At 36.0% G+C, this 251836-nt stretch overlaps 1 protein-coding gene across 2 annotated transcripts; it reads right to left on the reverse strand.

The window, feature by feature from the left end:
- Nucleotides 1-36484: 36484 nt before the first annotated feature.
- Nucleotides 36485-239310, reverse strand: LOC563710 (leucine-rich repeat transmembrane neuronal protein 4). Of its 2 annotated transcripts, none has more exons than XM_073914618.1 (3): nt 239091-239310; nt 209198-210762; nt 36485-38360 (listed from the first exon to the last, which is right to left on the reverse strand). In XM_073914618.1, exons 2-3 carry the CDS (start codon nt 210752-210754, stop codon nt 38022-38024), a joined length of 1896 nt encoding a protein of 631 aa, XP_073770719.1. In that variant the 5' UTR covers nt 210755-210762; nt 239091-239310; the 3' UTR covers nt 36485-38021. The 2 variants fall into 2 exon arrangements, with proteins under 2 accessions (XP_073770719.1, XP_692159.4); XM_687067.10 differs by lacking the exon at nt 239091-239310 and adding an exon at nt 214291-214888.
- Between the last annotated feature and the right edge of the window lie 12526 nt (nt 239311-251836).

Here is a 251836-nt window from a genome sequence, read left to right on the forward strand (position 1 = left end):
GCTCATTTATTGGGTCGGCTGACTCGCCTGCTTTATTCCACAAACACAGAAAAATGTAAATCAGCTCATAACTAGTGTGAGCATTTACAATGACACAAACCAAAATCAAAACTTTCAAAGAGTGGCAGAAGTGAGACTTTTTTTTTGAGATTTATATTCTTTTTCTATTTAATTACTGATGACTGTTTGCAGCTTTCAGCCTTGAATTGAATGATTTATTATAATCTTTTGTTTGTTTTGTAGTAGAAATATTATTCATTAAATTAACTCGCATATAAAAAAACATATTTTTGTTTGATGTAAACTATACTTTTATTCTTCATGAAGTAACAGTAGGACTTTATATAGCAGATAACCCACATTCAAGGCAGCATGATAATGACAAATGTAATTCTTTGTTAGTATTATTGTCATCATTGATTCAGCACGATTGTCTAACCGTGCTGAGAACGGTTTGTAATTGTGCCGCACTGATCCAGGCTCAGTGGAGAAACAACCATAACCGTACTGAACTGTTCTTAGAAGAGCGGCTATTGATATTAATGACATGCATAACATTGATTAAAAACTATGAACAAAGGCCCATTGTGACATCTAGATTAATCCCTCTGCTTTACTTAAATGTATATGTTATCTGCAATATGTTATTGCATTTAGAAAGATTTAATTTACGCCACTACAGTTGCAGCTCTAAGTCGTGCTGGTATTACATTTTTTTTGAAGGTATTAAAAAAGGTAGTAAAAGGTATTAAATTCAACTTAAGAAGTTCTGTATATACCCTGAAATAAATATGTTTGTTTTATTTGTGTTTAATTCGATGGAATGATAAACATGGACATGGGTGTTATTCAAAACGTGACCTATTTATTTTTAAATATATTATATTTATATATTTAATATATTTAATTGTTTAAACCATATTACATAAATTTACAACTACTATTTTACCATTTGTTTTGGCTTTAGTTATTAAACAGATTATTAATAAATAATCAAAGAACATTTTACTGAGCTCAGTCAATAGTTTTGTCTGTAGGTCTAGTCAAAAATCTAATACATTTAGAGCCATGGCTGCAACGAGTCGGCAACACTGTGTCTAAAATGAAACTCTCTTATCAGAAAACAATTAACACAATTATTCCAAGCACAACATTGTGTTAGATTTTAGCAAATACAAATGTAACCTTGTTGATTATCACTTATGTGACTATGATCAGACCTGCCACACTCAACTATACAAAACATGGACAAATAAAACTCTTATCACAGAGAAATAGTCATCCGCGGGGGTCCTTCTCTCATCTAAACAGGACATTAATGCATCTTTGTTTCTTATGTGTGTATCATTGTAGGTGTCCCCAAAGGTGTGTGTGTGTATCACCAGAGTCTTCAAAGTGTAGCTAAAGCAGTGTGTGTGTATCACCAGTGTCCCCAAAGGTGCGTGTGTGTGTATCACTGGTGTCCCCAAAGGTGTGTGTGTGTATTACCAGAGTCCTCAAAGTGTAGCTAAAGCAGTGTGTGTGTATCACCAGTGTCCCCAAAGGTGTGTGTGTATGTCACCAGAGTCCTCAAAGTGTAGCTAAAGCAGTGTGTGTGTATCACCAGTGTCCCCAAAGGTGTGTGTGTATGTCACCAGAGTCCTCAAAGTGTAGCTAAAGCAGTGTGTGTGTGTGTATCACCAGTGTCCCCAAAGGTGTGTTTGTGTATTACCCGAGTCCTCAAAGTGTAGCTAAAGCAGTGTGTGTATCACCAGTGTCCCCAAATGTATGTGTGTATCACCAGAGTCCTCAAAGTGTAGCTAAAGCAGTGTGTGTGTATCACCAGTGTCCCCAAAGGTGTGTGTGTATCAACTGAGTCCCCAAAGTGTAGCTAAAGCAGTGTGTGTGTATCACCAGTGTCCCCAAAGGTGTGTGTGTATCAACTGAGTCCCCAAAGTGTAGCTAAAGCAGTGTGTGTGTATCAACTGAGTCCCCAAAGGTATGTGTGTATCACCAGAGTCCTCAAAGTGTAGCTAAAGCAGTGTGTGTGTATCACCAGTGTCCCCAAAGGTGTGTGTGTATCAACTGAGTCCCCAAAGTGTAGCTAAAGCAGTGTGTGTGTATCAACTGAGTCCCCAAAGGTATGTGTGTATCACCAGAGTCCTCAAAGTGTAGCTAAAGCAGTGTGTGTGTATCACCAGTGTCCCCAAAGGTGTGTGTGTATGTCACCAGAGTCCTCAAAGTGTAGCTAAAGCAGTGTGTGTGTGTGTGTGTGTATCACCAGTGTCCCCAAAGGTGTGTTTGTGTATTACCCGAGTCCTCAAAGTGTAGCTAAAGCAGTGTGTGTATCACCAGAGTCCCCAAAGGTATGTGTGTATCACCAGAGTCCTCAAAGTGTAGCTAAAGCAGTGTGTGTGTATCACCAGTGTCCCCAAAGGTGTGTGTGTATGTCACCAGAGTCCTCAAAGTGTAGCTAAAGCAGTGTGTGTGTGTATCAACAGAGTCCTCAAATGTGTGTATTTCCACTGTAGTCTAAACTAAATTAATTATAGACACTCCTCTTTCAACTGATCATTTGTATAAAGACTTTCACAGTAATTGTTTTCACTGAGAAACGTGTCTTATGGCGCATGTAAGTAGTTAGTGTATATGGATTTGAACTTCACAACCCTTGTTTTATACAGTATGGGTTTTAGTGTGAATGGATTTGAGGTGTACTATATTAACCATCATATGACTTATCAGTAGAGTTTCATCACTTCTCATATCATTGGATATTAATGTGTCCATTGAGCTTCATAAACTCACTGTAAGGTCATCCATTTACTTCTCCCTTACTGTTTTTTTAAAATTAGTTTGTATGTATTATTCTGCTAACATGCTGTCTGTCACATACTATTTATGAGAGAAATATGTAATTTCATGAACAATACTTGACACCAAATGACCTTCTGACACCAGATTGAGTTATTTGTGAAGGAAAAAATGTAATTGTCTATTTTCAGTGATCTTATTTACTTTATCATATGTCTCTCTGCACTAACATTATTATAATTATTAATAATATTATATTAGAAATATTCAGATAACTAAGTCCTTAAAGTATACTTTAACCTGAGTTTGTGTATAACTGCGGTCCTCAAAGTGTGACTATACCGGAGTTTGTGTACATGTCCCCAAAGGTGAGTTATAAAATACTGTCCTCATTTTGAAGGTAATTTGTCAGGTCTTTATAGAAGTATTTTTTTGCAAATATCAACTGATATTCATAATAAGCACATTTTTAGTAGTGCAGTCATGTCTTTCTTTTGTCTCTAGACCCTTCAGAAAGGGTAGTCCCCAAAGGTAGGGTGTTGAGTCATGTGTCCTCATTGGTTTGTTAGGTAAGTATGCGTGTGTGTGTGTGTGTGTGTGTGTGTGTGTGTGTATGTATATTATTATTCTTAATATTATTATCATTATTATTATTATTATTATTATTACTATTATATATTTCCAACATTTTAAATGTGGATTTGCTTTGCTGGATAAAATTGTTGTGACTGAGTACACTGAAATTTTTTTTCATTAATACACATTTTTTTTAAAAAGGTATATGGTTGCAAACAATTCATTTGGGCTGAATTTAAACAAACAAAGTTGAACATTACTCAATTTTATTTCTTTGTTTAATTCAACCCATATGAATTGTTTGCAACCAGTTAACTTAAAAAAAAAAAAACTTAGTAGGAATGAATAATTTCTTTCAGTGTTCTCGGTCACAACAATTTTGCAAAAAATCATTTTTTGAGTGTACATTAAAAGTTCTTCTTTTTTCCTTCAAATAAAAAGGGGAGTAATAAACATTTGGAAAAAGTACAGTAATTAGACCATTATAGAATTTCATTTGTGGGTGAACTTGTTCTTTAAGAATCATGTTTTACAAAAGTCTTATACAATATATGAACCACAGGAATTATGAAGGACGTGGTCAAGATGCAGAGAAGTGGTAGCAAATTCTTAAAGGAAATTGCTCTCTGAAACAGTGTTTTTCCAATAATTCTTCTAAAGAACAGAGATCTCTTCAGTCGGTGCTTCAGACTCCTCTTCAGACAGCCGACAACATCTATGACCAATGGTGCAGGGGAGTGTAGCCTCCCTATGGCCGTCCGCATGCTGCGTTGGTGATTATTTTTTTCCCTGAGTCATTAGACCCCTACCAGTGAAGTCCATGCCCTGCTGGGACCAATGTGTCTTGATAAATTTGCCCTATTATGCTGATAAATTAGTCCATCTCCAGAGCGTTCGGGGGCTCTCTGCAGCTGTGACTGGGGGCGATGCTTCTGTCATTACACTCTGTTAAATGTCATTCTATTATCTTCCTTGAGCAAAGAAAAAAAGAGAACTGGGATGTCAGTAGGTTTTATTCTTAGTTGTTTTTACATTCAATTTAAACAGAAATCTCCATATACAGCACATTTAAAAACTCATCTGATTTGTAAGGATGAATCTGTTAATTCTGATTCTTTTAAATGAATAGCTTTTAGTTCAAACCCTTCCATCACATTTTTTTTCAGTTGGTGCATTTTCTTGTGTATCTGTTCATGGAGTTTTGATTGAATGTGGAGAATTGTATGTGTTTAGAAAGATGGTTCACTGGATTCACCATTCTTTGATTATTTGTTTAACTATAACAGAGTTGATCAATATGATTCATTTGTTTGATTGATTCAAATTGTTCATTTCAGTAATTCAAAAAGGATTTTTTTTTTTAGATTCATTGAAACCTGCTGCTGTTAGGCATCATTGTGCTGTACTATATACATTTACATGAGTCTTAATCATAGACTGGAGTTTGTATGTTCTCCTTGTGTTCGTGTGGGTTCCTCTGAGTGCTCTGGTTTCCCCCACAGTCCAAAGACATGTGCTATAGGTGAACTGAATAAACTAACTTTGCCATAGTGTATGAGTGTGAATGTGAGAATGTATTGGTCTTTCCCAGCATATTATAGTTGATAATTTGGAAAAGTGACAAAAGGTTGATTTTTCTGATGAATCATCAGTTGAACTCAATCATCTCAAATACTGCAGAACACCTATTGGAACCCACATGGATGCAAAATTCTCACATAAATCAGTCAAGTTTGATAAAGGAAAAATCATGGTTTGGGGTTACATTCAGTATGGGGGCGTGCAAGAAATCTGCAGAGTGGATAACAACATCAAAAGCCTTAGGTATCAAAATATTTGTATTGCCTATTAATTACAAATCTCAGGAAAGGGCAAATTCTTCAGCAGGATAGCGCTCCTTCTTATACTTCAGCCTCCACATCAGAGTTCCTGAAAGACAAGAAGATCAATCTGCTACAGGATTGGCCTGCCCATTTACCATATATGAACATAATTGAGCATATCTGGTGTAAGGTGAAGAAGGCATTGAAGATGAATCCAAATAAATCTTGACGAACTTTGGGAGTCCCGCAGCGACACTTTCTTTGCCATTCCAGATGACTTTATTAAGCTATTTGAGTCATTGCAGAGATGTATGGATACAGAAGTCCAAGCTCATGGGAGTCAAACATGATATTAATTATTTTTCCACTGCACCATGACTTTATATTCTCTACTGTAAATAATTTCTGTTAAGTGACAAGATTTTTGTTTGACCTTACAGTCCTAATTTAATAAATAAAAATCAAGGCATGATCATATTTTATTTTGATAAAATAAGCATAATCTAGAGGCCTTTGCCTTTCATATAAGCCACTTTTAGTACCAAATGATCAACTAGAAGTCAAGGTATTATTTGTTGTTTTCTAAAACTTGGATAGGCGACAAGACTTTTGTCAGGTAGTGTATGCCTAAAAAATGATTTGTAACTTGTTTTATTTGTATAGGAATAAATATGAACAAACATATTGCATTATATTAATTAGCTTGATTTAATAGTTATTTTGCAATAATAATCTACATTACATTGCAGACTTTTTAATATTTTTAGTTTTTTTATCATTTTCATACTTCATCTGGCTCATAAAAAGTATGGCACAGTGTTGAATTATTGTGTAAATGTACTCTCTCTATATAAAACCCCTGAAACAAGTGTTGATGCAGCATAACTGCCTGATTTTTCACCTAATGTATGTGAAGCGCAGCATTTCAGCTATGGAGCAAATGTTTGCCTTTTTACAGCTCGACAAAAGCAGCAAATCATTGATATTCCGATGTCCTCCTTTATATATATCAAAAGTGAGAATGGCTCCACCTGTATTGTTATTGCATCTGTTTGAAGTCATAATCCATTATGTACAATGTTAAGAGCTCATGCTGGTAAGAATAAAGAACGACTGCATTATTTACCACAACAGATTCTCCAGGGATGCTACCGTAGGCCTGTTTGCTTTGGGTAAACATTGTTGAGCATTGCGAGAACAGAAAGAGACAAAAAAAAAAGAAGCTCTAACAACAAGAAGCAGAAAACTTTTCCAGAATGCTTTCATGTGTGTGCAACTCCTACTCCTCTCCACTATTAAAGTTCACAAAAAGGTCATTTTGGCTTTCAAACGGCCTCTTCTGCTGGTGCTCGCGGCTGTTAAATGAAGCGCCTCCATCCTGCTTTATCTCGCAACCATTATTAAGTTTAACAACTATGTATGTTTGTAACAGAAAATCGGTAGCGGGGCATCAGGAATCGCTGGCCTCTGGATTCCTCCTTGACAGCGTCTGTTTTCAGTCGTTCACTATCAGATGGCCTCTATTACACAAAACCTTTAGAAGAACCTGGCAACCGTGCAGCTTTAAAGGGCACGAGCGAAAACACACTCTGAATAATTATGAAGCCGCTGACCTCTCGCTCGCACAGCATTCGCCATTGGCAAACATCTGTAGAAGAGAAGAGTTTAGTATTTCAGCAGCGATTCGCTTATTGGATCTTACAGCTTTACTTAAGAGGAACCTGATTTCGGGCCATAGTCGTTTATCAATACCTCTTAATGCATTCTAATCTCAAAGTCTTTTCTTGGAAATGTAAGCAAACTTAGCTGTAACAAAAAGTAGCAGTGGTGTTTATTGGAGCATATATTTTGTAAAATAGCATGGCACTTTTAAAAAATTAGCTTTTTTTGTTCATTGAGTTGGAATGTTTTTGTCAATATTGGTCAATTAACCAATCAATTAACCAATCAATTAACCAATCAATCAATCAATCAATCATTTTTTAAAGATCACTATATTTTGTACACTGTTAAATTTGGATTTGTGTGTCATTGTCATAGAGTTGGGAAATCTGATTTATTTGACTTCATTCCTTTTTTTTTAGATTCATTTAACTTAAAATTGCCATGTTCACTAACTCCATTCTATATGATTAGTTTTTTTGGATCATATGGCTTCATTTACTTGAAACCTGATTTCAGGCCATGGTCGTTTATCAGTACATCTTAATACATTCTAAATTAGGATCTTAAAGTCTTTTCTTGGAAGTGTAAGCAAACAAAGCTGTGACAAAAAGTAGTAGTGGTGTTTATTGGAGCATCTTGTTTGCAAAACAGACTGGGGATTTTGTTAGTTGTAATGTTGTTATTGATGTTGGTTAATCAATCAATGATCCAATCAATATTTATTTATTTTTTTTACTGATCACTATGCTTTCTATACTGCTTCTACACATTTGTATGTGTGCGTCACTGTCATAGAGTCGGGAAGTCTGATTCATTTGTGTTCATTTATTTATTTACAGTAATGTAACGTAGATAAATTACCAGGTTCATTGTTTAATTCAATATGATTTGCTTATTGGGTCTTATGACTTCATTTACTTGAAACCTGATTTCAAGCCATAGTCGTTTATCAATACATCTTAATGCATTCTAATGCAGGATCTTAAAGTTTGTAACAAAAGTAGCAGTGGTGTTTATTGGAGCATGTTGTTTGCAAAACAGACTGGTGCTTTTTAATAATGAGCTTTTTTGGTCATCGAGTTGTAATATTGTTGTCGATGTATGTTAATCAATCAATTAATCAATCAATCAATCAGTCAGTCAGTCAGTCAGTCAGTCAGTCAGTCAGTCAGTCAGTCAGTCAGTCAGTCAGTCAGTCAGTCAGTCAACCAACCAACCAAACAACCAACCATACAACCAACCAACCAACTTAAACTTCCAATGATCACTACACTGTTTCTACACATTTTTATGTGTGTCATTGTCATAGAGTTGGGAAATGTGATTCATTTGAGTTCATTCATTTTTTGAGTAATTTAACATAAATAAATCTGGTTCATTATCAGGTTCATTAATTTCATTCCATGTGATTCACTTATTGGATCTTATGCCTTGATTTACTTGAAACCTGATTTATAGGGCATAGTCGTTCATCAGTATTTTTAATACACTCTAATGCACAATCTTAAAGCCTTTTCTTGGAAATGTAAGCAAACGAAGCTCTAACAAAAAGTAGCAGTGGTGTTTATTGGAGCATCTTGTTTGTGAAACAACTTGATACTTTTAAGAATGAACTTTTTTGTTCGTTGAGTTGTCATGTTTTTGTTGTTGTAAATCAATCAATCAATCAATCAATCAATCAATCAATCAATCAATCAATCAATCAATCAATCAATCAATCAATAATTTTTTTGAAGATCGACTGTTTTCCACACTGTTCAATTAGTATGGGTTTTTGTTGTCAAGTTGGGAAATCTGATTCAATTTATTTCAGAGTTTATTCATTCATTTAAATTAATTAGAGGAATTACAAGGTTTACTAATTTCATTTTATATGATTTGTTTTTTGGATTTTACGACTTAATTTACTTAAAAACCTGATTTCAGGCCATTCTCGTTTATCAATACCTCTTTAATGCATTCTAATGCAGGATACTGAAGAAATAGCATTGCAGTTTATTGGAGCATGGTTGTTTGCAAAACAGAGTGGTGCTTTTTAACAATGAGCTTTTTTTGGTCATCGAGTTGCAATAATGTTGTTGATGTCAGTTGATCAATCAATCAACCAATCAATCAACCAATCAACATTTTTTTTTTACTGATCTCTGTTTTCTATACGGTTTCTACACATTTGCAAGTCTGTGTCATTGTTATAGAGCTTGAAAATCTGATTAGTTTGAGTTCATTTTTAGATTAATTTAATTTAGATGTGTCACGGTTGCAGGTTTGTGCGCTTTTCCGGAGTGTCTGTTTGATCACGTTGGTTTGTTTTTGTTCTCCTCGTGTATTTGTTTTGATCACGTGTGATGACGGCACTCAGCTGGCCTGATGAGCTCGCCAGCTGAGGCTCATATTCAGGTCTATATATGAGCCACGTTTTCTGTGTGTCTTTGTCAGTTCGTTATGTGTGCTTATGGTGTGCTATTCTGTCTGTGTGCGTAGGATCCGAGGACTATTTTCTGGACCCTGTTTTCCCGTCTGATTCCTGCCCGATCCCTCCTAGCACTAGCACCATTCCTTACTTGATTTTTGTTTGACTTTGTCAATAAATATTATTTTTGTTAACTCGCACTTGGATCCCTCTGAACTTTCATTATACGTGACAGAACGAACTGACCTTCACCATGGATCCAGCGAGTGCATCACAGATTTCAGAATTCCTCACAAACAGCAATGCCCGGATCGATCGCCAAGATGAAGCGTTGGCCACCACCGCACAGGCTATCCAGGCTCTGGTTGAGCAGGTTTCACTGCTCACGACGCAGGTTCAACAGCTGGGTTCTGGAGCAGCTCAAGCGGCTCCTGCACCAGCCCCGGAGGTGGTACCTGCGCCAGTTATTGCTAACGCTAGCCGCGCTGCTGAGCCTCGCCTTCCTCCTCCGACCTGTTATGCTGGAGAGCCGCACTTGTGTCGGTCCTTCCTGGCCAAATGCTCCCTGTACATCACCCTGCAGCCATCCTTGTTTTCATCTGAGCAGTCCAAGGTGGCGTTCGTAATCACCCTCTTGTCTGGAAGAGCAGCCCAATGGGGTACCACAGCTTGGGAGAAAAAGCTTCCGTGTTGTTCATCCTTCGATCTTTTCTCCAAAGAACTCAAGAAGGTCTTTGATAGGGCCGCCTCAGGGAGAGAGGCCGCCCGAGTCCTTGCTGAGCTCCGCCAGGGGAATCGGAGCGTGGCGGACTATTCAATCGAGTTCCGCACGTTGGCTGCTGAAAGCGGTTGGAACGCGGAGGCTCAATGGGACATGTTTCTACATGGGCTTTCGGATCGGCTCCAGGATGAGATCTACTCTTTAGATCTGCCTAAGACGCTGGACGAATTAGTGGATCTGGCTATCCGGGTGGATTCCAGACTGCTCCGCCGTGAAAGTCGCTTGAGGCATGACAGATTTCCGGATCCTGTTCCTGAGCTTCCGGTCTCGGCGGTGGCGCCGGAGATGAGTAGCGCTGACCCGGAGCCCATGCAGCTGGGCAGATCCCGCTTATCCTTGCAGGAGAAGCGTCGTCGGAGAACTGAGGGACTCTGCCTTTACTGCGGGGGGGCGGGGCATCGGGTGGCTTCCTGTCCCGTAAAAGACAACACCCATCAGTAGGTAAGAGGTTACTGATGGGTGAAATCAGTTTGGACAAATCCTCTGCGGCGGCCACATTACTACCTGTCACCATAACATGGGGTTCCGGAAGTCAGAACACCCACGCCCTTGTCGATTCCGGGGCGGAGGGAAATTTCATAGACTCCAGTTTTGCTTTCAGTTTTAAACTTCCGGTTATAGCTCTGGCACAACCCATTGCAGTACGCGCACTCAGCGGACTTTCCCTTCCCACTATCACTCACTCCACTAAACCCATAAAACTGATCACGTCTGGAAATCATGTTGAAAACATTTCATTTTTTTTAACAGACTGTTCCAACACACCGGTGGTTTTAGGTCATCCTTGGTTAATTCTTCATAAGCCTCATATTAACTGGGGTCTTAATACTATATTTTCGTGGAGTGAGAACTGTCATCAGTCTTGTCTTTCGTCTGCTCGTTCTGCTGTTTCTTGTTCTGTGTTTCAGGAGGAGCGCATGGACCTGTCAAACGTGCCCAGTGAGTACCTCGACCTGAAGAGAGTGTTCAGTAAGTCTCGAGCTGCTTCTCTGCCTCCTCACCGTCCCTATGACTGTGCTATAGATTTATTGCCAGGTACGTCTCCGCCCAAAGGCAAGTTATACTCTCTTTCTATTCCTGAGAGGGAGGCCATGGAGAAATATATTTCTGATTCTCTAGCGGCCAAGATCATACGGCCCTCTTCTTCACCGGCGGGGGCGGGGTTCTTTTTCGTGAAAAAGAAGGATGGGTCTCTTAGACCCTGCATTGACTATCGAGGGCTGAACAGCATCACGGTGAAGAATACGTATCCTTTGCCGCTGATGTCTTCAGCGTTCGAGCGTCTGCAGGGGGCTTCGTTTTTCACGAAATTAGATCTCCGTAACGCATATCATTTGGTTCGCATGAAGCAGGGTCATGAGTGGAAAACTGCGTTTTTGACCCCCAGGGGGCATTTTGAATATTGTGTTCTTCCGTTCGGGCTTTCTAATGCTCCTGCAGTTTTCCAAGCACTCGTAAATGACGTGTTGCGAGACATGATAGATCAGTTTATTTATGTCTACCTGGATGACATTCTGATTTTTTCTCGTTCTCTCCAGGAACATGTGCAGCACGTCAGGCGAGTGCTTCAGCGGCTGCTAGAGAATGGGCTTTTTGTCAAGGCGGAGAAATGCGTGTTCCATGCACAGTCTGTTCCCTTTCTAGGACACATTGTGTCAGTCGAGGGGGTGCGCATGGATCCAGAGAAGGTTCAGGCTGTGGTAAATTGGCCAATTCCGGAGTCTCGTAAGGCCCTGCAGAGATTTCTGGGCTTCGCCAATTTTTACCGGCGTTTTATTCGCAATTTCAGCCAGCTCGCCGCCCCTCTGACGTCCTTGACCTCCTCCAAAACTCCCTTCAGGTGGTCGAGCGCAGCACAGGCTGCATTCTCCAATCTAAAGAGCCGCTTTGTTTCAGCTCCCATTTTAGTGACACCTGATCCCTCCCGGCAGTTTGTGGTGGAGGTTGACGCGTCAGAGGTGGGGGTGGGCGCTATCCTGTCCCAGCGCGCCGCCTCGGATGACAGAATTCATCCGTGCGCGTTTTTCTCTCACCGATTATCTCCCGCAGAACGAAACTACGACATTGGTAATAGGGAGTTGTTGGCTGTCAAACTCGCTTTGGAGGAGTGGCGTCATTGGTTGGAGGGTTCGGGGGTTCCCTTTATCGTTTGGACCGATCATAAGAACCTCGAATACATCAGGTCCGCCAAACGACTCAGCTCCAGGCAGGCTCGGTGGGCATTATTTTTCGGACGTTTCGACTTTACCATCTCTTATCGACCGGGTTCCAAAAACATCAAGCCCGACGCGTTATCCCGTCTTTTTGATTCTTCCGAGCGCAATACGTCTCTTGAGCCCATCGTTCCCCAGAGGATTTGTATTTCTGCAGTGACATGGGAGATCGAGAGCAGGGTCCGCACAGCCCTGGACGGGGTAACGCCCCCGGTCGGATGCCCACCTAGTCGATTGTTTGTGCCGGAGGGGATTCGGTCTGACGTCATTCGATGGGGACATTCCTCCAAAGTGGCTTGTCATCCAGGGGTGAGTCGTACATTATTCTTAGTTAAACACCGATTCTGGTGGCCAGCTATGGCACGGGACATACGCGAGTTTGTTTTGGCCTGTTCTGTTTGTGCTGTTTCTAAGACTTCTAATCGCCCTCCCGCTGGACTCCTTCAGCCGCTGTCAGTGCCTTCGAGACCCTGGTCGCACATTTCGCTAGATTTCGTCACCGGTCTCCCGCCATCTGGTGGCAATACGGCTGTTTTGACCGTTGTGGACCGGTTCTCGAAGGCTACTCATTTTATTCCTCTGCCCAAATTACCCTCAGCCAGAGAGACAGCGGATGCTGTCATTAATCACGTCTTTCGCATTCATGGCCTCCCGACGGATGTGGTTTCTGACAGGGGACCCCAGTTTGTCTCTAAATTTTGGAGAGAATTCTGTCATTTATTGGGAGCGACTGTAAGTCTTTCTTCTGGTTTTCATCCTCAGAGTAACGGACAAACCGAAAGGGCCAACCAAGATCTCGAGCGCATGTTACGTTGTTTGGTTTCCCAGAATCCCTCCTCTTGGAGTCAGCAGCTCCCATGGGTGGAGTACGCACACAATTCATTACCAGTGTCGGCTACGGGCCTTTCTCCGTTTCAGTGTAGCTTAGGTTACCAGCCACCAGCTTTTCCCAGTCTGGAATCCGAAGTCGCGGTTCCTTCCGCCCACGCCTTTGTCCAGAGGTGTCGACACACTTGGAATAGGGCCAGACAGACCCTCCTCCAAGTGGGTGCGCGCACCAAGGCTAAAGCCGATCGCCACCGGTCGAAGCCTCCCGTTTACGTCGTCGGTCAAAAAGTGTGGCTTTCAACTAAGAATATTCCCTTGCGTTCCGTATGTAATAAACTTGCACCTAAATTTATTGGCCCATTCACTGTCATCAAGATCATTAGTCCGGTGGCAGTCCGCCTTAAACTTCCTCCAGCGTACAGGAGAATACATCCCGTGTTTCACGTTTCTAAATTAAAGCCCGTTTTTCATACGGCGATTAACCCGCCCACTCCGGTTCCCCCCCCGCCGCGTCTCGTAGATGGGGAGACCGTTTATTCGGTTAAGCGCATTCTGGACTCGAGACGGAGGGGGCGAGGATTTCAGTACTTGGTGGACTGGGAAGGTTACGGTGCGGAGGAGAGAACTTGGGTGCCTGCAAAGGACATATTGGATCACTCTCTTATCGATGATTACAATCGCCAGGTAAGCGCTTCTGGGAGCACCAGGAGGTGCTCTTGAGAGAGGGGTAATGTCACGGTTGCAGGTTTGTGCGCTTTTCCGGAGTGTCTGTTTGATCACGTTGGTTTGTTTTTGTTCTCCTCGTGTATTTGTTTTGATCACGTGTGATGACGGCACTCAGCTGGCCTGATGAGCTCGCCAGCTGAGGCTCATATTCAGGTCTATATATGAGCCACGTTTTCTGTGTGTCTTTGTCAGTTCGTTATGTGTGCTTATGGTGTGCTATTCTGTCTGTGTGCGTAGGATCCGAGGACTATTTTCTGGACCCTGTTTTCCCGTCTGATTCCTGCCCGATCCCTCCTAGCACTAGCACCATTCCTTACTTGATTTTTGTTTGACTTTGTCAATAAATATTATTTTTGTTAACTCGCACTTGGATCCCTCTGAACTTTCATTATACGTGACAAGATGAATTACCAGGTTTACTATAATTTCATTCTATATAATTTGTTTGTTGGATTTTGTGGCTTGATTTACTTAACCTGATTTCAGGTCATACTCATTTATCAATACATCTCAATGCATTTTAACCTAAAGTATTTTCTTTCTGGAAATGTAAACAAACTTAGCTGTAACAAAAGTAGCAGTGGTGTTTATTGGAGCATGTTGTTTGTAAAACAGACTGGTGCTTTTTCGAGTAGTAATATTGTTTTTGATGTTGGTTAATCAATCAATCAATGAACCAATTAATTAATTGTTTTTTCCGATCTCTATCTGTTTCTACACATTTGTATGTGTGTGTGATTGTCATAGAGGTGGGAAATCTGATTAATTTGAGTTCATTCATTTATTTAGATTAATTTAACATAGAGAAATGACCAGGTTCATTAATTCAATTATGATTTGCTTATTGGGTCTTACGGCTTTACTTAAAGGGAACCTGATTTCAGGCCACAGTCGTTCGTCAATACCTCTTAATGCATTCTAATGGAGGATCTTAAAGTCTTTTCTTGGAAATGTAAGCAAAGGTAGCTGTAACAAAAAGTAGCAGTGGTGTTCATTGGAGCATGGTTGTTTGCAAAACAGCATGGCGCTTTAATAATGAGCTTTTGTCTATTGAGTTGCAATATGTTTTTCGGTCATGCTTTAATGGTTTAGTGCTGTATGAAATGAGTCCGTGAATGAGCTCACCTATAGAGCAGGTCATCTGGAAAAGAACTTAATGATGAACTTGATATGAACTTTGATGTGGGAACACGGGCTTCACTTGCAGTCAATTAGCAGTTGTAAATAGGGAAATTTGATTCATATGGGTGAATCTGTTCATTCAAGTGGTTCTTTTAAATGAATAGGTTTAAACATTAGTTTAAACCCTTCTATCATTTTATAGTGATCCCTTTGTTCACTTGGTTATGTACTGTAAATGTGCTTGTATCCCTTAGATGGAGGCTTAGGCAATTTGATTGAATATGTTAATTAATTTCTAGTTCATTACATTCATGATTTTTTGATTCATTTAAACCTTTACAGTTTCTTGTTTATATATATATATATATATATATATATATATATATATATATATATATATATATATATATATATATATATATATTTATTTGATTTATTATTTTAGTGGTTCGTATGGTTTAAAAGGGATTCTTAGATTTATACCTTTATACCTTTCTTCATTCATTTTCTTTTTTTGTTTAATCCCTTTAATATCCTGGGGTCGCCACAGCAGAATGAATCGCCAACTTATCCAGCATATGTTTTACGCATATGTTACCATCACTGGGAAACCTCCTCACACACATTTAGCATACCTAAATTACCTATACCACATGTTTTTGGACTTTTAGGAGAACATATAAACTCCACACAGAAATGCTGACCCAGCCGGGGCTTGAACCAGTGACCTTCTTGCTGTGAGGTGATTGTGCTACCCACTGCGCCACCTTGCTGCTCCCTTTCCATTTTATGTTTTACAATCAACATGCCCAATTCACACGGGGCTTCAGTGTTAACGCTTGACAGTTGGGTGTGTCAGAAGTTGGGGCTGATGTGAACGTCATAGCAGCGTCAGCCAATTAAATTAGCCAGCAATCGGCTACAGTCTGAGCTGGGGTATTTGCATTCAGCGATCTGATTGGCTAACGATTCTGTTGGTGCTTGAAAAGTTGAGAAAGTCCCAACTTCTGCAGCGAGCAATGCCACTGAATCGGCTCCAGACCCACAAAGCAGTTCGGCAACACCTGATGTCACCCATTCAAGAAACTTCTTAAGACTCACTGTTTTAGCATTGCTTTTAACTTAAGATGATCAATTTGTTAACTTTTTATTCTATCATATGGTTCATATTCTTATTATTTATTGCATCTTTTTATTGTTGTGCTGTTTCTGCTTGACTTGTTTTGTTAGTATTTTGCCTTGTAGTGCTTTGAGTCTAAGAAAAACACATATTAATAATATTATTATTAATAATAATAATAATAATAATAATAATTATTATTATTATTATTATACTTATAATAATAATAATTATTATATTATTATTATTATTATTATTATTATTATTATTATTCAAAGTGAATGGGAAGCGTTGATGCTGACTGCCCGTGTGAATGGGCCGTGAGGCTACTACCTGTACTTGTATACATGAGTGTCTTACTCAGGGACTTGGGAAATCTGATGCATTTTTACTGAATCACTTGGATTTTTTGCATCTTTTTTTTTTTCTTTTCTTTATAGGAATGTTTTTATGTTTTTTAGGAATACCATGTTTTTTTCGCTTATAAATTGCATCTGTACAGAATTGGGAAATCATATTCTCACTTGGATAAATCTGTTTATTTATAGTTAACTTTTAAAAGGATTAGTTCACCTAAAAATGAAAATGCTGGTATTAATTATTCACCCTCATGTCGTTCCAATCTTCTGAGACCTTCATTCATCTTCTGAACGCAAATTTAGATATTTCAAATCAAATTGTAGATGAGCTTCCTCGTTATTTATAGAAATAAAGAGTCAAGAGACGTTCAAAGCTCAAATCATAGTCAAATCGATGAATGTCACTTAATTGGTCCAACTAATCATACACAACTGCAGGAACACGTTTGTTGCGCTGAAAAACAATCTGTAAAAAATAACTTTGTTCACCATTGTTCAGACCACGATGCACATACCCTATGACCAATATGAGGATGAGAGATCTAAAATGTTGTTACTTGTGTTTTAAAGATGAATGAAGGTCTCAGGGGATTGACACAGCATGATGAGTAATTAATAACATAACTTTCATTTTTGGGTGTACTAATCCTTCAAAATAAAAATAAAAAATCCACATTTTGTTTATAATACAGTCTGTAGTGCCGCTACATTAAGCCATGATCTCAGAAGCAGTTTTAAAGAAGCTTCCTTCCACTGCAGCAGAACTCATGGCTCTCATGCTAACCTGAAATGGTAACAGTTATTGTGGTGCTGATTGAGCTAATCGAGCAAAGGAAAAGAAATGCTCACTACATAAGCAGCTTAAGGCTTCTCTGGGGTCCAGTTCATGTTTAACTGCCCCAGCAGGACGTCTAACCTTTCAGCTGAAGAGCTTTAACACTGGACTTCCTCTGCCCCGTTTCATCCCGGCATTTCAGTGCAGGGCAGATGAGGACATGCGGACTGACAGCTTTCTTCTTTGAAGGGAACAGAACATGAAGGAGCATTGAAAACACTGACCTCTGATACCAGATCACTGTTGAGACAGTTAAAAAAAAGGACCAGTTGAAAAGAAATGGTTCACCAATGGTTCATATATAAGGGACAAATTGGGATGCAAGAAAACTCTTGCTGCAAAATGGGTATTGAAAAATCTTGTGCCTCAAAAAAAGCCATTGTGATGTTTTTATTTGTACTGTCTCTGCTGTTGGGTATTATATAAGAAAAGTGATAGATACATCATTTGTGCTTTTATAAATTATATATCATATGTAATAATTATGATAATGAAATTATTTAAAGGGGTGGTCCAGAGTGTATTTTTAAGGCTTGGTTGTGTTTGTAAGATACAAAGTAATGTGTGCTCATGCATCATTTGTGGAAAATCATGTGTTTTTTTCCATATATCTTCTGTCCATATATCTGTTCATATACAGCTACTCAGCTAACATAAAAACAACTGTCATATTTCCTAGTTCCTCCGAAAGGCCTGCCCTCAAGAGACTCTGATTGGTTAGCTAACATAATGTGCTGTGATTCACTGATTGGCTCCACATCACCAGTAAAGCATCATGCCTCCACAAACACGCGCTTTGCCTCTGCTGTGTAAATACTGTCAGTCAGTGTAGCTCTTAGCAGTATCTGTTTGAGGCTTAATTAGAAAGAAAATGAAAACCTCATGCCTGTTCTCTAAAATAAAATCTGACAAGTAATAGTGATGAGTGAAGTGTGTGTGAACAGTCTGTAGACGCATGTAATACGAGAACCGTATGTGTGCGGGACCTCTGTTTATTTTTATTTTTCTCTGATGCTTGAATTAAGTTATTTCTCTGTAAAATACAGTGACGCTGTTGTCATGAGAGTAAAGCGTAAGATATGGAATGCGACCTGTGTGAGCTTTGAATCATTTTTCTGCTGCAACAAGAGTTAGGCGAGCTATCCTGTATTTTTTTTTTTTACCTAACTCAAGGTACATGTCAAGGTTACATGTCTTTCACATATATTCAAAATAAGTATGCGTAAAAAATATGAAACGTTCACATATCTTTTGCGAGTTCATTATTTGAGATGTAGAATGCAGGAAAAGTGGCTGCATAGAGAGACACTGCAGCGCTGCTGAGAACTGTGAGTGTTAACAGCGGTTTGATGGATAAATAAGAATTTGTAGCTAAATAGTTAGTGGTGCCAAACAGCATTTCCCATTGTTTACATCCTTATGTATAAAATCCAAATAAAAATACTTACAGGCTGGGGCTCACATTCGACAGCTTTTGCTTGTTCTAGCTGCCACTATTTTGAGGAGTTTTTAGCCGAATCCAACACTGAACTGGGAGAGATTCTGGAAGCTGTCCTTTGTCAAATGCTAGCTATATATATTTTTTAGAATTCTCTGGAACATAAATAAAGTAAAACTGTAAGCACTTCAGTCTTTGTGTCATGTCCTTTGAAAGCCCAAATACAGAAACAGAAGAAGCTCAGTGGAAATAACAGCATTTGTAGAGCATTTCTGCTTTCTCTGTTATAACATTACAGCTCCTCTGGCTACGCCCATTCGCTGCACGGGGTGTATGCATGTGGTGAATGCACGAAACCTGAAGCGTTAGTGGTCTCACTAGCCCGGATGTATTTTGTGTAGCCCCCAAACTTTGTTTGGTGAAGGTTTTGCTAAGCTAACTCTGTAAAAGCCAAGGTCTCCCTTTCCATTAAACTTTGAGCGTCTAACATTTAGAGATGTTGTTTATGTTCACACAGCTACATTACACGTCAACTACAGTCCAAAATATGATATCATAGTGGACCACCCCTTAATATTATTATATTTAATAGTATCTAACATAAACAAACAGCTCCTTTTATATTGATCTTTTACTTTCACAGTAGTAACAGCTGCTGTTTTGTGAAAAACAGTTTTTTATTGTATTTTTACGTTACATTTTTAAGTTTTAATTATTGTAAAAAATGTACTCTTTTTTTTTAGCACACACTTTAAAGTAGCATAAGTAATTAGGTTCATGATTTTAGTTTAAAGGGAGTATAAAGAAATTCTATTCTATTTTCCAATACACTACATTGGTTCAGTTCAGGAGTGTGTTTCCCAAACTACATAACTCTCGGCTGAACTATCAGTACAATGCATTGTTTGGGAAAAGAACGATGTAGCTACGAGCGTTTCCTAAAACCGTCATTTAGTTTTGGTAAAAAAACATGCACCTGGTTTCCATAATAATTGAAACAATTATAAATGGCACATATAGGGCCAATGAATCTTTTACAAATATTATTGATATATTATTGAGAAAATTCTATATTCTTTTCTAAAACATAAAACCACTTAGCTAACACACATTTTAATTTAAATAATAAATCATATAAATTGTCAATGGATGTAATTTATAGTATTTATTAAGAAATGAAAAAAATTATACTTCAAAATCCTACCTAATAATAATAATAAAAATAATAATAATAATAATAATATTATTATTATTATTATTATTATTATTATAAATTGTTATCATTATTAAGTAGAATATTGTTTATTTATTTATTTTTCTTTTATTTGTTGTAAAAGTCTACTAAGTCTACAATTTGACATATTCCATCCACTGCAGAAATGTTCCAACCAACAGGCCCATGTCATTTACAGTACAGATACATTTCATAATAAATTACCAACTATAAATTTAAACCATTGGTGTATGCTATACATTTTTGTTTTCACAAGCTTTGGAGACTAAGTAAATTACACTTTTAAATAATAGGTCACCTACACCTTTCGTCATGAACAGATGTGTTCAAAATGGCAGAAATGTTTTTAAAGTGCGCTGTGAAGGGTACAGAATTGTTAATATGAAGTTTGCTAAAACTGAACTGTAAAAAATACTTTGAAAGCAAATAACACCAATGAGCGATGACTTTTATGTTTTTTTTATTTTTTATTTTTATATCATTCTAAGTTTAAATGTTGGAGCGCTCGAAAGGAATAGGGCATAGGGGGATAACTGGGAAAAAAACTTCTAACTCTATGTTCTAACTACATCTCTAGAGGTGTGGTTGCAAGCGTACAAGTTTGCGATGCAGTTTGCAAATCTTCAGTGGAACAATGGATTTGGGAAACACCAAATCAATGAACTATGTTTGTAACAACGGAACTTGCGACCTTAAATGGCTAACGATAGTTTTCAGAAACGCACCCCAGATAGATTACAAAAAGCTCAGCATCAGGTATCAGATCAGGTTTTCAGCGTTTTTAGAAATACTGCAACACACAACAAATGCAACCAATTATAATATCAAAATGAAAAGCAAAATATAGCAAAATCCTTAAAAACACATTAGGTATGTAGTGCATCATGCATTCACACAGTACAAATTACATCCAAACAGACAAACTCCTGTACATTAGATCGTTAAATTACTTTATTTCTGATCTCATCATCAAAATTTTTACAAAACATTTTTTTTTCTGACAATAATATACTCAAAGAAGAGCCACATTTTTGCATTTGGAGCAGGTCTTCACAAAACTGTTTTCAATCTGCGCACAGAATGAAAACAAAAGAAAACAACAGCAAACTAACAGAAGGGTTATAACAATGCATATTTACATCCCACAGAAAAAAAAAAAACAAAAAAAAAAAACAATAACCCATAACCCGAGACCAGGCAAAGCCAGAGAAACATGATTTTCATGGACGTTAATGGGCCCACGGAGGATGAAGTGGAAGGTTAAAACACAGGGGGAGAATACAAATGAGAGACAATATTGCTTTTCATTGTGTTTTTGCCCTATGTAATCCATTAATAGATTGAGTGGGGGGAAATGAATCAGAACCAAAAAGCCTAAATTCCTTTAAATCGTTAGTTTGAGCTCTCCATAAATCATCACACCGCAGATCATTGATATCTACGCAATTAGCAGTGATTTCACGAATCTTTCTAAAACTCTCTTCTAAAACTCGATTTAAACTTTCCATTTAAAAGACTGAGTTTGAGGAATCTGTTCTTTCACATGAAGTGGCTCTGCTTTACAGACGCAGCAAAGCAAAAAGCAAATAATGTAAGGCTAGGAACCTTGAACATGCCGGATGCGCTTGAGAAACAGACGTCATTTTAACAAAAGCATTTATTTATTTATATATTCTTTTGCTGTTGATATATCAAGTGCTCAGAAAATAGTGAGAAAGGATATGAGAGCTGCTGCAACAAATAGGCCAACTGTATACTAGACAAAATACCAAATCAAAAATCTGCCTTTTTCCCAAATATGACACTCAAAAGTGGCAGACAGATAACTACAATGGGAATACACAGAAGAAGAAAAAAAAGACAGGAAATGTCACAAACATAAAAACAAAACAGCATGGGATAGAAGTACTGTCAGTTTAAACTGTGTCTGTTTTTCAGATTATGAAACATTTATATCTCCAGAATAGAAGAATTCAGAAAACATGGCTTTTTTGGGGAAATCGATGATCTGAGAACAGTGCGTTGAACAGACTATGCTTCTGTCATGTTTGCATTTTCTCTGCCTAAAAAACGTAATTTCCTGGTCATTGATTATAATACGTTTGGGTTGGGGTGGGTTTTGTATTGCATTATGGCCAATTTTATATTAGTAATGAAATCCTATTCAGAGGAAATTGGGTCTCTGTTCCAAAAGCTAGCGTGATGCCTATGTAGGCAGAATTTTAAGGCACTGCTAATATTGAAAGATGTTCCAAAAGGTAGAAAGCATCAAGATGTTTTCCAAAATCTGTGCTTTTGGCCAGTTTAAAGATATTACCAACACTACAATACCATAATTCAATGTGACAGACAGTGGGTGAAAAAGTACAAACCATGTTGACAGTGTTGATGAATTCTTACTATTCAATATATGTTATTCATTAGAGCAAATAAACTGGAAAATCTGATTCTAATGAAGGTTTCTTCAAATTCATCTGATTCATCCATTTATTTAAACCCTTTTATTTTAATATTTATAGGAATTGCTGCTTTTACTTTACTGTAGAGATCATCATGGTCTTTGGAGATCAAATTATTTTGAGTGAATCTCTTTATTAAGATGGCTTAAAGAAAAAAAAGAAAGTGTATATTTGAGTGAATCTGTTCATCCAACGATTCATTTAAATAAATGATTCAACAAAAAAAGTAGCTGTATTTAAATCCTTCTGTGCTAGCATATTTCGGCAGTTCTTGCTTGGTTATATTATTTTTCACAGAGGCTGGAATCCTGATTCATTTTTTGTTTGTTTCATTCCATTGTTCATTCAGATGATTCAATTAATTGATTCAATGAAGATTCATATTTCTGCTAGTTCTTTTATAGTTTACACTGTAAAAAAATGACCTTCAGTTCACAGTAAATTACTGGCTAATAATTGCATTACTTTCACAGTAAAAAAAAAAAAAAAAAAAGGCAAAAAAGTGCCAATACTAGCAAAACAGTTCTTTTTTATTAATGTCTATGTTGAATGAAATAAAGAAATGGGCTGCGTCCTGAAGCGCCTACTACTCAGTAGGTACTGCATTTGAATTTAAACGTACTACTCAGCCGTTAGAAAAGTACGTTCTATACAGTATGAATGTGAAAAGTTTTGAATGGAATTTGAATGTACTACATCTGCCATTTTGTCATGGGCACGTGATCTACCTGCATCAGTTGCGTCGCTTCACTCCAATTCATGAATTCTCTCGCGGGGCATCATGGGATAGCGCAGCATGCATGGGATGCGCACTTTAGAACCTCACCGGAAGTAATAAGTTTTCCGGGTACTTCTCGCATACTGATTTTATACTACTTGGCTTGCATACTAATTTTAGCATACTGTATAGTATGGAAGTATGTGGTTTCGCAGCCTTTAAACTCATATAACTAGCATGCAAAAGATATAGCCCTTTTTACAGTAAGTTGCTGTAATCATGCTACCTGCAATAATTTCACAATAACATTATGAATACAACACATTACTGTGAATTATACCGTTAATCTTGTAAAGTGATACTAATGTAATTTACTGTGAAAGATTACAGCATTGTTGTGAAAATCAGATTTTTTTTTTTTTTTTTACAGTGTAGTTAAAGTGAAAATGAATCTCAAAAAAGATGTCTGGCATTACTTTACCCCATTGTTAACTCTGGAATATTTGATTCTGAATGGTCAATCACAACATTCTCTCTTAACAACCAATTAAACTAACAACACAGGCTTATGCAGGTACTATAAATCACCTTAAATGTTAGTGAACATATTCATGTACATCTGTTAGTCCTCTGATCTTGACTGAAGCCATCTTGTTAATAAATAATGATACAATTAGGTTAGTGTAGGCTGCATACAGCCATTTGAGCCATGTTTCTTTTGCTGTGAAGCCTTGCATTTATTAAAAGAACTAGTAAATTATTGCAGCCAGTAAATTATTAACATTTCAGCAATTTTTTTTTTTAATTCACTTCATTCATAAAATTTAGAGTTAAAAATATTGTGTCCAGAATAATATTTAATCTCAATTAAAACAATTTCCAATTCCTAATTACAGCAAAAAGATAAATGGAATAAAGTACCAATGTGTGTAGTTTAAAATACATTTAGTTTCTACTGTCATGTAAGATGTCAACATCTGAACCACTTTAAAGTGTTTGAAAGTGATTTTAAAAACATAAATACTTTAAAAACATAAACATTTCTAAAACATAATGCATAATAATTGTCCTGGCCACAAAGCATTCATTTAAACCTGTCCAGCTAACTTGAATCATGTCTTTCATTCAGACTCAGTGTCCACAACCGAAGGTCAAGTTTAGCCAAAACAATTACTTGTAGAGCATTTCGATTGGTTACTCTAGATAATTCTTGATTTCCAGGATTCTTTCTGTTGTAGGTGAAATGGCAGCTCACTGGATTTTGGAACAGAAACTTCGGCTCTTTGATCCAATTTTTGCCATTCTGGTCATTTAGTCCAACATTGAGCTGTTAACTACAACATTTGATGCGTTGATAGTTTTGTGAGCTGGAGCTCTGGTTAAATGTGGCAGATTTAGTAGACAGAGAATAAGTATGGTGACAGAGCCAAGTCCACAATAGCAGCAGATGTGAGCCTCATGGGCCAACCTCCACACACTGACAACAGCGCTACCTCTCAGCCATGTGCAAGCCTGCAGATAAGCGAAGGGTTTCTCCTCCAATTTCTGCACAGATGAGCAGATGTATGTTTCTGTGTGTGTGTATGTGTGTGTGCGTGTACTGTATACAGCTCCTTTCACCAAGACTTTTGCCCCCATATTTAATGGCTGGCCATTAGAGGAAAAAGCTATGAAAGCTTGCGTCCACATGGAATAAACAATAAAAACAAAAATAATTATAGTTGCATCTTCACAATTCTAACCTCCTTTTTAAATCCCACATTTTGTATGCTATTTCTTATGAGTGTAATTCATATCAATAGATTTTTGGCAATTCAACGTCACATTATTGTGATTTAATAAACATTTAAATTATTACAGATCTAGAAATGGAATCTTAAGAAGCTTTTACATCTGTAGATGGATTGCTTTTTTCCGAAACAGGAATTAAAATAGTTAGAATGTTGCATTTTATTTTTGGTGCAGTTGGCTTTCATACTGCAATGTTTCTAAATGTAATCAACATGAGGTCATATTGACATTGTACCCCAATGTCATTAGGATGTTGGATTTTGTTTGGAAATGAAAAGTGAGTTGACGTCAGAACCAAACATCAGGCCAATGTCCAATGTCCAACCTAAAATTAACCAAAAATCAATGTCTCATCATGTTACACCTTGACTTTGTGTGGATGTTAGCATTATGACATCTATCGGACTTTGGATTTTGGTCACCTTCCAACAAAACCTAAAATCAACCAAATATCAACGTAATTTGATGTCATCATTGGACGTCAAAAAAACGTTTGATGCTGACTAGACATTAAATTTTGGTCACCTGACGTCATGACCTAAATCTAACCTAATATTAAAATGTCTTATGATGTTGTACGTCTGCTGGGATCATTCCCTCTTCATTTAGCCATATATGCCTATTATATCCATAATACACTGTGATATAGCCTGGTTCGTTGGTTTGCTGGATCATATTGCCTTTTAACTACAATCGATTCGCTCCAGAGTTCGTTTCAATCAAGCCCGAGACCACCTCATTCATGTGATCTCGGATGATCATTGGTTTCAAGGCGATTGCTGGTTTCACATACAGTATGCCAAATGAACCGCGCGGAAACACGATTCGGAAACAAAAGTCTAGGTGTGAAAGCACCCTTAGAATTGTAAACTGATATCTTATTTTAAGTTACAAACTAGTAATTGTGAGTCAACTTTGTGCGATTTTTGACTTGTTTTGTCAGAACTGCAAATTAATGGATGCTGTTACAAACTTGTTTTTCCAAGTTAGCATTTGTGAAATGTGAATTCATATTTTTCCCCCTGAAGTTCCAAACCGTAACGACAACATCCTCTTTCAATTTTAACTTTTATTTTTATTCTCAGAATTGATAAGTTCAATTAAACTTATTTTGACTTTTGTACAACTGTACGTTTTGAACATTTCTTCTCATAATTGCAAGCACATAATTGCAAATACACCTCACTGGTGCAGGTTATAATGCTACAATTGTAATTCAGCATCTCACAATTTAGATTTTTCCCTTCTCAGAATTGCAAATTGGTATCTCAAGTTATAAAGATCTTGGAATTCAACATTTTCTACCTCCACAGAAATGTAAATCAATTACTGTATTTCATTTGTTCATTTTCCTTTGGCTTAGTCCCTTTATTTATCAAGGGTCGCCACAGGAAATGTGAATTAATATCTCAGAAAAAAACCTGCAATTTAAAATCTGATTTCTGACCTTTTACTCAGAATTGTGAATAAACAATTTCCACTAAAAGCTCAGAATTCCAAGTCAATCTAGTTTTCTCAGAATTACAAACTGAGATAAAATGCTGCAATTACCGTTTTGATTCATTTATTCAGCAGCTGCCATAGAATATGGGCAGAGAGAAGAAATTTCTACCCTCTGACTTTCTTTATTTTCTTCTTTCTTTTCTCGCAGGCCTCTTCCAGTCCTTCTGGATATTTGCATTAGACACTCATTTGAGAGTCGGCGCAGAAGTATAAAAGTCTTCTGTTCCTTTAAATCCTACCCTTGAGGAAAAATGTGTTCCCAGAAGACACCAGGACCCAAAACACAAGGGGGAAAAAAGACAAACAAGCAGGAGGGGGAAACTCTGTGAAGCTCTGAATATTTTCTCCTGTAATTTTGCTTTCATGTGAATGAACCGCACTGGTCTATTGTTTGCCTGCAAAGTGCTCTCTTAATATTAGCGAATTACACTAGCTTCGTCTGTTTTCAGAGAACATCTTTTGCAGACTGAGATGGAGAATTTGCATTTACCTTATTTATTTATTTTTCATTTAATTTCTCCGCAGCTTAACAGCACCTGCTTGGATATTTTCTAGTAAAAGCCTCTGCAAATATTTTGCTTTGTAAACATCACGGAACACAGTTTTTGATTTAACCCTACTTTCATCGAAAGACACTGTGCCCAACTATGATCCTTGTGGCAAATTGAAATGTGATGGCATTGAAATCTATTATTAATTCATGAATCCCTGATTAGGGATTACTCTATTAAGCAAAACTGATTTCCCCTCATACTAAAGTGTGTTAAAACACACAAATATGAATAAAACTGTTTTTTTTTTTTTTTTAGATTTCATTTCAACAAATTAAAAACAACTAGGCTAAATACTCAAACAACAAGCAAAGAGAATTTGCATGGGCGTCCTCAGCCTTACGTAAATGACCGTAAAGCAGCAAATTGTCAGAATAATAGGAAGAGACTGTTACATAAGGCTTCATGATTTGGCGACTTTGTGGAGGAGGAGAATTGTTGCTTTGAATGATGGTTTAAGAGCTTAGATTATCTAGTCAAGGTAACTCATCCAAATAGCTGATAGGATCAGATGGTTCCTACGCATTTCTAGATTATTTTAAGGCAGAAAAATTATATGCAGTTCTGATACGCTCTCAGCTTTCGTCTTCCCATTCATCTGAATACCAGTTTCTCCACTGGAGTATCAGATCTATCTAATACTCTAATATAGACCACTGTTGGACTGAAATATTGCTGCAGAAAAAAATAACTTTGTGAAATAAATAATTTCAGAAATGTTTATCTTTACCATTCATTCAGGATTGATTATTTTAGATTGCACAGTACCAGTTCCCACTATTAACTACTGGATTTTAATCAGCTTAACATTAATATAGTGTTTGTTTATTAGTTCTTATATGTACAACATGATCTTATTCTACATCTTAATGTTTTGTTAATATCAAGAATTGAAGAGTTTAGATGCAAAAACCTTTACATGCCATCTGAAATTGTTCTCTAAAATGAGCATTTTTATCAGGTTGCTGTGTGCATGTTCTTTAATATCACTTTTATGGCAAAAAAAAAAGTCCTTTTCCGATGGAAATTTCAGACGGCACTTAAAGTGTTTTGCATCTAAACTCTTCAATTTTACCTTAAAATAAAGTTTGACCTATTGTTTTATTACAGAAGTAATGAACATTTATGATTTTTCATCCATTCATTTCTATGGTCTCTGCACAAATCTGACAAAGTCAATGGATGTCGGAGATGTAATGAGGCATATATGATCCAAGTCGGCTCCTCTAATCTTCCCAATTTACAGCATTTCTGTTTTTAATTTAGCTGTCGTTTCATGCTGTTGTATTAATAAACAGACATAATATCAAGGATTTGTAATCAGGCTCTATTTTTTACTTGCCATGCATGCATTATGGAGCATAACAGAAATGAGCACAATAATAAGCAATTAAAACTAATAAACTAAAAAACTAATAAAAAATGATGTTTATGATTTTTTGACACACAATGTTTAAAATATATCTATCAAAATAGTTATTCTAGGCATAAAGATGCAGGTTTTTCTATCGCATTAAAAAAACCTTTTTGAGTTAAAGCAAGCTGTTTTAGTTAAATGGTTAATTAATTAGTAGAGTAATAAAATAATAAAGAAATACCTTCTGCTCAAACTGCACCAAAAGTATGACACAAAATCACAGAAAATATCAAACCTTGAGAAGCTTGAACTATTACACGCCTAATATATGCTAATGTTTTATGAATATAATGAACAGAATTGTGCCTCTATCTTGCATTTGTCATCTATGCTTTTCGTTCTTAGAGTTTTGTCTTGTTTTTAGTTCAAATACCTACATAATAATAAGCATTTTTGCATCCAAATTAAGAGAGGTTTTCCTTTAAAAAAGAGATTATCTGCCAATTTGGTAAATAAAATACTTTAAGTAAGAAAAGTTTATTTAAAAGGATTGTCTAAAGGGATAGCCTTTTTTTACCCAAAACTGAAAATTAACTCATTATTGTTCCTCTCATCACTTAGTCCAAACCTATTAGAGTTTCTTTCTTCTGTTAAACACAAAGGAAGATATTTTGTAAACCTTTAACCACTGACATGCATAGTACTGTTTATTTTTCCTACATGGAAGTCAATGATTACAGGCTTTAACCTTTCTTCAAAATAGTGTGTTTTATGTTTAATGGAATAAAGAAAGACATTAAGGGTTTGTAACCACTTGAGAGGGTGAGTAAAGAGTGAATACACGTTCATTTTTGGGTTAAGTATCTCTGTAAATAACCTTTGCATACTGTTTCAGCTTTTATACCATAATGTACTTTACATTTATGCATGGAAAGATTAGAAAGACTGAGTGCAGGTCATGTCAGCTTGGTGAAAGGGCTGGTTCTGTTTTTCTCAGAAAGTGGACCTTTTTGCAGTTATACGTCTTATTTTCTATTTAATAATGAGATTTAAATATATTTTAAGCATTATTTTAGCTAGATTAGCTTGTTGCATGGTCATCATGAGCACACTTTTTGATGTCCCAAAAATTGTTCCAAGATTTAGAATAAAGAAATATGAAAAAAAAAACATTTTTAAAATAAAAATTTATTACACCATGTATCATTAGAAAAAAGAAAGAAAGAAAGAAAAAAAACTCTGTTTTAAATTAAAAACAAGCCTATTGTCATTCATTAGGCAGATTACAAATAACAAACTGCCAGAACATTCAACTTACCCCAGTCAGATTTTGGCCATTTAAATAATGATTATAATAATAAATAACAACAATAATGTAGAGCTTCACAATTTTTCTAGCCTCTCGTAAAAAAAGCACATTTGAAAATTCATGGATAGCAACAATTTTATTCAAATGAATTTTAATTTGATGGGATTTCAATGGGTTATTTTAAATATTTATAATGGCATAGCAGTCAAAAAAGGACAAATGAACTCATGTATGGGAAAATTCTGGACCTTTGTTTGGTGAGGGGTGGGTCTTTCGAACCACCTGACCCCCCACCCCCCTACCACGCTGTGGTATATCTGAACATTTGTGTTACCATACTACAAATTTTGATTATGGTGTTTAATTATATATATATATATATATATATATATATATATATATATATATATATATATATATATATATATATATATATATATATATATATATATAAAAGATTTTCTCAATTCCAGAAAAGCAGCAAGGTTTCTGTCCAACAGTGATTTTTTTTATGATAATGATTTAAATATAGTAAAAGTATTAAATAATAATCAACATTATATTATACAAATAAAAATGATTCAACTAAAATATTTCATTTCCATCTGAACAACAGCTTGACATTGCCTTTCAGATTCAGGACACAGAAAGTGGTATGGATTTTCTGCAACACTGCCATTGAGCTAATGTCTTGCTGTAAGGAGCGTTTTATGAGGTTGTAAAGTTCTTGCGACTTACTCAGAATTGAAATGCGGTGGGCAGGTAACCCTATTAGCATTTACCTAACAACATCAAGCCTATACTTGATACATCATGCATGAAGCCTCAGAGCAAAGTACAAGCCACTCTCACTGAACAAGAAGATATTATTTTAATTCGCCGGGGCGTCTCGAGAAATACAAACCGGAGGAAAATAAAACAAAAAAAAAAACACTGAACGCTGGATCACAATGGTTAGGGCACACAGAATCAAAGTATTTATATATATTTATATATATGAGCACAGATATCAATCACTCTGTTCCCCAAAACAGATGTCAGCAGAAGAGTGATAGAAAGAAAATGAAAATCTATGATGCTAATGAGATGAGGAACGGCAGATAGAAAAATATCAATCTTCCAAATGAGGGGTCATATCCAGTCTCTCTAGAAGCGTATTCTTTGATCAGGGTGCACGTTTCAACAGCTGAGGCTTCTGTCCTTTGCACAAAACTCTGTGTTAAAAGAAGCAAAACAATATGTTTCTTTATACTCTCTATTTACAAGATAAACATATGAAGATATAACTGGTGCCGGAGACCGCCAGGACACGTTTGGAAAAGTCTGTGATCGTCTTGACAGCGTCAGGTCTCTTGAAGAGATTGAGACGTGACAGTGTGAAATCCGTTTCTTACCTCGTCGGCTTGTTCCGGTGACGTCTTGTTGGAGTGTTGCAGTTTTTATCGATCCGTGTCTGTTAGAAACATGCCAGCGTAGAGTTCTGAAGGGGCCTGAGAAGGCTCCTGAGAGACGGCCGATTGAGTCAAAAACCAGCCACTGGTCCATTGGTGTTGAAATTTGCAATATCCACACTGACTGTTGGTGAGGTACCACAAGTCCACATTCATTGTGTGAAGTCCAAACGCACAGGCACACAGGGTGAAAAAAAAAAGAAATCTGTGTTTACAGGCAATAATTCCATATTCTCATGTTATTCCGAAGTCCTTTAAGGGTTGAAATGAAGAAAAATAAATAAATAAAAGTTAACTTTCTATGCAACTTGATTAAAATTCTAGATGGTGAGTGAAACGGCAAACTGAGCGATGCAGAATCAGTGTAACGTGACTAATGGATGACTATAGTCATCTGGTAGACTAGTAACAGTCCAGTGTTCAAAGAAAAAACGCACAGGAGCATCTGCTCTGCTTTAATCTGAACTCAAAGTAAAAATGAACAGGCCTTCGATGTTATGGGAGACCGGCAGCTATTGCAACACTTATTCAGCACATGCTTAGTAGAGATAACTGTCTGCCTGAGGTAATGTGTGATGGTTTTGGTGAGCAATAACATTGATTTTGTGTGTGCGTGTGTGTGTGTGTGTGTGGATGTTCTGTCATGTTCTTCCTATATTATACAAAAATTTAAACCAAAAACTTTCCCCATTTCATTCAATTATATTCTATATAACTGTGTCATAGTATAATTTTATACATAGAATTTGTTCATACTGTGTGATTACAAATGGGCAGGCCCGGATTGGCTAATCAGGAGGACCGGCAGAATTCCCGGTGGGCCGGTTCGTTTTTTGGCCGCGAGGGCCGGTGTCCCTAGCTCCAGAATCTGTTGCTCTCAGCAGTCACACTTTTTAAATACATTTTTTTTTTACTTGACCAAAGTCTTCTTATTGATTATTTTACCGCAGCTCGCAGCCTGGTTAATGATGATACAACTCAGACGAGCCATTTCTAATAGCATAGCTGCTGTGGTCCAGTGGTTAGCACGTTAGGTTACAACACTGCGGATCCGGGTTTGATCCTCGTCTGAGTAGTTTTTTATTTTTTTTTATTTTTATTGTTAAGACATAATACTGTTAGGGTTGTTGAACATTTGAAGTTCTAAAGCAGCTGTTTTCTCAAAAAAAGACGTGATAGTGTAATTAGAAACTAAATTGTAAATGTCCTTAACTGTACTTAAATGTCGTGAACTGAGGTGGGCCGGTCTGAGGCTTGAAACTCCAGGGCTGAAAAGGAGTCCCACTCCGGCCCTGCAAATGAGTCAAGTCAAATCTGAAATATTTCAATACTTCTAAGGCTGATTTATACTCTGCGTCAAGCACAAGCGTATGGTCCGGCGCAGTCTTCGGACGGTCACATAGCTGTCGCCAACGATGACGTGCACCTCTCAAAAATGTACTGTAACTACACATTGCAACGACGCATAGCGCAAGTTCAGTGATTGTTCGGTTTGGTAATGGTGACGAGTGTGGGCAGTGCTGAAAGCCGCAAGCGTGATGGAGTAAATGTTTACAAGTGTCGAGTGCCGTGAAAAAGCTCCAGATGGAAACTTTTGTTTTGTGTTTACCTTATGAGTAAAGTTGCATGTCTGCTGGTTCCTGCCTCTAAATGATTGAGTTTTGGCTTCTTGTGCGTTAAATAATGTTCGGAAAAAACAAAACACCAGCGAAGAAACTCGACATTAAAAACCCACTGCCAGCTAGCTGGTTGCCTTAATTTTTCAAGCTGAATCAAATTAACCCTATGACTCCATTGAACTTATATTATGTAAATCTGACTTAAACTGCTTGTGTAATCCTAAAATTAACCATGATTTACTTAGTTTAATAATTACAGTGACATAAAACATATGCTTTAAGAACTAATTAATGATATAAATTTTAAAGTATAAACAAATTATACATTTAGTATATATATATATATATATATATATATATATATATATATATATATATATATATATATATATATATATATATATATATGTGTGTATGTGTTTTTTTTTTTATACATATACTTTATACATATACTTTATATTTCATACTTTCAAATACTTCGAATTTCTATTATAGGAATTCCCCACAGGAAATTTTCTGAAAGTATTTGGTCCCTCTTTAAATAAGGGCACACAAGTTGGTAATCAGTAAAGCTGCTGTTCGTTAAATATATATTTATATTTAAGTGAGCCCCAAGTTATTGCAACAATCGAACCCATAACACAGATCTGTGTTGAATTCCATTCAATGATAACGGTACTTTTGGCACATATATATGGCAAGTAGATTTGTGGCAGTAGTCTGGGTTCTAAAAGAAAATTGCAATTACAATAGTTCCCGGTCTCCCATACATACCGCTGTTTCATCCAATTACAGCAATTTCATCCATGTAACTGCGATGTTGAGTGACATTTGAAGTCAGAAAATCTCTCTGTTAACACTCCCTGACCGGAGGTGACTGACCACCTCTTCCTGCACTCAGCTAAAGAAAAGGAGTAAAATCAGTTAGTTCAGCTCCTCAGTTCAATCGCAGGCTCTTATTACAGGTATTAATAGATTGTTTCCTTAAAATGGGGTTGAAAGATTGTTTTGGTCAGAAACATGTTTTGCACAAGTATGTGAATGAGAACGACTCTAGCTAAGCTCCATTTTATATGTTATTGTGAAATGTGATTCAAGTACTTCTCAGCATTCCCACCAACAGATTGTCCGTTTGGATCAATTATCATCATAGCAAGGGTTAGAAGAGAATATTGCTGGCAAGAAAGCACACACTCCTTACTGACAATTAGCTTACCAACTCAATTTCACATAAGGTGCAATGTCTCTCTCTGGAGGTTTGTTTCTATGATGTATAGACCCTTTTAGTGCCAATCTCACAATTGTGTTAAGGCATTAGCTGGAGGCAAAACAAAGTGAATCCTGGAGGTAGCCAACACAAAGCTACACAAAATGCCTTCTTGTTGATTTCAGACAAAACAAACAAAAATTCAATTGCAGAGCTGTGGTTAAATGAAATTAAACAAGGGGATTTGACAGATAGATGATAAAAAATGCTTACTTCGCGCACTTCATATCAGGCATGGTTAAATAAAGTACAGTGGTCCCTTGCCATAACGCGGTTCACCAGCCAGTTTCACAGATTTTTTTAGCGCAATTTGACATGCTTATTTATTTTATTTATTTATTTTTTACAGCGCATTGCGTTCTGCGTCCTGATTGGCTGTACATTATTTAATCAATGTCCTCCAAGTATCCTGTACAGTACAGAATGCATTCAGGTTGCCAAATTAACATAAATCTTAGATTGCTAGCAGTGTGAGTTCCAACAAGGATGCAAAAAGGGTTATAACTGTCTGCAGCAAGACCACCATAAAGGAGTTGACACACCAGATGGGCTGCGCTACACCGCGCCATGTATTTTAGATATGTAAACATAGGTTTTTATCAGGGTATGCACACCTACAGGGTGCCCAACTACGACTCAAGACACTGTTCATATTTCTGCAGCACCATCTGAATAATTTCATTTTAAATGTGCGCGTCTGGTGTGTGTTACTTCCAACTGTCATGTGCCTGGCGCATCCTCTGTGCGACCCCCTTCAAGATGGAGTCTGCTTTCTCTTTGTGGATCAGTGACAGAAAAATGAACATTACGCTGGATGCCAATATCTACACAATAGCTAAAAAGCTTTACAACGATACATTTTTGCTTCTAATAACAGGTTTTGACCTTTGGTTTGATTCTATAACAGTGGACTTATTTTTCTACAAACGTTTGAACTTTTAGAGTGTTTAAACAGGAGAGAAAAGTGTGAAAATGAACGCCTGTCTGAGAAAAGTGTTTAAATTGTGTAGTAAGGGGTTTTACAGCCTAAAAACATCTATAATAATTGTAAAAAACATATCTGGCTACTTTGCGTATTTCGTCTACAGTGAGTTATTTTCAGATCGTAACTCCCGTGATAAACAAAGGACCACTGTATTGTCTTTTGTTACTATGGACTATAGTTTGGTTTCATAATCTGAAGATTTCTAATGCTAGCTCACCTAACCAGAAGCTGAGAAAAAAGCATTGTAATGCTAACTCTTTTTAGCAGTTAAGCTAAAATTAGGCAAAGTCTAAATCGGATATGCAGCCAGCCAGAAGTGTGATATGTGCATTAATATAGCAGCATTTGTTTATGACACTGTATAACAATAGTTAATATTTTTACAGTACTGTGATGGTTGTTTTTTTTTTGTTTGGGGTGGGCGTAAATGTAAAAAATACAATTTATTGGGTCATTTCATAGATAGCATAAATAATACTTGGTAAAACTACTGCTTTTACATTACTGTGACGATTGGATTTAGGGTTGGGGTGGGGGTAGACGTTAATAAAATACGATAAATGGGAAATTTAATGAATAATATAAATATTTCTCATTAACTTCCGGCCACAACCATATCCGATCTAGCAACAACCCTAAAATTATTAGCCAGTCAACTAGCAGTTAGCTAACTGCTAACTAATAAACAGAGAGACAAACTAAAATGTTTGTTTTGTCTCTCTTTTAATAGTGATAACAAACACATAAAGTTTGCAAGCTAGTATAGAAAATGGGAATTTACATCATGGCATGTTTCTTTCTGCCATGCTTTATGACATGTTCATGAGCGCAGTGTAAACACATCGTAAACCTCCACAAAATAAGCCAATCATTTTATAGCAATACTTTTTTTAAGGAAAACGTCCTACAAACACACTATAAAATAGACTAATGAGTAATTATCAATATAAATATCTTTATAAATATAATTATATTTTTGTGTGTGTGTCTTTGTGTGTGTCAAGCTTACTGTAAGTGACTCAACGAGCTGCTGCAAGAAAACGTCTGCATATATGATTTTCTTTTTTTATTTGTGGTGTGAGGGCTTACTGTTTATTGCAAATCAGTGTGTATTTGTGATATAACAAACTTAAACAGATCAATGGTATATAGGATCCCATATGTCATTGCCAGAAAGCATTGCGCAGTAATGTCACATTCCCATTTTCTATTAGTGAAGTGGTCACTGGGTTCGTTCTGCCTCCACCTAAGCTCTGCCCACAAACCAATGTTGCAATGACTACATTTACATGGACATCAGTAATCAAATTATTTGCCTTAGTCTAAATAAGACTATAATATGATTAAGGTGTTTACATGAGTTACTTTTTTGAATGTTCCTTTCAAGATCCTCTTTTACATGTTATAGCAAATAATTGAATTAACGTCATTGTCTCACCACGCTATCCTCCAGAGTTTCATGTAATTTTGGTTGTTTAACTGCAGTTTTGCACTTTCACTTTCATTCAGAAACATTTAGTTTCATTCTACACAACGGTAATAGTTTGATTAAGGTGTTTACATGTCTGTACTGCACTTTAATAATACTTCTAAAATCAGCATTCGCCACATATCTTAATTTGATTTAAGTTTACTTCGATTATGAACTTAATTTAATTAAATTAATCAAAAATTAATGTTTACATGGTAGACTCTTAATCAGATTGTCTTAATTGTATTAAAATCAGATTATCGGTGGCTATGTAAACATACTCATTGTTTACTCGCTGAAAAAAGGTCTACACAACACAATATCGCACTTGCAGTGTTTCACATACTTGTGAAAAAGGTGTTTCTGCCATTACATAGTAACTCTAGCCTGCGTCCTGTCATCCCTTTTGAAGCTGAAGTGTGTAACTATACATTTAGTGTAGCATTCAGTAACAAATATCAACCAGCAGTTGTATCATGTAAAGTCAGTCATGTCAATATTTTAAACACTGGCTCAGCCAATAGTGTAAATTCAAGGGCGTGGCTTTCTGTCAGCCTGACCAATGGAAAGCTGGTCATTTTTTTTTGAAAATACAAATTACACACTTCAGCTTTTAAACTTAAAACCACACACATACACACTCTGAAGCAAACAAACACATACACTTTCCATTTAACACATAGCCTTCGAGCACAAAACTTGGCGTTTGTCACTCTGCGTTTCTGTAGTTTGCAGAATTAGGCAACACGTTAGACATAAACGCCGCTGGCCCACACAACAATACAGTATGGTTTGACACATACTGATACATTTTGAGAAAAAAAAAACAGGAGCTATATGTACATCTAAAGAAGCTTGATCTTTGGTACATGTAAACGCTGAAAGACCTCACAGTATGAGACTTCATTTCAATTTTAATGAATGCTTTTTTTTTCTTATACTCAAGAGATCTTCCATCTGAGATGCTCATGTCTGGACAGATCTGTCTTTTTAATCAAATAATGACAGCATTTATGAGCGCTCCCTGGCAACTAAATGAAAATAACAGCGAGAGGCCTTTGAGCTCTGGTGAACATTAATTTGTTTCTTTTCATTCTCTCGTTCTCACACTCTCCCTCTTTCACAAAAAAAGAAAAGAAAAAAAAACCTTGTTTATTGCACATTCCTATTCATTCTTCACTCAGCATGGGAGAATCGCCATTATCTACTCCTCAGAGAAGGCGTCCTGTAGCGTCGGTACAGAGCGAGGGCTGAATGAAACCAAAGCCACGTTTAACGTCTCATGCATGTTGCATTGGATTTCAATTTGCCATTGAGCGAAACGGGGACAACAAAACATGTACAGGCCTTTGATTCGGAACAAAGAAAAGATGGAAAAAGACAAATGGAATCCCATTTTCCAGAATACACTACACTCCACAATGAAAGTGCACCATATTGCCAGATCCTCATATCCTCCAGCGATGACGTGGGAATGTTTTTCACTTCTCTATTTACGCGCAAAACAGTTAGCGCACAGTTTTCAGATGCGCCGCTGCGTTAATGTCGGCAGAATGTGGATCACCACAGCCTCTTTTCAAATTACCCATCATGCCTTGCTCTGGAAGCAGGGGGGCGTTAACGTCTAAAAGTGAGGGTGCTGGTGGATCGTTCTGTCGTTGGATAGTTAATGGAGCGTTCTGTGGTGGGGTAGGGGATGCTGGGCCCCTCCATGGGTGCTCTCTGGCTGGGTGGAGAGCAGGGCCCTGTGGTGCCCGTGTTGATAGTAGGCACGGCCGGAAGGGCCACAGTCTGGATGGTGCTCCTCTCGCGGGGGGGAAGCTCCTCCAGGCCCTCCAGGCTCTGCGGGGGACCCTCATAGCTCATGTTGAGCCGCAGGGGTTGATGCGCCTGGCAGTAGTCCACAATGGGCTGCTCGTACCTGTAGAAGGTCAGAGTGCTCATCTGATGAGGAACCTGTGGAGGAGAAAGGAGAAAGAGGAAGAATGAGTAAAATTGAAGATGCCTTATGTGATTAATTAAGCCATCAACAGCCATTAAATCATCATTAAAACAAAAATGAAAAAAATTTTTTGTTGCTCCATTAGCTACATGTCGTTTTTGTTTGGAGATTGTACTAGATATTGCCGGCCCTGTACATTCAGGGGCACTAACCTAAAGGTTTGCCACATTTCTTCTACTATTTTATATATTTTGTGTCAAAAACAAAAACCCTGCAATGAAACGACAGTGAATAATAATTAATCAAAGTGGAAATTCAATAATTGGTAGGCCTAATAAAGTATAAATTCAGAACTCATAAAAAAAAACTATTACAATATACAATGCAAAGATTGATCCATAAGTAATAAAATCAACAGGCAAATAATACAATAAAAGTATTAATATAAAAAAATTGAAAAATGGAAGCAACAAATACTGGGTTAATGTTAATCCCCACACACAAACTTTTAGATTTCCTTCAGTCTCCTTCCCTGTTCCTTCCTTTAACTCATTTTCTAATTGATTTTTGAGATGCAAGGTCCAGAGCTTATATTAAACTAGGACTATTTCAATTAGAACATGACTCTTATAAACATAAAAAAAATATTTAAAATATTTAAGGTGCAGTAGGTGGTTGTCTTCAGAAACATTTTTTGTTGTGCTGGTTTAAAGTCTCTTCACACTCCAATAATATTGATTAAAGTAAATGATTTAAATGTATTTATATGTATTTTTATATCAGGGTAAGGCATAAAAAAAAAAAAGGTTAATCCAATTAAATATTTATCTCCCATAATTCAGATAAGTAGCTCAAACTGTCTTTCAGCAAATGAAGATTCAGACTTCTGCACATCTGTTCAAGCAGATTCGATTTCAGGAGTCGTGGCTTTGAATCACAGTCCCCCCCCCACCGTCCAAAGATAATATGTTGAGCGGTTAGCATTTTGGCAGATCACCAACTGCACCTTTAACAGTGTGCACAATATGCAACACAAGCTCATTCTGGAAACGTAGCCCTGTGGACGTTTCTGGAGACCACGTAATGTAACCCGGGAAGAAACGTATTTGTGTAGTTTTTGTTTTCGGGGATCCGCGAGAGGCCGTTGTGCGTGCTTTTTAACGTATTGAACGACTCTCGCGAGCGCACACCATTCGTGCCCGTGCTGTTCTCACGTAAAAAGCTGCTGGAGGCCGCTGTTGAGCAACCGTCTGTCCGACTGACTGACTGACTGACTGAATGATTGACTGGGCGGCCGGCCAATCAGCTGACCCAGCCACCCTCCTCCTCCTCATCCTTCCCTAAGCCCAAGCGACGATTTACAAAAGCAGTCCATAAAAAAGAAAAGCCCTTGTCCGATTTTGACCGCTTTTTCAGATTTCACCGCATTCTCGCCACGTTATGAACTCGTTCGCTTAATTTTTTTTTGGATTCTGTTTTTTTGTTTAACCTGATGTCTGGAACTGCTCTTCCACGGACTCAAAACCGGTCGATGCCGCGGTCGGCTCCTCCTCCCGGCCTCTGCTCCACCAACGTAACACGACAAGCTAACCAGACAAACTGGCTGCAGCGGGAAAGGCCTTCACACAGAGGAGGTGAGCCGTCAGCCGGCAAGTGCGAAGAGGACCGGCCCGTCACACCGCCCCATAGCGTTCGCTAAATGAAATGCTACTAGATTTTGTTTTTAACATTATTATTATTATAATTATTATTATTATTATTATTATTATTATTATTACCACTTAAAAGCGATACTAAAAAGGATCTTAATCTTTTCTCATCAAAATTTTCCCCTCTTTTTCTGTGCCTGTAGAATAGTTTCATTTTCGCAGTCCAACTTCCAAAATAAAATATTAGGTATGGGGCAGGCAATGAAACAAAGGCCATGGCTGTGTCTGCGCATGGATTTGCGTTCTTATTGCAACTGGTCGGTCTCACAGGTTACATTATAAGAACAAAGTCACACCACGAGAAAACAGAACACATATTAAAAATGAGATGCTGCTGATGAATGATTGATGTACAATGCAAATGTGAAGATGATTTATACAATGCAAATAAAAATGATTTTAGCAAGCAAACAGCTCGGACCACTAGCGGGTTGTGGGGCCCCCTAGTGGTTGCGGGGCCCTAAGCAACTGCTTAGTTTGCTTATAGGGAGGGCCGGCTCTGGTACTAGACAACCTTTTCCAAATGATAATGATAAATACCAATGTAGTTAGTGGTCTGTTTTACTTGTAGCATCTATCCCAAGCTTTTTGTGCCAATATAAGAAAAAATTGTTAACCAATGCAAGCAGAGTCAAAAAGTTCAAGTCAAAAATAAACCATTCAAGCTATTTATCCCAAAACCACTGACAATTAAGCATGCAATATAACCTCTAATGCTAATCTCAATGCAACTAGGGTCAAAGATCAAGTCAAGTCAAAAATAAACAATTCAAATTTTATATCCCCAAACCACTGATAATTAAGCATGATTGTTGTTTACAGTTCAACAAGTGTTCAGTGTTTCCCAAGATCGCAGATTTTAACCAACATCTGCAAACGTGTGTGGTTGAAGCTACAGCTCTCATCCTAAAATATGTGTGTGTCCTAATATGATCCTAAAATGATCATGAACTTAAGCCTGCATTACAATTAGTGGCAGCTCCAGGATGGTTAATGGAGCGTTTAATCCTTTAGAGGGGATGCTAAAAATAATTACATTTATAGCTTCAGTTCTCTAAATATAATGTGTGTTTTTAAAAAAGCTTCAAAAAGAGCCTATTTTACTAGTTTCAGCTGAATTAAATTTCTCATATGCCACTATAACCTCTAATGCCAACAACCAAAATGAATAGTAGATTTGACATTCACCTGTCAACTCTGAGCAGGACTCAAATTGGTGATTGCGGAACGATGAGAAGTCAAAATCTAGCCTAATACTGAATGCAATTGACCAATATTGGAATTGGTCTTAGCTGAAAGTTATTTATTTTTTGTTGTTGCTAAAATATATATGGGTTTTAACAAATCTCAAATCTGAACTTCAGACTGAGACTATGGGGTTACTGAGCAATTTTGCAGTGTCTAAAATGTGTGTTTTTGATGTTAAAAAGCGACATTGTGATAGCTTTTGATAATAATGAAGGCTATTTTTCTACTGTAAATGCACAGCTAGCTGGAACCCTCCCGCATAATGTCAACAGTTTATTATGCACCTTTGTTTTTTAATGTTTATTAATTGTTTTTTAATGTTTATTTTTCAATGAAGGAAAGTAGGAGGAAAATATAAAAATCATTAGGAAATCCTTGAGGGGGGCTGTGCTGGGGCTAAGCTATATTCTGATGCCAAGCCTCCTTGCTGGAGTTCCCACTTATTACATACTATATATTTTATGTAATGTAAAATGTCCAAATTTCATTCCATGTTTTTTCATGTCCTCTAGAACCCCAGAGTGATGCAAAAGAACTCGCATAATAAAAAAACGACAAACAGAATAGTCAAGCAGTTTACAGATACTATGCATTGGATTTTACAGCAATGATCTGACATGATTTTTTATCTTAAACCTTTTAATTAACAGAAGTTATGACTAGGGCCAGACAGAATCTGCGGACATTATTTGCCCCTTCTTCTAAGAATTTTGTAAAAAATCTGTGAATTTATGCGGAATTTTTATAATATTATTGTCATATCTAAAAACTTAATATATGTAATAATAAAAACATTTTTTAACTTTTATTCAATGTTTGCAATGCAAATCAAATTAGATCCACTTATTTGGTAAACAAAGAAAATCTCTGATTTAATAAATGTACTATAAGACAGAAAATGTTACATTACAAACTGTACTGTAAATAAATCATATGAATATTATTCAGTTTTTGAAAAGTTATTGTAGTTTTTTTTAAAAGTGAAGGATTGATGATATTTTATACTTGTTCAATCTCGCAGAAGTGCTCTGTTTGTTAACAGAGTTGTTGAATGTTAAAATCAAATGAATTAAATAAAAAATAAGGAACATCCTGGATTGGTTTCTTCGCTATTTTTGATAAATTTTTTATGTATTATAGAAGTATCGGATCGGGTTTCGGTAGCGGTAGATACTTAAAATCAAATTACTCAGATTCGTAGGTAAAAACCTGTTTGGGACATCCCTAGTTCTAACCCATGTTGTACAACAACATACCCATCACAAGAATCATATCAGTTGTAATTAGTAGTTAGTTGCTCCAATACAGCATTGAACATGGCTATTAGGACTTTCGCATGTCCACTGAAACATATTTAAGCAGCTGAAAATAGCAGCGCTCTTCCAAAAACACTTGCGTTCAGCATTCGGTGGTTAAAATGAAAAGAAAAAGATGCTTAGTGTCTACTCACACTATTTCTGTTTTTCCAATGTAAAACACAGCACTATCTTTGAAAACAATGGGGGAAAATGTGCTTGTCTTAGAAAAAATGCACTTTTAAGCTGCAGTGACAATGTCATATGAACTGCTTTTCGTTTTTTTTTTGGAGAGCTTCCCAGCCAATGTCCTCATTAAATTGCTTTCAAAAGTGTTAAAAAGAATCAGGATATTCACCTACTGTATTCCAAGGCCAAATCAAAGTCAAGTCCGGAGTGACCTGAAGGTGAGCAAATAATGACATTCTTAATATTTTTTTGGGGGTGAACTATCCCACTTTAATTACGATAATTAAGCCACCCGCTCACCACAAGAGTCATTAAATAGTCATAAAATATCTCCGATAATGATTGTACCACCAAGAGACATGCACACACACAGGGAGAGTTCATTCCAACATCCCTCGTTCCCTCATCATTCTCAGCCCACTCGCGACTTCCTCTTTAAGCTCTGCTTCCGTCTGCATTTAGAAGCTGCCTCGTGGCGCCTTGCTTTCAAAGAGGCACCGCGCTGGTAGGGGTAATAGCTTTTTACACCGAGTGCAAACCCAGCATCTGTCTTGCTTCCCAGTGTGTGTGCTGTGCTCGCTGGTGACTCACTCTGTGTATACACAAGAGGCAGAACACACACACATACACACACACAGATGCACACACACACACATGAACCCCCGCACGGGCTGCTGCAGCTATTCCTATGATAAGTGACACAAGCAAATATGCCTTTGCTTTTCATACCGTGACTCTGGGACCGTCACTGTGGATGAACATGCCACATGTGGAGGCCTTGCTTGTACTGCAGAAAATGTGTTAATTGTACTGGAAAACGTGACTAAAATGACTGCTTAATTTGAGGTATGCGTTAAAGGGATAGTTCACGTAAAAATGAAAATTCTGTCATCATCTGCTGACCCCATAGTTGATATAGACTTGTTTGACTATTTTTCTTCTTCGTTAAAAACCAATTAAGAAATTTTGAAAAAAAGCTGCAACGTTATCATTGACTTCCATAGTATTTGTTTTTCCTACTATAAATGTCAATGGATACAGGTTTACAGCATTTTTCAAAATATCTTCTTTTGTGTTCAACATTGTTTTCTATTTAAAGCTAAGTTTTTAGGGGATACTGAATTATTCATGTAACTTCAATTAATCAGTTCTTTTCATAGATTTATTTATTTATTTATTTATTTATTTATTTATTTATCTAATACGGAGTCAGATATCACATTTTTTTAACTTGCATTTTATGAATCACTAAGAATTATGTTTTCTATTTAAAATATTACTTAATATTGTACTGTAGAAAAAGGTCCAAAAATCATTAACAGCATTTCAGAGAACTGTTCATTTTTTAAATGATTAACACTGTAAAAAAGTGTTACAATTTCACAGCATGTTAGTGTTTCTTTTTTTTTTTTTTTTGCAGTAAATTAAATTAGTATTACTTTACAGGTTTTAACTGTGAATTTGTATTGAGAATTCTATTGTGAAATTAAGGCAGGCATCATGATTACAGCAAACACCGCGAAAAAAAAGAAAAGAAAAAAAAAAGGCTTAATCTTAGTTATAGGAATTCCAGCACTCTTTATTTTATTCAACATAGAAATTAATACACATGAGCTTTTATGCTAGTAGAGTCTACTAGTAGTTGTTATTTAGAAATATTTACAAAATTATTGTTTTTATGACCTACCTCACAGTAATTTACTGTGAATTTACATACAGTGCATTACAGTGGAATTAATGCAATTATTAGCCAGTAAATTATTGTATATATTTTTTTAATCATACATGTGTTTATTAATCTTTTTTATTTTTATTTATTTCAGATGGATCATTCAGAATTGTTTAATGAATCATGGTTAATGTTCTTGGTTACTTCAACTTATTGACATCTTAATTAAGTTTTGGTCCAGTTTTGACAGCCAATCAGAATGATGATGCATGGCAGCCAGAGGTAAACGGCGCCAGTGCGCTCACCACACACAAGCTATAGGTGGACCGGAGAGACAGCGATAGAGCCAATTCAGAGGATAGGGTTGATTGGCAGACTATGATGGGAAAGGGGCCCCTACTCTTTTTGAGAAGTGCCAAGGAATTTTTTATGACTACAAAGAGTCAGGACCTCGGTTTAACGTCTCATCTGAAAGACAGTAGTATTGTATGTAGTACTGAATACACTACTCTTGTCATATGTAGTACTGTATACACTACTCTTGGTGTAAAAAAGCCACTGATGGTAATATTCAACTGGCTTCACATTGCATGAAAAAAGAACTAGACATACATCTTAATTAACAAATACAAAACGACAGAATCCCAAAACAAAAAGCAACCCCCCAGCCAGCCCAAAAAACAAATCAAAACTAACAACAACTCCAAAGTAAACTAACTAAAAACTAAACCAAATAAACAAATTAACAGAAAAATAAATAAAAACAACACATACAGCATAGCCAAACCAAAAACAAAGAGCAAAACCAAATCAACTCACACAAAGCTAAACTATTTTTCATTTAAATCCTAAAATGAAAGCCTTAATACAAGATACATTCTGAGAAAACATCTCATACTACCTGACAGACAGTTTTGGTTCATAACTCTATTTCTTATTTCACACTATTTTTACAAAATGAGAGCAAAATTCTTATGAAATAAAGATGTTTAGCAGTGTCCCCATCTCTTACGCCGTAACACACAAACAAACAAACAATGACAATTCATGCTGAAACGAGTCACCATGCATTTCCAGCAAATACCCAGAGTTCATTGCTTTTAAAGGGGTGAATTAGTGAATGCTTAGAGATAGTGAAGCGACACCCAAGTGCGATTACCGTCAGCGAGCACTAAGTGAACATTAGTGACAGGAGAGCTCTGCCAGCGGGACAGAAGAAGAGGTTTTACAAAGAGACTCCTGACAGCAAGCAAAATAAATAAACAACGTCAAATGCAGGGCCGACTTTCAGGCGATAATGAGATGCAGTGTGTCAGCGGCTCGGTTTAAAGCTCTTTGTATGCCACAATTAATCCACTTCCCCATATTCCCCTGAGCAGAGCGAAAGCCTTTTGCTTGGGCACAAGCAAAATGCACAGCTACTTAAAAAAACTGCTTTACTTAAAGTGTCGTGGGATTTGGTATGATGAAATGGATAGTCATATAAGGTCAATAAAGCAGATAGTGAACTGAGAAGTGTGATTTTGGACAAATACATCCATGTTTGTGTTCCTATGTATGTATGTATGTATGTATGTATGTATGTATGTATGTATGTATGTATTTGTGTATGTATGAAGAGATGTTATTTTTCATGTGATCTTTTAATTAGTGTGTACACAAATACATAATCTTGCAGTGGATACAGAGCTTAATGAAGCCACTAGAGTCTGTTATGATGTTAAACAGCCAACAAAATTGGCAACAAATTGAAAAAATAAATTAAATGATAAAATGTTGGTGGTATAAAGTGATGCTTAAATAAATCTCTACAATAAAATATAAAAATAACAGAATCAGGCCTAAAGAAAACTACCACCACCACCACCACTAAAAAAAAAAAAAAATAAATAAATAAATAAACAAATAAAAATATATATTAAAAAATAGATATATAGACAGACAGACAGATATATATATATATATATATAAATGTAAGCAAAATAAGTAAATAAATAATCAAGCAAACAAAAAACAAACAAACAAACAAACAAACAAACAAACAAACAAACAAATAAATAAATAAATAAATAAATAAATAAATAAATAAATAAATAAATAAATAAATAAATAAATAAATAAATACCTTTGTTAAGAGATGCCGAATATAGGACTTTTGTACTTTGGCCCAAGGCAACTTTTGTTTTGGCCCACCTTCCCATCTGAAAATGGGTCATTTCAAATTTATTGAAAAATTTTATTTGTTTGTTTTATTGTTAAGCTACAAGAAAAGAAAAAAAAAAACATCTGAAATTAATTGTTTCAATTTAAATTATGTAAATTAATCAGATTTAGCTTAAGATATACATACGATGGATAGTGGACAAAGGAAACACTTTGGTGAGCGAATCAAGGCGAAGGCATATTCTGCTTGACTACTGTTTTCAGCATTGAACTCCACTGTGTTATAAATATGATTGTTTATGTTTCTATTCCATTAAAATGTTATACTGCATTAGTTTATATGATTCAAAGTAATGTTTACTGTTTTTTGTTGTTTTAATTACTGATGGCAAATTTAATGAAAAATTGTTTGGTAAATTTATCTTTGGCCCATGGCTATCAATGATATTTGATTTTTGGCCTTAAATACGAAAAGGTTCAAGCCCCCCTGTCTGTTATTTACATATTATATACTACTAAAGAAAAAAGTATAATTAAAATCACACTCTCTCTATCTCTCTCTCTCTCTTACACACACACACACACACACACACACACACACACACACACACACACACACACACACACACACACACACACACACACACACACACACACACACACACACACACACACACACACACACTCCATATACTAACTAAAATATTAAAGCAAACAAAACATACATAATAAATAAATAGAAATCAAAGTTTTTTAAAACAAAACCAACAACAAAACCAAACCACAAATAAATCAATCAAACCAAAACAAAAATAATATAGAGACAAAATTAAACAAACTAAAACAAAAACTAAAAAAAAAAGCCAATGTCTAAACCAAAGCAAACAAAACACCTCCCCTCCAAAAAATGTACAACAAAACCAAAAAGCCAACAAATATTCGTTCGTTCGTTCGTTCGTTCATTCATTCATTTATTCATTCACTCATTAATTCATTCACACATTCATTCATTCATCATACAGCAAAATGAACCGCCAACTATTTTGAGATGTTTTACACAGTGGATGCCCTTCCAGCTGCAACTCAGTATTGGGAAACACCCATACACAATAATTTATACTCACACTTACACACTACGACCTATACCGCATGTCTTTGGACACCCACGCCAACACGGGGAGAGCATGCAAACTCCACACAGAAATGCCAACTGGTCCAGCTGGGACTTGAACCAGCGACCTACTTGGTGTGAGGCAAGAGCAGGTGAGAGGTCGCTCCCAAAAGCAAAACATAACTATATTAATCATAATAATAAAAAAATAGTAATCAAAAATATTACTATAAAATCTAGCCCACGACAACAACTCTATCTGGCACAGTTCTGGAGGAAATGCAACTTAACCAACAGACCCACTGCTGTCTGTTGTCATAATATTATTCAACAACATGATTTGCAAGAAAAACAGATAAAATGCTCAAATATTGTTTGAATAAGACTCTACTTTCATATCTGAACACAGAATCAGGCCCAAAGAAAACACAATTAACTTGTGCATTTTAATTACAGGCATGCTGCTTATTTAAACAGCAGCGTTCAGTATTAATGCATTATATCTAATAATTGTGCAGTGAAGACCGTGCCAATAACTTAAGTTGTTTGTTTTAAAAATGATTACTTGAATACATGAAGCCATTTTGCTGCATAATCTTCAAGCGCTGTTGACTGCATTTGTTCTGTTGTTTATAATTGATTCTATTGACTGGTTCCTTAAATAATTACTTGAAAGACGTGATGTAACTCTCCAAATAGGAGTTTTCATAAACACACAATAGAAAAATCCATCTAGGTTCCCAAAGGAACATTTAATTGAATAGTTCTTAAAAAGAATCATGTTAATGCTGCTTATTTTAGCCATCATAATGCATTCAGGTCTGGTTAACTGAAAGGGATTCATAAACATTAAAAAGCATACGTTTTAGTTAGGGAACAAAACCTGGAAAAGAATTTAATAGCCTCAAAATATGCAATAATAATCATAATTATTATTATTATTATTATTATTTTATGTTTATATTCAGGTCATCTTAAATTGTTTGTGTGTAACCTCTTTAAAAATATTTTAAAAATGATTTGCAATATTTTGTCTGAATAAAAACAAATATTTACACACTGTAAAAAATTACGTTATTATTTTTTTTTCGACAAATCATTAAATTACAGAAATTTACTGTAAAATAACAGACATTAAATTATAGAAACTTCCTTTAATTTAAATTTCCCGTAAATTCCAGTAGCTACGGTAAACTTTCCGACACCGCAGATGCCGGTAAAAAATAGAAAAACAAAACAGATTTTTTTTTTTTACAGTGTACATACAGTATATTCTTGTTTTCTTAATGTCTCACACACTTTTGTGAATACATTTTGATCAATACTCATTTTTGGGTGTTATACTAAACAGTATGTATTAGCGGTATGATGAGACGCTTACTCCACGAGACAAGACGAGACGCGAGATTGGGTTCACAAGAACAAGATGACATTTTTCCTTATTCTTAGGAAATCCTCAATGATGAAAAACATAATTGGAAAATAGTCTTTTATTTAACTGAAAAAAATGTGTAAATGTTATTTTACTTATATTTAAACAAAGTCTATGCAGTAAAGGACATACACACACTCCATTCATATATCAGAAACATATTTTGCGATGTGGTCTTTATATAATTTTAAATATTAAATACAATTTAGATGCTTCTTGAAATCAACTGTATGTTATTTACTTATATTTTAATGAATTTTATGCAGTAAAGCACATCAAACACTGCTAAATAGTTTGCTATAATCTTTACTGTCTGGTTTCTCCCATGTATCATTTCACAGGAGAATTCTAACTCCTTGCCACAAATTGAAAAGAGAAATTTCAACTTCTCTTTCTGTATTAATGAAATCTCATTGCGATTTTATGATCTTCAATAAGCGATATGCGGTTTGAAGATCTTTTAAGATCTTCATGAGATTTTGTGACACAAGATATCGTCACACCCATAGTATGTATACAAAATAGTAATATAATGTTAAAAAATTATTTTAAATAGTTTTTTGTTGTGCTATTTGTCTTTTTCTTTAAAATAATTATGTAGATTTAATACATTTCAAAGGAAATACATTTTAAAACTTACAATTCTCAGATCATAGGTCCTTCTAAAAAGTACTGTGACTAAAATATCATAACATTAATACAGATGAGAAGCTTGCCATGTATGAGTGGATATAATGAATGCTTTTTAATTAAAAAAAGATTTATTGATAGGTCTAAACATGCTCGAAAACTCATGAAACTTTGCACACACACCAAATGTGGTGTAAATGATCGGTTGATATGGGTTTCGGAAGTGGGCGTGGCAAAATGACTCGACAGCACCACCTATAAAAAGGAGACGGACAGGCCCCCGAGCTACGAATCACGCACACATAAAGGGACAAAGCTGACAAGAAAATGAATGAATAAATGAATGAATAAACGCTGTTAATGAAACCCTCAAAACAAATACCAAATATTTTATTTAGCTCTTTAAGAGCTGAAAACATAACAGTTTGTTTATTCCGCTGTGGTTACCTCTAATAAAATAAAGGGTCTAAGCTGAAGGAAAATGAATGAATGAATGAATGAATGAATGAATGAATGAATGAATGAACAGAACGGTTTTGTTAATGAGGAAAGTTTTTATATTTGGTATTGTTATCAGACAATAATATAACATTAACAAAAGGGCAATGATGAGCAAATAAACTGGCAGGTCTGATATATCAGTGGGCATCAGAAATCAGAAAGCAATCATACAAAAGCACATTGAGCTGGGCTTTTCAGTAATGGCAGAAGATCTTCATGAATCTGATGAGTCACGGCTGTGCTTTGGACCTTTAGTCTCTGAGGGCCCTCAAGAACATCAAACGCTAAAGACAGAGGAACGTCTGCCAAAACCCAAACCACTGCCCCAGGTGGCATGAAGAGGAGAAGAGAAATGAATCATTGTTGTGGAAATGAAAGACCTTTGCTACTCATTTATCTTCTGCAATCTGAAACCGATTTTCTGCAAGCTATTCTTCATGGTTTTCAACATATATAATTATAAAACTCGGTATGCTTTGACCATGAAATTGTCATTTTATTCAATCAGCTATTGTTGTTGAGATGAATAATGCTTAATCCAACATATCTAATTAAAATAATCAGGGCATCTTTTATAATTGTTTTCTTAGTAAATGATAAGCATTGGTATTAAAACAAATGTCAATAGATACACTTGAAGAAATAAAGGTTCTTCAAACAAAATTAGTTCTCACTGATAGGTTCTTCAGGAAATCCAGAATGATTTATCTCCAATATATAGTAAATATAAATATAATAGTAAATACTAAAATGTATAGTGCAATAAAAAATAAATAAAGGAAAAACTTAAATAAAGGAAACACTTAAATAACACGTTACTCCAAGTGTTCCCTTTATTTTTTTGAGCAGTATATATACAGTATATAAAGAATAACAATTAAATTGTATAATAAAATAAAATATAATTTATTTATATTTATTTTATTTTATCTCCAATAAAAATGTCTTTTTTTTTTCATCCAAAAAAAGCATTAAAAGATTGGGGTAGATAAGATGTGATGATTCTGATAAAATTCTGGCCAAGGCTGAATGTATGTGAAAGTACAGTAAGAAAGAAAAAAAACAAACAACAACAACAAAAAGCTGTAACAGATATAACCCCTATATAGTGAAACATAAATGCGTAAATAAAATGTAATATTGTAATAAAATGCTACATTACAGTACTACTGTAAATTGCATTACGGTTAAATTACAGTCTGTCTGTCAAAGGACAGAGCGGTCAAGAAAGAAAAAAAAATCACTTCAACCATGAATGCACTGTATATGCTAATTAAGAGATATATAAATGATAAACAGGATTAATTGAGTACAATGAGGCAGACATAACGTTAAACCTTTCTAATGAGCTTGTGCTTCAGACTATCAGAAAAGCCCTCTGTCTGCAGAGCCTCTGAATCAAATGAAAAAAGAAGTAAATAATTAGTCGCAGGATCTTGTGGAACATTTTGCAAACTGACTGATTCGCAGCATGCTTTTCTTAGAATTTGCATTAATATTAGCTGCAGTTTTGTGTGTTTTACAGAGAAAATAGTCAACAACCTCTTTATTTATTTTTTTTGTGACCTCAAACCCATTAGTCTCTCTATTTTTATACACTAACAGACAGAATACGAGACGTTGGATTGTGCTGTTTTGCCCACCACAATTACAGAGCTTTAATTAAAAAAAACAAGTATTTAAATCTCATCTTATAACAAATTATTAAGAAATCCAGACTAATATAGTTTATTTATATTCATTTTACTAAACTATTCTCATATAATATTGTCACATATAGCTAATTATTGCACATTTGTGGACATATTTGAAAAAAAATTATGCAAAACTGATGTGTATATCAAAGTTAAAGCTTGATTTCTCAAAATCTTTGATTAAAAATAATAAAAAAGGAAAAAAAATCTAAATACTGGATGGACTGCATCATATTCATTTTTCTGCACAGACTGATTGTTTCGCTTCATAAGACCCCAATCTATCACTAGGAGCCACACATATTAATTTTGTTTTGGCTTTCTGTTTTGTTGACTCCAAAGTGCCAGCAGCCATTGACTTGCATTTTAAAATCAGTGTGAAATCATAATTTACAATGGTTATTTTGCAGGAGCATGTTGTTATTCTGTAGGTGAACAATTAATCTGTCCTATTCAGCAGTCATTTTCGGGTATGTTGTTATTCTGACCTGAGATGACAAAAGCAACCAGAGTCAGTTAACACGTTGCGTCTAAAGGCATGTGAAAATTCGGTTTCCTTCACCATTTTTAAGGAGCTCGCGTTCCTCTGGCATCTCTCACAACTAGGCAACCATCAACTGTATTCTCAGAGGATGACAAACGAACAAACCATTGCAGGAGTTCTGATGCTAGATTGTATTTATGAAGAAAATGAAAAAGCACTGCAGTGTTTGGGTGCTCTGTGTTTGTCTGAGTCAGCCATTATTACTGAAATGTGCATATTCAATACAATCTCATGGCAATTCGTCACTTTTTGATTTAGTGGCTAATTCGTATGAATTTGTGCAATCTAATTTGCACAATTTAGTATTATTTGCTCATCCCCCAATGATGGTTGGATTTACAGGTGGGGCTAGGTGCCACGCCTCCTTTTTAAAATCGTACAATTTCGTACGACTGAAATAACTCTAAGCTTAATGGTATTCCAAGGCGCAGGCTCAGCATACACATTTCAATCAAACTAGCGCTTCATACTGAAACTTCATAGCGAACTTTTTTTCTCGTTATCGGCAATGGTGATCAGTCAATGAATATCGATAATGATTTATGGGTTCAGCCCTACCATTTAGAGTGGTTGTGCTTCTGTTGACGTCAATTTGATGGCTTCAGCCACAATAATCTCAACCACACCCATCTTACCATTAGTTTGCTATGAAGGAATGATGTGTAAAAAAGAAAGCCACCCCCCCACTCTGTGTTTATTTCTGTCTCAGCAAATTCTGATTCATTCTGACTTTAAGAATAACAAAATAAAAACAAATACACCAAATATACACCCAAAATCACCTAATACAACAAATTTCATTTAAAATTTTTAACACCCAGCTAATGTTAAAAAATGTCACCTACTTGGATGACCTGAGGGTGAGTGAATTACAGTACCAGCACATACACTCCTTTCTCATATTCCCTCTCTCAGCCACTCCCAACTGATCTTCAGTGAAGTTGCATTGATTAATTATAGCATATTAACTACTAACTGTTCTAGTGAATTCTGAGCAGTGCAGGGCCATAAATCTGGCTTAATGTGTGTGTGTGAAGCAGAGAAAGGGTGTGTGGCAGGTCATAACTATACCTTTCAGCACAGCAAAGTGACAGACGTGGACCTTAGTGAAGGCAGACACTATATTTAATTTAACACCAATGAAAAACGACTGCGAGGGACAGACATATGACCGTTCAGTGTGTTTTGCGCTCTTAAAGGAACAGTACTGCTAGAGACGATGCTATGAAGATACATGTGGTGCTCATTTTTTAAAATCAATTTATAAAAAAAACAAAAAACAAAAGAAAATGCATTAAATATTCATAAATGTGGACATTCAAAAGCTTGAATGCACCTCTTCTATGATAAGAATGTTTTGATTACTGTCTAGAAATGCCATCTTTTGATTAGAAATAAAAAAGAAGCTGGAAATATTTGCAAATATATGATGATAATAAACAATGTCCTTGCTAGTTAGAGTGACGTTCAAAATGAAAAAAAAAATGTAAATAAATAAGCAATTTTTTTCACAACAACATATTCACATAGGTAGATAGATAGATAGATAGATAGATGGATGGATGGATGGATGGATGGATGGATGGATGGATGGATGGATGGATGGATGGATGGATGGATGGATGGATGGATGGATGGATGGATGGATGGATGGATGGATGGATGGATGGATGGATAGATAGATAGATAGATAGATAGATAGATAGATAGATAGATAGATAGATAGATAGATAGATAGATAGATAGATAGATAGATAGATAGATAGATAGATAGATAGATAGATAGATAGATAGATAGATAGATAGATTTTAATTACCATGAATTAACTTGATGTCATTTCATTTGATGTCAAAATTTTTTCTCATTATTCTTGAAAATAGCTGTATAACTTAATATTATGAAAACAAATAGCACAGTCATATTTTTATTATTTTTTTACGTGTGCTTTTTAAATGGAAAAATGGATAATTATCAAACTCAAACCAACAAAGAAATGAACATGAGCTAAAATACAGATAATACTGGCCCCAAACTGTGAGATAGTAGTGAATACATCCTAAATTTGTTATACATGTGATTTAAACAATTACATTTAAGCTTTTCTTAAACATTTTCAATATATATATTTTTTAAATCAACCCTTTACTTCACTCATATTGACACATTACTAACAGCACACTAGTCAAACTTTTTATTGTCCCCCCTGAATGAACTCAATCTCATAATGCCTGTCCTTTCAGATCAGATGAGCTTTAAATACCTTCTATTCAGCACCTGTCACGAATCTCCTATTCTGTTCTCTCTCTCTGCTGCTTTTATCTGGAGTGCTACACATTGTGATGTTTCTTAAATCGCCGTCTCTTTTCCCATTACCCAAATGACCACACCACATCTGGCCTATATACTGTAGCAACTACAGATGCACCAACTGACTGATAATGAATGAATAATGATTTTTTTTTTTTTTAATTTAAACAATATCTGATAATATGGTAACATAATTTCACAAAGCTAAAGTCAAATAATCACATTCGATTTTCTATTATAAAATGATAGTCTAAATTAATGTTCTTTTTTAAACCCTTTCACAAATAAGTTTGAAATAATCTCAATGAGTTTTTTTTAATGTGACTATTATTTTAAAAACATATCTTAATGTTTCCATGGCAACACGTTAAATTCATCACGACACCCCAGTCATCTATGACATGCTCTCTAAGACTATAGAATACACAAGACATGTCACTTGTATAGTTTTGAATCTGTGGCGAATGTTCAGCAAACACACTGGAATCTCAGGGAATACTTCAAATACATGACATTGGTGTCATGATCTTGTTCTTTTCAAATGCTCATGCGCATTAGCTTGAGCAACCTGAAAAAACTCAGATTTTGTTGGATTTAAACGTTTAGAAACAAAACTTGTGAGACAGTTAATGTAATTGTAAGCTTGGCAAACAGTTTTAGCGAATTGGATGTTTCCACATTAAAACAGAATGCCCGAGCATAATGCCCGAGAGGCGTTTCAAAGATGGCTGCCGAGTGAAAGGACTTGACTTAAAGGGACTTTGGCATTGACGACTCTGACAATACTCTGATACTCAGATTCTCAAAATTGTATAAGAGCATGGACTACGTCATTGGAACAGCTTAAAAATGGTCATGTAGTTTGATCTTTGACAGGTGACGGACGTGGCCACCATGTTAGTCTGCACTGCAGTGGAGAAGTTAGAGCTGCTGGATTTGTTAATTCATCAACTTCTTCCCAAATACATGATAGTAAGTGGCTGTTTTACTGGGAGAAGAATAGATATATCTGATATATCAGATAGTTATATCTGACATAAATAAAGCACATCACGGAGGGCAGATTTAGATTTGGCAACTAATAAATTGATGCACTGACAGTTCTAATCACATCAGTGGGATTGTATGCTCTAAAGACCAGCTCTGATTGATCACACCACAGTCATCCTATGCATCAAAGGGTTAAAAGTAAAATTGTGTGTAAAAAATTGCCAATCAGATTCAGCCATGTAAAAACAAGATTGTTGCATCACTAATAGTAAGAGCTCTGGCCTGTTTGTCCATTACAGCAGGCGCTCATCAGTATGTGCAGGACATGCTGTCTTTGCCATTCCTGTTTATTCAGAGCTTAACAGGGAATTCTTGTGCCCTGGCCACTAGTTATGCAAATCAACAGACTCGCATTGCATATTAAATCCATACAGTGAAGCTAACACTTGATTTGTTGCTCGCCGCTGGCCTCAGACAGAACCAACTAGCTGAAAGAGACGGCTAATAGATCGCCAGTCGCACACTGTAAGGAATCTGTAGGATTCATTTTTATTTTCATCTTCAGGCCTTTTTTTTATTGGGAGAAACATTACTGCAGTGCATTCATGCAGGAGGATTTAGTGCAACAATGTATTTAGCATGTCTAAAAGGCAGAACAAGGCCGAAGACATTCACCATCTGCATGCATGAGTCATCCAGTGATAGCTAAACGCGCGCAGTAGGAAATCTGCTAGATCTTTAGTTAATAAGGTGACAAGTGTGATGAGCAGTGTTAATTCACTAAGGTTTACAAGCACACTCTGTGTGTGACGGAGAAAATGCAAAACGACGTGTGAGAGGGTGTTTAGTGGTAAATAGACACATTGTGTAATTGCGATTGAAGTGGGTGAATTTGGTTCAATTTTAATACGGGTAGTTGAGCTCAAAGTTAATCCACTGTCATAATTAACTCTTTCGTGTTGTTTATATACAGCTTAGCCCTCCTTTGAAATTGTAATTCTTTCTAAGAATATTTTCCCAGTTATGTTTAACGAAGCAAGGAAACTGTTCTATTGTTAAGTATTTCTATTAAGTGTTTTCTTTTACATTTTCTTTCTGAGAAATAATGGTGTTATTTGACTGTAATAAAATATTATATGATATATATATATATATATATATATATATATATATATATTATATATATATATATATATATATATATATATATATATATATATATATATATATTATATATTATATATATATATAAATATATATATATATATATATATATATATATATATATATATATATATATATATATATATATATATATATATATATATATATATATATATATATCAGTTCTGTCTGGTTCTTGAATCTGATTGCCTGATAGCCGTGCCATAATTTTCCAGTAACATCACACAAAGGCCTCTTCATCTCTTTGTATTACTCCGCCCACATACAGCAAGCAACAACCAGGCTACAGTTTGACAAATATTACTGTTGTTAGACAGCAAAATGTACTTTTGAGGCATTTTTAGTCGAGAATGTAGTTGTTCAGATTGCAACTATGCAGTTTATTTGTAAGAATAGTGACTATTTTAAAATATTTACAATTTCTGAGAGCTCGTCGGTGGCGGTTGACATTGTCTATCCACAAGATGGCGCCAGAACCGCATAATAAGCCCTTGCTCAGTGTGTTCTCTTGAGCGCGAATTAAAAAGCTGAAAAATGAAAGCCTTGTGGTTTTAAGGTGGACCGGATAGAGTCAATAAGTAGCTGCGAATAAGAAGCTGGATTCAGCCTTGTCCCTTCTTATCGCAAACACAACAGCAGTCTGGTGAGAAATCTCTGTAGACGGATGGCATTTCATGTCACATTCAGACTTATTATCTTAAAATTTTTGCAAAATTTGCTGTTTTGTCATCACCAATGCACGCCTCCCACCAGTGCTGATATACAGCCATAGCACACTGCTACTCGAGTGATATTGCTCATATATAAACATTCATAAATAGTGGCGAAGGCCTCTAGATTACGCTTATTTTACCAATATAAAATATGATCATGCCTTGATTTTGAATTACTTAATTAGGACAGTAATGTCTGACTTTGCTTAGACAAAAGTCTTGTCACTTAACAGAAATAATGTACAATATACAATATAAAATCATGGTGCAGTGAAAAAAAAAAAAAAAATATTGTGTATGACTCCCGTAAGCTTGAAAGACTGCATCCATGCATCACTGCAATGACTCAAATAATTTATTAATAAAGTCATTTGGAATGGCAAAGAAAGCGCTTTTGCGTTCTTGCATCCTATTGGAGAATTTGCCCTCTCCTGTGGTTTGTAATGTAATGGGCAGCACAAATGTCATGATATCTCAGGCTGTTGATGTTGCCATCCATTCCGTAGATCTCTCGCACTCCTCCATACTGAATGTAACCCCAAACCATGATTTTTACTTCACCAAACTTGACTGATTTCTATAAGAATCTTGTGTCTATGAGGGTTCCACTAGGTCTTCTGTAGTATTTGTGATGATTGGGATGTAGTTCAACAGATGATTCATTGAAAAAAAATCTACTTTCTGCCAATTTTCCAAATGATCAACTAGCAGTCAAGTTATTATTTGTTGCTTTTACATGTGGGATTGAAGACAAGACTTTGTCAGGTAGTGTATATATATATATTTTTTTTTTTTTTCGATTGGCTAGAAAAATCCACTGATGCGCAATGATTTGCCTAATAAACAAAACTACCAAAGTTAACCTAATAATCTAAAATAAATTGTACTTTAAGACGAATATATCTTGCAAAATAATTAGGAAAACATTATGCGCTGTTATCAAGACAAAGACAAATTAAATGGTTGTTAGGAAGTAATTAAAACTGTTAAAAATGAGTTTAAAAAATTAGAACAGATTCTACAAATCTCACCAATACATTGCACAAAGGATTCCAATAAAACAGATGGACAAACATAATTCAAAAAAAAAAAAGAAAGAAAAGAATATTAACTACATAATATTGTTTCATAAATGTATTTTATAAATGAGAGAATTGTCATTTTGGCATGAAATTTCCCTATTAGTTTACTTACCAAATCAGTAAACAGCCACCAGGGCAGAACGTGCCACAAGTGGTGTTCACGCTGGCTTGGCAGAAGTATTTTTGTCATTGTCAAGAGGGTTTAAATGGCCTCTGATAGGGCCTGGAAGTGTTTGCATGCCTGTGCGTGTGAGAGTTGCATCAGGCTGTGTGCAAATTTAATGTGGCTGTGACACAGATGTTGCACAGGGAGCCCGGATGACACTAAAGACACCAGACACCCGCTCGGTGAAGTCAAACACATGTCTGAGGGCCGCAGCAAACTCCAACAAGAACATGTTTAGGAGAGAAAAGGGAATTTGAAGACGCTGACAAGTGTTTGCTTTCCATTTATATAACAGATGAACTCATGCATTATCTGTCAAAATGGTGAAAGGCTTATCTGCATTTATCCAATAAAGGTCACAACTGATGCTGGAGAAATGTTACAGTAGTTGGCGTACATGATTCTTGTTGGAAAAGAGTAGCCAAAAATGGAAAACATTTTTAAATCACCTCATTCATCAAGTTTGGTTGCTTACGGAGATAAATGTAATCCGTATTGTGTGTTTTTTTTATTCAGTCTAGAAAACAAGAATATGTCAGAATTTATGCTAGCATATATATATATATATATATATATATATATATATATATATATATATATATATATATATATATATATATATATATATATATATATATATATATATATATACTATATGCTATATGCTATATATATATATATATTTATTTAATGGAAAGATCCAATGGATGCTTAACTTTTTTTAAAAGATGAAAATTAGTAATTTCAATAAACATTTGGAGTATTTGGAGCAAACAAATCTTTTATTTTTTACCTGAAGATTAATTGAGATGATTAAAAAAGAATAAAATGAGTGCACAATGTATTTTTTTATGTTATAAAATGTAAATGTACAAATGGAATCAAACATACAATATGTCAAAGATGCCAAAAAGATCAAATATGTCTCATGCAAAGCTCATATGTCTCATGTATAAATGAAGAGATAGGTAAAAGAAAAAACAATTTAAGTAATAGACAAATGATGTGTGTGGTGATGTGGTGGGAAAATAATAGACGTTTGCTTTATCCTGCTAAATTTTTGACTATGTTGAAATGTTTTTTTTTTTGGTAAAGAATTCTTATGTTTGCTATTTATGTTCGAAAATCAATAAATCAAATCGAATCAAATCAAAAGATAAAAAAATAAAATAAATAAAATAAAATAAATTCCTTAAAGTATAGATTCATTAATGTTATTCTTTTCTTTTACTTCAAAGTTTTTAAAAGTTTAGAAAAAAAAAAACAATGCAACAATACATATGTTTTAATGGTTTAAAACCAATAACTTCCATGTAAAGTTTTTTTTTAGTAATACATTAGTAATTATTAATGTATGATAACTGTTATATATAACAATTTATATATATATATATATATATATATATATATATATATATATATATATATATATACATATACACATACATACACACACACACACACACACACACACATATATATATATATATATGTATGTATATATGTATATATATATATATATATATATATATATATATATATATATATATATATATATATATATATATATATATATATATATACATATATAAAACCTTTATTGGTTCACACCCTTTTAAATGCATGATCGTACCCAACCTTCATGTGTGAAAATATTCAGTTGGTGGTTTGAAACCAGCACATCTGCTGCACTGCTAGAAACAGGTAAAACACATTTTTGTGTCTACAAATAGCCTAAAAGAAAAGGAAAATTAGATGCATAGTTTGTATCTCAATAGACACCTGCTCACACATAGAAGTTAAATAGTACAATAAGAGCAATGTTTCATGGTCATTTATTTATCGGTGCAGGAATGCAAACTTGACGTTGTTTGTTTGATATAAAAAGGTAATCTTTGAGAATCACACATCTGCTGAAATAGCCAATCAGCGTTATTATAGATCAGAATACACCCACTATTAGGGTTGGGCCGATAGAAGATGCTATTGTCCATTGCCAATGGCCAATAGACAACATGATGCTCAGCTGGCATCGCGATCCATCGCCCCGCCCCCGTTACAAACTCGCTCGAGAAAAATACACCACCGACCCCCCCAATCAGACGATTCCTAAGTCACCATAAATACCCTAAGTTCCATACCACAGCCATCGTTGTATTGAAAAATACCCCCTTCCACCCCTTCTCCTCCTCCTTTCCTAGATGGGTGGCACAGTGGCCCAGAGGTTAGAATGGTTGCCTCACAGCAAGAGCATCACTATTTCTAGTCCTTACCAAGCCAGTTGACGTTTTTGTGTTTCTTTCTTCCAATAACATGCAACTTAAGTTAATTGACTAATCCAAATCAGCACGTTAGTGCGCTTTTAGTAAGTAGTTATCTTTTCAAAGCAATCCCTATCTGTTCATTAGCTACTCAGCAGGAGAGTTTCAAGATCTACCTGAGCTCAAACTCCCCTCTCGCCTTGCAATACGAGGGATCCCCGGGCTCCAGGATCTTATGAGCTCAGGGCTTTCTCCTGGGACAGCATGCCAAACAAGCTTCATAATTAATCATCAGCTAAGTGTGAACTTTAGAAACTAAATATATGTAGTATATGATGTATGCATGTACACAAACTAATATTGAAAAAATAATTATTTCACAATCTCTTCCTTTCATAGTCAATGAATAATTTGCACACTGGTTACGTTTCCTCATGAGATTGTGCTGACTTGGCACCAAATGTCAATGATTTATCCAATATGCATTGACAAACACAACAGCTCTGGCAAATGCAGAGCCATGTCCCATCACAAATTTCTCCATTCCTTCACTGGCGAAGCTAAATCTCCCATCATCCCTTAAAGAAGTAAAGCTTCTTCTGCATGCCTTCAAAAAACTGCAGTGTCCATCCCTCCCGATCTGCTTTCATTTTCATTCTGTCTAGCTGATGAACATTTCCAAAAAGCAAAAAGGCTTTTTGGCTGCGCAGCGGCCGCCCCTGTCAGCTTTTAATCAGGGATATTGAAAAGGAGTGTGTGAACGGGGCTGATCAGACATGCCTCCATGAACTGGAGCAAAGCCAGGCCTGTGTGAAGACCTCTAGCCTTTGTTTCTTTCTCTCTCTCTCGCGTCTGATTTCATTTCAGAGAGGCAGATTATCTGAAATGAGGCATTCTGTCTGGAAAAGAGCACTCAGGATAAGCCCTTACTGAAGACGCTGCTGTTTGAAAAGGATCGATGCGGATTGTCTGTGCATCTAAGCTCAGGCTCTTGAGGAAGATCTACAAAGAATTTACTGTTCTTCAGTAAATGGACAAATCCCTAATTCTAATAAATGGAGTGGTGGGCAACAGGTTGTGCTCTGATGGTGAAAACACATTGGTTTCATTTATATGTATGTTTAGTCTACTTCTGTCCACTTGAAGGATTCTAAATGCACACACAAATGCCACAAAAACAACAACTGCATTCTGATTGGTTGTTGCAATGCATTTTAGCTACACTGCAAAAAATTACCTGTTTCCTTAAATCTTTAAGTTGAGTCATTTTTAACTTAAAATACATTAAGCTGACTTAATAGAGCTAGTATTACTTAATTAATTAAGTTAAATATATGATTAACTTAGCTTAATAAGTTATAGTTAACAAAATACACTTACCGGCCACTTTAATAGGTACACTTGTCCAACTGCTCGTTAAGGCAAACTAAAAGCATTTAGGCATGTAGACATGGTCAAGACGATCTGCTGCAGTTCAAACCGAGCATCAAAATAGGGAAGAAAGAGGATTTAAATGACTTTGAACATGGCGTGGTTGTTAGTACCAGACCGGCTGGTTTGAGTATCTCAGAAACTGCTGATCTACTGGGATTTTCACACACAACCATCTCTAGGGTTTACAGAGAATGGTCCAAAAAAAGAAAATATCTAGTGAGCCGCAGTTTTATGGGCACAAATGCCTTGTTGATGCCAGAGGTCAGAGGAGAATGGCCAGACTGGTTTAAGTTGATAAATGGCAACAGTAACTCAAATAACCACTCGTTACAACCGAGGTATACAGAAGAGCATCTCTGAGTGCACAACACATCCAACCTTGAGGCGGATGGGCTACAGCAGCAGAAGACCACATCGGGTGTCACTTCTGTCAACTAAGAACAGGAAACTAAAGCTACAATTCAGACAGGCTCACCAAAATTGGACAATAGAAGATTGGAAAAAGGTTGCCTGGTCTAATGTGTCTTGATTTCTGCTGCAACATTGGGATAGTAGGGTCAGAATTTGGCGTCCACAACTGGAAGGCATGGATTCATCTTTCCTTGTATCAACAGTTCAGGCTGGTGGTGGTGTAATAGTGTGGGCATATGGTGTGGCGACCCAGCAACCTTCTTGCTGTGAGGCAACAGCACTACCTACTGTGCCACTGCTTCGCCCCCACCCAGCAGGATAATGCGTCATGTCATAAAGTGAGTCATCTCAGACTGGTTTCTTGAACATTCCAATGAGTTTACTGTACTCAAATGACCTCCACAGTCACCTGTGTGTAAGGTGTACCTAATAAAGTGACCAGTGAGTGTATACAGTATGTTGTCATGACTAGGGCCAGACAGAATCTGCAGAAATGTTTTGCTAATTCTGCTTAGAATTGTGTAAAAAATCTGCGGATTTATGCAAAATAATTTTGGAATTTTGGATCATAACTAAAAACTTAATATATGAAATAATAGAAATAGTACCTTTTTTACCTTTTATTTCATGTTTACAATGCAACAAGACAGAAAATATTACATTACAAACTGTATTATAAGTAAATCATATGAACATTTTAATAATAGTCAATAATTTTATGGAAATAAATGTAAAAACTGAATAAATAAATAGATTCAATGATGGGCCAAAAATCTGCGAAAATCTGTGGATTTCTGCGTGCACAGATTCCATGTGGGCCTAGTCTTGACTTGGCATGACATGACTTGATGTGTAGAACGTTTTTTTTTTTTTCCACAAAACTAAAGCTCACAGAAGTCATACATTAACATCTATTGTATCTATTAGAGATTCACCAATATATATATAGCCTATAATCGGTATCAGCCAATAGAAGCAATAATCAATAATTTCTGTTTCTGCTGCTTAAATACTGTCAATAAAAAGAGGCATTAAATACTGTATGTAAATAAATTATTTTCTTCATAAAAAAACATTATCTATTTTCTAAGCTTTGCAATGCTTAAAATGTAGAAAGAACATAATGTGAGAGGATGAACATGTTTTTTTCACCTTAGCTGAAATATATATTTGCACAGTAGATTCACAAATACGCACCTTCCAAATTCTAAACCAGCCCACTTTCATTTAGAGATTAGAAAGCAGCAGAAGCGTTGATCTGTAATTATATTGTGGTGTAATATCTGTGTGATTACATTTGCTCTTCCACTGAGTTTTTGTGTGTGTGTGTGTGTGTGTGTGTGTGTGTGTGTGTGTGTGTGTGTGTGTGTGTGTGTGTGTGTGTGTGTGTGTGTGTGCGTGTGTGTGTGTGTGTGTGTTTCTGCACCACACTTCTTCACGCCTGGTTCAGGCCACTAATCTAAATAAAAACAATCACAACTACTTATTTGGCAGTAATTAAGATATAGTGTTCAGTATGATATTAATGACAGGGCATATGTTTTCATCTGCAGAAATAATTAACACAAGGCAGGAATGGGGAGAAAAAAAAAACATTTTACAGTGCTGAGCATGAAACTAGTGAAATATCATATGTGTACACGCTTTTAGTGATGATCAATTTGAGCAATTTTAGAACACTGGGTTGAAGTTAAACATAAAATATCTTTTTTTTTTATCTCAACAAAATAATTATTAATGTTTGCTAGAGATTAACAATAAATATCTCGTCTCCACAACATAACCCTAAAACAAACAAACACACTAACTAACTAACTAACTAACTAACTAACTAACTAACTAACTAACTAACTAACTAACTAACTAACTAACTAACTAACTAACTAACTAACTAACACACAAATGCATGCATAAAACATAAATAAATAATTGTTATATGTAATTTACCCCCTTGTTGTTTATTTATTAAGTAGAAACACAAACAAATGTGTATAAACCCAAACACAGAAATAATAATAATAAAAACACACACAAAAAAATATTTGCTGCTTTCACAAATCACAATGTTGAGCAATTTATATGTGCTGTGTGTAAGTTTTTGACTCATCTAAAGCACAAAAAATACCATTTGTTTGCAGATATGAGAAGTGAACATTCTTGTTTATCTGAAAAACAATACTTAAGTCAGATATTCTGCTTTGAAAATGTCCGTTACGTGTTGGAACGACTTTGTTTTGGTCCCTTTAACCTGCTCAATGCCAGTTTAGCCTATATTTTCAGCCCCCTGGGCTGCCTTGGTGGAAAAAAGTGCATTTTATTTATCCAGTCATAAATGCATTTAAAGTGTGCATCAGCAACCAAAATGCAACCTTCGATGGAAAGTCACAGCTTCCGAAATAAGGCTCAGATTTAGAGTTCTACATGAGGTTATTAATTAGGAAATAATATAAATATTACAAATGTAATTGTTGGGGAGATGCAATAGCGCAGTAGGTAGTGGCATTTCTGTAGGGAGTTTGCACATTCTCCCGGTGCTCCGGTTTCTCCTACAAGTCTAAAGACATGTGGTACAGGTGAATGGGGTAGGCTAAACTGTCCATAGTGTATGTGTGAGAATGGATGTTTCTGGGTTGCAGCTGGAAGAGTATCTGCTGTGTAAAAACGTGCTGAATAAGTTGGCGGTTCATTCCGCTGTGATGACCCCAGATTAATAAAGTGATTAAGCTGAAAAGAAAATGAATAAATGAATGAATGAATGAATGAATGAATGAATGAATGAATGAATAAATGTAAACATTAGGTAAGCAGGTCACATTGTAACCCTGTGTTCTAACAACAGGCTACACAATGAAATAAGCAGTGATGAGCAATTGTTTGCAATACTGTTTGCAACGCAACACGACAGAAATTTAAATACCGCCATTTAGGAGCATAGAATAGAGCACTTACTGCACTCCAATGAAATGGTAAAGTTTTTAATTTAAAAAATACGTTTTAAACCCCTTTAACATTATTAAATGTAAGCTACATGCTGAATCATTGATATGTGTTGGTTTGCACATACTGTCTCAGAGTTCTAAAGTTTAATTTCAAATGGTTTAATTTATTATATCTGCTGCTGCTTTGAGTAGTATGACAATAAATGTCATGTAGAATAGCATTCAAACACATATTGTTAGCATTTAACACTGAATAAAGCACATGAGGTGTAGCAGAGGTGATCATTTTCAGTTTTCTGGTGTTCAGCAAGAACTAGAAGTCATTCCTGAAATGTAATTTTTAGGTGTTGGTTAGAACAAAAACTAATTTTAATATGAAAAATGTTCATTCTACCGCGTGTCACTGCTTTTAGTTAGAACTGGGTTTAAATCAGCTTTAACCAAAATTAATCCATGCTAAATATAAAACTGTTTTGCATCCTTTTTAAGTTTTAGTTACAGCAGTTTCAAAATCAAAAGTTTAGTGGAGCTAAAAAGGTTCATTTTTCTCATAATCAGCTATTGTAAGCTTGCTCTTAACTAACAACATCACAACGTATGCATACAGTCAAAGCTTCAAATACATGGAAGAGTGAGTAAGCACTTTCATCTCTAATTTACAGCAGATTATCCCCCCTCTGCCATCCTGACCTTGAGGTCATATGTGTGGATAAACCAAGGCACTGTAAATTAATTCAGGTACAGTTCCTGCTAAATGTTTGGATCAATAGTGTGCTAATACAGACAAATCAAACCAAACTGCCTTTTACACTGAGCTCCTTATCTAAGCTGAGGCTGTGAAACTTTGATCTGATGTTCTGTCATGAGATAAGACTGGACATCTAGCAACCAAATCCTGACCCCAGGCCAGCAGTGAACAGATTGCAAAAATTGAACATATTTTAGAAACATACGTATGCCTTTCGCTTATTAAGCTGTGGAATATAGCTTTTTTTGCCTCTACGCCATTAAATTAAAAAAATTAAATAGCAATTTATGACCACTGTTTAGTCATCACAAATTTAAGCAAATTCATTCATTCATTCATTCATTCATTCATTTATTTTTCTTTGGCTAAATCCCTTTAGTAATCTGGGGTCGCCAGAGCGGAATAAACCGTCAACTTATCCAACATATGTTTTATGCAGCGGATGCCCTTCCAGTTGCAACCCATCACTGGGAATAGCAATAGTGCATGTCATTGGACTTGTGGGGGTAATCGGAACACCAACACGGTGAGAACATGCAAACTCCACACAGAAATGCTAAATGGTGCAGCCGGGACTCCAACCAGCAACCTTCTTGCTGTAAAGTGATAGTGCTACTACTAACCAGAGATGTATAATAATGAAGCAGAACTTCTTCACTACTGTACTTAAGAACTAAAAGGCTGTATCTGTACTCTACTAGAGTATTGTTTTTTTTTTCTCCCACTTCCACTTTTACTTCAGTACATATTTTCCATGAGTTTAATACTTTTACTCTGAAAGATAAATCATAACCATGATGTTCAATATTATTATAGCACACCGTGAGGGCATTTTATAATACTAATAGTTGTTTGCTTTAAGTATCTGATAAAGCATTTGTACCTGAAAAACACATGCCGTCAGACCTAACAAGTTTACTGTAACCGCAGCTTTTAGTCATTGATAGCTGATGAACTTAAATAAAGTGAGCCTGGATTTCCAGTTACAATCTTCTAATCCACATTTTGTGACTTCGGGCTCATCAGCTCTTGAAATACAGCCAGTGCTGCTTTGAGCTGGAAGGCAGTTACCAGGCAAATGTCACATCCATTTTCTCAAGATTAGGTCGAGGAACTAGATTTTGAGTGGATTGACTTTTAACACTCAACTTAGCTTTTTTCCTCTCTCTTTTTTTATTGGGGGTGGGGGGCATGGTAATGGTAATGCTTTATTTTGCATGTTAATTTGACATATTTTAAAGACTATAAATAGTTTTTACAGTAACATGTCAACTAGGAGTCCTTTTTATTAGTAAATATTGATCATTCATATTTGAAAAGTCATTTAAAACATTAAAGCAGACAACTTATATTTAATATGAATTTTATGCCTAAACATATAAACAATTATTAACTTATTATTGTGAGTACGACTATTCATTCATTTTCATTTCGCTTAGTCCCTTATTCATCAGAGTTCACCACAGAGGAATGAACCATCAACTATTCCAGCGTATGTTTTTTACGCAGTGGACGTCCCAAAACACTCCCACATTCACAAACACACACACACACACACACACACACACACACACACACACACACACACACACACACACACACACACACACACACACACACACACACACACACACACACACACACACTTGTTCACTATGGTCAGTTGAGTTTTTCCATTCACCTACAGCGCATGTCTTTGGACTATGGGGGAAACTGGAGCACCCAGAGCAAACCCACACCAACATGAGGGGAACATGCATACACCATACAGAAATGCCAACTAGTCCAGCTGGGACTCGAACCAGCGACCTTTCTTTATGTGAGGTGACAGTGCTAACTACTGAGCCACCGTACCACCTCAAGTACTACTAATAAATTTAATTAAATGAAAATTGTGACATCACCTAAATGTGTACTAAGCATAAGTCTGTAGATATATGCGAGTATAGACAACCAAAACAAGGGTTGTAGACTACAGACTGCAACAACATTTTATCATGTTTATTAAAGCTTTTGATAAACCATACATCACTCACAAGCAAAATATTGTACCAGGTGAGCTGACAAGCAAGTTTTCTACATAAGTAAATCTATACGTTGACAACATATGTACTGTAAATCTAAAATATATTCATTAAGAGTCATGCAATATGCTAAAGCTGTTTTGTTGTCATGACATAATCTTGATAATGTGATTATCTTGGACCCTGTTATCATATATTAAGCTGAAAACAATGAACTGTATATATTTTTTTATGTCTGACTGCTGATATGATGATGAAAAGCAGTGAATATTTTTGTTTCTCTTGAATATTGCTCTTTTTAAAATGTTTATATAATATTTTTGTATGTAATTATACCCGTTATTATAAGTTAGTTTGCTAGATGGCACAAAATGTGGCTTCAGTTCTGACTAGTGTGGTTTCATCATTGAAATGATCACTCCTATGCTCTTTATTGTATCCATTTTCATTACAAAAGTCTAAATTTCTTCATCACTGTCAGAATCGTTTGTGCTTTGGCAGCAAAAAAAAAAAAAAAAAAAAAAAAAAACACACAAAAAACAAATAAATTATAGAGTAGCAACTTTTTGAGATAAATAGCTTTGGACAGACGTGTAACTGCATTATTAAAGCTCCAGTGGGAAAGATTTGACACTTGCAGAACTGCGGCAACAAACCCAGAGAGCTGCATTAAGAATGCATGTGTGAGTATAAAGTATGTAAAAGTGCTTTAAGAATGTATTATGTATGTTTACTTTTCAAATCGATAACATCATCTGAGTTTCACTGGGGCGACCGCAAGAGGGTGTGTTTATCTCACTTACATTTTACTATATTTACTCCAGTGACGCTTGTCCCTCGACAAAAAGGAGGGAAATAAAAGGTCATGTAAAAAAAGAATAGAGAGATGTTCATAAAAGCGCAGGCTTACGTGTGTCTATTTGCGACTGCGGTTCTGCAGATAGTCAACAAATAATATCTCTGAATCAGCAAAATGCTACAAAGTAGAAAATCTAGTCAAATCTAAATGTAAAACTTGTTTCTCACCTCAGGGACCCTCAGAATGTGTCTTTCTATTGTAGGATTGCTGCTTAGCATCCTGCTAACAATGGCAGATGAAATCTGCACACAATGGAAGATGCTGAGATAGAATTAAGTGAAATAAATAAAAATGGCAAGTAAATATTAGGGCTAAATTGAACTTTTTTGTTGTTTTTAACTGAATTTCATTAAATACATTGATTTTCTTCTCGGCTTAGTCCCTTTATTAATCAGGGGTCACCACAGCGGAATTGTCCACCAACTTATCCAGCATACGTTTTACGCAGCAGATGGCCTTCCAACTGCAACCCATTACTAGGAAACGATACACTCTCATTAACACACAAATACACTACTGACAATTTAGCTTACCTTATTCACCTATAGTGCTTGTCTTTGGACTTGTGGGCGAAACCGAAGAACATGGAGGAAACCCATGCAAACTCCACACAGAAATGCCAACTGACCCGACGGAAGCTTGAACCAGCAAACTTTTTGCTATAGGGCGACTGTACTACCTACTGCGCCACTACGCAGCCCTTCATCAAAAACAATGTAAACAGTTTTTGCCATGGTTGTTTTAGAAACTTTCTTCAGTTAAACAAAGAGAAAACATTGGATTTGGGAACAGAGATGTGGTGAATGCATCAAACAAAAAAAAAAAATAATAATAAGGTCAAGAAGTTTGGTATGATTCTGAAATCAGATCTGAGTTTCAGTAGTCATGTCAAAGCAGTTAGTAAATCAGCATACTATCATCTCAAAAATATTGCAAGAATTAGATGCTTTGTTTCCAGTGAGGACTTAGAGAGACTTGTTCATGCTTTTATCACCAGCAGGGTGGATTAATGCAATGGCCTTCTCACCGGCCTTCCCAAAAAGACAGTTAGACAGTTGCAGCTCACCCAGAACATGGCTGCCAAGAACCAGAACCAGAATCAGAGCACATGACACCTGTCCTCAGGTCTTTAAACTGTTACATTCAGCAGATTTTTTAAAGTATTATTACTTGTCTATAAATTACTAAATAGTCTAATAGGACATCAATACATTACATATATGCTGACTGATTACAAACCTAACAGATCCCTAAGTTAATTAGGATCAAAATAAGAAATTTCAAAGTTCAGTCAAAGCAGGGTGAATCGACCTTCAGCTATTCAGTATTCAGACACATTCAAATCAAGACTGAAAACACATCTGTTTAGCTGGGCCTTTACTGAATGAGCACTGTGATACATTTGACAGATCACACTATTATGTCTTCATTTCTTTTTCATTCATTTAAAACCTATTTATTACATTTTAATCTATTTATCTATTTTATTCACTTTTATTCTTTATCTTTTTTTCTTACACTTGTCTCTTTTATTCATTTTTATGTAAAGCACTTTGAATTGCCATTGTGTATGAAACGTGCTTGATAAACTTGCCTTGCCTTAGAAATACAACAAAAAATACATTCAAAACCAAAAAAGCTTTTTTTTACTAAATTAAAAAATTTAATAATTAATCAAAGTAAAAAAAACTAAATTATTATTATATATTAAAAAAACATACTTAAACGATTAATTAAAAAACATCTCAATTACTTTAAAATATCATCACAAAAATAATAATTTTATTAATGAATTAAAAATGTTTAGAAAGCTGTTAAAAATATAGGGCCTATCATACACCCGGCACAAGAGTTGTTTGCCATTTTGCGCCATGCTGTTTAAATAGCAAATGCATTAGCGCTCATATGTGCGCCCATAGGCGTTCTGGTCTAGAGGTCTGCATTCCCGCGGCTGTAAATTTCCGAATAAATCGTGGGAGCGGTCGGTAACGGGTTTAATTTGGGATGGGAGCGGGCTGTCTAGCAATATCGCGGATATTATTATTATTATTATTATATTATTGAGAGAGAGAGAGAGAGCTTTGCCTGTGTGTGTGCTTGGTGCTTGTGTGTGTGTGTGTGTGTGTATGTATGTTAGTGTGCACGCGCGCGAATGAGAGAGAGAGCTTACCCATATAGCAAAATACACTCGGGCCAGTTCCGGCTAGATTCTCGCCTGCCGGAGACTTACCACACAGCCCGGCTCCGGCTGCCGGACTCTGGATGCTTGTGGACTCACTGCCCGATTCCGGCCCGAATCAATCGGGTCAGATGCGGCGGCCGTAAGCGAGCCGACGCTGCTGCATCCGCGCCGGAATCGGCCCGAGAGTAATGTGCGCTGCGGCCCGGAGCTGGCACGACTCAGTATTTATATACTTTTATATAAAACCTTTTGGTATTACATTGGTACTTGATACATGGTATTACAAGCCTTTAAGTTGATATAACGTTAACAGCAAACGCCTGTGTGTCTGCTTGGTGCTTGTGTGTGTGTTAGAGCGCGCGCGCGTGAGAGAGAGAGAGAGAGAGAGAGAGAGAGAGATTTGTCTGTGTGTGTGTGCTTGGTGCTTTGTGTGTTTATACAGACAGCTTGGCTGTCTGGACTGTATAGCTGGGGGATTTTCGGTTTTGTTCTCCCCCGCTCTTTAGCGGGATCGGGCGCGGCGGGCAGAAAACGGGGCGGGTCGGGCAGCGGGACAACAAATTCTTAATATAAGCGGGAGCGGTCGGGTTCGGGCTAAAACCTGGCGGGTGCGGGCGGGAGCGGGATTCAAAATGTAGTCCCGCGCAGATCTCTATTCTGGTCTAAAAAAAGAGGCGTATTGAGGCACCTTGCTGGCGTGTAGCTATTTTGAGAAACTATAATAGATTGTTCAATAGACCAGAACAAAGCCGATCTAAAGTTTAGCGCAGAGCACATTCGTTGTGCGCCTCGCTTACACATTGCTTAGTGCAGACAGGATGTACATTCATTCATTCATTTATTTTCTTGTTGGCTTAGTCCTTTTATTAATCCAGGGTCGCCACAGCAGAATAAACCGCCAACTTTTCCAGCACGTTTTTACGCAGCGGATGCCCTTCCAGCTGTACCCCATCTCTGGGAAACATCCACACACATTCACACAAACTCATACACTACGGACAATTTAGCCTACCCAATTCACCTGTACCGCATGTCTTTGGATTGTGGGGGAAACTGGAGCACCCGGAGGAAACCCATGCGAACGCAGGGAGAACATGCAAACTACACACAGAAGCGTCAACTGAGCTGAGGCTCGCGCTAGCGACCTTCTTGCTGTGAGGCGTCAGCACTACCTACTGCGCCCCTGCTTCGCCACAGGATGTACAGCAATACGCAAATTTATTTACATATGAAAAAGAATTAAAATATTAAGGATATATATATATATATATATATATATATATATATATATATATATATATATATATATATATATATATATATAAGGATATAAATAGGATATAAATATAAAGGATTAAAATATTACAAATCATATTATTTTCTAGCCTACATAAATATAAAAACCATACTTTCATTTCTACTTCATCTCGGGGGCTTTTTTCAGTTTATTCATAACAAGTTGCTTTTGTATAATGTTATCATTTTATTTTTAGCAGTATTATTTATTATATGCATATATATATATATATATATATATATATATATATATATATATATATATATATATATATATATATATATATATATATATATATATATTTTTTATTTTTATTTTTTTTAAACAAGCATAGATTTGTCCACCTGTCAGGTTTTAGACCATATGGGGCATAGCATGTGTATTAGGATATCAGTTTTTTGACCACATTTTGTTATTATTGTTTATTTTTTAATTTAATGTTTAAAAATGTAGACTATAATATACAATATTACCAATAAACCAATAAACCAAAATAATATACACCTTAAGCATGCAATATGAAAATATGATCTGAAGAAGGCCAGGCCAGCCCGTGCCAGTGCCAGCCCGTGCCCGTGCCAGTCCTCCTGCACCCTGGCTCTCGGATGCTCTCCGTGAGCATCGCTCAAAACTTCGGGCTGCAGAGAGAATTTGGCGGAAAACTAAAAATCCTGCACATCTCTTAACATACCAAACTCTTCTGTCCTCTTTCTCAGCTGAGGTTACTTCTGCAAAGCAGACGTATTACCGTCTGAAAATCAACAATGCCACTAATCCTCGCCTACTTTTTAAAACATTTTCCTCCCTCCTCTATCCTCCTCCTCCACCCGCATCCTCCACACTTACTACTGATGACTTTGCTACATTCTTCTGCACCAAAACTGCAAAAATCAGTGCTCAATTTACTGCACCTACAACAAACACGCAAGATACAACACCAACACCACACACACTCACCTCTTTTTCTCAGCTCTCTGAGTCTGAGGTGTCCAAACTTGTGCTATCTAGCCATGCAACCACCTGTCCACTCGATCCCATTCCCTCTCATCTCTTGCAAGCCATCTCTCCTGCAGTCATACCAACACTGACTCACATAATTAACACATCTCTTGACTCTGGTTTATTCCCCACTACATTTAAGCAGGCTAGGGTAACCCCACTGCTAAAGAAACCCAACCTGGACCATACGCTACTTGAAAACTACAGACCAGTATCCCTGCTTCCATTCATGGCCAAGATTCTGGAGAAAGTAGTGTTCAATCAAGTCCTGGACTTTCTTACTCAAAACAATCTCATGGACAATAAGCAATCCGGCTTTAAGAAAGGCCACTCAACTGAGACTGCCCTGCTCTCGGTCGTGGAGGATCTCAGACTGGCTAAAGCAGACTCTAAATCATCAGTCCTCATTTTGCTGGACTTGTCAGCTGCTTTTGACACTGTCAACCACCAGATCCTGCTATCTACGCTTGAGTCACTGGGCGTTGCGGGCACTGTTATACAATGGTTCAGATCTTACCTCTCTGACAGGTCATTCAGGGTGTCTTGGAGGGGAGAGGTGTCCAACCTACAGCATCTAAACACTGGGGTACCTCAAGGCTCTGTTCTTGGGCCACTTCTCTTCTCCATCTACACATCATCTCTAGGACCAGTCATCCAGAGACATGGATTCTCCTACCACTGCTATGCTGATGACACCCAGCTATACCTCTCTTTTCATCCTGATGATCCCTCGGTTCCAGCTCGTATCTCAGCCTGCCTGTTGGATATTTCACACTGGATGAAAGATCATCATCTTCAGCTGAACCTCGCAAAAACGGAAATGCTTGTAGTTTCTGCCAACCCGACTCTACACCATAACTTTTCAATCCAGATGGATGGGGCAACCATTACTGCATCCAAAATGGTGAAAAGCCTTGGAGTAACGATTGATGACCAACTAAACTTCTCTGACCACATTTCTAGAACTGCTCGATCGTGCAGATTTGCACTCTATAACATCAGAAAGATCCGACCCTTCTTATCTGAACATGCAGCTCAACTCCTTGTTCAAGCTCTTGTTCTCTCCAAACTGGATTACTGCAACTCTCTACTAGCTGGGCTTCCAGCTAACTCTATCAAGCCTCTTCAACTGCTCCAGAATGCAGCAGCACGAGTTGTCTTCAATGAACCTAAACGAGCACATGTCACTCCGCTGCTAGTCCGTTTGCACTGGCTGCCAGTTGCTGCTCGCATCAAATTCAAAACTCTGATGTATGCCTACAAAGTGACTTCTGGCCTAGCACCTTCTTATCTGCACTCACTTCTGCAGATCTATGTGCCCTCCAGAAACTTGCGTTCTGTGAATGAACGTCGCCTCGTGGTTCCATCCCAAAGAGGTAAAAAATCACTTTCGCGAACGCTCACGCTCAATCTGCCCAGTTGGTGGAATGAACTCCCTAACTGCATCAGAACAGCAGAGTCACTCGCTATTTTCAAGAAACGACTAAAAACTCAACTATTTAGTCTCCACTTCACTTCCTAATCTGTAATTGCCTCTTTGAATATCACACTAATTGTACAAAAAAAAAAAAAAAAAAAAAAAAAAACTACTAACACTTCCCTTCTTAGACTTTACAGACCTGAAACTTGCCTTTAGTACTTATTCATTGTTGCTCTTAGTTGTGTAAATTGCTTCCTTGTCCTCATTTGTAAGTCACTTTGGATAAAAGCGTCTGCTAAATGACTAAATGTAAATGTAAATGTAAAGAAAAACAGCTCAATAATATCATTTGACAATTTATGCATTATTGACTTGCATGAAAAGAAAGGTCATACAGTATGAAAAGTTTCAGACTACACACTTCTCCTTTTCGCCCACAAAAGTGAAACTCTTTGTTAAGTGAGGAAAGTAATGCCAATACAATGGCTTCAACGTGGACCACGTCTTTGGAGAAAATGACTCTCTTTCAGCGTGTCCCGCTGCTGATCTGTCGTTTCTCCATGGTTTATCTGAAGACTGACGCTTAGGCACAGCAGGGGAGCAGCTCTATTGGGAAATGAATGGATGGTTGAGTAACCCCTAGAGCCGCAATTACCCTAAACACTAAATGCTCTTTTTCACTTTAACCTCATTGTGACCCTTCATAGGGAGCATTATGCATGTCTGCAAAACATCGAACATAAGACAGCTCTAATAATGACGCCATTTGACTCCTCCAAAGGCATCCAGCTGAGTTGTCCTATGATGATTTTCTTCAAGTAAACCTTCTGACACCAGAATTAGCCTTTATCCTGGTCTGAAGAAAAGTAATGAATAAAATAATAATAAATAATTTATGCTTTAAATAGTTGTTAGAAATAGTTCTTTGCTAGAAATCTTGGAGAATATGGTGCTGATTTTGTTCCCTATTCATTCAGATGTTTAATATCTTATTTCAGTCATCAAATGTCCGACTTCAATTTCTTTGAATACTCTTCCAGTGATTTCAAGTGGATTCACTTTTTTAGAGTTAGGCAACAGTGTCATGGTGGCGCAGTGGGTAGCGCTTTCATGTCACACCGAGAAAGCTGCTGGTTCGAGCCTTGGCTGGGATTTATGTGTAGAGTTTGCATGTTCTCCCTATGTTCGTGCGGGTTTCCTTCGTGTACTCCGGTTTCCCCCACAAGTCCAAAAACATGTGGCATAGGTGAATTGGATGGGCTAAATTGTCTAGTGTATGTGGGAGAATGAGTGTGTATGGGTGTTGTCCAGTGATGGGTTGCAGCTGGATAGGTATCCGCTGCGTGAAACAATTGCTTAAGTTGGCGGTTCATTCCAGATTAATAAAGGGACTAAGCCAAAAAAGAAAATGAATGAATAATTTAGCCTACATTTACATGTCAATGATGTAGCCAAAAACAAAAAAAGCTCCTCCCTTCCATTTTGAAAACGTTTCATATTAACACAGCAGTCATTCTTATTTATACATTTACACATTTATAAAAGCAGCCGTTATATTATATACTAGGGCTGCTCGATTATGGAAAAAATCATAATCACGATTATTCAGTTAAAGTCACAAATATTCGCCCTTCTGTGAATTTATTTTTATATATAAATATTTCCTAAATGATGTTTAACAGAAGACTTTTCTTTACAGTATTTCCTATAATATTGTTTTCTTCTGGAGAAAGGCTTATTTGTTTTATTTCAGCTAGAATAAAAGCAGGTTTAAATATTATGAAACCCATTTTAATAGCTAGCCCCCTCAACCAATATATATTTTTGATTGTCTGCAGAAGAAACTACTGTTATACAATGACTTGACTAATTACCCTAATTAAGCCTTTAAATGTCACTTTAAGCTGAATATACTAGTATCTTGAAAAAATATCTAGTAAAATATAATGTGCTGTCATAATAGCAAAGATAAAAGAAATCAGTTATTAGAAATAAGCTATTAAATCTGTTATGTTTAAACTGCTTTAAGCATCTTCACTGTATTTTTGATTTTATTATTGATTAATAATAAAAACAGTCGGCAGCAGCAGGAATATCGCACGCTGTCACTTTAAGAATAGTGCGGCTGTGATATGGTTTCTCTTTCACATGTCTTTTGATTCTCAACTTGTTTGTTTATAACACAAATGAGGGTTAATATGAATAATCACTAAACACCGCGCTCTGACACAAATGTGCATGTATTTGACCATTAAAGCTCTCACATTAGGATGGCGTTAGATGTGTGTGTGCTCTGCTGTCCGAGGCTAAGTGCGGCGCGCGCGCCAACACACACGCACGCTACCTGTCCGAGGCTGAGCGCGGCGCGCACACACACAACAGCACGTGCTCTTTCGAGCTTTTAAAAATATGAATGATGCGCTTCCCGTGCTGCAAAAGTTACATTACAGCACATGCTTTTAGTCATTTTTAGTCATCTTCGCAGAGCAACACGTGTACAACTAGAAAGGGGGCGGTATGTGATGGAATAATCGTTTATCTCGATTAATGGTTTTTCATAATCGTTAAAAGCCAAAATCGAAATCGGATTTCCGATTAATTGCACAGCCCTAAGGTATATATTGTATATTATATTTAATATATGCCAGGCCAGTATTTGGCACTGTTACCCCTTTTTAGCAAAACAAGTACTTGCAGGGAAGTGACGATGTGACGTTGGCAGCTTGCTGCTGGTGTGTATGTAGAATTTGCATTTTCATACTTATATTTTCAATCACAAAACCAGTTGTTGTACAAAGAAAACTGGCAAAACCCATAAAAAAAGTTTCCAGTTTTTGGATTAAAATAGTTACTCTCAAGTGTAAGGCCTACTGTAGATAGTAAGTGACATTTGCTTACTTACTCACTCCCAGGGCTGTTTATATCGAAGTTGATATTTAGCCACACCATGTTTGTGTTTCGTAACATCTAATTTTTATGAGGTGGGTCGTCAGCCCAATGCTCAACCCCCAACCTAAAGGACCAGGACATACACACATACACTACAGACAATTTATCTAACCTAATTCACCTATTGCGCATGTCTCTGGATATGGGGGACACACCCAGAGAACTCGGAGGAAACACACGCCAACACGGGAAAAACATGCAAGCTCCATACAGAAATGCCAACTGACCCAGTCTGGGCTCTATGATACTATGATCTGAAGAAAAACAGCTCAATAATATAATTTGACAATTTGTGCAATATTTATATGCATGAAAATAAAAATCATATGAAAAGTTTCAGACTACACACTCCTTCTTTTCGCCTACAAAAGCGAAACTCTTCGTTAAGCGAGGAAAGTAATGCCTACACAATGGCTTCAATGTGAACTACATCTTTGGAGAAAATGACTCTCTCACGGGGGGACCATGCATGCAAACTCCACAAAGAAATGCCAACTGACCCAGTCAGGGCTCGACCTGGCGACCTTCTTGCTGTAAGGCGACAGTGCTACCCACTGCGCCACCATGCCGCCTGGCAAGTAACACTGTATTTCATTATTTTATTGTTTTATTTTTTGTAAACACTGCTTTTCAGGTCATTTACAAGATTGAAATGATGCTCCTCTATTAAACTATGCAACACCAGTCAAATGTTTAATACAGGAGTCTCAACCTCAAATATCTGCGACTGACAATTCATAGGAGGGCCATTTTAACATTCTATCACCTGATGTAAATGATGCAACCACGTTCTTTTCCAGACTCCTTTATTTTGTTTCTTATATACATATTACATATTGAAAAGTACATATTGTACATATTAAAAGAGTGGTTTAAATTACTATGAAAATTCTACAATGCAATAACTGGGCAGCATAATAATAATAATAATAATAATAATAATAATAATAATAATAATAATAATGTCGCAATCAATAGTTGCTTAATCAAAAGTGTAACAGATAGCGTAAGACAGCAGAATGCAGTTTGAGTAACTTTACTGACTTTACTAGCAATAGTTCTTCTCAATATCTTTTTTTTTTTTGTAAAACTACAACAAATAAAGTTTATATGTTTACATACACATTTACTGTAACATGTTCAATTCTGTCAGCAGTCAAATTTTACTAATGCACTTTTTTTTCTTAATATGCATATTAGGAAAATCTATTAATGAGACCATTTGAAAAAAATATTAGCAAAACAATAATAAATAAATAAATATTTACACCACCAGCATAATGCGTGAGCCACCAAGAGGTGTTTGTACAACAAAATACAGGCAGAATAAAACTGATTATAATCAAATGAGTCCTGAATATTTACAAAAATATAGCTTTAGTAAAAATAGAGCACTTACAGATATATATTTCAACAATTAAATCAGCCCCAGAAATAATATGCATGTGCGTTACTTTCACCGCACTCTGAGAGAAACCGAAAGTAACCCGAACATATAGTCCAGTACTATAAATTTCAAGTAGGTGTGGGGGTCAAAACCACAAGTGTATAAGCGACTGCACAACAATGATAGTAATTCAAAAATCTATGTTTTGTTGGGCCGAATCTCGTTATATTTTTGAAGTCAGTTGCAGGCCGAAGGTGAAGGGGGAGGCAGTTTGAGACCCCTGGTTTAAAATAACCACAATACGGAATAGGATTTAACCCTAACCCTATATTTGTACACATAGAGGCCTAATATTGTTGCGGTCTTGTGTTAGTTGTCTTAATGTTTCATAAGTCGAAACATCTCAGGTTATATAACTGCAGCAACATGAAGAAACAAGCATAACATGAGTGCTACATAATTCTCTAAATGTCTAATTTCGGATTAAAATAGAAAAACGAAAAAAGCACAGCAGGGGTGCAGCTCTATTGAGAAATGAATGGAAGTTTGAATAACCCCAAGAGCCGCAATTACCCTAAACACTAAGTGCTTTTTTTCATTTTAACCATAGAAAGTGTTATGCATGCCTGCAAAAAAAAAAAAAAAAAAAAAAAAAACATTGAACATCAGACATCCAGCTGAGTTCTACTCTGATGACTTTCGTCAAGCAAACCTTCTGACCCCAGAATTAAGTGTTATCTTGGTCTAAAGAAAAGATTCCAGTAGAAAAATAGCAAGAATCATTCTTGTTTCAAAACAGCTCTTCATGTCTTTGAGAAATAGTTTTTTTTTTTTTTTTTTTGTTGCTTGCTTGAAATGTTGGAGAATACGGTGCTGTCTTTGATGGTGTGCTCCTCAGTTCCAGAGCAGAACGCCGAGTGCTTCTTTCTCAGCCTCACAGTTGCTCTTTGGCCCCGTGTGCCGAAAGTAAGAGTCTCTACAGAGGTGTTCTGGTTTCAGAACAGCGTGCCCTGGCTGGCCCTCCCGTCACATCAAATCTCATCCTGATCTTGGTGGATGTGCTTGGAGAGAGACGGGTAAATATTGGGCCTAGGCTCGGATTAAGCCGGCCAGATATACCATCACATTACAGATGGCAGGTTTTGGTTAGGAGATTTACCCAGAGCTCAACATTTGAATGTGTTGCAGTAGCAGTATGTGTTCAAGAAATGCTTTTGTATAAAATATATCTTCATAAAATTCTGTATAACCACTAGTTATTTTATTACATACAGGTCAGAATAAGTAAGTTCTTTCATATTTATATATGATCATATTTTATAATATTTTACCCAAGTTATTTGAATTTAATTCAGCTCAAATTTAATTATATAGCGCTTTACCAATAATTGTTGTTTCAAAACCGCTTAACAAAAGGTGCACATGATTGCATTACAATTAAAATCAGAAAAGTTAAGGTTAATAGTAACTAAAAACTTAAAATATCTAATTACTTATAACTTATAAACTAAAATATCAGTTAGCAGTCAGTATATACAGTATAGTATACAGGTGATGTCTATGTGTACATTTTCAACAAGATGTATTTGTGTATTAAGTAAAATCATTAAAGTTGACACTTAACATTACATTTGACCTTGGTTTTATGCCTAAAAAATGTAAAAATTTAAGGTGTGTTAATTTAATATATATATATATATATATATATATATATATATATATATATATATATATATATATATATATATATATATATATATATATATATATATATATATATATATATATATATATATATATATATATATATATATATATATATATATTTTTTTTTTTTATTATTTTTTTTTTTATAATTTCTATATGACTACTACTAGTAAAATGTGGATATCGGTTTCAAAGTTTTTTTTTTTATTGCTATATTTATTGTCTGTGTGATCTGTGTGGAAAAAAAAAAAAATAAATATATATATATATATATATATATATATATATATATATATATATATATATATATATACATATATATATATATATATATATATATATATATATATATATACATACATATTTATATATATATATATATATATATATATATATATATATATATATATATATATATATATATATATATATATATATATATATATATCACTGTATCTTATAAAATAATTATTTTTCCACATTGAACACAACACATGTTTTTTAAGAAACATTTAAAATATGTCAATAACATTTCAGCAAAATAATTAAATAAATCCCCAAAAAAAACAAACAAAAAGCAAGGGGAAACTCAAATATTTGGTCGGCGGCCTCTGGGTAAGGGATACATCAAAAAATGTGGAAAATTTAAAAAGCCTTTATTCACATGGCTAAATCTACACGTTTCGGCAGGGAAATGCCTTCATCAGGGCAACTAAATAAATCATAGTTGACTTCTGCTGTCTTCATTAGAATCAAAACAGTTTTCTTCTGGAGATAATTTTCCCCTTTTCATTCATTTTCTTGTCGGCTTAGTCCCTTTATTAATCCGGGGTCGCCACAGCAGAATGAGCCGCCAACTTATCCAGTAAGTTTGTCTTCGCAGCGGATGCCCTTCCAGCCACAACCCATCCCTGGAAAACATCCACACACACATTCACACACTACGGACAATTTATCTTACCCAATTCACCTATACCACAAGTCTAAGCTGTAGGGGAAACAGGAGCACCCAGAGGAAACTCACGCAAACGCAGGGAGAACATGCAAACTCCACACAGAAACGCCAACTGAGACGAGGATCGACCCAGCGACCTTCTTGCTGTGAGGTGACAGCACTACCTACTGCGCCACTGCTTCGTCCATAATTTTCCCCTAATAAACTTAATTGAATATTCTTAACATACAAACAAACAAACAAACAGACAGACAGACAGATTTCTGTTATACCAAAAAAAACATACATAGATATACAAAAAAACATACATAGATTGTAGAAATGGTATAACAGAAAATTTTTGCAGTTTTAAAACCTTGACTTTTGAAACCAGTTATTGTCCCATAATATATACAGTGCTCAGCATATATAAGTACACCCCTCACAAATCTATATTTTAAACTCATATTTTTAATAGGAAGCTTTGCAATATTATATCTGAGCATATAGATTAGACAGCACTGAAGCCAAATCTGAAGCTTATCTAACAAAATAACTTACGATAACGTTCCAAAAACTAGTACACTCAAATCTGTGTGTTGTAAAGAAAAATATTAAATACAAATTTTAAAAAGAGGAAAAATTGAGAGAAGCAATAAATAAATAAAAAAAATTTTTTAGGTTGTATTTTTTTTGCAATATTTTGCTTGAATTTTATTGTATTAAATTTTAATTTCTAAATATGTTTGGTGACTAAAATATTATTTTAATAAATATATGTTTAATAAATCTGTTTTGTTTAAATGTATCAAAATACATTGCCATATTCAAAAATGGATACAATTTTCAAAATGGGGTGTACTCAATTATGCTGGGCACTGTATATATGTGTGTGATATGATTGGCATATAAATGACATGTTCAGACAATATTGTCTAACTTAAGACAAACTGTTTCTGTGCATCCATTTTAGATGTAATGTCAATATTGTGCATTCAGTTGACCTGGATGATTATGGAGTCTGTGTTCATAAGCCCACACAGTGAATATTAAACTAATATATACAAAGCTATAATAACTCTACTTAGCTACTTGTTAAGAATGTTAATTTGAGTAAATGTGTTTACATTGAAACAACATGGTGAAATGGACAGAAAAAGATTTTGCTTGCATTTTAATAAAATAAAATATGGAATTGTTAGCTTATAAGAATGAAGAGTACAAGTAATTTTGTTCTTTGATTTTTGTATATAAAGTATATGGTAACACTTTACAATAAGGTTCATTAGTTAATGCATTTACTAACATGAACTAATCATGAACAACACATGTACAGCATTTAATAATCATAATTGAACATTTACTAATGCATTATTAACATCCAAGTCCATGCTTGTTAACATTATTTAATGCACCATGAGTTAACATGAAGTAACAATGAACTACTGTATTTTCATTAACTAACATTAACTAATATGAACATATACAGTAGTAAATGTACTGTTCATTGTTTGTTCATGTTAGTAAATGCATTAATTAACATCAACAAATGAACCTTATTGTAAAGTGTGACCAAGTACATCAAGGGCCTTAAAAAAAAAAAAAAATGTTTTAAAGTTTCGTCCGCTCACCAACACTACATTCATTTGATCAGAACTGCAGTAAAAACTGTATTTTAAACTGCCACACGTAACAGCCACCGTATATGTTTATGTGCTTTTTCACCATTTTTCTCCTCTCTTGCATCCATTTCTCATTCTTACTCAGTTTCCCCGTCCATCTCTCTCCTTCCTCCCCAATTTCTCTCTCCATTACGCCCACAAACAGCAGCTGAAAAGGTCTGGCACTTGTTCAGAATCCCAATGATCACCCTTCCCAAAAATGTCAATGGATGGAAATCAGGCGACGTCACTAGACTGAGGATTGAAGCATGGTATTATGGGTGAACGAAATGCTCCAGAGAGGGAGGGGGTGGTCCTTTTGCCACTCCTGCCCAGTCAGAGGCCTGGTGAAGGGTATAAATCAGCAGTTAAAAGTGAGGCGCCTCCGGCTGATTGGTGTATAATTGAGTGTCTTTTCCGGACATTTCTCAAGGCTCTGGCTCTGATCATTTTAATTTTGCAGTGTGACTCAGGGTTCTGGCCTAATCAGAAGAATCTGTGCCCTGTGAGATTTGCACACCAGAGCCAGGTCGGCTGAATGGTGTTTAATATAAAGAAAGTTGATTTCTAAAGTCAAAAAGGGAAATTAAATTATGCTGCAGAGAATTAAATTCATCGGAAGCTTGGCAACTAATATGGACCTACAACGTTATAGGCTTTTATCTGCATCTGGAAAGTTACACTTCTTCAGAAAGGGTCTGATTTAGTGTTGTAAGTTTTATACAAGTGGTATCTACAAAGTGTTTAACAGGAAGAAATATGATGTCAAAATGTAATAAAGAAGTTAAAATTGACATTGATATATGGTTTGTTCTGTCGAGATACAATTATATGAAAATCTGGAAACTTATTGTTAATAAAGTAAAAAAAAAAACACTGAAAGATTTCATTCATTTTCTTGTTGGCTTAGTCCCTTTATTAACCAGGGGTCACCACAACGGAATGAACCACCAACTTATTTAGCATATGTTTTACGCAGCAGATGCCTTTCAAGCTGCAACCCATTACTGGGAAACATCCATACACACTCATTGACACACATACACTACGGCCAATTAAGCTTACCCAGTTCACCTATACTGCATGTCTTTGGACAGTGGGGGAAACCGGAGCACCTGGAGGAAACCCACACAAACATGGGGAGAACATGCAAACTCCACACAGAAATGCCAACTGACCCAGCTGAGGCTCAAACCAGCGACCTTCTTGCTGTGAGGCAATTTTGCTACCCACTGCGCCACCGAGACGCCATACTGAGACATTTGCCCATATTGTTTTTTTTCCTATTTCCATATTGTTCTTTCACAGTACTATTTTACCAGTTCAAATGCAAACAAAATTAAAGATTAAAGTTTGTAGAAAAATGATTACCACTCTCATTAAGTTTAGTGTTACTTTCAAAATAGATCAATTATTAACCTTCTAGTGCCACTCAGTAGCCAAACAAGAAACAACATAGTGACATTTTTACAAACAAATCACCACATGCGTGTATTGTTTCTGGGTTGAAAAACATAGTTTTGGTGGTAGTTGGTTTCTTAAAAATATTTGATTTTGCTATGGGTACTCTGTGTCGTCCACCAGAAGGAAGCTTTTCAAATTCATAATAAAGAGGATGAGTGGTGTCCTGAACTATCTGGGAGGCTTTCAGTCTGGTCTGGGTTATATACAGTTCCACAAGCTGCATCTGGGGGTCCAATATGATCTTACTAGCTATGTTAACAATCTTTGCAATCTTTACAATCTAGCTCCATAATTTCACGACCAGCAAGTTATATTAGAGGAGATAATACTTTCAACCAGACTGACATAAATCTTACTCAGAATACCCTTACTAACATTAAAACTATTTAATTTCCTTAAAAGAAAGAGTCTCTGTGTTGCCTTCTTATAGTCTTAGTGTTCAGCAAAATTTAAACTACCATCTAAAATAATCCCTAAGTACTTAAAACGGATTACAATCTCAAAGTGTTGATCCTCAATAATGACATATAGGCTGCCCTTCCCTACCAATAATTAGTTCCTTAATTTTCAAAGCATTTTCAAAGCACTCTCCTCGCACCATGTCACCAGATGTTCTGTGTGCTCAACGTAAGCCCTATCTAGCTCCTCCTTTCCTTTGACCATGAGTCCAGCCATGGCCATGTCATCAGCATACTTGAGTAGGGTAATATAGTTCTCAGAAATCTGCAACTAAATACATTGACAATAATAATGCAGGTGATATCACACAGCTTTGGGGGTAATCCAGTGCTCAGATACTGAACCCTGTACAGACACTCTTTGAGGATGATCAGTTGAAAAATTCTTTATCCATTAACACTAGGTGCTCATTAATATTAAGCTTTAATAAATTACACCAATAAAATGAACCCTGAAGCAGATAAGCTACAGCAACAGAAGAATGCACACTCCTGTCAGTTATAAACAGCAACCTGAGACTACAAATAGATATATACATGCAGATTCACCAAACTTAGACAATAGAAGACAGAAAAAAGGTTGACTGCTCTGATGAGCCCCTTTGACATACAAATGCAAGAGTCTTGATCTGGCAGCTATAGTATATAGTATATGTGCGCAAGTTATTTTTAAAAATGATTGAGAAAATAATGTTAAACAACAAAATCAGACCTATAGAGGTATTTACGTGAAGGCTTTTCAGTCAGATAGAGCCATCAACCTGATTATAAACAGATTATTTGGGTGCATTTAATTACACTCAGGAGTAAATACTTTGCTATTTAAATTAGAAAGCCGTCATTAGATTGAAATAATTATTTCAGATTTATTTATAAATTTCAATTATGAAAATGTCAGGGCTTTAGCTGTAAGTCATTCTTGTTTTAAATTATACAAAATTTGCATTCATTTCTAATTTCAGCTAGAAATTTGTCAGTTACATTTGTAAAATGCATCAAGCTTTTTTCATCTAATGCAAACATTTAAACCAATTTTATTCACCAGATCTACTTCAATGAAAAAATAAAAATCTGAATATTTAAAAATGGCCTTTGGAATTGATTGACTCCTATGCTCTGACGCCTGTCTCCAGTAGACAGCAGAAGACCAGAACTAGTGTCATTTTCTTACACTGACGGCAACCCCACTGCTGATGAGTGATCGGCTCCTAGTCGATTCCTCTGAAATCTCTCTCTACATCTCTTTGTTTCAACATCATACCATCCATCATTCTAAGGTGCCACCTTTTCTGCCCCTTTCCATCACCTCCATCCTTCCTGCGCCACTGTTTCCATAGTGATGTGTGCTTGTGCCCATAATGACTAAGTATCTCTCAAAGAGGCTGCAGGGACTGGCAGGAACCCCTCTAATTTCTCTCGGCCTTTCTTTTTTTTTCTTTCTACCACTCTTGTCACATTGATGCAAGCTCACCTTTTAAGAGCAGCCCATTGAGAACAGACAGCGTCGGAAAAATGCAAAGCGCGCACAATGTCTGTAGAAGGCTGCATAATGTCAGCATGTCCCTTGTGGAGGTTAGTCACATCAAAACAAGCCATTAAAAACACACCTGTTTTAAAATAATAGATCTTTTAAAAAATGAATTATTACTCACTCTTACATCTTTTCAAACCTAGACCACCAAAGGAGTTCATGTTTTTTTTTTTTTTTCTTCTTCCATGAATGAATAAAAGTGAATGGCAACCACGAGTATCAAGGACAATGTTTAGTATTTTTTACAAGAAACAAATTGTTAACAATATTAATAAAAAGAAAATAAACACTGAGCTGTCCGTAGTAGTCTGGTCAATCTGTGTGCACTGGTAGACAATTTTTTTAAATAACAATAATAAAAAATATTATAAAATATTATATAGTATGAATTTTATCAATAATTCAGTAATTAGCTAAAAAATTAACTCTGCTAGTTCTTACCTATACCATAAATACATATGTCATTTACCTTTACTAATAATTTATTAGACAAAACTGTTAAACAGAGACAGAATCTACTGAAGATCAAACGCAAACAGAAGCTCAATATTTTAAAACAACACAGCCTTCAATCATTAATACTGTAGTATAATTTTAGGGGAACAATTCCCTTTAGGAAACACAACAACCCAGGCTCATTCTGAAAACATACAGCTATATACATTTTTGGAAAGAGCAAAATACGTTCTAGGAGTTTTTGTTTTTTACAGTTTTTACAGTTTTTGTTTTCGTGCTTTTTCAGAACTCAAATTTCTCTCACAATGGCCATTCGTGCCTGCTGTTCTATGTAAATCGACTAGAAGCCACTATTGACTGACTTACTGACTGACTGACCGACTGATCGACTGACCCACCCTCCTCCTTACCTATAGCCAACCAATAATGTTTTTAAAAGCATTGATTGACCCCCTCATCCATTTCCCTAAACCCAACCAACAGTTTTAAAAAGCATTCCAGAAAAAGAAAAGTCCTCGTCTGATTTTAAGAACATTTTCAGATTTCAACACATTCACACTATGTTATCTACTTGTTTATTTTATATTTTGGCTTCTGTTTTTGTCTGACCTGTATTTTGGAACTGTTCTTCCCCGGACTCAAATGCCATCATCATGGTCAACTCCTCTGTGTCTCAAGTCCACTAACCATACCTGCCAACACTTGTCTCTGAATAAGGTGTCTGAATAACACTGAAGAGTAGTGTTTCTCAACTGGTGGGTTTGTAACTTATTTTGCTTCTATCAGACTTTTATTTTGAAATGCTCATGCGACAACCGAACCGTTTGACATATGAAACATCATTTTATTATAGCAACAAATATGTTAAAGTGCAAGTACGACCCCAAATAAGTAAAGTATGGATTTTCATATTTTGACGACAAAAAAGATTTAAAACCTTAGTGTGTCATGTGTAGTGAGGTGCTCTCACAAGAGAGCATGAAACCTTCTAAATTAAAATGACATTTAAAAACCAAACATCCCAGTTGCAAGGACAAACCTGTGGACTATTTTCAAAGATGACCCCAATAGCTGAGGGCATCACAAAAGTGCCTAACATCTTCATGTTCAAAACAAGTACAGGCACTCCGCGCATCTTACTGTGCTCACAGTGTTGCAAAGGCCAAGAATTAAAGCCCACACAATAGCAGAAGAGCAAATAACTGGTGATTATTATACAAATGTTTATGATTATTTTTATCATTTTACTTTAATTTGCTGGTTTGTTCTGTTCAACAGGATCAGTGTCAACGTTTTATTAACAGTTCAGTTTAGTTTATGGTAACTGAACTTTTCCTTACTCTAACCACATCTTACAGCATTTGACATTTTTACTCTGTAATATTACTATAATTTGATACATTTTGGTAAATGACAGCAATAAAGTATTGTTTATTTGTAAGCCTTTGTAAGTGATTTTCTTATGATTTATCTGTCACTACTTGTGTATGTTAACAAATAAACACAAATGAATTATTCATTAATTCATTGATTTTCTTGTCGGCTTAGTCCTTTTGTTAATCCAGGGTCACCACAGCAGAATTAACCACCAACTAATCCAGCATGTTGTTACGCAGCAGATGCCCTTCCAGCCGCAACCCATTTCTGGAAAACATCCACACACACTAATTCACACTCATACACTACAGACAATTTAGCCTACCCAATTCATATGCCACATGTTTTTGGACTGTGGTGGAAGGGAGGCGGTATTACAGGAGTTTTCTGGGAGAAATAACAAAACAGGACGGTGGCGGGAGATTGGTCTGATATACGGGAGACCATTTTAAAATTTGCGATCTTCAGAAATGTATATAAGGCTATGTTTTAAGAATGAGCCTATGTTAAAATGCAAGGTCCATTTGATACTTTGTCCAAATGAATGTTATTTTTGAAATATTTACAAATGTCATTATCAGAGTCATTTTTTATGTACTGCACATGCATTTTGATTCGTTTTTGCAAATGTTTAACACTGAACCAGGCTATACTTTCAGAATAAAAAGCTGAATATGGAACAAGAACAACAATTGACTAATGATGGTAAACAATAGATGCCTGCATTGATGAAGGTTTGTGTGAGGGGATTAAAAGATGTCTTCTGCTCTAATTAAATGAGTGCATTGACATTTATATATTACTTCCTTTGCTTATCAATAATGATGCGAAAAAAAACACCTGAAAGCATGTGCCCCCTGTTGAATGCATCTAGCATCTTGCAATCAAATGGAGCTTATTTAAAAATGCTTTCGACTGTGCTTACATACTCATGTATGCATAACAAGCATTTATGATGTTAAAACGTAAAATAACAGCGTGAACATTCTTCAAAGTGTTTGTGTTACATAAAAGAGAAATTCTGTATCATCATGAGAGCAAGTCAATGACACAATGTTCATTTTAGGCTGAACTATTCCTTTAAGAATCACAGCATAACACAGATTTTTGGAAGAAACCTGACAGAATGAGACAGAAACAGTGTGGGTGCGCACATGGGAGAGAAAACAGGGACTGCTACGGCTGTGAAAGCAGAAGAATAGAGTTTTTTTTTTTCTTGGCCAAGGAAAACAGGGGGATACTAGCAGAGATGGAGAGCTATAGCAAGACGGATACTGAGGAAGAAGGTGGAGGGGGATGAATGCAGAAAAGCATTGAGCCGTGGCCTGTGGAGCAGCATGTAGGCACTCGTTACTGATGTGGCAGAAAATATGTGCCGACAGGAAACGAGGATGCCAGCTGTCCCTCGATTATGACATTACCGCGCAAGAATGGGCGACAGCAAAATCATATATGACTCACAGACGATGAATAATGGAGCCAAGAACCATGACCTCCTGGCCCCGCTTTAGATGCTACATACAAGCTCCGAGCCTTCCCATGCAAGGCCGCACTGCATACAAACAATGACAGTAAACCACTATGAGAGGCTTGAGGGATTGCATTGACACTCAATAATTAATAGAAATTAAAATGAGTGTCTGTGCATGCAAAATCACATCTGGAACCGCTGAAAGCAATGCCTCTGGCGAAAAAAGCTTGTTTTTTCCCTGCCAATAACCGTGCAAACATCCAAACAACAGCGTCGGTGTGTGGGCAGCAAGCATTATCATGCGGACATTCCATTAGTTTTTTCAGAATAAGTGACCTTGCCTTTAGAGTCTACTGGTGCAGAACTGCGGGGAAGTGAGAGAAGTCTAACACCAGCACCACGCATGTGTTGTACAGCCCATGTTCACTTATATGAATACTGCATTAACATAAATGCATACTAGGGATGTGCAATTTGGATGTTTTGACTCCTCGGGTACTTAACTGCAAAAATCAACAGAGTACTGCAAGATTCAGACAGACAACTTTGGCCATTAAATTGCAGCATGTTGCATTTCTAAGATGTTAAAAATAGTTTTCCAAGACCTGTGCATTCTGTTCCCTGGATAAGCTATGCCAGCGGCTCTCGTTCCTGGTTCTCGGCACATTTTCCATGTTTCTCTTGTTTAACAGCCCATTCACATGGTGCATCAGCACTAATGCTTCTAATTTACTTTGAATAGAGTGACGTCAGAATCGGCGAACTGAATTGTGGGTCTGTTTCCTCACGTTGGGTAGGTTGCATGTGGGAGAAGTTAAAAAACTTTAAACTTTATATGCTCCAACACGATGACGTCACGGTGGCGCAGTGGGTAGAATGATCGCCTCACATCAAGAAGGTCGCTGGTTCAAGCCTCGGCTGGTTCAGTTGGCATTTCTGTGTGGAGTTTGCATGTTCTCCCCATGTTCGTGTGGGTTTCCTCTAGGTGCTCCGGTTTCCCCCACAGTCCAAAAACATGCAGTATAGGTAAAATGAATAAGCTAAATTGGCCGTAGTGTATGTGTGTGAATGCAAGAGTGTTTGGGTGTTTCCCAGCGTTGGGTTGTGGCTGGAAGGGCATCCGCTGTGTAAAACATATGCTTGGCAGTTCATTCCGCTGTGGCGACCCCTGATTAATAAAGTGACTAAGCCAAAAAGAAAAGAATGCTCCAACACAGACACCAGCCAATGAGATCGTTTTATGCAAATGTACTAGTGGAGACATTAACTATGTTCATGCAAAACCAGATACCAGAATGACAGTGTACTGACAAATGGCATCTCCCTCTAGTATGATAATAACAGTGCAGAAGACAACCTGAAGAGGTTAGTTAAGTCAAAGGACAACTCGAGTCAAAATGACAACTACTTGAGGACCTGTAACATCAACAATGCTTGTGAGGGGCAAACCATGTCGATGGGGTTCTAGTTTGACGAAGAAAGGTTCCAGAAAGAAGGTAAGACAAAAACAAAAGCCAAAAAAATAAAATAAACAAGTAAATAACTTGGTAAAATCTGAAAATGTGGTAAAAATCAGGTGAGGACTTTTCTTTATCAGGATTGCTTTTTAAAACTCTCGGTTAGGTTTAGGTAAGTGGATGGTCTGGTCAGTCAGGACTTTTGAAAACACTACTGGTTGGGTTTAGGAAAGGAGGAGGGTGGGTCAGGCGATCTACCAGTAAGTCAGTTATTGAGTCAGTCAGTCAGTCGACAGCGACCTCTGGTGGGTTTATGTGAGAGCAGCAAGCACGAATGGCACTCGCAAGTGAAACCTGAGATCTCAAAGAGACAACACAGCGGCCTCTGCTGTATTCATGAAAATAAAAACCGCAAAAAAAAAAAAAAAGCTCCTGGGACATTTTTGCTGCTCTCCAGAAATGTATATAGGGGTGCGTTTTCAGAATGAGCATGGCTTGCACATTTTATATATTTATACGTTGATAGTTATGAATAATAATGTCTTTAATTATTTATTTAGTTACATTTTCTAGTGTTTTTTAAGGTGTTATCCTTATAAAATAATTTGCAATGTAATTTCTTTCTGCATTACATGTCCTTTGATGCTTTGAAAAAAAGGCAACTTAAACTTGAGATAATAGCGGTTCATCAAAATGGAGGGATATTTTATAATTGAGGTTGGTAATTACAGTACTCTGTGCTTTATGATCAATCTGGCAATGGCAAAGGGGGTTAGTGAATATGACGTGTACTGTATAGTGTTATGTGATTGTCTGTAGGTACTATGACAATCACATAATTGCAAAGCTTCATACTAGCCCTCCATTAAGCGTAATGCAGTGAATGGGGCTTAACACACTTGATTTAGATAACCAGCTTTTTGACACAGGAAACTGTCTGTGCTTAAAATGTGCACTACACTGTTTGCAGCATCTTCAAACAAAACTTATTACAAAAGTGTGAAGGAATATTTTACTGTAATCATCAACACACATCAATTTTACCTGAAACAATAACAGAACATCATGTGATGTCCATTTCTCAGGGTACTTTTGGTCGAGAAGTGTGCAAAGTGGAGGGTCACCATAGATATATAAACTAGATATTGCATATGGACCCTGAGCATGCGTCAATAGCGCCGCCACCTTTGTACAGTGCTCCCAAGACAAATGTCATTTAACCGCAATGCAGACTAAAGCCAATGTAAAGATGCTGGACTTTAGTGCTGTGTACGGGTGTAGTGACAAGCAAACAAAGAAAACAAAACACAATGGCAGAACATTTCATGGGTAAGATTTCGTTTTTTACGATTTTGCATGTTACAAACTTTTGTGCTAAACTAGTATTAATGATAATACAGTCTCTAACTGCCCTGACCATAAGGCAAAGTAGCACCAACTCGCACTCAATACTAGGCTTATGCTAGTTTTCTTGATTAAAATAAGCAAACAATGTAAATAAAATATGACAACAAGATGCTGCGGTGCCAGAAACTTGTATTATTGTCAGCAAAGTGAACGATTCATTCACAAACTAATCGCTCCCTCCATTAGAATGAGAAGTGATCGCAGGTGATGGGGTGTGTTTCAGGACATAGATTAGATCAAATTTAACAGGGAGGAAGAATAATAGAATTCCATGCACACAAACACTAGCTCTTTGTCAGGAATGTCAGTGCACTCATTTATTCATCGATGTAGAAAAGTGATGTAAAATTATAATTTTCGTAGTTTAAAACAATATTTGCATACTGACCACCGGGAAAACTCCCGATATATGTATACATGCGTATATATCTCTGACTTTGGATGGCCAGTCCTCCACTGCACCTTGGTCCCACCTTCATTTCAAAGGAGAGCTACCCTGTCCTAAAATGGCAGTTCTATTGATGCGTTCCTTCCAATAGACAACAATACCGTAGGCCACATCTAATGTAATATCACGAGGTCCAGGACTGAAAATCATAGGGTATGCTACCTCTTTTAACACAGGGACCCTTTATTGGTTTTAAATGCTATTACATGAAGCTGTTTTCAAAAAAAAAAAAAAAAAATGTACAGGTGGACTCCCCCTTGAAATGCATCCCATTGTGAGTAAGAGATTATCATACTGTACGTGTGCATAGTTATTCCCCCACCTCCATGGCGGGATCAGCCCGTGCGTTTATACAATAAGCTGTGGACTATTTTCAATGCATTGTAATCCGCTTCCTACAGTAAACATAGTTGCCAGATGGGAACTGCCATTAGATGTGAGAGAACAGGCTATGTTCTCGGTATTTGTCGGTTGCACAGTTTTCTGCAACTCATGTCTAAAAGTTGCGTCGGAAACACTAGCACAGGGGCAAGACCCGTGGCCCAGCAAGCGACCACTGCGATGAAATCCACATGCCAGAACGTGCATGCTGCTGGTTTTATCCCCTAGGGGACTTAATCTCTAGAGAATAATGTTCAGCATACGAGACAAGGGAGAGCCATCAAGACTTAGCCATGTGCCCCACGGCACTGGAGATCATGCATATTTCATAGAAATGGCAAAAACAGACAGTAAGGGCCGCTAGGTCTCTCCGTGGTGCTCCTGAATGACAGCGGTGTGCTTTGGGCCATGAATTGGTGGGTCATGTTTGGTAAGCAAAATTTGAAAATAGGATAATAGACTTTTTAAATAGCTTTCTGAAGGTATTTGGAGAAACCCATTAATATCTGAACTCTTACACGAGGGAGCAAAATAGTAAAAAAGAAATGCATTTCTGCCATGGCAGTGGTCCATAATGCAATTCAAGATAACACACACACAATAAACAGCCTACCCAAAACTGCTTTCAATGCAGTGTTAAATAGACTACTGTAATGATCACTTCATTTCATGAGTCAGTCTCTCACTCGCACACACACACACACACACACACACACACACACACCACGACATCAATAAATGCAAAAGACTGGAGAGATTCAGAATCCCCTTAAGATCTTCTCTTATGTTTTATCCATGCTGAAGTAATTGCCACAGCTGGTTTCAACCATCCTCTCACATCCTTCTAAAGAGTGCTAGTGACTTCAAACCATGTAAGTCAAATGAAACATTGATGGCTCACACGTGCATCGCATTCTAACTTATATCTTAATATATTGCACATCTGAGAACAATCAACCATTAAGATGATGTTCTTTTCACCTGCTGAGAAACTGCTAATTGGCAGATGATACATCCCAGCACAATGTCCCGATTGGAAGTAACCTGCTGTTTCTATAATATTTTGGTGCAGTGATGTGACTGGGGCCCTCCAGGGGGTCGTGTGCACTGCCCTAAATGAAACAAATGTACTACTATATCTCTATGAGGCTCTCTGGTGCTATGATATGGCCAGGATATTGACTAATGGCTGCTAAGGTGTTCTGACTAGGGACCAATAAACAATATCATATTGAATTGCAGTAAAATGCAAGCCAATAACAATGAAAAGCTCTAAACATTTGTACTCAAAATTGATTATTCTGAGAGCTAAACACAGCCAAAACATTCAACAACAGTCAATCAGCATGAATTTACAGACATTAATGCCAAACAATGCTGACAGACTAGTCGAGCACTACATGCAGCTAGAAATTTTGCTATATATATATATATATATATATATATATATATATATATATATATATATATATATATATATATATATATATACTTTACTTGGGTGGGCCTCCCAGGTATGCTAATGCCGCCCAAGTATATTTATTGACATTTATTTTTTATTATTATCATCATTTTACTCTATCTCTGCTAATCACAGACGATGTTGTTCTGTTGGCGTCATCAAACATGGACCTTCATCAGGCACTGGGGCGGTATGCTTCCAAATGTGACGCGACTGGAATAAGAATCAGGACCTCCAATTCCGAGTCCATGGTGCTCCACCAGAAAAAGGCGGTTTGCCATCTCCAGATTGGAGGAATTTATGAAACGGAAAAGATGAAACGTGAGATTGACAGGTGGATCGGTGCAGTGGCAGCAGTAATGTGGCTCATGTATGGTTTCGTTGTGGTAAAGAAGGAGCTGAGCCGAAAGGCAAGGCTCGTGATATTACGGTCAATCTACGTCCCTACTCTCACCTCTGGTTATGAGCTTTGGGTCATGACTGAAAGGAAAAAATCTCGGATACAAGCGGGCAAAATTAGTTTCCTTCACAGGGTGGCAGGGCACACCCTTATGGAAAGGGTGAGGAGCTAGGAGTTAAGCTGCTGCTCCTCCACATTGAGAGAAGTCAGCTTGAGGTGGCTCGGGTATCTTTTACGGTGGCCTCCTGGACGCTACCTAAGGATGTGTTCCAGACATGTCTCACCGGTGGGAGGCCTTAGGGAAGACCTAGGACACGCTGGAGGGATTATGTCTCTGGGCTGGGCTGGAAACACCTCAGGATCCCTCCAAAGGAGCTGGAAGAAGGGTCTGGGGAGAGGGAAATCTGGGGTTCTCTCCTAAGACTGCTGCTTCTGCAACCCAGCCCCAGAAAAGCAGTTGAAAATGAATGAATGAATGAATGAATCCTTTTACACTTTTTTGTTTATGTCCAATAGCCAAACGCTGCGATCAAATAACTAGTGGAAAATCTACATATTTCCTACTAATTATTATGAATTTCTTCACAGAGAGATGTCTTTTTGGGGCTTAAAAATCTCTACGTAAGGGGTTTCAAAATCTCCTCAAATTTCCGGGATGTAGCTTTTGGTTTTGCTTTTGTTTGCTGTCGTTTTTTTTTTTAAGCCTGATTTACTTCCACTTGACTTTGCAGCTGACAATGCATGCACAGCTGCAAAACCAAGAGAAACATTATACTAGGGCGATGACCAAAAATATTTGTTGTCGTACAATGTCTAATGTGAAACATTGCAATGGATGATGGCAGCATCATCGTAGGTGGTGGTAAATTAATTATTTATGAATAATTAATTAATTCATAATGAATTAATTATTTGTAGCCTACCGTTACAACTACCTGACCCACATGGTCTTTGTTTTATCCAGAACCAAATCATAAATAAATAAAGTTAAGTTACACACAAACTAGCACCTGTCAATCACTTTTTCCGCGGGACTCTGGCATGAAAAAGCAGAGTGATCTGTGTCATTATAATGGAGTCGACAAACTTGGTTGGTAAAAAAATGTGCACAACCTACAGCAACCAACCAATTGTATCTGAGGTTTTTGCAAAAATTACTAAGTACAGGCATGAAAGGGAAAGATTGATGCTGTGTACTGATGCTGATATGTTACCTGATAGATTCAAAAGACCAAAGAGTCATGAGATGGAGACAAGATTAGTTAAATATCACATTTACAACTATAGTAAGACCTGATCCAGTGGTATATCCTTGATAAACTGCCCGACGAGCACTGCTCTCTGGGGATATGTGCTCAAAGCACCCACTGACTGCTGGAGCTTAGACGAGCGCGTACGCAGTTAGTGTGTGTGTTTGTGTGTGGTCATGTGATGTGCATTTTCAGCGGTATAGTGTAAAAGTGGGCTTTTTAGAAATGCAATATGAAACGCCAGTTTGGATGTGGATCGTTTTCATTCTAAAATGCCATTTTAAAAATAAGACGTATAAGTGTAAATGTGTATTTTTCGCTGCTGCGACAGAAGCAGGGTGTAGGATCACAATGTCGGCTCAGCATTGTGATGTCTTGATGTCTTTAGGCCATAGGACCCAGGCCTACATTATAAAATTAATTATTTGATCAACTTTTTTATTTACTTAGAGAAGATTAAGAAATTAAACCTAAACTGGCAGCAAAATATTTGTACACCATTAGAAATGACTATTTAACTATTTTGCCTTATTTAAATAATCTACACTTTTTATTCTGGTAATTATTATATATTTCAGAAATTTATATTCCATTGATGTTTTTACTCCTGTATGTAAATTTTATTTTATTTTATTTTATTTTTTGACGATGTTTATATACTACAGATAAACACATCTAACATGCTTTTGCAATACTGTACAAAATGTCAGCTGCAGATTTTACCAGTCAGTGGGTGCACATGGCTTCTGAATAAAATAAAAGTAAAACAAATATTGAATTTCCTTTTTGTATTTCAACAGTCTTTAAAAATCAACCAATTGAAAAGAAACAGTCTATAATAAATAAAAATATTGCTAACAATCACTTTTATATATATATATATATATATATATATATATATATATATATATATATATATATATATATATATATATATATATATATATATATATATATATACATATTTTTTTTTTTTTTTTTTAGTTCAAAAAATATTGGGGATACATTTTGCCATATCACCTAGCTCAAGTTTTGGCTAGCTGCTAGATGGTTACTAGGGTGTTACTGAATGGCCGTCTGATTCAAAAGAGCCCACCCTTGACTTTATATGGCATTCTATTCCCGAGACGTAATCTTTCATTTCAGAGTAAGTCTACAGGATTTTTTCCCATCTGATTTTTTTATCCACCAGATGGAAAATGTAATGTGGGCTGCTTAGAAACCTAATAGCACAATAAGCTTCACAATTTGAGGCATCATATCTAGGAAAAGTTATGTGTCAAATGTCTTGTCTAGAAGAAAAACAATATGCCTTCCACAAACACACTTCCAACATCCAGCCAAATTTGTAGCACCAGAGAGGTCACTGGTTGAGTCATTTTTTCTTAGTCATATAGCTCAAACAAGTACACTACGGTAAAGCTGAAAGCCTAATAGTCCACTCTTTAGGGGAATCAGACTACGAATAGCTTATTTACATTTGTCTCAGCATATTAGGCTTAGATGCGGGGAAGTATTTTAAAGCATCAATACATCAGCTTGCCTATTATTCCTGCTATCATGCTATAGAGCTTTTTGGGGTTATGTGGACTTAGGCATCAACCCACTTTTAAGATTTATGATTACACAAATGTGTGTACCCAAAGCACACTCCGTTAAAACTGTAAACAAAGTCTAAGTTGAGATGAAAATGCTCTGCAGTTTGTTTAAGGCCATCTGCTGAGAGCTTTGCTTTCGCTGTGTTGGATTTAAAGCTTTTCAAACGGGCTCAGAAGATACTCCTGCCACAGCGGTTTTAATCTCAGTCGTGACACTGTCTCAGTGCCCTCTGCCTTGTGCTCTTGGTAAGTGTCGGCCTCTACAAGAGTGTCGAATATAAGAGAGGCGCATTGGCTGTTTACTCAGTGAGGTAAGAAATGGCACACTTTTTTATTTCTGGCATATTTGAGAGCTTTGACTATAGCGTCGGTAATGGGATCCTTCCGTATAGGTGAGACAGCAATCAGAAAAGGCAAGAAACTGGAAATGAGAGGGGGAAATAGAAGATGAGGCGGAGGCAAGGAAGATATAAAAGAGATGCGGAAATTCTCATTGACATTTGAATAGACTGCAATGGCGTTTTAGAGGCTTGGAGCGTGCACAAACTGAAGAGCCAGTGAATAAAAATATCATGTCAAGAAGCCAGAGAGGAAGATGTATAGAGACATGGATAGATAGACCGAATAGGGGGGCTAGAAAGAAAATCACCTCTAGACCCAGTGGTGATTTTCAATCCCCCTTGTCATCGTGAGTGGGTGTAAAGTTCAGCCTCCTCACAAATTGGACGGGGGAATTTGTTAACCCTTGACATTCTCCACGGAGGTGTCACACAGAGGAGCTGGCCGCCTGCTCTTTGGAGAGAGATGACAGGGGCATTGTCAGGCCAAAAAACACAGGCCCCTCTCCCCCTGCGCTATCTGCTGTACATCACAACACGAGGGTAGCTTTTCCGACGCCGTAGCTTGCCTCAAAACAGCGGGTGGAGAGGGAAGCAATGTAGGCACTCAAACTGACTCTCGTGAGAGGCTGTTTTGGGATCGGCAGATAAAGAGGTTGTAGATCACAATGTGTTTTGGGGAATAAGGTGAACGTTCATCTTAATTACCTCCCTGACATCTCGCAGCTGTCTGTGATATTTGCAAGATACCAGAAAATGCGGATGATGAATCCCTGAGAGGGTTCGGAATGTCTGAAGACAGAGGGATCCTGTCTCGCTCTGTACCAATCTCTTCATCAACCACATCATCATTTCTCACACTCAGCTTGCAATGTTGGCCACATGGGAGCTGGTAGGAAACTACCCTCCCCGCCCCATTCGACACAATTTCGCATGCTTCGCAAAATAAACTATGCTCTATCTGGGGAAATAGACATAGACACCTTCCAAATTAACTGCGACGAAAAGAGCTAGGCATGATCCCCTGACATTTTCAGCTTATCACGGAATGTCTGGTCATTAGAAGATTTGCCAGTTAACACAAATGTGCATGCTTCTCCCAAAGGGACACATCAAGGTATAACTTTTGCATACTGCTGCTTTTCTGAGACAAAACCAACTGAAACTGATTTGATTACTGCATGCTGCTGAAACCAACTAGGTCAATACTATCTAAGAGAAAGTGGTTTGTAAGATCTACATCGAGCTGAATGGTAGTTCATCAACTCCCCAAAGAAGTATGCAATTTGCAATCTTCTCTCGTAGGTAGGGTTGGGTACAGAAACCGTTGTAAGCAGTATGCACCGGACTGAATCAGCATATGAATTTCGGTGCCTAATTTTTGTGCCACTGGTGCTGCGACAAGAATGTAGGAAGCATCAAGAGGTACATCAAAGAATATATAGGTACATGTTGTGTCACACCATCTCTAAAAAAATTAACTGTAAACCACTTTTATGGATACGAACACAGTCTGCGATGTAAGGTGTTGAAGTAATATAGAAGGAAAAGCGTGCAGTACAGCACATCAAATGAACAACTCCCTTCGTCAACATGCATAATCGCATTCATCTAATTTGCTTAAACTAAGTGATCTAAAGTGTGGCTATATTTTACAAGCAAGGATTCTGACACGTCAACATGCAGTAGATGTTTTAGGGGGAAACACATCAAACGTATTGAAACATTTGAGGCTCATGAAATCAACATAAATGCAGAGGAATGCACTGTTGACATCATCTGGCAATGTCAGTGGATACCTTTACATGGAAACCAATACTGATGCAATGCTTTAATCAAACTATGTACGATAACATGCAAAACAGGATCATAAAAAGAACATTCAAAAAATGTAAACACCTTAATCATATTATTGTCTATTCAGATTAAGGCAAATCATTAGATCACTGATGTCCATGTAAACGTAGACACAAGCATCAACCCTAGAAAAAAGAAGTTCACTGATTTTGATGACAACCTTTCCACTGTTTAGTAGTAAGCTAATGTGATGTTAATTGCATAATGTAAATCTTGCATTCATGCTAACAAACAAGTGATCAAAAGAAATATATTATTGCAATTTAAATACGAATAGATTTATACTTTAAACTTATTATAAATATATAATTATATTGTTTAATTATAATGATTAAAAATTTTGGTCAAATAATTTTTTGGCTTAAAAGTACTGGTTCAGGCACTGTTTTGGCACCGTTTTAAAAGCATCGATTTAGCATCGGTATCAAAATAACCCCAAACAATACCCAACTCTACTTTTTAACAGCAATGCTGTGTAGTTTTGCACTTTTAATTTGCGGCTTACATTTGCACATTTGGCATATTAATTTATCTAAGCTAAATTCTCCAGGAAACTTCCTTCTACGATCATGATTGGATAATCATGATCATAGAAATAAGTTTACTGTAGAATTTAGCACATGCATGAAGTTTTTCAACCCAGGCTCATTCTGGAGAGCACTAAATACGTCCCAGCACCTACATTTTTTTTTTGTTTGTTTTTGTTTTGCACAAATTCATCAGAGGCCGATGTGTATGCTTTTTGGAATCTTGTACCATTCGTGCCTGCTGTTCTCTCGTATATCCACTAGAGGCCACTGTCAACTGATTGACCGACTGACTGACCAATCGACTGACCCACCCTCCTCCTTAGCTAAACCCAACCAATAGTGCTTTTAAAAGCCCCTTTTGACCAGGTGATAGCGGGAATGAACTGGCAACAGCAATAAGGCAGTCCATACAGAGGCAAGCGGACAGTTGGAAAGTGCAAAAAAGGAACAGCAGCGTTTGTTTTAAAGACGAAAGGCAGTCATACATACATATAGGGCTACGTTTTCAGAATGAGCCTATGTTGAATATTTTAGTGATCTAGTAAAATAAAATCCTTAAGAAGCTCAGATGTTGTTAATTATTCGCTATTATTATACTTCTGCTGAATACTGTATACCCCTATACTTTTAATTTTCAGGGTGCAGCTATTTGTAGTGGTATCTGAAACTATGCTGTATATTCTAAAGTACACTCAATTAATCACACAATGCACTGCAATAACAATTGCAATAATTAAAATGACTAGAGTATACCTATAATAGACAGTGAGCGTTCATATGACAAATACATTTGTGGCATCTAATTGTTTGTGTGTATCAACGAAATCAAAATACTTTGTTTTCATTACTAATATACAGCTTGCTGTGTGTTAAATATCACAGGGTCTGACCAAGAAGCTGTAATGTAATCTGTCTGGGAGATTTATCAATCAGCAAAGCACAAGTAAATTGGCATCCCTACATGTGCACAAGCGAACTCTCTCATTTTCATTCACTCCTTTAGGTGGACTAATGTAAATAGTAAATGAGGGAATAAGGGGCGATTTAGGATACAGCCCAGTACTGGATATTCCTGAGACTTGATCCACTTCTTGTCCATCAAACCCATGATCTTGGCATTGCACAACAGTTTGAGTAACAGGGAGGCTAACAGCAGGGATTAACCAGGCTATTCTAGCAAGCCAAAGCTCCCCCACTTGGATGCAACAGAGTGCAGGATCTGTAGCTGTCCTTGGTCCTGAAACCAATGCAGTTCAATTATTGAGTCGCACAGAAGCAAGTGCCGCAGGTAACTGTCCAGGGTCCTGAAAGAACTGCGCTACACATCTGTCCACTATCCTATCCAGCTGTCTGAACTCGGATGACACAATGCAAGGCTCATATGAGAATCAGTGTCAGTAGGTTGGCACAACAAAACAGAGAACAAAGAGAACACGGGCAGCAGACGCACCATGTCGAGACGTCATGCGACCGGATTATAGAGAGAGTGACACTGCAGAAGCCCTAATCCTTATCTGGGAGATTAGAAAAACATGACACTGTGCTCATCAAATCCTTTTAATCATCCAAATGTTCTGGTCTCCTTCAAATTCACAAAAATGTGACCAAATGGAGGGAAAACTGAATCTGTCTGGGATCGCTGCCCCAAATAGCCTCAGTGGCACCCTCAGAAAATATGCCTAAAAGTTAAATAGCATAAAGACGTTGAAAGCAGTTGTCTATATTATCAAAGCAGATCTTTTCTCGTGGTGTAATTAATGTGTTTGAGGCAAATTGCATGCAGTCAGCTCTTTAAATCGTATCAAACAATATTAATGTCTAGCTCTGAAGACTGATAAAAGAAGTATGCATTGTCTTCCCCAGGCAGCAAAAGTGGTACAAATAAGAACTAACTGTATGCTCACTAAGAAGTCCTGAGGGGTTTCTAGAGAGGGTTTTGGATGAGGTTTTAATGGAGCCATGGTAGAAAGTCATGTAAAATTAAGCGATGACACAAGACGAACGAGTCATCGCGACCTCGTAACCTAGTGTTCCAACTCTGATCTCAGTGTTCTGTCTATTTTTTCCCACTGGATGGTTCATCTTCAAGAACAATGGCTATGTTCATGAAGCATATAAGATGCGTGTCACCAGAGGCATGTTTACTATATTAGGGGTCTCAGAAAATCCCTATCCAGTGGGTCTGCCTTTTGTCAGATGCTGCTGGGTCCTACATATTTGTGTGATTTTCATGCTGATTAAACATGTTACTGTGTGCCACTCAAACATTTTAGATCCGGTCAGTGCTTTCCACATGAAGCTCCCCTGGATTTCTTGGTTTGGACATAACTCAAACACATGATTATGGCCTGACAAATTAGCATAAGTTGTGTGTAAAATACATTTTGATAGATGATCTTGCACATTGCCTACACTTGTTTGAAAGGTTTTCAAATTAGACTATGAGGACCCACAATGCACAAGAGGGTGCTAATAAATTCACGGTTCAATCCAGGGTGAAAGTAAATAACTTTAAATGTATCAAATTAGCAATTTATATAGTTTTATTGTGCTAGTTTATCTGTATGATTATACATGTAAAATATATATTTAAAGGCTAACAAAAACTTAAAAAATTTATATATCTCTTTTAAAAAAGCATAATTGGCTTCTTATACCGTGTCTGAACAACACATAACATGACAAAAATCGATAAGCAATTATAATGCAAAAAACAATGTTTTTTAACTCTTAAACATTATTAAAATCACCGGCTGTGTGACTGATGTTTTTAGATTGCACTAAATCCCAGTTTTAAAGTTCATGTTTAAACTGTATGCTTGCTATTTTATTTTGAATATCTAGGCAATTTTTTCCCCGTAACACTTTCGAAAATTAGTACATTAATTACTGTAAGTTCATGTGTTTACTTACATTAACTGAGTATGAATATTCTTGTAAAGCATTTATTAAATCATCGTAACATGACTAATGTATGCATAAGCAAGGATTTGAATTTTAATAATGCATTACTTAATGTTGACACTTTTTATCCTAAACAATGCTTACTAATGTTAACAAAAATGTAATAAATGTATTACTAATTGTTTAATCATGTTAGTTAAAACTAACATTATCTTACGGACCATTATTTTATCTTCTTCCATTTTCAGTATGGCAAAAACTGTCATGTAAAGTGTTTTACAAACTGATACATTTAAATATCTCGTTTTGTTTTATTATTTGATCGTTTAATCATTTGATTTATGTATTCGATCTATTTTGGATCTTTTTTTGTAGAGCGAACTAGGTAAATGTGAGATGAAAGTTCATATTTAAAAGTCTTCCTGCAGCTGTTTTTTTGCCAAACCAACAACAACAACAACAACATAAACAAGTAATTTCAAGTTTGCTTGTTGCATCCCGCATCTTGTCACATGTAATTAAGACAGAGTGTTAGTAAAAAAATGGAATGAAATAGCCATTATTATAAATCCATTTAAACTTGTTTTCCTTTAGGTTTATAGTTCTAAAATGAGCAATAAAGGTAAACTGGAAAAAAAATAGTCAAATAAAAAAGCTGATAGTTATGTTACTTTTAGAACCATGATTGGCTCTTTATACACAGAAAAAAATAAAATAAAATAAATAAATAAATAACTTGCTCCCAAACAAGCTAAAATCTGACCCCCTGGGTCAGTCTAGGAAACATACCAAGTCTGCAAACAACATAACACAACATTGAGGAATGAAGCAACAGTGGCTACAGAGCAGAGTCATATATCATACATGTGTTTGTGTGAACACGTTTCTTGCAACAATGCCCCAAGGCAGAAGACACACGCTGCACCTGTACCACTGTCATCTGAAATTGTGTGATGGGACTCAAATTAAGTCATTACTACAGGCGCTCTTCCTTTTCCCAGAAGTCACGTACAGCAACCTCAGAGAATTCTGCTCTCAGCCAATTCCACGTACACGAGCTCATTCGCATGCAAACATAAACACATGCACACTCCAGAGTCCTCACGGGACTTTCTCAGAGTCTTGAAATTCAGTTATCTTGCATTTGATCTGCTATGAAAACCCAACCAAGGTTTTATATAAACACATTCACCATATTGAGAAACAGTGAAAGATAAAAAAGCCCATTTAAAATTCACTAGATATGGCTCTCTGGAATGACTGGCAGATTAATCAGTCTTTACCTTGTATAAATAATTTGGTTTTGCCAACTGAACAAGTTTACTGATCTACATATAATGTGCAAAACAACTAGACTGAATGCAATACAATAGCAATGAATTTAAGAGACTGCACCCACTGACTGTCTGAAGCTCTGACGCACACATAACCTGCAGCGCATGCCAGAGAGTGTGTGGGGTCACATGATGTGCATTTTCAGCAGCGTAGTGTGGACAGAGATCTGTTCAGAAACTCGAGGTGAAACACCAGTCTGAACGTGGAATGTTTTCATTCTAAAATGGTGGTATGAAACTAAAACGCCTAAGTGCAAACGAGGCCTTAGTCCCTTTATTTATCAGGGGTCACCAAAGCAGAATGAACTGCCAACTTAACCAGTATGTTTTACACAGCGGATGCCCTTCCAGCCGCAACCCAGCACAGGGAAACACCCATACACTCTTGCATTCACACACATACACTAGTTTATTCAATTCACCTATATACTGTAGCATATCTTTGGACTGTGGGGGAAACTGGAGCACCTAGAGAAAACCCATGCAAACATCGGGAGAACATCAAACTCCACAATGAAATGTCAACTGACCCTGCCGGGGCTTGAACCAGCAACCTTTTGCTATGCTAACACAGTGCTAACCCCTGTGCCACCCAAAGTAAGTACTTTTTATTTTGTATTAGGTGTTATTTCTTTTGTTATAGCCATTTTGCTTGTGTAAATGGGGATTGAATGGGGAATATCCTTGTGTGTATTCGACAAAATCTTCTAATTTTAGCTAGTCACGTAAACACACCCTGAAGCAGCATTAGCTAAAAGAGGAAGCAAACAAGCAAACCATACTGCTCTACCCCAATAATGAAGCGCTCTGTTGAACTTTAATGACTTAACCATCATGAGTCATCCCTAGTAGATGAGCTAGATGGCAAATATCCACTCTTCCCAACAGGCAACTGTAACCCCATGAACTCTCTCACACATCTAACAAAGAATCATTCAGTGCCGCTCAGTTTGTCATCACCACAAAAACATTCTCACAAGGAAAGCTTTTTTTCGCCCCAGAATTTATTCAGAAATCAGGGAACTTGTCCGTACGCACGAGCTGTGATAAAGTGCCCAATTCCGCTATCGCCGGGTCTACAGCGGAAAGTCGTGCCTCCAGTGTGTTGTAATTGTGATTCCTGTTTCAGAGTGTGAGCCTTCGGGCCGCTCTTTTGGTTTATTCATGAGTCGGGTTTGAGGATGGGAGTTGGTGGAGAGGAATCTTTAATTTTACTATCAGCCCAGGCCTGGCAGATCTATGTGAAGAAGCCTCTAATTAAAGTCAAAAGGAACATCGACCATTTTCTAATGGAATAATTCAGATGAGCCATGTTTGTCCATGCCAGTCTCTCATCCTCCATTCTCATTCATTAGAATGCATTACACTGGTGTGATTTCTGGCAGCCTGTATTTGCTTCAAGATCACAAGCCAGTGTTGCCGTCAAAGAGAATTGCGCTCGCTCTCTCTCCCTCTCGAGTGTGTTTGCCAGTTGGTGCAGGAAGCGACCCGATGAGGGAAGCGACGGATTATGTGCTTTGGTTAACTCTGTAAGGCCTGACATATGAAACAGCAGGCAGAAAAAAAAGAATTCAGCATTGTAGAATAATTTCTGAAAGATCATGAGACATTGACTATGTTTACATAGACATCAGTAATCAAATTATATGCCTTAATCTGAATCAGACAATAATATGATTATGTTTACATGGGTTGCTTTTTGAATGTTCATTTCATGATCCCATTTTACATGTTAAAGTGCATAATTCGATTAACATTGTTGAGTCACCACGCTATCCATGTTTCCTTTAATTTTAAGTTTTATATAACTTTGGGTGTTTTATTTTAAATTTTTAGGCTTTAACTACAGTTCAGCAGTTTCACTTTCATTGAGGAACATTTCATTCCCATGTCCCTGTGACAAACTGAGGGATTGGATGCGAGTATGAATTATGGACTGCTGGAAGAGTGTTGTTTTAATGGAATTGGATACCGTACAACGAATGGGAGAAAAAAAACTCTGCATTTCCTGGTATGTGTCTGTGGTCCTTTACTAAATCCCGTTTGTGCAGGAATTAGTGTCAAACAGCCGTGACTGAGGTGTTCACATGTCCAGGGCTTAAAATTGTGACCATTTTGTACGCATATGCACCTGAAATTTTATCTATGCGACCTCAAAAGGGGAGCATTTGTGCGTGTGTAACGTTGTTGTGCGACCAGTTTTAACAGCAAAAATGTTCACCACATGCGCGGAATTATGAGGCATTCTCGCATTTTGCATCTTTGCACCTAAAAAACACCAAACGCAGCACTCAGGAATGGTTTAAAACAATTGACATGTCAACTTGCTGCAGTAAACAAAGCCTGCAATGCTTGTCTCACGTTCAAAATGCTTCTTATTGGCCCACTGCGCAAGAACAGAATGCAAATGGTTATTATCAGCTATCAATCACTCAGTTCCGATGACAGAAAGCGACAGCCGCGAAAACTTAAATGTCTGGATACAAGAGAATGAAAACAACACAACAGATTTAGTTTTAGAAACCACCTAAATTTACAAATAATGGCAGATCTGATTAGTGTAAAGAATGTCAACCCAGCATTTACACTTTTCAAATAGTGGATAAAAGACTTTCAGTGGTTAAAGTCCGCTATGTAAATGACTAAAGCATTCACTATAAATCCAGTGGGACGGAGTTTTCAGGTAACTGCTTTTGCCACTGAATCTACACATTTTAAGCACGAGATGTTCTAACGTTATTTAATCCTTCATTTAATCATCACGATGCTGTCAGTCTTGCGACTAGCACCACGTCCACCATCGCTAAAGAGCATGCATTTACCGAGATGAAACTAACATTACAGCTTGTGAAAAGACCGTTATTGCTATTAAGATGACGTATGCAAATTATAAGTTATTTGTCAATATCAGCTGTACAAGGTCAGACACCACCCGTGAGAACAGCACAGTTATTGCTAATTCAGTTCATCTCATTCACGTTGCACATGCAGATTTTTGCTTATTTGTTAGTTTTGATAAGAGTTGATTTCAAATGCAATAAATCTGTTAAGTAACGGCTTACATGTAGCGACTACATTTTTGTCTGGTGCGCTTAAATTTTTGAAGGTGCTACTAAGAAAAAAAGGTTAACTTTGAGCCGTTATGTCTGTACTGCACTTCAATTATGCGACTGAAATCAGAATACTCCACATGTCTTAATTAAATTCTGTTTAGATCGATTATGACTTTAATCTGATTAAATTAATAATAAAAAAACACTAATTACACAGTAGACTCTTAATCCTAAAATTGTCTTAATTGTATTAAAATCAGATTATTGGTGTCTATGTAAACAGACTAACTGATAACAAAAGTAATGGCTGTTATAAACTCAGCTTTCATCACAAGGGATAAATAAAATGTATTAGATATATTATATATTAGATAATATATTAAAAATGTTATTTCACACTATTCATGCTTTTTCTTGTATTTTTGCTTAAATATTTGCAGTCGTAGTAATCATAATTGATCTTCTCTTTAAAACATTATTAACTCTCAATGTTCCCATTTTTATTACATTTCCTCTCATTCAAAAAACTGTTGTAATATTACTTCTAAAACACACAAGAACAACATCATGAATGCACATGTTTTTACAATTGCATTCATGACTTTGTTTTCTTATGCTGAAAATGTTATGACATTACAAAAAAAACTTTACATGGACCCACTATAATCTGCAAGTGATTTCCATCCACAGGAATAAACCAATGTTTTTGCTACAGTTTTAAGTTTGAATAATGTTGTAATTATATATATTAAATAGAAACTAATATATTATATAAATTTTATATATATATATATATATATATATATATATATATATATATATATATATATATATATATATATATATATATATATATATAATATATTGAACTGTCCTGATTTTTTACTGGGGTTGGTTTGTTTGTCTACATATCGGCTTGCTTAGTAGGTGATAATGGTCAGGAATGTAGAGGCTTTAATGCTATTAGCATTGAATATGAGACAATAAGCTCGTCAGACGGTATTGTGTGAATTGTGGAATGTGTGAAGTCTTTAAAACATGTAAATATGACTGGCAGCCATTTGATTTGAGATTATTTAGCTGTTAAATAATCAGTGTTTAAAGCACCATCTACATCTACAATGTGCACAATGTCATAGACATACACATACACAGACTTATAATAATAAAAATAATCATATTTTTTCCAGTACTATCTTTTTCATAAAAACAATATGATTATGATTGTGTACTAACTACTTTATCTGTTATAAACCTACATAATAGGGCAAAACAATATGTTGTTTGAGCATCAGTATTGCAATGTGTAGAGTAACATTGAAGGATTAGATTATTTATTAAAGATATTATAAAATATTTTTAAAATGTATTTATATAATGATGAACATGTTATTTTATGTTGCATAGTTCAGTTTATGTACTTGACTACTCTTACACTCCCCAGAAAAACCGTAAAGCATTGTTTATTTAACTTTTAGGGTTCTCTTTTAATGATCTAGGCACAAAGTCTAAAGCGCATAGTACAAAAGCATTATGGCATGTCTGAATCCACTTTTGCTATTTTAAGGATGGAAAAATATGATTTGCGTAAATAGTTAAAACAGATATGCATCGCGAGGATAAAGAATGAGCCTCTTCCATTCGACATCTTTACGTTCGCATTCACTTTACATTTACTCCACTTTACTCCTTTACTTTCATGGATAAGGAAACGGTGTTATATGCACTACACTGAAGACATCCATTAGCATACATATTTAATTAAATTTAAATAGAAATGCACCAACAATGTGCCTTAACACACCTTCTTTTTAGACCGGAACACTTATGAGTCCACAAAACAAGAAGATTATGATTTTGCTTGTCTGAAAATAGCAACAAACCGCACCAAACACATATTGCGCCTTAATGCACAAAGTGTATGCTAGTGCCCTTAATTTTTGCTCTTTCATAATTATATATGCTTGCAATTCATTATATTTAAAAAATTACTTGATTATCCCAGATTTTTCAAATAGAGCTATTAAAATCATCTGCCTTATATATTGCAGCAAAACAAAACATTGAGATGTCAGATTTTTTCAATGTTGTGCAGATACATAGGTTGTACATCATGCAAATAAACCATTGTATGTCTTTTAAATTTGTTCAGGCAGTGAATAGGTTTTCATTACATGTCTTGCTGCACAACACACCAAGCAATAAAACAAAATTCCAGCCTGGTCTCATGAGGAAACAATTATTTTGTGTATTGTCAGAGAAGTGGCTAATTTGTGTGAATTCATATGATTTAATTTGTATGAAAACACATGTTTTTTTTTGAAGGCAAGTGTCCCTCCAAACCCCATCCCTAAACCCACACACCATTGAGATCATACAAATTGATACAAATTAGCCACTAAACCAAAAAGTTATGAATTTTAGATTGCGTTGAACTTTTTGAAAAAACAAAACAAAAAAAAAACAAAACAAAACCCTACATTGTAAATCTAAATTGTAAAAAAAAGTATAACAAACAAATAAATTAAAAAAATCTGCATTAGATGTCTCCTATAACAATTAAAATTGTAAAAAAATAAAGGAAATTATGTTGCTTTCTATATTTGGGTCTTTGAGCGTTAAGCAGTGGATTTTAGGTTTTGCAGCATTGAAAATGGAGAACTGAAGAAACCACAGGTAACACAGAAATGGAAACAGCACTACACAAGGCAGGAAGCCATACATTTGCATTGTAAATCAGCACAATAAAAGCCTGTGGAGTCTACAGACATTTTCTGTGTGGTTACCAGTTTATATCTCAAAATGATGCAATGTATGAGTGCAGTGGAGAAAGTGACTATTCTAATATCACTGCTAATCAGATTAGGACCACCTGAGGGCAAATCTTATTGCTATACTGTCTGCAATAAATCTCATTTTGAAAATAAATAAAATATATATATAATCAGGAAGTAATTAAGCTGTCAGTAAACGTTTCAATAAATAGTTATCCATTTTAAATATTTAACAGATCAGCCAACAAATGCACTTTTCCGACCCATTAGCGCAGATACACGATGAATGGCTTTAACTACCATTTCAAAGCTTGTGGGAAAAACCTAAATGTGAAGTCAGTCACAGCGAGACCTAAATTCGCAGCACTTTGAGGAGGATGTCACGCCACGTGCTTCCTTTGCGGCTTGTGAGGGAGATCCACTAAGCCTTGGAGATGCCTGACTGTACTGTATTTCCCACTCACTTCACCACTTCGCCTAGCGAACATGTTCAACCAATGGTCAACAAAAGATGACAGGGATTCGTGAAGCCTAATGGAAACATTGTGAAATATGCATTAAATCTATGGCAAGCCATTTTAGCATTTAATCTATAACATGCATGCATATATTTCCATGAAAGTGCTTATACAGATGCTGGTTTCGTTTCTATTAAGTACTACTGCATATTCTTTAAGGATTAGTACTTATTTAGTAATGTTAATACGAATTACTACTTTTTACTAATTGGTACTATAACTGATATACAATAATGTAAAATATTGATATTTATTATTAGACACACTGTACGAATACCCATGAATTCGCTTTTTAGTAATTCGGGTTATTTATTTTATTTAATTTTATTTTTGATGGGACCTTGATCTGTCCTCCAACAACATTTGAAGGTAAAATGTTTGAAAAAGTGACTTTTATTGACATGTTTAATATTTTGAAGAGAAATATAGTCTGGGTTGGTGTTTAGGTTGCTGGACTGTGTTAAATTAATGTAAAAAAAAACCTGGTAATAAGCTTCTGAAAATATTTTTTTACACAGGCGAAGCAGTGGCGCGGTAGGTAGTGCTGTCGCCTCACAGCAAGAAGGTCGCTGGGTCTCTGGTTCGAGCCTCGGCTCAGTTGGCGTTTCTGTATGGAGTTTGCACGTTCTCCCTGCCTTCGCGTTGGTTTCCTCCGGGTGCTCCGGTTTCCCCCACAGTCCAAAGATATGTGGTACAGGTGAATTGGGTAGGCTAAATTGTTCGTAGTGTATGAGTGTGTGTGTGAATGTGTGTGTGGATGTTTCCCAGAGATGGGTTGCGGCTGGAAGGGCATCCGCTGTGTAAAATCTTGCTGGATAAGTTGTCGGTTCATTCCACTGTGACGACCCCGGATTAATAAAGGGATCAAGCCGACAAGAAAATGAATGAATAAATGAATAAATCAACACAATTCTTGAGATTTCATTGGGACAACCTTTTTATGTTCAGTCCACAAAAAATAGTTAAAAGTGTTAATTTAACTTAATCGATTTGTGTTGGGATGAGTTGTGAATTGATAAATTGATTCTGATACAAAGAATTGTGTGGAACTAAGCATTTTTACAGTGCATTCCTTATATGACTTACACTTTTATACATATCTATACTAGTATTTAATCAATTACATACTACTACTTATTAATTTATTAAATTGCATTTTAGTGCTTACTAAATTTAAAATGATTATTGCAGGGTTTCTGCAGGTTTCACCAAGTTAAATTTAAGATTTTGTAAGAGATTTTTAAGACCATTTTAAATGAAATTTTAGACTTTATACTTTTGCGTCAAGTGCACGTATATGGCTCAGCGCAGCCTTTGCACGGTCACATAGCCCTCGCTGTAGCTGACGCAGACGTACACCTTTTAAAAAATGTAACAGCTCATCGCAACAACACATAGTGCAAACTGGTCGGCTTGGTAGCAGTGGCGAGTGTGGGCGGTGCTGAGAGCCGAGAGCCCAATGGAGCATGTGTTTACAAATGTTGAGGCCCGTGAAGAAGCTCCAGATGAGAACTTTTGTTTTATGTGTACCTTATGATTAAAGTTGTTGCACGTCCGCCAGTTCCCGCCTCTATATGAGCAAGTTTTAACTTCTTGTACATTAAGTTAGTATTAAAAAACACCCGTAAGAACACTTGACTTGTAAGAACATAAAAACCTACTACCTGCTAGCGTTTCAGGCGTGTTTTTGCAAACAGCACGTATACCTATAAATGCATGGCTACACGCAAGGCAGGCGCCATGGGTCACGCTGATCAGCAGTATAAACCAGACTTATACAGGGCTAAATGCTAAGGATTTTGTTCAAATAACTTTTTCCCAGTTAGAACATATTTGCCTTTGCCCTGTCAAAAATGATTAAAATTTAAAACATTTAATAATACAATGATAATTTTTGTTTGAATATTTGTTTTTATTAATTTTTATATATATCCATTCACAAACCCTATAACCATTACCAAGAACAGAACAAAACACAGCTGTCAATTACTTCAGTTTACAACAAAAACAATTGAATAACAAAATAATATAGGTCAGGTCAATATCATCAACAGGAAATAAATGAAGAACTTTTAAACAAATTTTATGGCAAGTAATTAAATGCTATTTTTAAGTAAAAAGTCAAAAGTTTTATTGAGATGGATTGTTGGCAATTGAATGGGTGTTAAAGGCCAGATTGGTTAGCTATACATGAGCAAAGGAAAATTAAGACCTGTTAACAAACGATTTAAGACCTTAACCTAAATTTAAGCAGATTTATATCTTTTAAAGGCCTTAAATTTACTTTTTGAGATTCAAAACTAATTAAGACCCCGTGAATACCCTGCATTGATGACAAACAACACTTTAAGGAATTCTTTTTTCCCTTATTAAAATAAATCAATACAAGACTTGTGTTTGGCACACATTAAATGAAATATGCATCCAATGATGTCATGTTTCCAACTTTTTTTTTTTTAATTATTTGAATCTCCACTTATAGAATCAGCTGTTTGTCCAAGTAAGCAGCGTTAAAGTAAGTACTTTGTAGATTTCTACTTTTACAGTTTTATTGCACAAAAAATAAAAAACAATTGTAATAATAATTTCAAAAAGTTACTTAAGTTTTCAGTGGTGGACATTTGCTCAAGTGATCAATCTAAAGACTGAGGCTTATTTTATTCATTTAAAAATATCACGGCTGCATCTTTATTTCAATTAACACCTAACTAAACCTGCTAATGAGATTCTTTAACCTGTGTCTAATTAGGCATCAGTAAGGACAGCAGGAGCTCTAGTGGGATTTCAGCTCCTGGGAGTTAGCTTTGATCATCCTTTAACCCCGAGCACAGCCCTGGGGGTCTGGTTCTAGCCCACCGAAGCGGCCGTCCGGGGTGTGAATCGCAGTGGAAAGGGTCGAAAGTCTTGAAAGGTGTGGTTGCGGATGAAAGCCAAGATTGGGAATACAAAGGGAAAACGAAGGACTTTGCTACTAGGAAAGGTAAGTCTATTTACAGCAACGCCGTCTGGGGAGGAAGAGAGAGAACAAGGGAGTGGAAAAAAAAAGACAGCTTCGGGAAACATTCCCCCTGATTGAGGAAGAAACAAGGTGAAACAAACAAACCGAGCACATGCAATGCAGAGAGAAGAGCTTCAAAGCCTGCAGGTTGATTTAGCAATTAGCTTCATTTGCATACGGTTGACTTAAGTACGTGGTTTTAAAACACAAAGGCATCTTGTCGAAAAACAACACGGGATTATACTCCAAAAGAAATCACACATGACAGTGATACTGTTCAGCAAAACTAGAGCTACAATGTTCATTATAATAAATACTCCTACATGCTGTTATCTCCCCATATGTATTCTTTAGGACGTCGCACCTGAGTTAGCATCTTAGATCTGAGAGTGTGAAAACATATAGGCTGTCTCTAATGGTTTGCTTTCGCATTATTTTGTTTCTACGTTTCGATGCTAAAAACTGAGGTGCTTAGTCAAATCACTGAGGCTTGAAGAGCAGAGAGGGCTAAATTATTTACACCCAAATGAGGGCAACGCTGACGACTTGTATGCTGTAAACAAAAGAGCTGGGACATTTACTGCAGTTGTTTACCTTGGAAAAACTTAGGCGAGTTAATGAAGTCCACTCAGAAAAAGACAAGCTAAAAAAGCAGCTAGAAAAGGCAACACTGAACAAGCTTTTAATAAGGGACACCAAATTGTCCTGCTGTTGTTAAAACTAAGGTCATGACTTAGAGTCCCTTACAAATGAATCGTAAAAATGTATTCTTGTGAAAAGTAGATTATTCTTCAGAAAAAAAAAAAAATTCCAAAATTGTGGATAAAGTGAGCTAAACAGTGATAATAAACCAGTTTATTTTCATCAATACAAAAACAAAATTTGTACAAAATGTATTTGTTGTGTAATTTGTTTTCTTTAATGCTTGTTATTTCTGTACGGGTGAGGCCAAAAGAGTCTATTCACAAATGATGTGTACTAAAGTGTTTGTGTATATGAAGTCAAGATGCTAACGTCAAACTCTTTTACACTCCCTAACAAAAGTCATCGATCCCAGATGTAGGAGCAACAATGAATAACTTGACTTCTAGTTGATCATTTGGAAAAGTGGCAGAAGGTAGATTTTTCCGACAAATCATCTGTTAAACTGCATCCCAATCATTGAAAATACTGCAGAAGACCTTTTGGAACCCGCATGGACCCAATATTCTTACAGAAATAAGTCAAGTTTGGTAAAGGAAAAATCATGGTTTGGGGTTACATTTAGTATGGGGGCATGCAAGAGATCTGCAGAGTGGATAACAACATCAACAGCCTGAGATATCATGACATTTGTGCTGCCCATTACATTACAAACCACAGTAGAGGGCAAATTCTTCAGCAGGATAGCGCTCCTCATACCTCAGCCTCAACAACAGTGTTCCTTAAATTAAAGGAGGTCAAGGTTCTAACGAATTGGCCAGCCCAATCACCAGACATGAACATTATTGAGAATGTCTGGAGTAAGATGAAGGAGGAGGCATTGAAGATGAATCCAAAGAATCTTGAACTCTGGGAGTCCTGCAAAAACACTTTTTTGCCATCCCAGATTTATTTATAGGTTATTTGAGTCATTGCAGAGATGTATGAATGCAGACCTCCAAGCTCATAGTAGTGATACACAAAATTAACTATTTTTCTACTGCACCATTACTTTATATTCTACTCTTTTGTTTAGTTAAGTCAGACTTTACTGTCCTAATTGAACAATTAAAAATCAAGATATGATCATATTTTATTAAGTAAAATAAGCGTAATCTATAGGCCTTTGCATTTTATATAAGCCACTTCTGATACCAAATGATCAACTAGAAGTCAAATGATTATTTGTTGCTCCTTAAACTTGTAGACAACAAGACTTTTGTCAGGTAGTGTAAAATCAACTAAGAATCAGTTCTCCTTTTATGTTTAAAGGAAGGTATTTTTAGAGTTTCTACTTTTTATTTAGCTAATTTTGTTTACTGTATGTTTATTCTTAATGTCATAGGTCATGGAGATGATGTAGCAACATGCTTTTAAAGGCCATTATATTTAAAGTAGCCATCTGCAGCCAAAAGTAATAACCACCATATTTTTTAACACAAATTGTGTGCTCAGATTTAGCTTATGAGGGTGTTAGCATAGCATGCAAAATCAACTCAATTCATAATTAAATGTCCTTTTAATTGAAGTGTGCTATTTCTGTAATGACCATCTAGGGTGCTTCAAATCTGTCACTTATGAGATTTAATGACAAACAGGAAAGCTGCGATAGTAGCAGACAACAGCTCAACACTCACAATTGTTTTAAAAATTTATGGGTGCCATAGCCAGTTTTATAGAGGAACAGTTGATCTCCTGTTGATCTATATGGCTGCACGGCACAAAAACTACAGTACATTTTTGGATAAAAACGCAGTTTGCTGTGCCTAATGTTTCATGTCGTAATTCAATGGTAAATGGCTAGTTTCGTTTGATAATTCAAGCTTTTGGCTTGTGGTTCAGCAGGCTGTGTTTGACAGCTGCACATTTTGAGTCCAAAGTCTGTTTTCCCCGGCCTTCCTGAAAGAGATGTTACTCCCTGCGCTCTGCAGGGGACGTTTTTATTTGGCACCAGACAAAGTATTATCCAAATGCACCTATCTACATCAGATAACCTCGCAGTTTCAGTCTGCCTCTGGATTTTTCCAGTTCAATTTCCGTGCAGGAAGTCCTCAGAGACGGCAAATTATACAGTCCATGGCAACACAGGTGCAGGCTGGCTGATATACTGAACAAAGCAGCAAGGCCACCCAGCAGCATCTCCGGGAAGGGAGGGAAAACACAGATAAAAGGAAAATCCAGACATTTATTTGTGGATTAAAAGATTAGATGGGCAATGCAACAATGTATATGAGACATATGATGACATACAGCTGCATAAGAACATGGCCTTGACTATACTCTGTGCTTTTTTTAAACCGGAGATAGGCGCTTATCCACATATTCAAGGGTGCAAACGCACGCCAGCGAAAACGACAAACTGATAGACACGGTTTTCTCTCCGACATGTGTCAATTTTCAAAGGCGTGAAGCGACTTCTGACTGAAGCGGGATGCAGCTCGGATCGCTCCATCAAAACAACATAACCTTGATGTCTGCAGTTCAATAGTTCTCGTTTGAGATACACACCATTTACTCTAGCGTCTCAGGCTTGCAGTGGATAAACAGGTAAATGAGAAGTATGTATGAGGAAAAATAATCGCGTGGGAGACACGGGAGATGAATTCAGGAAGAGAAAACTGACTGAACTTGACAAAACTGACAGAGAGAGGTGACAGAAAATCAATGGGTTTTCTGAGAAGGCTATACTGACAAGACAGCTGTGTTAATTATGATAATGTGTTAATAATTTTGACACATGATGCAGATTTAGATCTGTGGGCAGAGAGAATATAGATAAAATGTACAACATTGCATGGGGCAGTGAGTTTACTTAAAACATAAATCATTCGACAGTGGATGTATGAATCCAGGGCTTCCAATTGCTTCATGCAGTTGACAGTATTCTCACCCTCTCACACCACGCATCCATTTCTCATGAAGAAAAATCATCCGCCTTGTAGGAATGACAATTATCATTTGGATTTGTTTATTTTCCAAAACATGTCTTTTTCACCAAGAAGGCCCATACAGATTCCAAACAGATACTGATTAGATCAGGGCCTGGTTAAGATGCGGTCACATGTTGATTGGTCAGTTTGTATGTCTCAGTATTTGGGCTTTGGTCACATGGTCAAGAAAGAGACAAAATAGTTGGTAAGCTTAGCTCGGTCTCTTTTCCTGCTCTGTCTCTCTCTCTCTCACTCTCTCTCTCTCCCTCCCCTGTCTCTCACTCTCTCTCAGGTAACCTAAGTTTACATTTAAGCTTAGTAAAACAATATGTTTTTACCATTTCATATTTAATCTTTTTATACAGTTATTTATAGCTAATTCAGTTGTAACTATAGATAATTATTGTCATTAAATCATTTTATTTTCAGGTATTTGTGAACTATTGATTTAACATCAACACTTAGGTGCTCCATATTGCAATACAATATAATCACATAATAGCAACGCTCTTCCACATTGTTAGCTATTATTACTGCCCTTACTTCCGTTTTTGGACAAAGATTGCGGAAGGATGGTTTGACTAGAAATGTACAGTGTTCATTATCATACTGATAACTTTTTTGTCATTCGGCAAAACTACAGTTTGAACTGCTGTAGTAAAAAAATACCACTCTTTACAGCATGAAATGTATATTTTTGTTTCAATAAAGAAGTTCTAAAGACTTTTTTTTATTATATAAAGACTTTTTTTTTTGTTATTGTCTATGTGCAGATGAAAGCAATGCAGTTTAATCAAAAACAAACTGAAACATGCATGTAGAAAACATACTTTCGCACCGCTCCTGCTTGAAGCTGACACGCTGCTCATGTTCCCGCACGCATTATGAATGTTTGTTGTGAACATACATGCCAAAAAGATATGTGCTGCTCATGCGTTGGGCAATGGGTACTGTGCTGGGAAACGGACCCCTGCAGTAAAATGCACTCCTTTCATAGACTTTCATTAAGATACTTAGTATACATAAAAAGGCCATAATTGATTAAAATGTTATATGATTCATATTTTGATGGATAAAGAAAAAAAACAATAAGTAAAACACATTTAAAATAAACGTAAACACAATGTAAAATAAAAATACAAAAACAAAAATACTGTAGTGTAGAAGACTGATGTAATGAGTTCCTAAAATTAGGCTATTTTACAAGTTTTAAACAAACATTTGCATGGAAAACATAAAATTGTTGTTGTCGGTTGCAACTAAACCAATCTATAAACCAAACTAAGTCAATCTACTTCAGTTGCGTCTTTATATTGTTTTCCAGAGACATTAAGAATTGATTTGTTTTTTTATTTTGTTTACTTAGAATATAATAATTGTATGATGAAAAAAATTAAATAAATAATAATAATAATAATAATAATAATAATAATAATAATAATAATAATAATAATAATACTCTTATTTCTAATAAAAAAATTATAAAAAGTATTTTTAAATAAAAATAAAAATAATAAAATAAAAAGATAAAATGAATAAAATAAAAATAAATAATAAAAAAGAATATATTAATAATTTGTATATAGCGATAATAGAGATAACTGAGTGATATATAAGCAAACTAGTGTGTGAGTTTTAACTTGTCCTTAATAGACTTTTTTTAACTAAAAAGACAATAATTAAAAAAACAAAATCTCCACTCCATCTCATGTGCTTTCCATCACTGTTTGTCATGTTTCCCCTCAAACACTGAAATTACTATTTTTAAAATGTGTGTTTCCAAAGCATGTGCCTATGAGGCATGCCATTGGCTGTCAGTTGCTAAGCATCAGGCTGCAATCTAACACTGCATCATTTCACGCTGCTCACATTCATGCACTGCAATGTGGAGCTAACATAGCAAAAAATGTCTAAAGCCTGATCCAGTGCAAGGTATCACAACTAACAAGTAAATGCAATAAGCAATGCTTTTCTAAATCACACTTCCTCCCAGGGTAAACACTTCTTTCCCAAAGGTTATAAGCTGTGTGTAGAATGATGACAACCTGGGGTTAAGTGCATTGTCAAAATCTCTGTTATGTTTTGTTTAATGTTAAAAATGTCTAATTTATATTAGGAGTTCCCCTGCAAAGTCTTGTGTCCTATTATGAACAGCAGGTGTTGAGGATGGCACATAAAATACTAGGAGAAAGCACACACCCTTTAAACAAATATTTTGAGTGGATGCCCCTTGGGCGACAACTAAGGACAATAAGATGTTCCACAAATTATTATAAATTTACTTTTGTGCCTGAAGCAATTCTGTTATGTAATAAATGTAGTTAATCAATGGATTATTGTTTATTATGAATATTTTTTTATATAAATTATTATTTTTATTTATTATTTTTTTCTCTTGTTTCAGTTTTTTGTTTGTGTACTTGATGTTGAGTGTTAATGTTTATTGTGTTTAGTGTGTCATACTTGTTATATGTAAAGCACCACTGTGGCCCAATCCCAATTCTATTTTTGTAAAAGTGTGATGGTAAAACACAAATGTGGTTATTAATATATTAAGACACATGCTTGTTTGTTTTAAAAGTTTGTAATAATGACAAAAAAATACTAATTTGTGGATTGTATGACTTCCGGGTGCAGCTATCCTGCCGTTGTGGCAGGTGTATTCTGGGAAATTTTCTTACCTCATGGTGTGTGGTCCTGAAAAATCTCTGTTTAAAGGGGTATATACCCCTTCCCCTTAACCAAACCCCCTCAAGCTAAAAAAGAATTGGGTCACCCCTACCCCTTCACGAAACGCGCAAAATGAAGAATAGGGGTAAGGGGAAGGACTAAGAGGTAGAATTGAGATTGGGCCGATGTCAGAATGAATTGCCTCAAGGGGATAAATAAAGCTTTAAACTAAACTAATGTGAGTTTAAATTCAATGATGTGTGACAAGTATAGACATACTGCATGAGATAGCATTTTTTATATTGTGACATCACTTTAAAAGCTTTCAATTGGTCCATGGAATTTCACAAGAAAAACTTTGATTTATTTATTCTATTCAGTCCATCGAGGTCAGACATCCTTGAGTAAAAAGAAACACCAAAGTGCTGCTTTACAGAAAAAAAACTGTATGTTCTTTTATATTTACAGGAGAAGTTCTAACATTCAGAACACTAACTACAAAGCTCCATGCTTTAAACAATCTACAGTATAAGGTGCTATATAAATATGATATGACTCCATGTCAGCTGAACCCGACCAATAATTTGCCATCCTGATCCTGTTTTATGTTAAAAAATGTCAGCAACTAATTATCACTCTAACATGTTATTACATTAAGTTGTGCGATCCTCTGCTCATTGGCCACTTTGTTATGTTCACCTTTCAGCCCTGCGTCTTGGTATATTATCCAGCTGGAAGCAGTCACGACTAGATAGACAGAATGTGGCTATAAAAGGGTGCACATGGACAGCAACAATTCTCAGGTATGCTGTGACATTTAAACAATGCTCGACTGGTGTTAAGGGCCTAATGCGTGCCAAGAAAAAATTTCCCACATCATTACACCAACCCTGCAAACCTGAATGGCTGACACAGGCCAGAATGGATTCATATTGTTTACACCAAATTCTGACCCTACAAAACCCTTCTTTTTTCTGTTTTAAACTGACAGAGAAACATTGTTTTTTATGGTTATTTGCTGCAGTTGCTGGCCACCTTTAAGGTTTGAGATTCTCCTCTGCATAGTGCTGTTCTAACGCTTGGCTACTGTCGCCTTCCTGTCAGTTTGAACAAGCCTGGTCATTCTCCTCTGACCTCTCTCATTACCAAGGCATTTTCGCCCACAGAACTGCCGCTCACTGGATGCTGCTTGTTGTTCGCAGCATTATCTGCAATCCCAGGAGACTCTTGTGCATGAAAAAAAAATCCCACAGTGTCCGTCAACAGTATCCAAGATACAGAGAACACATTTCTTCATCATTCTGAATTTGAACCGGATCGCTTGATCACATGCCTGCTCGAATCACTTCTAGTGTCTTGCAATTAAACTTGCATTTTTTAGAAGCAATTTGATTAGATGTACAGCTCTTATCTTTAAATTATTCATCCAGCATTATACAATTGCATGACATTTCACATTATACAGATATTGTCATTTTTATGACTATATTCCATGATTGAAAATACATAAATGCATATATTTAATCATGTGGAGTAATCGCCGAATCAATGACTCCAACTGATTTGTTAAAAGCTATGAATTATTTATTGTTTCATGAGTGAGTCATTGTTTTTTTCTTTCTTTTTTATCAAATCAGCTGAGTCAATGATTGTATTGAAGTAAATGAAAATAGTACTGGTGCCATGTAACAACGAAACCTGCAGAATAGATCATTAAATAAATCAACAAGGGCTGCTCAAGACCACATGATACAATGTCCTAACATTCTCCCACATAAGTGACCAATCAGATATTTGATGTACATAATAAAAGGTTCATGAATGTATATGTGAGGTTTACTTATAAACTACTTTAAAGAGGAGCACCTGCTTAGGGTTGATCACAGCTGGTCCTGCATTAGCTAAAGCGATATGACAAAATGAAGAGGGTTGGGGAGTCGCAGAAGAAATTGAAGAGCGGACTGGGTGGGGCAGGGGTGCGTGTGAGGAGGGGGATCGGTAAAATGAGGTGATCCATATTCCGGCACAAATTAAGCCCTGCGCATGGAAATCCAGGTTTCCCCCGGGTCCTCTGGTTTCCTCCCACAGTTCAAAGACATGTGTCAATCTAATCTGGCACTTTAGGCGAGCTCTTAACCAGCTGTATATCTTCATATAGCAATTTCTAATTCGTCATTTGCCCTAAATAAGATGGGTGTTCTCTAGACCTACCTCAGCTCAACCTCCCCTTTCACCCTGCAAACAGGAGGAAGCCCCAAGCTCGATAACCTTATGAGCTCAGGGCTCTCTCCCACAACAGCTTGCCAAACTTGCTTTATAATCAATCATCAGCTAAGCGTGAACTCTTGAAGTCAGATTTATTGGTAAGCTGGAGTATACATACAGACACAAGAACATTCTACAATTCTACATTCTACAACAGAGGCCTTTAAAACCCCTCTGTCACCTGCATCCAGCACAAAGTATCAGGGGCTATTAGATTATCAATACAGATTTACCCTTTAATGTGAGTTTAGAAAATATATTTCACAATTATTTAAATTTGGATTACATTAAACAAAAAAGCTAAGAGGTGCAGTGACATTTGCACTCAGTTCCCTCTGTACCTGCTCACTGATCCATTAGATACAAAGGTCCAGGCTTGTTTGTTCAAGGATATGAGTACCAGAAAAAGTATGTACTGTATATCAAATTCCACTAACCTTCATTACTTTTTGCATGAACCACTGGTGAACAAGGATTTAGGCTAAATTTATAGTTAAAGATTTTGTTTGCAACAGCATCTTCAAGTAAAAAAATATATATACTTGAGGTTGGTTGAAAGTTGCTTCCAATACAGAAATGATGAATTGGTGAAACGGTAAATGTTGGAGTATATTTTCTAAATACGACGTCCTGACACAAACCCTGTAGCAGCAAAACTGTCAGTAGTCTAAAAAATAATGCTTCTTCAGTCATAGTGCTTTGTTGTTCAGGCTGAAAGCCGGAGTTGAGATTTTGACTAAGAACCACCTCAGGTGCGAGAAAAGTTTGCAGTATACATCTAACCCATTTTTCAGATAAAAAGACACATGTCAGATCCAAGTACGACAGAATGGAAGATAAATTATTCTGTATCTGATGAAACCAGACTGTCACTCTTGTTATGGTTCTACATCTAGCAAACAAAATTCTAATACTGGATCGGATATAAAGAGGGTATTTATCTTCAGATCGCACCTAGCGCTTTCCGCAGGGCGCTGTTTCGTTCAAAGAGCAAAGATAAAGAAATGGAAACTCATCTTTGTCATTTTCAGTCTCAGTTAACTGAATCGTTAGTGGGGGGCCACCAAATCGAAGATAGTGCGGCATTTTAGCTGCGGGTAAAACCCCTGCAGAGCTCAGATTTATCTTCTGACTGTCTGCCAGAGCTTTAGAGGAGGGAGAGGCAAAGAAAAGGCCATCAGAAGGATTTTTTTTTTCTCAGCTCAGCCATCTGAAATGTGGGGTTGTGGGACTCGGACAGCCTCAGAAGTGAGTTGAAGTCCTGGGGAGGAAGCTCTCTGGGGACACCGCTCCAGGGGAGCATTGGGAAATGTAGTCAGAGACTGAGTCAATCTACTGTCAGCCTGCCAAACACAGGACAATGAGACAAGCAGGAGAAAGGAGACATCACTGGTCCTCGGGGAGACTTTTCAGAAGCTGGGCAGGTACAGGTGGATGTGGCAGAACAAATGGCAAAGGTTGTGTTTTGAATGGTAAGTCACAACAGACCGTTCGGCGGCTATGAAGGACAAGGGCACGCTTCGACTGGAACCTTTCCAAATATCTGTCGGCATGTTTTTTGCAGTGAGGGTGACATCTTTTGGACACAGTCCCTACAGCTACAAGCGTCAAATTCCCTTTTTTTATCCCTCTGCACGCTCCCTATGATGCACTGTCAAGTAAAGCGGTGCTGTCGATGTACGGAGACCCCGTCAGATTCATGCTCTCGCTTGAATGATTGGAACCTGTAAAAATTCTTGATTCCTCGCTGCAGGGTATGTTGTATTTAAAAAGTGCTTCTGTTTTAGCAACCATGACTGTATCGAGAGTGAAGTATTTTTACAACACTGGAGTTACCCAAGCAAAGTTTGTTGTGGTGGAGAATGGGGGTGAGGGTTAAATATTCTGATGACCAGTTCCAGGACAAGAATGCTATGCTATTAAAAAAAGGTAATATAACTTTTGAGAAAAATACACTACACGTGAGAAGGAGAAGGTGGAAACTGGAAAATATTTAAAGCAAACTTTATAAATCATGGAATTAACACACAACAAGCACAAGTAAGTGACAAAACAGCAACATAAATGTCCTAGGCCAACTCCTTTCTCTTCATTTAGCCTCGTAACTCCCCCCTTTATTTTTCAGAAGTTCCTCCATGTGAATCAAGACCTGGGGCCTCATGTACAAAGACTTGCATGGAAATCATACTAAAATATTGCGTACGCACAAGGCTGTAAATGTGCTTACGCACAAAAAAATTCAGATGTATGAAACATTGTGTACGCCGAATCTCACGCATATTCTTTTGTACATCAGGATGAACGTGAAACTGAGCGCAAAATGCACGAGCACAAAACCCCTCCCTGCCTCCTCCCCCATATGAATATGCTAATGACTCTACTTTGGAAAAACCCAACGAAAAAGCAAAGGCAAAAGCAAGCAAGAAGAGAAACTTTGAACAGAATGTGAATTGGAAGTGCTCCTTTTGGAGGTAGACCGGAGAAAAACGGTGTTATTTGCAAGTTTGTTCACCGGAATTAACAACAAAAGAAAAAAATACAGTGGGAGAGTTTAGCTGATGCGGTTAACATAGTTGGGTCTGAACATCGCACTGAGTGTATTAAAAAGGAAATAGTGTGATTTATAGGTGTAAAATGTTGCACTACCCGTAACAGACTTAGTGGCACAGCTTGTAAGACGCATGTCAACATGTTTTGACACGTTCAAGCATGAACTCGGTTCGAATCCAGCGTCTGATGAACTCTTTCTTCTTTTTTCCCCCGCTACATATCAGATTTTGCCTACTATTTATCACGAGAAAGACAAGTAGGAATCATTAATAAGTCTGTGCATCATATTTTATTTGCACATTTATTGAATAGAAATGTTTCTGATTCACGCACGCAAATTCATCTTCAGATAGTGTCTTTATAGCAATGTGTGTGCGGTAGATCGCTCAGATTACATTGGGAAAACAGGCGACCGCTGCAAATTGCGCTTTAATGTTTAGCTGGTCAACTGTATGGTACGGAAACCTTATATACCTGCTAAATGAACCCGTCTCATATAGCTGCCATTGCAAGGCTCAGACACTTTGTAGAGAGCAATTTAACATAACTGCCTCTAGGAGTCGCCAATGGAAATAAAACAGACACGCACAATAAATGTGCGTATGCCAGCCATAAAGCTGCCGTGAAGTTGCGCACATTAGTAAATCCAAACGTGAGCGATTCTAAGCGTGAAACCTGGCGTACGTTAAGTTTTTGAGCGTACGCAGCGTTGATACATGAGGCCCCAGGTGATCTTCGAACTCATTCCCCCTCGCACTTCAGCTTTACTCCACTCCCACAACTCTTGGCACTCATCTCAATCTTCACATATACCCTCATTGCCCCTTGCAGGCCAGGGCACACCTTTAAGACTGTGCTAAACTTCTCATGCTCAAAGGGGCTGTCATAGTGGCCACTACTCCTGGAGGTAAAGGCCAAACTAGGTGAGATACTATACTATACAAACTAGGTGAATAAATAAAGGTCAAAAAGTACACTATTTCAGTCCGTTGTTGGTCGACATTGGCTGCTGTATTTCAGGGTTTCCGGAAGCAAACCCTCCTGTGCTTGCCCTTCTTGCTCCTAGCGAACAGCAGCAGGCTCTGGCATCATCCCCTCCATCCCCTTTCGGACAGCAGGTGCCTATTCATGACCAGCAGGACAGCAGCGAGTGGATCCGCCATCTATCCTGGCAAGTTGCTGCAGCACTATTACAAGGTGCAACAAGGTGCAATGAGCATCCACAGGCATTCCCCACCAGCTGAGGATGGTTTTGGCACTAATGAAAACGAGATAGCCATGAGAAGAAGGTGGGGACTGGCACACAAATGCAAAAACAAACAAACAAAAAATAATCCAACACAAACTTTAATCATGAAGATAACAGCCAACAAAGCAAAAGTTAGCAAAACAGCCCTACATTGAAGACTCATCCACAACCATGAATAAAACAGCAACATAAATGTCCCAGGCCTCGGCTTCTCTTGCCCTCCACTGTCCTCACTTCTCCTTTTTAAAATCTGGAGCTCTTCTCTGGGACAGGAAACTGGTGCGGATCATTGCCACTTACATCGGCATCACTTAGCTTCTACAACTCTCAGCCTACACCACTTGTTTTACCTATCTGTGCTTTTTTCTCTTTTAGTCAAACTTTAAACGTTTAAAAGTTCAAATCATTTCTATATTTAATCTTTGTACATTTTCTTCCCAAAGAGTCAATGTTAACACTTTTTAGAAGACTCATCCTACAAATTGTTTATTCATAATTGTCTCTTCATAAGCTGTAACCAGACCTTTAACATCAATAAATAAATACCACACATCACCGCTCCAACAAGAAACATTATGGAACATGAACAGATTTAAGTTTAAGCATGTCAAAGGCAAGTATTTCTTGCTTGACTCACTGAGGTGAACTAATCTTGTGTACATTACAAAATGTTCCACTTAAAGGTGAGTCGAATCTTCACTCTTGGTCTCTCTGCCCTACTTAGAGCCTGTGCTATCGTTCTTCATAACTCAAACTAAATGCCTTTGTAGCATTTTGCTAAATTCACTCTTCTCTCGAGGCCTTGTGTCTTTCTTCTTTTCCCCCAATTTAAAAGAAATCATTTCCATTTGTCTTTTCCTATGTCTATCTGTTTCCCCAGTATGTAAATGACTGTCCTAGATAAAAGTGTAAAGCACCTACTGGTGCATTCACAGGGATTATACGTCTAATCTCAACACTTCATCATATCATTTTCAACGGTACGCCTCCTTAAAGCCATAGAAACCCACGAGTTGAGAACATGTGGAGAAAATAAACCAAACCTCTGTAAGAGTCCTCAAAAGAAACAGGCTCCTGGGATGTGTGGAGGAGTGAATAATTGATAAGCAGTCATGAGAAGTGTAAAGAATTTAAAAATTCTGGTTCTGATTCAGAATCCTCTAAATGATTCGGGTTCCAGTATCATCTGTTTTAGAACTTTGTAGGGGGGAAATCCGTAAATAAGAAACACATTGACTTGACTATATTTTCAGCCTCTAGCAGTCTGATGAAACATTATGACTTCCATTTTCAAGTAGGCAGCCCAATGCAAATACCTGTATATGCATTAAGCATTTTCTCATTTTATTTTTATTGCCCCAGCCTTCATGATAATTAAAAAAAAACTAAATAAAAAAAAAATCCTGATTTTAACTTTAAAGAATAGAAAGGTCAAATAACCTAATTTGTTTTTTAAAAAATCTAAAATTTTACAAAATCAATCAATTAACTTCATCCTTGCAATATTGAATTCATAATGAATTTTAAATTAAAATTACTTAACCTTACTAATTTTAATAGTGTCATAATTAAAAAAAAATGCTACAAAAATGTAATAACAATAGTATTTTTATTAATATTTTATAATAGTTAAAAAAACGGACAGAACTTTTTATATTCATCTTTAAAATGAATCTTTAAAAACACTGGAATAATTTATTATTTAATTTATAAATTAATATATAACTTATTTATAAATAATCAATTATATAAAATAAATTAGAAACTAATTTTAAATAGTTATTTTATTGTGCAATAACATTTCACAATTTTACAATTTGTACTGTTTTTTGATCAAATAAGTGCAGTCTTGGTGAGCAGGATTAGCTTATTTTAAAGCCTTTAAAAATCCTACTTACCCCAAACTTTTGACCGGTAGTGTAAGTAAATATTTAGTTTATCATAACATGATAAACATTTTTATATACAAAAAACAAAAAACAAAAATTTAAGATGAAGCATTTTTTAAAGTGAAGCTTAACTTTTGGGGTAATTCATTAATTAGACCTCACTTACTGAGTTTAATATGATTTATGATTCACTGCAAATGGCAAGAGTCATGCTGAATCAGCTATGTTCTTAAGGCGTTTCTTTGTAAATTTTAGGTCTGGTAAATGGAACTGAACATCATATACATCATTTAGATATGTTTCATATTTTCTAAAATAAATAGTTTCTAAATAAGAAGTGGTTCTTAGTTTCCAGCCTCATTTATAAGTCGATGTGCCCTAGTTGTGCTATGAAATTCATTATATAGACACTGTCTTATTTAAAGTAGAGGACTATACTGCAGGGATACGCAAAGCATGGCCCATGGGACAAAAATCTGTCCAAGCACTTGGTTATCAGTGGCAATTTACTACAATCCAGAGGCTTTCTGAAAAAATATCTTTGGCACCGCAAGTGAATGATGCAACAACTCATATAAATGATGAATGATTCTCATACAATACTTTAGGGTTCTTGACAACTGTTTGACATTGTTAACATAGCAAACGAGATCTACAGAATCAGAACTAGACAGTATATTCCCATTATCATCACTTAAAGTGCATTAAATTGAACTTTTTCTGTGTATAATATAATTTCATTCAGTTTTCAGTTTAATTAAAATGATGTTTGGAATATTTCCCAAGAGTTTACACATAAATAAGATTGTAGTTTAATTTACTAAAATTATTTAACAACTTGAAATTGACATGATATGTACTAGCAAAAAAGTGAATTCATTGATCATAAATTCAACAGTTATTAGTACATTTATAAAACAAAAGTTTGACCTTAGCAAACTTGAGCACAAACAATAAACAGGTTAATTTTTAATTCATGTTAACAAAGAATAATGAGTATTATGACAAGTGTTACCCATACTAATTAATTTTCTTTAATGCATTTTATAACAGTTCCATGTGAAAGCCAAACATTCACATATTAGGTGCATTTAATAATTTTATTAATGCAAATATAAAAACCAGTGTGTATGATCATTTATTAAAATACATCATAAAATGTATTACTTGCTGGGCTTGTGCAAACATGAACAGTTGTATTTCTTTCATTATTATTAATTAATGTTAACAAAGATTAATGAGCACTGTAACAAATGCATTGCTCATGATTATTGCTTGCTAAAGCACCAACTAACAACAGCTAAAGTATTGCTCAAATGAATGAAACATCTTTTTGAATGTTAATTATAAAGTGTACATGTGAAATCACATTTTAAAAAATGACAATCTAAAAAGTTGTATTCATTAATATTTTAATGGGGTCATAAAATTATGAGGACACTGCTGCGCATATTAGTGCACATTTTAACCCAAATAAAAATCAAATATAAGTAGCCTCTGAGCTTATATAACTGCAATATCCCTGAGACACTGTGTAACACAGATACGTGTCACATGGTTTCAAACTCTTCTGAAAGTGTTCTTTATCAGAGCTAGTGATGAGCTAGTGTGCTTTATCTTTAACTACCCTTATTATCTTTCCTCAAAGTGTAAGTTTCACCAGCTAGGAAGCTAATTTATATTTCTACTCCTCTTATCACTAATTAAACTCAGGATGTGCTATGCTGTTTGAATCTGCTCCTTGCCACCTTATTAGAAAAGAGCTAAAATGTATGTGCTAGACTGATTCAGGCATTCACGCAGAGGCTTACTAGATCTGTTAGGCTGCATTTACACTGTATATCTAGATGGATAATTCCGATTTTGTGACTGTATCTGATTTTTTTGATGACCTGCTTACATCATATTTTAAAAGTGACTTACACAGCACACGGCAAAGGCGCAATGACCAGGAAAAAAAAGAGTGGGTGCTGACTAACAGCTAATAATTAAAGAGTGCTCTTTTCTCTATTCCTGTAAATAATCTGTTCGCAGCTTTTGACAAGCTGTTTTACAATAGTTTATCACAGGAAGATTCACATTCGTCTTTTGATATATAGGCTTTTTTAAACCTTTAGGCATCTTAATGTAATGTCCATGGCGTGATTTATGCACGTGATGTATGCACTAGTTTTATATTAGTTTATGTTGGTTACGTGGTGGACATTGTGCTCTCTCGCCCTTGTTAACATGCTTAAATACCTGTGCTATAGGACAATATAAAAGCTGTTTAAGTCCTCGTGTATGAGATTTAAGGTTTGGGACTCTGAAGTCTGTTCTGAAAAGAAGGTGTCAGACTTGTCTCAGAAGTGTCTACTCCTCTTGTCCAGTAGCTAGCCATGTACGAGGACTTCAGGAAGGAATTGACCACAATGACGGGGTTCGAGTCTATCAAAGAACAGTTCCAGAAAGCAGGAAAGATAAAAAACAGAAGCCAAAAAATAAAATAAAAAAGTAAATAACAGGGTTTAGGGAAGTTGGTGGGCGAGTCACTCTGAGCTTTTGAAAACATTACTGGTTGGGTTTTGGGAAGTAGGAGGGTGGGTCTGTTGATTGTCAGTCAGATATCCAGTCGACAGTGGCCTCCGGTGGATTTACGAGAAAACAGTAGGCACGAATGGCACTCGCGAAATTTTAGTTTGCAAAAAACTTGCACAGCGGCCTCTGGTGGATTTGTGAAAACAAAAACATCAAAAAAGTAACTCCTGGCACATATTTGGCACTCACCAGAGATGTATATAGGGGTAAGTTTTCAGAATGAGCCTGGGTTGCCGAATTTACATGTTATGTTTTGAAAATGTTTTGGTTCTTTTTCTGGATTCTTTTTTTTTTTATATTCTTTTTCTCAGATTGTTTCTGTCTAGGTAGAATGAGCAAGCTCTCAGATTTCATGAACATAAGGTCAGATGAACAAGGTCTCATGAAGGTGAGTAATTAATAATATAAATATTAATCATTTTTAGGTGATCTAACCCTTAAAGTCCCCTTGAAATCAAAATTAACCATATGATTTTGTTAGCCCACATTGCCAGTTTTGTGGTGAACAAATAATCTGTGCATATCATGAAAAAAAAAAAAAATGTTTGTCTTTGTAATATTGAAATCTTAAAATTCACTTCCTGTTTGTTTTCAGGTAAATTATCAGATTACGCCATGTTTGAGGTAATGGGCATGGTTAAAATACTTAATCATGCTGGTTCAACTGTCAACTGTCAGAAATGGGGAAGAGGAGGCATCTGTTAGGTTGTAATCCCTCTTCTATAAATAACCCCTTTCCTGAACTTTCTGAATGAAATGCCTACTTTACCACATCCATTCAGCCCACGGTAGAAAAGACAAGCCACCCCTAGTGTTTGCTCATTTAAAATTTAATTTCTCTGGGAACTGTGTCATAATACAAAAAAAAAATAATAATAAAAATGATTGCATCTTCCGGTTCATTAGGACTTTAAAATCATTTTAAATACCTTAAATTAATATTTTCTCTGATAGTAGCACTTACCTTTAAGTGCGAATTCTGAATACAATCATTTTCACAAACAATCAAAACTTTATCATCATAGCCTACAAACTGTGCTCAAGATCCACACCTGTTATCAAGCACACTTTTCACTCCCAAACATTTACTTTGCTAGAACGGCCTTGCCATTTCCCCACCTCTTGTATTGCTTTAGCGTTAGCATTCTCCACACAAGTGTTTCTTAGCAGTCAGCAGCATTTACAGCCATTGACCGGGCCGCACCATTTGATCAGCAGTTAATGACACTTAACGCAATCGCTTCAAGACAACCCGGTGCTGTTTAGAGCAGAACAGATGTTTTGGCAAAGCGATCTCACGGTTTAATTAGCCATTGATACTAAGTGCATTAGCGGTGAGAAACGTCACAGCTTGAGATATAGCTGTCGCGCGGCACATGCTAACGCTAATAGGGACTCGAATGGACAGAGTGGTGATAGTAGAAGGTAATCAATGAATGTTCAAGTAGCTGAAAGGACGACGGCGGGATCGAGGAGTGTGTGGTTTTGCAGTAAGCTGCTTAAGGAGGTATTTTATGGATGCTAACATCTGGAGCTCAGACAGATGTGTGTGTATGTGTGTGTGTGACAAACAGGAGAACGCCTTAATAGGTCTCTCTAGGTGAAAGTCATTACTGCCCATTACACAGTCGACTGAGAATGATATCCGTGGTGTTCTGATGAGCTTAATAACTTAATTAAACGCTTTGATTGATAATACAAGCATATATTGTCATCAAGCTGTGATTATAAGAGCGGAATATAAGATTAGCTTATGTAATTTGCAGATCACCCCCCCCCCCACACACCTTTCCTTACTCACCCGCAATTATTCAGAAGCATTCATTAAGCTTGTGCGTTATGCGTGTGGTATAACACAGGGATTAGTGTTTAAAAGTGTTGTACGTGAAGTCATTCAAAGTCATATGGTAAGCTTGTACTTAATCAAAAGACATGTTAGTGACTTAAGAGTAAAAGCCCAGTGATTTTATATTGCTTGAAGACTCGCAAAACACTCACAGATTTCTAACACTGTCTTATATAAAGGACATATGAAGAGTTCAGATGCAAAGAATAGGTTATTTTCATTGCTTTTAATATGACATAACTGAACCTAAACATAAGAGAAAAATGCTCATTGTATAAAAAACTTCATTTGAAATCATATTTACTAAATTAAATTTAGAGACAGTTTACATTATGAATCCAATGACAAGTTCTATCAATTACACATTTCCTTATTTACATTTTACTCTCCCAGTATCTATTTATTTTTTCAAATGATTTTTTACACAAGTGAAAGGAACTTTACTTCCTTTTTAATACTTAATAAAAGACATACAGCAAGGCAAAAATGTGCAGCAATACTAATATAAATTTGACATAATAATTGATTAATATTACATTTAATATAAGTTATACTGAGGACAAGTAGTTTTTTTATTTATTTATTAATCAATAAATCAGCCTTTATTTATATAGCACCTTACACTAACCAAAGTTGACCAAAGAGTTTTACAACAGTAAAAACAAATGATACCAAACAAATTAAAAGCAGACAATGTAAAATGATACAAGAAATATCAATGAAATACCACAGACTACACTGTAAAATCCAGCATGACTCAAACCATTTGAGGAAACCAATTGCAACAAATCATTTAAGTTCGAATATGAATGCTGATGAGTACTGTGAACTCAATTTATTTGACTAAACAAAGAAATTGGAGCACAGTAAAACCCAATAAATGAAGAGAACTCAAACCAACTGAGTACTGTAAAACCCAATAAGTTAAGACAACTCAAACCGTTAAAGGAAACAGATTGCTTCAAACCATTTGAGTTAAACACTTAATCTTAAAGAGTAATTAATGAGTATGTGAACTTACTCCATTTAAGTATGGTAATCATTACCTTCAACACGAAGTTCAAAACTCTTTTTAAATGAGTATGAAGTATAATTAACTTTCAGTAAATTCTGAGATCCGGCACAAATTAAGCTCTGGGTTTTACAGTGTACAAAATACAGTGGTCCCTCGCAATAACGCAGTTCACCTTTTGCTCTCTCGCAGTTTTTGCAGATTTTAATTTGCAATTTGACATGCTTTTTCTACAGTGCATCTTGATCTGCATTCTGATTGGCTGTAGAACATTGTCAATCAATCTCTGTGCCATGTCTCATGTGCAGAATGTGTTTAGCTTGCCAAATTGACATACATCTTTGCTGTACTGTATGTTTGCAAGTTTCCCCCAACAAACCCCTTAATATCGACAAAAAATTCTGCACCGTCATTAGCACTGACGGTAGCACCCAAAAGGCAAAGAAAGATGCTAACCAGCGTACAAAAAGTTGGACTTCCGGACATACTACAGGAAGTTAGAAGTTACGCAAATGTTTAAAAAAGTGTTAAAAATGTTAATGTCTATCTGAGAAAATAGCATAGTAAAGGTGTTTAACAGCTTTAAAACATCTATAATAATTGTAAAAAATAAAGCAGACTATCTCATGGATTTTGCCTATTGCGGGTTATATTTAGAACGTAACTCCCACTATTAGTGAGAGACCACTGTAACCAGAATAATCAACCACAATCCTGACAGACGTAGACAGCATGCCATACACAACAGCACCATAACTTATAAATACTGATTTGATAGTTTAGAAACTCCAATGTAAAATGTTAAAACTTTTAAAAACTACACCAAAATTACAAAAAAAATTAATTTATTACAAAGGTGTAACAAGTTGATGTAATTCATGCTGATCCATCTAGTATTTTTTGTATCAGCAGTATAAGTAGTCGTAATAATAATAATAATAATAATAATAATAATAATAATAATAATAATGATGATGATAACAGTAAATTATTTAAAGGTCCGATATAACCAATTAATTCAATATACAATATCCAATCAAACATGATTAATTTAATACATTTAATCAATGTATAATAATAATAATAATACATTCAAAACAGAGTACTACTATTTCATGCTTACAAATATATTCAAATAATAGACTGTCAATAACTTAATAAATCAATAACTTAGACTGTGAGACTGTGTGTATGTGTATATATATATATATATATATATATATATATATATATATATATATATATATATATATATATATATATATATATATATATATATATATATATATATATATATATATATAGTCTCACAGTCTAAATACCATGCAAAACTGATATGGCAACTCTAAATAATTGCACAACCCTGACTGTGCTGATATCCAGACGCGGCCTCACACAAGGCAATAGAGATTTGGCTCTGATCCAGCAGCAGTGGTTCATCCTCCTGACCTCCGCCAGCTTCAAAAGTACCTCATCAAGTCTGCTGAAGCCCCGGCTGAGGCAGCGTTTAACCTTAAAGACACTTGTATCTGTTCCCCCAGTGCCACCCTCTCCTCTCACACCTCGACCCACCTGCGAAGTGCCAGTTCATGGGCCAGTGGCTGCCCCGCAAGCTCCTCCCCTGGTTAAAATGACCTTTCAAAGCTGGATTGTTTTAGTAGCGGAGGTGATTTGAGATTTTGGAAACTCCCGAAGTCAATTTCAGTTGCATAGAAATAATAATAAAACTGCATAAGCAGCATCACTGTCATGTTGTTATTCAGAAATAATGTAAAATAACATTGAAGGATTAGTTCCCTACTGGAATACAAAAAGTCAAAAAGAAATTAGGGTGTTTGAGGAAAACAAACAGTATTTTAATGCATATAATGGATGTTTACAGTGTTCAGTGCATTCAACTTTTAAAATTGCAGCTTCAGCTCAGCTTTAATGAACTATAAATGGTCCCAGGCGAGGAATAAAAGTTTTATCTATCAGTCAATTAGTTATTTTCTTTTGCTTTTATTTTTTAACCACCAAGGGCTTATCTGGAACTGTGGTCTTTAGATTAAAAAGTATAAAACGTTGATTTCCAAACTTCATTAAAACTGACATTTGAAAGCTGAAGCATTGAGCAGAACAGAAGTCCGCTACTGTACAGTTGGAGTCAGATTTATTAGCCCTCCTTTTAATTGTTTTTCTTTTTTAAATATTTTCTAAATGATGTTTAACAGAGCAGGGGAATTTTCACAGTATGTCTGATAATGTTTTTTCTTCTGGAGAAAGTCTTATTTGTTTTATTTCGGCTAAAATAAAAGCAGTCTTTATTTTTTAAAACCTTTTTAGGGACATAATTATTAGCCCCTTTAGGCATTTTTTTTTTTTTTTGATAGTCTACAGAACAAACCATCGTAATACAATAACTTGCCTAATTACCCTAACCTGCCTAGTTAGCCTAATTTACATAGTTAAGCCTTTGAATGTCACTTTAGGCTGTATAGAAGTTTCTTGAAAAAGCTCTAGTAAAATATTATTTACTGTCATCATGGCAAAGATAAAAGAAATCAGTTATTAGAAATGAGTTATTACAATTATTATATTTAGAAATGTGTTGAAGAAATCTGCTCTCCGTTCAACCGAAATTGGGGAAAAAATGTAACAGGGTGGCTAAGAATTCTGACTTTAACTGTACATGGAGGGAAATCCTGGAATGTTTACACAAAAATCAAGGGAGTGAGTAAATTATCAGTATAAAAATGTTCATTTGGAAGTGATCTAAGCATTTAAATAAACTGTTTACACACATTATTGTAGCATCTCTCCCTTTTTTTGTTGATGCTGGCCATAGACTACACTAGATGAGATTTTCTACTATTCATTCAGAGGCCGATAATTCAAGAACAGATGGTGATTCTGACAAATGGCTGTTACAATGTGAGACCAAATGGATGTTTTATAAGGACTGCAAATATTAAAATGGATTAAATGAAGAGGTTGATTTTTTTTATAAACATCTCAAACCATTGTTCCACAGTTTGATGTATATTACTTATTGTCTTTATATTACACAACCATTTTTTTGTTTGTTTATCATATCATTTGATTTGATTTTTATGTATTTTACATTTATTTACTTTTATTTTTAACTAGCATATACAGCTGAAGTCAGAATTATTAAATTTTCATTTATTTATTATTATTTTTTTTGGCTAAAATAAAAGCAGCTTTTAACTTTTAAAACCCATTTAAAAGGTCAAAATTATTAGCAATTTTTTTTTTTTTTGAGAGAGAGTCTACAGAACAAACCATCGTTACAAAATGACTTGCCTAATTACCCTAACCTGTCAGGTTAACCTAATTACCCTAGTTAAGCCTTTAAATGTCTCTTTAAGCTGTATAGAAGTGTCGTGGAAATATCTAGTGAAATATTATTTACTGTCATCATGGCAAAGATAAAATAAATCAGCTATTAGAAATGAGTTATTTAAACTATCATGTTTAGAAATGTGTTAAAGAAATCTTTCTCTTTTAAGCAGAAATTAGGAAGAGAAACAGGGTGGCTAATAATTCAGGGGGGGCAAAAATTCTGACTTCAACTGTATATTTTTGTTTGTTTTAATTCATTTATTTTAGTTTTTTTATTTTTACAAATGTATTGCTTATTTTTATTATTTTGTTTATTTATTATTTTATAAAATAAATTTAAAAAAAAAAGAAATATCTGTTTGCCTATTCTGGTTTGATCATGTGATCTAAGTAATCATCATTTTACTCCTAAAATTAAAATGATTTCCAGTTCTAAGACTGTAAGCTTGGCATTTACAATGGTCAAAGTTTGCCCTTTTTTCAGAAAAATTCCTTATTATTTGTCTTTTTGATTATTGATAGTGTGCAGGCTTTTTTCAGTTACTTAAGTATCCAGTGTTCCAAAACAAATCCTCTGAAAGTGTTGGTTTTAGCGAGAGAAAACAATCCAATCCTGTTTTACTTGCCCTCATCTTACTGCAAACCCAAATGAAATTTGAACATTTTCACAAAACAAAAGATTTTTCCATGAAATCTGAGCAACGTTGTGCCTCCACTTCTAGATTGTTCAATTAAAACAATAAAAATAAATAAATCTGTATGAATAGCAGAGGCTTTGGGTTAAAGATAACAACATCCAGTAGTAAATAATGTTTGGTTTCTTGCACAGACCAATCATTTACTTCTTAAGACCTAAGTGTACCATCAAGAACCACAGCTATTAATTAGGTTTGTCTGCATATTCATCATGTACAATGACCTTTCAAAACCTAGATTGTACTAATATCCCAGATGATCTGAGATTTCGAGACTCGTCTGATCGGTGCAGGAGGGCAATTCTCACCACAGCCTCCTGAAGTGCCTGTTTTTCAGGTTTCATCTGCCCTAAGGCTGGTAACTGGAGCTGATGTAAAGGGCTACATCCTATTAAATGACACCAGGAATGAATTTCCAGTTAGAGGTTATTGTTGCGTGTAACGGGCCCCGAGCTGCCGAGCTTTAAAAGTGTTTAACGGGGTTTAACACTTCTGTGTGTTGACGAAAGAAAGCAGCACATCGGAAGTGTGTTATAGATGATACGTCAGACTCTTCATACGGTCGTAAACACCCACAGAAGATTCAGTGGTTGTAAAAAAAGGACATAAAACATGGCCAGAGCTCATAATCTGACACTTTTTGAGGTATGGAGCGTCAGGCATGCGACTTTATATTCAACCTCCAAATTGATAATGGGTTCAATTAAAAATGCACATTTGAATGTAATTGAAGGATGCTTTGTCACATGAGGATGAACAGTGCTGTAAAAAGTTAACAATGAAGCAAAGAAATGGAATTGAGAGTGGTAAATGCCTTAGGGGGATCGACTGATGCATGCTGGGAATGACAAAGGGATTTTGGGAGACTGGAAAATAACACGACAATTAAAAAAAATGTATTTAAAAGCAAAAACCTCACAAGTAATCAAAGACACAAACTAGGTGAAACAAAAGCAATCATTTGAAAAGGATGAAACTGACAAAACATGTCAAGGCATATAAAAAATTATATGTTCATAAATGAATGACTGAATGAATAATCCTCATTTACATAATGCAAATTAATAAATATAAATGACTTAAATAAAAAAGAAAAAGTCTTTCATCATGGGATAGTATTCAGTGCAACTACATTTACAGTGCTCAGCATATATGAGTACACCCCTCACAAATCTCTCATTTAAGAGCCCCTATTATGCATTATAAGGGTCATATTTTGCTTTTGGGAGTCTCCAACTGAGGTAAAAAAAAAACACTTTCATTGTCTTATATGCATTTATTTTAACCTAATTATCCCAACGAATCCCAAATGATTTGTCAGCTATTCATGTGTTCACAAACCCCTCTTTAGCGCAAAGTTAATCTGAAGTTAATCTGATTGGTCCGGTGACCCAGTCTGTTGTGATGGATCAACTGCGTTCAGCGTGAGACAAAGAGAAATGCCCACCATTGCTTATAAACAATTTTAAAGTAGTCAGAGTGCATAGTGTATGTGTGAGCCCAATGCGGGAGTGCATTCAAGAAATGCAGTTTAACACCAGCATATTGCTCAATTCTTAACCATAAGTAAAAACAACAACACACATTCAGTATTAATCCACACAGTGGCAAAAGCTGAACTATTTTGAAACTTGACTGCCGCACATGTGTAGGAACAGCTGAAGGTGGACATAGCTATGACAAACGTCAGAGAATAGCGTGTTCACAAATGCATTAAAATCCGTAAACAAATAGGCACGTGTCGCTGTTTTAACGTGGTTTTAGACGCAATATGAGAATATAAAGAGTTAACAGATACAGAACGAGCAGTTAGAAGTAACAACACACAATTAAATACATCCTTTCCAAGCTAGAGAAAACAAGGAGGCAACCATTTTAATCGCACTTATTTACACTTGTGAAATGGAGGTAGGAACTGATCCATGAGCTGTGTACTAATAAAGTTCCTGTCAAGCTCTGACAAAGTCCCATACATTATTAGTCTTTTCTGATCCTTCCTTTAACAAACGGCTGATGAATCCCCCGTTGTAAGCGTTTAGACTGCTGAAGCACTCATCAGAAAAAATACGGAAACACAGCACAAGGCTGGACTATAATGCTGAGGTATTTTTGCAAAAATAAACTTCAACCACTGACTCTTCACAGCCTCATTTTTGGGTAGGGAAAATTACACTAACTTTCCCTCTCACTTCAGAGCACAGTATCTATGTGACTTGTTTCAACCAAGATCTGCTACAGTGTTTGTCTTTCTTTTTTTCTTTCTACAGTGTTTGTTGGCAGTAAATGGGCGAGTTCTGTATCAAGAGCTGTGTTACACACTGCATGGAAGGTAATTTTCAAAAACCCATAATATGGGTTTTTTAAATTTATATTTTCTATAGGATGCATTTCAATATTATAATGGTTCAAAAATTAGTAGCCCAAATTTATATGTTTGGGAAAAATATTACACAACATTTAAAAAAAAAAAGTGAAAATCAAGAGAAACAAAAAATATATACAATTTTGTTGAAATGTTGTAGTTAGTAATTTAATTTTGTGACATTTACCTTGAATTTAATTGTATTATCTTTTAAATATGTTTGGTGACTATCTGTTTAATAAATCTGTTTTGTTTTAATGCACCTGAATACACGACCTGTATTCACAGAGAAATGGATAAAATATTAATTGGGGTGTACTCAGTTATGCTGAGCACTGTATGCTGGTTTAATGAAAAAAATGCATTTAATTAATGTTAATCTAATGATAATCATTATTTAAACTATTATTAAACCAAAATGTCACAATAATGAGAAAAGTTGTACTTGAAATGTCTTATAAACTGCTTAATTCTTTAAAAAAAAAAAAACAAGAAGACAAACATGTTTTTAAAAAACACTCCTTTTATTTTAGACCTTGAAAAACGTGACATTCCCTGGAGCACAGAATTATCCTTCTCCAGTGTACACAGATCAAACACTAAACTCCTCTGTTTATATCCACAACCCTATTGAAAAATACAATCCCTTATTACAGTGTCTGTGCGCGTGATTACAGTATCACTGTATTACCCAGCTAATAGACCGATTTGCAGGGCAGAACCTTGTGCAAATCAGTCAGGGCAGTATTTTAGTCAGAGCCACTGAAGCCCTTTTGCCGTATTTCCATAATGGCTCTTGTGGGTTGTGTGTGAGGTGACAGATTAAAGGCAAAGAGAGTCAGGGTATAATATCGGGTAAAAGCACGGCTGCCGAGTGTATTTTTGATGTGGAGCCCATTGTGGCAAGTGCTATTGTGTGAGGCCGTGAATGTGTGTGTGTGTGTGTGTGTATGTGTGTTGGCGTTAGGTTGTGTGTTTGATGTGAAGGTAAAAAGCCTGATTGTGTTTTCTCTGTCCCCGAGGAAGTGACAGCCCTGTATTGTAATTCCACTCTCATTTCCTCCACCATGCCGAGCGCGACTCTGTCACTCACGCGCAGGAGAGAATGGCTCTGCCAATCAATCAAGCCTCCATTACGCGGCACCTCCTATTCAAACCTGCTCGTTTTCTCCTGTGCCACTTTAGCATAACTAAATTTGAGCTCTTTGTCATGGGCGGCCATGGAGCGTGATTGGTGTGGTAAGTGAAAAGAACGAGATATGGAAAGGAGAAGGTGTAGCGCTACTCAACTGTAGGCCCTTAAGACGTAGAGTGACATTTTGAGAGACGCATGTTAATGTTTCTATATTGACGTATACGTTGGACAGTATGATGATATTTACCTTACAATGGCTGACATATTAGCAGTGTTTATATGAATGTCAGTCTTCCAACTACATTAACACAGTCATAAGGGTTTATTTTGACTCATTCAGACTTATTATTTAGAATAAATGTTTCATAAGGCTCACTTTCTCATAGTATGACTTACGATCAACCCCAAATCAGAAAAAGATAGGACAGTGTGGAAAACATAAATAAAAAAGAAAGTAATAATTTCCAAATACACTTTGACTTGCTTTTTATTGCAGACAATATAACCACAGTTGAAGACTTTTGGATATTTCATCTTCAACAGAGAATAGAAAAGATTAAATGAATATGGATGAATTCCAGCGTGTAAATGACAATGGTGCTAGCCTAAGCTGAACAACGGTGATCTCCGATCCCTCAGGTGGCACTGCATCATGAATCGTCATTCATCTATGATCGATATCACCACATGGGCTCAGAACTACTTTGGCAAGCCTGTGTGAAGTAACACAATACATAGTTACATCCACAAATGCCAGTTAAAACTGTACTGTGCCAAAAGGGAAGCCCTATGTTAACAGTGTCCAGAGCGTTGCAGACTTTTCTGGGCTCTGAGGCATCTGGGATGGACCATCACACAGTGGAAATGTGTAATGTGGTCAGCTGAATCAGTATTTGAGGTATTTTTTGGAAAAAAAATGAACTGTGTGCCCCACACCAAAAAAGAAATGGATCATCTACAAAGGTAACTTGAACTTCTGTGATAGCACCATTATTGATGAAAAGTACATAGAGATTTTGGAGCGCAATATGCTGCCTTCTTTTCTTGGGAAGCCCATGCATATTTCAACAAGACGATGCAAACCTATTCCGCAGATGTGTGCAAAAACATTTTGGATTCATAGCCTTCTTAAAAGAGAAATTGGCGAAGGTACAATAGCACAAATTAATAGGGCTAAACCTAGTACCATTGATGCATGGTAATGTTTTCCTTCCAACATTTTAGACTATATGAAGGAATGACCGTATAAAGTTTTTTTCTTCTTTTTTTTCAGATTAAAAATTGTTGATGTCTGTTGCTCCACCTCCCCTGTTTGTTTGTTTGTTTGTTTGTTTGTTTGTTTGTTTGTTTTTTAAATTTTTTAAGACAATAAAATGTTGATCACAAAAAAGACAATGCAAACCTGCCTGCAGTCCCAACCTATCTCCGGTAGAGAATGTGTGGCACATTTTGAAGTGCAAAATGCGACAATGAAGATCCTATACAGTTGGTCACCTTAAAAAAAATGGCAAAATTACAAAGTGGAAAATGCTTTACTGTTCCAACTTTTTTTTTTTAAATGTGTTGCAAAAACCAAAATTTGACTTGTGTTTAAAAAAGCAACAACAACATGTTGTACAATACAATGACTGACAACCAATCAATAATACTAATTAAAAAGTACAGCAGTCTATAATTGGTTATTTATTAAAGTTATTAACATATTTATGACCCTGGAACATTAAACCAGCCATAAGTGTATTTTTATTGAATTAAGGTTTAAACATAATCTTAATGCCGAATAAATATTTTTTCCATTTATGTTTAGTTTTTTAGGATATGACAATCGTTGTCTGATACACATATTTAAATATCTGTACTATGAGGGTGCAAAAGATCCAAAAAATTCAAAAGATCTGATCTTTATTTAATATTTCAGTGATTTTGGCAAAAAAATAAAAATAAAAAATTCTCTATTTGACCCCTACATCTTTTTTTTTCCGCAAAAATGTACTTGTGCAGTATAAGTTTTGTCATCCACATGTCTGTATTATTATATGTTTAGTAATAACAATTTGAACCCAGTTGGTGAATTTTGATGCTTTATCTCTAAAGCTGCAATATCAGTTTCCATGGTCATATTCCACGGCAACAATGGCAAGATTCACAGAGCTCAAACTGTGAGTAGGCTTTATTTTCACATATAAATTGGCCACCAATGGACCTGAAATCCATCAAACATCTTGTGATGTGCTGGAGTAGACAGTGAATGCCTCAGGGTCAGATAGTGGAGGTGCTCTCATTATAAATACACAATCTCAGCCATGAAAAAAAAAAAAAAAAACTTGTGATGGTATTGAACTATGCATGATTTCATAGGATTGTTAAACATTACCTTCAAAATTGCATATCACGTTGCAATTACATGTTAGATTGTGATATTTGTTAGAATATGCTTATTAACTATGTATTTGTACTATTTATTTATTATTTAGTAGATTTAATTTTATTTCAAATTGCAATAATCAACAAAACATTGATTTCTTAATCTTTCGAAGTTCAATGATTTCTATTAATTTCTCTAAAAATGTATATAAAATGTCTGAGAATTTAGTTTTGTTGTTTTTTTATGCAAATAAAAAATGAATGAAATTACACAGTGACTTAAGATGAACCAACAATAAACATCTGTATTTTCATCTCATGCAACATGACCAAGGATGAAGCAGTGGCGCAGTAGATGCTGTCGCCTCACAGCAAGAAGGTCGCTGGGTTGCTGGTTCGAGCCTCAGCTCATTTGGCATTTCTGTGTGGAAATTGCATGTTCTCCCTGCGTTCGCGTGGGTTTCCTCCGGGTGCTCCGATTTCCCCCACAGTCCAAAGACATACGGTACAGGTGAACTGGGTAGGCTAAATTGTCCATAGTGAATGAGTGTGTGTGTGAATGTGTGTGTGGATGTTTCCCAGAGATGGGTTGCGGCTAGAAGGGCATCCGCTGCATAAAAGCTTGCTGGATAAGTTGGCGGTACATTCCGTTATAAATACATGGTAAATACAGAGAAACTGAGAAAGTGGTCTCTCTATTTTCTCCACAGCTGTATTTCTGAAATGTTTCTATACTTCAAAAAAGTTGGTTTATGGCCTCTGAGCTTTCAGCAAGCAAAGAGTACAGAATTTTCGAAAATCATTAGTTTGTATAACCTTTTCATCCATCCGACCAATAAAGCAGAAAAAATTATATGCCCCATCTCTCTGTTCAGATTTTGAGATGGCGAGAGGACATTTTGGTATGAAAGTGTCTACTAGAGAAATAAATGTATACGAAAGTGTGACAGCCCTATAAATTGAGCCTCTAACTCTTCCACTCACACAAACCTGACAGATAGGCACAACTTACTCTCTATAATTGGTAACTCACAGCTCACCTTTCTCTCCAAGGAGATGTGCACACGAAAAAAAAAAAAAAAAAAGAAAATTGAGTGTTCCAGAAGGAAATAGATGGGAATATGACACTAAAAGGGGTGAATGCAAGACAGACTACAATGAGATGAAACCTTGAAGTAAAAGGAAACGATGACAGAGGGTTAAGCAGTCAAGATCTGTTGTGTGGCGTTCAAACGGAGCGGAACATTGCTTTTTTTTTTTTTTCCATTTCCAACAAAGACCAAAGCAAAGCACAACACGTTGAGTGATAGAACAACGAAAATTAAAAGCAAAAGTCTACCTTGAAACTGTCAGTTTGTCTAATTTCATATGCTGCACCTTGACAACGACTTCTGCATTATGCAAAATGAATTTTGTGACACTTTAAGACATCCGAAATTGTTCCAAGCGGTGACATTTAATACTCCCCCTGTTGTCCTGAAAAAATGTATTCCTTTGCAGAGTAAATATCCTACTTTACCCCCTGTGTTCAGCATAATAATAAAGTGGGCTGAAAGGCACAAACTTTAATGACTCTGAAAACACTCTGCTTCCTTTGCTTTTATATGCTACAACTTGACAAACCAATGTATTTTTTTTTTTTTTTTACAAATACATACCGGAATAAGTATGTTTTTTGTTGTTTACTTTTAAAGTATGCATTAAAATTATAATATAATATATATTTATATAATTATAATTTAATATATATTAAAAAACTATAATATATATTTTGCTACAGTGCGCTTTGTTAGTCTTAAAGTAAAGACTAAGCAAGTGCATTAATCTGTTGAAAACAGTTTTGGTAAACTTCAATCAAAATCGAACCATTTTCTTTCGCTCTGGAAAAGCAGTTCATCTGCAATGATATTAGTTTGAGAATGTGAAATATCTATAGATAAAGAAAATCTAAAAAAAAAAGTTTCAGTTAAAAATATGTCATCCTATTAAAATAAAGTCTGTATTAACTTCTGATTCATGTTGAACTTAAGAAAAAGCCTCTTCTGCTCACCAAGGTTGCATTCATTTATTAAAAAAATGTAATTATTATTTTTTTATATTTTATTTAAATGATTAAACAACAGTTTTTCTTTGTTGTTTTCTAGTTAAATTGGTGTATTTATTAATGTGATTCAAAGATAATGTGTAGTGAAGTTTACATTCAACCCCTTGGTATTGACAGAGGGTCTTCTCATTAGTAAACTGTAGCAGTCTAAAGGCTGATTTATACTTTCACCTACCACTACATCGCACACCTCGCAAAATGGATGAGGCTTTTATACTTGACGCATTCTCTATTGAGATATTCTTTAAAATCACAGGGGGCAATCAAAAAAAAAAAAACCAGCGTAAAATCAGACCAATAAACAGAGAAGTTGAAAGTTTCCGGAACTATTCAATTTAATTAAATTCAATTCACCTTTATTTTTATAGCACTTTTACAATGTAGATTGTGTCAAAGCAGCTTCACATAGAAGATCATAAATTGAAACAGTCCAGTTTTCAGTGTTTAAGCTTAGTTCAGTTTAGCTCAGTTCAGTGTGGTCAATAAACACTACTGAGAGTCAAAACACTGAAGAGCAAATCCATGAATGCACAGCTCCACAGATCCCGAACCATGCAAGCCAGTGGCGACATTGGCAAGCAAAAAACTTCACTATGTCATATCATTATCATTATATTCATATCATGTTGAAGTGTAATAACATACATTAATGACCACCCTAACCCTAACCCATCAGCAATAAAGACAAATAAACAGGGCATCAGTATATTGTAAACCAATAGATTCAAATATTCCTTTCCAGATATCAAAGAAATAATTTGTTCCGTATTTATATTTTTGTAACTAGTAAATAGTTTTAAATACTGAATTGTAATATATAGCAACATCAGTGTAAAAAAAAAAAAAAACATTCTGTGATTGTGTATTAAAAGCACGTGGGTCTCCACTTTTGCCATGGCTTGTCTTTTTGGCTTTAACAAACTTATCCCTGAAGTTTTTTTAAACTTTTTTTTACATAAACTTTCCTCCTTTCCCCAAGGCTGTTGCAATTTCTAGCCAAGAATTATTGGTCATCCGGTCATCCCTATGATCACACATGGACGAATCATAAAGATGCCTGAACAATTGGATACCTGTTTCAGGCAAAAATATAAATCACTTCAAAGTGATTTCTATTTAACTTAAATGAAATGTGGCGTTGCACAAAATGTTCACTCGAGTCTTAAAAAATGTTGTGCGCTCCGCCAGCCGAATGTCGTACGCACCCAAAGCGAACCTCCACAAACACCGCGATGATGTCACATTCGCTGTGTGCACTTAAGCAAACCAACAAATGCATGAAGTATAAATTAGCCTTAAGACTATTCCAATGGGTCTGAAAATACAAGGTTAATTGTGCAATGGGACTTACATATAAAATAAAAGAATGTGGATATATTGGGGATATGTCAACATAATTAAAATATAATAATAGCTTGCTAAGTCAAAGATTTATGTTATGAACTCTGAAAATGATCAAATTCGCTGACTGTGCTCCAACCCTTTAATTGTATTTGCCAAATAGATTGGTTTTAGACTTTTGTGCCAAATTAGACTTTTATATAATAATTGCAATGGTATAATAGTTATTAGTTTTTAAACTTAAGCAATTACCTTGCAGTAACTGCTAGCTTATAACTAGGCCCACACGAGCAGAAATCCGCAGATTTACACAGATTTTATTATTGAGTCTATTTATTTACTTGTGTGTAAAATTATATTTATTGAGTTTTTAAATTAAGTTCACTAATATTATTGTGACATAATAATAGTAATATTAAAATGTTTATGTGATTTATTTACAATACAGTTTGTATAGAGATATTCTTTTACTTTAATTAACAGTTAGTAGATATATTATATGAGAGACTTTTTTTTACTAAATAAGTGAATTTAATTGGATTTGCATTGTAAAAATTAAATAAAAGTAAAACATTTAATTATTTCATATAATAAGCTTTCTTTTTACAAAATTCTCAGCAGAAATAGCTCATAACTCAACATTTTAACTAAGTACAAACTAAAAGCTTTAAAATAATCAAACTTACTGATGAAACATTAAAATAACCAAAGGATAATTTTAACAATCCTCATAATAATCAACTAAAAAAGGAAAAGCACACACTAAGATGGCATAAATAAATCTAGCAGTTGTCATAAACAGTAAAGGAGGTTTCTGTGTCGTTCTTAACTCTTCAGGGCATTTCCAAAGAAAGATATCTCGGGGTAAAAAAGGAAAAAAAAAATCAAATGTAATGAATGTCCTTTAAAAAAAGTTAATGATATTCCTCTATCCCAGACTAAGTAGGCTTTAGGCAAGTCATACAAACTGAGGGTGACATTTGCAGAGGTAGGATATATATGCTAATATAATGTCAGGCCTCTGTGACAGCGTTTTAAGTAGTTCCTGGCACATTTCGATGCCCCTCCACGATCTGTTGACTTGCATCAAGGTTTGACCGTGTTTTCAAGTACTGGGGTCACGCAGGCTATTTTCACAATAGATGTAGAGCAGATTGAGCCTTAGTTATTCACCGTGCTTCTACAAAATGGCTTCTGCACTTTCATCAAGGAGCTATACTGAGGTCAGGGGCAAAAACATGCTGTAGAAACTCAGGGTTAAGTGTCTGGCTTAAGGCTACTGGACCACTGGACATCAGGACTTCTGACCTTCAGCTGGTGTGTTAAAATCCTCTACTCCACAGGAGATTCGGTGACCTCTTGTTTGCTGGTGCGAAGTCACTACCTGGCACTTTCTACAAATAGCACCTGAGACTTTTCTCTCTCTTTTTTTCCCAAGTAATTATTGTCAGAGTAAGAGAGAGTTCAACCTCAGAAGGTCAAGCTAGACAACCAGCTAACTTGTGGTACTAAATTTGTCTTGAATAAATGTGCAATAAAAATAACAACAACCAGAAAACCAGAAAACCAATCTTTAAAAATAAGCTGTCCAAAATAAACTTTAAAAATTAAGTTTTAAAATATTTATAATAGGACATTTACAAAACATCCTCATAGAACAGTGGTTCCCAAAGTGGGGGTTTCAGGACAATGATGGGGTCGATTGGTAATTTCTAAAAGTCAAATAAATGTTATTAAATTTTTCAGTATTACCCTATGTTATCTATAACCCACAGAAGATAAAAATAGCAGTTAATAGTTAGATAAAAACAGCATGCAAATGAAAAGCCATCAGCCTTGCAATACACTTTTTTCTAGAGGATTGGTATGTTTACATTTAATTAACAACATAGTAGTAGCGTCAGGTGCTGCAGACTGATTTTATAGTCCCCGGTTAAACTTTTTGACATCTTTATGTTAATAAATACAGGCCATAAGTGAATATTGAGAATGAGCTCTGATTGGTAGTGTCCTGACATTTTATCCTAACTATCAGATTATGCTACCAACACTGTATTTGTATGGTTCTGAGGTGGGGGTTAGGGATTAGGTAAGTTAATGTGCTATTAAAATTCTTAAGGTTTGCCTGGTATAACTTATTTGTTTTATGTTCAATCCATTTAAATTTGTAAAAAAGATTGTGAAGTTAACTTAATCGATTTGTGTTGTGACAACATAAAGAAATTGTGTAGATCTTAGCATTTTTTACAGTGTACTCTACATTAAAATTTACACTGATAGCAAAATCTGATGGGTAGTGCCAACAAAATGCTACCTACTTTCAATAGACTAGTGCTGCAAACGTTGTGCCCACCAGTCTCTTTAAGTGAGGTTAGTATTAAATTATACAAATAAATATACAGTTGAGTCCAGTATTATATATATATATATATATATATATATATATATATATATATATATATATATATATATATATATATATATATATATACAGCTTAAAGGGGCCAATAATGTTAACTTTAAAATGTTTTTAAAAAAATATAAAACTTATTTTATTCTAGCTGAATTAAAACAAATGTGACTTTCACCAGAGGAAAGGTTTGTCATACTGTTTATTGTGTTGTCAATTTGCTTGTGTTTATTTAGGCGCATTGTTGTGTACGCAATGTTTGTATATTTATAACCACCTCCGAGGAATTTGGGGGTCATGAGTCACTGGCATTGTTGTTTTGGGGGTTGCGGGCTGAAAAGTTTGGGAACCTGTGTCATAGAACATGATGTTTGTTATTACTCTAATGTTGTTACTGTCAAAAATATGCCCTTGCATCATAATATCTGTTTTGTGATCCAGATCACAAATGTATATATATATATATATATATATATATATATATATATATATATATATATATATATATATATATATATATATATATATATATATATATATATATATATATATATTTAAGGAAAATGTGGATTGGTCTCTCTATGGGGAAAAAAAAATAATACACACACACACACACACACAAAGATATTTTGATAGTGTCCAGATCTGATGTCTAATAAATCTTGAGGCTTGTAATTTTCACTACAAAAGTGTATGCGATCATTAAAAATAATGTGCATATTTTCTTTAAAAAATATATATTCTGGATTTATTATAAAATTGAGAACATTTTGTTAATAAATTCAAGATTTAAATTTAACGTATGTTTTAAGTTAACTGGTGCAATTGTTAGACTTAATATGAGAAACCAAATAAGCTAATCAAATTGTGGAATGAAAGCTTCATCTTTATTTTAAAAGAATTAAAAAGAATAGTAATTTTCACAGAGTATACAGTATATAGACCTGTATCTGCCATGTATTTTTGAAATGATAAACAGTTTTGAAGGCCTTAAATTTCCATCCCTCATAGCCTCATTGTTTCTTCACCGAAATAGATATACTGTAGTATCGTCTGTGTCCTATATTTATTTACCGCTAAATTTCCTAATGTGAAAAAGCATTGACAACCACTATCATAGATGGAAACGTGCAGAATCATAAAGTGTCTTTCCCTACGAGTCTTACAGATATGTTTTCCCTCTGTTAACATCCAACCAGCACAAACCCTCATTAATCAAAAATGATTGCCCAGTTAAAAACACTTTGTGCCGTCCTTTCCCCGCAGAGAACAACATCCAGAGCTGCCTCTCTTTCAGCTGCTCTTCGTGCCAGAATGAAACTGCTGGCACTAAACACACACAGGTCCATAAGGGACAAGCAATCGATCGCTCTGAGTCAGCTCTGTCCACTTTAATTCATTAAAACCCCCCTGTCAATGCCCTTTGGGTAATTCCAGTAATGTGAAAGAACTTGGGAGTGCCGGTGTATGCAGGGTGTACAGTACAGCTCTCACCATATACAGCTTTCCAATGAAGGAGGAAGATTCATAACTGGGCCGTCAATCGATTAAACCATTATATGACAAATAATTAAATGCATATGTCAATGCTTATGGAAAACAAATGGAAATCATTTCATGGCAGTGGCTAATTTGTAGTATTATCACTCACGTAGGGGTGTGCAGTCTTTATTGTCAGTGATTATACGGTAATTGTTGTTTTGATGATGTTTGGGGTGACTTTGAGTATGTCACTCACTTGAAAGAAATACACATAAATATGTTTGGAGAGTCTAAAACTATTGACTACGTATTGACTATCAGATTGACCCCATAATTCAAGTTGTGAAAGCAGAAAATGTATTTTATTTTTAAAAGATACGATAGATCGATGTAATGTATGCTTTAGGCAAAATATTGTGTTGAGTTTGAATGTCTTTTTGTGCACTTAAAAGTAATCATTCAGTTCTTTTTACTCCCAAATATATGATTTAAAAATGAAGTAATTGAGTCCACGATTGTATGAGCCATTCATAAATTCATCCATTCATCACTGTTACTTGCTTTATGTCATAAATTATTTAATTAAGTTCTTTTTAAGGAATCATTTGAACAAAAGTTTCAATAAATTGCTCATTAAGACTTGTCACCACCTACTGGCACACTGTACCAGCCAGAACATAAAAAAACACTCAGCAAAATACGTTAATGTCCCTATAAAAATGCCCCAGAAACAATCACATTAAATGGAGTCACATATCCTTACACTTACAGATAGGGCTGGTCGATTATTCAAAAAGTATTCAAAATCAACATTCAGAACCTGTAATCGATAAATTTTTTTCAAGACTGATTTAAATTTCCGCGTCAAACAAACAGTGTATTCCGGTGCACCATTTATGCGGTCGCATAGCCACACATCTTTCAAAAACAATGTAACTACACATCGCATATTTGTACTACATTGAAGATAATCAGAACTGCACCAGAGATGTTTTGAGATGGCATATTTTCCATTAAAATAAAAAAGTTACTTTGTTTTACAGAAAATTCAATGAATGCATTGTTTAAAACAATATTTACAGCATATTCAAAAGTAATTTAATTTAGAAGAGATACTACCTTTTTTCTACTTTTAATATGAAAAACATTGAACATAATTAATTTTGTTTCCAAAAGTGTAAGTTATTTATTTGTGGCTATTACGGTAGTTAATTTTAGTTGTTCAAAGTTGATGTTCAATAATCATAGATAGTGAATAGTGTGTGTTTCCTTTTATATTTATTTATTTTATATTTATTTTATTTATATGTATTCCTAATCATATGTCAGTGAACTATGAGGGCAAAATATATAAATAAACAAATAAATAAATATATAAATAAATCATTCATCAATCTTTAATCGAGTTCAATCAGTTTTGATTTTGATTTTAGGCCAAACCACCCAGCTCTACTTCCAGATATTACCCATATTTGATCAATTTCATATATTCTCTTTTTCAATCTCAATATATTTGAGCATAATTGTCCACTATATTGGTCTGCTGTTTACCTATCCCTTTAAAAATAATTTCCATTAACTCCTATTGGAACATTCCACAAGCTTTCACCCGCGGGTGAAAGGATTTAATTCCCTCAATCAGTTTATCTACTCTTAAATGGATAAGATTTCACATAATCATCCCAACCTGGCCACACTGACAAGAAAAAAAAGTGCTGGTAATCTAAAAACAGACTGCATGGGGTTCAGTAATCCCCAATGGGATACTGTCATAAATACACAATAAATTCTATTGTAATAAATAATAGATGTGACAAAAATCAAACATGAATCTTGACTATATTGTGTGTAATAGTGTTTGCTGAAATCATTCAAGCAGCCTTTGTGCTACAATCAATCTGTATTGTTGTTTCACAGCATTTAACCTTTTAGCTTTTTCTTAAGGTTTTACCCTTATTTTACCATAATTATTGCAGTTTATGCGGATACATAATTTAAAATATTTAAAGTGGATGACAAGGAAATTTGAGGTAAAATAAACATATAAAAATACTTACTTTAATAATCATATTAATAATATTAATGATTATGATTATTATTATTATTAAGTAGGATATTTATTTATTTATTTATTTATTTATTTATTTATTAAGTCTACTTTTACAATTTGATCACGTGCAAACCACTGCAGAAATGCTCTAACCAACATGTCCATATTAGTATGCAGTTCAGATACTTAATAAATAACCTAAATTAAAAGCATTAAGGTATGCTGCTTCTTTTGTTTTCACAAGCTTTGGAGATGTCACATAAATTCCGCTTTTAAATAATAAATATATGTAATAGCACAATTGTAAACATGAAGATAGCTAAAACCAAACTGTAAAAATACTTCAAAAGCAAATTTACACCAAAGAGAGATGACCTTAATGCTTTTTTTATTTTTAATCATTCCAAGTTTAAATGTAAGAAGGTTCTAAATGAATAGGGCATAAGGGGGATAAGTGGGAATAGAACACAGCCCTAAACAGAAATGTTTCTGACTACAGCTCCAGAGGCCTAGTTGCAAGTGCACAAATTTGCAAGGCAGTTTGCGAATGTTCAATGGAACGATGGATTTGGGAAATGGCAAATCAACAAACTATGTTTGTAACGACGTAACTTGCGACCTTAGTTGGCTAACAATGAATTTAGGAAACGAACCCCAGAGTAGTAATCTACTAACCACTAACAATGCACTACTAACTATACTGTACATACTTAAACTATACACATAACCTAAGACCTAAGATTTTGTGCAAAGGAGGTATTTAAGGTTGATAAAAACAAGCAGAATACCAGCTTGTGGACCTTTACTAGTCCTGTCCCCCTCTCTCTTCCACTTCACTTACTGTCATTCTATTGCTCTATCAAATAAAGGCAAATGCCCAAAAATAAATCTTTAATAAATAAACAAAACTTAATTGGAATCAGGGTGAGAAAATGGTAATCTTTTTTTTTAGGTGAACTACCCCTTTAAGTGTAATGTAAAATGAAATGCAAAAATAATTTAACCTTCATTTTTACCATTATTATTCACTTCTAGTTTAGATATTTTATTTTAATTGCTTGCAAATATTCATAGCAAATAAACCTAAAATGGTTCACAGCTTAATATACAATACCATAGCACAACTGAAAATGCGATTTTATTGTATCTGACACTAGGGAGGATTGTATTCCAAATAGGGTTAATGCAAAAAAATTTCAAACAGCCATATCAGGCCGTCACGCAGTTTTAATAAAGCCGTCTTTATCGGATGCTGAGTGGTTTTAGTTGTTCAGGAAAGGCATCAGAACACAGTGAGGAATGAGCGCCACTCTCAAGCTATTACTAGGCCGAGTTAAAAGAGCGGAGGACAGAACATTCTGCGACAAAAACGCACTCTCGATACGCGCACAATCACATTCCACACTTGTCAACTTAAAAGGTCACTGTATTAGTGTGGGCCCCTCGTCCATGCTGGTGGCTCATTTCCAATGCACTGTTCGTTCCAAGGTACTTGATGGGGAGAAATAGCATGGAAAATAATTGGATGCGTATTTTGATGAATTCATGAGACGAAAAATAATCTCCATCTTTAGTCTGACATTAAAAACTGCTGTTTCACACAGCGGATGAAGTGGAACCAAGTCTGAAATGAGAATTACAGGCTTACAGGAACAGCACAGTCGGCCCAGACATATACATGGTGGAGCTCTTTATTTTGAATATGTAGCATGCTGCACAAAGTAACAGTGGAAACAAACACGTAGGTCTTTTTTTCATAATAAATGAATAATGCCACCTTACAACTGCTACTGCATATACAACTTTTTCCATAAAGTACAATAACTTAGGCCGCATTTACACTGCCAGTTAAATGTGACCAAATTCAGATTTTTTGCTCATATGGGACGTAAATCAGATCCCAGGGTTCATACACATTGTTACTACAAAAATTCCATAACTTTTCCAGGACTTTCAAGTCAATTTTTATGACTTGAAAGTTTATTGTTTCATGTAATGTCTATGTGTACATGGTAAATAATAAGAAAAAACAATGCAAGTTTAAATTTATTACAACATATCATAAAACACGCAACAATCTCTTTAGTTTCAATTCAAAATAGATTATGCTTACGTGCCACTAATAATGTGAGGCCATGTTTTTGGCAGAGAAAGAAAACATAAAAGCAACTAACCTACATTCCAGTATACAGATATTTGTCAAACAAAAGTTAGACAATATTAATAGTTTGTTAAAATAGCAATAGTAAGTAAAACTACTTATTTCGTAAATCTGCGATAACACTGCACTTTTTGATCTATAGACTTCCATTCATAGGCATGCAAATGCAATGTTCAAGAGACCAAGCTTGAGGAAAGTTCAAGTGTGGTGAATTGTTACCCGCAAAATCACATCAGTTAGACCAATAGAAGATAACTTAAAAAAAGAAATTTAAAATATGTAATTGCTAATAGTGAGTAAAAGTGAGTAATTGCTCACTTTTATTAATGTATAATCGTATTTCCTTTTCAAGGGGCCGAATGACAGAATTTCGTAAGCACAAGTTCTAGTGTGACCGCAGCTTATGTCGCATTAGACAAAAAATGTGTGCTGAATGACTAAAATTTCTTTAAGTCAACCTTTGTGGGTATTTATGTTTTTCCAGGCCTGGAAAATGCCATGTTAAAATTCCATGACTTTTCCAGGTTTTCCATAACCATAAAAACCCTGGATCTGTTCTATGACCATGTAAACACGAGAAAAAAAATAAATAAATCGGATATTCAGAGATTAGATATGTGACTATCATGTGAACAGGCAGATTGGATTTACTGAAGCATTCATCCATTTGTATGACATTAAACCTGTGACAATGAGGACAAAGTTCTCCAGTGTTTAATGACGTAGAAGGAAGAGCATGTGTGGAGATGCCGACGTGGTAAACAACAACAACTACAACAGAGGAAACATGAAGGAGGAAAGTGGTCAGTGATCGACAGCAGAAGTGACCTGCTTGCTAGCCCTGTGGGAAGATGAGTCAGTTCCAGATAAACCCATAAATTCCTCTGAATAATGGAGGACACCATATATAAACCATAGGCACAAGCTGTGATGACGGCCCTTTCCCTCCTCCTCCATCTCCGCCTCAAAATCATTTTAAAATTGGCCGAACTTCTCATATTGCTTCCATCGTGGCTAGTGTGGTGAAGATGCTAAAACCCAACTTTACCCATGTGCGACGTCGTAAATTGTATGGCAAGTGTAAACACATGAATTGAATATATGGGTCACAATTATAAGAACGTGTAATCGGAATTGGGCATCAAGACCTGACAGTATCAACTTGACCTTTGAGAAAAATACTGTATATATGCTTACTAAAAAAATTACAGCCATATGACTGTTTCAGAAGGCCAGAAGGCTCAGAAGGTCACTGGTTCAAGTCCTAGCTGGGTCAGTTGACATTTCTATGTGGAGTTTGATGTTCTCCGCATGTTGGGTTTCCTCCCAGTGCTCCGGTTTCCTATCACAGTCCAAAGACATGTGGTGTAGGTGAATTGGGTAAACAAAATTGACCATAGTGTATGAGCGTGAGTGAGTGTGTATGGGTGTTTCTCACACTGTAAAAAAAAAAATAATAATAATTTTACAGAAAATATCCTTAAATTTTTTACAGTAATTTTTTGTCATTTCACATTATATTCAAAACTTAGTAAAATGACAACCAATCTCTCTAAATTAACCGTTTGACTTTCATTTTAGGTACTTTATTATTAAAGACAAATTACTGACATTTGTGTTTTTTATACAGGGAAATTACAGTATTATTTAAACAGTATTTTTAATGTTATTTTAAATTATATTCAAAAGTTCGTAAAAATTAAAAACATTATCTGTAAATTAACGGCTTGACTGTTATTTTATGTACTATATAAGTAATGACAAATTACAGCAATTTGTCTGTTTTTTACAAAAAAAAATTGACATTATTTACAGTGTTTTTCCTGTTTTTTGAGTTCATTTAAAATAACGTAAAATTTAAGTAATAAATTGTAATTACTTGCTCTGTAAAAAAAAAAAAAAAAAAAAAAAAAAGTAAAAAAAAAAAGGTCAAATGACTGGCAGCTACGGCTGCCAAACAAAAATTATAAAATTAAGGTAAAATTTCTTTGTTGAAAAAAAGTGCAAAAAATAATAAATCTACAGATATTTTCATTAAAATGTTTACAGAGAAACACTGTTATTTTACAGACTTTTCCTAGATTATTACTATCAAATCCATTTACTAAAGTAACACACTAAGAGTGCTCACATACAACTGTTTCAGATTCCGCTGATTGCACACACACAGTCGGAGGACTGTTATGAACTGATTACATGCACTTTAAAAGCAGCACAGACGCACACACCAATTGCTTAGTCTTGTTATACTGCTACTGTGAACATTATGACGCAGTTCTCTTCTTTTGCCTTGCTTTGTTTGTTAATTGTTTACGTTGTTTGCTGCAGGGACTGACCATTTGCCTGTTATTTGACCATGACTCTGGATTCCCTGCAAAATGTTACATCTGTTTGCCCCTGTGTTGACTGTTGCTTGCCTTTGGATCTGCACTCATTTTGCAGCGTCCCCTTCATGTTACAGTTCCATTTCACTAAAGATCTGTAACTGAATCATTCCATATAACTTAAACCTCTACATGTTTTACATAAACACTATGCAATAAAATGTAACAACTGTAATTTTAAAGTTGTGAGAATTTTAATCAGTTGTATCTCGTTTGTTGTTTTTTCCAAAAATTTCTGATCCAAAATAAAACTGTTAAATTAAGATCATGAGCATGTCTTGGCATTTTATTAAAGGTGTTTAATCGTAATGATTTAGGGAAAATTCTTTTAAATAACAGTTTTCTCTTGAACTTTTAGTGCAGTCACTTTATTGATGATGTTTGATAATAATAATCTAGGAGAAGTCTGTATAATAACAGTGTTTCTTTGTAAAACTCATAGTGTATACCTTTATTGAACAGATTTGATCGTAATAATCTAGGAAAAGTCTGTAAAATAACAGTGTTTTTTTGTAAACATTTTAATGAAAATATCTGTAGATTTATTATTTTTTGCACTTTCTTTCAACAAAGACATTTTACCGTAATTTTATGGTTTTTGTTTGGCAGCCATAGCTGCCAGTCATTTGACCTTTTTTTCTACGATTTTTTTTTCTTACAGTGCAGTACTTGGTTGTGGCTCGAAAGGCATCCGCTGCATAAAAACATATGCTGAAATAGTTAACTGCATTCATTCAGCTGTAGCGCCCCTGAAAAATAAGGGATTAAGCCAAAGGAAAATGAATGAATGACTTTATAACGAAAGTCAAACCTAAACAAACTTAAAATTTGATTTTTTTCTGCTTTGAAACAAAGTATTTTGCCAAAAGCAGTTTTGAATTTTAACTTACCCAAGGTTTTTTGCCAGGTTCACATCCATTTTTGTGAGTTTGTGTTGGATTTGTAAACAATATTAATAATAAAACATTAAATACATACATTTCATTTTGACACTTTCTCTTTATGTCAGAGGTTAGAGAGTTGATGGTGAGAAATTTCGAGCCTGGATATAGAACGGACCTGTCGGGTCAGGTTAGGTCATAAGGTTTTGTTTATAGTGCAGATCCATGGTTCCAACTTAATGGTTTTATCTTAACCTCTACATCCCCAGCTAAATCTGCAAGGTTTTCTTGCAATATTTTTTATGAAATAAGAATAAAATAAAATGCAGTTTGCTTATTTAGTATAGCCTGAATCTATTGATCTATTGACAACTGATATTCTTATTGTATTACACAAAATTTGAGAACTAAATGTGCACAATTTTTTTCTGATTGTACATAGCTTTAATACAAGGTCAGCAAAAAAAAAAAAATGCCATCATTTACTCATCCTCCCCTTGTTCCAAACCTGTTTGACTTTTTATATACTAAACGATATACTGAAGAATGTCTTTTTGTTGTTGTTTTTGTTCGTTTTGCAGCTGGAAGGTACAGCTTAGATTGAGTGCAAAAAATTTAACCTGAACCTGTGCACCTTAATCTGAGTCCAAACCAATCCGATACATTAACTGTAATTATAAGCCCAAGCCTGAATTAAACCCGACTATTTTATTAATAATTTATTTAATAAATGGGTCGTTATAACAAACATTCTCAACAACAATTCTGAGTTGTTTGAACTACAGAAATTAGTTTAGCTTTATTTTACCTCACTCTCAGAGGTATGTTTGAAGAAGTGACAAAAGAAGACATAAAAGGCTAACTATCATCCTTTCTGCATCCATTTCTGCATTCTTTCTGCATACCCTTCCATTTTTGCCAGGATTCTCCCATTTTTAAACATTTCCCATCTTTCTATGAATAGTGAACGTATCATCAAACAGCTGATCTTAAATGTGATATAGTCTAATTGCAAGAGCTGCGTACAGGTGACTGACGGATACACTCCATATAAAGACACCGTTCTCAGATCAGCTTCTGCACATGCAATTTGAAGATGAGCAAAAGTGGAAGCTTTAGGATTTGTGTATGCTTTTAAACAGACAAATACACTTAATAATTTGTAAACATGTTCATCCTGGGGTCTTTTATTTTAAACACAAATAATTTTGTCTTAAATAAGCACAAACAGTATGAAAGTAATTGAATGCTTTTATTATAGTTTTGTGTCTACCTCTCCACACAATTTGGCTAATTAATTAATGAAAAAAAAAGAAAACACAAATGCTTGATACTCTTGACGCCAGAGTAATTGGTGGTTCATTCTACAGTGGTGACCCTTGATAAATCAGGGAGTAAGCTGAAGGATAGTGAGCGATCAAGTGTTATTTGTTTCTACTACGGATGTCAATGACTGTTTTTCCCCAACATATCCAATAGAAGCAAACTTTTAAAAGGAAAATTGTTGTGTACTTCAGCAGTGCATGATTTTTGGATAATGAAAACAGGCCACTTGTGTAAACTGCGAATGACGTATCAGGAAAAAAAAGTAATAATCTGAATCCCACTGAGCCATGAAAACCTTGTGCAATCCTAATTCCTACCAAGACAAAACTTCCTTAAAACGGAAAAGAGTGAAGGTTTTAAGAAGGCTTAACCCCCTTCTTTTTGCTCTTTTTTGGACAGAAACTGCATTATGATTCTGGCGAAGGATGTTCCTTGTAGCAGCATTTGCCAACCACTTAATTTGCTGTTTATAGTTTCAGCATGGCAGTAATTTAATCTGTAGCCCGCAGAATATTTCTGCCAACGCTGATGTGTGTGTGGCAGTGTGAGAGGACGTGTCGTGTAGATGCTTAAAGGCACAGTTCACTCAAAAATTGAAATTCTGTCATCATTTACTGACTCAAATGGCATTTCCAACCTGTATGACTTTCTATATTCTACACAAAGAAAATCAGTGGAAGGCGGTTGTCTGTTTCTTTGAGGATTATAGCATTTAACTACAAAAAAACATGGAAAATCACCATAAAAGTATCATAAAAGTGCTCCATATGACTCGTGGTGTATTCCATGTTTTACGAAGGTGTGCAATATGCAGGACTTCTGTTAAATAATTTGTTGTGTGTGCTCAGCTAAATGGGCATTGAATGTATTTGTGTGCATGTAATAGTATTTTTTTTTCCAGCTGAGATCTCAGGAAGACCTAATAAATGTGTAATGTGTTCAGAGTTGTTCCAGGAATACCTCCATCACATCATTTAGCTGTCTGTGGTCTGTGTCTGTTGCGATTTTTCACTGAACAATACATGCTTGCTTGTGACAAAGACCCATAATTTCAGAGATCTTTGTCTGCTTAATTAGTGCACACTAAAAGTTCAGATGACAGCATTCACACTTCACCTCATTCAACCTTATTCACTTTATTTAAATAAATGCAATCAAGCGATCAGATACTCTCTTAAACCAAAAATGTCAAGTGTAGGCACACTCCTAAATGTCAATACATTTTTTAAACAAAGCTAATTATGTATTGATTTAAGACTTATCTATTGATTTTCTCAGTGTGTGATGCTTTTGCTCTATCTTTAAATCTATTATGAAAGCTTTAGTCTTTATTTAATTAAATTAAAAGCTGGAATATATTTTTTTATTTGTCTTATTTTAGCTGGATGGATGTAATCTAAAACGAAAAGATTCACTTTAATGAAATTGTACTCACTGTTTACTCATTTTTAAGTGGTTCAAAAGATTTTAAACAAAAAAATGCGATATTTTGAAGTATGTTGGAAACCCGTTGCCCTGACTTTCTCAGAGTGTGATGCTTTCATGCTATCTTTGAATCTATTATGAAAGCTTAGTCTTTATTTAATTAAATAAAAAGCTGGAATATATTATTTAATTTGTCTTATTTTGGCTAGATGGATGTAATCTAAAGAGAAAAAGATTCACTTTAATGAAATTGTACTCACTGTTTACTCATATTTAAATGGTTTTAAAGATTTTAAACAAAAAAAAGCGTTATTTTAAAATACATTGTGCCAACACGGTGGCTCAGTGAGTGGTTCGCACTGTCACCTCACAGCAAGAAGTTCACTGGTTCGAGTTCTGGCTAGGTCAGTTGACATATCTTTGGTTTCCCCCTCAGTCCAAAGACATGCAGTACAGGTGAATTGAATAAACTAAATTAGCTGTAGTGTATGTGTGTGAATGAGTGTGTTTGGGTGTTTCCAGTACTGGGTTGCAGCTGGAAGAGCATCCGCTGTGTAAAACATATGCTAGATAAGGTAGGTTCATTCCGATTCGGCCTAAGCTGAAGATGAATGAATGAATGAATGAATGAATGAATGAATGAATGAATTGCTGCAAACCCGTAGCCATTGTCATCAATATTAGGAAAAAAAAAAAGTATTTCAGTTTTTTTTTTTTTTTTTTTTAAATGTAGTGATTATCAGTTGAAGTCAAAATTATTAGCACTCCTGAGAATTTTTTTTTTTTTTTTAAACTATTTCCCAAATTATGCTAAACAGAGCAAGGAGTTTTAACAGTATTTCCTTTAATATTTTTATTTTTTAAAACAAATATTCTTATTTGTTTTATTTTCGCTAGAATAAAAGCAGGTTTAAATATTTTGGTACCAATTTTAAGGTCAATATTATTAGCCCCCTTAAGCAATATATTTTTTGATTGTCTGCAGAAGAATCTACTGTTGTACAATGACTTGTCTAATTACTTTAATTAAGTCTTTGAATTGCACTTTAATCTGAATGCTTCTATTTTGAAAAACATCTAGTAAAATGTTAGGTACTGTCATCATAGCAACGATAAAACAAATCAGTAATTAGACATGATATATCAAAACTATTATGTTCAGAAATAAGTAAAAAAAAAAATTAAACAGAACATTAAACAGAAATTGGAGGAAAAGAGTTGGTAATATTCAGGAGGGCTAATAATTCTGACTACAACTGTATATATATACAGTTATTTTCCACCCTGCAAAGAAAAGATAAATAAATACAATAGAATAAAAATATGAAACAAACTGTGATTTAAGCATCTTCATCCTTAGAAAAACACTGAAGCTACAAAAATCCTTCAGTCAAGAGCATCGAGGAATTTTCTCGTAGTTTGATTATTGATAAAACAGGCGGCAGCATTTCGCACTGTCACTTTAATGGTTTCTCTTTCACGTGTCTTTTGATTCTCTACTCGTTTGTTTATTACACAAATGAGGGTTAATATAAATAATCTCTAATCACCACGTTTTGACACATATTTTACCATTAAAGCACTCACGTTAAGACTACTTTAGATGCGAATGAGACCGAATGCTGACCGCATGCTTATGCGTGTGCATGTGTTGCACACACACATAAGCACGCGGTCTTTCACGCTTTTGGTATATGATACAATAATCGTTTATCTCAATTAATGGTTTTCAATAATCGTTAGAAGCCATAATCGAAATCGGATTTTCGATTAATTGCACAGCCCTACTACAACACATAAGCAATGTTTCCAAATTGCCTTGTTAGTCAGTTTTTATAAAACTATTGATTCATCTAGAAAAGAGTCGACTCATAGTGGTTCAAATGAATTATCGCAGTAACGAGTCTTTACCCATGTCAGCGTGACAACGATACAGAACTCAAGCCCCACCCATTTGTTGCATGTGCAGACCTGGGAAAATTGAAGCCCCCTGGCCCCGCCCACAAACACTGTAGAAAGAAAAAGAGAGATAAACACTGTAGCAGATCCCAGTTGAATCAAGACGCATAGATGCTGTGTTCTGTTAGTGTTACTTTTCCTACCCAAAGATAAGGCTGTAAAGAATGGTTGGAGTTTATTTTGCAAAAATACCTCAGCATTATGGCCCCAGCCTTTTGCTGTGTTCTCATCATTTTTTCTGACGAGTGCTTCATCAGTCTACATGTTTACAATGGGAGATTCATCGACCGTTTGTTAACGGAAGGATCAGATTATGTGAAATATTGCATATTATAAGACAATAAAAGTTTTTTTTTTGGAAAGACTTTTGTTGGAAACCCCCAGAATCAAATTATGACCCTTTTTAATGCAAAATATTGACTCTTTAAAGGGCAATTGTGCTTATGCAATGACAAAGTTATATGAAGGTTAAAGAATCAGAATCAGTACTCTGTATCGGCCGATCACAATGACAAGGAATCAATACTCAGTATTACTGCAAAAATCCTGGTTGGAGCATCCCTAGTATATACAGTAGGTATCCATTTAAGATTTTTTTTTTAAAGAAGCATTTGAAACAGAGTTTATGGGTATGTTTACAGACTAAACAGTCAATGTTTGTGAGCATTAATATTACTCTGCTGTGGGGAACACAATTTGTGGGCGAGATTGTGCCTTTTCATGTGTCCGTGTGTGTTTGTGGTTGTTTTACCAGTTGGCCTCATGGGATGAAGCAGCGTTATTCAGATCCTCTTATTTAGATGCAAGTCCTAGCGTGGTTAAACAGTGCTGGGAGATGGAGCGAGGTGGGAGGGAAATGGGGGTTTGGCTGTCCTTGTCTCCAGTCTTCTGCCCTCTGGGCTTCCCGAGACCTATCGAACCCTCTCCAAAGGCATAAACAATAATAAGGCAAAACGTTTCACAGCATCATCCCAAAGTAATCACCACTAATGTCCTTTTTGTTTAAATAAATATCTTTAAACCGCACCAGGAAACCAGCCTTGAAATGGCACCAGGCCAGTTAATATTATTCACATCTGTGCAGTTTAATGAATCACAGGCATGGCATGACAAATTTCTTCATCAACATATATTGAGCTGCCCAGAGAGCTTATCTTTATGTTCACAAATATTCCCAATGACCTTCAACTGAGTATTATTCTTTCACAGGCAATAATTATTCACTCACAGGTCAACAAGAGTCCATTACAGACAGTAGACGTCATACTTACACGCTCATTTATCTTAATCGGACATGTTGCTGCATGGCACATCTCATGCATTTTAAAAAAGACTCTTACTCTCTCGTCCTCCTCGGCTGCAAACCAACAGGTTCAGTGAAGCCTGTGAGACCAAAGAACCCCATTTTTCCTCTTACATATCCCTAAGTGCCGTGAGGTTTGCCCTGCAATTGCCCACTCCCAGTGGTCTCTTTCAATTGTATACGCTCTCACTAAACCTCCTCCCTCGTTGGTAGCAAATGTCTGGATTTAAACAAAAATTACAGCCTTTGAATCTCACTCTGCCTTGTGCCTCCGACAAAAGTCTTGGAAATTCAACCTGTACTAAACAGACAGAAATGTTTGCCGCCAGAAGGTGACGGTGAAACAACATAGCTGTCACAAACGCAAAAAAGAAAAAAAAAACATCTCTTGGAAGAGCATGAAAATATCGCACATTAAAGGCAACCCATCAGTCACAACAAAATGGCTGCTTTTCAAGGGCTTCATGACAAATTTACAAGTCTTGAGCCTGGGAGCCCAAAGATCTCCAGCAGATCTGAGACTACATCTGAATAAGTGATTTAAGCATTACTCTCGCACTTTCAATCCCTTTGTCACTATGTCGTGAGATCAGAGCCTCACTGTCTCCTCTCATCTCATCGGCTGACTTCAGCTGTCCGCGCCACTCGAAGAAAAGCGCGCCTGAACTTCAGAGCTTAATGAACATGTCGGAATTCAATGAATTCTAATTTGCCTGTACTTTCCAAAGAGCTCCGGCGAAAAAAAAGAAGGGGAGGAAATTTATTAGAGAGAAAATTGAAAAGGGGGCCCTTTTCTTGCTGCTTGATTTCCTGCACACGTTCCAAGAGGGGCTGAAAAGCAATTAGCTCTCCGGCTATGATAGTAAATGAGAGGTATGAATGCCCAGGATGGATAGCTTTCCAGGAATGAAAATTCTGCATTGGGAAGGATTATGTTAAACAGTCCATACCGAAAATCAAGGTAGCACGGCGCTTGAGCAAACGCTCTGTTAGACGTAATCCTCCCCGGAGCCCAATTTTCTAGCCATGTGTATTGATTATTTGAAAAGGATGAAAGGAAACAAGATTTACAGAGAGCATGCTTTATAGATAAACGCATCAGTGGCGAGTAACCCGCTGAACTTCGACAATATGATCCAGAAAAGAAATCCCTTCAATATCGCTGCGAGTGAAGATGGTAAATGAGAGGTGTCTGCTGCCACAACCTTTGCAAACCAATTTGTTTTGGAAGTCTTTAGTGAAGCTGCTAAATTGGCTTGCTCGGACTGCTTTGCATTGTTGTGTCTGAAGGCAGGCTTGCATAAAGATGCTCTATCTGCTAAACTCTTAATTAGCAGCTGGGTTGCCGTACGCTGTCCAGTCTACCCAGCCTCTGGCTCTTCCCTGCCAATCAGCGGAAAACGGACTGCACCCAATGTGTCAATCTTTAACAGAGTGTCTATGGCTGCCCAGCAAGAACTCAGCGTGATATGTGTCAGGTTCACAGTTTTAGAGATGGTGATGCAACATGTTAGCCGCAGCTAGAGGAGGAAGAATGGGAAGTGTTGTAGCATGAGGTGAGTTGTAACACTGTCAGTTTAACCAATTAGAGCTCTGGTGGAGTGTAATCATTATACATGACCACCTGACTCCAGGGATGGTGCTAGAAGATTCCGTGTAAATGCAAAGTCAATGGCATGTTGTATATACTTCGTGTGTTATGTCAATGAGAGTTTCACATCTAAAAAATTAAGAGACCACTTTAAAGTAACTATCAGTTCTTGGGATTTGCCATTAAAATGTACATTAGCTAATACCATTATGCACTTGTATGATAAGGTATATTTTTTGTCATTTTCAGATTTGTCTGAAAAGTTTCATCATCCCAAAACTCATCTTTTTCACTTTTTTCAGATAAGACATATTGTACAAAATCAGTTTACTCAGTTTCCTAATCTTCCTCCTGATTCAAAAATGGACTCCATTCTTTCTTTCAACCCAAACAGAAAAGGGATAGTCTCTATTATCTATCTGTCAATAAATTATTTGGGTCACACTCTATTTGAATGGTCCGTTTGTTGAATTTAATTACATTGCATCTACATGCCAACTAATTCTCATTAGATTATATGTAGACTCTTAGGGTTGGGTTGGGGTAAGGGTTAAGCTTTATTTAGCTGTGTTTAGCTGTATTTCGCCTGACACCGCATCGCACATCTCTGCAGACTGTGCGCGTACCTCACAAAATGAACGAGGCTTTTATACTTGCTACATTCGACATTCTTATATTGTGATAAACAGAGAAGTAGAAAGTTTCAGGAACTACATCATATCATTGATATCATTCAAGATTTTTAAACAAATTAAAAAATATATATTTTTATAAATTATTTTAATAATTATAAGGATTTAGACTTCGATGCATCACTTGCTTTTGTTCATATCTCGGACAGTTTTACCTATTAAAGTTTAATATAATAAAAGTTAAAATATAATGACAACAGAACATGAGTTGTTCTACAAATATATATTTTATTGGCAAGAATAAAAGAAAAAAGTAAACTTACTAAAAACTTCTTTTTTTTTTTTTTTTTTTTGATTTAGCCCATTTTTCAAGTCACACATTACAGTCTGGCTAGTTTATGTCCAATACTTTTGCTAAAAAGGCAATAATGGTCCAACATTCCTGAAAAGCCTAGAAAAATAGGACATCTGCATATTGTAAACCGATAGGTTCAAATATTCCTTTCCAGTTATCAAAGAAATAATTTGTTTCTTAATTAGAATTGTGTAACTATTGAATTGTTTTTATCAGTGTTAAACCAGTGAATGGTGGAAAAATATATTTCTGTAATTGTGTACCTGGGTCTTCACTTTTGCCATGGGCTCTTTTTGCTTTAACAAATATTCCCCTCAGGGTTTTCCTAACTTTATAAAAAATTATAACTTTATATACAAATACGTTCCTCCTTTTCCACAGCTGTTGCAATTTCTAGCCAAGGCTTATTGATCATCTGGTTATCTCTATGATCACACATTGATGAATAAAGATGCCTGTACAGACGTACTGTAACTGTTTCAGACAAAATCTCTTCAAAGTAATTTATATTCAACTAAAATCTTAAGCAGTGCCGCGCGAACTGCTCATTCAAGTCATAAAATCAAGACAAAAAAATCATGTGCTCCACAAGCCGAAACCATCTCACGTGCACCCAAAGTGAACCTCGGCAAACACAGTGATGACGTCACATTCACCACGCACACTTAAGCGAACTAGCGGATGTGTTGAGTATAAACCAGGCTTGAGGCTTATTGTAAGTTGACATGTACTTGCAAAGTTTCTTATAGTCAGTTAAATGTTTTTTAAAGGAGCAGTATCAACAGATAATAAGCAGACAGTCTACTAATACTCAAATGGACCTTCAAAATAAATTGTTACCATTCTTTAAATTCTGACTCCTCTGAATTACCTAAGAACACCTGGGAACAAGAGTTGGGGATCACCATCAGTAAAATAGAATGGGATTATATAATCAATTTTGTAAGCAGTTATTCTGTATGTGCCCGAAACAGATTAATGCAATGCAAGTTTTTTCACAAAGCACACTACACTAATGCCAAATTACCCATAATATACCCAATGAGAAGTACTTGTAATAGGTGTCAAAAATCTTTAGCAAATCAAACCCCCATGTTTTGGTCTTATACAAGATTGACAGTGTTTTGGTCTAAAATATTTGATACTTTTGAAAAAAAAAATATCACTAACATTTCAGCCACTACAAATCCTCTAACAGTGATATTTGGCATTTCTTTTAGGCCAAATTTACCTTCAACAACACAGAACGTTGTTTTTACTAAATTATTGGCTAGTAGGTTTATTCTCCATAGGTGCAAACAAGCATCTCCACCTTCATATTACAGATGAATAAACGATTATTTTGTGTGTGTGTGTGCGTGCGTGCGTGTGTGTGTGTGTGTGTGTGTGTGTGTGTGTGTGTGTGTTTAAAGTTGGAAAAAAATAGGTTTTCATTAAGAGGCTTTTTAAAACCTTTTTACAAAACATGAAACCTTTGTTGAATTATATTGATCTTGACACTATATTGATCTTGACACTATTGATCTTGAATCAGAAGAGGAATAAAGCTTTTTTATTTTTTATTATTATTTATGTATTACTTTCATTGTTAGTTTAATTTATTTATTTTATTTATGTATTTATTTTTTTACATTTAGAGTGTTTTTTAATAACTATATTGCTTTTATGGTCATTGGTTCTTAGTTGTGAAAAAGCAGAACAGCATATTCATTATTTTGTACAGTTTGTATATGATATTGTAGCGATGCGGTAGTGCAGTGGGTAGCAGGTTCACCTCACAGCACGAAGCGGATTCAGTTAGCATTTCCGTGTGAAGTTTGCATGTTCTCACCGTGTTTGCGTGGGTTACCTCCGGTTTCCCCCACAAGTCTAAAGACATGTGGTACAGGTGAATTGGGTATGCTAAAATTGACCGTAGTGTAGAAAATGAGTGTGTATGGATGCTTCCCAGTAATGGGCTGCAGCTGGAAGGGCATTCACTGCATAAAACATATGCTGGATAAGTTTGCGGTTCATTCCACTGTGGCGACCCCAGATTAATAAAGGGATTAAGCCGACAAGAAAATGAATGAATGTATGAATGAATGAATGAATGAATGAATGAATGAATGAATGATATTGTATTGGCACAAAATGTTAATAAATATATTTGGCCAAAAAAAGGTACATTAGCAAGCATAAATACACTCACCGGCCACTTTATTGGGTACACTTTATTAGGTAGGCTGAACGCACAGCACATCGAATCTTGAGGGGGATGGGCTACAGCAACAGATGACCACACCAGGTGCCACTCCTGTCAGCTAAAAATGGGAAACTGAGGCTACAATTCATACAGGCTCACCAAAATTTGACAATAAAAGATTGGAAAAACGTTGCCTGGTCTGATAGGTCGACAAATCTGCAGCAACTATGTGATGCTATCATGTCAATATGGACCATAATCTCTGAGGAATATTTCCAGTACATTGTTGAATCTATGGCATGAAGGATTAAGGCAGCTCTTAAAAGCAAAAGAGGTCCGACCTCATACTAGTAAAGTGTACCTTATAAAGTGGCCGGTGAGTGAAATCATTATACATTTTTAAGTATGTTTTAATGCATTTGTCTTAAAAACAAGTTATTATGATGCACTACGTTCATTTCTCATATAGCTATCGTTTTCATGTGCAGATGATTTTATATGTGCATTGGCGTGGGGGTGTGTGTGTCTGTCCGTCCCGGATTCCATTTTGAGAAATGTGGTCACCCTATCTGCTAGTGATATACTGTATCATACTTAATATATTGTAAAACACAATCTATTTATATGCAAATTAATGTACACAGAAAGCTCATTGCTTGAAATCCTTGATTGCTAAAACACTTATAAAACAATAAAGAACAGCATTAACTCTTAATTAAGCCTGTGGCATTGTGTGTACTTAATAAATAAATGACATGGTTTATATATAACCATGTGGTGACATATGCCCCTATGAAATTCAATAAAGGATCAGTAGAAAACATTTCTAACAGAAATACTACAGCCATTTAAAACAAGCTTTCCTTTGGATCACCATAAATTTATGAACCTTATAATTCTGACCTTAATGATGAATCTGCACTGCCTATTTCCTCCATTAAAATTGTACAAAAACAAATTGCATCTTTAATTAAGGAGACTCAGATCATACACGCTGTAGCCGCAGAAACGTTTTGCCAATTTCCCTGCAGCTTTTAAGAGGCCATCGGATGTTTTCTAGCCATTAATTACATCTAGGCAAATCTACATTATTTATGAATGCTCTATTGCTTATGCAAACTAGCTATACTCTTTCGTTTATGTAATGACATAGTTGTCATGCTATATGAACACAGTTACACGCACACACACCTGGATTCACTGCTCTAACTAACCTTTCTTCTGGTGATTTATAGCACTTAAAGAGAGGTGACAAGACGACACTGAACTCTGCCATCATATATCTTATCATCATACATGTTGGCCACATGAGAGGCCCAATGCAGACGCCCCTGTCATGACCTGAAGCCACCTGCCTTACTCACTGACAACTTCTCTATCACTCTTCAAGGAGAAACATACATGGGGGAATTCAAAACCGAATTCATTTCGGTCGCTCATAGAGTTCTTTCTAGGGTAGAAGTGCTTGTGTTCACTTAAGTAGCACAACTGGTCACCTAACAAGACAAAATAATTACATAAAAAGGTAATTTTGCATTTACTTCATGTGGAAATCTCTCAAGAGAGAGAGAGAGAGAGAGAGAGATAAAGAGAGGTGAGCAAAGAAAAGAAAAACAATAGAGAGAGCCATGTGGTTATGCTGTTGCCTGGTGACTGACTCCATCCAGCTCTCATGGCTCATTGGCCATGTACAAGTATGGCTAAATTTCTCTGCTAAGAGAGAGGTGCTAGTCATGCTATTTGCATGAAAAGCGTTGCAGAAAAGCTCTAGCCTGCTCTTTCTCGGTTCCTCACACCCCCACCCAGCACAGTATGTGAGCACTATGGAAAGGCGAGTGGGAAGTGATGGAAAGTCATTTTTCTGAATACAGTTTCCAAGAACCAGTTTAGAGGATGATGACTTGGTCCGTGACATCCCGGTGTGGCACATAACCTGTTTTAAAGCAATCTGATAAAGTCACATGTAGACATTGATGTTTGTTAAGAATTATTTCATTTATTTAAAATTTTTGTTTAATAATAGTTGCTCATCAGAATGGATGGATGTAAAAACCTAAACATAGCATGGCATAACTTGCTGTCAGTGTTGGTGACACAACTCTGAAATCTGTTTGCTATTATACATTTTCAAGTTCCTTCGGGTTGTTTGTGCATTTGTCTTTGGGGGCTTTCACACAGAAAAGTTATATGAAATCAAAACTAGCCACCAGGCCAGTCCCAGAGAAATAAATGATCCCCTCTGGCCAATAGGCGAGTCTCTACACAGATCCCTTGGCCATTCTGAATATACACCCTGGGACCTAATTTGACCTGCACTTATTCTGCACTTATGGGACCTCTGGTCTCATGTGTTTTTGTCAAGCCCCTGTTTTTCTTTCACTGGATAGGCATTGCTTTGTCATGTTCTATGCATCACACATTTCTGTTTATACAGCTTAGCAGATTCACTGAATAAGAATTTGCCATCACTAGAACCAGGCCTGGTTTTACAGTGGATCAAAAGGTTTTAAGCAACCTTACATGAAGCACATATCTGACAAACAGTGCTGAGTTTCAGTGTTGACTTTTGCATGATTGTGAATACTCTTATATTTACGCTCGCATAGCAATGTGTGCGTATATATATATTAGGGCTGTAACGATACACGATATAAAATCGAAATCGCGACACTCAGATCTACGATCCTGTGTCGCGGTGTGATAAGGGAGAATCGCGACACACCCCGTGACTACCTTTCCAATAACGTCACGCGTGCCTGCAAAAGTTGAGCTAGTTGAAGAAGAACGTGAGGAAACACTTTTTTTCCGCTCGACATTACGAGCACTGCTCCGTTTAAGCCCTCGCAATTAGCGTTTAACCGGGAGAGCTCGCACGGAGCTCTTAGTAAGGGACTGTCTGAATGTGTCAGAAATATCAAAAACAAAACCAACTTAACCCCTCTTGACAACAGACAACGGCAGAAACATTGCCAGTGCTGTGAAAGCATTGTTGTTAATGTGGCTGCGCAGAGAGGGATGGGCGTTCACCAGATGCCCCGACTCCTCTGCAGAGGAAACTTTTCTGTAACCGTGCTGTGCGCTTTCTGTTTGAACCTTTGAGAGTTAACGTTACGTGCTGACTGACAGCGTGATGCGTGAGGCCAGGAAACAGGACGAAGCTTTCAGTTAAGATGAACACAGTTTCTATAGTTATACTTTATTTATAGATAAAGGTATATGACTCTGGTTATAATCAGTCTATCTTGCTGGAAATTTATAGCCGTTTCGCTTTACTTCAGGACGCATTAATGCCGCTCTGAAGGTCTAATCGCTGTTTTAAGTTATCCAGAGCTGTATGAATGTACAAATCTTGAATATAACAATAGCATTAAATATTACAATTGTAACAACACAGACAGCAACACTTAAGCACAATCGAGCTGATTCAGTCGTTTCATAAGAGGACCGCGCTTCTTCTCGTCTTTTTTCCTTGTCAACATAAAGGCAGTGAGATGCGCCTTGTTTTCGGCTTATAAAGCATGTATGCACATTAATGCAATAGCATATTTAAACAACAAAACTGTTTACAAAAAGTCTACATATGCGTGCGTTGTTGTTGTCTTTTCATCATGCAGCACGCGCACTTGAACCGCGAGGGAGAGAGAGGAAACCATCAGGACTTATTCTTTAAAAAAAATGATTTCTATTAAAATGTAAAAGGTTTTGTTATAATAATAATAACAGTGGGGCATTAAATAAATGCGTATTTTTTCCGTGGAGCGGCAATTTGAGGAAGTCTGCGATTTTTATTTGACGGAAGAAAAAACATGATTGGAAAAAAAACAGCCTATGCCGGTTGTTAAAAAGAATCAGTCAGTATTTTCGTTTTGTAATATAAATTAATTATTTAAATGAAAATAATTTAGGGCAGTCCTATTTATTTTATTCATTTTATTTAGATTATTCTGCTCTTCTGTGCTAAACACTGCAGGTGCGTGAAGATGCTCTGTTGTTCTGTTTTGTTATTAATATGCTAACATATAAAAATAAATCAGTAGCCTATTTTAAAATGCAATATTTAATGTGTCAGACACAAAATAGACACGTCAATTTGTTTAATATAAAATTAATAGTAATCTGACTAGTTAACCGTTATTATAATAACCGATTAATGAGCGGCGGTTGTCCGTTAGCAAAATTAACCGAAATGAGCATCCCTAGTAGCCATTTAATTTACTTTTTCTATGTAAGAGAACTTGATTGAAAAAGAATTTTTAACATGCTTGAACCACAATGGAGTTTAGTTCTGTTTGGTTTTTCAAAAGTATTTTGTTACAAAGAAAACAAAAATGATATAATTCTATTTAATAAAAAATAGTTTTAAAAATCTTTTTTTCCCCACCCCACACGAAAAAAAAAATCGTGATACGAATCGAATCGTGGGTCAAAAATCGTGATACGAATCGAATCGTGGGTTTGGTGTATCGTTACAGCCCTAATATATATATATATATATATATAGTTGAAGTCAGAGTTATTAGCCCCGCTTTGATTTTTTTTCTTTTTTTAAATATTTCCTAAATGATGTTTAACAGAGCAAAGAAATGTTCACAGTATATCTGATAATGTTTTTTTTTTTTTTTCCTTCTGGAGAAAATCTTATTAGCTTTATTGTGGCTTGAATTAAAGCAGTTTTAAATAATAATAATAATAATAATAATAATAATAATAATAATAATAATAATAATAATAATAATAATAATAATAAAACATTTTAAGGTCAAAATTAAGCTTTTTAATTTTACGCTTTAAAAGTAACCCCCTTAAGCTGATAGTCTACAGAATAAACCATCGTTATACAATGACTTGCCTAATTACCTTAACCTGCCTAGTTAACTTAATAACCCAGTTAAGCCCTTAAATGTCACTTAAAGCTGCATAGAAGTGTCTTGAAAAATATCTAGTAAAATATTATTGACTGTCATCATAGCAAAGATAAAATAAATCAGTTATTAGAAATGAGTTATAAAACAATTATGTTTAGAAATGTGTTAGAAAAATCTTTTTTTTCCGTTAAACAGAAATTGGGGAACAAAATAAACAGTGGGGCTAATAATTCTGACTTCAACTGAATTTATATGCATATTTTTTTTAATCTGATTTGCTGATAGCAGTGCCATATTCTGCAAATAACGGCAGTCTTCACACCTCTTCACCCTTCACCCTTATGTATTACTCCACCCACATACAGCGACAAGCAGAGGACACTACAGTTTGACAAATATTAATACTACTATATTGTTTTAGTTGAGAATGTAGTTGTTTAGATTGCAACTATGCAGTATTTAAAAGGATAGTGCCTATTTTAAACATTTATCATTTCTGAAAGATGTCTGAGCAGATCAAAGATTGTTGAAGTTGTTCATCCACAAGATGGCAACAAGAAAAAGAATGGCAGAAAAAAGTAATTCCTCTCTAAAAAAGGATCTTTAGACTTTCGTGTTTGATTTACTTTTTTTATATACACGATTATGCCGTCAAACAGTTGTATTAATTCAATATCACACTCATAGCAGTGCGATTTGGCTGTATATTGTCACTGGTGGGACACTAAGGCAACACACGCCTCCTACCAGTGCCAATATGCAGCCATATCCACTGCTACTCATTTAATATTGCTCATATATGTGATGTAAATGTGCAAAGCTTCACTGATTATTCATTGATTATGGTATGAGTGACAGCTTTTTAGAGATAATAAGGAGAGTTGTCTTTGCACACTTTCTATATTCGGTAAAAATGTGGGATTCACTCATGAAATCCCAAACATTGACATAGTGATTGCCATAGCAATGAACCGAAAAAAAAGATAGGATGTCAAAATAGATGTGCAATGTAAAAAAAAGCAGCCACACCAACTTCAGAATGACCCTCCGTGATTTGATTCTGAAACCTGGCCTCCTAGGAGCAGGGAGCAAAGAGATTTTCTCTAAAGCAAACAGCTTTCCCCCAAGCATGATACATGACAGCTCAAATTTAAAAGCATGTCAACAAAAACAAAGTTTTTATGTCAATGGAATCTAAAAATGTCACTTTCCTCTTACACAGGATGTCTATTCAAAATTTCAGCCCTCCATTTTATCCTACAAAGGCATCGTCCTCACAAATACACAAAGAATAAGCAAACATGCTTTCAGTACATTTCATGCCCAGATGTTTATTGTATTTTAAAAAAAAAAAAAATAAATAATGTAATCAGTGAGGTGCAAACTGCACACATGGTGTGAGAGAAAAGGACTGGAATTGGAGCATATTAATAACAAAATGTTTTAGCAACAATGCTACACAGATTACAGTCTACCGTCTTTTAAAAAGACTGTTTATAATAGGCTAAATTGGAAAAACCATCCACAGCATTGAAGTTATTTGTATTCATACAAGCTGTGGCGGTTTAAACGCAAACTCTATTAACCCAGCTTAAAGACCATTCAGTAGAGCTCAGATGTACAGAGGGGACTCTTAGGCAAACTCAGTGTGGCAAATTAACAGGAACACACGCGCACACACAAATGTTTGTAGTTGGCATTATATTTAGAGGTAGCACTCAACACTTCAGTCTTATTACAATTCCCCATGCATTTGGAAAATAGGCTCCACTACAAAATGCCGTGCTCGATAATGAACTACAGACAAAATGAGTGAATCATTTATGGGAGGTAAGGAAAACATTACGGGTAAATAGATTAACTCAACTCTCCCAAGCAAACAAACAAAACGAATACCCCCCTCCGCTCCACCACCAAAGCTCTTCAACAGCAGCTTATTTGAGCAGAAATGAAGAGAATGTTTGGCGTATGGCTCCAGTTTGTGAGAAAGTGGAGCCAAGCCCGGTAAGAGACAGTACAGTAGCTAATTACCAGTTCTGAAAGATTTACAAGCTATTACGGAGCAGGCTCGCCATTCTGTACACTGTTGCACATTTGTAGATTTCTTTATTTATTAAAAGTGATTAAAAACAAAGGTAATGAAGGCTTTTGTGGCTCTCGGAGTGAGCCAAATGGGGTGGTTAAACTCAGCTGATAAATAGTGCCGTTAGAAGAGAGTGCAATCCTTATTCTTGATCTTTCAGTGTGTGTAGAGTGTGCTTAACGCTGGCCAGAGCTTTGGACTCTATAGGGCCATTTATTTCCCTTGGTGTTCAACAAATCACCACTTTAAATCTCAACTGTCATAATGCCATTTACTCAAAATGGGACCGCAACAACACATAATTCAATCTGACCTCCATGTTAATTCAATAAGGAGCAAGAGTTCAGACGCACAGCTGCCCTTCACTGTTACTGGGGAGAGCCATGGAGAGAAAACCAAGTTCTCTTTGCTTATTGGATAGGGTGCAAAGAGGGGTCGGGCTTTTGTTGGTGCCATGCTGGAGGGGTATTAGATGGAGTGCTTATACTTGGGTGGCTTTGCCCATCCAGGTGTGTAACACACGTCCTGGAAAATGAAGCCAAATCCAATTGATTGCGCTGCGGTGGCTGGCTGTAGAATCATAATAAAATCCACCCTTTTATCTAATAGTATGAAACATTCATTTTCCTTCAGATTAGTCCTTTATTTATCAGGGATCACCACAAAGGAATGAACCAACAACTTTCCAATACATGTTTTATGCATCGGATGCCCTTCCAGCCACAACCCAGTACTGGGAAACTTCAAGCCAAACTAAAAATTCTGATTATTATTAGTGGCTTCCCTATTTTAGGTAGTTGTGCTCATACTGGTTGTATGTTCAAGTGGTAATTTTTATAATTAGTTTGGTTTTAGTTAGGGATGCTTAGATCAGTCTTGTTTGTAGCTGATACCGAGAACCAATTCTATGTCATGATAATCAGCCGATACCAAGTACCAATTCTGATGCTTTAAGCTTTATAATGCATTAAGCACACTTTCTATCCAAGTATGATACTTAGGCTTAAGATACACAAGATACTTAATCATTTAGGGTGCTTTCACACTTGTTTCAATTTCCCAGACCGAACCCAAGTTCAATTGTCTAACCCTCTTCTAAACCCCGGTATGCTTGCATCATCGTGCTGCTGTTGGGGGTACGGCTGTTCCTAGACAAAAAAGCAAAGCGCCAAAATGGAAAGGTGTATGCACATCGCGGATGTTCTGCTTTTACTGAATATTTTGGTTTTGCACATACAGAAAATGACTCTTGTCCATCTGCCGCAAAAAAATATATATATATTATTAATGTTCAGAACATAACACAATGTCTGCAGAAGCTGTTTTTGCAGGAGACAAGCAGACATTATAATTGTGCTTGCCCTGGCTCAGTCTTGCTCGTCACCAAGGTATAGTCCATGATACACAGACACAAACACTCACACACACACCCACACACACACACACGCGCGCATGAATGAACATTATGAAAATTATTATGTCAAATGAACCCGAATGCGGACCAAAATGCTAGTGTGAAAGTGCCCTTGGTGTGAAAATGTCATGGTCAGAAGCAACTTTACGGAACAAAAAATGGCAAAATTAAAAAAAAAAAAAAATGGCAAGAGAAATTACTAATAAAGAAAATGATAAACATTACAAATGATGGAAGAAGAATTCGACAGGTCTCAATGAAGTTCGGAGTTAAATGGCACACCTACATGTATAAGTCCATTACTTCTTTACTAAAATAAAATAGGTCCATAAATTACTGCTTATTACAATATGTATTATACAATAAGTTAAATGATAATTTATTCAAGTAAAAAAAAAAAATGTTTAGTTTTTTTTTTTCCTAATGTTTCCAGCCAGGATTTAATGAACTTGAAATATTGTTAAAAACACAGAACATTCAGTTCTGATATGTAAAAAGATTTCAGTTCATATGTGTCCTCTGCTCGTAAACTCGTAAACAAACAATTGTGATCAGTTCATAGGATCGGCCAGATTAGCAAGTACTGACCGAGTCATGAAACGTGATTATCGTCCGATGCCGATCACTAGAGGATCGATCAGAACATCCCTAGTTTTAGTTAGTTATTTGCATTTGAGTAACTTATTTATCACATGAATTTGCAATGAATCTGAGTATGGGCACGACCTTGATACCAAAACTTTTATACATGATCACTACTGTGCCGACTCTGGCTTCAAAAGGCATAATTAACACGATATTAGCTGCTATCTTTGAGGAATTATTTTGGTTGCGCTTTTCTACAATGGAAGCAAGTGGAGACACACTGTCCATCCTTTTAGTCTTTATTTCTTTTCTCTTTTTTTACAATGTAGAGGCCCATCACAATGATGCAGAGGGAGGGTGCCAAGAGAGGGCAGGAGTGAGCAGTGACAAAAGACTATGTAAGGAGGGAAACGAGATGGATGGAGGACTGCAGTAATAAGGAACTACAGGGGCTGGCAGAGAAAGGTAGAAGAGACGAAAAGTAAATAGGAAGGAGAGCGAGGCATAGGGAGGGAGATAGAGGAGTAGGAGGATAAATGGATGGCAAGCAGAAGAGAATGAAAAGATGTCAAGTCGGGGAAAATAAATGACTGGTGGAATGCTTACAGGTGAATTTAAAGAAGGATTAGTTGGTGTGTACAAGGAGAAGAGAATGATACTCTGTTCCAGAATGACACTTTGCTCAGCAGGAAGCATTTTAGTTCTGAGTAGTTCTGTAACAAAACAGATTATTAGAGTAACTCTGCGTAAATATAAATAAATAAATGTCAAGTCAAACCCCCAACTTACTTTGTCGTGTGGACTTTCATTATTGATGCATCAAGTTGCAAAGCATTGCAACAAAATAAAAATACTTCTAAGGCCATTTCAGATTATTATGCAGCAGACAGCAAGTTTTAGAACAGAGATAAAATGTGAAAGATATTAGGTCTATCATGAAGAAATGGAGAATGAGGAAGGGCAAAGGGAGAGACATGTCCTAACTCAGTTGGGCTCTCTTGGGGAAGGTCTTAAATTACACTCGGATGTGGACAGCTTGTCAATTGCGAGGCCAGGGCCCTGGCTCCAGAGAAATGCTGCATACCCTTCATTAGGTCGCAATATCAGTGGCCGTCTCTAAATCTCAACACCCTTTATTTATTTATATATGAACTTATTTATGTATTACCCTTTTACCTCTTCTACAGGCCTTGCAATGTGGGCTAGATCCCTCAGGCTTCCTCTTGAATAATCACTGCACTGTACTGACTGTACCCCAATCGGGTGGAACAGTATAGCAGTTGCAATTGTTTGTGAATATCTGGATTTGGATTGTACATAACACAATAGATTCGGTTATTTTGGCTGGGTTTGCTTGAAAGACTGGTGTGCTCATCCTTCCTTAATTTAAGCTTGATTCTCACCCCTTGATCAAAGTTTGGAAACATACAACTTTGAGTTTAAATTGCGGCTGATGTTGATGTATGCAGATGAATCTTAATCTGGATTCTTCACATGAGTTTTTCGACTGGTCCCTCCACTAAAAATCAACCCTCCTTAACAGACACATAAGATCCATTATTGACAAACCCATCTTTTGATTCCAACCCTAAAATAAGAACCCCCTTTCAATGGGGTAAAGAAAATAAGAGATAAGTTAGTGTGCTGCTCGAATTCTAGTCTTTCTTCAAAAGAAACCACTCAAAGTAGCAGTCTCCCTGCAGGTATAATACATCGCCAGTTGTTCAATAATTTAGGGACAAAAAAGTCTTCTTTCAAAGACCACTGTAGCTAAACCCATTTTGAGTGCTAGTGAAGGCTAACAAAAGTCTTGGAAGCCCAAGGTTGTGATGATGCATCTCTATATCCAGACATATTAGCAAAAGTGACATCCCAGCAAAAACAGGTGTGACCTATTGATCTGCCAGAGAAGAAAGAGCCACTGTGGGGTGTACATTTTAGGCAATGAATGCATTTCTACTCGATCTAGCCCCTAACAGCAATAATTGTCATTTACATTTGATTTCAAAAGGCAAGATATACACTAAGTGCTAACACTAACCAATAGCTAGAACCTCTCCACCTAACCTCAGGCTAGTCTCCACATTCAATGATTTATCGGAGGACAGTTAATTAGCCTACTACGCTGAGATATCTGCAGGCGCTGTCGAGGGGCTGCCCATCACATTCATCAGCGCTGATGCCTGTCAATCACAGAGCTGGCGGCTCACTCCCTAAAGCCTGTAAAGCTCTTGCTGGGCTCACGCCAGCATGACCGGTTCAGAATGAGAGGAGAAGCTGCATGAGGCTGGACTGAGCTGTTCCACATCTCTGTGATATGAAATCATGAAATAAGCCAGAGTCACACTCAGTTCTCCTCCGTTTCACCCATTTTCTGGGCTCCTGCTCCCGATGTTACCGCCCAACTGTACCGAATGTCCATCTCCCACTGAGATGAGTTATGTTAGATTCCCTGCTGGCATGAGCCAAGCCACCCCATCACACAGTCAATGCACCATAAAGGACACGAATATCCCACTCCTATGTACCAAGGACTGCAAAATCACATCAATGGATGAAGTCGTTCGTTTTACTTAAACAATGCTTTCCCAACATATATTGTTTATTTTTCATCACTCTTATTTTGCTTTTAAGATAACACCATGTCTAAGAAAAACCTCATTTCGAGAACAAAAAAAGACTAATCTCTGCAAACAAGCATTATTTACAATTTGTTTTCAAATAAGATTAACTCATTCATCCTCTTATCAAAAAGGTTAATTTACAAATAAAAAAAGATAACCTTTCTCGAACAAAATGTGCATCCGTAGAGCAATTTTCAGGGAAATAACAGGGATTTGTAAAGCTTAGCTGAAGGATGTTGCTGTGAATCTAAACAGGCTTAGTGAGAGGAGCCAGGTAAGGTAAGGTACCAGCCGAGTCAATACTTCAAGCCTTGTATTTGTTCTCCATATTTCTGAGCACCATGAGCACCAACAAGAGGGGCTTTGAGCTGTCTCCCCCTCCAGTCAAACTGAATGAGCTGAGAAATAATCGCTCCGCTTGAGCAGGAGAGTTGTGGGGCTAACCCCTCCAGGCACTGCAGTAGGTGATGGGATGAAGGGAGGATCGGAAATAGAATTGCACTGCACGAAAACAAACAGTCCAAATAAAAAAGAAACAAGGCAAACTGATTGAATGTAGTAAGAAAATTCAATGGAACAATACAAATCAGTTTTGTTATATTAGCGCTAATTAAAATGCTATACATTATAGGGTTGGGTGCTGTCGACCAATTTGACATCCTATGATGTCTTATATAAAACATCGCAGTAGGTGGCGGTGAATAAATTACTTATAAATAATTAATTATTTCATGACTAATTAATTATTTGTAGCCTACCATTTCACCTACCTGACCCACATGGTCTTTGTTTTACCCATAACTGAATCATACATAAATACTCAGTGCACTGATGCCATGACAAGTTACCTAATAGATTCAAAAAGCCGAAGAGCCGTTAAAGACAAGATTAGTTGAATATCATGTTTAACAACTATAGTGAGACGCGAATTAGCGGTACACCCTTGATATACACCCTTGACCATAACCTACACTGCAGCGCATGACAGTGCTTGTGTGTGTGTGGTCACGTGATGTGCGTTTTGAGTGGTAAAGTGTAGAAGAAAGGCTATTCAGAAATGCTCGATGAAACGGCAGTGTGGACGTGGATCGTTTTGTTCTGAAATGGCATTTTAAAAACTAAGACATAATAGTGTAAACGCGGCCATTTGTAGTTTTCGCGAGTGGGTGATAGGGGCGGGGCAGAGGATTGCGATGCCGGCTCAGCATCGTGATATCTATCAGCCATCTGCGATGGGCAATGGCATCGTCTATATTGTTTGGCAGTGAAAGTTCTCGTGAATTTTCCAGCTAAAGTTAAAATGTTACATTTTCAAGCTAAACCCTTTTCATTTGACTTTTCTTTCTTAGGTAAAGACTGCCATATGTCATTTGACTCATTGGAACTTTAATATGTTCCTTAGGTAAAGACTGCCATATGAAATTACTGAGGTTATCCCATCAGTAAAGTAATTTCCACTATGAATTGGTGCTCCACAGTGCATTTGTTGAAGACTGCTTTATTTTGACAAGGACATTAATGCAGCAGGAATTTATTTATAACTCAGGGAAGGCGTGAGGCTGAAGTGCGAGGGGATATGGAAACGGAGATTTATCGGGAGGCTCGTTAGACAAGCATCAGATTTCAGCCTGTCAAAAGAGGGTGAGTACACCTCCACAGAAGTTGGTGCCCTGGGTCTTCAACTCATCTCACATCTTGGTAATGGGAGTCAGCGGTCATTACGTCTGTTCGGTGAGTCATTGTGTATAGACTTTATTTTTCCTGGTTGGTTTCTCTTCTTCAGTGTGCTGCTGCTGCTGTCAACATTGCAAGCATGGCTGCTAAAATTGTCATTCCTGTAATTCCAAAGAAAATAAAAAATGAAGCACCACTCTGGCTCGAGGCTGATACCAAAAATGAGGCTTTTAAAGAATATCCCCAAACTCTTAACCTCTCCAAAGGGTTCCTCTTGTCAGATGTGACCTTGGTGCATGCTTGCTGGTGGGGCTTTATTTCTTTGCCTTCCTACTATTCCGCAGCTCATTATTTCTCATCCCCGTTGTGAATTAGCTTCCTATGAGTAGCCCTGAACGTCTGGACCATCATAAAGGAGACTGCTGGGACATTTCAGGACACTTCCGAATCGCCTACGGTGCATTAGCAAGCACACAAGGGAAGCACCTGCTGGTCTCATGACTGCATGCGTGTCTAGACACTGCAGCCCTTCGATCAAAGTGGTCTGTGGGTATATAATTAAAACTACAGAGGAGTCAAGTCAGAACTCCAAACTTTTATTGTATTTTTGCATTTGAATGTTTGTAAAATCAGGCGACTACAGGAAGTTGTGTGCACACTATAAGGCTGTGGGAGTAAAGTTATCGGTGCCATAATGTACTTCTCCTGCACATCTCAGCATGTAATCTCAATGTCGCCAATTCCGCTGCTCACCCACTGCTTGGTAATTACACCACCCATCAAGACTTAGCCAAACTCTTGAATACAAATGCAGAGTCTTGTAAAAAGAAAAACAGCAAAGCACGACCAGAGTCAACATCATCTTCTGTTCAAGATTGTTTTTTTTTTTCTATCTTAAGTGTCATCATGTTCTCTCAAGGAATATAAGCTTTCTATCAAGCAATGAGTGGAATTAGAACCACAAACCCTTCAAAAGCCGGACACTGCCATAAAACCCTCCTAAATCTAGTGGGAAGCAAGAAAAAAAATGAAGTCTGAACAGAAATTGGAACCATCTTCTCTTCTCTGACTGCCCATATGGCCCTGCCTGCTGGAGATGCCAAGCCCTCATGGGACTCAGCAGCTAGAACAATTTCCATCTCTGATTTCAGATGCAACTTATCCGGAACCAGTTACCTCCAGGGCAATGGGAAACAGCAGGGTTTTTTTGAAGTGAGCTGTTTGATATTCTGGGTCTAAAGACCAAGCTATATACCAATTGTCTCAAAATTTCTCGTTTTTCCACTTATGAACATTCCCATATGTGATACAGACCATTTGGTCATTCCAGTGTCTTGGTCTTATTTGTTCACTAGCAAAAAAAAGGCTCCAAATACAGGGCTTGTCTTTATCTCTCTCTTGTTCAGTGGAGGGGAGCCATTGATAGGCGCGGGAGCAGATGGGGATTGACAGAGCTCCTAGGCAGAAAGCTAATTGAAGGAGACTGGGGAGGACTTTGACGGCACTCAAATGCCAGCAATGATGGGGAAATCAATGAAAGCATCCAATATACTACTTTCAACAGAGCTCAATAAACTCTAGTCAATTTAAACATAGGTGCAAATGATTAAGTTATTCTGGTTTGGTCTTCCATAAAAAAATGAAAATCCAGACAGTGTCTCTGACATTTTCCTAATACTTTCCTTTATTTAGAAATACATATCAAGCGCACCCATATGTGGTAGGAATGAATCAAAATCCTATTCTGCTTTGAGTCTTGAAGCCTCCTGTAATCACTTCACTTCAGTCTCTTTAACATTTCTTAGGGAGAGAAATTTTGCTTGCTCTGAATTTATTCAACAGCAATATTAGTACCTGGTTAACAATCTATTCTAAAATATGTCTTTCTTTTTTGTAATATGAATGATCATAAACAAACAATAATAAACATTTTATATGGTACATTTAACATTTTAAACATTTCAAGAGGTCATACTTAGATATGCTTGGCGTTAAAGGTGCAGTAGGTGACTGTCTTCAGAAACATTTTTTGTTGTGCTGGTTGAAAGTCTCATCACATTCCAATAGTAATGATTAAAGTAAATGCTCTAAATGTGTTTATATGTATTTTTATATTCTGGATAAGGCATAAAACTAAGGCTGGGCGATAATTTGATATCGATAATTATCACGATATAAAATTTTCCGATAAAACGATAATGACAGCTCGATAATTGCTCGATAATATTTACGCACTATGCGTAACGTTGCGCAAGCATTTTGCAGTCTGGCCTTCCGGATGCCGCACGCCTTACAAGTTTACAGCCATACAGTGTTAGTTGTACTTAAAAGAGTAAGAAAAAAAGGGTAAAAAAGTTCAGAGACACAGACAAGATACATCACTAGAACTCAGTCATGAGCTATCTAGTTTTTTTTTCTATCCGAAACAAAACAGCAATGTGCTCTGCAAACTGCGTAGACGACTCGTGTCATCAAAAGCAGGCAACACCACAAGCCTGTTTCACCATTTAAAACAAGACCACCCTTATGAAGATGCTAAGAAATTACAGACCTAAACAAGTGCTGGTAAACCAGGGCAAATACCCAGCAGAGTCTCATGTCATCATTTTTGAAAGCCGTGCCTTAGGAGAACACCCCCCCCCCCCCCCCCCCCTCTACAGGCTGCATTAAGGATATTTACACTACAACATTTACACTAATAAAATAATATAATAAAGTACCAAATTGAAAGGATCAAACAAAAAAATTGTTAAACTCGAATAAGGGGATGATAGTGAAGCCAAAAAAGAAAGAAATATAACAAAACATTTCTAATTCATGAATAACCCCTTACCTCGCTAATAACTGATGAAAAGAAAAAAGTCCTTCAGCGCAGTGTGCCGCATTCTTCCCTTTTCTGAATAAAATAAATATAAAGATGACATTCACCTCTTACCTGATGTCTTTAACAATACATTTTCTATGTGTTTGCAAAATGTAAGTCGTAAAACATCACTTCTATCCACCTTACTCTGAGAAAAGAGTGAACTTGAGGAGATAGGGTAGCTCAATATTGTCGGGAAAGAGCCGAGCCAAAAAAATAACATACAAATCAATCTAAATAAAAATGAACAAAACTCACAAAATTTCTCAAAATGGGCAAAAGTAATGCAAATTAATTTTACCCAAACGAAAGTTAAGCAAAAACAACGACAATTATAATCATGTAAGCAAAATACACCAAAAACGAGATCAAAGGAAAAAGCACGCTCTCCGCTTTTCATATCCCGCGCGGCCGCGCCATCTCCGCCTCGCCTCCGAAACGCGGCCAGCTGCAGACTGCAGTGAATAATGCTAAGCTGAGTCTCTGCTTTTTCGCTGATCCACTGCCATGACCCGTTGTACACCACAACCGACATAAGCTAATTATAATGTTTTTTTTTTTATTACCCGACCCACTGTTTATCCGCAGCACCCGCAGATATAACCGGCATTTACGCATCACTAACGGGAGGCAAAAATACAACCTTTACGGCTCCCCGCATGTTTTCGTTGTGATGCGCGATTGGTAAAATAAGAGTCTGCATAGGCCTATTTATGCTAGTCTGTCAGACAAATTTGGTTAAAACATCCACGGATATAACGGAGATCTGCGCATAACTGGATTTATGTGCACATAACTGGGTTTTACTATTTAATGTCGGACAGACAAATAACTCAATTACGACAGGTATCTCAAACTGTCTGTCAACAAACTTAAATTTAAATTTCTGCACAGCCTTTTTAAGCAGACAGATATGTTACTCACACGCACATGTGAAGCACGAATCTACAGCTGACAAAGAGATGTCATCTGGCATACTTTGCAAATTCTCTAAATTAGTTTGTGAAACTTCACATAGTGCTTTACCAAGTGCTGCTGTTAATCTATAACCATGTACAGCTGTGGATCTAAAAGCAAAATGAAACTAATGAAGGCACTAGAAGTAATGCTCACTTAATTTAATGATACCAAATGCATAAATTATTTGTACTGTATTTTATGTTAATATTTTTTAGTATTCTATTTAGTTCTTAACCACAATACGAATTAAGTACCGTAAAAGTATGTTTCTGCAACTTTTGTCACATGGGCAATCTTAGAAAGACATCTGTTAGAAAACACCGCTGCTCCATCATTCAAAGACCTCACTTCAGGCAAAAAAATCCAGAACTCCCTGCTCCACTTCAACTTGCACACTCCCATCACAAACTGCAAAATACATCTTGCTGTTGGAAAGCGATGTTTGGGCAGTCACTGTGATAAAATAACTCTCTCGGAGTGGACAGGACTGCAGACACTTTGCTTGAGCAAGTGGGACAGCATCACTGTGACCTTGAGCCACAATGATATCCACCTATAAAGAACCACAGATATCAGAACGGAACTCACTTGCCATGTGTAAACGTATCACTTATAGTAGGTCACTCAAGTGGCTGGTCACAGGGCATTTGGTGTGTTGCATGGCTTACCAGCACAGCCTACTTGTTTTTCATTAAACAGATGGCGAGAGACAGATCATAAAGCACCTTCCGCACCTTGGGATCAAGTAGTAGAGGAGATGGCACAGGATGAAATGGCCAGCACACAGATTCTTCAAGATTAGTAATTGAGGTTGAACTATCTGTGATGTAGGGTGAAGCAGTGGTGCAGTAGGTAGTGCTGTCGCCTCACAGCAAGAAAGTCGCTGGGTCGCTGGTTCGAGCCTCGGCTCAGTTGGCATTTATGTGTGGAGTTTGCATGTTCTCCCTGCATTCGCGTGGGTTTCCTCCGGGTGCTCCGGTTTCCCCCACAGTCCAAAGACATACGGTACAGGTGAATTGGGTAGGCTAAATTGTTCCTTAGTGTGTGAATGTGTGTGCGGATGTTTCCCAGAGATAGGTTGCGGCTGGAAGGGCATCCGCTGCTTAAAAACTTGCTGGATAAGTTGGCGGTTCATTCCGCTGTGGCGACCCCGGATTATTAAAGGGACTAAGCCGACAAGAAAATGAATGAATGAATATCTGTGATGTACACTGTATTTCTGGATATCTGTAAAATGTGTACCTGATCAAAGCATTCTAAATCAGGGGCCGTTTGCACCAGCAGTGCCTATGTTAAAACGCAGCCTAGAAGTGATGTAAAGTGTTACAAAGTTACATCTTACAAACGACAAAATATGTTTGTGTTTCACCACTGAATTTACTTGAAATGCTACATACACCCCCCCCCCCCCCCCCATTTATAATGGTAGAAAAGAGATGATAGAGAGATTAGTTTACATAGCATAGAGCTAGCGATGATAATAAAGAATGATCTCCCTCTACTCACAGCCTTATTTTTCCCAAATCTCACTTTTTTTTTTGCTTTTGTTTTTTTTTCTTATTTGTGCTTATTTTCTTATTCATAAATTAGTTTTATGAAAAAGAGTTTTTCTTCCTGTTCTTTTCTTTCATGTGTAGGTCATTAAGATAATTTCAAGTTTAATGTTTTGATAGCTGCATGTGTATTTCATGTGCGTTGAAGACTTGTGATGAAGGTATGTGCGCCATATGTTGTTAGTAACTGACTGTAGTCTAATGTAACGCAAGCCTACAAAAAATGTAATTTGTCATTTAATTTTCATAGGACAATTGTACATATTTATATATAGATGCAAAATAGAAATGCTAAATATATAAAATATATTAGGACTGGGAAATTAATTGAAAAGTAAACAAAATCGACATTCAGAACCATATAATCAATGTTAGTTTTCCAGGTAAATTTTTTCAGTTACTTTCCCTACCACGTGTGGAGTCACATGACCTCACTCTGTTAGGGCTGATTTATAAATCTGCGTCGAACACACGAGTATGGTCCAGCACAGCCTTTTAAAAAATGTAACTAAATGTCGCACATTTGCACTACATTGACGATGATTGGAAGATCCGGCAGAGATTCCTTGAGGCGGCATATTTTCTATTACAATAAAATTTGTTTTTACATGAAGATATGTGTTTACAGAAGATTCAAGAAATGCACTGTTTAAAATATTTGAAGGAAATACAAGTTAATTACAAATATTTTTTTGTTTTCAATTTTTATAAGAAAAAAGGGACTGATCATTTAAGGCAACGTGTGTTTGAATTTTAGTTGTTCAACATTGATGTTCAATAAATAATCATAAACATTAGATGTTGTGTGTTTCCTTTAATTAATTTTAAATTAAATATAGGCATGGGACGATAACCATTTTTAAGGTATAGCGTAGTTTGGAAAAGTCAAGGTTTTAAAACCATCAAAATGTACTACAATACCATTCCCAATGTATTTTTTATTAATGTTTTTTTAGGACAGCAGTATCTTCAGCAGTAAAGATTTCTAAAGATGCCACTTTAAAATGTAAAAAAATAATTATAATCTGTTTTTGAAACAAATGAAGGCAACAGAAGTCAATGATTCATTTAGCCGGACATGTTTATCTTCCAAAATATTTCAAATGTTTCTCAAATAAAATATATTGTGTTTAAAAGGGAAAAAAAGGTTTTTGTTTTTACCTAGGCATTTAAAAATATCTATATTTTAGAGCAGTAATTATAATATTGTGAAAACGTGATAGTTTTATCCAAGGTTATCATACCGTCAAAATCTTATATCAGCCCATGCCTAGTAATGCACCCTTCAATCAGAAATCTCTCATTTGTAACATGTGAGCACATTTACTGTACAAAACCTGTCAGTAAACTATTAAGGCAATTAAAAAAAAAATAAACAAATAAATTAATCGTTCATAATCATAATCGAGTAAAAATATTCAATTATGATTTTGATTTTAGGCCAAATTGGCCCGCCCTGAATTATATAAATAAATGCAGAATTCTAAAGCAGTTTATTGATTTACAACCTGCTTATTGAATACTACGTCATACAATGTGACTACGCATTACATTACAGAGAGCTTACGATCTACTAATTATTTTTTTCCTAAGAACATGTGGTGCAACCAAAGAAAGAACAAACTAGTTATGAAGCAACTAGTATGGACTTTATGTTTCAGTTTAAACAAGAATTTACGAACAGCTGGTAATCTCATTTAACAAGAAGAAAAATAAGAGGAAGAAGAAGAAGATTGTCATACACTGCACAAAAGCATTTTTAGCCAGAGGCATACAGTATTTCAGACACTCAAGAGACTGCCTTGAAAAACTACAAATAATTTTTAAGTAAAATAATGTAAAAACATTGCCACTGAAACTGTTGGGAGGGTTTTCAACTTAAATGCTGATGAACAGATTCATAAGTCATAGGGAGGACCAATTATGACTCCATGCATGTCTGGCTTTCTTATGACCAGTAAGTTGTTAAGCTATTATTGGCGATCACAGATTTCCAGAGATAAAATACATCTTTGTATATGAAGTAAAGACGACACAATTATGAACAAGAGTAACACAACAAAAACAAACAAAAAAATAATGATAATAATAATTCATATGTTGGTTACAAAAATGTAGAAGTTTTCATGTGTTGCCATGACGATGTATTATCAAAGCCTGCTCTACTCTTTAGAGAATATTCACATACATAGTAGTGTTTGATTTGTTTTCTTTCTATCTATTTCTTTTATCTATTTCTTATCTATTTATACTGCTCTAATTAATCTCTACTATCTTTAGTACAATATGATGACTCCATAACAAGAGTTACAGCTATACTCACACAGCTCCTAGCTTTTAATGCTTTATTAACTGCCATTTAATATTCTCTAAACAAGTTTTTGTAACATTTTGCAAATAATTGCCTCTTTATTGTTCCAAAGCCAGAACTAATTAAAATATAATTTAGAAAATCTTCACTTTTCATCAAGTCGACAGAACACCCGTTCCTGTTCCTTCAATTAAAGATGCACAATGCTGAACTTAATCATTTCCATCTGAAATTAAATGCACTTCATATAACAACATTTTCATACATCATCATCGTCTCTCTCTCTCTCAGATTGCCCAAGCAACCCCCTTTCAGTGCAATTTTACAAACCTCTGCTCTGAATAGCACAGACTGTGACCATTAACTTGTGCATCTCTCTTGATGTTCAAAGGCTTTGTTTCAGATGCAGAAAGCATGCACAAGCTATAAGCCTCACAAAACATGACTACCTCACAAAAAAACAACCACATCACGAATTTTAGATCATCATAAGCTCTTTTTTCCCTCCTCTCAAACAGCAACAACTCACTCAGAAAGTAAGGCAGAGTGGTGGGTGGTTTGGGTAGCATCTGACTTATCTGACACAGCCAGAGATAGCCCAGAGGGTGCCATGCTAAGGAGGCATATCCAAAAATTGGAGCTTGAATCAAGCAAGGCAGTAGGAGGTAACAGTACCCTCCCTTTAAACTCAAACAAAGCTTACCTACTCCCGAAGAAAACACCTCAGCACGGCTCTTGTTTAAGAAAAGAGTACTGCAAGAGCGTAAACAATCATGATTATGTGCAAAGAAACGCCATATGAAAATCAAACAAATGCCTATGCCCCATGAGGAAACAGGAGAGTGTGGGATCTACCATCCAGGGGTCCTCTATGATAGACAAGGGGTGTTTTAGAATTACAGATGGAAAGTAGAAGGCTCTTGAGGATGCAAAGGGCACAGGCAAAGTAAATCATAAGTGGATCGTTCCATTTGGGACGATCGCAGGCGCCAGTGTTGAAAGGAGTGTTTACCACTCACAGCCCCTCGATGGAGGTATTAAGGAGTCCCACTTTAAAAAAATAGGCCATCTGTAGAGCGCCAACCACTACACTAGAAAAGGAGCCAGAGCGAGTTTAGATCATCATGTCTAAAAATTCACATCTGAAGTTTTTGCCTTTCAGAGATACAGCAAAAATAATTACCTAGTACATCCCTCACGAAAACCCTAAAAGGGTTCCGGAGAGGCTCAATAGTAAGTGCACCAATTCTCAGTCAGTGACTGCAGTGTACTCTGAGCAAGCCATATAACCACCATCATCTCCTGGGGTTGTGCAATATAAATACATTTGTGTTGATTTACATCAAACAATCTTTAAATGTATGTTTAATTAAATGTATAAATACACAAGAGATCAAACTTACATTGAGCGCTTATTCTTTGCAGGATGGCTTCGTGCTTAGAAAGCAATCTTAATGGCAATCTATTTTGTTCTATATTGACATGATAGCATCATGCAGCTGCTGTAGATTTGTCGACTGCATGCAGCTCGAAAAATCTACAGCAGCTGCATGATGGGAATCTCCCGTTCCACCACTCTGGTGGCTGTGGAGGCCATTTAAGTACAGTGAACTCAAAGTCATGTTCCAGAAACCAGTCTGAGATGATCCATGCTTTATGATATGGCATGTTATCCTGCTGGAAGCAGCCATTAGAGGTTGGGTACACTGTTTTTATAAGGGTATGGACATCAACAATACTTAAGTAGGCTGTGGCGTTGACACAATGCTCAATTGGTACAAATGGGCCCAAAGTGTGCCAAGAAAATATTCCTTACACCATTACACCACCACCACCTGAACTGTTGATACAAGGCAGGATGGATCCATGCTTTCATGGTGTTGATACCAAATTCTGACTCTACCATATTGTCCAATTTTGGTGAGCCTGTGCGAATTGTATGCTGAGTTTCCTGTTCTTAGCTGACAAGAGTAGCACCTGGTGTGGTATTCTGCTGCTGTAGCCCATCCATCTCATGGTTGGATGTGTTGTGCATTCAGAGAGGCTCTTCTGCATACAACAGTTGTAACGAGTGTTTTTTTTTGTTGCTGTTGCCTTTCTATCAGCTCGAACCAGTCTGGCTATTCTACAAAGACATTTGCGGCCACAGAACTGTCGTTTTTCTCTGACCATTGTCTTTAAACCCTAGAGATGGCTGTGTGTGAAAATCCCAGTAGAGCAGCAGTTTCTGAAATACTCAGTCCAGCAAATCTGGCCAAACAACCATGCCACACTCAAAGTCTCTTAAATCACATTTCTTTCCCATTCTGATGCTCGGTTTGAACTGCAGCAGATAGTCTTGACCATGTCTACATGCCTAAATGCATTGAGTTGCTGCCATGTGATTGGCTGATTAGAATTTTGCGTTAACGAGCAGTAAAGCAGGTCTACCTATTAAAGTGGCCGGTGAGTGTGTGGGAGTTGCCATATCTGTCTTAAAAATGCAATTAGACATTTTCCCTAAATCACACAGCCCTAATCAGAATGCAGTCAAGAAAGAAATTGTACAACGTTAAATGGTTTACCATTTAATAGCACTGGTTGAGTACAAAAGTAAGGAAAGTTGATTAATCAGTCAAACTGTTAACATGTATAAGAATGTATAAGAAATTTCGATTTGGACATGCTTTGGTGCCTTTCTAAGATTTTTGGATTTAGACAGTCCACCTGCAGAAACTGCATGTGAGTGTACAATGTTTTGTATGATTTTCACCTCAATTAACCTTCAGTTAAATGAACCTAATTTTATTTGGTAATAATCTGAGTGAAGCTCAATAATTAGAGACATCCCCCTAAATTTGATAAAGGTGTTAATAAAGGTGATAAAGGTTGTCCTGATGAAGATGATAACGGTTTAGAGAACTGCAGCTAATGAAAATAAATTTCAGAATTGCATCGGGGGACACAGAATTGCAAGTGCCAGCAAAATCGCATATCAGCTTGGCACTATACTTCGAATAGTTCACAATGAGACCCGTGAGACCATCAAGACACTGAGCCCCAGTCACAGGGAATAGTCATTACCTGCAAAACCACACTTGGTTATCTCACCATTCTGACAGGAGGCAGGCTGTAGTCCCAGGGCTCAGTTAAGTGCATGCTCCCAACAGGCCTTGGCGGCAGACAAGACATCGCAGACATTGAAATGATGCATGAAGGATTATATGGCCGCCAAACAACACTTCCAGTGATGGGTTAGACATGTCATCCTCCCACTCTGTCCAGGGACAATGTTTTTCGACCTCGTTGCCATTGAGATTGCTCTCTGAGCACTTCTCTTGACATGAAGCCGCCCTGCTCAAAATAAGCGCTCATCGTGAGTTTGCGCTCTTGTGAGCATCTTTCCCAAGTTAAGCAAAACGTACAAGATGAAACATACAGGCCAATTAAAACTGTGATTGTCATGGTGCCTGGTAAAATATATGTTGCTGCATTTGTTGAGTAATTAGAGCTGATGCAGTGTGTTTCTGTTTTTATTTTGTTTCTGTGACATCAGAAACTTCAAAAGAGTCTTTATTTGTAGCTAAAAGCTCACTTTATGCACCATTTTTTATTGAGTTAGCCCTTATTTTTGTTCAGGGAAATCTGCAATATTACTTTTGACACATTTGAATGGAAAATCAGCTTAGTTATGAATATTAACAGTATCCAATATAGGATGTTGTTCTTTTAAAAACTGAATGCTGGAAATTATCCTCACTTGACAAGCTGTCCATCAAAAATGTTTCTAACCACTGGAGTATGAATTTCCGAGACATGACTTCAAAGGTCATTTCCCACATCACCTCTTCCACAATGAAGGCTCTGGCATTGTCCATTTAGTTTCTCCAACCTTCATGAATCTGCCCTCTCCAAAGATTCAAAGAACTGGTCATAATATAAGAAACCAGATGGAAATGTTGCAAGTGAGCTGGTCGTGAGGGAGGTGAGATGACCTTGATATGCAAATCGACATTCTTTAAAAGAGAAAAAGGGGGAACAACTAAAGTTATAAAGGTATTTATCATGCACTGAGGTATTGGCAGAAAGGTAGATAAGCTCTGCTTCATTTAATTATCATAATTTAATAGAGCTCATTTTCAAATTCTCCTGTAACCATCAGACTAAGGTTTTTTAAAGAAGATTGTAATGTTTGTTCCTCAGAAGAGTTTTGGAATTACATTCAGGCCAAGGTTATTTTAGTTAATGAAAACGAACAAAAAAATGAAAACAAGAAGTGAAAAAAAGTTTTCGTTAACTGAAAAAAAAGATTTTTTTTTTTTACTAGAACTAACTGTATTCTGTAAATACAACTGAAAATAACTAAAATTAAAGCAAAAAAAAAAAAAGTTTTTATATAAATGTATGTAATACATATTGTAGGCCTTTTAGAAGTAAAACTATTTACTACACGCTACCAGGTGTTTGACCCATAAGGTACCTCAGAGTCTGTAATCTTGATGCCATTGGCCAGATCAAGCCGATCCTCCTTCCGAGCAGAGACTTAAAAATATTAATTTAACACATTTGTGCCCAATAATAGGTTTTATTTCTGTATTAGTGATCGCGATCGAATAGTTTTTTTAACCGAATCTTGAAGTGAACCGGTTAAACTAGTTTACCAGATAGAATGAAATCATTTGAAATGATTCGCGTCCCCAGCAACGTAAACACTTATTCACAAACTACTTACATTTTACATGCCTAATACCTTCCTCTGACTCAAAATAAATCAGGAATTATTCAGTTATTAGAACACTACACTGAGGTCAGATTTGAAAAGCGGTGAACCGATAATATTGCGCATGAATGATTCAGTGAACCAAACACAAACAGTACATGACAGGCTGCTGTGACTGAACTAAACCTAAACAACTGCAGCACGGCTAAACTGAATGAGATGATATGGCGAATAAACGTAAGCTTATTTCATAATAGGAAGTCGTAATGGAATTTAAAAAAGCAAGTCATGCTTCAGTTGGGTTGCAAAACTTAATTGTAAGAAAATTTTTAGACCATGGTGATGTTTTAACTGACTGAATTTATGATTGCTGACTACATATTTTTGGTATGTTGAGTCCAAACCTGGGAAGATTGTCACAAAAGATTTGTGTTAAAGATCCGAACTTCCCATCACTACTGTGTATTTAACCCCAGAAGCAGCCTTGCACACATACTTAACTTAAGGCTGCAACCTTGTGGGCTTTTGTATTTGAATTTGAGGATGAGTAGATGGTAGGGGTAGATAGTAGTGTTCTTGTGTCAAAAAAAATGTATCTTTAGTTGATGTTTTTTTATTATACAGCATTTATTCTAATGATTTTGAATCTCGCAGCTAACAAATATTCTAAAAAAAAAAACTAAAACTAACACTGAAACAAATAAAAACTAAACTAAAACTAAGAAATTTCAAAATATAGAAACTAATAACAGTGTTTCTGCAGGTTTCATCAAGTCAAATTTAAGGCTTTTTAAGACACTTTTAAAAGCATTAAAGATTTTAGAGTTATACAGAATTAAACAGTATGGATGTTTTTGTAATGGACCAGTATTATCATGAGTAATTCATTTTAGTTTTCTTTCCCTAATTAGGGAATTTAATGTGGATTTTGCTGTCAAGATGTCTAATAGTTGTTGTGAACTATATCTCTTTGCAATAAAACTAAATATGAAAAATAAGGTTTTATTGAGATGCATTGTTTGTCATTGGATGATGCCGGCCCAATTGAGTAGCTTTACTTGGACAAAGCAAAATTGTCACACAACACAATATTTCAGTGTATTTAAGACATTCAATACCCTGTAGGCACCCTGAATAAAAACTAGTTAATCTACCTCTAAAAACTAAAAAAACTAGTAAATCTACCTATAAAAACTAAAAAAAACTAGTAAATCTACCTCTAAAAACTAATAAAAACGAACAGAATTTAAAAACAAAAAGTCAAAGCGAAATAAAAACTAAAACTAATAAAAAATCCAAAACTATTATAACTTTGGATGAGACAAGTAGAAGATCACACGATTCTCTTTTCTTTTTTTTTTTCGTGTGTGAGTGTGTGTGTGTGTGTGTGTGTGTGTGTGTGTGTGTGTGTGTGTGAACTATTCATTTAAGCACAATGAAGCTCTGCCATAAAACTGCTGTTTAAGTCCACAACACCCATTCTTTACGCAAGTGTAAGTGCTGTGTGGAGTTTGACATTTGAGGTTCTGCTAATTCTACCCTTCGTAGTGTACGTCTGTGCACTGCAATCATAATCAGCGGTATTCTTCTGCTCAAAACGGAGCCCCTGAATGGGTAACATGCTCTAGCCCACCATGCATCTTGTACTCAAGAGGTGAGAGCCTCATGTGTGCCTACTGGGCCAAATGCCTGCTCAAGCCATGACATGATCCTAATCGACATGAGCACATGGGAGGGCTCCAGCCTAGGGCCTTGGGCCAGACACATAAAACAATGACCAGCTCTCCCATTGCAGCATCTCCCAGTGCCTTACAAACAATGCCCGGTCAGGAAAACAAGCCCTCGATATCAGTCCACAGCTGTGCTTTTGTCTCTCTCTCCATCCGTCAGAGACGCACCGCGCAGGCTTAGACACCTACGCTGTCGCCTCTGCTGCCCTCTACGACGAAGAGAGCTTGTTTATCACACCGAAGCATATTGCCGATGTCCTCGCAAGGCGAAGGGAGAGCGCGAGAAAGACAGCAAGATAGAGAGACGGACACAAGAAAAGGGAACGAACGAGAAACAGAACAAATAGAGGCTGTGAAAAAGATGAATAGAGAAGGAGCAGCAAATAAAGAGAGAGAGAAAGGACACAGTAAAAACACTGAGATGGAGGGCGGGAGAGAGAGAGGAACGGAGGGAACGTATTGGAAAGCATATAATGGAGGGGACAGAGGCTAATTAAGGAAGGCCGGATTAATTAGGCTTTCAGTCTGCCTGCCTCTCATTCTCCCAGTGTGTTTCCTGCCAGCGCCACCCTACATCAACTCATAAAACACGCCGCATTGTTGTTGGATGGATTTTAGGGCTCCAGTTTTTGGAATGTACATAAGTCTGTAATTGCCAGTGGGAGTCTAACTTGGTTAGCTTACCGGATAAATCAAAGTAAAGCTAGGCCATATGATTGTATTCAACATAAGACGGGGAAATGTTAAAGATGCTGCTGTATATTGCTTATGCTTATTTCACAAAGTATCTGCAATGCAATTAAAAAATTTGATACCAAGCGGAAAATTATAGCCTGAGGCAGCATTAATATATAACTGCATGGGGTAGTTGGTGATTTCAGCCATAAACATTCAACAATTTCAAACTAATAATAATAAATAATGACAATTATTAAATTGGAAATGCACTGATACTAAAATTCTGACTGATACTGAAAATTTGATAGTGACTGGGAAAAAGTATTTACTGTACAAATAAATATTAAATTTAGAATGATACATTTAGAAAAGAAATCTATCTGATATCATACATTATTCTAGGGGTTGAAATCACAGGTGTCACTCACAATACCATTCTATCATGACAGTTTACACCCGATAATGCTGTACTGTATCACTATATCACAACACCAGCAATTCTGAGATACATATTACAAGAAATTCATCAATTATATATCACAGTTTTTGTAAATGAAGGGGAGATTATTTAATTAACAGCACATATATTTTATACAAGTGCACAGCTGCCGAACAAGCTTGCAAATGTTCATTTCCTGAGAGCAAACTTGCAATTCATTGCTTTCAAAATTTCTGTAAACTTAAGACATTTACTACAACTTGGCCAACATATTTTATGTAAACATGTAAAGATTTTATGCTTTTCCCTGGTTTATTTTTAATGAAAAAGCATTCATTTCCACTAGATTTCTTTAAGAACAACTACTGATCAAAACGTTTGGAGGTGAGCAGACTATTCTGAGCAGTTATAATGTCTACATCAGTTGAGCACATAAGTTCTGTTGATACACTAGTTAAAGTCAGGGCAACCGCCTCCTCCTAAAAAATAAATAGAATATTTTCAAGCGCATGTAACTTTGAGCCACCTTGGACAGAAAAGGGTACTCATATGCCTGTGATTTGCACCACTTCATTTGATCATCTATCAGTGACTTTAATCAGTCCCTCCAGGATTTTGCGATTGCTGAATTTATCGTAAAATCAAACAAACTCAGCAAAAATTTGCGGATCTCAAATTTTTTTCTGAAATGCAGCAGATTTCCCCTTAAAATCGGGGTCTAGACGCTTTTTATGTCATCACGACACTTATTCGGCCAAAATAAGGTCATGTGGACTCAAACCCTCGCTAAGCTATGATTTTACAGTATTTTTTTTTAACCATACTGACACAGACACCTCTAATAGAGATAGAGATGTTGCAAATGTTACTAGAATAGTTCTTTATGTATGTGTGATATATATTGCATCACCAAAAATTATTGAGGTCATGTCCCTGTGTTATGCAATACATTGATATATTTGATTATTGTGATAGCCTTAGACTCAAGGTGAAAACTAAACAATATTTTTACTTGAACCAAGAATTTTTAGATATCTGGATTAGAAATGAGACAATCCAAAGCAAAAAAAAAAAGTATTTTTGCCTTGTGATTGTTGCATTTCTGCACCTCAATACTATTAGAATCCACCAAACCATCAAATGGAACTATTTAAACCATCTTGTGGAACTACATATCGCAATGTTTAATCACAGAAAAATTTAATATTGCAATATCCGATTTTTCCAATATCGTGCAGCCCTAGTTGGCATGCTCTAATGATAACAAATCCTGTAGTTGCAAGCTTTGCAAAATAAATATTCTTGTGAAAGAACCTGTGGGCACTTTAAATGTACTTAATTACTTTTTATTTGTTTATATTTATTAATATGTGAATAAATTTAATTATTTGGTTCCAAATGAAATATTGAAATTAAGTGTTATTTTTTAAGTTACTGAACCCAATGTCTGGGTCTATGAGTAATGAAAAAAAAAATGTAATAAAGACTTTTGTCTGTGGTATTTCATTACAGCAAATCGACACAAAATAGGGCTGCAAATATTGCTGCAAATTTTAAGAAAAACTGCAGCAAAATCAGTGATTTTAGGATCCAAAATACTGGAGGGACTGTTTAATGACTGTTTAATGCTACCAATGTGGTAAACGGCTGCAGTGCATGACTGATAAACATTTAAATAAATATCTATATTTGGCACCAGAATATATTAATAATGTCCTGCAGATCAAAATGGCAATTAATCCGCCATATAGCTATAAAGTACTAAAAAAAAAACTAGAGTAATTCTGAATATTTTCTTTTGATTGCATTTGATTATTTTCCCTACATTTTATTTACTTTCATCTTTATCTTCGTGCAAAGTACATTACAAAGCCAATGGAAATGATAAGTTTACATATCTGATAATGAGCATAAACTGTTGACATTTTGCATCAGTGCATAATGTTTGCTCATGTCACCAATCTAGTGAAAGGGTGCTAAGTATTTATTGGAGTTCAGATGTGAATAAACCATCAAGTTACTGCCACTTCTATGCCAAGAGTGCTTGCACTTCTCTAGATTGTCATTTACAAAAGCCTCCAAACAACATCTATGTTTTAAATAGACGACTTAGACCAGCCCCCGCACAGTCCAATTAAGCATCAAATCATTCCAATTCTGTTTTTCATAACACTGAGTTACAAGAGGCCATCTGGGACACAAAACAACCCTCTCTCACAATCCCAAATACACCCCCCCCCCAAAAAAAAGCACTCTCGCTTTTCAATGGCACTGGTTTCATGAGCAGACATGAGGGGCCACTTTTCCAGCGAGAGCCCTCATTGGTTCTGTTCCTCCTCCCTGATCGATGGAGCAAAAGATGAGGACCCTTCAGTCCTGTTCACTATGCATTTCCTTTGCCAAAAATGACAGGCACTGATGGGCATAAATATTTATCAGTTGCCAAAGCTTTGCCAACCTGAAGATACTGGGACAAAAAATCAAAAGGGTTGAAGAAAAAGTGCTCTTTGTCGTTTCATTGTGATTGACGTCAAGGCTTGCTATCAGAAAGTCATTCTGAGCGGTGCGGCTGAAATGCCCTTGTGCCAGGCTGCAGGCCTGAGTTTATGATAATCGCAATAAATTATAATGTACTCTGCAGACATTAAAAAGCATGATTTGTGCTATATTAAATGGGCTGTGACTCTTGGGCCACCGTGAGATTGATCTGTTCTTCTAGACTTTCTCATCCCATTTCTCACTTTCTCTTTTACCATTAGAGAATATTCTAGTCTTTTCCTGTTAGACTAATTTACTAAAAAATATTTATTAAGAAAATGTACTCTTGACCATGTATAGAGGCAAATGGTTTTGCAAGAAAAAAAGAAAGAAATAGCTGAAGTTTAAATTTACAGCGTATCAAAAGTCAATGTGACATGATGTCCATGATGTTTAAGAACCAAACCTGCACAAATCTATTAGTTCTCTCCATCAGAGCTTAATCCATTGTCAGGTATCAATCTTGTTTTGCCAATAAATTGTTTTTTTGACTCAGAAATGTTCCAGTTTAACAAATTACTTGCATTTTATGAATCCCAGAGAACCACAGTTTCAGCTTAAAAATCGTAATCTTATACTAAAGAAAAAGTGTCACACATAGAGTACATCTTAGATGGCCTGAGGATGAATGCATTTCCAGAAAATTATAACTATCCCTTTTAACTGCCCTCTAGTCGAAGTGAAATGTGATAGATGTGCAATTAATACTCCTGATTACCTTTCAGGATGTGTGCCATCAACTAAAATTAGAAGAGTGCATTTGTAATAGAAATTTGAGTTAAAAAGCTCTAGATAAAAAGTAAAAAAAAACATACAGTATCTGTTATTAAAAATACAAAAGATATACTGTATCATGACAAGGATTAAGAGTGGGAATGGATCAAATGAATGTATAAAAAATCTAGGGAAAATAGCCGACACAAGAAAACACTATATAAATGTATTGTCATGCAAATTTGGGACAATTATTCATTTTCTTTTTAGCTTAGTCCCTTTATTAATCTGGGGTCTCCACAGCGGAATGAACCGGCAACTTATCCAGCACATGTTTTTAGCAGCGAATGCCCTTCCAGCTGCAACCCATCTCTGGGAAACATCCATACACACTCATACTCAACAGACAATTTAGCCTACTTAATTCATCAGTACCACATGTCTCTGGACTGTGGGAGAAACCAGAGCACCCGGGGGAAACTCACGCGTACACAGGGAGAACATTCAAACTTCACACAGAAACGCAAACTGACACAGCCAAAAGCTCGAATCAGCAACCTTGCTGTGAGGCGACAGCACTACATACTGCACCACTTCGTTGCCTGTGAGCTTTATACAAATTAATAATAAAAAAATATTGAAATTGTGATGTTTAATTCTTTATTTGTGCTTTAAAATTTAAAAATGTCAGTAGTATTACTTTTAATTTTAATAGATTGCATAAATATAACATTTATCATTGCACAAAATCATTTTTAACATAATAACAGAGCTGAGTTCAATTTAATAGTTATTTTACAAACATATCCTCTATAAAATTAGTAATGTGAACTAATGATTTTTAGTAAAGAATACTAATGCAAATTGATTTGTCTCCTACACCCACTCAAGGTTTCCTTTTAAGACAGCTTAAACTGTTTAGTTGTATATATGTAAAAACTAAACTTATTTCGTGCAACGCGTTTTTACGCAACAATCAAGTAAAGTCAACTAATACGGGTTTACAGTGTATGTGCGCCTGAAAAGCGTGAAAGCATTGCGTGTGCATCCCTTCATTGGAAATAACAAACTAATTAATTAACCGTGACAAATTAAACTGCGGTTAATAGTAAATAATCGTCTCATCCACAGTGCACACTATGGAAAAATGATCTTCTTCATTAAGAACACAGACTGAATACTTTTTTTCTAATTTGGAGTAAATTGATTAAATATATTTCACCAATATTCTCGGATTTTTCTTGAATTGCAACCTTTAAATGTAATATTATGTGTCTAAATATGTATATTTTTTTCTTTAAAGGCAATCTTCTAAAGGATTTGCAGCTCCCCATGTTTTACTGTTTATAGTTGTTGTTATTAAAAGGAGGAAAATACAAAGCATAAGCAAGATGTGTAAGTCTCTTTCTGTATGAGAGATTGTGTAAGTTATATATGTATTTTCTTTTGGAAACTTAAAAAAAAAAAAAAAAAAGAAAATCTGCTAGCACAAGGACTTAATTGTGTGTGCATTGCTTTTACTTGACCTTTTCACCGCTAGTTTAGCCTAGTTTTTATTTCATGAGCCCGTCCTAAACTGTTAACCACATTTCTGGCCTAAAAGTTAATCTCCAGCAAGCACTTTGTCTGTTACTGGGATTAGTCCATTTTCATTATTTGCAAGGGTCAAAGGTACTGTTTAACACCAATTTGTTAACTAAAATTTGTTGAGTCTAATGATGATTAATGCCCCTGTTGTATGCCTTCCACGGTTAAACCAAAGTTCGTGTTCTTTTCCCCCCCCTACAAAAGCAATTAGAGCAATTTTAAATCCGTAAAACGCATCATGGGCTGACAGGTTAAGCTTTTAATGCAAATGTGACAGCAACATAATGCACAATACGAAAAAATGTGATGGTACTGCCCTAATTGCTCACAACAAAAAAAATTAATATTAAATGAGATGCCTTCAAAAGCACACTTAATGATTTCAGCGCCTCCATGCTTACATATAAACACACGATACCCCCAATGGGCCTGGCAGTGTGACATCCTCATTTCTGCACTAAAGTGAGTATTTTATGTTTTATGAGTACACGCAATGAGGTAAAAGCATGTTGCATTTATGTTTAAAAAACATAACATTCTATTAATTAACATTAATAATCACAACTGCAAAGAAAGTTCAGCTTTGCAATTGAGGCCTTGAGACGAAGAACCATATAAGTCCATATTTTCAAATTTTGAGATTTTTTTTTTTTCATTTGGACAGTGAACATTATATTATATATTTGTATTTTACTTGGAGATAAATAACAAAGGTTTCTCAATTTCTAAGGAGATAACATTTTTCAATGTCTGTATTAAAAATCAACAGTTATTATGATTTATATATGTCAAATGTGGAAGAACGGTATATGTCCAGTCAGTGTGGAATAACAGTATAACTCCAATTCATCAGATTGCTTTAAACTACCAAAGATCTGATTCCTTTATCTCAGTTTTAATACAGTAACAGAAACGTCAGACATACGTCATAGCTAAATATTGTCGTTTATTTAAAAAAGCTGGTGCAGCGCAGCTGTATATATAATACTTCAAACTGTTCTCGCGCTTCGCCATCCCACAATATAGAAAAATATAAAAACAAATAAAGTCTGATTGCCGTAATTTCCACAGGACTGGTAAATATGCATTGATGCAGGTTTATAATATATTGTATGTGGTTTATTTTGATAGGTTAACTGTTTGGTGGGGTTTAGCGCTCCTCAGCGCATTCAGAGAGAGAGAGAGAGAGGGAGAGAGAGACAGAGAGATAGAGAGATCACATCACATATATGGTTCTTCCACTCTCCTCTTTCGGTGGATTTTTCCCCTGTTTTTGTTCACCTTTTTGATTCAAATATGCTTTCCCAGTAACCCTGAGCAAACTCTGTCCTTCTATTTGTTCATGCCGGCTCTCCTTTTTTGCCGAGGATTTGCATTTTAATGTTCGAAGCGGACATGACAGCAAGCAGCATCTCTATTCTTACTAATGGACATAAATGGTTATTCTGTGTGAACCGATTTTATTGTTTAAAATGCAGATTCTTGGTTTCTCAAAAATATCCTCAAACTGTTTCCCTATTTAAAGTTCACACATATAATTAATGTCACTTAGTTATCTCATTTGTTTGGACTTTTACGGTTGTTCATTGCACACACTCAATTGTAGTCTGCTATAATACCATGGCTATTCAGTGAAACAAGGCAGATCACCTAAATAATTGGACTGAAGGGGCACTTCATCCGCAGTTGAGCCTTTATGAGTTCTGATGATAAAGACCCTTGGCTGATCAAAATCGATCGAGAAAGACATTAAATCATACCATTATATTTTATGATGAAAGATGTCGAAGTCGTATGTCAGTTTAACAGAAAACCACTCTCAAGGTGAGGTCAGCCGACAATCCCTTTTAGTAGTCTCTTCCACACCTTTATGCCATTTGTGATAGGCAACAGAACGATGTAAGGCATGAGGAGAACACTGGTTTTCAAGACAGGAGCAATCTGAACTGTGTGTTTGAATCTAGTCTTTTGGCTTGATGTGAAAAGCCCGTAAATCAGGTGCGCGCGTGGAATACCAAATCACAGGAGAGAGAATAGAACTCATCAATCATGGGTGACGTGCGCTTTGCTGCACGGGAGGGAAGCCAAACCACATTAGTGTTGATGCAGCAATGCTGTGGTATAGAGGACGGCAGGGGAAAAAAAGAGACAAACAATTTAGAAATAGAATGGAATTATAGACTATTAATGGATAAAATTATGGAAAAAGGTCAAGTAAGTGCAGTCGACATGAAGCCTTTTGATGATTATGGACTTGAAGCGCCTACTCTGAACTTTAATATCTTACAATAGCTCAATCTGTATTCCCATTTATGTTAAAATGAAACCCTGGAAACTGCAGCCAGGGAAAATAAGGTCACATTAAGCTTTTAAATCTCACAACTGGCAAATGATTTACTTTAATAAAACAAAAAAATAATAATTACTACACTGCTTAATTGTTATGTTTTGACTCTTTGGAATAAGTTAAGTATACTTTAACTTCACAACATCTGTTTTAGTCAGTTTAATGTAATGAAAGTTAAACTGACTTGTGTGGTTAGTTTGACTCAACTTGTATTTTACCAGCATGGACCATGCCACACTATGAGTTAAATTTTATTGTAGGGATGAAAGGGATGGTAAGAGAACAGTGGGATGAAGGGAAAGTGAAGTAAGAGGATAAACAGTGAACAGGTACAGTGTGTGGGATGATTGGGATTCCTTGATGATGCCCAGAAACTCAGAGTGGGGGTAATCTCAGTAATAATTTGGTAGAGTGATTAGACCCCCTTATTCAATGAGTGAATGAATGATAAGAACAGTTCCAGAGGGCTGGTCTGCCTTAAATAGGTTTTTAGGGAGTAGGTGATTGGTTAAGGAGATAAAATGAGGTGTGGTTCCCCTGCCGAACCTATGTTAACAAGTAAACTTCACTAAGGCAACCACTCATTTAGATGTTTTTGCATTGAGGGGTCTGGATGCAAACCTGGTACAGTGCAATCTGAGATGCATCCAATGCTTTTTAATGGGCTTACCTAACCCCACCCCTAACCCTACCCCTCACAGTGATGTAACTAGCTCCATTGAGTGAATCATGTCTGACATTGCACATTTCAGCTTGCATCGTAAAGGCTGCATCCAGATACTATTGTTTGCATCTGTCAGCAGGAGCTAATGGGGTCAAGCTTATGCTTGCACGGTCCAAGAATTGTGGAGCTTGTCGGACTTTTGTGGAGCATCGATGGACTTACTCTGCAGTGTTTGGACTTTCAGCAGTGAAAATTAAACCACATCAAACTGAACTAAACTGAACTTAAACTTTAAAAACTGAACTGACGCAGTTTTAATTTACTATAATCTTCTATAATAAGCAGCTTTGACACAAGCTACATTGTAAAAGTGCTATAGAAATAAAATTGAGTTGAATTGAATTGAAAAAAGTAAACTCTGAATCCTTGGTCAAGCAAAACAATGAGACAAACTGCTTCTTTTAACTGTGTGCTGTTGTGTGTGATGGAAAGACCTATCATTTCAGTGGCTTAAAGGGGACACATGTTGTGTAAGAGACTTAGTGATTTGCAAAAAAGTTTGTTCCTTGACTTGAGGAAGTCACTAGAGAAAAACATGCCAATCTGCTGGACTCTGATGTGCACCTCTGATCTCTCAAAAAAAACACTCTTGAGGCAGCAGATCAGAGAACAGACAGGGGTCCGTGTGGAGAGGTCAACGTTGCTGTCAGGATATCATTCTGTGTGCCTTTGTGCTCTCACCCAACTTTGTAGTCTTCTCTTCCTGTGACTTGATTCTGTATACCTGTTTACCTGTCTAGCATCATGCCAATCGGCCTGCTCGCATGTCTACCTGCCTTTCTTGTTTCACTCAGGGCTGTCTTCCTTGCCACCAGCACATACGCCCTATCATGGCTCTGCCAGAGGCACTGTCTGCCTCTAATGACACTTTTCTGCACTACTGACAGGTTTCCTAGCCCGAAGGACTAAAGGCAGCAGCTGCCCCTTGGGAATAACATGAACATATGCAAATACAGCCAAGTATACAAACACACACAAAACCAGCTCTTCAAAAAGCAGCAATTGACCCCAGCTGTCAAGACACGCATTTGAGCAGATTCCTGAGTGACACACTGAGAAAATTAGTATTTCGTAAACTGGAACTGGTGGTTGTGTTTAATCATAGAAAAGGGTTTTCTAAAACGGGTGAAAGATGATTCAAGAAGGAAAGATGAGTGTAAAGCAAAGATAAGAAGCTAATGCATAGATATGAAGAGGTGCACATAGAAGAAGTCAAAAAGAGCTCGTGGAAGAAAGTGGGGTGTCATTAAAGACTTTCTTGTAGTGCCAAGAAGATCAAGAGGAAAGGGAAAAAAAAGCAAGACTTATTGTTGCACTGTTTCGTAATAACTAAGAATGGATCAAACTGTGTTGAAATATCCAATGAGTGCATCGGAGCTAGGATTAGAAGGATGGTTAGAAGGATTTTTCATTAACAAGATGTGTTAGAAGTTCCTGCACAGACAAAAACCAATCCATTTTGTTCTTGGGAGCTGCTAAATGCACATATTTTGATGAGGACAGATAAATAATTTTAACACAGCAGCTTTTTCAGGGAATAGATCTTGAATCAAAGATCTCTCTTGGGTTAAAATAAAAGTCTAACTGCCAGCCTGGCAAGACAACAATAAAACCATTACCCTCATGTAGATATCTCATACTAGAAGAAGGTAATGCAGACTTATCAATTTATAACTGCATTGCCATATCACAGACCAAAATACAAGGGCTCCTAAAAGAAGTGAATCAACAGAAATCATTAAAAATGTAATAAAAATCAATATGTAATTGTAAATTAACACCCTGTTTGAGGTTAAACAACTTGCTTACTGTGCCAAAAACAGTCAGTGTCCCTTCTAAAATATATTCCTGCCAAAAACGTGTCCCTCCCACACATACACTTTTGTACTACAAAAACAATCTCCTGAAATGGCATCAAAACAGCACAAGAACAGATGGATTTAAAGCAGTTAACCCACCAAACCCAATGGATTTTGAGTTAAGCAATTGAGTCTTACCTCACATTCCCTGGAGCCAGAGATTGTGTAGGTGCATGGTCCAGTACCATTGACCAGCACATCTGTGCCCTCTGTGTTATTAGGCTTGTAGTCCACATAGTACTCCTGCAACGGTGTGCTGAGTGTGCGCTCAGTCTCCCGTGACTTTTTCCGACGTTTACGAGCAGCAGCAGAGTTTTCCTGTAGCTGCTTAACACTGCTTGGATAGCGCTTCCATGAGACATAAATTACAAGGAGGATCATGGCGACTGACAGGAAGAGGGCAACGCTTCCCGCCACTATCTTGTGGAATGATACCGGTTCGAAGTCTTGCTCTTGTGGAGGGACATCAGGCTGAGATGGAACTGAAGAAGTGCTACCTTCCAAAGATGTCCCGTGGACCCTTCTACTGTCTCCAGATTTGAGAGTTGGGACTAAAGAGCTGGCTGGGGTCTGAGAAAAGGCGACAAAAGGCGTAGAGGGAACAAATATGGTTGATGGCGTAGCAGGAGCAATCCTGCACACTCCATTGGCATCAACTGCATCCAAAACCTTCTCCCCTTGAACTTCTTTGGGTGATGCACAAATCATATTAATTTCTTTGTTTCCACGGAAGGTTCTCATCCAGGCCACTAGCGGACACACAACTGGACCACAATCCCACATGTTTCCTGCTAGGCTAATTGCGGTCAGAGAGGTCCAGGCATCCACAGCCTCTTGAGACACATTGACAAGCTTGTTTGAATCCAGATTAAGCGTCTGCAAATTCGGCATGGCCCGGTACACTTCTGCATCTATCTCCTGCAGGTCATTTCCTGAAAGGTCCAGCTTCTGCAATGACGTCCACATCCATGTAAGACCTTCACTCATGGTCCTAATGCGGTTCCACTGTAGGTAAAGTGCACGTAAGTTATAGAAGCGTGGGAAGTTGAAAAAGTTGATTTTGGAGAACTGGTTATGCTCGATATGCAGCTCAGTTAGCTTCAGCAGGCCAGACATTGAATTACGAGTAATGCTGCGCAGGCGGTTGTAGCCAAGGTCAAGGAACTCAAGATTACGGCAATCCTGAAAGAGGCGAGAGGGTAGATTCTTGAGGGAGTTGGAGCGCATGTGCAAGCTGAGTAACTTGCGCAGTCCTTGGAATTGCCCAGGCTGTAGAGCCTGTAGCTTGTTATAAGATAGGTCCAGATTTCTCAAATTTGGTACCAGGTGAAATGTGGTGTTATGAAGCAGTGTGATTTTATTGGAGCTCAGTATTAGCTCTTTGAGCCTCCGTATCCCTTGAAAAGCACGTGCATCTACATTGGCAATATAATTGTGGTCCAGGTACAGCCAAATGAGCTGGTTGAGGCCAACAAATTGGCCAGCCTTTAGGCTTGCCAAGCTGTTATACCGCAGAGACAGTCCTTGACAGCCGCCAGAGAGGTTCTTGGGAACATCACGGAATGCACTAGACTCACAGTATACAATCTTGCCATCACATCGGCAGCTCCGAGGGCAGGGACGCTCACCAAAGCAAGGGGTGGCAGAGAGCCATGCCTGCATTAGCAGTGGCACCATGAACCAACGGTGCCTCATGGCAAAGCCTGAAACGGAAAAATCAAAAGAACAGTCAATAAACTATTGTCTTTTCCTAAATGTAAAAAAAAATACATTAATTAAAGTGATAAAATCTAAATCAAGCTAATGTAATTATTTCTGCTCCAATTTGATGTGTCTGTACAGTAATAAACCCAACACTAAAAAACAACCCAATACAATAGTTACAGCAGATTCACACTCTCTGACAGAGTCGCTCTCTATTATTTGTGTGGTGGAAACTCAGTCTTGATCTTATTAGGGCATTGTGATGCATTACGACTTGTTGAATCGTGAAATGTGCATTGTGAGGTAGTTAACAATACCCAGCCCTAATTGTTGTGCAGTTTCAAAGCAAAGCTTATGATGGCTAATAAGAGAAGAAATATAGTAATTGTCCTATGATCATAAACCCTTGAAATATTACATTTATACAGCAATAGGATACCACAAAGGACATTATTAACAGTGGTGATTGTGCAAATCAATCCAGTCATGCCATGTTGTTTAATTCTTCTCTCTGGCAGTGGAAAACATGCTATCAGAGCAAGCCAGTCCTCCAATAAGCTTGGACATAAGCCCACTACAGTATGAAAGGATATGTCCTGAGAGATATGCCTGGGTCATCCTATTTGTCCATAATTACAATCTAAACGATTGTCAGTCAACCAAATCAGTTATATTTGCCTGGCTCTTCAGGGACGTCGCTTTGTAAATCTTTCCTTTATGCACAAAAGAAAAGCCTAGGTGTTTTTCATGTCAAAATAAACAGGGTGGTGGAAGAAGGTATATTTCATTATTATTTCATTATTTCAGCAGTAAGCTCACTACTAAACATTGTTATTACATAAATGTTATTTGTGTAAAGGTCTTGGCTGAAGCCTGGACATTTTCCTGTAATAGTATTTTATAATTGTGCTGTCTTTCTGGCCTTCAAATCCACACTTTGTTGCTGTAAAACCATTTACATTTCAGCCCTGATGGTTGCAGAAATAAATAAAAGTAGTTCCTTAGGCTTTGCCTCTTTATGAGATGAATAATGTGGACATAACATATATCTATAAATGTTTTAAAAATATCAAAACATTTATCTCGAAGGCTATAGTAGTTGAAACTCACACAAACAACATTAAAAAGAATGGGAATTGAATAGTTTGGCCAAATCTAGAAGTAATACTGCCAGATGTTCTCTGATGTGGAACTGGATAAATATCCATCAGGTAGTTTTTAACAACCATATATCAGGACATGTGAATGATCATTTGAAATGTCAAAATCATTGTTAGTTCCTATTAGTTTACGACGGCCTATAAATGTATACATGTACATGTATTTTTTATCAGTATATGAAACTACAAAACATTCAACAATGTTCTTAAAAAAATATCAAGACATCAGATCTAACTACACAATTTTTAGCTGTTACTACAATGGTTTTAAATTATTATTATTATTATTATTATTATTATTATTATTATTATTATTATTATTATTATTATTATTATCATTTGTGATTTTTTGTGGCCTTATAAAGTCAGTTTCAAGATGTTGACCAAAAATAAATATCAGAATAATTTTGAAAACCATATCTATTATTTACATCCTGATTACTTTTAATAAAGTCCTTGTGAAATGAAATTAATTTTGACTAAATGTGCTAAAACGGCACATGATTTGATATGTTCCAATTTAATGCAATGACACTGATACAATTTCTAAATGTGGCTTTAGTGTCCAACCTATTTATGGATGCCACGAATTCACAACAATCACAATAAACAAAGCTAGAGCTGCTGATGATGTCCACTAACTTGCATTTGCCAACAACTGATGCACTATCAGGCTGCAGCACTATAAAGTAATTACGTCACTGGCTTTCATTCATACCAACCAGAAAATCAGACTGTATCAGCTTAATGACATTTGCTAATGAAATGATGCTGATAAAGTTAATGATCCAAGTGTGGTCTAATGAAAATTAATTTGTAACAAACTCGCACTGCCACTGTTCTTATTTTAGCACTGCCCTTTTTTCACTCTCTCTCTCTCTGTCTCTCTCTCTCTCAAAAAACTGATATTGCCTCTGTATAGGCCTATATACCCTTCACAGTGATGCTCCAAAATTTTGCCAGGTTGGTTACTTTATGTTTGCTGTCAAGATCTCCCACTACAGTGCCGCAACGCAGCAAGCATAGCTCATCATTTTATGAGCTGTGGAAGGCCATCTCGCTGCACAGCGCTAACGAATAACAATCAGAGCAGGTCACATATCTGTCAAATAGGCCCTGTAAAATGATTGAAAGCACATCTATAATCAAGTACTCTAATGTGGCCATGAGAAGGTCTGTGGCTTACAGTTAATCACAGTGCTTAGCTTAATAATCAGCATCGAAATTAAAAGAAACATTTAAGCATGATAACACATTCAAACATGTTCTGGTACACATCCATCATTAAAAACCCCAAAATCATTGGTCTTTCAAGCTTAAAATTTGATTATCTATATAAATTAAACCTACCAACATTTACATGCACGTAATGTGACCTTTTTAATCACATCCAAGTTTGAAATAAAAAAAGATCAACTACTGTACAGTATCCTCTGGTAATAGTGGACCAGCAAACTGCCAAAAAAAACTGTTTAATTAGTATTCCAGCAATGAGTTGACATCAGTCTGCTTTTTAAGTTTGTAAGATATGGAGAACAGAGACAGGACAATAAGTCTAACCAATAGTCTAAGATATATTTTCACCCACTATCCAACTTAATTGCTTGTGTGGTCTGTGGATGAATGGCACCATTTGGTGGATCACAACTGAAAAGCACCGAACAACATAATTTGCAGGTTAAATATTTAGAAAGAAAAATTCATTCTGACATTAGAAACATGTAACCTAACAATTTAATTTTAACTTAACTATTTTCTAGGTTGAAATGTACTTGAATCTAGGTAATAAAAATGTGCATAATGTAAATAGATTGTCATAAATAACAGCAGCAATGTTTTATATAATTTGTTTAAGATATATTTTATTAACTTCTAATAAGGTTATCATATTAAAGTACATTAGTAAGAGGATTTTTCTCTTTTTATATTTACTTACTTGTTTATTTATATCTTTATTTATTTTCATTATCGTGACAGTAAGACAAGTTTCATTAGTTCATGAACATCTACATTAAAATAATTTGCATCGTCCATTAAAGCATTGAATAATGAATGGACGGTTGACTGTACCTCACCAGAATTATTATACCGCTGTGAACTGTGAAAGCAGGGTCAAAAAGGGGAAAATACGTACTATGGTGTCAAATGCAACATTAATCAATGTATGCAAATTATCTTAAAGAGAACATCATACGTATATGATGCTGCTTATCAGAGAAGCATATATTTCGGTTCTATTGCATGGACGCTGCTTGAACACAATTCGCATTGCACTGCAAAAAGAATAAAACTGCAGGAAATGTCCACAAACCATGAAGCATCCACCGTGTTCACTCAAGTCCGAGTAATACTAATAGACAAACTTACCCATCACCGCGTCTCAGTCAACTCCTGGCCACAGGTTTTTAAAGCTTTCTACCGCTCGAGACCCGAAACGGCATGGCACGCGCTCTCTTCAGATGCTTCGGTTCTTCCACAAGCGCTCGTTCCCGCCTGTGTTCCTCCACCGCAGAGCAGGCGCGGGAATTCTTCAATCTCTCCTGACTGACCACTGACCATATCTTTCAATTCCCCTCAAAACAAAATGTTCACAATAACCATCCACTCGAACGGAAAGAATCCATTTGAAATCCTAAAATTACACCTTTAGTCACAAGAGACCTGAAGACGAACGATTCCAAAATCCAAGTTATCTATTACACGTCAAACTTATGGAAATCCCAGCAATCCCCATCCGCCTCAGTATATTCCATCGCAGCATAATGCGCAAATACTGTCTTTCCGAAAGGATGATGCTAACCGTAGATTAATCCGTGGACGATTTGTTTTAATATAAATAGTTGATGTGATGTTTAGAGGATTTTAATCCAGTCCAAAATTACAGCACTCGTTGGATTCTGTTTGGAAGTGTACTCCACTCCATTCGGGAATGTTTCTCCTCTCCTGTACAGTTCCCGACAGTACCGAGATGCAGCAGGATTGTGAGTGGTTAAACCACAACCGCCTGTCGCACCATAACTTTGTCAGACAGAATCCGAATGCCCTCTTCTGGCGAACTGACATCTCCAGCAGCAATCCCTCCTCCTCTCATTTCACTCTCACTCGATATTTCCAGAGGAAAACGAGTGGGTGACACAACAAGTCTATTAGATCGACTAACATAAAAGAAGAGCAAACAAACGATCCGTCTGAGGAGAGATGTTTGTTTCGTGGCCCAACAACAAATCATCACAAATCTCCAAATCTTTTAGCCTCCCCTACTGCTTGCTCATGTAGTTTTTGATGTTTTATTCGACAAATAAATCTAACTATCTCTTCAATATTGGAATGGAGAGGCCCATGTGCGCTTGGAGATAAATATAAATCTACATTTTGTCCACTTAATTATTTAAAATGAGTAATATTTAATAAATAAGTAAAAAGACGTCTACTACAGGCTATACTATATCTGTCTTCTTCTTTTTCTTCTTCAACTGCAAAATTAATCAACAGCAAACTATTCAAATTAGGGTTGTCTTTATAATTGATCTGGGTGTTTTATAACTCACATGCCATGCGGCCAAGGGAAGGATGGTGGGAAATGTGGTTTGATCACAGTGAATCTAAATCATAGGTCTCAAATTTGATTCCTGGAGGGCCGCAGCTCTGCACAGTTTTGCTCCAACCCTAATCAAACACAGCTGATCCAACTAATCAAGGTGTTCAAGACTACTAAAACTATTAGGCAGGTGTAAGTTGGAGGTGGTTGGAGCTAAACTATGCAGAGCTGCATCCCTCCAGGAATTGAGTTTAAGACTATTGATCTAAACTGTGTAATCAAGAATATAAATTCCAGGAATCAACAATGAATTAAAATATAATAATAATAATAATAATAATAATAATAATAATAATATTAAAGTTTATCTGGGCGACGCAGTGGCTGGGTCAGTTTGCGTTTATGTGAGGAGTTTGCATATTCTCCCTGTGTTTTCGTGGGTTTCCTCTGGGTGCTCTGGTTTCCCCCACAGTCCAAAGACATGCGGTACAGGTAAATTGGGTAAGCTAAATTGTCTGTAGTGTATATGTGTGAATGAGTGTGTATGGATGTTTCCCAGAGATGGGTTGTAGCTGGAAGGGCATCCGCTGTGTAAAACATGTGCTGGATAAGTTGGCGGTTCATTCTGCTGTGGCGACCCCAGATTAATAAAGGAACTAAGCCGAAAAGAAAATGAATTAAATAAAAGTTGTTAAAGTTAGGTACAGTAGATGTGCTATTCTCTTCTCTCTTTTCTCATTAATGCCTGGCAATGTTTTCAGTAGCATTGGATTCAGAAGTATTTATCTCATATTTCTTTAAGTCATGAACCAAACCAACAGCTACGAGAATAATCATTGTAAACTTTGATTTGAAGCCAAAAAACATTTATGACAATAAGAAAAAACACCTGTACTTAACAACTTTTATAATGAAAGAATTATAATACCATGAAGCATTGCAAATGACAATCAATTTTAAAAAGATGGAATAACACAAATAAAAAACTTGTTAATTTAACAGTGACTGGTTGAGTACTTAAAGTTTAAGGCAATATATTATGTGTTTTAAGATGTTGTCATGACAATGCCCATATAAACACATGAATTCATTCATTCTCATTATTTAGTTCTTAATTTATTTATATATATATTTTTCTTAAAATTTCCTAACTTGAAGTGCTGTAAAAAAAAGATACTTTTTAAAGATACTTTATGAAATGTTGCCCTGGCAGCACTGTCCAACAGTGGATGTAGCTTAGAAATTTCAAATTTAAAACTTTCCTTATAATTAATAATTTTGCTGTTTAAAATGATTTAATTGGTGTTGCAGTATTATAAACTTTAACACAGAACTTAAAAATGACACCTTATACATACTTTCCAACAACTCGTATTCCAACAGCTTTCATTCATTCTCTGTTTTTTTTTTTTTTTTGCTGAATATTATTAAAAACAAACCTTATATTGTATTATCATGTAAACAACATAAAGTAAATATAAATATTTCCTCCAGTAAATATTCTAACAAATAAATAATAAGTCTAGTATATCCAGATGAATGAGAATAATGTAGCTACTAGCTAACAATATTTATATATTATACTAAAAACTACTGTATACTACACTTGTCTTAACTGCCTCTGAGCTAACTTAACTGAACTGTCTCTATCAAATGTCCTGTCTGCATCATTCTCATGGTCACTAAACTAACATTCTCACTTTCATCTACAGGAAGAGCCAGTTCTGTCCTTTTCTTGTTTCACTTACCATAGAACATGGTGGTGCTCACCAAAACACTGTTCCCTGTATTCATATCTATTCAAAAAGCAGTATTGCCATTAAAACTAGATTTTATCCATATTGCAAATGCCATTAACATATGAATAATCAACATTATTTTACTAGCATTCATGTTGTTATTTTTACAACTTAAAAGTTCACAGCTGACCTTGCTAGCTAGCTAACCCACTGCAATATTGCACATTCTACTATTGGACAGTGTTGCCATTTGGTAACGCATGCATTTGATCGATTTGCAAAAAACTAATTTGATAAAACCTTTTTTGAGATGTAATTATTTCATCATAAACTTACTGGAGGTTATGTTTCAGATTTTTTATGGAACACAGCATGTCATGTGACTTAATCAAAGCACATCATTGGCTACAAAGTATTCTCTTTCCAACAACAACAAACAAATTATGTTGGTCTTTAGGAAATAGTGGCAGGGAAATAACATAGGTATCATGTTGCCATATGGTGATACCGTGCACACTTTTTGAACTGCATCATGGGTAATGTAGCTTTTCTGTATGAATTTCAAACTAATGCAAACCGATGGGTTTAAAATACACATAATCAATTTATAACCTCAGAGCTCACAGAAGGCCCGTCCTTAAACATTGATTAATTATTGTTTAAAATAATAAATAATTCATTTTCTTTGAACAAAACAAGTCTTTACTTCTACAACCAGACTTCCAGAAAATACTTCAGATCACAACTTCTGTATCATCATTAAAATAGTAATTCCTCACAAAGAGACTACAAATACAAGCATGGTGTCCTGTTTATCATTCCATTTAATTAATTAAATTTGTCAATACTAATTTTCAGTTTGATATAGATTGACCCAAAGGCCCTGAAACTGTTTGACACTGCTGTGATGAATTCCAGTGACAGCCAATTATTATGGTCTCTCACGTGAACTTGAATCTGATTGGCTGTGGCTGTTCTCGCTGTGAAGGAAACATTTGAGTGGCACTGCTATTTCCTGCTTCATCATTAGAGCAACCCTGCAATTTCTGTCCATCAAGTGTCCCCTTCAAACTAACAAGCCAGTTAACAAAAGCATTTAACCTCTCCAGGCTAAGTGAATTGATTGAGTGAAACCAATTACGTTGACCATCTTATATATATTTAATATTATAATATGAAAATGCCTGAATGTAGCTAAAATGTAGTTGCCAAGAAAGAAAGAGGCTTGTGTTTCTGACATTTCCTCCCTGTCTTTAAAGAGAACAGCTTATCCCTGTGCACCGAGTCTCAGCAATTGTACAATTGCCTGGAAATCGAGGCCAGACAGCTGCAGTCTTTAACAACAGTTCAGAAGGAGGTCATGGCGAAAGAAAGTGTGTGTTCCTGACTGCGTTGGTTTATCCACCTCAGGGCCACAAACATTTTTTTGTGGCTTTCCGAAGGTGTTATCATGTTGTTGGTGGTTTCTGTGTTGTTGCTTTAGTATTCAGAGTGGTTTTAGCTGATTGTTATGCGTTTACTACGGCTGTCTGGATGTGTTTGCTTACAGGCCCAAGTCAAAAAGCCCACCTTCTAGCCAAGTCATCCCACTTTTATTTAAATAGTACTTTAAATGATACAGACTATTTCAACAGAGCTCCACAGTGATAAACAGAAAAAAAAAACATAACAATATATTCTTCCAAATACATCAAAGTGAAGAGATTATTATAATCTTAAAATACATTGATTTCAATATTCATTTATTCATTTTCTTGTCGGCTTAGTCCATTTATTAATCCAGGGTCACCACTGCGGAATGAACTGCCAACTTATCCAGCAAGTTTTTACGCAGCGGATGCCCTTCCAGCCACAACCCTTCTCTGGGAAACATCCACACATACATTCACACACTACGGACAATTTAGCCAACCCAGTTCACCTGTACCGCATGTCTTTGGACTGTGGGGGAAACCGGAGCACTCAGAGGAAACCCATGCAAAGGCAGGGAGAACATGTAAACTCCACACAGAAATGCCAACTGAGCCGAGGTTGGAACCAGCGACCAAGCGACCTTCTTGCTGTGAGGCGACAGCACTACCGACTGCACCTCTGCCTCGCCTGATTTCAATATTGAATTATGAAATTAGTTCAATTCATCTGCTGTTTTACCAGTTCTAGACCAGTGGTTTCCAAAAAACAAATAAATTTAATAATCTATTAAAATTACCATATTTTTTCCATAACCTACAGAAGATACAAATAGTTACATCAAAAATACAACATGCAAATAAAAAGCCATCAGACTTTTTTTTTTTTTTTTCCCATTGGATTGTGACCCCTGGGATGTTTACATTAGTCACCAGCCTACACTTTCTAAAACCTTTACGGCATCATATTCCATTAACAATAAATATGAGCCATGACGATGATCTCCAAGTAGTGGTTTCCAAAAATAATCCAAGAAAATACTTATGCTGAAAACATTGTGTCCACCAGTCTCATTAGGTGAGGTTAATATTAAATTAAACAAATCAATAAATGAACATTTGACTCACAAACATTTTCTTCTGGCTTTCCAAAAACTTTATCATGTTGTTGGTGGTGTCTGTGTTGCTGCTTTAGTAGTCAAGCAGATTGTTATGTGTTTACTACGGCTGCCAGGATGTGTTTGCTTACAGGCCCAAGTCAAAAGAGCCCACCTGCTAACCAAGTCATGCCACTTTTATTTAAATAGTACTTTATATAATACAGACTGTTTCAACAGAGCTCCACAGAAATAAATTAAAAAATAAATCACAGAGTAAATTCTTCCAAATGCATCAAAGAGGAGATATTATTATGCAATCTAAAAATAAATTTATTTCATTGTTGAATCATGAATAGTTCAATTAATCTACTGTTTTACCAGTTTTAGTCTAGACCAGTGGTTCCCAAAGTGGGGGTCGGGGGATAATGTGATCTTACACTGGGAATTCCAAAAATCAAATAAATTTTAATAAGCTATTAAAATGACCATATTTTTTTTCCCATAACCTACAGAAGATATGAATGGTTACATTAGAAATACAACATGAAAATAGAAATGCCATCAGCCTTTGGATTATTATTTTTTTTTCATTGGATTGCGACCCCTGGCGTGTTTACGTTAGTCACTAGCCTACACTTTCTAAAACTTTTACGGCGCTACATTAAATTAACAATACAATACAAGCCATGACGATTATCTCCAAGTGGTGGTCCTCAAAAATAATCCAAGAAAAGACTTGTGCTGTAAACTTTGTGCCCACCAGTCTCATTAGGTGAGGTTAAATTAAATTAAATTAAACAAATGAATAAATGAACTTTTGTGTTGTCAATATGCTCATGTTTACATAGGCCTATTGGTGTGTGTTTGTGAGCTGCTGCGTGCAACATATGTATGTTTATAACCATCTCCAAAAATGGTGGGTGTCGCGAACAACTCAGATCAGTAACAATAAATGTGGCAAAAAAATTATGCAAATGATAGAATATAGCAGTCAGTTCAATGGTGATTGATTATAAAAAAATAATATTTTTATTATTTGATAAAAAGCCTGCTATTAAATATGTATCATCGTGTTGTTCCAATCCCCTGAGACCTTTGTTCATCTTCAAAACATAAATTAAGATATTTTGGATTAAATCCAAGGACACCCTGATCTGTTATAGACTGACAAAGAACTTTTTTTTTTTTTTTTTGGTGCACAAATGTGTTAGCTTTGTTTGATTACAGTTGAACCACTGAAGTAAGATGGAATATTTTGACAAGTTTGGTCCCTTTGGTCCCTTTTCTGGGCTTTAAACACATCATGACTGCATTTCTGCTCATGAAGAATGAGAGAGCTCTCAGATTTCATATAATTTATCTTAATTTGAGTTCCAAAGAAAGTCTCAGGGGATTGGAATAACATAAGGTCGAGTGATTTTTAACAGCATTTTAATTTTTGGGTGAACTTACCCTTTAAAAAGAGCTATTATAAAGCTCTAAAAACACACTAGCGTCATCATACAGCTTGTTTTAGTTTTAGGTTTTGTTCTCATCTCTTGTCAGATCAGTTAGTAACTGTATACTTTCTTCAACCATGGGACATGTTTAGCCTTTAGTACATGTATAATGTTGCTGTTTAGTTCAAGTCATTTCAGTGTGGATTCATTCCTTGTCAGAATAGGTCAATAATGCAAGTTAGACTAATTAAAATAAACTGCAACTTAGTTAAAGTTCCCATGAAATCAAAAGTATACAGATTGATTTTGTTAGCTCACATTGCTAGTTTTGTGTTGAACAACTCGTCTGTGCATATCATTAAAAATAAATTTGCCCTTCTAATCTTTAATTGTAATCTGAAAATGCACTTCCTGTTTTTTTTTCCAGTAAATTGTTAGATTACATGCAGTTAAAGTCAGAATTATTAGCCGCCCTTTTAATTGTTTTTTATTATTATTATTTTTTTAATATTTCTCAAATTATGTTTGACAGAGCAAGAACATTGACACAGTATGTCTAATATTTTTTTAAGTTTTATTTGTTTTATTTTGCCTAGAATAAAAGCACTTTTTATATTTTTTTATGAACCATTTTAAGGTCAAATGTTTTAGCCCCTTTAAGCTTTTTTTTTTTTTCCCCGATTGTCAACAGAACAAGCCATTTTATACAATAACTTGCCTAATTACCCTAACCCGTTAACCTGTTTAACCTACGTAGTTAAGCCTTTATATGTCACTTTAAGCTGTATAGAAGTGTCTTAAAATATCTAGTTAAATATTATTTACTATCATCATGGCATTCAATTATTCATTTTATTGTCGGCTTAGTCCCTTTATTAATCCAGGGTCGACACAGCGGAATGAACCGCCAACTTATCCAGCAAGTTTTTACGCAGCAGATGCCCTTCCAGCTGCAACTTATCTCTGGAAAACATCCACACACCCATACACTACGGACAATTTAGAATACCCAATTCACCTATACCACATGTCTTTGGACTGTGGGGGGAACAGGAACACCCGGAGGAAACCCACGCAAACATAAGGGAGAACATGCAAACTCCACACAGTAATGCCAACTGAGCCGAGGCTCGAACCAGCAACCCAGTGACCTTCTTGCTGTGAGGCGACAGCACTACCTACTGCGCCACTGCTTCGCCGTCATCATGGCAAAGATAAAATAAATCAGTTATTAGAAATGAGTTATTAAAACTCATATTTAGAAATGTGTTGAAAAAATCTTTTTTCCTTTAAACCGAAATTGGGGAAAAAAATAAACGGGGCCAAATAATTCAGGAGGGCTAATAATTCTGACTTCATCTGTATATCTTAGGAATTGGAAGAGGCTAACATACTTAACCATGCTGCTCCAACTATCAGCATTTATAACAAACAGAAACGGTGAGAATGAGGTGTCTGTTGGGTTGTATAAACTCCCCCATAGCCTTTCTTAATCTTTCTGAATGAAATGCCTATTACATCCAATCAGCAAGCCAATCAAACAAGCCACATCCACTGTTTTCTCATTTAATATTCTGTTTCTCTAGAAACTGCATCACAATACGAAAAAGAAAAAAAGAAAAAAAAATGGTCACAGCTTCCGTTTCATGTAGACTTTAAGCTAAAATGTAGTTCAAAGTTAATTAGTTCAATAATAGTGTGACTATTGCAAAATTATTCAATTATGAAATATCATATTCCTCCAAGCAGCTCTACAGATATCCAGTGATTCAGAATTCAGCAAAAAATTAGGCCTGTCACAATAATCAATATAATGACTGATTCGTGCAATATATGGATGCGACCTCAATAATTTTTTGTGATACAATATAAATCACATTGCATTCACATAAAAAATTAAAAGTGACCAAAGGTGAAGCAGTGGCGCAGTAGGTAGTGCTGTCGCCTCACAGCAAGAAGGTTGCTGTTTCGAGCCTCGGCTGGGTCATTTGACATTTCTGTGTGGAGTTTACATGTTCTCCTGGTGCTCATGTAGGTTCGTCCGGGTGCTCCGGTTTCCCCCACAATTCCAAAGAAATGTGTTATAGGTGAATTGTTTACGCTAAAATTGTCCATAGTGTATGTGTGTGAATGACAGTGCATGGCTGTTCCCAGTAATGGGTTGCGGCTGGAAGGGCATCTGCTGCGTAAAACATATGCTGGATAAATTGGCTGTTAATTCCACTGTGGCGACCCCAGATTAATAATCAATCCCAATTCTATTTTTGTACCCGTACCTCTTCCCCTTCCCCTTGACCCTTGAAACAGTGTGAAGGGGAAGAGCTTCACAATGTATCGTCATCATAATCCATCACAATGTTTTGCTTCATATGAGATCAGACGATCGCGACTGCTGCAGTTGTTTCAGTTGCATTATTTTTTAGCATTTATCTTCAGGAAATCACTTAAGGCATATATCTTGTCATCATAATGATCCAATGTGGCAATAAGATCGTAACTATACTGTGACGCATATCTTGTGTTATTTTGCATTGTGTTTGTGTTGCTCTGCAAACAATATAATATTAATGTAATACTTCCAAAACGCTAGCTGGCTGTGAAGTTTCTATGGGGTTTCTGAGTTGAGTTTCTTCACGTGCGTTTCGCTTACAAACAGGAAATACCTGTAATTCTTCCTTAATGTACAAGTAGCAAAAACTTGCTCATTTAGATACGAGAGTTGGAGGATGTGCAACAATTTAAATCATAACGAATATTCATATAGAGCTCCTCAAAAAGATTCAGAACTAGTTAAACATGCACTCCATTGGGCTCGCTACTTTACCGCGGCTCTCAGCACTGCCCACACTTATTAACACTACTAAGCCAACCAATAACAGAGCTTGCGCTCTTCGTCGACACAATGTGTAGTTACATTTTTGAGAGCTGTGCGTCAGGGTTGGTTTTAAGTCAAAGGATCTGTGACTGCTAAGATTGTGCCGGACCATCTACATGCACTCATTGAAAAAGTATCTGCCTTTACACTCTATATGTACATCACCAAAGTTTATATTAGCACTATTTCTCTAACATCAAATTACAAAATCTAATTAACTTAAATTTTCTTGTCATCCTTTTTGCATTTTTGTGTTTGTACAGTCTTTTTTTGCATGCATTTTGCACTCAGTATATAAACAGTGGCATAAAATTGTCATAAAATCACAATATTATCACTCACTGAATATAAAAATAAATTATCATTCATGAATGACCCATTAAAACTTATTGTTACTGAACAGAAGGTGTAGGCTACTTCAACAAAGTAAGACAAAGACAACAACTGCAGGAATTTCTATTACACAGAAGAAGAAAAAGAAAACCCTAGGCAAATGATTTAGGGGAAAAGAGAAAGAGCTAAAACACCATCTATGGGAGTTTTGCCAGTTCTTTTCTACCTAGCAAGCAAAAATGCTATAATTTGTATACACTTATATGAACACTAAAAACCCTACTCTGATCAGTTGTTGAGCTGGCTGTCATTCTGTAAGCATGTATAAATGTATAATTGTTTGTTGCGCATTTCGAGTCTCTGCTGTGAATATTACAGCAGCTCAGAGTTCTACCTGGCCTCAGCATATTTTTTTTCCCGGAAATTGAGCTTGACACTTCAGTCTGTAATGCGAAAACATCATTCCCTGGAACTCTTACTTACATATCTACTGGACTCCAATTTGGCTGATGGGCCGCTCCTTGGCCAGGGTTCAACGAGCAGAGACAATCCTGCTGACAGTGGTGAAACAATTAATGCCCTGTGAAGTTATGATGCTGGCAGCTGCCCTTGTCCTATGTAGTGCTGCCACTGGTGAGAGTGCTATCCTTCATTTTGCTGCTTCACGTGCTGATGTTATATAAAGATATCGGTCTGGGTTTACACGAGGAAGAGGAAACATCAAGCTTTGTGACTCTCATGACAATCAAGTACAATTGTTACCATTTCAAACCAAATCAACATGATGTACTCAAGAGTACTTTTGCTGCAATCAGAATAGTGTACTGTATGCTACTCCATTTTCTTTGACATTTACCAGGAAACTATGTTTTATATAGTTTGAATTCTTGTGGTATGAATGAGTTTCATGCATGCTTTCCCTACTAAATGACTTAAAGCATAAATTATGTCTCTTCTCTGCCATTCATAAATCATCTAGAGTGGACTTTTAAGACAAATGGTTCTAAACATCTTGAACAGCTTGAAGAACATACAAACAGCAGAGCTCTTTTCAGAAGATTCTATGAAGAACCATGCTTTTAAAGTGCTATATGGGTAATTAATTTATTATATAAATTTATTAATATTCGTTTGTTTTCATTAATAGTAAATTAATACTATACACACTCAGAAGCAAATGTGCAGGTTTCGGACGAAGAGGGTTGGGGAGTCGAGAAAGAAAGTTAAGAGTGGGAGTGCGTGTGAGGAGGAGGGTCTGTAAAATGAGGTGCCAGCTTGCTCTGGCACAAATTAAGCCCTGGATGTCTGTAAACGTAACATACTGTAGTGCATTTAGTTACTATGCCCAGCAAGAACACAACATCATAAGACGATACTATCAGGTTAGATTTAGGTTGTGACATCAGGTGACCAAAATTCAATGTTTAGCCAGAGTGAGGACAACGGCATTTTGATCATCAATAACAACGTCAAATGACATTGATATTTGGTTGATTTTAGGTTGTGTTGAAAAAGGACTAAAATCCAATGTTGAGCCAACATCTTAAATCATATTGACTTCAAAAACTGACATTAATTCTTCAGGTATGGCAACCAAAATCCAACATCTAATAGATGTCATTTTTGTAACGTTCACACAACATCAAGCTTCATTAGACATTTATATTTGGTTTATTGTTGTACGTTGGACATTGGCATCGGCCTGACGTTGAGTTCTACAATGTTGAGGTACAACATCTCTTGACATCTTGTGCCTGCTGGGCGTTTAAGGCCATTTCAGTCATCATGCAGTAAACATCTGTCATCTTCTCATCAGTGATATGCATCTAAACATTCTCTAGGTCAATGCGTGTAAAGATTTCAGACATCTTCTTTAGACACTTTTAATGCTTAAAACAGGTTGTTGCAACAATAAATTGCCCATGTCTTGAGGTAGATCAGCATGATGCGATTTACCTTCTATGTGTGATTTGATTGGACAGAAATGACAGGACAGATTTTTCTAATCCCCATAGACAAGAAAAAATAGTAGTTGAAGGAAAGTAGTGGAGTAAAAGTACCAAACTGGCCTAAAAACTCAAGGGAAAGTAAAAATACACATTATTAAATCTACTTAGTAAATTACAATTTCTTAAAAAACTACTCAATTATAGAAATGTGAGTATTTGTAATTTGTTACTTTACACCCCTGCCCTTAGAGCAGTCTGTCCCAAACCTTCTTCTGAAGGCACACAAGGCAAACAAAAAAAATTAAAAGGTACTGTCCCAACAATAAAATTTGTACCTTTATTTCTAAGAGTATATTTATTTTATTAATATTAGTATAATTAATTTTAAGGTTATGTATCATGCTTAAATTTCTCAGGATTTTTTTTTTGGGTTAAACACATTCAAATATTATACCCAAGTAAGTTTAAGAGTGCAGCCTGGCACAGTAACACCGTTTACACTCCATTCACCATCTTGTAATTTTCCACAAATGTAAACTTTTCTGTTCTGGTTTGATACTTGTCGGCATCACCCAGTTATGCCGAAGCTTCAGCTTATGCACGTAAAAAAAAACCTCACTCCTCTGACCTCTAAAGGTGCTCTAGCGACAGACGCTAGAGGCCATGGTCTTTAGCCTCCTTGTTAGAGCATCGACTCCCATGCGGAAGGTTGCCGGTTCGATACTAGCTTGGAGCGGGTTGGGTGGCGTATGACCGGCGGGGTTACAATGGTGCCGTGACTCGGATGGGAGTGGAGTTTAGGGGGGTGAGTGTAATGGAGGCCAGCTATTGAAGTGCAGTATAGTTAAACCTCACTCCTCAGACCTCTAAAGGTGCTCTAACGACAACTGCTAGAGACCATGGTGCTTAGCCTCCTGGTTAGAGTAACCGTCTCCCATGCGGAAGGTTGCCAGTTCGATACCAGCTCTTAGCGGGTTGGGTGGCGTAGGACTGGTGGTGTTACACACAGATAGATGGATAGATATTCTCCTTAATTGTTGGCTGGTTTATAACGAAATTTACTGTATGCTTCCTGAAGAACATGCATACAGCAAAACCATTTACAGAACATTCCATAAAGAAACATTCTTTCTGGGTTCCAAGTGATATATGGGCAATTGATTGAGATATAAACTAATCTATTATTAATCTTGGTTTGTTTTCATTAATACTGAATTAATACTATACACACTCAGAAATAAAGGTATAAAATCTGCCACTGGGGTGGTACCCTTTAAAAAAATACACTTTAGTGTCGTACAGATGAACATTACCTTTAGGGCAGTTTTCCCAATCCTGTTCCAGACGGCACACCAACAGTACGCACTGTCAACCTCTTCCAAATCAAACACACCTGAATCAGCACAGCAGAACATTTAAAGAGACTCCAAAACCTGAAGCAATTGTGTCAGATAAGAGAGACCACTAAAATATGTATTGTTTGTGCACCTCCAGGAACAGGGTTGGCAAACACTGCTTTAGGGTACACTTTTGTACTTTTTAAGGTTCACTTTTGTACCTTTTAGGTACTATGAGGTACACTGTTGTACTTTTTAGGTATTAATATGTACCTTTAGGGACCTGTTAGGACCAAAGCATTAAAAAGGTACTGTGACGTATTTTGCACTTTTATTTCTGAGAGTGTGTTTATTTTATTAAAATTTGTATAATTAATATTAACATTATATATTGTTCACATAATTCTCAAGATGTTTTTTTAGGGTTAAAAACATTCAAATATCATATCCAAATAAGTTTAAGCCACTACATTTCATTTTGTGCTATCCTACAGTAAAATCAGCATTAGCTGTAAATCATAGGATGTTTTCCCAGAATTCCTCCACAGATCATCCAGGTGAAGATGAGCTTTGATGTTCATCCTGGGAAGCAATAGTTTTTGTCTTTCTATACTTTTTCGATTGTTCTCTTGCTCGTCACAAACATTGACCTCAAAGCTGATGCTAGAGATATCAGTGATTCTTTGGAAACATTTTGGAAGATTTATTTTAAAGTTCTCAGAGGAGATGCCACTATGCCCTTGGGAGAAATTTTAGTAGATTGGCCACTTCTGTACACATTCACCACCACTTCGAGTCTTGGCCATTTAGAGGTAATGACTCACACTGTGGTTCAATTGAGTCCAAGAACCTTTAAAATGGCTTCGTAACCCTTTCCAAGCTGATATATTGCAGTAGCTTTATTTTCGCAGTTTTTTTAGGGATCTTTTGAGGAATTGAATGCAGCATTGTGTACCTTTGAGGTAAAGCTTTGAGGTGAGCAATTCTCTCTGGGTGAATGGTTCAATATATATGCAATTTAAAGTCAACGGGAGTGGTTGCACTAAAGTCTGCCAGTGTTCAGTCTCCCTAAATTCATTTACCAATTAAAATTGTGTTGATTTATGGAGGCAATTTCTTTTTTCAGAGTTGCCATTTGGATGCGGTCAATTTCATATTTAATAGAATGGGTTGCTGGGTTGTTTCAGTTTACTTATGTATGAATATATTTATTTTAATTTTATTATATTGATAATTTAGAAAATAACTGTATTTTGTCAATTAAATTAAGGCGACGCGGTGACTCAGAGGTTAGTACTGTCACCTCACAGCAAGATGGTCACTGGTTCGAGTATCGACTGGGACAGTTGGCATTTCTGTGTGGAGTTGGCATTTTCTCCCTGTGTTGGCATAGGTTTCCTCCGGGTGCTCCTGTTTTCCCCACAGTCCAAAGACGTGGTGTAGGTGAATTAAATAAGAAAAATTGGCCGTAGTGTATGAGACTGAATGCAAGAATGTACAGTATGGGTGTTTTTTCCCAGTGCTGGGTTCTGGCTGGAAGGGCATCTGCTGCGTAAAACTTATGCTGGATGAGTTGGCAGTTCATTCCGCGGTGGCGACCCATGATAAATAAAGGAACTAAGCTGAATGAATGAAAATTTAATTCATAAATGCACAATGTAAAAAGCTGTGCTTGCCAGAATCATACAGTTAAAAATGCAATATAATCCACAAAAGAAATGTTTCAATTTCACAGTAAACTACCAAATTTCATTAATTTATAGTAATAATAGACTTAGGTTTATAGGGACAATATGTTCAAAATTTGACTCGACAAAAGATTTTTTCCTATTTTCGACATGGTACAGGTCATTTTTAAAGTGCATCTGCATTTTGTGAGCTAAAATAGAGCCCAATGTTTATACATTGTGAAAAAACCCCACAGCCAAAACAGACAAGCATATTAATACACAGAAGTTGCTCAATTTCATTGAGACAACTACTAAACACCACCTGGGTAACACATATGAGACTAAAGTAAAACAATAAACGTGTAATGTGCATAACTGATGAAAACAAAATAATAATAAAAATGAGTCATAGTAACATAAAAAAATAAAATAAAACATTAAAAGTGAAGTGTCATTATGTAATTCTGGGGAATTCAATGGATGGTTATTTACTCTACATACATTATTAATACTGTAATTAGGTATTACATGTATATACTGCAGTGGCATTTATATTGTTTTATTGTAAAACTCTACAGGCATTTTTTTTTTTTTTACAGAGCAGTAAAAACATGCATGTGTTATTAGTTGATTAACACTTCTGGATTAAAAATTGGTTAAATATTTGTTAAATCCAACAGAACATTGACACAAGGATTTACAGTATTTCTGCCAGACTTGAGGCAATATTCATTGATTCATATTAATTATTTTTTCTTAAAATTTAGAATTAAATTGTTATTTGACAGATTTTAAACAAACTAAACAAAAATACAAGAATCCAACACATTTTGAAATCAAACCATCAACTTTAAAAACACAATAAAGCCCAGGGCTTTTTTAAATTGTGGTCCTGACTGTTAAAAAACTAAGTATGGCTGGAAAGAATAGTTAATGCATAAAACAAAAAGGGATGCGTTTCTCAAAACCATCATTAGCCAACTAAGGTCACAAGTTCCGTTGATAGTTTGTTGATTTGCCGTTTCCCAAATCTATCGTTCCAACAAACATTCCCAAACTGTGTCGCAAACTTGAGCACTCGCAACTACAGTTTTGGAGCTGTAGTTAGAAACATAGTTTTTGGCTGTGTTCTATTCCCACTTATCTCCCTATGCCTTATTCATTTAAAACATTTTAACATTCAAAGTTGAAATGATTAAAAATAAAAATGCATTAAGGGCATCTCTCTTAGGTGTAATTTGTTTTTAAACTATCTTAACAGTTCAGTTTTATCAATCTTCATGTTTACAATTGTGCTCCCTTCGCAGTGTACTTCGAAAACATTTATGTCATTTTGAAGACAGCCTCATGGCGAAAGCTATAGGGGACCTATTACTTAAAAGCGGAATTTACATTACGTCTCCAAAACTTTTAAAAACATACGTTAAAACATGAAAAAACATAAAACATAAACATAAAAGCATACGTTAATTCTTTTAATTTATAGTGGGTTATTTTTAAAACAAAATCTGTACTGTATATGACTGTATATGGTCTGCTGGTTAGAACTTTCTGCAGTGGTTTACATGTGTAAAATTGTATAAGTAGATTTTTCAAAAAAAAAATTAAAATAAATAAACAATATAAATTTAAAATAAATAATACAATAATAATAATTATTATTATTATCATCACTAATATTATTAATATTATTATTAAAGTATGCTTTTGTCATTTCTAATAAATAATAAATATTACATTTCATTTTATAATAAATGGCCTCATTATTTATCTATTTATTTATTTATATGATATTAGAATACATGCTAGCTTTTGTAAGTGATATGTTTTAGAATAGAATATGTAATCTTCAACTGTTCAATAATATTAGTCAAGTAAACATAGGCCCTATGTGCTATTTACATATATTTCAGTTAATATGGAAAGAGAGTGCATGTTTTTATCAAATCTAATATTGGATTTTATTTTAAATGCGTGTGCGTGTAAAAAAATATATTTGCAAAAAGAAATTATGGGTTTTTCTCTAAAGAATTAGGTACTCCACCTACTTTAGAGCATCATTATGGGCATTTTACGTTATAACTAAGGTGGTTCAAGCGATGGATCTGCGACAGAGAAACTGAGGGTTTTGGGATACACTACATAGTTCTTTTCCTAAACAATGCATCGTACTATGATAGTTCAGCCGTGAGTTACGTTGTTGTTTGGGAAATGCACCTCAGTACCTCAACATTTTAAAAGAGAAACTAAATTATTCACAATACAATAATATATATAAAAAAATCATCATCCACCACGCAAACTAACTATCCTCATCATATCCTCAACAACCATCTTTTAAATGCTTTTTTGAACCTCCTTAAATCGTTTATTTTCCTGATCTGTTTAACTAATTTGTTCTACATGGTTGTATTTTTCCCATTGCACGTCTAAATTGAAATAAACAAATATTAAAAATCCCTTCCGTAGAACTATATGGATGCTGTTGCCATACCATTTGAAAATAGTTGACCAAATAAATAGCAACCACATTATTCAACATTTTATATAATTCTCAGTTAAAAAAAAAAAAAAAAAAAAAAACAATACTCATTTATTAACAGTTACCATACCCGATTATTAAAAAAAAAAAACTCTGCAAATGTGCACTAGGATGAATTTTGAAAATGATTCAAATTAATAGATTTTTTGCCTTTTGTAATTTTTCCTTCATACCCCGTGAGCAGCTACACCAAAATGAATCAAAGCTCCTGCCAATAATTTTAAAGAATGAACATGCAACAGATTAGCTTGCCTTGCTAAGAACCTAATTTCCAACATTTATTTGCAAAATCCTTTCTTGCCATGACATCCCTTAATAATTTAATATCTATTAAACTTCCCAAATATTTTACAATTTTTTTTGACTTAATTAACAAATCATTATTCCTAACCACAAAGGAATCCTCTTTATTTTTATTTCACTTTTGAAGCAAATAAATTAGCTTCTGTTTTACCTTTGTGTAAAGAAAGTTTATTATCCAAAACCCCAAAACTGTAAACTCATAATTTCCTCCAAGCTCTTTTGTCTTGATGAAAAACTAAAATTGCTAAATCACTAAATTGTTAACAACTTTTCTTTCAACTTAAATATATAAATTGAAAACATGTGGTAAATTATAGTGTTTTTTTCCCCCTAAATATGCTCTACATTCACATATCAGAGCAAAAAATATGAAAATATTCTGCTTAGAAAAAAGAAGATTTAGTGCTGTTTTCTCAAAACATTTCTCTTTGAGGAGTTGACATTGGACCCCACTGCAAATAATGGAAGATTTGTGTTTTATTTGGAGTCCTGAAGAAAGACTAAAGACATGCAGCAATGGTTTTCTTATATTTGTCTTCTTACCAAATCCCTGTTGGAAAAAATAAAAGCTTGAGCAATCACCAGGTGGTGATTGTTGCACTTTCACTAAAGCGTGAAATAACGTTAAAGTTGAAGCATCAAACTCGCCAAACTGAGGCAAATAAAATGACAGATGTTTTGTTGGTTTGTTGACAAGACTTGTGAAGTGTGGCAGCAGTTCAGTTCTGGGGTGTGTGCCTCATTGTGCCTGAGTGTGTTTGTGTGTGTGTGTGTATAAAAGGAAACCTTCCCAACCTTTGCCACAAGCTGTGTCCCAATCTGGAGAGCTGTTATCTAAACTGAGAATCACAGGATGCTGGGATTGGATGTACAGGGACACGGCATATGGATCTTTTTGTAACTTACTGCAGAGTAAAAAGCATGGATCAGAGTCACAAATAAACCACCATGACCTGAGAAACAACATAATTCAGCAAGCCCATCTTTATACTTTTAAAACATTTGACGCATAGTATACATTTTTAAATGGGATGTAGAATAAAAAAAAGTCATTTCATTCTGTTTTACATTATATAAAGCTTTGTTTTTAACCAACCCCAACTATTTTTAAACTGAGAAAGCAAGAACAGATAAAGTGCAGTGCAGTCTAATTTGATAAATGCATAAGTGTAATGGTAAAAATAATAATAATAATAATAAAATAAATAAAAGCACAAAACTGTAAATCTGTCTCAAATATATCACCTTAAAACATGAATTCGCAACACTGACATGCAAAATATATTATATGATTTTCTCAAAAGCACCTATGATGCAAAATCATCTTTTGAAAGCTGAACAGAACTGTATGTAGGCATAGTGTGTCCACTGTCATATTAGTGTGTTATGAACACAAGTCTCTCTTTTTAAGCTTCTTAATGTTAAAATAGTATTCAAATCCCAGTGATTTTAAGGCCCACTACAAGAAGACGTAGAAGTGTAATTTTATCCACCCACTGAATTGATTGACAGGCTCATATTAGCATGTCTCCTTAGTAATACATATATGCATGTCCACAGAACAGGATTTGCAAAGAAACTGGGATTAAAAGTTCTGTTCCAACTATCTGTGATCAGCTGCACATTAAGAATGAGTTGTATAATGTTAAAAGTTTTTAAAACTGTAGATGTTTGTAATAAAGAAAAAAACAATAAAAGTGCTTGTTAATTCTCAATCACTAAAATCAGCACAGCCACATAGTATCAGTACAACTATATATGACAATGCTTTAAACACACAACAGAATTTCTAGTTTGTTGTTTATTTTGTACAGTAGCATAGTGGATATCCATACAGCAGCGTATATTAACTGGTATTCTGTCACCAGTGTTGGGGAAAGTTACTTTTGTAAGTAATGCATATTGAGTTCTGCATTGAGTCATTTTATAGCGTATAAAACATGTATGCAAATAAATGCAATAACATATGTAAACAACAAAATTGGTATATGCCATAGTAGCTTATACTTTACAAAAAGTCAACATGAGCCTTGTCACATGCAAGATGTGCACATGTACCATGAATGAGAGAGGTAATAAAAGCACACAAACTCTAAGGGAGAATCAGATGCTTAAGACATCATCTTTAATGATTAATATTAACAATGTTGACAGAGGCTTATGATATAATAATTAGAGCGGAGCATTAATTAAATGCATAGGCCTATTTTGCGTGGAGCGTTCGATTTTAGGTAGCCTGACATTTTTATTTGACGGAAGAAAAAAACATTGGACAAACAGCATATGCTGGCTCTGAAAAAGGATTTAGTCAGTGTGTTAGTTTTAAGTAAAAAATATATAGGGCTGGATTATTTATTTTATTCTTTTTATTTAGTTTATTCATTTTTTCTATGCTGTTGGAAACATTGCAGATGGGTGAAGATGTTCTGTTTGTTGTTCTGTATGCTGTTGTTTGCATGATAAAATAATTTAGCATTGTAAAATGCACTATTTAATGTGTCACACAAAATTTACACATCATTTTTTTTTTTTTATTAATAATTTTATAACAGATCACTGATCCTAAAAGGTGCTCGGCAGGCATATCCGGTGAAATATTCACAGGATTGTCATGCATGCTATTTTTTTCCTGATTTCAATTTAGCCACGACTACCAAGAGAAGTAGCTTCAATCCAGTCTGGAAAAAGATGACCTATCCCATAGTAATTAAGCTACGGCACAAAGGTGAGCATATGATGTTCGACTCTCCTCAGAAGGCAAAGGATTTTGTTACTTCACTGCCACTGAAGACATACTCTGCAGCACTACAAAGCAAAGAGAAGGCAACAGCCACTGTCTCCATTTCCTCAGCTCAATGAGAGAAAATTAACGACGTGGTTGGTGGCGATCATCATAACTGCACTTAAGAGGACAATAACAAGATGACCATGGACACTTGTTAATTTCCTTTTGGCATCTTGCTCCTGCCCTGCACGCTCGTCCGTTGACTGGTAAATAGTAATGTTTTTACTTTATTTTTATTTGATATTATTATTATTTTTGGCTAATGAAGAGCAAAGTCAACCAGTTTTGTTTTTGTTGTTCACGCAGACCTACACTCTCGGTAATGTGCGCTTAGGTTTAATTGTTTTTATTTTGTAAATCTAAAGACAATAAAATGTTGATCACAAAAAAAAAAAAAATAAATAAAAATAAATTAATATTAATTTGACCAGTTTACTGTTCATATTCGGTTAACAAGCGGCGGTTGTCGATTGGCAAAATTAACCAAAAGGAGCATCCCTAAACTCAACAATTGTGTGTTTTCAGATCTTTTAAAGTGAGTAGTTTAAACAAACAGTGAACGTCATTTTTTGAGTGTATATTTGACTCTGAATCTGTAATCTATATAATGATTCCTGAATCTGCTTCATTTGTGTCTGTCACTTGAACCCAAAATGGTAATTTTCAGCATTTCAAAATAAATTTTCTGATAGATATTTTGAGCTGAAGCGTTACAGACACATTCTGAAGTTGCTAAAGACTTTTCTTATATCTTGTAAAAGGAGTAAAATATGAGCCCTTTAATGCTCTACAGCAATGCATGCAATGTTTTAATCTTGGTGAAACCAGGTTCATTTATAGACCTCAGAACCTTGCGGAGTCTGAAACCAGGGCGATTTATAGGCTGTGTTTCTGCTGATACAGCGCCTGCCTGTCAAAAGCATCAGTGTTAAACAAGCCCCACTCATCGTAATGCCCAGATATGCAAACAAAACATGAAGAAACCATCAGAGGGAAAAGCAGAAGGAAATGAGACCTTCAAATCAATTACCCTATCCCGACAGTGTCATAGAGCAATTACGAAAGGTCGTTAAATGATATTGTTTCATTTTCCACTCAGATAAAACATTAATTAAGTCACACTGAAGGGTGGAATTCAGGCATGGCTCTGTATTATCTGCGCATTGTGAAGTAGGCTATTTGTGTTTCTACTTTCCCCTGTTCTATTGTGCTTGTAAACACTGAAGTGGTAAGTCATTTCAGTTTGGCTTTTTTATACCTGTGAATGGTTGCTAGATAAGGGAATGTTCTTTTTAAAATCCAGGCAAGCAGTTAGACGGTTACTTTAAGCTATTCAATCTTGCTAAATTTGCTTCAAAGTTTGCTTATCACTCTCTGGCTTGGTTACAAAACCTGGAATTTACAAACCTAGATGCACTCACATACACACTTACAATGTCAAGGCTGTTCCAAAAGTGCAAGTCTTGCTAAAGTCTTGCTGATCAGCTCATTAAAAACACATTGTTACACCCAATGCAGATTAAACGTACCCTAATTATTGTGTTCACTGTTTTCGACACAACATGACTTAATCAAAGCTTGGCTCTCGGCATTACACTGTTAAAGCACCTTGTCAAGTTAAAAATAGTTAGGATTATCTCAATTTATTCACAGCAAACTTCTTTTTAAATCTTAATTTAAGATAGAACATAGTCCCTTTAAGGCAAGCCATTGTACTCTGCGGCCATCTTTGAAATGCCTCTCCGGCAGTATTCTCAGGCATTCTGTGTCTGAGGAATCACCAATAAAATAAATATATTATGTATTAGGAATCACCATTAAAATAAACAACAACTGTCCCTTTAGCTTCATTTCTAAATCTCCAATCACACAAAATCTGCAGAAACAGTCTGGTCCAAGCCCCTCCCCCAGAGTATCATCAGTCTATAGCAGTCAATGATTGGCTCCTGTACTAGAAGGCGGGCTTTTTTCACCATATAGGGATTGATGATTGGCTCATGTACTAGTGGGTGGAGGTTTATTCATCATATTGACAGTTACTCTTTACAAGAAAAACACGCGTGACATGTCTTGTGTCTTCTATAGTCTTTGGATAGAAGCTGGCATATCTTTAGACATAAACACACAAACATTGAAAAGTTAAAGGGATAGTTCACCCAAAAATTAAATGAACAATGATTCCAAACCTTTATGAGTTTCTTTCTACAGTTAAACACAAAATAATATATTTTAAACACAGCTGAAAACATGTAACCACTGACCTCCATAGAAGGACAAATACTAAAGTTTTCAATGGGTTTTCAGCATTCTGCAAAATATCTTCTTTTGTGTTTATCAGAAGAAACAAATAATACAGATTTGAAACAATGAATAGGTCAGTAAATGATGACCTTTAAATAATAATAATAATAAGAAGAAGAATGATAAGATGGATTTTAGTGACCATGAGAATAACGCAGATTGGATATTTGATAAGAGCAGTGGTGGAGACAGTGGTGGTGTAAGTTGGCTCAGAGGCAGATAAGACAGGCATATTATAGTATAATATAATATATAAACATTGTTAGCTAGTAGCTACATTATTCTGATGCATCCGGATATATTAGACTTCTTATTTATTTGTTATAATATTCACTAGAGGAAATATTTATACCTAGGGTATGTTGTGTACATAATAATACAATATTATGTTTATTTTTAATAATACTCAGCAAAAAAAAAAAAAAAAAAAGAGTAAAAAAAAACCTGTAGCAATATCAGTTGTAGGAAAGTATGTATAAGGTGTCATTCATGAGTTCTGTGTTAAAGCGTATAATACTCCATTTCAAACAACAAAACTATTAATTACAAGGAAATATATAAATTTGATCCACTATTGGAAGTTGTTGCAATATGGCACCTTAAAAAAAATTCCCATTTTTTTACAGCACTTCAAGTCGTTAATTAAATAAATAAATAAATTAATTAATTAATTAAATAACATAAAATAACATAAATAATAATAATAATAGTAATACTACTACTACTACTACTAATAATAAAAATCTAATACAAAGCTGAGCAGTAGTATAATCTTGCATTGCTGAAAGCTGTGTTTTGATGAATATGTCAATATATGCTGCAAGCTTTCATCTCAATATCTAAAACATTTCATCTCTGATAAGTCATTAATTTTCTTTTCGACTTAGTCCCTTCTTTATCAATTCGGTGTCGCCACAGCGGAATGAACCGCCAACTTATCCAGCACGTTTTACACGGCGGATGCCTTCCAGCCGCAACCCATCTCTGGGAAACATCCACACATACTCATTCACACTCACATAGTACGGACAACTTAGCCCACCCAATTCACCTGTACCGCATGTCGTTGGACTGTTGGGGAAACCGGAGCACCTGGAGGAAACCCTTTTGAACACAAGGAGAACATGCAAACTCCACACAGAAACGCCAACTGACCCAGCTGAGGCTCGAATCAGTGACCTTCTTGCTGTAAGGCGACAGGACTACTGCGCCACTGCGTCACCATCTCTGATAATGCTGATGTGAATGTTTGCATAGGCTCTGTAAATCAATAAGTAAAAAAACTGCTTAAAGTGAAAGAACCATGTAAAACTAAACACATTTACACATGAAACACTGTATATATTATATTGCTTTAAAGCAAGCAGTCTCACTGTATTTTACATAGAAACAAATCTGTGTTGCATTCAATCAAATTACACTTAAAGTTCTACTACAATGAAGCTTTTCAATGTTTATGTTTTCATTTGTGAATGTCTGAACTCACTCGACTGGACTAAACAGGAAATGACTCGAAGAAGTCCTAGAAGACCATTAGTTTAAAGATGTTTACCACCCAAAGCAAGCGTTTTCAGAAAGTTCACTTTTGCAAGCTGGTTGTAATTTTTTTTTCTATGAGTTTTATAGTCTTTAGTGTTTGGAGATACTGATAATAACTTATTTCAGACACTGTTAGCAACTTGTTAGCTACAGCCAGCCTGAACATTCAATAATGTCATAAGATATTGTCAATATTTCACAAGACATTGGTGATTTGCATTTACCCTCATGTCAGCCCTTCACATTAGTTTGGACCTTTCCTGCTTTCTGGGCTTTCATACTGTATACAATAAACAACCTAAACTCACCATGTCTTCAAATTGGTCCAATAGGTGTGTTGGCCAATAAATCCCCAAGAAATGAAAGAACTGAAGAAAAGTCTGCATTCTCTCACAAATCAAAATTAAGATTGAATGAGGAGCAATTTACTAAGGTAAAAAGGTTTTTTGGTCAAGAATTGACCATCAACAATGCCAAAACAAACAATGTAATGGGAAATGAGAGCAATTTTAATTTGAGGAGTCACATGATGATTTCTCCTTCTTCTTCTTGTTTTAATGATGGTCTGCATCCAATGAAAAGGTGTACTATCGCCACCTACTGTACTAGAGTGTGTGTCTGAATCAACTACTCTCTGTAAAAACAAACAAAAAAAAAACATTGAATTCAGTAATTCAAAAGACTGCTACAATGCAGGGCTGGACTGAGGCAAAAAAATCGGCCCTGGCATTTTAGGCCAGATCAGCCCACCACATTCAATCAAAATGCTATCTATCTGCGCATGTCCAATATGTTTATCAACTCCTATTTTATAAAACACAAAAGCCATATATATTAAATAAATAAATAAATACATAGACATTATTCTCAATTACATTTCTGTATACTGTCCATAAAAGTTCTAATAAATACACTATTCATTAATTTATTTTCCTTCGCCTATTTTCCTTGCCACAGCGGAATGAACTGCCAACTATTTTAGCATGTTTTATGCAGCAGATGCCCTTCCAGCCACAACCCAGTATGAGAAATCACCCATACACACTCATTCACACACACACACAAACACACACACACACACACGCACACACACAGTCAATTTAGCTTATTCAATAGACTATTCACTCATCCTATTTTAAATAATAAACATAACCAAAACTGCCTGCTGACGCATGAGTAAATCTTCAAAGGGAACAGTGTACTTTATAACCTCATTCACCTCATCTTGCTTGCTGTTTCACTATCTTAACAATAAAAGCATAATTTAAGGAAATTTGTTTCATTTTGATATTATGATTAACAGACTCCAAACAGCCTCGTGTAGCTACACATTTATATGACCGTCATCTTCACTCTGCATTATAACAAAACAGGGCCTATAACATCATTGCCTCCATTCATTTTCACTGAAAAGAACAAACTTTACCCTTTCTCTTTTGCAGAATATCAGTTTTAAAAATCAATAATGGCCATTATAAAAGTATAACGTAAAATTTATATGATTAAGACAAGCAATGAGTCAATGTGCAGAATCAGTGTACGTGGTTACATAAATTAGTATTAGCTTATTTTTGCACTCACCCAAAACAGTTACCTGAGAACAAGTGATTCAAAAGACCGAAGAGTCATTAGATAGAGGCAACAAGATGAATTTAATATCACATTTAACAACTATAGTGAGATGAGATCCAGCAGATCTTTGATGAGCACCAGCTGAACTACTGGCTGCAGCTCTTGGCGGAGTGTGTGTGTGGTCACGTGATTTGTGTTTTTAGCCGTGTACTAGAATGAATGGAGAACTTTTCAAAACTGTTAAATAAAACGCCAGTGTATTTCTCTGCGCATCCCTTCCGTTACTTCTCTCTGACTCTCGACTAATTTTACAAATACACACTGACGTTGCACGCTCACACGGAGCCCAAAATACTAGGAGTTTGTGATTGGGCCAGCCCAATGTCAATAAAGAAAAGAACCAATGGGCTGCAGATTGTCACATGGGCCGGCCCGGTCTGTCTATTCGAAAAAAAAGCATCTTACTTTCAGAGAGTCACAGATCACAGCATCGTCAATTAATAAGGCACAAAAAACGATAGGCTGCCAAGCCTTTTACGGGCCGATCAGATCTAAGACGATGATCAGCCTGGACCAAAAAGTACATCGGCTCAGCGGGAAACTGCCCGGTCTGCCAGATGGTCAGTCCGCCCCTGCTACAATGTGAGGCAAATATAATCTATTGTATGGACTGTGAATACAGTGCATCCGGAAAGTATTTATAGCGATTCACTTTTTCAGCATTTTTTTTGTGTTACCACCTTATTCCAAAATGAAATAATTTCTTTCCTTAAAGTTTTACACACAATACCCCATAATGACAATGCGAAAACAGATTTTTTTTTTTTAATTGTTGCAAATTCATAAAAAAATAAAAATAAATTACATTTAAAAAATGTAAAATCACATGTACATAAGTATTCACAGCCTTTGCTCAATACTTTGTTGATGCACCTTTGGCAGCAATTACAGCCTCAAGTCTTTTTTATTATGATGCCACAAGCTTTGCACACCTGTCTCTGGGAATTGCTGCTCATTCCTTTTTGCAGTACCTCCCAAGCTCTATCAGATTGGGAATCGACAGTGTACAGCCATTTTCAGATCTCTCCAGAGATGTTCAATAGAATTTAGGACTGGGCTCTGGCTGGGCCATTCGCCGGTGTGCTTTGGGTCATTGTCCTGCTGGAAGATGAACCGTCACCCCAGTCTGAGGTCAAGAGCACTCTGAAGCAGGTTTTCATTCAGAATGTCTCTGTACATTGGAGAATTCATCTTTCCCTTTATCCTGACTAGTCTTCCTGTTCCTGCTGCTGAAAAACATCCCCACAGCAGGGTGCTGCCACCACCATGCTTCACTCTAGGGATGGTATTAGCCAGGTGATGAGCGGTGCCTGGTTTTCTACATACGTAACGCCTGGCATTCACGCCAAATAGTTCAATTTTAGTTTTATCAGACCAGAGAATTTAGTTTCTTATGGTCTGAGAGTCCTTTAGATGCCTTTTGGCAAATTCCAGGCAGGGAGCAGCTTCCGTCTGGCCACTCGACATACTGGCTGTATTAGTGAATTGCTGCACAGATGGTTGTCCTTCTGTAAGGTTCTCCTCTTTCCACTGAAGAACGCTGGAGCTCAGGCAGAGTGACCATCAAGTTATTGATCACCTCCCTGACTAAGGCCCTTCTCCCCCCGATCACTCTGCTTAGATGGCTGGCCAGATCTACTGTGCTTATTGGAACTTTCAGAGCAACATTTTTCTGTAACCTTCCCCAGCATAGTGTCTCGAGACAATCCTGTCTCTGAGGTCTACGGACAATTCCTTTATCTTCATGCTTTGTTTGTGCTTTGACATGCACTGTCAACCCTGAGCCCTTAAATAGACTGGTGAATGCCTTTTCAAATTATGTCCAATCAACTGAATTTACCACAGGTGAACTCCAATAAAGCTGCTGAAACATCTGAAGAACGAACAGTAAAAAACAGAATATACCGTAGCTCAATTTAGAGCTTCACGACAAAGGCTGTGAATACTTCTATACATGTGATTTTTTTAGGTTTTTTATTTTATGTATTTATTTTTTTTTATGAATTTGCAACAATTCAAAAATGTTTTTGCATTGTCGTTATGGGGTATTGTGTGTAAAACTTTGAGGAAAGATATTAATTCATTTTGGAATAAGGCGGTAACATAAAAAAATGCAGAAAAAGTGAATCGCTATGAATACTTTCCGGATGCACTGTATTCACAGTCCATACAATAGATTAAATAATATATGCCATACAATAAATTTGCAACAGTTTCAGAAAATCTTTTTTCACATTGTCATTATGAGGTATTGTGTGTGGAATAATGAGGAAATATATATATATATATATATATATATATATATATATATATATATATATATATATGTATATATATATATATATATATATATATATATATATATATATATATATATATGTGTGTGTGTGTGTGTGTGTGTGTGTGTGTGTGTGTGTGTGTGTTTTCATTATGAAATAAAGCTGTAACATAAAAAAATGTGGAAAAGGTGAAGTGCTGTAAATACTTTCTAGATGCACTGCAACTGATGGAATTAAATGAATATATTTTTCTAACAATTTCTAACCCTTATTCCCCATTAGTAGTTCTTTTTTCTACACCTCATCTCAATTATATGCCTCATTTTCTATTTAAATATTACATTTATTAGTGACACTTTTAAGCATTCTGAATTAGCTTGTCGGATGGTCATCATAACCACACTTTTTGACTATTTTAGCCAAAAGATTATTCAAATAAATTTAAAAATTGGCCCCTTTTGGTGACTTACACTTTTTCATGGGTCAGTTTTTGTTTCAAGATAAGTTCCAAGATTTGCAATAAAAGTTACTTTTAAAATGGTTTCTCTATTTAAAATCAATACAGTAGCAAAAGATGACTTCTCTTACATCAGATTGTATGTTTTCTTGCACAGCTGGATGTTGGACTAATGAAAAGTATTTGTTAGCATTGGCCAAAACTCACTCAATCTCACTGGTGTCATTTAGATTTTTGATGTTTGAGAGTGTACAGACTTTTCTTCAGTTATTTCGTGTTTTCAAATAATACAATGCATATCAAACAGTGCTAATTAAATATATAGAAACTGGATATAGGCATAGCTGAGTAATAAGTTCAGTACATGTACATGTCTGAAATGCCTTTGTTTCTTTGATCTTGTGTAAAACCAGTGCGATTATCTTCTCAGTGAAAAACAAGCCAGTCTTATCATTAGTATACTTGCTCATTAATATTCATGAACCTTCCAAATAGGGTAAAAACAGCTTCTGTTCTAGTGCTATCATCTGGTTGTAAAAAAGGCTTGTAAAACTATCACACGCACAGCAGAGAACAATTTACACAGTGTATAAATGCATTCAATGTCACCTTTAAAACTGCAAACTAGTCAAGGGCCTATAAAACAACAGTGGCTTAACAAACCCAGGGTTACAGCTACAGAGTACCATGATTCTGATCGTCTGTTAATGCAGACTTTGATTCTGTGTCCATAAAGTGTGTGTACATCGAAATGTGACATCAATAGTGAATAGCCCATCATATATTTTAAAACAGAGAGATCTTGTGTTTCACTTATTGAATGATTGAGTGTGATTCACTGCCAAGGATTAAACAATATGAAGCATTAAAACACATTCACACAGCAAGAAGAAAAGAGCTGTCCTTGACATTAGAAAGCTGATAGAAATTCAGTTGATTTATCAGTGTAAGTAAAAGTAATTGTATATATGTACAAAAGTTATTTATACATAAAGAGTTAAATAATCTAAATGTAAGTAGTCATTTAAACAAGTACTAAAAGAACTGCACCAAATTATTATTTCTTATATCTTGGCAGAAAATGGGATTGAGTCACACAAACTGTAAGTTACACACTTGCTTCCCTGCATTCATCTAGAGGACTATATTACTGGAGTAATAGGGTGGAAATTCTAGGAAATGTGGCAGTGAGAGTTTGCTTTTCTACTGAAATTTACATTTAGTCATTTAGCAGATGCTAAGCTTGTCCACAGTGATTTACAAATTAAGAAGATATTAAGTGAGAGTGCACAACATGAAGAGGCAATACACATTGTGTAAGAAATGTTACTTATTCACATTTATACTCCTAAGAAAAATAAAAGTTTTTTTTTTCAATTGTATAGGAGATGTGTTTTCGCTTGGCACTGGAATGATGCCAGTGATTCAGCAATCTGTGTGAGATTGGGAAGATTGTTTTACCAGTGGAGAACAGTGAATTAAAATGTTTTGTAAAGTGATTTTGAGCCTCAGAGGGTACTATGAGATGATGCTCACTTCCTGACCAAAGACATCTGGAGGGGGTGTAGACTTGCAGAAGCAAGTGAAGGTAAAGTAAGAGAGTGCAGAGCATACTCTAAGCAAGCATCAATGATTTGAACTTGAATTCAGGGCTTCTGCAGGTTTCTTCAAGTAAAATTTAAGACATTTCTGCTTAATTTTAAAAAATGATTTCATGCATATATCCTTGTTAATAGTGTCCTCTATGAACATGTTTTGCATTTATTTACTTTTTATTTATTTGTATTTTTTCAAGTAAATTACATTTAAATATGAGGCAACTATAATTGCTGGTGGGGAAATATTATATATATTTCCATTCAATGTATATAACCATTCAATGTAAAAATAAAATAGGAGAAGAACATTTGGCATAACTTAAAAGCAGTAGTTAATTAATATTTGTGTTATTTTAAATCTTTGTGGGAGAGCGAGCAGTTGGAAAAGTTAATTTTATTTGTGACAGTTTTGCTGTGTATGAAATTGTGTATACTTAAAGTCTACTTTAAAGTAAATATATTAGTTAAAGGGTTATTTTTAAATGGGGTATTATGAAAGCAAAAAAATAAATAAATAAAAAAACATTAAAACATTAAACAATGCCAATAACCTTGAATTGTTGACTTATTTATGTAAAAAACAAAACTATTATTCATTCATTCATTTATTTTCTTTTCGGCTTAGTCCCTTTTTTAATCTGGGGTCACCACAGCGCAAAGAACCGGCAACTTATCCAGCATGTTTTTACGCAGCGGATGCCCTTCCAGCCACAACCCATCTCTGGGAAACATCCACACACCACATACACATCCACATACACAACGGACAATTTAGCCTACCCAATTCATCTGTACCGCATGTCTTTGGACTGTGGGGGAAACCGGAGCACCTGGAGGCACCACGCGAACGCAGGGAGAACATGTAACCTTCTTGCTGTGAGGCGACAGCACTACCTACTGTGCCACTGCGCTGCCCCTGCCTCCATTCTGCATCCTGGAATTACAGTAGGTGGGAAGTTGAAAGCCTCATGTGACAGAAAGTAAATCAATTTCTTTTTTTCTTTCTTGAAATCTTTTATTTGGTTGTTTGCTTGAATGTCATTGAGAAATTAAACATAGATAACATGCAGAAAATTACTTATAAAAGTTGTCGAACTATGAACTTCGACAACTATAGTATACTATAGGCCTAAATGGGTTAAGACCTATTTGAATGAAATTTTAGACTTATACAAGGCTAAATACTAAGAATTTTTCTAATGGCCCAGTTACATCTGTTAATTGTTTTTGTATTAATGGAAGATTAAAGGGATGTGTTGCTTTAGTATTCTTTTCCTGATTAGGTAATTTAATTAGTAGAATTTCATGTAACATGTATTAACAGCTGTTTTGAATTGCATTTATTTGCAATAATAACTTAAATATTAAAAGAAAATGTGTGGTGTGTCAGCCCGATAGGGTAGCTTTTCCAGGACATAGGTAAATTAAGACCCATTGATATAACAGCTCCTTATAATAAATGTAAATAAATGTAGAGGCTGTTTATAAGAAAGTAAGTCAGAGGCTCAGTCTCTTCCACAACTTTTAATGTTAGAACACAGACTTTAAACATGCCATGTAGATCATTAATAGAGAGTGTTCTCACATATAATATTGTTTCATGGTTTGGTAACAATACTTAAACAGAAACTAATCAATCAGGCAAATACGATAACTGGTCACAAACAACTTTCACTGCAGATTTTATCTGACTCTTTTGTGGAAAAAAACAGTAATTGCAATTTTTTAAAGGTAATTCTTCACTCAGCTTTTGAAGTGTTACCATCAGGGCGCAGGTTTAAATATCCTAGGGCCTGAAGAAATGCTTATAAAAGTCATTTATCCCAAATTGCAGTTGTTGTCTTAAATAGGAAAACTGTTTGATGTGAATGGGGTGGTTGTCAATAATGATCTGCAGTAACATGTATGGGCCTAATTTGGTTTTAAAGTTTTAAATTTATGTTGTTGTCTTGATGAGTGTTGCCATTGTGAGATTGTTGTATATATGCAGTAGTTTGATTTCTTATATCCAGTGTTAAAGACAAATTTCCTTTCTGTGCCAAGCAGAACAGGCAATAAAGTTTAAACTAAACTTTAAAATATCTTAAGACCTACAACACAATATTCAGTGAATTTAAGACTTTTTAAGGCCTAAAATTTAACATCACGGTGGCGCAGTGGGTAGAATCATTGCCTCACAGCAGGATAGTCACTGGTTAAAGCCCCAGCTGAATGTGGGTGTATTGTTTTTGGTGTATTGGTTGTATGAGTGTTTTTCAGTGTTGGGTTGCGGCTGGTAGGGCATCCGCTGTATAAAACAAATGCTGGATAAGTTGCCGGTTCTTTCTGATGTGGCGACCCTTGATTAATAAAGGGACTAAGCCGAAAAGAAAATGAATGAATGAATTTAGGACTTTTTAAGACTCCACGGGCACCCTGTTCATACAAGAGTCATACAAGAGTCTTATATGTCATTTGAAAAGTTACCCATAGGACCATTTTCATAAATAGTGTCCCTTTTGTGAGTTTGACAAATAAATGTTGCCCTTTCATAGGCATAAAAACGTGTCAGTTGTGTACAGGTCAATTGGTTTAGCACTGTGTTACAGTAATGCAAGTATGATCCAAAGAAACACAGACACTGTTAAAACGTGTTCTTTGAATAGAATGTAAATCGTGTTAAATGTGTTCTCGGGTCAGCATGTTTTAGATTCTGATTTTGACAAAGATATTTGTATTTGTCTTGGCTTTGTGAATTTATTAAAACAGAAACTGAAATTTTTGTAGAATAATATACAGTAAGCAGTTGGCATTGATAAAGGCTAGTCATTGTCATCAGAAAGACAGCGATGTATTTCTTCTCTGCCAGCATTAACCACCCTGAACCTGCATAGAATTACACGCTTGTGTCTCTTGGCAAGGGAAACAAATCAGGGTTAAAGCTCTCAAATTCATTAAAACATCAAACCATGGCAGGGGACATCATGTTGCCTCCCGGACAATCTTGACTTCAAATATTAATGGTAAACCAAGGCTTCCATCAAAAATTACTATAGTGTGACGGTAGTTGTTTGGAGGATATATTGTCGGATAGGGTTATTGTGTTCATACCTGAGGCTGCGGAGGTGGAAGTTTATAGAAGGTCACTCCTGCAGTGCTTAATTAGACAGCAAACTGCCTCACCAAACATGGCGGCTGCCATAGAGAGAACAGCCCAGAAAGAAATTCACAAAAACGCATGCATAACTATGAGTTTAACACCAGCTGGACAAACAAGCCAACAACCCTCTCACTGGCATAGATTATTATTCTGTCTGATTTGGAGTTGTGTCAGGGCAGGTAAAACTGTGCAATATGCGAGAACACACATGGCACTGTACATGTTTAAAGTTGATGCTTTATGGTTAGTAATATATGCTAAGCACTGGAAGGTATGCAGTGCTTTGCGTAAGTGAATTATTTATGATCTTCAGAGGTTTTGAAATAGGCAAATGTAATGTTTAATATTTAAATTAAAGAGGAATAATTACACACTGACCACACACAGAGAGTGCAATCCAGAATACTAATGCCGCCCTTTCTCTCTTAGTGTTTTGATCATTTCTAGCTAAATTTTCAAGGTCCTCTTGTGAAGTTTGAATTTCTGAGTTTTCCCAATGCAATTGTAATATTAAGTTTGTCCAAGTAACTTTGATTGGAGTACAATACCAATTCAATATTTGGCCCCTGTGTTAGTAATTTTACTCTTTTTTCCTGTTTTTATTCAGTTTATGGTGGTTTGCAGACTGAATCCATTTGGTTGTCCTTGCAAAATGTAAATTTGTATATAGTTTATTGTAAAATACATGGCAACAAATAATAATAATAATAATAATAATAATAATAATAATAATAATAATAATAATATACAACCCCAAATCTGAAAGAGTTGGGACAGTAAGGAAAACACAATTAAAAAAGAAAGTAGTGATTTCTAAGTTTACTTACACTTGTATTTCATTGCAGACAATACAACAAACATTATTTAATGTGTTCTTCATGATTTTTATTCATTTTTTCTAAAAATAAACACATATTCCAATTTTGGTTCTTGCAACATTTTTTTTTTTAAAGTTGGAAGCATAAGCAACCAATTTTTTATGTTAATGTATAACACTTAAAAGACGTTTAGGGACTGAAAACTAAAGGGCCCTATCATACACCTGGCACAATTCGGCGCAAGGCGCAATGCAATTGTTGTTTGCTAGTTTAAGCTTGGCGCAAGAGTCATTTTGATATTTTGTTCTTCAATAAATCTGTGTACTTTTTAACATTAATTGTGCAAGTGCAAGTTACCTTTGCCAAGGGCACTAACACAACCCCATACCAAGATAGACCCTGGCTTTTCGACTTGTTGCTTGTCACAGTTTGGATAATTCTTTTCTTCTTTGGTCTGTTGAACACAGCATTTAATTTCTACATAAAAAAATACCTGAAATGCTAGTTCATATGTTCACAGTACACATTAGCACTGTGTGATAGTCTATCCCAGATACCTCCGAGCTCATGGAAGTCGACAGCGCTTCTGGACACTGTTTACATAGGGCTTTCTTTTAGCACAGTACAGTTTTAACTGGCATTTGTGGATGTAACTATGTATTGTGGTACTTGACAAAGCTTTGCCAAAGCAGTTCTGAGCCCACATGGTGTTATCACTTATAGATAAATGACAATTCTTAATGCAGTCCCACTTGAAGGATCGAAGATCATGGTTGTTCAACTTAGGCTTGCACTCTTGTCCTTCACGCACTGAGATCCTTCAGATTCCTTGAACCTTTTAATTATGTCTTGCACAGTTAAATGTGAAATATCCAAATGTCTTCCTATCTTTCTTTAAAAAACATTGTTTTTTAACACTTAAAGCATTTTCTCACATATTTGTTGGCAAACTGGCAATCTTCTCCCTATCTTTACTCCTAAAGGAGTAGACCTTTCTTGGATGCTGCTTTAGTACCAAATCAGAATTACATTCATATTTTGACTTCCCCTGTTTCAAATCACATAATTATTTGAACAATTTATTTGATTATTAGTCCTATAGACTATTTTAATGTGGTCATGTAACTGGCCCATGAACTTTTCCTGCTTGCTAACAAGAGGCAGTTCAATCATAACTTAATGTTAAAACAGCTGTCATAATATTATTTAATAATATGTGGCTCTTTTTGAATTATTTTTGGATTCTTGGAAGCGCTAAAAATTTAAAATGTGAAACAGAAAACAATTTTGGACGATGGTTTTTGTTTTCATCCCTCAATAAATAGTCTATATTGCTTCTGGTCCCTTGTGTTTTTGGAATGTGTTGCAGATCTGAATGGCAAGGATGTATGCTTACAAATGATTTGAAGTTGACCAGAAAAAAACATGAAATACTTTGTGTTCATGTTGTCTGCAATGAAATACAAGTCAAAGTAAATTTGGAAATAACTACTTTCTTTTTTATTTGTGTTTTCCATACTGAGATAACTTTTTTTTGATTTGGGGTTATAATAATAATAATAATAGTAATATTAATAATAATAGTAATAATAATTTCTTACTAATAATTATCATATTTTTGCATTACTTTTTCAAGTAGCTCCATCATTTTCAACTCAAAATAAATGCAGTCATTCATGTGCATTCAACTTATTACAATATTTCTGACATGGCTTCAACACACAATTAATTAGAGAGCACAATCAACTTGCCTTCTAACAACCCTCTCTAGTAACCTGTACCATTGAACCAGGTTTAAAGGCACACAGCACCATTCAATTTATTTGCTGTCTGAAAGCATAAGCAACTTACCTCTTGCTATGCTTCACTATTAGGAAACTCCATTTGAAACATTTTTAAATTATTCATTATCTTGTAACATTATAGATTTTGTGGTGTTGTGTATATTTTTGTAACAGTTGTAAACATTCCGTAAACAGACATTTCTTGCTTTTTTACCCACAATCGATCAGATGAAGGATGTCTGAAGACAGGAAGTGAAACTACTGTAGATTAGGATTTGGATGTGCCTTGATGTCTTCTTCATTAGGATGCAACCTTCAAAGGCAGTAAATTCAGTCTTTTGAACACAGCACAGAATTTAAAGCAAACATCATATCAACATTCAGTCCATGTGTGGCTTCCCAGAAGGAATAGGACTCCACCTGTGTGTAAGTTTACATTCGTTCTCTTGCGTCAAGTCTGCTGTGAATTCCCTCTTGTATTCCCCAGTTGAAGTCTCTGGCGTCCAAGCAATCGGCAAGAAATCCTTACCTTACTCAACTTAGATCTGTGGTACGTGCTTCTTCATCCAAGTCTCTGTATTCTCCTCAACAAATTTCTGTGATGGCACAATGTCCATCAGCCAAGTCATTTGATTTTATAAATTTTTATTTGCTGTGTATTCTGACAGATGGTAAGTTTAATAATAAGAAGTCTCACTTTGTACTATAGGAGGCCTTGACTTGTATGTACTTACATTGAAATTAATCCTTAGTTACCATATACTTAATATGTAAATACATGTTTTACATTGTATTCATGATTAATTAAATACCTGCATGTTATTACATCTGTATTTAATTTCAGTAATTACACTGTTGACCACCCCCTAAAACTTGACCCACACTTAAGTAAGTATGGCTGCATTTAATTTTTTAAATGAACACTACAGGGTGGTATGACACCGTTTGACAGTTTTCCGACTGTTACCAGTTTGTCTAGTTAGCTCACCATGTACATTGATGGACTTGAGATGCAGAGAAAAGATGACCACGATGACGGGGTTCGAGTCCGGTGAAAAACAGTTCCAGAAGGCAGGTAAGACAAAAACAGAAGCCAACATTTTTTTATAAACTAGTAAATAACAGGGTGAGAATGTGGTAAAAATGTGAATAGCTTTTTAAATTTGTCAGTTGGATGTAGGGAAATGGGTGGGCAGGTCAATCTGTGGTTTTGAAAACATTGTCGGTTGGGTTTAGGAAAGGGGGAGGGTGGGTCAGTTGATCGGTAAGTCAGTCAGTCATTCAGTCAGTAAAACAGTTAGTCAAAAGAGAAAGTTGAGATCTCAACAAGCGTAAACATTGACATCT

Source organism: Danio rerio, chromosome 10 (assembly GCF_049306965.1).
Source record: "Danio rerio strain Tuebingen ecotype United States chromosome 10, GRCz12tu, whole genome shotgun sequence".
NCBI lineage: Eukaryota > Metazoa > Chordata > Actinopteri > Cypriniformes > Danionidae > Danio > Danio rerio.

What these genes read in the sequence shown, in the direction of transcription:
- LOC563710 (XM_687067.10), bottom strand. An exon ending in CTGGCTCCAGGGAATGTGAG is followed by an intron (nt 38,361 to 209,197) that starts GTAAGACTCAAT and finishes TCTCCTCCACAG; the next exon opens with GTTCCTCATCAGATGAGCAC.